Source organism: Amaranthus tricolor, chromosome 6 (assembly GCF_026212465.1).
Source record: "Amaranthus tricolor cultivar Red isolate AtriRed21 chromosome 6, ASM2621246v1, whole genome shotgun sequence".
Taxonomy (NCBI): Eukaryota; Viridiplantae; Streptophyta; class Magnoliopsida; order Caryophyllales; family Amaranthaceae; genus Amaranthus; species Amaranthus tricolor.
Genome location: NC_080052.1, coordinates 28,584,330 through 28,859,896, shown reverse-complemented (window position 1 = coordinate 28,859,896; position 275,567 = coordinate 28,584,330). Strand labels below are relative to the sequence as shown.

The following is a 275,567-nucleotide window of genomic DNA, read 5'->3' as shown; positions in this document are numbered from 1 at the left end:
TGACTTTAAGCTTTCAGACTTGATTTCTGGGAACATTGCATTGTTTCTGACTTATCAACACGAAACAACAAACTATCATTTGGAAACTTTAGATCTCCTATCTACCCTTTAACATCCTCAGCAGATTTCAGTTTTTCTAGATATCACATATAATCACAACTTCCTTGACCAAGTCTTTACGTACTCTCATCAACGATCCTACTTGATCGGATATCTTTCCTGTACGATCTCTTAAAAACAAACTGTTCATTGATTTTGTTGTATGCTTTAAAATAACTCTTCAATTAGTTATTGATGTTCTTGAGAACTTTCATATTCATAACTTATAACTTGTTCATGCACATCTTAACACATATTAGTTTGATAATCATCATTTGTTTATTATCATCAAAATCAATCATAACTCAACAATTTTAACATAGATGACCTATTTTTCTCAAGCAATGTTGAAAAATATGGCTGGTTGTAACTTGTAAGTCTTATTGACTAAATAAATTAAGAAAGCAAAGTTTACATGCAGCATTAAAAGTAACAACGTATGATGTATTTAGGCATGAAGCATGATGTGATCAAATTAGCGGTTAATTCACATCATCCTCTAATTGGCGAATGTATTTAATAAAATAACATCCCGCTAACGAACCTTAGCTTATTGGGATGCTTCATGATGATATTATCTAAAAATATTTAAATTGCATAGTAGGAAATATATATTTAGTTTGAAGTTATATAAGTATTACTTATATCATCTATATTAAATTAGTATTAAACTAAATAGTGTCCTTACGAATATACGACTTTATTAAATTTTTCGACATATTTGAATAATTTAAGAAATTAAAACTTTAAGAAATAACTTTTATATTATATTTATATTTCATTTCACTCTAAATAGTTGTATACATTACATGCATTGTATAATTTGTATTATATTTTACATCGTGCGTGCAGATAATTTTGAAAATTTAGTTCATGACAAATAAATCACAAAAAAAATAATTATATATTTAATATAATTTTTTATATATATACACTTTTATTTGTTGATATCGAATAAAAGGGAAAATGGTTCGTGCTTGGAGTATACAATACAAAATTATGAGTTTTTTAAATAAAGGAAATTCCACATGGTAGCATCACTTTCATGAAACGCTAGTTTTAGCACTTTTGCAAGATTTTTCCTCATGGTAGCATCCAATTTATGTCTTATCTAACTGTCGCAGCATTTTCCATTAAATTCTTGTCAATTTTCGTTTAATTCACTATTTTGACGTTCGTTTTGGTTCTTGTCTTTATAATTTGCCCTAAAAATTTGAGAGCATTGATAAATTAAACGGTGATTTAAACGTCAAAATGGTGAATTAAATATTTGAGAGAATAAAAATGGTTTAGGGAAAATTATAAGGACAACAACTAATACTTAATAAGGGTGGAAACGTCAAAATGGTAAATTAAACGGAAATTGACAAGAATTTAGTAGAAAATATTACGATAGTTAGATAAGGCATAAAATGAATGCTACCATGTGGAAAAATCTTACAAAAGTACTACTACTAACGTTTCGTTAAAGTTCGATGCTACCATGTAGAATTTCCCTTTATTTAAAAACTAACATACCAATTTATGCTAACAAAAATAAATATCATATTAATTTTTATAAAGTATTACAACTATTAACAATACACTTGAAAATCAAAGTTAACATAAAAATATGTAAAATTATTTTATAAAAGTTTAAACAAAAATTAATAATTTTTGTCATAAAAAAATGTAAGTGACTTACATAAAGATAGTCAAAAAAACATATTAAAATTAAGAATTGCATTTAAGTAACCAATAATATAAATAATAATTTTTTATTTATAATTTTGTTTTGAATATCTTGAGAGTTAAAAAATTGACTGTACTAGTCAAATAATAAAAATTGCGCATAATCCCATCCATGACCATGAGTAGCACAATGACTAAAGTCATTTGTCTCTTCAAGCTTTTGAAAGTGACCTCCAAATTAGAACAATATGTGTGTGTCACAATTCAATTTTTTTTGGCGTTCTTTAAACAGTCAAAAAAATGTATTATAATAAATGAGTTTTAAACCAACAGAAGTACTAACTTATGAATTAAAATAAAAAAACTAATAGGAGTAGTTTTTTCAATTAACTTTTGATGTTTTACTCTCTTTAATAAGCAGAAAACAACCAACTGCAAACAATTAAATTTACCAAACACATCCATAACAATGGACTTAAATAACTAGCTTAAGCAGTTGACTCAAATAGTTGGCTTTTACCTTTTTGGGAGAAAAAATTTTTAGTTTATAACACAATTTTCACAATCTTTCTCCTTTTTTGTCCTTTAATTATTTAAAATATTGCACTTTAAAATATTGCACTTTAAAAAGAGATAAATTTAATTAAAATTTTTAAAATCTATATATATTCATGTGAGATTTCATTAGATTTGTCTTAATATATATTTTTTTATAATAGATATTTAGAGGCATTGAGGCTCAAAATTTACTTTAAAAACTATGTAAAAATAAATGAGAAAAAAAAAGAAGTATAATTATTAGCGTTGGTCAAGAACAATAATTTTAATTTTGAATAAATGGTACAGTAAGGTTTTTTTTCTAGCTAGTTCACAATTAGTTCCGAAGATACGGTAGTGCTAGGAAGTTAAGGGGTCGTGGCTGTAATGGAAGCAGCAGTTTTGTGTCGTGTTCTCACTCCTTCCTCTTTGACTTACGAATTCAAGTTGATCATGGTTCAAATTATCATGACGGTGTTTATTAAAATAATATTTCTATGTGCTACCACTTTGATAAAAAATTACTTTTATATAATTTTTATTGAATGTAATAATAGCGAATAGACATGATAACGAGTTAAAATTTAAATTAAATTTTGGTACATTTGGCCTTTGAAATAAAAGTTGGAGTTTTTTCAACTTTGACTTATTAAATTATAATTTTTTCCAATTTTTGAGCTGATTTGAATTCTTAGATCTCATGAATAGCCAAATTAATAAGCATATTTTGTTTTTTAAAAATAAAATACATTTAACAATAGTCAAACTCACAATAGTAATGTGTTTCAAATAGATTGTATATATGATTTGTCCAATACTTTAATGAAGAAAAATAGTGTGACAAATTTAACTTAATAAAGATAAAGATAAATATGTTTAATCCCACTAATTTAAGTTAAAAGATATTAACATTTGTAATATCACATGTGAAGATATGTGCATGTAATATAATTATTTGTAACATTTACATGTTAGCGAAACAATATAAATCTAAATAGTCTTGAATTCTTTCTCATCCAAATTCAAAGGCACATTTAAATATTGACAGTTTTAGAGCGAAGAAAGATGACAAGTATAGAAATCAGAGTTAAAATGTGAATATATTTTTTGTTAGAAAGTTTTCATAAACTAGAATTTATAACTTTTTTATAGGTAAATCTATTTATGACATTCAATCAATAAATTATATTTAATTGAAAAAGGATGATATTATTGGATAATAATACTTCCAAATTGCGATCATAATTCATGATAAATCATTTGATTAACACCTCCAATTTCGAGCTTCCAACCGATATGGAATAATTTTATTTTTCCAATACTTCTGTATAATCCATCATAATTTTTACTCATCAAGTGGGTTTATTTAATTAATTTTCATTAATTAATCTTTTATATTGCTCTGAAATGTTCCTATTTATTTCCTTGTGATTTCTTTTCTTTTTCCTTTCTTTTCTCACATTATTTAGTGCTCAAACATAAAGAGTATGCACATGGTTTGCCATGCCATCCTTAATTATTCATTCTTTGACTAACCTTCTTTCCGTCTCTCTCCCCATTCACTATGCATAAATTTTTAAATGATAAACACAGCGAGATTATTTTTGTTGGGCTATCGTATACTTTTTCTCTTAAAATTATATGGCTCGTCTCTTAATGCAACAGTCTGATATAAAACTCGCTGATAAATTTATAATAATAATGAGAATTCTACACCTTGATAACATAGTATTGATCCACACCTATAAAATGATTTATTCCATATTCTCCCTTCTTTGTAGAAATTCTCTAAACCAAAAAATATAATATTAATAATAATAAATATAAAAATAAAAATAATAAGAATATGTTTTTTTCCTAAAACTTGACTACCTCACTTTATCCTACTTATAAATAACCAAAATCCTTCCCACCCCCAATTCATCCTCCCCACCAACAAATCTCCTCTCTTTTTCCCTCCTCACTATACTTCCTACCAAAAATCTCTTCCTTTCTCCAACTTTTTTGGTACTTCCTTTTTTACATAAAAAAGAAAATATTAAAATGGCAAATTTATTCAAGAGAAATAATAATACAAGTTATGGTTACACTATGATGGAGAAAGAAGACCCAGAAGAAAGAAATCATAGAGAAGCACAATTTTTAATATACAAGACATTAAAGCAAGCTGATCAACCTATAGTAAGAAGATCATCAAGGTCTTCTAGCTGGTTAAGGCTAAGAATAAGCAAATTAAAGCTGAGAATTGGTAAGAAATTGTTGAGGTTAAGGAAGACTATGTTGTCTAACATGGCTAAGACTAAAATGGGTGTTTATAAACAAGTTTTGGGTCACCTTAAGACCTTAAAACGCTTGTTTCAAGGCGGCAGCAGCCGAGGTGCCACCACCGCAGCCGTTGCCATCAATGGCCTTCCTCAACCTTTGTTCAAGGGAATATAGGCTTGTGCTCGTCTAAGTTCTGATCCGAATCATTTAATTTAAAACTCTGTGTATTATATATAATAGAAAAATTAAATCATGTATGACATAAATGAGTGTTTTGTTTAACTTATATTTTTAGACCATTTTGTAATGTTGGTCTAATCTTTTTGTTAAAATTTTGTTCACGATTATCCATTAAAAGTGAATGTTTGGTTTTTTTTTTTTTTTTTTTTTTTTTTTTTTTTTCTTTATTGGGTGAGAAAGGTTACATAGAAGATCCAAGTCTATTTCTAAGAGAAATGATATTTTTGCCCATATTTAGTAAAGATTATATTATATACTTTTATTACAAAATTTGCATATATGGTAAGAAGTAATTAAGTCAAAATGATTTCACTCATTATTCTTTAAGCAAGCTTGAAGGAATATGTGGTTTGATTCCTTTTTGCTAGCATCAAGGGGTGACTTCTTGTAAAAATAAATTATTGTGTGACTTCTCCATATAGCAAGGGCCCCATCCCCATGCCACAATTCAGGTCAGAAAGAGAAATTTGAGATAATTTATTTGGAATTGTGATGTACTAAGAATTTGTTTAAGTTAAATGGATACATTTTTCTCAATGTTTTTGTTTTTTAATATTGCTATATATTTATGGGTTATTTTTAATTTTAATTGATAGTTAGTGAATAAATAAGATAAACTTATAGTGATATTTTCCACATAATATATTATAATTAGGTGTAAGTATTTTCGAATGGATATAATATTTTATAGAGGAAAAAAAAAAGAATTTATGATTGAGACAAGATAAGAGAATATGTCTATACCCATTAATTCAAATGTATCATTTCATAAATAGGCATCGTAGCAAATTAAAAGAGATGAAAAGGGCATAATCACACAAAAATTTTACATATGAAAATATAAGAATTTGATTAAATAGATAAGTTCTAAAATAATATATGGCAACAAACTGAAGGGAGAAACGATAACTCATGTAGTTATTTGATGAGAATAGAATCTATATTATATACAAGAGTGGAGAAGAAAGTTTTCTACCACTAGATAAATTTAATATATTAAATTTTAAATTACATGATGAAATTATACATATAATACTCCAATATATGAATGTGTTAATTCCATGCCTAGATTGATTACCCTATCATGTAAGCCAAAAACAATGCCTAGATTATATGACCATTCCAAGTAAGCCAAAACAAGTTTTTCCTAATTAGTACATTCTAATGCCAATATTTTTTTGTTCTTATTGAGTGAGTTTAATTAATTAACCTACTTAACTAATAATCATACAACTTCCTTGCCAAAGATTATAACCTATTGGCTTATTCATGATTGGATTTGGTTTGGCTCATTATTTTTTGATAACAAGTACATTTGATATGAGTTGGGATTAGAGCTATCATGGATTATAAAAAAAAAAAAAAAAAAAAAAAAATCAGTCATTATTGAACAAAATTTTGGAATCCAGACATCTAATTTCGTGTAAAATTGAATTAAGTCTGTTTTAATATTTTCTCAAATCATCATTCTGGTTTTGTAGTAATTTCAATATTATATTTGTCTTTTGCAGAAAATTCAAAATAATCATTATATTTCTACATTTATAATATAAAAATGTTTAATAAAATAATAAATTTATATATATGACACAGGCCAAGAAATAATATGTAGAAGGTATTTTCTTAATTTAATCTATTTAAAAATCACATATTATATGAGACAAATAAATAATTTATCACTAAATTAAAATCGATTCTTGGTAAAAGAATAATGGATGTATAGCAGTGTCGGCTGCCTCCTATACTTAATATACCTTGTCTTGATCTAAACCACTTGACCAAATATTGCAAGTGTGAGTATTAGTAATTGACTAATTGTTGGTCTCTTCTCTTGCCCATTCAAGTACGTACGGCTTGTTGTTGCCTACTAAACCGTCCCAAATGCGAAAAGAGTGTGCCTTGATGAGTGTTGTTTGTCTTGATCAGGGTGTTATATAACATTTAAAGTGTAGAATAATTTTAAACTCCAAACCATGATGGAACAAATTTGGTGACTCGTGCTTTTAATAGTAAGGGACACTCTTAAGATTTGACAATGGTACACAAATGCTTGGTGTGCAAATAACAAGAATGGAGTGTTTTAAATGAGTAGTTATTAGTTATGCCAAACATTCCCTTAATTAGTTCTGCAAATTAGTAGTTATTAGTTAATATTATAACTTCAGATTATCATAATTGTTAGAAAGAAGAATCTTTTTTAGGGAATTATGATGAAGATACGTGCATGAGAGTTGGCATAAACACATTCACTACTATTATTTGAAAGTTTAGAAATTATTATTTGGTTAATCATGCACAAATCATCCATTTTCCTGTAATAAACTGCAGTTGATCATTTATTATAAATACTTAATTACTTACTTATGCTAACAAACATCGTACGTACATGCTATGTAGCTTTCTAGTTTCCACAAAAGAAAAATTACTATCTGCTTTGGTGTTGAAGAGTTTTAAAAGTTAGTTAGGTTGGAAATTAGTTCCACCAATCACCTCTGCAAGGTTTGAATTCCTCTGTTAATTTACCTTGCATTTTTTTTATTATTCTGTAAGAATCAACCAGTTTCATGGTTATGTGAAATTTACATCGATATTCATATAGAAATGTTGTTCAAGTATTCCAAAAACATAGGGAGAAATGCTTCATGTCTTATTCTGACTAGTAATTTATACATTAAGGATTGGAAGGGTTTTGAAACTTTGAACCTAAGATCTCATGCTTTGGGACGGGGTCTTAGGTCAAGTCACTAAATGAACATATATGTTATTGGAGTATATAACATATCTTGTGTTTTTAACCATCAGCTTAAGCTTTTAGTTGTGTTGTTTCCTTGGTATAAGGGAGCGTGATAAAGTATATAACATACACTGGCTTCAACCATAAGTTTTAGCTTTTGATTGAGTTGCTTCCTTTTACACTTTCAATGAAATCATATATAGTAGCAGTGTTTAATATAACACTTAGTTAGTGTGCTCTTTATTGATATTTAATTCACATGCTGAAGTGCTTTCTATACTAAGAAAATTGACTTCATTTGTAGATGCATGGGATCTGAATCCACTCGGCTTTCCAACTGTTTGGTAAAATCATATTCAGTATTGCTGCTATTATTAACATTCAACAGTAAACCCGGCTTGTAGTAGAAAATCAAAGAAAATGCCGCTGGCTGCCTTTGCAAGTATGTATTTACTTCTATTGACTACTCAAATCTTTCGTTTAAGTTAGTTATAAATCTGTGCAATGTAAAGATAATAATAATGTTCTTACACTTACTGGTAGCTAATGGATTGTGAGGACAAGGAAGGAGAAGAGAAAATGTAGGAAATGCTTAAAAGAGAGTGGTAAAGCATTGTGGGGTCAATAGGAAATAAATTTTATGGATTGCATAAATCCGACTTCAAAGCCCCTCCTAAGCATAAGCCATTTTAATGGCATTGCACATTGGGGTAGTGAAATATTGTTGTAAAATTTTAGAAATTAGTTTTCCGTGAAAGCTTTTTATTTTAAAATGCAAATGAGGATTAGTTTTCTTTTACTTGGAGAAAATGGAGAATGTTATGGATGAAAGACCGAAAGGAAATTGGTTTTCTTCCAATACTCAAGGAAAATGTTTGCAAATAGATGTAAACCCTTTTCCAACCAAGCTTTTCAACTTCAATCTCTTGTCAAAAAAGGGAAAATAGAGAATTAGTTTTTCCAAATTTTCTTTTCTCTCAAACCAAACACCCAAAAGACCACAAGTTGTTTAATACTTGATCTTATATGGAATCCATTTTCTTTCATATACTTATGCTTGCGATGCTACCTGTAGCCTTTCTGGTGAACTTTCAACTTTTACTTCCCTTTCTTGCCCAACTTTTCCCCCTTTTTTTTCCCATGATGCTATTGGATTGTGTGAAGTTCAAATGGTCTTTGTACAAAATATTATTTATTAATGAATTTCTGTTTCTATGCGCTGCATTAAAATTATATGGCTGCAGCGCCTTTCCTGACTGCAGTCGGTGGATTAGTTACTGGTCTTATTGCTGCTTGGGTCCGGGAAGAATATGTCCCTCATAGGTTTAAGGAACGTCGAAGTAATCTGGAAAACCTGAAGACAAAGATTGCAGAAGCAAGAGAGATGCTTAATAGATTGCAAGCACAAGCAAATGGGACAACTTTTCTTCTAACTGATGTGAAAGATTGGATGAGAGAAGCTGAAGATTCCCTCAACAAAGTAGATATAGAAAATCTTAGAAGAAGCATAGATGGTAGATGTATGAATGGCTTCTTGCCCGACTGTTGTCGTCGATGTGCTGCAAGCGCAGCCATTGAACGAGAAATCAGTATATTTGATCAGTTAATTGAAAAGAATAGGTGTGTTAGAATGAAGCCTGTTGTGAGGGGATATCAACGAGCTTGTAATGAAACTGTGGTGAGAACTAGAAATATTGATATTGAGAACATATGGAAGAGCCTAACCCAAAAACAAAACGTTAAAGTATTATGCATTCATGGCATAGCTGGTGTTGGCAAGACAGCTGTTGCAGAAGCTATATATAACCAAGCTTTGTATGAGTGTAATTCATTTGATTATGTTATATGGGTAGCTGCTGAATTTGGTGTTCAGCTCAAGATTCTTCAAGAGCAGGTTGCTAGGAGCTTAAATATAACGCTCCCTGACACTAGTGATGATGCAAGTAGAGCTTTAAAACTGCGTGATGAGTTTGTGCTACGGAAGAAATGTTTGGTGATTCTTGATTTTTTATGGGATGATTATTCTCTTCAAGAGATTGGAATTCCAGAGTCTGATAATGGGGAAGTGGTATGCAAGGTCATCCTTACTTCTAGATCTCGATTTGCGTGCCCAAGAATTGTGAAAAATGAGTACTATGAAATAAAACCACTCTCTAGCGTTGATACTTTGGCTTTTTTAAAGAGGACTGTTGGTGACAGCCTTTTCCTTGTAGATAGCGAGATTCAGGAAAAAGCAATAGAAGATTGTGCAGGATTGCCATTAGCAGTTCTCATATTGGGAATGCATTTGAGAGAAGTACAGGGTCAAAGCTTGGATGAAATTAGTATTGCACTTCAAGAAAGGTTGAGTAGCCGGGCTAGATCAACACCATCTACTGCAATGCAGTTTGAACGCTTGGAATACAGTTATAAGAGACTGGAGGAGAAATACCAACAATGTTTCTTGTACTGTGCCTTGTACCCAAAAGGTATTCCAATTGAAGCAAAGCAGCTGATAGATTATTGGATCTGGGAAGGTCTATTGGATATATATGTTGAGTCATTAGAAGAAAAGAGGAAATTGGGGATGAAAGTTTTGAAAGAACTCAAAGATGCTCGTCTCTTGGAGGCTGTTGATTCAAATGGCTCTCAAGAGTGGGTCAAGATGCTTGGCTTATTGCACGATATGGCAGTAAATATTATAAGCAAACAAGATAATGACTTCTTCATCAATGCAGGTGATAATCTTTTGGTCTTACCCACAATTGATGATCAGTGTGGAAAGATCAAACGAGCATCATTTATGCACAATCAACTTAAAGCACCCTCAAAAAAGCCTAATTTTCCAAACTTGTCTACATTGCTACTCCAATATAACCCACTTGATTGGTTTTCACTTGATTTTTTCACTGGTATGCCAAAGCTTAAAGTCTTAGACCTATCTTACACTCATGTTTCATTCCTTCCACCATCAGCTTGTACCTTGAAACTTCTCCAAGTACTTCTTTTACGTCATTGCCCTAGTCTGAAACACCTGCCTGATTTGTCTAACCTAGAGGAACTTATTGTACTTGATTTGTTTGGAACCCCTCTTGAAAACTTACCTGCTGGGATGCAGAGGTTGAAAAAATTAAAGCGCCTTGATCTTTCACACTCTAAGTTGACTAAATTCCCTGCTGAATTGGTTGGTTCATTACCATGTTTGCAAGAATTGTTAATCGTTATGGATGATGCAAAGGGTTGTTACTGGAGATCAAAGCAAGTGATAAGTTCATTTTCCAGAGATGCTTGTGTTGAGGAGCTTGCGTGCTTAGAAGGTTTAACCATTCTTGAACTCAACTTCTTCAATGTAACCATGTTCAACGACTATATGAATGCATTTGTAAGGGCAAGAAGACACCATTGTTCCCCTAGTTTTAAATATTATGTTGGTGGTTTCTGCACCAATGGAAACGTCAGTAGGAACAGCATAGTTTTGATTGATGATTACCGTGTTAATCAACTACCAGAAGGCACCTTAGAGCTGTATTTAACAATGCACAGCCAAAGTCTGAAGACGCTTAAGGAAACTGGTATTAGGTTTCAGAATTTGAAGGTCCTCAATGTGTTTGACTACAGTGGGTTAGAATATCTTTTCTCTTTTGAGATGTTGAATTGTCTCTGTAACCTTGAAAAGATATCTGTTAGGCAGTGCTGGTCAATGAAAGCGTTAATAAGGCCTGTTGTGGATGCCCATCTTGATACAACCATAACTCTATCTTACCATCTTCCACGGCTGCTGGAGTTAGTATTAATCGATCTCCCTCAGCTAAATTCCATATGTTCTGAGAAGCAACTTGATTGGCCTGTCTTTCATAGTTTCTCTGTTTGGAACTGTGAGAAACTAACAGAGTTGCCTCTTATTGTTAGTCAAACTGGAGAATTTAGAATTTCCAAGAAAATTAAAATTAGAGGGAATCGCTTCTGGTTCAAGGATGTGGAGCGGGAAGAGACACATTCCTCAAATTATGAATTTGAAGAAGCAGTCCTACCGGAAAATCTAGTATCTTTTGTCAGGTACACCATTTATACTTTCTTTGGAGTCACCATAAAGAAAATGCAATAATTATTATGTTTTCCTCTCGGCAAGGTCAAATAATTTGGTTTGGTGAATGGATCATTGGTTGGTTTTTGGTTGGTTAAAATAGCTAAAAAGACTTTTGTAAGCCAACTGAAAACCTGATCATTAGGCGAAAACCAAAAAATACAATGAGTTGTTTGCTTCATTGGCTATTGACTTTTTGACCCACATTTTTATAAATAAGCGGCCAACAATCAATAAATTATTTTGACCAAAAATTTCCAAAATGGATGTTGCTTAACAATAGCAACAAATTATGAAACAGCTCAACAACAAAAGAACTTTCCGAAAGAAAAACTAATATGTTTTGATGATGCAGTGTGAAGACGGAGAAATTAAGTACTGAATCAACGACTAGTAGTGGTGAAACAAAAGTTTTTAGGATTTTCAAAAGGAAGAAAGCTGAAAAGACTAGTAAGAACCCTTCTGTTCGGAAGTTAGAAATTATTGTTCATGTTCTATAGAAGTATTTTAGTATATGTATTAAAAGAAATAAACAAGAAAGCATTGAATCTAATAGAGCAAGATTACAATTCTATATGCAGGAGCTGCCACTATTTTGGCAAATGATGATATAAATGCAAGCCCTTCCCATTCCCCGAGCCATAGCTACATTACTCGGCGCCTAGAAGCTACCTCCACATTTATAAAACGAGTACATGCAAATGTAAGAGATTTGTTTACTCGCCAACAAAATGGCTATGCTAGTCCTTCAAATGGAGCAAGCTCCGTCTCAATGATCACACCAACCAATTCACGAAGATTTCTCCATTTTACCTTACTTTAGAAACAGCTCCTTTGAAATAGTGATATGGCCAAATGCTTTGCAGTTGGTTCGTATCTATTTCCTTGTTTTTTGGCGGGAAATTCAAGGCTCGGCCCTACCTAGGCCATGGCTTAGGTCATTTTACCAAAAACCTTATGTTGAATTGCGTAACACATAACACAAAAGAATGACAAACGAGTTGGTTCAGCACAGAAGCTGAACCAACATTTTGGATTCGCCACTGGTTTCAGGTCTGTGCTTCTGCGTCCGTGGTTTGTTCGTTCTCTCCTGCACTCTAAACTCTGTCTGCTGTTTCTTTTGGTTCTGGAATATGTCTTTTTGGTTGGATATCTCTTGTTAGGATTTAATATGTGACTTGGAGCTGTGATCATGGTTAATTTCGGTTTCCAAGGGAGAAGGAATTTAGATTTTGTGGTACTGTTAGTGATTCTTTTGTGGGTGTTCTATCATTAAGGGATGCTTCCTACTCCAATTGTGGTCTTGATGTGTCTTTTGATCCACTTCAGCTTCTCTTTTACCCCTTTCCTTGTTTTCTGTTTGAAACCATTTTTCAAATAGGTAATTTATTGTTGGATGATGGTTAAGCTGACAAGCTAGCATCATAATTGTATTGTGTCAAAACAAACAGTATTTTATTGCATTGTATCCAATACATTGTATGGGATGAGATGTAAGAACTTTCTAATTTGTGAAATCGATTTTCTGCACGAGACCTGTGAAAAACAAGGAGCTTCAAGTGTTAGAGTATATAATATATTTTGGGACCTCAACCATCAGTTTAAGCTTTTGGTTGAGTTAGTTTCTTGACATGGTATCAAAGCTAACGTGACAACAGGTCACAGGTTTGAATCTCAACCATCCCTCATTTAAAGTGGATTATTTAGCTCTAGGTATAAGGACGGAGGGCCTGTGCTGTATCCAAATTTCTAGCCCAATGGGCTCTCGTGTGAGGGGTTGTGTTAGAATATATAACATATTCTGAGACCTCAACAATCAACTTAAGTTTTTGGTTGAATTGGTTCCTTGACCGTTAGCCTCAGTGTTATCATTAGTTTGGTTTATTTTGAGTTATCCAATAGTAGAATAATGTTGAGCAGATGGATAATAGTTGAAAATTATTTTTAACAAAATTTCCTAAAATAAAATAGTACTCCTATATTCTAATTTTAAAATAAAAATGCATTGTTAAAGTTGAACGATGAATAACTGAATATTGCCAGCTATCTGCATGTGAGTTCATCAAAACAACGTTTGGATCGGTTTATTCTATTATTAGTTATGCATAACTCAGACATGCAGTGTAGTTGGGAATTTAAATACCACATTGTATTCATACCCGTGAACTTATTATCATTGAGCGACACTTGAACCGATGGGTCAAGACATGACTTGAAATCGGATAGATGACAAATAAACAATAAACTGATAAGGAACAAATTCAACCAAAAGCTTAAGCTTATGATTGAAGGCTTGAGGCCATATTATATGTTATATACTCTAACACGCCCTCTCATGCCCCTCTCATGCGAGAGCCCTTGAGTTAAAAGTGTGAATGCAACACAAACTCTCTTTATATTTGGTCAGAAATATTCCACTTGAATTTGAGGGGTAATTAAGATTTAAACCCGTGACCATGGTCACATTGTCTTCTCATGTCATGTTGAAGAATCAAGTCAACCAAAAGCTTAATTATTTTTGTTTGCATGTTCTTAGCCTTCTCAATGATATCAGAATATAATTATTGATTTCATGTCAGAATATCAAATTAACTTAACTCCAGTATGGTAATTATAAAACAAACTAAGCCTTCACGTTTTGCCAACTTTCTTTCTAGCATTATTCATTAGAAACTACTGTTTCCAGATACTTTTTCTCATTCAGTTTAGGAATTGTCTTTACTTTGCATTTTAGATTTTAGAAACAGAAGCTTAAATAATGACAGGTAAGTTGTAGCCACCATTTTTTATCTCCATTGTTTTAAGTTTTGCTTTATTTTGATGAAATTTTATTTCTGAATTTTGAAGCAGATTCTCATTTCTGGGTTAAATTTTATAGCTATTTTATATCTACCCAATGAAATAGGTGAAGGCTGAAGTGTAATCTGGGATACCAAGAAGGTATTTTTACATTTGACTTATCTCTCATATATATATGTTTGATTTATTTCATATTCTTGAACTGAACACTTGTGATTTTCACTAATTTTGGAGGACTAGCAATATTAAAACCCTAGACACAAAAAATGGGAAAAAAAATATGATAAGTCAAAAATAGTATAGACAGAAGAATCATGGGTTATTCTAGTGATGAAATATTTTCCTTTACGATTTATGATAAGTGTTTGATTCTCACGACTTACAAGAAGATTAATTCCCTCTCCCCCTCTTGCCCGTAGGAGTCAGCAACATGATCCAAAACAAATCAGCGTAAAAGATAGTCAGTTCCAAAGATAATCAAAATTAGGCTAACAAATTCCCAAACTTAGATGAAACTTTTATAATCAAGTCATAATATAAATTTTCTGCATTTGGCTGGAATTCTATTTTTCTATAGAAGCAGACTTTGCTGTCAATTTGTGTTAATTACTTTCTCTTCTTATATGAAACATATTTCTTTAGTCCAGTTGTTTCCGGGTGCATTTCTACACTTGGTTGTCCATGTTTCATCGGCGTGGCTCGTGACACAAGTTTAACTTTGGCTATTACCTATGGACTACTGTATATGCTGAAGTTTCATGTCACAGTATCATCAGAGCTGAGGTGCTTACTTAAGGAATTTCATGCGGCAGTTCAGAGAAGCGGAGTATTTTTAAAGCCATGTTGGGTACTTTACTTCCTTGTTTCTCTAATTTTTAGATATAAAGACCTATGTTACTTTGACTTGGATACTGATGCCAGATACTGGTACATATTCAATTGTCGGATACGTCTAAATATTTTATTTTACGCCTAAAATAAAGTGCCTAAGTGCCATACCAATGTCCGAGCATCACGGATCGGACGCGGGTATGTGAAGCAAAATGAAGAGTTCGAGTAACATAGACATAGACATTATTTATAGGCTTATAGCAAAATAGACTATCATGGGCAGAAACAATCTCTTTGTCGTTACAAGGGAAATAATCTATCCAACCAACCGTTCAAACCCTGGTGTTCACTTTGATGTCGATGATGATAAAACGAGACTGCAACATTGTGATGTTTACTCCGTCCTTTCCTTTTGCAGCATCGGACATTATCACTCTTGGAGCTGCTATTTTCGGACTGTTGACATCTATTGCAGGCTCATCAGCTTGCATTTATAATTCTTATCGAACGAGTAGAATCAATTTGTCGATTCTGAAAGTAAAAGTGCACAACTTGGAAATTTTGATTGAAGGACTTCAACAGAAACTAAATAGTTTTGATGTGATTAAGCCCGATCCTCGTCCATGGATCCGTGAAGCTAGAAAATTTTTAGATGGAGTGAATGTCCCGGACTTGGAAAACCGTCTGAACGATAATGTCTGAACGATAATGTTTGCTACCGCTATGGTGCTGTCAAGTCAATTGAAGATAAGCTTCAAGAACTCGATGTTTTATTGGAGAATGTCAAACAAATCAATCAACAAATTAAGATCAAAGGGTCTAAACAGCCAGAGGTTAGCCTTGTCGGTTGTGCTCGAGAAGACATACAACAGAAGATTTGGGAGCTGGTTAAAAATGTGGAAGCCAATGGAACTGTGTGTATTCATGGAATAGCCGGTGTTGGAAAGTCCGCTCTAGCGGCAGCCATCCATAACAAAGTGCTTATAGAGTTGGCGGGTTTCGAGAGTATCGTTTGGGTGAATGTCGAGTATGGATTGGGACTCAAACATGTTCAAGAAGAGCTTGCAAGCAAGTTACATGTAGACCTTTCGGGAATTACAGATAATGTCGAAAGGTCTAAGGCGCTGCGGAGTGCACTGGTGCAAATGGGGAGGTTTCTGCTGGTATTAGATTCTATGTGGCAACCCTTTTCATTGCACGATATTGGAATCCCAGAACCTGATGCAGGTTCAAAGCTGATAGTGATTTCAAGGAATTTTTCCGTCTGTAGAAAGATTACGAGAAAAATCAAACGCAAAGAAATATTCGAAATAAAACCACTTTGCGAAGCTGAGGCTTGGGAGCTGTTTGAGAGTGAAGTGGGGACTAATATAATGCATTTAGAAAGCGAGACTCTTCGTATTGCACGAACTGTGATACACAATCTCGATGGCCTTCCATTGGCGATCAAAATGTTAGCCGAAAATCTCAGTGAAATTCATGATGATTACAGTAGTCGAATCAATGCTGCTTGGCGAGAAGAGTTATTTGCATTGAGCCGATCATCATATATTCTCGGTAACAAAAGCCAAGAGTTATATGATTGTTTCAAGGGTAACAAAAAGCAAATTATATGGTGAATCATGTTACACTGGTCCAGCCCACCTTATACTAATGTCCTAAATTTGCCCCTATTAGCATGGTGAAGGGGAGTGTAATTGTATAGGGTTGCCACCTTCTGAGAATCAATAAATCCTAACTTTATCACTACATGAAAAATGAAAACATTGCAGAGGATGCTATGTTCTTTCCATAAGATTACGATTCTAAAATTACAGAAGAACAAACTCCGTGTAAAAGATGAAGTTAAGTTGATGAAAGGGTCCAATATAGATCAGATTTCAAACATTAATGGAGTCTCCTTATAACATTTACAGAGGCACAATGAACACATCAGCACTTGGTAATCCACACCTTGCATGCAGTAAATCAATCGGTAATCTGCCTAATGAATTGATAAAGTGAAATCATATAGAGTACTGAGCCTATGGGATAAACTACAAGATTTAACACTCAATATACAGTTGTAAAATCACAGCATAAAAACAATGATTTCAAAATCAAGTTCCATTACATGTGCAAAAGACTTTAGTTTGTTGAGCAGATACCTATAAGCTTAAATCTTCAAGATAGATTTCTCCGTCATATACTGAATATGCCGATCCAATTCACATGATTGGTGATCATGTATTCACTCCAAGCAAGAAACAATTACTGTAAGAAGGCATATTTGTTGAAGGCCCATAGTTCCGCACAGGAGAACGAAAAGGATTGGGAGTGACAGGATGAGTGATATGCAGGCCAGCAGAACGAAGAACTTGCTTAGCATTTGTGCATGAAACCTCCGACTGATCAGTGAAAAATGCAGGGATACCCATCGACTTGATTAGCTCCAGAGCTCCGCCCCAACTTGAATTGTTCTCTAATCCACAGTTCAAAGCGACAATAACGTGAGGAGAAGGCAAGTAGGTGGCTTCTTCTTGATAGATACCCCTAGCGAGATTTATCCTCACTCTGCTCCCAATTCCTGAAGTGGTTCCGGATAAATTTGTAGGAACCTCTGGCCCCAGCATGACAATCTGTATGTTGCCAATACCATTAAGCAGGTGACCCATTTCAGCAAAAGCAGTTATCCAGTCTAACTCTCCTTCAGGACCCAAATAATGAACAATGACCTCTTTTCCTTTTAGCAAACGATTCTTTGAAGTGATGCTCAATGCCGTTAGTATGTAATATACTGTTAATGGGTGCGAAAGAATATCCGCAACAGGGCTAGACAGTGGCAATGATCTCAGGTTGTAGTACTCCGACCAGCCAGAAAGAAGGATAGGACTTGAGATCCCATCAGTCAGATGACTCGAAAATGGAGAATCTTGTGGGTATTCATCATCATCAAGTCCGCCCCAAGATTCCGAAAGACCAGCTTTGACAGGAAGAAGACCAAAGGGCCTATTAGAATAGCAGCCACACTTCCTTCTCCACATTCCTTTATGATGGAGGTCAAGAGACTCAAGCCACTTGCAAGGATGATCAGCCGATGAAGGAAACGAAAATATATTTATCGCAAGCTCCTCTTCTCTCTCCATCATGGCTTTGTACAAACCACATATGCTCTTGTGAGATTCCTTCCAATGCTGCTTTTGGCAATTCGGGCTGCAGTAAACTATGGCACGACACTTACTGCAAGGAAAGGACTGATCCATGTGAAATTCTCGATCACACATAGCACATCGCCTCAAAGAAGCATTTGAATACATTTTAACGTCACCAAAACTATCTTCTCTAGCTGCTTCTGAATACTTGTTGGGAGTTGAATTGGCTGATGATATGGTTTTTTCTTCATATGCTTGACCAGGTGGGTGTGAAATGGTAACCGCCACAATGTCATTGCTCTTAGCCATTACCGCTGGCCATTGAACATCCACCGTCTCAATGAGTGGCTCGAAACACATCAATTGTGTCGGATATGAAGTAGCTTGCACATCTTGGAGCAAAGGGTGAACTAATGTTATACCCTTCATGGCAGCATATGCAAACCTAAGTTCTTCATACGTCGGATTCCTATATTTAAGCTCACCACTCGAAGTGCAACAGATAACATCGAAAATTGGATAGCACTCAGTTCCAGAAACTTCTAAGGCCAAAAATTTGACCATTTTTCTATGAGAAGGAAACATCAAATTTTCTAGCTCAAATGTCACCCTCATAACCTCAGTGTTCGGTACAGGAACCGTCTCTCTTGGCTTGGTTGCATTCCGAGCATCATCAACAGATCGAAACAAATAAAATGCCACATCCCCACCATCCCCACCAATGGTTTGGACACATGGAAACAGCTGCTTCCTTCCAGACCATTCCAATTCTCTGCCCACCCGGACACCAAAGAAGTGTCCTGGGCGCAATCTTTTCCATGGATCAGTCCTATATAGAGCTGCAGCAGCTCCATATAATGCCTTGATGAAGGCAGCATCTACACCGTCCACATTAAACAAACAAGTTGCAGATGCAGGACCAAGTCCTGGTCCACATCCAAATTGCTCATGGAATCTACCAAACAATTTTTTCAAATGCAAATCCATGTGAACTTCAGATCACAAACTTCCAATCAGAAAACACAACAAGAAATCCCCTGAAAATTCAACAGTAAGTATACCCTCAATTGCAATCCGCTTCTCAATATTCAACAAAAAAAGCAGATCTTTGTAAGGAATTATCATAGTTGAGGGAAAGCCCAGAAAGCTAATTGCAAGAATTACACTTCCCAGATGCCAAAAAGATTATTTTCTTGATTTGAGCATGTAAATCATTCAAGAATTGTGCAAACCAGATGTAAAAAAAGTCCTACTTAAAGTTAAGCAGCATACATTTTTAGAAATGATAAGATTGATTTGATGGAAAACCCAGAAAGCTAATTGCAAGAATTACACTTCCCAGATACCAAAAAGATAATTGTTCTTGATTAAAGCATGTAAATTGTAAATCTTTCAAGAATTGTGCGACCCAGATGTAAAAATAAACATATTGTAAAGTATAGCAGCATACATTTTATAGTGATGATGAGAAAAATTATGCTAAACTGCTACCTAAATGATACACTTTGAATAAAAAGAGAAAATGTGAAATTATTACCAGATTTACTTGCTTAGAAGTTGGAGTGAATCAAGACTTTCATTTGTCCCGAAGTGTATGAACATTGAACTCTAGAAATAGAAAGTAGTAGATAAAAATCTGGTGTGTTGAATGATTGAATCTGTGACTAACTTGATCCAAGTACGCGTGGTCAACGCATGACCTTGGATTTGATACGAAATGGGGGGATATTCCAAGGCTGACATGCAGCATATTGACAAGAGCTGGACTGCCAGACCTCCTCTCAATACAACCCCGATGCATTCCTTTGATCAATCAATGGAATGATCAACGTTCTTGGATAGGGTGTAGTGTGGCCTTGAAGGCTGATCAAGGATTCACACCAACACGAAGGGCAAACTGGCCCTAGTAACCCAATTGCAAAGGCAATTGAAAAAAAATTCAAACACTGAATTTTTTCTGAAATGTTTTCATTAAAATCAACTAACTTGTTTACAATGAATGAGCCATCTATATATAGACATATGGGAAGTGGGAAATACAATGACAAGGCTTATGACACGCCCCCAAACAAGAATAACGGCTAAAAAGTATCACGTGACTAACATGTGCACATTTTAAGGATCAAAAATCAGAAAACAGAATTCTTATTTTGCTGCACTATCCGCTGAACACTCGACCTTCAGCTCCATTTCTTTGGGTCTTCCCGTGATGGATAAGAGGCAATTAAGGTCTTGATGGAAAGATCCAAGTATAGAGATTCCATTTTTATCCTTCATGTCTCCCAAAGTGTGTGGGTTAGCTCGGGACATCCCTTGCAAGGTCACCTGGTCACCAAGTCAGAACACCAGTTCTGATCTCAGCATCGACCTGCTGACTGGAGGACCTTGTGCACGGATTTCAGAGAGCTGTGTGCACTATTAGCATGAATCTTGGACCTTTATGGCTAGGCCTATGTATAGAGATCACGTCCCCATGATTGGTTAGGTCTAAAGCTTCATGGTCAAGGCTTGGTTTGCGGCTGGTTTGCGGCTGTGCTGTTCTGCTACTGTTTTTAGTGTTCTGTGTATGTTGTTGGCTTTCCTTGTTCTTGCCTTTGTATCTATTCTTCCATGATCAATTCACCCCCCTTCCTAGCTGTCTTGGCTCTCATTACATTCAAGATCCATGGGTGAATTACTAAGTGCAGAATCAGAATAACTTGGGAGATGCATGTGCATATGGTTGAACAACACACGTCCATTCTTCCACTTATTGCCAAGCTACCAAGATCTGAACCAATATGGTTCAATCTCCCCTTCTTGGAAAAAGAATTGTCCTCAATTCTTGACCCTCTCCTTGCATGCTTTCTACACATAACCCCAAAAACACCGCAACAACTACTAGTAATATTGATGTGTGCACAAGACAGGAGGCAAATCAGAACCAAACAGCCAAATTCAGAAATCAGTATGAAATGTTTGCTATTGAAAACCCGACCAAACCAACTCCAAGTATGATGAAACTTGGTGACAACACACCTCAAGATGTCTACAAACACCCCAAATTGGAAATACTCAAATACGTGGTCTAGTTTGATCACAATTAAAAAAAATTCCTCCAAACATCCAATCTGAACTGTTTTGTGACCTTTGGTCTAAAACACTTGCGCATCTTTTTTTCCACAACTCCAATGACTACACCACAAGACTGAATAAAAAACTAGACTCAAAAATACCCAAAATGAAAAAAAGAAACAATGAAAAAGACTCAAAAATGAAAGAGACACAATGAAAATACAGAAGAAAAGTACAAATGAGACTCTACTGTACTTTGAGAAACAACAATGAAATGGGTCAATCAAGAAACCTATGAAACGTAAGAAAAAGTGCACAAATGATGTGGTTTAATGAATATAGGATAGTTATTGATAATTTGGTGAAAGATGAGAGCCAAATAAAAGAATCTTGATAGGTTTTCGAAGACAACTTACCAAGGTACCCGGATTTCATCAGTTTTGGGCAGTCAGTAAAGAAAAATTCATATCTCCTTAACCACAACACCAAATCCAAAGATTCCAAAGCCAAAAGTTTCCCAACTCAACCACAAATACCGTGTAAAAACAGTTTTGAAAACAAATCACAATACGATCCCCAAAACACCACTACTTTCGACCCCAAATGCAGTCAGTTTCTGACAGCTTCTATTCTTCTTGTTTTTGCGACTTTTATCTGTTGTTTCTCATAAAAAACCGATTGAATTATGAACCCCAAGGACTTTGAGGCTCTGATACCAATTGATCCAAGTACGCGTGGTCAACGCATGACCTTGGATTTGATACGAAATGGGGGGATATTCCAAGGCTGACATGCAGCATATTGACAAGAGCTGGACTGCCAGACCTCCTCTCAATACAACCCCGATGCATTCCTTTGATCAATCAATGGAATGATCAACGTTCTTGGATAGGGTGTAGTGTGGCCTTGAAGGCTGATCAAGGATTCACACCAACACGAAGGGCAAACTGGCCCTAGTAACCCAATTGCAAAGGCAATTGAAAAAAAATTCAAACACTGAATTTTTTCTGAAATGTTTTCATTAAAATCAACTAACTTGTTTACAATGAATGAGCCATCTATATATAGACATATGGGAAGTGGGAAATACAATGACAAGGCTTATGACACGCCCCCAAACAAGAATAACGGCTAAAAAGTATCACGTGACTAACATGTGCACATTTTAAGGATCAAAAATCAGAAAACAGAATTCTTATTTTGCTGCACTATCCGCTGAACACTCGACCTTCAGCTCCATTTCTTTGGGTCTTCCCGTGATGGATAAGAGGCAATTAAGGTCTTGATGGAAAGATCCAAGTATAGAGATTCCATTTTTATCCTTCATGTCTCCCAAAGTGTGTGGGTTAGCTCGGGACATCCCTTGCAAGGTCACCTGGTCACCAAGTCAGAACACCAGTTCTGATCTCAGCATCGACCTGCTGACTGGAGGACCTTGTGCACGGATTTCAGAGAGCTGTGTGCACTATTAGCATGAATCTTGGACCTTTATGGCTAGGCCTATGTATAGAGATCACGTCCCCATGATTGGTTAGGTCTAAAGCTTCATGGTCAAGGCTTGGTTTGCGGCTGGTTTGCGGCTGTGCTGTTCTGCTACTGTTTTTAGTGTTCTGTGTATGTTGTTGGCTTTCCTTGTTCTTGCCTTTGTATCTATTCTTCCATGATCAATTCACCCCCCTTCCTAGCTGTCTTGGCTCTCATTACATTCAAGATCCATGGGTGAATTACTAAGTGCAGAATCAGAATAACTTGGGAGATGCATGTGCATATGGTTGAACAACACACGTCCATTCTTCCACTTATTGCCAAGCTACCAAGATCTGAACCAATATGGTTCAATCTCCCCTTCTTGGAAAAAGAATTGTCCTCAATTCTTGACCCTCTCCTTGCATGCTTTCTACACATAACCCCAAAAACACCGCAACAACTACTAGTAATATTGATGTGTGCACAAGACAGGAGGCAAATCAGAACCAAACAGCCAAATTCAGAAATCAGTATGAAATGTTTGCTATTGAAAACCCGACCAAACCAACTCCAAGTATGATGAAACTTGGTGACAACACACCTCAAGATGTCTACAAACACCCCAAATTGGAAATACTCAAATACGTGGTCTAGTTTGATCACAATTAAAAAAAATTCCTCCAAACATCCAATCTGAACTGTTTTGTGACCTTTGGTCTAAAACACTTGCGCATCTTTTTTTCCACAACTCCAATGACTACACCACAAGACTGAATAAAAAACTAGACTCAAAAATACCCAAAATGAAAAAAAGAAACAATGAAAAAGACTCAAAAATGAAAGAGACACAATGAAAATACAGAAGAAAAGTACAAATGAGACTCTACTGTACTTTGAGAAACAACAATGAAATGGGTCAATCAAGAAACCTATGAAACGTAAGAAAAAGTGCACAAATGATGTGGTTTAATGAATATAGGATAGTTATTGATAATTTGGTGAAAGATGAGAGCCAAATAAAAGAATCTTGATAGGTTTTCGAAGACAACTTACCAAGGTACCCGGATTTCATCAGTTTTGGGCAGTCAGTAAAGAAAAATTCATATCTCCTTAACCACAACACCAAATCCAAAGATTCCAAAGCCAAAAGTTTCCCAACTCAACCACAAATACCGTGTAAAAACAGTTTTGAAAACAAATCACAATACGATCCCCAAAACACCACTACTTTCGACCCCAAATGCAGTCAGTTTCTGACAGCTTCTATTCTTCTTGTTTTTGCGACTTTTATCTGTTGTTTCTCATAAAAAACCGATTGAATTATGAACCCCAAGGACTTTGAGGCTCTGATACCAATTGATCCAAGTACGCGTGGTCAACGCATGACCTTGGATTTGATACGAAATGGGGGGATATTCCAAGGCTGACATGCAGCATATTGACAAGAGCTGGACTGCCAGACCTCCTCTCAATACAACCCCGATGCATTCCTTTGATCAATCAATGGAATGATCAACGTTCTTGGATAGGGTGTAGTGTGGCCTTGAAGGCTGATCAAGGATTCACACCAACACGAAGGGCAAACTGGCCCTAGTAACCCAATTGCAAAGGCAATTGAAAAAAAATTCAAACACTGAATTTTTTCTGAAATGTTTTCATTAAAATCAACTAACTTGTTTACAATGAATGAGCCATCTATATATAGACATATGGGAAGTGGGAAATACAATGACAAGGCTTATGACACGCCCCCAAACAAGAATAACGGCTAAAAAGTATCACGTGACTAACATGTGCACATTTTAAGGATCAAAAATCAGAAAACAGAATTCTTATTTTGCTGCACTATCCGCTGAACACTCGACCTTCAGCTCCATTTCTTTGGGTCTTCCCGTGATGGATAAGAGGCAATTAAGGTCTTGATGGAAAGATCCAAGTATAGAGATTCCATTTTTATCCTTCATGTCTCCCAAAGTGTGTGGGTTAGCTCGGGACATCCCTTGCAAGGTCACCTGGTCACCAAGTCAGAACACCAGTTCTGATCTCAGCATCGACCTGCTGACTGGAGGACCTTGTGCACGGATTTCAGAGAGCTGTGTGCACTATTAGCATGAATCTTGGACCTTTATGGCTAGGCCTATGTATAGAGATCACGTCCCCATGATTGGTTAGGTCTAAAGCTTCATGGTCAAGGCTTGGTTTGCGGCTGGTTTGCGGCTGTGCTGTTCTGCTACTGTTTTTAGTGTTCTGTGTATGTTGTTGGCTTTCCTTGTTCTTGCCTTTGTATCTATTCTTCCATGATCAATTCACCCCCCTTCCTAGCTGTCTTGGCTCTCATTACATTCAAGATCCATGGGTGAATTACTAAGTGCAGAATCAGAATAACTTGGGAGATGCATGTGCATATGGTTGAACAACACACGTCCATTCTTCCACTTATTGCCAAGCTACCAAGATCTGAACCAATATGGTTCAATCTCCCCTTCTTGGAAAAAGAATTGTCCTCAATTCTTGACCCTCTCCTTGCATGCTTTCTACACATAACCCCAAAAACACCGCAACAACTACTAGTAATATTGATGTGTGCACAAGACAGGAGGCAAATCAGAACCAAACAGCCAAATTCAGAAATCAGTATGAAATGTTTGCTATTGAAAACCCGACCAAACCAACTCCAAGTATGATGAAACTTGGTGACAACACACCTCAAGATGTCTACAAACACCCCAAATTGGAAATACTCAAATACGTGGTCTAGTTTGATCACAATTAAAAAAAATTCCTCCAAACATCCAATCTGAACTGTTTTGTGACCTTTGGTCTAAAACACTTGCGCATCTTTTTTTCCACAACTCCAATGACTACACCACAAGACTGAATAAAAAACTAGACTCAAAAATACCCAAAATGAAAAAAAGAAACAATGAAAAAGACTCAAAAATGAAAGAGACACAATGAAAATACAGAAGAAAAGTACAAATGAGACTCTACTGTACTTTGAGAAACAACAATGAAATGGGTCAATCAAGAAACCTATGAAACGTAAGAAAAAGTGCACAAATGATGTGGTTTAATGAATATAGGATAGTTATTGATAATTTGGTGAAAGATGAGAGCCAAATAAAAGAATCTTGATAGGTTTTCGAAGACAACTTACCAAGGTACCCGGATTTCATCAGTTTTGGGCAGTCAGTAAAGAAAAATTCATATCTCCTTAACCACAACACCAAATCCAAAGATTCCAAAGCCAAAAGTTTCCCAACTCAACCACAAATACCGTGTAAAAACAGTTTTGAAAACAAATCACAATACGATCCCCAAAACACCACTACTTTCGACCCCAAATGCAGTCAGTTTCTGACAGCTTCTATTCTTCTTGTTTTTGCGACTTTTATCTGTTGTTTCTCATAAAAAACCGATTGAATTATGAACCCCAAGGACTTTGAGGCTCTGATAACAATTGATCCAAGTACGCGTGGTCAACGCATGACCTTGGATTTGATACGAAATGGGGGGGATATTCCAAGGCTGACATGCAGCATATTGACAAGAGCTGGACTGCCAGACCTCCTCTCAATACAACCCCGATGCATTCCTTTGATCAATCAATGGAATGATCAACGTTCTTGGATAGGGTGTAGTGTGGCCTTGAAGGCTGATCAAGGATTCACACCAACACGAAGGGCAAACTGGCCCTAGTAACCCAATTGCAAAGGCAATTGAAAAAAAATTCAAACACTGAATTTTTTCTGAAATGTTTTCATTAAAATCAACTAACTTGTTTACAATGAATGAGCCATCTATATATAGACATATGGGAAGTGGGAAATACAATGACAAGGCTTATGACACGCCCCCAAACAAGAATAACGGCTAAAAAGTATCACGTGACTAACATGTGCACATTTTAAGGATCAAAAATCAGAAAACAGAATTCTTATTTTGCTGCACTATCCGCTGAACACTCGACCTTCAGCTCCATTTCTTTGGGTCTTCCCGTGATGGATAAGAGGCAATTAAGGTCTTGATGGAAAGATCCAAGTATAGAGATTCCATTTTTATCCTTCATGTCTCCCAAAGTGTGTGGGTTAGCTCGGGACATCCCTTGCAAGGTCACCTGGTCACCAAGTCAGAACACCAGTTCTGATCTCAGCATCGACCTGCTGACTGGAGGACCTTGTGCACGGATTTCAGAGAGCTGTGTGCACTATTAGCATGAATCTTGGACCTTTATGGCTAGGCCTATGTATAGAGATCACGTCCCCATGATTGGTTAGGTCTAAAGCTTCATGGTCAAGGCTTGGGTCATGCTGCAAGGTGGGCTGCTCGCTGGTTTGCGGCTGTGCTGTTCTGCTACTGTTTTTAGTGTTCTGTGTATGTTGTTGGCTTTCCTTGTTCTTGCCTTTGTATCTATTCTTCCATGATCAATTCATCCCCCTTCCTAGCTGTCTTGGCTCTCATTACATTCAAGATCCATGGGTGAATTACTAAGTGCAGAATCAGAATAACTTGGGAGATGCATGTGCATATGGTTGAACAACACACGTCCATTCTTCCACTTATTGCCAAGCTACCAAGATCTGAACCAATATGGACATTAGAACCAATATGGTGTGTTGAATGATTGAATCTGTGACTAACTGCAGACAGCAGTAAATTGAGAATTGGACATTAGAAGAAAATGGAAGACTCAAGTCAAGAAAACAAGCCCAAGGGTCAAAATTTCTCGCTTTGGCAAGTGAATTGTTAGGGTGAAATCTTGGTCAGTTTCACTCGACGTGTTTAACATTTATGATACGATTTATAGTAGTATCAATTTTTGTTAATTGTTAAGTCATATGAAATAGAAGTATGTGAGATATTCGTTATAAAATATTTAGCATATTTATTTTGTATGAGATTGTTTTACTATGAAACAGATTCATATAAAAAGCTTATTTATAAAAAATATAAAAAAAAACAAAGAAAACATTTATATACAAGAAGTGGTTATTTTTTAAAAATAGTTTTGGCTAATTCAATTAAAAATGTCTCATAGTGGGACAGCTTCAACTAAGAATTTGTGTAAAAAAATTTGTTGGTTGTTCGTTGTTTATCAACGCACAATTTCTTATATGACACGGTCTCATACAAGTGGGGATGTTATCAATAATATAAATGATCAATAAAAACATTGTAAGTAAGGTTGTCAAAAGCTGACTTAATCAACATTTTAACCTGATCTAAGTCTAATCCTATTTAAGTGGGTAAGATTGAGATTTTTATAACCAAAAAAGTTATTAGATCGACTCAACCTGATCTGTTTATTGATTGATTGGATTAAGGTTAGAATTCTAAATTTGAAAAAAAACTATATATAACGCATTTAGTTAACAAGTTAATTTTAATTCGGATGAACCTGTATAATATATGAACTAAACCCATTTGATATATTTCTAATTCTGTAGTTAAATGCAACATAATGCAACATATTAACTCATGAATCCAAAAAGTTTAAAATTGAGGGAAAAAAATATGCTCAATGTACTATAATTTGTAATTTGCTTACTTTATTTACTAGACAAAATCATTATTGGGTAAGTTTGACCTCAATTGGTCTTCTCAAATGTATTAAGTCATATCCTCATAACGTGTGAACAACCAAAAATCAGTATTTTGATATTTATTTAAAGTATTTATTTTTTTAAAAAATTTAAAGTGTCAATCTTATCTTAAAATTAAAATTATAGTGTTAAATATTAAATAAGTATTTCAAATACACAAAACCTTCTATGAGACGATTTTACTATATAGATTAAATGACTAATTAATCCCAATTTTAGCATATAAATTTATTATTTTGAATTAGTTTCACTGTAACACTTGAATTTCCTCCAAACTGCAATGAATTTCCTCCAAACCGCAAGGGAACGGAGGAAATTCAGGTGTTACATTCACCAAGAACCAGTCTCTCACAAAAATCTGAAGGCCTAAACCACAAACCCACTTATTTTAGTTGAAAGACATATATCTCCGAGTAAAAATTTCCGATCAATCATCGTGATTTGTAAAATTACTACTTCTTCCGTTTTAAAATACTTGCACTATTTGACTTTTCACGCAGTTTACTGCATAAATTCAATTTATAATATCTCTAATTATGAATAATAAAAAATTATAAAAAAATATTAATAATCTATACATTGAGAGGAATTAAATAAAATTCCACTCGATTATATTTTAACTTATAAATTCAAAACTAATTATAATCTAAAAATAACGAATGAGGAAGTACAATTACAAAAAGCCAAAAAAAAGTAAAATAAATAAAACTAAAAAATAAATTAAAATCACAAAAGTCCAACATACTAGTAAGAGTCCTCCATCATCCTATCAGCAATCACCTCACCAATCACAACAATTCTTTCTTACCCCTTTCTCCTCTTGATCTTCCTATTTCCCTCCTTTTCATTTTTAACCTCTCAGGGTTTCTCAATTGTCATCGATCAACGACAATGATGCAACCAGGGCAACAACAAGACGGTATGGTTGCTCCCAACCTTCTTCAATGGCGGCACAACCTCCTATAGATCAACAACATTATTATCAACAGTCTCAACAACAACAGCAATTGATGATGGAGCAACAGCAGCAGCAACAACAACAACAACAACAACAACAACAGATATGGTCTCAACAACCTCCAGAACAACAGTATCAACAACAGCAGCCTCAACAACAACAAGCGCCTCCGAATTCTGATGAAGTTCGTACGATTTGGATTGGGGGTCTTCAGTATTGGATGGATGAGAATTATATTAGCTGTTGTTTCGCTCATACCGGCGAGGTGTATATCTATATTTCATTATTTTTTAAAATTGTTGGTTTTTATATGTGTTTTTTTTTGTTCGTTTTGTTTTTTCGACTCTTTGATTTGTTTTTACACCATATCTTTTGGAATGGATTTTATCTTGAACCCGCAAGGAATATATCAGTTTTCCAATTTTTGAGTTGATGATTATTATTTGTGGATTGTTTATTCGATTACTTTTGTCGTTTAAAATCTTGAAATTGTCCGAACATTTGATGCTTTGATTATTCGTTTGTTAATTGTGTGTTTTAGGATGGACTTTAGTCTGAATCTATTGTTATCAATTTTTCAAGATTCTTATTGAACATTATACGTGTGAGAGGAAGATGTCGGAGATCTGAAAGGGACGAAGAGAAATTAAGATCTTGTGTCTCCCTTTGTTCCATAATGTTTCTCACGTACGCCTACTCTACGTTTTGCTCAAATTTATAAAACTTGGAATTGAAGAAGACTTTACAAGAAAAAAGAATTAGTTAGAGAGAATCTTGTTTGATGTTTACTTTTAAACTAGGACCTTTTAAATTTTACTATCAACATGTGCAATGTAGATCCCTTGAATAATATGAATGGAAAGGGTATGCTTCTTTTTTGATTTTTTACATTTGATAGTTTTGAGTAGTATTTGGGATGTTCTATTTTAGGTGTTTTGGAAAGTTTCGATACATACATTTTTTTAGTATACAAGGGGGATAAAAAAGCAACATAGCTCTGTACCTTCTTTACTGATTTTTGAAACCTTGATATTGGCATTTTGGATTGCTCATATTTGAGGTGATTTTCTACCATGTACCTGATGGGGTTTTTGGGGTGGGAAGTTAGTATCAATCTTGTGTTTGGTTTTTCTAAATGGAAAGCTGTTCTTTCTTACATTAGTTTTATGCATTGTATACCGCAAACGTTACATAGCTTTATGTATGAACGGTGTTCTTTTATGACCCCTCTTTAATGCGTCTAAGAGGGAATTTGCGATCTCTGTAGCAACTAATTCTGTGCTTGAGTCTTGCAGCTTGTCAATAGTAGAATCATTCGTAATAAGCAAACCAGTCAGTCAGAGTGCTATGGATTTATTGAGTTTCTAGTCATGCTGCCGCTGAGAGAATTTTGCAGACTTACAATAATACCTTGATGCCAAATGTTGAGCAAAATTACAGATTAAATTGGGCTTCCTATGGATCTGGTGAGAAAAGGGGAGAGGATGGTTCTGATTATAGAATTTTTGTCGGAGATTTAGCTTCAGATGTTACTGATTACACTTTGCAAGAGACTTTTAAAGATTGCTACTCGTCAGTGAAAGGTGCCGTAGTTATGATGGATAAGCTCACTGGTAGAAACAAGGGATATGGATTTGTTCGTTTTGGAGATGAGAATGAACAAATTCGCTCCATGTCAGAGATGAATGGTGCGATGTGCTTAGGCCGTGCAATGTGTATTGGAGCAGCTGCTAACAAGAAAAGTGTTGGTGGAGCAGGTATGTACATGAATGGGTTTGCTAAATTTAACTTTGGTAGCTAGATATGCATAATATGATTCTTGTGATCATGCACTTGTTTGATTTGCTGGCCTTGTGTTCTGGTTCAATGCCTTCATATTTTATTAGAATGTATAATTGCTAAGGTGGAAAGCAGGTTTTCGTTTTGTGTTGTTTACCTTACATTTTTATGGCCTTTCTATATTCAGATGTACATTCGAGATGCATAGAAATTCAGTTCCAGTGTTTTCGTTTGAGAATTTGGGAACAATTAATGAATTTTGAACTGAAAAACTTATAGAACTCACATTGTCTCAAAGCAGGGTGTCAAGAGGCTCTATCATTTAGGGCCTGGGACTGAATTCAGCAGAAATGGTTACCCCCTTACTACGTTGCCTGGCATAGGTCAGTAATGTCGTAAAATTTCCATTTACAGAAGTTTTCAGTGCTACAAGTTATTCTTCCTTTCAGTTTCATTTTTATCCTTTATTTTTATCCATCAAATTCGGTTCAGTTTAGTTTCACTTGTGTTAGGGGATGCCATTTATACTATTCCTTTGCTTTTATTTTTCCTCAATGTTCCTTTTTTTCCTCTCTTTTATCATTTTCATTTTCTACGCTGTTGAGTTCTTGACTCTTTCTTACCTTACAATTAAGAAATACGAGTGAGTTATATCTTGCACTCTATTCATCATATTAGCAGTAAAATGGACGGGTTGCATCAGCACTTAGCTTGTTTGATCACTTTGATATTGAGGTGTTTTCTATAATTTTTTAGCTATAATCCCTTGTTTTTTTTTTTTTTTGTGTGCTCATTAATAATAGTTTTGAAGTTAGAAAATTTTGGCTAACTGCTCATTTATGTTCCTTGTGTCCCTTTGATTTTTGTCCCTGACCAATTTTTTTAGAGATAAGGCATTATGTTGGCGCTAGAGCATGTTGGAGGAGAGATGTGGGTATGTTTAATGTTGTAAATGGGAAAAATCAAAGGGACATTTAATCATTGCAAGTGGAGCAAATTCATAGGGATAGTGGGAGATGTTCACATGCTTTCTTTAGTAGGTGTGAGATGTACCTTGGTTATCATTTGGTGGAATTATTGAGGCTACGACTTTTTGTCTCGTGCAAATTTGTTAAACCTTATGTTGATATGGTTGTCTGTAACTTGGTTGTTGTATGTGAACTCATTTAATTGTGCTTGTGATGTGAATCTGGGTTCTAGATCCTTCATCTTTTTTGGATGATGAGAAAAAATAAAATGTTCTTTTCCAAGTTTTCGGAGAAAGGGGTCTCTACTCAACAATTGCTGAATGCTAGATGGATGCGCTGACATAATTGGGGTGTTTGGTTGAATAAATTATTGGGCAGCTTTATCTTATTTGGTGCATTTAGATGGTTCAGTATCCAAACCATCTAATCAAAGTGTTTGGTAAATTAGTTGGTTGAAACATCTTGTTATGAATAAACTTTTTTTGAACAAGCTGCTTCTAGCTATAAGCTAACAGCGTTCCTAGCAGTGTCTTCGAAATTAGTTGATTTTACCAGTTGATAAAATCAACAAGTCAAATCAATCACTCCAACTAGCTACCAATTATAAGCTAACAACAGCTAGCCAAACACCCCCATTGTGTGTTGACTTTTTTTGATTTTTTGAGATAGGTATCTGATTGTGATAATAATATCTATGTAAACTATTGTATTGTAGATTTCAGGGGTATATGCTCTTGTTCTGTGCTAATTTGCTCGAGTATTTTTTGAGTTTTTTTTTACTGATGATTAGGGGTTTTGCTGAGCTGTATTGCAACATTATTTAGACCTAGTTTTATGTGCACTTTTTACCTTCAGACTATAATTATAGGCCTTGTGGCTGTTTGTATTTGTTTTTCTGATTATATTTCTGCATTCAAGAATGTTTAGGATGTACCAGTTGCATCATCTTGTGAAGGAACACTAGTCTTAATTTGTCAGTTCTGTTAGATTTTTGTTGCCTTATCTTTATTTTTTCAATCTTGAATGCAGCTTCATACCAGAATACTCGGGGAATTTCAAATGATAGTGATCCTAATAACACAACTGTGGGTGATTTGGATTCCGAATGAACTCGTTTTTTTGCTTTTTATCTGATGATGCCATAACTTGACAACTCTGTCCAGATTTTTGTTGGTAATTTGGGTCCCAATGCGACTGAAGAAGATTTGGGACGAGCATTCCGTCTTTATGGGGAAGTGGTTCACGTAAAAATACCAGTGAGCAAGAATTGTGGATTTGTGCAATTTACCAACAGGTCTGCATGGTTTTGTGACCCATCGTTGGTGTTATACTGAAAATTTTTTCAAGTCACACATGTGTGCAAAACTTAAATTTATTTTTTGTTGTTGATGTTTCGGTAGGATTAGCGCTGAGGTGGCCTTACAGGCATTGAATGGAGTGCAGTTGGGCAGGCGAAATCTTAGACTTTCTTGGGGCCATGGCCCTAACAATAAACAAGTAAATCTTTGTTGACATTTCTGTAGGGATTTAGAATTTCTTCGGGGTTTCTTACTGAACGTTTCATTTGGGTGCTTTATTTTGCAGTCACAACCTAATCTGAACCAGTGGGACCATGCTGCTTATTATGGATATCCTCAAGGATATAACTCATATGGATATGTGTCTGCTCTTCAGGATCCTAACATGTATTACGGTGGTTATTTGGGATATGGTGGGTACGCAATGCCTTAGCTGTAGGGATGGCAATGGGTCGGACTCGGCTCGGACTATCCACCCTCCGACTTTGCTCCGGATAAATCTCGGACTTTTTTTTTCAGTCCACCTCCACTCGGAGTCGGATTATGCATACTCCAACATTGCTCCGACTCGGACTCTCGGACCTCCGACGGAGTTCGGATTATTATCAAGATTTATTCATATCGATACTATATTAATGATTTTAAAGCACGAAAAAATTGATATAGATTAGTCTTTAGTTACAGTTACAATAAACAAAATAGTCCTTAGTTCTTTAAAATTACATTAACAAACATTAAAATTACATAAATGATGAAGTCTTGAATTCTTCATGCTCAACATTACAACATCATTAAATCCATCCTTAGTTCCCTAACACAAGTTTATAAAAAAAAGTAATATAAGCATAAATGATGTCGTAAGCAAAAACTTAATTTTAAATAAATCAAAACTAAACATACCCATTATCATTCTTCTTCTATACCTTCTACATCCTCGTCTTCAAAAATTGGTGCATATTGAAGGGGATTTGCTTTAGCGTCTACAAATTAGAAATAACAAGATTAATAAATAATATAATTATATAATTTCTTAATTGTACGTACTAATGAAAAAAAATTAAATACCTTTGAATTCTTATGTCAACATTAATGAAGGGCTAAGATTGAAATCATTTTGAAATCAATGGTTAAAATCCAAAATTCATGTGGCATTCATAGTTGTATGTAATTGGTTATTGAAAGTTTTTAAGGATAGATGAGGTGGACATTATCAAAACCATTCATTCATCTACATTACACATCATCAATGGCTTAAATTTAATTAATGGTAAATACTATTTTAATGAATATTTTCTTAAAAAAGCTAATTAGCAATAATCTAATCGATTGTTTTGATAAGTTTCATTCACTCAGATCAAACTTACAATATTCAATCTCATTTACAATGTAACGACAAAGCTTCAAGTCTATATTAGACAAGTTCCAATTAAATCTTTATTAAACGATCAATTAAGTATCTAATTAATTAATATTAATTAATATGTAGACTAATACTATATTTCTAATCGTTTGTTTTAGTTAGTTTTAGGTTTCATTATACTTAAAAAACTTCGAAACTATGTAAGACTATAAGTCTATAATAATCTAATCGATTGTTTTGATAAGTTTCATTCACTCAACTTGATCAAACTTACAATATTCAATCTCATTTACAATGTAACGACAAAGCTTCAAGTCTATATTAGACAAGTTCCGATTAAATCTTTATTAAACGATCAATTAAGTATCTAATTAATTAATATTAAATAATATGTAGACTAATACTATATTTCTAATCGTTTGTTTTAGTTAGTTTTAGGCTTCATTATACTTAAAAAACTTCAAAACTATGTAAGACTGTAAGTCTATAATTATTTAATCGATTGTTTTAATAAGTTTCATTCACTCAACTTGATTAAACTTACAATAATTCAGTCTCACTTACAATGTAAATATGTAATTAGTCAATCAGATAGTCAAGTTTACAATTTTTGTTAGAATAAACTTATTTTCATATAATGTTCAAATTTTTCAAAATATAAAAATGCCTTAAATTAAAAGTTGAGTCGGATGTCGGGTCGAATCGGGTCGAGTCGGAGTCGGAGTCGGAGTCGGAGTCGGTCGGATTATCGGATTTTTTATGAAGTCCAGCTCCGGTCCAACTCTAAATCGGACTCGGATTATATAATCGGATTCGGAGTCGGATATTTTCCACTTCGGAGTCGAATCGGATTAAAATCCTCGGATCGAGTCGGATCAGGGGCGGATTCGGACTGAATTGCCATCCCCACTTAGCTGGCTCAGATGCCAGTACAACTGCAACGGGTTAGTTGATGTTATGATATTTTAATTTCGCAACTGTTCAGCATTGTTTGCTGCAGTGATTCATCCACCTACGATGACAGGAGAGGTGTTTGCCTTGGTGCAGCATGATTCTACATGGAGCCTCAAACCTTTTCGAATTTTTGGTCAATCTAGAGATTCCCAAATGTAGTATAATAGATTTTGTTGGTCAGATTAGTTTCATTTGCTTTGCTTGGAGATTCTTTATGTAGATTTGCTTTAGTTCAGCCCTTATTAGGTTAAATTTCTTAAAATTGGAATTTATATGGCTGTAGAAAGTTTTGCCTGCTTTTTGTGAGGTTTTAGACGCACTTTAATTTTGAAATTTATGGTGTTCTCTTAGATATTATAGAATGTATGATTCAAGCTGATTCCGTTGGCGATCATGTATTCCTTGGCTGCTCGAATTTTGAAGGCATTAAAACATTTCTTAATCAAGTTATTAAAAAGCAAAGACAGAGTTGAATGTTTAGCAACATATATATCTTTCCTTTAAATAGCAACCTTTTAAAGAATCATGAATTTTTTCATCTAGTAAATCCAAATCTTTAACCTCGCAAGATACATTTTTGCACTTTATGTGTGAAAGAACTGATTGCGCTGCAGCAAGTGTTGTTAACATAAACATCTAAATGAGTTGTTTTTTGCAGAAAACTAGTGAATCCAACTGGAAGTTAAAACATGATAAGCATCATCGGCATCTAAATACCAAATTGCCAATGGTTCTACGAGTTGCACAGCAGCAATCACTTGTACTTCGAGTTGCTAATTGCACAACCAAACAGATCAACTATTTCAACTTCCAACTATAAGTCAGATTAACGACGATAGAATTCAAAATAAAACTATATTGTCTATTGCTATAGTTCATTCTACAACATTGAACTAACTGTGCCGATTCCAGGACAGCCAATGGACTATACAAAGACAACAGAATCTCGTTGAGAAAAAGGCTACGTTGAGCATACTTCAAGATTGACTAGTTTGAGTAAAACTCCAGAAGAACAATCATGGTCATCATCAGCAAATAACTCATCAATATGGTCTCTTCATATTTAAGCAATTATCTGATGCTTGGCTGAACAATTCCTGGACTTGCTTTAACTCTTTATCTGGGTGTAAAAGAAAGGATAAAAGATGCAAATCAGTGATTGCAAATCAATTGTCACTCTTGTCCATTTAAATTGCCAACAGAAACGACGGAGAAAGAAAGGGGCAGGGAGCTGCTTTTACCAAGAACCTCTCCGCACTAAACTAATGTTACCAATCTCAGAAATGTATAAACGGGAGCTAATTTCAATTTTAAGAATTTTGTTTATACTATTCCATATTTTGGGCTCAACTCATTTGGAAATGAATCCCTTATTCAATTATTTTGCCCGTCTTAAAGGGGTCATGAGGTCATCACGCAATTGTACTAAGTACTTGCAAAACGCCTAGTAGGATGCACCAGTAAAACATAAATGAGGTAGAAGAACACAAACCCCCTCATTATCAGAGTAACTACACATTTTATACATAACCACTAGCTTTTCACAAGTAAGAAGCTAAGTCTATAACCAATTTTTCCAGCCACAAAACTGTTCACAACAATGTCAGGTCCTTAATTCCGAAAGGATGGGGTTGGCTCAGCCACAAAACTGTAAAGTAAAAATATTCAGTGGGGGAAAAGCAATTAATTTTTTTTTACTTACAGTTGTAAAGTACTAACTGACCCAGTATCTATTTTCAAATCAAGGGCCAACATTCATAAAAACCAAGTAACATAAATTTGTATCGGTATGGAAAATCTAGCCACATACCAAGTGCGCAATTCAGTTTTATTACAAAGGAAACTAACTGAAACTAAAAGGTTATTTATGGAAGGAGCTTTGCTTCACACACGTAAAATTCTAAGGAAAATGTTGCATGCAGAAAACATCAAATATATGTATAATAAGGGGGAAAAACAGAGAGAGAGAGAGAGAAGCCATTACCAGCAGCTTCCAATTGCCTCTGCAATTCTTGGCCTATTGCATCATTTTCTGCCTGGGGAATACAAGAGATACAGCTTTAGTGGGCTCCACAAAGTAAGGATGGAGATTTCATAGCATATCAGCTACTGGAATACCTGAAGCTCAGCTATTCTTTTCAATTGGGCTTCCTCACCTCCCTCATCCAATGGTAGGGCATTAACTAAAGCATCAAACTGCAAATGACCAAGTTTGAATAAGAAAGGACACATACCAGTCAAAAAAAAAAAAAAAATACAGAAGAGAATACTAATCAGGTAGATAAGGTAAAGCCCAACATTTACAGATTTATACCTAATAATTCGCAAATAATGTGAACACAAGTAGCATCATGAAATTGCATACTTGTTTAATTGTTTTCATATTAATTCACTTCTACAACAACATTCTATTGTTTCAAATTTTTAATAATATTAAGTGGCTCCCACCTAGGTTTTGGAAAAGATATACGCAATCTTACGTTTGCAACGTCAGAGGTCATCTCAACTGATAGTCAATGCAATTTACATAAATAATAAGTGCACAAGAGTTACTGACTTCACATCAACATCACCTGACTTGTAATGGTACACATATCAAGAAATAAATCCCTGCTTAATAATGATGTTTTATTATTGTATCACACAAAGCCTACAATATATATCTTGTACCTCGAGGACAACTTTTTTGCTGCTTAATAACTCCTAATGAGTAAATATAATTTATTAAATTATAAAAAATACCTTGAGATCACATTGCTAATTGCTATAGGTACAAGCAGCTGTAAGATAGTCTTTTATGGTGGACGGATGAATTCCTAAACTTGGTAAAAAAAAAACAACGCAGTCCAAACACGCATATGCAATTACTATCAACAACCCGATAAAACTATTTGGTCTCAGAAGGTCCAATAAGCATAAGCAATAACTATCGACAACGCAACAAGACTGTTTGGTCTCAGAAGATCTCATTACAAGCAATTGCATAAGCTGGTTGAGACTGATAATAGAGTTTCATCAACCAATGTTGAGGAATGACAATAACACCATGTATGGGAAGGGGGAATTGGAGGAAAGGAAGGGATTGAATTTGAAGGGTTATAATTTCCTTTGTTCGGTTAGAAATTTTGAAAGGGAGAAATTTAGAAAAAAGAAATTTGAAGGGAGCAAAAGTCTCTTGATTTTTTATAACCAAATCTCTCAAACACTTTGTTTTGATTGATGGAAAAAAGGGAAGAGATTAAGAGGATATATTTTTTTCTGTTTGGGCAATGTTTTTTGAGAGAAGGAATTTTTGAAAGAACAGATTTTGGAAGAAGGAATTTGAAGGGATGAAGTCCTTTATTTTTGTTGGTAACCAAATCCCTTCATATGTGGATAGATTTAGAAGGAACAAATTATTTCTCTTCCTTTCCTTTCCTTTCCTCGTCCTCCTAAACAAACGAGAGAGACTTCTCATGCTATTCTCACCCCTTCCTTTCCCTTCCTTTCATTTAATTTCTCTCCTTAACTATTATCCAAACCAAGTGTAAATGTGGAAAGATTTGGAAAAAAAAAAGCTAGTTCTCATGCTCTCCCTTCCTTTCCTAGAGACTTCTATTATTTCCTCTTCTTTTTCCTTCCTTCTCTGCCCTTTACCTTCTATTCATTCCCTTTCCCTTCCAAATTCTTATCCAAACAGTGTATAAGTATGTTTTCCTTCCAATATTGGAAGGATTTGTTTTGTACAACATGTAAATAAGTTCTTCCCTTCCCTCTAATTTCTTCCTATTCCTTTTGATATCTAAACAAAGGAAATGCAATCCTCCCATCCAAACATAGCGTAGATTGACACTATATACAAGAATTTAAGCAAAAATCATATATAAACCAAATGAAAAAACTCCCAACAAAAGATTAACTGCTTAGCAGCCTTTACAAGAGCAGCACTAGCGGTTTTGGGTTCATCAGCAAAATTGTTGGAAGTATCAGACTGTTGTTGGGAAACATTAGGATTAGCATTTGGATTAGGATTTGCATTTGAATTAGCATTAGCATTAGCATTAGCACTAGCATCAGAGTTAGGATTAGGGTTAGGATTGGAATTAGAATTAGAATTAGGGTTAGGAGGAGGTTCAGGATAATTGGGGGAAAGGCGAACAGGAGGAGCATCTCGTTGAAGAGTACCAAAAGTATTAAAAGCAAGAGATGCAATCAAGTTAACTTGTTCTTGCAACTGTGATATTATATCCATTGATCAATCACTTCCTTCCGAATGCAACATAATCAAGACAAAAATTGAGTATCAGAAATGAGAAATCAAAGGAATTGAAGACGGGTAAACAACTATGAGAGTGAGAATCTTACTAGGGGATAATCTGACGTTGGTAATGACGGAAATCAGCAACCCAACCCAACCCAAATACTTCGACACTTCCAGAGTATGGTAGAGCGCTCCAACAAAAGACCATTAATTTGTTTTTCTTTGTCTTTTATTTTTCTGTCAAAGCTCATGAACTTAAAAAGAGGGACTGTGTTGACTCTTGAAGAATTGAAATTACACAAATTCTAAAATGAGAGTTCAATCTCTATTAGACTGAATTTTATAATCCAGACTGATTACTTATATTTATTTACAATTTCACGGTGATCAATTAGACATTTTATAGAGATACCGTCTCATATAATATTTTTCGTAATTAGGGGTGTTCAAACCCAAATACCACATTGATTTGAATTCGAGAATCCGAATTGTCAATTATGTTACAATTCAGAAAATTGAATATTGGGGTTTTTTTTTATTTTTTAAAATTATATTTTTGTACACATAAATATTTAAGCCCATTTTATTTCTTTCTTTAATGAAAATTACTCTTTTTAGTTTGAAAAAAAATTATTTTAGGAATATGTTAGGATTTTTAAAAGTCTAATCTAACTATTATTGATTATTTATACAACTTAGTTGTAGTTAAGAATTGAAAATATTAGTATGTTCAGCAGGCTAAATACACTTTTTAATATGTATGAAGTATATGATATAACACATACAATTCCTTAAACTTATAGTAATAAAGTAATGAAAGTATGAGAATTGGGTCTCTCAATTGGAATTAAGTACTACTTTTACTATGTTCGATTTTAAACTAATTTTTTCCCTAGGTTGTGATAAAAAAAAAATTAATGAAATGGAAAAAAAAAAAAAAAAAAGCAAAGTCATAAGTCTTGATAGATTTTAAAGAGATGAAAACAGAAATTCCCTTGCATTGTAGATATGATGGGCCTCAATTTTTAGAACTAGTGTATTTCACCTTAAAATTCTTTTACTTCTATTCAGTTTCCATTGGTTCAACATCACTAAGAAGTTCAGACAAATCAATTGTATAATCTGTATTCTCCACACTGATTTGTAATCCTGCAGTGCAACAAACTTCTTGTGCGGCCATTGCTGCTGTAGCTAATGATGAGTCTTTCACAGAAAGGACAGTTTCGGATGGAATAATACTCACTTCATTGGATTCAAGACCTATATTTGTTGCATCATTAGACTTGACAGCATCTTCAGAATTTGCATCTGTAACATCTTTACATTGTATTGAACTGACAGTCACCTGATCAATCTTTTGCCGTTTCCTAGGAGACTCTGACGAGTCAATCAGACCCTCCGATTTTTCATCTCTTTTTAATAACTTCTCCTGCTGAAACTTATCGTCTAATAACTTCTCAGATTGCTCTTCAGCTTTGTCATCCGATAGCTTCTTGTCCTGTTCCATATCATCCGATACCTTCTCCTGTTTCTTTGAATTATCTGATATCATTACATGTTGCTCTTTATCTATGTCATCCAATAGCTTCTTGTCAGGTTCCTTATCATCCAATAGATCATCTGATAACTTCACATGTTGCTCTTCATCTATGTCATCCGACAGCTTCTTGTCGTGTTCCATATCATCCGATACCTTCTCCTGTTCCTTTGGATCATCTAATAACTTCACATGTTGCTCTTCATCTATGTCATCCGTTAGCTTCTTATCCTGTTCCTTATCATCCAATACCTTCTCCTGTATCTTCGTATAATCTGATAACTTCACATGTTGCTCTTCATCTAAATCATCCGGTAGCTTCTTGTCCTGTTCCTTCGGATCATCTGATAACTTCACATGTTGCTCTTCATCTACGTCATCCAATATCTTTTCCTCCCGTTCCTTATCATCTAATACCTTCTCCAATTTCTTCAGATCATCCAAAAAATTCTCCTGTTGCTCCATATCATCTAATTTCCCAATTGCACGTAACTGATCTTCATTTCGGGTGACATCCTCAGACAAAACCTTTTGTTGTTGATTTTCAATATTTTCCGTTGGATTCAAAGAAATATCAGCAGTCTGCCCTACTATAGAGCTAGAGTTCACCATAGGGATCGGATATTCGGTTCTCTTAACATCTTAGCATCAGGAGCAATATCATTTTCAGGGGTAACAGGAACAACACAACCTTCCTTAAACACAACACCTCTCAAACATACATTGTTGTCCCCAGCTCTAACATTTAGGAGATACCCTCCATCAAAATCATTCTCGATAATTCCTGTAACCATCTGCCCCACCATTTCATCATTGTTACAATCATCTTCGCCTTCTTCAACACGCTCTTTGAAACTCAATGGGATGTTTGTTGTGGGTGTGGTTGAACCCGATCTCTCCCCTTGTATAGCAGTAACTGGAGGTCTAGACTTCCTAGGACGGCCACGTTTCCTCTTCGGTGGCATCTCTGTTGATGATGCTGTGTTTGTACCTTGCTCCATCAGTTGCCTCAAACTGCACATCAAATCCAAGTTCTAGTACTAAGTTTAAGATGTTATGCAAATGATTGTAAACTACTACAGAAACCAGAAGTAGATTATGCTCTAATTTTCTAGAAAACAAAATATATCAACAGAAGGATTCAGATCAAAATATACTAATACATAAATTGGCAGTACATCTTGTTCTTTCTACATAAGGAAAAACATATTCGAGTGAAATCCCTTTTTTTTACTTGTCTGACGACACACAGATCAAGGACAATAACAATATTATTTGCTAGATTAGCCAAATTTCCATGCAGAAATTTGTGCTTTACATAGCCACTATTGAATTTCCTCTTACACTACACTGGCTCAGACTGCAATGAACAAGTTCTAAATAAAATGAACAGAAAGTTCACATGCCATACTAAAACATTCTTCAATAAACCACTCAAGAAACTAGTTTCAACAGGGTGATTCTAAATATGAAAATTATGTTTGACCGCAGCAGCTATAAATTAAAGAGTTCTAAATTTTAATTTTACTCAAGTTAAAAAGGACAATGCCCTAAGGTTGTGTTTGAGGACAAATATTTCATTTCAAATTATAGATTTTAATTATAAAATCATTAATGAAGAATTTGATTATAACAAGGTTTGAAACGTCATTTTCAAATCCTCATTTTATAATAATGGTGGAATTGATTCAAATTCAAATTTCAAATTTTTTATTTGCTAAACACTAAATTTGAGTCAAATTTATATTTTCAAATAAAATTATCACTTCTAAACATAGCATAAAAGAATTACATGTTCATGTTGTGTTTGCTAATGTTAGCTTTATTGCTAATGATTTTGAATATTTTATTTTCATTTGTAGAACGTAACAATGTACGTAGCTCACTAAGTCACTGACTTGTTAAACTGGCCTCAAAAGGGGTTAGTGATAGGGTTTGGTACGTTTGATGATGTGTCAAGGAACCAACTCAACTAAAAGTTTATGTTGATGGTTGAGGCTCCAGAATATGTTATATATTCTAACACATCTCCTTACACGAGATTTCACTGGGCTAGAAGTGTGGATGCGCATAGGCGCTGAATATTCCACTTTAAATGAGGGATAGTTGAGATTCGAACCTGTGACCTCTTGTCACGTTGGCTTCTGATACCATATCAAGAAATCAACTCAACCAAAAGTTTAAGCTAATGATTAAGCTAGGATATCTTATATATAACATAATGTAATTTTTTTTCTCATATTTCATAAATAGAACCTATCTTTCATATAAAAAAAAATTCAACTACTTGTTTTTAGACCTAAATTAAAATTACGAAAAAATGTTATAATATCGGACCTAATTATAAATTGTTATGTATTTGAACCGCCACTCAGTTTCGATCAAGAATGTAATTCAAGAAACTTGCACCAAGTTCTTTCGACTGAACCCTAATACTGTCACTGTAATTTCACTGAATTAACTGTTCATCTAAGAATGGATTCGCAGCGAATATTCTGACGGAATTCATAGGATAATCATGCATCATAAATTATAATACCACAAATTAAGCAAGATGAAATAATCCTATACAGATAAAATTTGTATGTAATGATACAATTGTATCAATGAAAATGATGAGAAATTGTTTTAGATTACTATTATATCCAAGAAGATCAATGTAAAATTGTTGTTAAATCTTGAATCAAGCAACAAATGATTTATTAATATGAATCAAAATCACAGTAGAGATTGCACAATACATACCTGGAAAATTAAAGTTGGCTTTACTTTTGCATTTGGTTTTGATAAATTGCTGTAAATTTTTGTTGAAAGAACAGTCACGAACGAAGGAACGCGCAAGGCAAGTTGCAATGGGATAAATCATAAAAACTATTCTTTTGGGTTTATCTATTAAAAGAAACTTATTCCCATTTACTTACACCTTTTGGGTTTTCCTTAATTAATAGATAAACCGTTATTTGCATAACTGCATTGCAACTTGCCTTGCGCGTTCCTTCGTTCGTGACTGTTCTTTCAACAAAAATTTACAGCAATTTAGCAATAAAATATTCAAAATCATTAGCAATAAAGCTAACATTAGCAAACACAACATGAACATGTAATTCTTTTATGCTATGTTTAGAAGTGATAATTTTATTTGAAAATATAAATTTGACTCAAATTTAGTGTTTAGCAAATAAAAAATTTGAAATTTGAATTTGAATCAATTCCACCATTATTATAAAATGAGGATTTGAAAATGACGTTTCAAACCTTGTTATAATCAAATTCTTCATTAATGATTTCATAATTAAAATCTATAATTTGAAATGAAATATTTGTCCTCAAACATAACCTTAGGGCATTGTCCTTTTTAACTTGAGTAAAATTAAAATTTAGAACTCTTTATTTATTTTATCATCAAATTGGACAATTATATGATTATATCTAAAATAATTTATTTTACAACTAAATTTTTTTTTAAAATATGAGTAATTCATTGATTTAATGGTTTCTAAATAAACTTCTTAATTTTAATAAATAAACCTCTTTCTTTCTTATTTCTAAAATATATATATATATATACTTCTAATTATGCAACTATTATTTTATTTGCCAAAAAAAAACAATGTTATAATGTTATTGGTATTTATATAATTCTATATTGAAATTGAAAAGTCTATAAATTACACCCAAAAAGATAATCGTTAGAATAATTCACGAGTTGATTTATCAAATAGAAATAATTAACATGATATGATCAAATATATTAATTAATTATAATCGATTTATCAAGTTGAAATAACCAGACCTATGATCAAACATATCAACGTAGATGGATTTACATGTTAACTTGTCATGATTGACTTAGATAGGACGAAATAGAATGAAAAACCAATCAATTAACTTAGATCGCTGGCAGCTAGATTGATTAGATAGATTGATCACATTAGCTTAAAATAACACACCCCATGGACAAACGAAGGTCAATTCAATCAGTGATGAAGATATATTATTAAGACAATCTAACAAACTTACATTGTGACATTAATAACATATTATTGTTGTAAATTGTAATTGTCTAATTGATATTAGATGAAGTCGATCAATTAACATGTTATGATCTATTAATTAACTTAGACGGAGTTGATTAGTTGAATTTGATGTCATAAAACTCATAACCTAACGACATCTATAAAACTTGATGTGAGGTTCCACCTTCTATATATCATTCCCATCATGGATAAACGCATGATCAATGACATTATGAGGCAACACGATGCGATTTTTTACCAAATTGGAACAGAATAATTGGAACATAATTGAACTGAATTAAATCATGGTTTAAATGAATTGAACTGAACCGATATCAACCAAATTAACCGGAATATCGGTTTAACTGAATTGAACCGAACCTATACCAACCAAAACTGAACTGAACAGAACTGAATCCCGGTTCAACTAAATTGAACTGAACCGATACCGACCAAAACCGACCGATTGTGACCGACCGATTCTGACCCGCATACCGATTGTGACCGACCGATTACCGATTTTGACCGCCCGGTTATGATCTGTATACCGATTACGACCTGCAAAAAACCGTTTTTGACCGACCGAATGTGACCTGTTTCCGGTAATGACCGGACCGATAAATACCGGACCCATACCGACCGACACCCGCCAAGGAAAAAAACCGGATTCGACCGGATACCGAATAAACCGACCGATACCGACCGGTACCGAAAGACTTATATGACCTGCTTTTGACCGACCGTTTTTTACCGAACCTGTTTTTGACCGACCTGTTTCCGACCTTTTAACCCGTTTTTACAGCCCTAACAAAAACAAAGAGTTCAACAAAAACGTGTAGGTTCCAATCAGAATTGTACAAAGTAGGTTTAAAGTGAGTTTAAAAAATTGATTATGAGTTGATTTATTGATCGGATTTAGGTCTTGGGTAGGTTTCAGTTTAATTTGAGTTTGAAGACCTTGAACTCAAACCTAAAGTCTTTTAATTTTTTTGAACCAAGAAACAGACTTGGTCCACATTTAATCTCAAAAAATAGAACTTAAATTTTTAAGTTAGAGTTTGAGACGAGTCCAATAAAATAGGTTATAAGTCTATAACCACCCCAGTTCAAAAAAATAAAATTAAAGTGCTTCACTAATGAAACTAAATGAACGAGCAAGTTCCCACATAGTCATAGACACTTAGAAATTGTTATATTCACCGCCCACCCTTCACGAATGGCATGTAAAATTTCATACATATGCTTGCTCACATGGGTATATGAATCAAAATCATCCTCAATATTCACTATCTCATGAATACAACACTATGCAACTATCTTTATCGTACTCACCCTATTCCCCATGCCCGATACACGAATTGTATGCATCACATTGTTAGAGTATATAAAATTATATAACATGTCAAGGAACCAACTCAACCAACAATTTAAACTGATGGTTGAGGTCTCAGGGTATGTTATATACTCTAAATTTTTAGCCTATTGTTAAAATTGTTGTGAGCTTAATTCTACATATATTACAATTTCTTGGAGTAGGCTGAGTCATAACCGACCTTTGTTTACGAATAGCTTCACCCTTGATTGCTTGCTAGCTAATCTTATCCTTTAATTAGTATAAAGAACAATATTAAAGACTTGTCCTAAGGTAGCTTTTACTTTACTTTGAATTGACTTAGGTTGTTGCAAAACTCAAATTATGGAAAATAATTGAATTAAGACTTTTATGTTATTCTTGTAAATATGGTTTTTGCTTGAGTTTGAATCCAAAACTTTACATTGAACCCAATAACCCGGGTATTTGAGTGTTGATAGTGCAAACATCTAATATATCATGAATGAGTAGAGTGAGTTTTTCCTGGATTTACACACATGATTAGGTGATGATGCCTTGGAGAGTTTTGTAGAGTGATTCTGTCACTAGATAAGCCCATTTTATCCTATATTCTTTGTTCTAGGTTTAATTTGTACCCATGTAATTATAATTTGACTTTGCATATCGAATAAAGTTTAAGAAAAAAAATATGGTCATACAGGAAAATACCCTCTAAAATTGGGATTATTCATAGTTAATCAATAGGTGGGATTATTGTAGAAAAATCATGAAAAACTTGGATTATTCTAAGTAATTTATTCTTTTTTTATTTTGAGATTGTCTCAATAAAAGACGATATCTCAACAGAACTAGTTGAGCACTTAAGCTTGACTAGAGTTTGTGTGAGCCTAGCTAACGGCTTACAATTTATAAATTGGCTAGTGACGTTGTTTGGATTATTTTTGTTATTTGAGATGGATACTACAGGAGGGAGTGAGGTTGAATTGTTGTATAAGCTAGTTATAGCGTTTATAGCGTTTTTTAAATCTTTTGCGAAATTAAAGACTTGAACTTGTAAAATATAAATGAATGAGACACAATATTTTACTTGGAAACCTTCTAAGCCTAAATAGAAGGAAAAATCACGACCCCTCGAGATTTCAAATTCTCTACTATGTTTTAGACAATTTATTACAATTACATAAAACAAACACGAAACTAGACCAACTTTTCTTTCTCTTTCTCTTGCTTCACACAAAGCTTCTCTCTTCTCTCAGCTTCACTCTAGCTATCACGAGTCACTAGCCTCCTATTAAGTTCCTCTCCAAACTTAATGCCCCTGGGAACAGTCCCTTATTCCCAGTCTCTCAGCTTCGAGCAAGCTAACACGAGATAAAGCCATCTTGAACTTAACTCTAAGTTCTCAGCTTTCTTTTGTGGATTCACTTAAATCCCTCTTCTCCAAATTCCCTCTTCTCCAAATTACAAGAGTTCACTCAAACTCTCTTCTCCAAATTCTCTTTTCTCCAAATTACAAGAGTTCACTCAAATCTCTAGACTTCTCTCGAAATACAAACTCATCGTTGGATGAGCATGAAACTCTACGCTTGATGAAACTTTAGAACATATTAATATACTTGTGAAACGGAACATTTCATTACATGACAGGAACTTTAGGAATAGATCACTTCAATTATGTATTTAGGATATTACGTGAAACTCAATATTTATGAAATCCATCCTTTAATGAAGTAAACACTCTTGAGGAGTGAATACCCCATGGTGGAGTTGTGGAGACTCACATTCTAATTGATTAAAGGAAATCTTTATATAAAAATAAGAAAAGCTATTTTTGGCAAATTAGCTTCCCACTAATTCCCATTAGTTATATAACTTCCATGACAATTTAGTTTAGAAAAGTGGAAATATAATGTTGGTTAATTAATTCCCTTCAACACTCATTTTCCTATGTTTAAGGGTGGTGCTTATGACTTTTACTTTTTCAATAACCGCTTTTCCTAATTTAATTTACGTAAAACATAATTTTGTTTTATAAAAAATTCTTTTCAAATAATCCAATTTTATGTAACAACATTTAATAAAAACATATTTTGAAAATATATATTTTTTCTTATAAAACAATTAGATAAAATAGTATTTAAAAAATGAGATATTTTCTCCTAAAAAATAGCAAACTTAAATTAAAATATCTCCATTAAACAAGTCCCACGCGTTTTCTCTAGTGGAGTAAAACTCTTCTATTTTCATTCCACTTTTTAAGAAATTATTTTACTAAAGGAGTTGATTATTTTAAACAAAAACCTCTTAGTAAAACATGGAGTAAAAATCTCCTATTTTCACCCTATTTTTTGAGGGACAGTTATTCTAAAGGCATTAATTATTTCAAATAAAAAACCTCTTAATAAAATGTGATCTACTTATAGCAAATTTTATCCTTTTAACTTCTTATTTAAAATAATCATTTTAATAATAAATAAATTATTAAAGAAATGATTTTTATCATTTTATACCTTATTGTGTTTTACGTAGAGCTGTTAGCCATATATTCATTAGGGTGTTCCTAAACTGACTTATACTCGTTCTATTAGGGACAGTGACATGTTCTTAAACTGACTCGTTCCTAAACTTACTTGTTCCTGGACAGACTCTTGTTCCTTCACGTGTATTAACATATTCTATGTTTCATCATACTTACATGAAGCCTAGTACACTCATACTTGAATCTTCATGTCTCTGGTGATTGGCTTCGGCTCCGAAGCTTTTCTTCAGAATTTCTCAGTTTGACTTTAAGCTTTCAGACTTGATTTCTGGGAACATTGCATTGTTTCTGACTTATCAACACGAAACAACAAACTATCATTTGGAAACTTTAGATCTCCTATCTACCCTTTAACATCCTCAGCAGATTTCAGTTTTTCTAGATATCACATATAATCACAACTTCCTTGACCAAGTCTTTACGTACTCTCATCAACGATCCTACTTGATCGGATATCTTTCCTGTACGATCTCTTAAAAACAAACTGTTCATTGATTTTGTTGTATGCTTTAAAATAACTCTTCAATTAGTTATTGATGTTCTTGAGAACTTTCATATTCATAACTTATAACTTGTTCATGCACATCTTAACACATATTAGTTTGATAATCATCATTTGTTTATTATCATCAAAATCAATCATAACTCAACAATTTTAACATAGATGACCTATTTTTCTCAAGCAATGTTGAAAAATATGGCTGGTTGTAACTTGTAAGTCTTATTGACTAAATAAATTAAGAAAGCAAAGTTTACATGCAGCATTAAAAGTAACAACGTATGATGTATTTAGGCATGAAGCATGATGTGATCAAATTAGCGGTTAATTCACATCATCCTCTAATTGGCGAATGTATTTAATAAAATAACATCCCGCTAACGAACCTTAGCTTATTGGGATGCTTCATGATGATATTATCTAAAAATATTTAAATTGCATAGTAGGAAATATATATTTAGTTTGAAGTTATATAAGTATTACTTATATCATCTATATTAAATTAGTATTAAACTAAATAGTGTCCTTACGAATATACGACTTTATTAAATTTTTCGACATATTTGAATAATTTAAGAAATTAAAACTTTAAGAAATAACTTTTATATTATATTTATATTTCATTTCACTCTAAATAGTTGTATACATTACATGCATTGTATAATTTGTATTATATTTTACATCGTGCGTGCAGATAATTTTGAAAATTTAGTTCATGACAAATAAATCACAAAAAAAATAATTATATATTTAATATAATTTTTTATATATATACACTTTTATTTGTTGATATCGAATAAAAGGGAAAATGGTTCGTGCTTGGAGTATACAATACAAAATTATGAGTTTTTTAAATAAAGGAAATTCCACATGGTAGCATCACTTTCATGAAACGCTAGTTTTAGCACTTTTGCAAGATTTTTCCTCATGGTAGCATCCAATTTATGTCTTATCTAACTGTCGCAGCATTTTCCATTAAATTCTTGTCAATTTTCGTTTAATTCACTATTTTGACGTTCGTTTTGGTTCTTGTCTTTATAATTTGCCCTAAAAATTTGAGAGCATTGATAAATTAAACGGTGATTTAAACGTCAAAATGGTGAATTAAATATTTGAGAGAATAAAAATGGTTTAGGGAAAATTATAAGGACAACAACTAATACTTAATAAGGGTGGAAACGTCAAAATGGTAAATTAAACGGAAATTGACAAGAATTTAGTAGAAAATATTACGATAGTTAGATAAGGCATAAAATGAATGCTACCATGTGGAAAAATCTTACAAAAGTACTACTACTAACGTTTCGTTAAAGTTCGATGCTACCATGTAGAATTTCCCTTTATTTAAAAACTAACATACCAATTTATGCTAACAAAAATAAATATCATATTAATTTTTATAAAGTATTACAACTATTAACAATACACTTGAAAATCAAAGTTAACATAAAAATATGTAAAATTATTTTATAAAAGTTTAAACAAAAATTAATAATTTTTGTCATAAAAAAATGTAAGTGACTTACATAAAGATAGTCAAAAAAACATATTAAAATTAAGAATTGCATTTAAGTAACCAATAATATAAATAATAATTTTTTATTTATAATTTTGTTTTGAATATCTTGAGAGTTAAAAAATTGACTGTACTAGTCAAATAATAAAAATTGCGCATAATCCCATCCATGACCATGAGTAGCACAATGACTAAAGTCATTTGTCTCTTCAAGCTTTTGAAAGTGACCTCCAAATTAGAACAATATGTGTGTGTCACAATTCAATTTTTTTTGGCGTTCTTTAAACAGTCAAAAAAATGTATTATAATAAATGAGTTTTAAACCAACAGAAGTACTAACTTATGAATTAAAATAAAAAAACTAATAGGAGTAGTTTTTTCAATTAACTTTTGATGTTTTACTCTCTTTAATAAGCAGAAAACAACCAACTGCAAACAATTAAATTTACCAAACACATCCATAACAATGGACTTAAATAACTAGCTTAAGCAGTTGACTCAAATAGTTGGCTTTTACCTTTTTGGGAGAAAAAATTTTTAGTTTATAACACAATTTTCACAATCTTTCTCCTTTTTTGTCCTTTAATTATTTAAGGAAAAATTAAAATTAATAATCCAACCTTTCACCAATCCAGTGTGAATAATTACAATTTTAAATTATATTTTAAATAATTCAACATTTGTCTTTAGTTGCTGTCAGCATAATAAAAGGGTATGTTGATAGCAAACGAAGGGTAAAGATTGGATTATTATAAAATAAAAGGGCGTATTGATATTAATCTAAAGGCAAAGATTGGATTATTAAAAATAATCCAAAAACGAGATTATTCACAACGAATGATTGAAAAATTAAATTATTAATATCAATTTTTCTATTATTTAGTCCTATTATTTTCACTTCTCCATGAAAAAGCAACAAGAATCAAAATTTAAAAAAATAATTTTGAGAACAGAATGATAATTTTGGGACCAAAAGTTGCATCATGAAGATAAAAAGAAAACATTATATAGACCATTATTGGTGCTTGTAGTGTATTCATTCAAATGTCAACGCCCAACATAATCAATTCCAAAACGTCAATTGTCTCAATTATTAAATATTTTTTATTTTGGCCTTTTGGGTATGTTCATATGGTGGGGTGAGCAATTACCAAAATATATTAGTGCATGCCAATCATGTATAGTTGTCAATTGAAGTGCATGGATGAGACCTAGCTCATGCATATTGCTAACAATTGTTTGATAGTATATACCTAGCTGGTGTTTATGTTCGAAATTGGGATCCATGATCCATACCTATCTAGAGTCGAATTTAGGAAAAATTTAAAGCATAAAAGCCTTAAAAGAATGCCCAAATGTATAATTATAACAGTTGAATATTCACCCTCTGAATAACGGTGACATCAAACTAACGATATTATCATACTTTCCATCATGCGCAAATAAAAATAGTAACTATAAACTATTTTACCAACTAAAATAATGTGATGTTTGTACGTTTTGACAATATGACAAACAATGCATTTAATATACAATTTCTCTTCAAATGAGAAGCTCACAACTCAATAAAAAAGTTGATACACATTATTTAATGTATACTACGAGATAAAGAGAGAAAGAAAACTAAAAGGTAGAAGTAGTAAAAAGTCATAATCTCTCTAATGGCCAGAACATAGGGCAAATTGTAATATATATATATATATATATATATATATATATATATATATTTCATTACCCCAACGAACAATCCATATACAACCTTTTATAAATCATTTAAGTACGTTATAAGTGCCATTATACCTAGATATTGAAGATTAGCATTTTACTCTCTCAAACATTCATTAAAGCTTTTTTTTTTTTTTTTTTTTCAAAAAATCCTCCTTTCATAAAAAAGCTGTAATTTTATTATATTATTTCTATCATTTTATTAGTTTGAAAAGCAAAATTATTTAGTCTCTTTCCATTAAAAATTGTCTAGCCCAATTCTAAATTAACAATAATAAAACGACCACATAACTAAAAGTAATAAAAAATTATCATGTGAGCAACTCAAGCTAATTGTTGCAAGCACGTTAGTATATGAAAATAAAACAGCTAGCTGAGGAGATGTCATATATTAGGGCTGGCAAAAGCTGACCCGACCTGCTAACCTGATCTGAAACCGACCTGAAATTAGCGGGTTTGGGTTTAGATTTTTGACCCAATTAATTAAATGGGTCAACCCGACCTAATCTGTTTATTAAATGGGTTAGGTTCAGGTTGAATAATTAAACCCGAAAAAAACCTGTTTAACCCATTTATTAAATGGGTCAATCAGGTCAGGTCGACCCATATTTAACCCATTTATTTACCCATTGAAAATTTTAAAAAAAGTCATAAAGAAATAAAGAATAAAGAATAAAGAGTAAAGAAATAAAGAATAAAGAATAAAAAAAGTCATTTACCCATATTATATGAGTCATATACTGATATACTCATATGAGTCGTGGCAAAACCCTAAATTCCTCTCCTTCCCTCTTCCTCAATTCCTCTTCTCTGTGGCGCCATTTAACCCATATTTGTGGCGCCTTCTTCCTCAATTCCTCTCCACTCTCCAGTCTCCTGCTTCTCTGTGCGACTTCGGAGTGCGACTTCGGAGTGCGCCTTCTCCTTCCCTCTTCTCTGTGGCGGCACCAAGCTTAGAATTATTTCTTTGTTTTCCCATTGAAATTTGAAAATCATATAGACGGAAACCCTAAAATTATTTCGCCTTCCTCTGTTCCTCATTCATTCCTCTTCAGTCTTCTCTGTGCGCAGCGCCTTCCTCATTCCTCTTCTCTCATTTCTCTGTGCGAGTGTGCGCCTTCCTCTTCTCTCAGTTCTTTTGACTACTGGCTGCCTGCCTTTGCAAGTAGTAGAAAATCAAAGAAAATGCCGCTGGCTGCCTTTGCAAGTATGTATTTACTTCTATTGACTACTCAAATCTTTCGTTTAAGTTAGTTATAAATCTGTGCAATGTAAAGATAATAATAATGTTCTTACACTTACTGGTAGCTAATGGATTGTGAGGACAAGGAAGGAGAAGAGAAAATGTAGGAAATGCTTAAAAGAGAGTGGTAAAGCATTGTGGGGTCAATAGGAAATAAATTTTATGGATTGCATAAATCCGACTTCAAAGCCCCTCCTAAGCATAAGCCATTTTAATGGCATTGCACATTGGGGTAGTGAAATATTGTTGTAAAATTTTAGAAATTAGTTTTCCGTGAAAGCTTTTTATTTTAAAATGCAAATGAGGATTAGTTTTCTTTTACTTGGAGAAAATGGAGAATGTTATGGATGAAAGACCGAAAGGAAATTGGTTTTCTTCCAATACTCAAGGAAAATGTTTGCAAATAGATGTAAACCCTTTTCCAACCAAGCTTTTCAACTTCAATCTCTTGTCAAAAAAGGGAAAATAGAGAATTAGTTTTTCCAAATTTTCTTTTCTCTCAAACCAAACACCCAAAAGACCACAAGTTGTTTAATACTTGATCTTATATGGAATCCATTTTCTTTCATATACTTATGCTTGCGATGCTACCTGTAGCCTTTCTGGTGAACTTTCAACTTTTACTTCCCTTTCTTGCCCAACTTTTCCCCCTTTTTTTTCCCATGATGCTATTGGATTGTGTGAAGTTCAAATGGTCTTTGTACAAAATATTATTTATTAATGAATTTCTGTTTCTATGCGCTGCATTAAAATTATATGGCTGCAGCGCCTTTCCTGACTGCAGTCGGTGGATTAGTTACTGGTCTTATTGCTGCTTGGGTCCGGGAAGAATATGTCCCTCATAGGTTTAAGGAACGTCGAAGTAATCTGGAAAACCTGAAGACAAAGATTGCAGAAGCAAGAGAGATGCTTAATAGATTGCAAGCACAAGCAAATGGGACAACTTTTCTTCTAACTGATGTGAAAGATTGGATGAGAGAAGCTGAAGATTCCCTCAACAAAGTAGATATAGAAAATCTTAGAAGAAGCATAGATGGTAGATGTATGAATGGCTTCTTGCCCGACTGTTGTCGTCGATGTGCTGCAAGCGCAGCCATTGAACGAGAAATCAGTATATTTGATCAGTTAATTGAAAAGAATAGGTGTGTTAGAATGAAGCCTGTTGTGAGGGGATATCAACGAGCTTGTAATGAAACTGTGGTGAGAACTAGAAATATTGATATTGAGAACATATGGAAGAGCCTAACCCAAAAACAAAACGTTAAAGTATTATGCATTCATGGCATAGCTGGTGTTGGCAAGACAGCTGTTGCAGAAGCTATATATAACCAAGCTTTGTATGAGTGTAATTCATTTGATTATGTTATATGGGTAGCTGCTGAATTTGGTGTTCAGCTCAAGATTCTTCAAGAGCAGGTTGCTAGGAGCTTAAATATAACGCTCCCTGACACTAGTGATGATGCAAGTAGAGCTTTAAAACTGCGTGATGAGTTTGTGCTACGGAAGAAATGTTTGGTGATTCTTGATTTTTTATGGGATGATTATTCTCTTCAAGAGATTGGAATTCCAGAGTCTGATAATGGGGAAGTGGTATGCAAGGTCATCCTTACTTCTAGATCTCGATTTGCGTGCCCAAGAATTGTGAAAAATGAGTACTATGAAATAAAACCACTCTCTAGCGTTGATACTTTGGCTTTTTTAAAGAGGACTGTTGGTGACAGCCTTTTCCTTGTAGATAGCGAGATTCAGGAAAAAGCAATAGAAGATTGTGCAGGATTGCCATTAGCAGTTCTCATATTGGGAATGCATTTGAGAGAAGTACAGGGTCAAAGCTTGGATGAAATTAGTATTGCACTTCAAGAAAGGTTGAGTAGCCGGGCTAGATCAACACCATCTACTGCAATGCAGTTTGAACGCTTGGAATACAGTTATAAGAGACTGGAGGAGAAATACCAACAATGTTTCTTGTACTGTGCCTTGTACCCAAAAGGTATTCCAATTGAAGCAAAGCAGCTGATAGATTATTGGATCTGGGAAGGTCTATTGGATATATATGTTGAGTCATTAGAAGAAAAGAGGAAATTGGGGATGAAAGTTTTGAAAGAACTCAAAGATGCTCGTCTCTTGGAGGCTGTTGATTCAAATGGCTCTCAAGAGTGGGTCAAGATGCTTGGCTTATTGCACGATATGGCAGTAAATATTATAAGCAAACAAGATAATGACTTCTTCATCAATGCAGGTGATAATCTTTTGGTCTTACCCACAATTGATGATCAGTGTGGAAAGATCAAACGAGCATCATTTATGCACAATCAACTTAAAGCACCCTCAAAAAAGCCTAATTTTCCAAACTTGTCTACATTGCTACTCCAATATAACCCACTTGATTGGTTTTCACTTGATTTTTTCACTGGTATGCCAAAGCTTAAAGTCTTAGACCTATCTTACACTCATGTTTCATTCCTTCCACCATCAGCTTGTACCTTGAAACTTCTCCAAGTACTTCTTTTACGTCATTGCCCTAGTCTGAAACACCTGCCTGATTTGTCTAACCTAGAGGAACTTATTGTACTTGATTTGTTTGGAACCCCTCTTGAAAACTTACCTGCTGGGATGCAGAGGTTGAAAAAATTAAAGCGCCTTGATCTTTCACACTCTAAGTTGACTAAATTCCCTGCTGAATTGGTTGGTTCATTACCATGTTTGCAAGAATTGTTAATCGTTATGGATGATGCAAAGGGTTGTTACTGGAGATCAAAGCAAGTGATAAGTTCATTTTCCAGAGATGCTTGTGTTGAGGAGCTTGCGTGCTTAGAAGGTTTAACCATTCTTGAACTCAACTTCTTCAATGTAACCATGTTCAACGACTATATGAATGCATTTGTAAGGGCAAGAAGACACCATTGTTCCCCTAGTTTTAAATATTATGTTGGTGGTTTCTGCACCAATGGAAACGTCAGTAGGAACAGCATAGTTTTGATTGATGATTACCGTGTTAATCAACTACCAGAAGGCACCTTAGAGCTGTATTTAACAATGCACAGCCAAAGTCTGAAGACGCTTAAGGAAACTGGTATTAGGTTTCAGAATTTGAAGGTCCTCAATGTGTTTGACTACAGTGGGTTAGAATATCTTTTCTCTTTTGAGATGTTGAATTGTCTCTGTAACCTTGAAAAGATATCTGTTAGGCAGTGCTGGTCAATGAAAGCGTTAATAAGGCCTGTTGTGGATGCCCATCTTGATACAACCATAACTCTATCTTACCATCTTCCACGGCTGCTGGAGTTAGTATTAATCGATCTCCCTCAGCTAAATTCCATATGTTCTGAGAAGCAACTTGATTGGCCTGTCTTTCATAGTTTCTCTGTTTGGAACTGTGAGAAACTAACAGAGTTGCCTCTTATTGTTAGTCAAACTGGAGAATTTAGAATTTCCAAGAAAATTAAAATTAGAGGGAATCGCTTCTGGTTCAAGGATGTGGAGCGGGAAGAGACACATTCCTCAAATTATGAATTTGAAGAAGCAGTCCTACCGGAAAATCTAGTATCTTTTGTCAGGTACACCATTTATACTTTCTTTGGAGTCACCATAAAGAAAATGCAATAATTATTATGTTTTCCTCTCGGCAAGGTCAAATAATTTGGTTTGGTGAATGGATTATTGGTTGGTTTTTGGTTGGTTAAAATAGCTAAAAAGACTTTTGTAAGCCAACTGAAAACCTGATCATTAGGCGAAAACCAAAAAATACAATGAGTTGTTTGCTTCATTGGCTATTGACTTTTTGACCCACATTTTTATAAATAAGCGGCCAACAACCAACAAATTATTTTGACCAAAAATTTCCAAAATGGATGTTGCTTAACAATAGCAACAAATTATGAAACAGCTCAACAACAAAAGAACTTTCCGAAAGAAAAACTAATATGTTTTGATGATGCAGTGTGAAGACGGAGAAATTAAGTACTGAATCAACGACTAGTAGTGGTGAAACAAAAGTTTTTAGGATTTTCAAAAGGAAGAAAGCTGAAAAGACTAGTAAGAACCCTTCTGTTCGGAAGTTAGAAATTATTGTTCATGTTCTATAGAAGTATTTTAGTATATGTATTAAAAGAAATAAACAAGAAAGCATTGAATCTAATAGAGCAAGATTACAATTCTATATGCAGGAGCTGCCACTATTTTGGCAAATGATGATATAAATGCAAGCCCTTCCCATTCCCCGAGCCATAGCTACATTACTCGGCGCCTAGAAGCTACCTCCACATTTATAAAACGAGTACATGCAAATGTAAGAGATTTGTTTACTCGCCAACAAAATGGCTATGCTAGTCCTTCAAATGGAGCAAGCTCCGTCTCAATGATCACACCAACCAATTCACGAATATTTCTCCATTTTACCTTACTTTAGAAACAGCTCCTTTGAAATAGTGATATGGCCAAATGCTTTGCAGTTGGTTCGTATCTATTTCCTTGTTTTTTGGCGGGAAATTCAAGGCTCGGCCCTACCTAGGCCATGGCTTAGGTCATTTTACCAAAAACCTTATGTTGAATTGCGTAACACATAACACAAAAGAATGACAAACGAGTTGGTTCAGCACAGAAGCTGAACCAACATTTTGGATTCGCCACTGGTTTCAGGTCTGTGCTTCTGCGTCCGTGGTTTGTTCGTTCTCTCCTGCACTCTAAACTCTGTCTGCTGTTTCTTTTGGTTCTGGAATATGTCTTTTTGGTTGGATATCTCTTGTTAGGATTTAATATGTGACTTGGAGCTGTGATCATGGTTAATTTCGGTTTCCAAGGGAGAAGGAATTTAGATTTTGTGGTACTGTTAGTGATTCTTTTGTGGGTGTTCTATCATTAAGGGATGCTTCCTACTCCAATTGTGGTCTTGATGTGTCTTTTGATCCACTTCAGCTTCTCTTTTACCCCTTTCCTTGTTTTCTGTTTGAAACCATTTTTCAAATAGGTAATTTATTGTTGGATGATGGTTAAGCTGACAAGCTAGCATCATAATTGTATTGTGTCAAAACAAACAGTATTTTATTGCATTGTATCCAATACATTGTATGGGATGAGATGTAAGAACTTTCTAATTTGTGAAATCGATTTTCTGCACGAGACCTGTGAAAAACAAGGAGCTTCAAGTGTTAGAGTATATAATATATTTTGGGACCTCAACCATCAGTTTAAGCTTTTGGTTGAGTTAGTTTCTTGACATGGTATCAAAGCTAACGTGACAACAGGTCACAGGTTTGAATCTCAACCATCCCTCATTTAAAGTGGATTATTTAGCTCTAGGTATAAGGACGGAGGGCCTGTGCTGTATCCAAATTTCTAGCCCAATGGGCTCTCGTGTGAGGGGTTGTGTTAGAATATATAACATATTCTGAGACCTCAACAATCAACTTAAGTTTTTGGTTGAATTGGTTCCTTGACCGTTAGCCTCAGTGTTATCATTAGTTTGGTTTATTTTGAGTTATCCAATAGTAGAATAATGTTGAGCAGATGGATAATAGTTGAAAATTATTTTTAACAAAATTTCCTAAAATAAAATAGTACTCCTATATTCTAATTTTAAAATAAAAATGCATTGTTAAAGTTGAACGATGAATAACTGAATATTGCCAGCTATCTGCATGTGAGTTCATCAAAACAACGTTTGGATCGGTTTATTCTATTATTAGTTATGCATAACTCAGACATGCAGTGTAGTTGGGAATTTAAATACCACATTGTATTCATACCCGTGAACTTATTATCATTGAGCGACACTTGAACCGATGGGTCAAGACATGACTTGAAATCGGATAGATGACAAATAAACAATAAACTGATAAGGAACAAATTCAACCAAAAGCTTAAGCTTATGATTGAAGGCTTGAGGCCATATTATATGTTATATACTCTAACACGCCCTCTCATGCCCCTCTCATGCGAGAGCCCTTGAGTTAAAAGTGTGAATGCAACACAAACTCTCTTTATATTTGGTCAGAAATATTCCACTTGAATTTGAGGGGTAATTAAGATTTAAACCCGTGACCATGGTCACATTGTCTTCTCATGTCATGTTGAAGAATCAAGTCAACCAAAAGCTTAATTATTTTTGTTTGCATGTTCTTAGCCTTCTCAATGATATCAGAATATAATTATTGATTTCATGTCAGAATATCAAATTAACTTAACTCCAGTATGGTAATTATAAAACAAACTAAGCCTTCACGTTTTGCCAACTTTCTTTCTAGCATTATTCATTAGAAACTACTGTTTCCAGATACTTTTTCTCATTCAGTTTAGGAATTGTCTTTACTTTGCATTTTAGATTTTAGAAACAGAAGCTTAAATAATGACAGGTAAGTTGTAGCCACCATTTTTTATCTCCATTGTTTTAAGTTTTGCTTTATTTTGATGAAATTTTATTTCTGAATTTTGAAGCAGATTCTCATTTCTGGGTTAAATTTTATAGCTATTTTATATCTACCCAATGAAATAGGTGAAGGCTGAAGTGTAATCTGGGATACCAAGAAGGTATTTTTACATTTGACTTATCTCTCATATATATATGTTTGATTTATTTCATATTCTTGAACTGAACACTTGTGATTTTCACTAATTTTGGAGGACTAGCAATATTAAAACCCTAGACACAAAAAATGGGAAAAAAAATATGATAAGTCAAAAATAGTATAGACAGAAGAATCATGGGTTATTCTAGTGATGAAATATTTTCCTTTACGATTTATGATAAGTGTTTGATTCTCACGACTTACAAGAAGATTAATTCCCTCTCCCCCTCTTGCCCGTAGGAGTCAGCAACATGATCCAAAACAAATCAGCGTAAAAGATAGTCAGTTCCAAAGATAATCAAAATTAGGCTAACAAATTCCCAAACTTAGATGAAACTTTTATAATCAAGTCATAATATAAATTTTCTGCATTTGGCTGGAATTCTATTTTTCTATAGAAGCAGACTTTGCTGTCAATTTGTGTTAATTACTTTCTCTTCTTATATGAAACATATTTCTTTAGTCCAGTTGTTTCCGGGTGCATTTCTACACTTGGTTGTCCATGTTTCATCGGCGTGGCTCGTGACACAAGTTTAACTTTGGCTATTACCTATGGACTACTGTATATGCTGAAGTTTCATGTCACAGTATCATCAGAGCTGAGGTGCTTACTTAAGGAATTTCATGCGGCAGTTCAGAGAAGCGGAGTATTTTTAAAGCCATGTTGGGTACTTTACTTCCTTGTTTCTCTAATTTTTAGATATAAAGACCTATGTTACTTTGACTTGGATACTGATGCCAGATACTGGTACATATTCAATTGTCGGATACGTCTAAATATTTTATTTTACGCCTAAAATAAAGTGCCTAAGTGCCATACCAATGTCCGAGCATCACGGATCGGACGCGGGTATGTGAAGCAAAATGAAGAGTTCGAGTAACATAGACATAGACATTATTTATAGGCTTATAGCAAAATAGACTATCATGGGCAGAAACAATCTCTTTGTCGTTACAAGGGAAATAATCTATCCAACCAACCGTTCAAACCCTGGTGTTCACTTTGATGTCGATGATGATAAAACGAGACTGCAACATTGTGATGTTTACTCCGTCCTTTCCTTTTGCAGCATCGGACATTATCACTCTTGGAGCTGCTATTTTCGGACTGTTGACATCTATTGCAGGCTCATCAGCTTGCATTTATAATTCTTATCGAACGAGTAGAATCAATTTGTCGATTCTGAAAGTAAAAGTGCACAACTTGGAAATTTTGATTGAAGGACTTCAACAGAAACTAAATAGTTTTGATGTGATTAAGCCCGATCCTCGTCCATGGATCCGTGAAGCTAGAAAATTTTTAGATGGAGTGAATGTCCCGGACTTGGAAAACCGTCTGAACGATAATGTTTGCTACCGCTATGGTGCTGTCAAGTCAATTGAAGATAAGCTTCAAGAACTCGATGTTTTATTGGAGAATGTCAAACAAATCAATCAACAAATTAAGATCAAAGGGTCTAAACAGCCAGAGGTTAGCCTTGTCGGTTGTGCTCGAGAAGACATACAACAGAAGATTTGGGAGCTGGTTAAAAATGTGGAAGCCAATGGAACTGTGTGTATTCATGGAATAGCCGGTGTTGGAAAGTCCGCTCTAGCGGCAGCCATCCATAACAAAGTGCTTATAGAGTTGGCGGGTTTCGAGAGTATCGTTTGGGTGAATGTCGAGTATGGATTGGGACTCAAACATGTTCAAGAAGAGCTTGCAAGCAAGTTACATGTAGACCTTTCGGGAATTACAGATAATGTCGAAAGGTCTAAGGCGCTGCGGAGTGCACTGGTGCAAATGGGGAGGTTTCTGCTGGTATTAGATTCTATGTGGCAACCCTTTTCATTGCACGATATTGGAATCCCAGAACCTGATGCAGGTTCAAAGCTGATAGTGATTTCAAGGAATTTTTCCGTCTGTAGAAAGATTACGAGAAAAATCAAACGCAAAGAAATATTCGAAATAAAACCACTTTGCGAAGCTGAGGCTTGGGAGCTGTTTGAGAGTGAAGTGGGGACTAATATAATGCATTTAGAAAGCGAGACTCTTCGTATTGCACGAACTGTGATACACAATCTCGATGGCCTTCCATTGGCGATCAAAATGTTAGCCGAAAATCTCAGTGAAATTCATGATGATTACAGTAGTCGAATCAATGCTGCTTGGCGAGAAGAGTTATTTGCATTGAGCCGATCATCATATATTCTCGGTAACAAAAGCCAAGAGTTATATGATTGTTTCAAGGGTAACAAAAAGCAAATTATATGGTGAATCATGTTACACTGGTCCAGCCCACCTTATACTAATGTCCTAAATTTGCCCCTATTAGCATGGTGAAGGGGAGTGTAATTGTATAGGGTTGCCACCTTCTGAGAATCAATAAATCCTAACTTTATCACTACATGAAAAATGAAAACATTGCAGAGGATGCTATGTTCTTTCCATAAGATTACGATTCTAAAATTACAGAAGAACAAACTCCGTGTAAAAGATGAAGTTAAGTTGATGAAAGGGTCCAATATAGATCAGATTTCAAACATTAATGGAGTCTCCTTATAACATTTACAGAGGCACAATGAACACATCAGCACTTGGTAATCCACACCTTGCATGCAGTAAATCAATCGGTAATCTGCCTAATGAATTGATAAAGTGAAATCATATAGAGTACTGAGCCTATGGGATAAACTACAAGATTTAACACTCAATATACAGTTGTAAAATCACAGCATAAAAACAATGATTTCAAAATCAAGTTCCATTACATGTGCAAAAGACTTTAGTTTGTTGAGCAGATACCTATAAGCTTAAATCTTCAAGATAGATTTCTCCGTCATATACTGAATATGCCGATCCAATTCACATGATTGGTGATCATGTATTCACTCCAAGCAAGAAACAATTACTGTAAGAAGGCATATTTGTTGAAGGCCCATAGTTCCGCACAGGAGAACGAAAAGGATTGGGAGTGACAGGATGAGTGATATGCAGGCCAGCAGAACGAAGAACTTGCTTAGCATTTGTGCATGAAACCTCCGACTGATCAGTGAAAAATGCAGGGATACCCATCGACTTGATTAGCTCCAGAGCTCCGCCCCAACTTGAATTGTTCTCTAATCCACAGTTCAAAGCGACAATAACGTGAGGAGAAGGCAAGTAGGTGGCTTCTTCTTGATAGATACCCCTAGCGAGATTTATCCTCACTCTGCTCCCAATTCCTGAAGTGGTTCCGGATAAATTTGTAGGAACCTCTGGCCCCAGCATGACAATCTGTATGTTGCCAATACCATTAAGCAGGTGACCCATTTCAGCAAAAGCAGTTATCCAGTCTAACTCTCCTTCAGGACCCAAATAATGAACAATGACCTCTTTTCCTTTTAGCAAACGATTCTTTGAAGTGATGCTCAATGCCGTTAGTATGTAATATACTGTTAATGGGTGCGAAAGAATATCCGCAACAGGGCTAGACAGTGGCAATGATCTCAGGTTGTAGTACTCCGACCAGCCAGAAAGAAGGATAGGACTTGAGATCCCATCAGTCAGATGACTCGAAAATGGAGAATCTTGTGGGTATTCATCATCATCAAGTCCGCCCCAAGATTCCGAAAGACCAGCTTTGACAGGAAGAAGACCAAAGGGCCTATTAGAATAGCAGCCACACTTCCTTCTCCACATTCCTTTATGATGGAGGTCAAGAGACTCAAGCCACTTGCAAGGATGATCAGCCGATGAAGGAAACGAAAATATATTTATCGCAAGCTCCTCTTCTCTCTCCATCATGGCTTTGTACAAACCACATATGCTCTTGTGAGATTCCTTCCAATGCTGCTTTTGGCAATTCGGGCTGCAGTAAACTATGGCACGACACTTACTGCAAGGAAAGGACTGATCCATGTGAAATTCTCGATCACACATAGCACATCGCCTCAAAGAAGCATTTGAATACATTTTAACGTCACCAAAACTATCTTCTCTAGCTGCTTCTGAATACTTGTTGGGAGTTGAATTGGCTGATGATATGGTTTTTTCTTCATATGCTTGACCAGGTGGGTGTGAAATGGTAACCGCCACAATGTCATTGCTCTTAGCCATTACCGCTGGCCATTGAACATCCACCGTCTCAATGAGTGGCTCGAAACACATCAATTGTGTCGGATATGAAGTAGCTTGCACATCTTGGAGCAAAGGGTGAACTAATGTTATACCCTTCATGGCAGCATATGCAAACCTAAGTTCTTCATACGTCGGATTCCTATATTTAAGCTCACCACTCGAAGTGCAACAGATAACATCGAAAATTGGATAGCACTCAGTTCCAGAAACTTCTAAGGCCAAAAATTTGACCATTTTTCTATGAGAAGGAAACATCAAATTTTCTAGCTCAAATGTCACCCTCATAACCTCAGTGTTCGGTACAGGAACCGTCTCTCTTGGCTTGGTTGCATTCCGAGCATCATCAACAGATCGAAACAAATAAAATGCCACATCCCCACCATCCCCACCAATGGTTTGGACACATGGAAACAGCTGCTTCCTTCCAGACCATTCCAATTCTCTGCCCACCCGGACACCAAAGAAGTGTCCTGGGCGCAATCTTTTCCATGGATCAGTCCTATATAGAGCTGCAGCAGCTCCATATAATGCCTTGATGAAGGCAGCATCTACACCGTCCACATTAAACAAACAAGTTGCAGATGCAGGACCAAGTCCTGGTCCACATCCAAATTGCTCATGGAATCTACCAAACAATTTTTTCAAATGCAAATCCATGTGAACTTCAGATCACAAACTTCCAATCAGAAAACACAACAAGAAATCCCCTGAAAATTCAACAGTAAGTATACCCTCAATTGCAATCCGCTTCTCAATATTCAACAAAAAAAGCAGATCTTTGTAAGGAATTATCATAGTTGAGGGAAAGCCCAGAAAGCTAATTGCAAGAATTACACTTCCCAGATGCCAAAAAGATTATTTTCTTGATTTGAGCATGTAAATCATTCAAGAATTGTGCAAACCAGATGTAAAAAAAGTCCTACTTAAAGTTAAGCAGCATACATTTTTAGAAATGATAAGATTGATTTGATGGAAAACCCAGAAAGCTAATTGCAAGAATTACACTTCCCAGATACCAAAAAGATAATTGTTCTTGATTAAAGCATGTAAATTGTAAATCTTTCAAGAATTGTGCGACCCAGATGTAAAAATAAACATATTGTAAAGTATAGCAGCATACATTTTATAGTGATGATGAGAAAAATTATGCTAAACTGCTACCTAAATGATACACTTTGAATAAAAAGAGAAAATGTGAAATTATTACCAGATTTACTTGCTTAGAAGTTGGAGTGAATCAAGACTTGCATTTGTCCCGAAGTGTATGAACATTGAACTCTAGAAATAGAAAGTAGTAGATAAAAATCTGGTGTGTTGAATGATTGAATCTGTGACTAACTTGATCCAAGTACGCGTGGTCAACGCATGACCTTGGATTTGATACGAAATGGGGGGGATATTCCAAGGCTGACATGCAGCATATTGACAAGAGCTGGACTGCCAGACCTCCTCTCAATACAACCCCGATGCATTCCTTTGATCAATCAATGGAATGATCAACGTTCTTGGATAGGGTGTAGTGTGGCCTTGAAGGCTGATCAAGGATTCACACCAACACGAAGGGCAAACTGGCCCTAGTAACCCAATTGCAAAGGCAATTGAAAAAAAATTCAAACACTGAATTTTTTCTGAAATGTTTTCATTAAAATCAACTAACTTGTTTACAATGAATGAGCCATCTATATATAGACATATGGGAAGTGGGAAATACAATGACAAGGCTTATGACACGCCCCCAAACAAGAATAACGGCTAAAAAGTATCACGTGACTAACATGTGCACATTTTAAGGATCAAAAATCAGAAAACAGAATTCTTATTTTGCTGCACTATCCGCTGAACACTCGACCTTCAGCTCCATTTCTTTGGGTCTTCCCGTGATGGATAAGAGGCAATTAAGGTCTTGATGGAAAGATCCAAGTATAGAGATTCCATTTTTATCCTTCATGTCTCCCAAAGTGTGTGGGTTAGCTCGGGACATCCCTTGCAAGGTCACCTGGTCACCAAGTCAGAACACCAGTTCTGATCTCAGCATCGACCTGCTGACTGGAGGACCTTGTGCACGGATTTCAGAGAGCTGTGTGCACTATTAGCATGAATCTTGGACCTTTATGGCTAGGCCTATGTATAGAGATCACGTCCCCATGATTGGTTAGGTCTAAAGCTTCATGGTCAAGGCTTGGGTCATGCTGCAAGGTGGGCTGCTCGCTGGTTTGCGGCTGTGCTGTTCTGCTACTGTTTTTAGTGTTCTGTGTATGTTGTTGGCTTTCCTTGTTCTTGCCTTTGTATCTATTCTTCCATGATCAATTCATCCCCCTTCCTAGCTGTCTTGGCTATCATTACATTCAAGATCCATGGGTGAATTACTAAGTGCAGAATCAGAATAACTTGGGAGATGCATGTGCATATGGTTGAACAACACACGTCCATTCTTCCACTTATTGCCAAGCTACCAAGATCTGAACCAATATGGTTCAATCTCCCCTTCTTGGAAAAAGTTTAAAATTGAGGGAAAAAAATATGCTCAATGTACTATAATTTGTAATTTGCTTACTTTATTTACTAGACAAAATCATTATTGGGTAAGTTTGACCTCAATTGGTCTTCTCAAATGTATTAAGTCATATCCTCATAACGTGTGAACAATCAAAAATCAGTATTTTGACATTTATTTAAAGTATTTATTTTTTTAAAAAATTTAAAGTGTCAATCTTATCTTAAAATTAAAATTATAGTGTTAAATATTAAATAAGTATTTCAAATACACAAAACCTTCTATGAGACGATTTTACTATATAGATTAAATGACTAATTAATCCCAATTTTAACATATAAATTTATTATTTTGAATTAGTTTCACTGTAACACCTGAATTTCCTCCAAACCGCAAGGGAACGGAGGAAATTCAGGTGTTACATTCACCAAGAACCAGTCTCTCACAAAAATCTGAAGGCCTAAACCACAAACCCACTTATTTTAGTTGAAAGACATATATCTCCGAGTAAAAATTTCCGATCAATCATCGTGATTTGTAAAATTACTACTTCTTCCGTTTTAAAATACTTGCACTATTTGACTTTTCACGCAGTTTACTGCATAAATTCAATTTATAATATCTCTAATTATGAATAATAAAAAATTATAAAAAAATATTAATAATCTGTACATTGAGAGGAATTAAATAAAATTCCACTCGATTATATTTTAACTTATAAATTCAAAACTAATTATAATCTAAAAATAACGAATGAGGAAGTACAATTACAAAAAGCCAAAAAAAAGTAAAATAAATAAAACTAAAGAATAAATTAAAATCACAAAAGTCCAACATACTAGTAAGAGTCCTCCATCATCCTATCAGCAATCACCTCACCAATCACAACAATTCTTTCTTACCCCTTTCTCCTCTTGATCTTCCTATTTCCCTCCTTTTCATTTTTAACCTCTCAGGGTTTCTCAATTGTCATCGATCAACGACAATGATGCAACCAGGGCAACAACAAGACGGTATGGTTGCTCCCAACCTTCTTCAATGGCGGCACAACCTCCTATAGATCAACAACATTATTATCAACAGTCTCAACAACAACAGCAATTGATGATGGAGCAACAGCAGCAGCAACAACAACAACAACAACAACAGCAACAGATATGGTCTCAACAACCTCCAGAACAACAGTATCAACAACAGCAGCCTCAACAACAACAAGCGCCTCCGAATTCTGATGAAGTTCGTACGATTTGGATTGGGGGTCTTCAGTATTGGATGTGTTTTCTGGATTAACACCTTGTTCTGGGATTTTTAATTTCTGGAAAAACTATCTTTCATTCATTATGAGTTCCTTATTTATACAAAGTAGTCCATAACTGCATATGACCACTATCAAATAACTGCTAAGTAACCTCCAATAACAATGTAACTGAAATGTAACTGTAATTAACCCTAATCTAGTGTACTGGACAGTTTATTTCATGTTTTAACACTCCCCCTCAAGTTGGGTAGTAGGGTCACCAACACCCAACTTGCACAAAACTTCTTCAAAGAACTGAGATCCAACTGCCTTGGTAAGAATATCCGCTAGTTGATCCTTTGACTTGACATGTGGAAGTTTGATCACTTGTGCTTCTAGTTTTTCTTTTATAAAATGTCGATCAACTTCTACATGTTTTGTGCGATCGTATTGAACCGGATTCTCTGAAATGTTGATTGCCGCTTGATTATCACAGTATAGCTCACAACTCCTCGTAGGGGTGAATCCCAGTTCAGATAGTAACTTTCTTAGCCACAGAACTTCTGTAATTCCCTTGGCTACACCTCTGAATTCAGCTTCAGCACTGGACATGGCCACCACCTTTTGTTTCTTGCTCCTCCATGTAACTAGATTTCCTCCTAATAAAGTAAAGTAGCCCGATGTTGACTTCCTATCGTCTCTGTCTCCTGCCCAGTCAGCGTCTGTATATGCCACAAGATCAAGGTGTCCATTCTTCTGATATAAGATTCCTTTTCCAGGACATCCTTTGAGGTACCTGAGAATCCTGTAGACTGCATCCATGTGCTGAACCTGCGGTTTGTGCATGAACCGACTAGCTACTCCTACTGCATATGCAATATCAGGCCTAGTGTGAGCTAGATAGATTAACTTCCCCACCATGCGTTGATACTGCATTCGATCAGCCAGTTTCCCTCCTTCAATCATCTGAAGTCCATGGTTCATCATAATTGGTGTCTCGATTGGCTTGCAGTCCAGCATGCCTGTTTCAGCTAACAGGTCTAGAACATACTTCCTCTGAGATATGAAGATTCCCTTGTTTGATCTGAGGACTTCAATCCCTAAAAAGTATTTCAGTCTGCCAAGATCTTTCATCTCGAATTCTTGGAACAGCTTCTCCTTTAGATTGATTATTTCTTCTTTGTCATTCCCTGTAATGATCATATCATCAACATATATTATCAGGCATGTAATTCTTCCTCCTCTGCATCTGAGAAACAAGGTGTGATCTGAGTTGCTTTGACGGTAACCAAATCTCTTCATCGCAGAGGTAAATCTTCCAAACCATGCTCTAGGTGATTGTTTCAACCCATACAGTGCTTTTCTCAACCTGCACCCCTCGTTTTCTGAGAATTCTGATGTAAACCCAGGTGGAGCTTCCATGTACACTTCCTCTTGTAATTCACCATGTAGAAACGCATTTTTTACATCAAATTGATGAAGAGGCCAATCTAGATTTGCTGCAATGCTGAAGAGAACTCGAATTGTGTCGAGCTTAGCAACTGGAGAGAAAGTCTCTGAGTAATCAACTCCATACGTCTGTGTGTACCCCTTTGCCACAAGTCGGGCTTTGTATCTTTCCACTGTGCCGTCTGAATTGTACTTAACTGTGAATACCCATTTGCAGCCAACAACCTTATTTCTACTTGGTAAGGTGCACTTTTCCCATGTGTCATTCTTCTTAAGAGCTTTGATTTCTTCCTCCATGGCCTTCCTCCAATGAGCAGAACTTAGAGCTTCTTCGACCGTGGTTGGGCTTTTGGTTGTATCTAGGACTGTCTTGAATGCTAAGGCACTCCGTGATAAGCCTCCTGTGTCTGACTTCTCTACGGGATATCTCGAACGTTTCGACTCATACTCTGGATCATATCTTCTTGGAGGAACTCCTCGAGTGGAACGAGGCGGTAAAACATATGACTCACTCTCAACATCCTGAACAACATGATTCCCTGTTTCAATTGTATCTGCAACAATTTCCTCATTTATACTGTCAACAGCCACATTCTCATTGTTTAAGGTCTCAACAATCACATTCTCATTATTAGTACCTTCTGGAGCATTACTATCATTACTATCAAGATTTGCATGACTCACCTGATGACCAGCCAGGATTGAGGGTGGTAGAGGAGTGGACAAAATATCTTGGTGAGGTGACTCTGTAGCATTGTCTACTTGATCATTTTGGTCTAGGTTGGACAGCCACGGAGTGATTAACCATCTGAGATCGTCATTTTTCTTCTCCCCCTGACATCGAAGTTGGTGGTAGTAGTATTCATGCTCAACGAATTTACAATCCATAGTGGTGTAGATTTTCCTAGTTAGAGGGTCATAACATCGGTAACCTTTCTGATTCCTACCATATCCAATAAGAACACATTTGATTGCTCTTGGTTCAAATTTGTTTCGTACCCGAGCCGGACAATGAACAAAAACTATACACCCAAATATGCGAGGATGTAGGGTGTGTGAGGAGGGTACAGAGTGGTGTATTTGGAGTGTGGCTAAGGGTGTATGGTATTGCAGACTCTTTGTAGGAAGTCTATTGGTGAGGTAATTGGCGGTGGCAACAGCTTCGGGCCAAAGGTTAGTAGGAACACGGGAGTCAATCATCATAGCACGGGTCATCTCAAGGAGTGTGCGATTTTTCCGTTCTGCCACTCCATTTTGTTGGGGTGTACTAGGACAAGAGGTCTGATGTATAAGTCCCTTTTGTTTAAAGAATTGTTGCATGTTAGAATTAATGTATTCTTTCCCGTTATCAGTTCGAAACATGCGAGGTTTGGTTTGGAATTGAGTACAGATCATATTATAAAATTCAACAAACACATGAAACACTTCAGATTTTTGTTTAAGGAAGTAAATCCAGCTCATTCGGGTGCAATCATCAATGAATGTAACAAAGTATGAAAAACCATGTAAGCCTACTACGGGAGCTGGGCCCCACACATCAGAATGAATCAACATGAAAGGCATATCAGATTTATTCAAACTATTAGAGTATGAGTGTTTATGGCTTTTTGCAAGAATACACGTTTCACACTTAAACTCAGACTTCAACCCTACAAAATTAGGAAAAAGTTTCTCTAGATACCCTACTGATGGATGTCCCAAACGTCGATGCCATGTCCATAGCTGTCCTTCCTCTGACTCGCGAACAAGACCCGCTTTGCCCTTTTGAGACTCCTCCTCCAAGTAATAAAGTCCACCGCGCTCAATACCACGCCCAATAATTTTCCCTGTCTGGGCATCCTGCACAAAACAACATCCAGATTTAATGAGAACAGTACAATCGAGATCTCGGGTGAGTTGGCTGACAGACAATAATTTATGTGACAGATCAGGAACATATAAACAATTCTTTAAAGTGAGATTTTTTGCAAAAGAAATAGTCCCGGCACCGCTCACTGCAATTTTTTCCCCATTAGCTGTTTTAATAATGTTTTTCATGGGTTTGTCACTTGTTAAAAAATCGTTCGGGTCATATGACATTGAATCAGTGGCGCCACAATCGAAGATCCAACCCCCTTTAAAAGCTTTAAAATAAGACGATGAGTTTAATGAGGAGGAAAGATCATTTAAAGAAGGTGAAGGGGTGTTGTTGAGGGCATGAGAGTCACGTGACTCTTCCTCTTTAAAACCCTCCTCACTCCCTTTAAAAACCGGATGACCTCCTCCCTCCTCTTCACTTCCTTCCCTGAACCCTAGGGAAAATGTGCCGCCTTCTTCTTCCTCCCTTGAGTTACCTTCATCCTTGATCTCCTTCTCTTCTTTAACATGCATGGCTTTTCCTTGTTTCTCCCCATCTTTCATGGTCTCTGGATCTTCTGTGCTCCACCCCATGGCTGCTTTTCCGGTTCGATCTTGATTTGGGAATCGGGCCGGCTTTCGTTCTCCCCTTTTTTTAGCATCTGGCCACCACTCCGGGTAACCAACGAGTTTAAAACACTCGTTTCTCGTGTGCCTTGTACCGCCACAGTAGGTACACCTCAGGTGAGTTTTTTCATCCTCTCGTCGGTACACCTTCCCCTTTGCTGAGTAAATCCCACCTGTGCTTGATGGGTCAAGATCGGGAGAGGGTTCCTTCTTCATAATCTGACGCCTGATCATCTCCCTCCTTATGCTGGCATAAGCCTCCTCCACTGTTGGGAGTGGATCTAAGAGGAGAAGGTCCCTTCTGTCTTTGTCAAATGACTCATTGATTCCGGCTAGGAACTGGTATAGCCGATTTTGTTGTTTTAATTGATTGTAGATGACAATGTCTTCTGGATCTCTCATGGGGTTAGGTTGTCTTCTATCTATTTCCTTCCAAAGCATGAGTAGTGTGCTGTAGTAGGTTTCGATTGTGTTTGTCCCTTGTTGAGTTTTGTTGGTTTTGACGGTTAGGTCAAATATTTGCAGGCCGTCTCTACCACTGCTGTATAAGGTCTCAATCCCTTGCCACAATGTCTTGGCTGTTGGGAAATCGAGATACTGATTCACCAGATCTGGGTCAATATTCTCCAAAATCCATGAGATAACAATCGAGTCACTCCTTGTCCATTGGCTGTACGCTGGGTCAATCTTGGATGGTGGGTCGTCGATGATGTGATTGAGACGACCTCGTCCACTGATGGCCAAGTGCATCAACCTGGACCATTTTGTGTAATTTTGGTTGGTTAGTTTCTCTGATATTGAGAGGGTATTGGTGTTTTCGGTGGGTAATTTGTTGGTGTTTAACTGGTTGATCAGTTGCAACACTTGCCCCATCGTAACGGGTTGATCTGGTGTTATGATGTTTCTTGGTTCTTCTTCCATTCTGGAAGTTCAGGTAAGTAATTAGGTAAGTGATGAGGCTGCAAAAACGATTTAGAATCGACCTGGCTCTGATACCATGTTTTCTGGATTAACACCTTGTTCTGGGATTTTTAATTTCTGGAAAAACTATCTTTCATTCATTATGAGTTCCTTATTTATACAAAGTAGTCCATAACTGCATATGACCACTATCAAATAACTGCTAAGTAACCTCCAATAACAATGTAACTGAAATGTAACTGTAATTAACCCTAATCTAGTGTACTGGACAGTTTATTTCATGTTCTAACAGGATGGATGAGAATTATATTAGCTGTTGTTTCGCTCATACCGGCGAGGTGTATATCTATATTTCATTATTTTTAAAAATTGTTGGTTTTTATATGTGTTTTTTTTTGTTCGTTTTGTTTTTTCGACTCTTTGATTTGTTTTTACACCATATCTTTTGGAATGGATTTTATCTTGAACCCGCAAGGAATATATCAGTTTTCCAATTTTTGAGTTGATGATTATTATTTGTGGATTGTTTATTCGATTACTTTTGTCGTTTAAAATCTTGAAATTGTCCGAACATTTGATGCTTTGATTATTCGTTTGTTAATTGTGTGTTTTAGGATGGACTTTAGTCTGAATCTATTGTTATCAATTTTTCAAGATTCTTATTGAACATTATACGTGTGAGAGGAAGATGTCGGAGATCTGAAAGGGACGAAGAGAAATTAAGATCTTGTGTCTCCCTTTGTTCCATAATGTTTCTCACGTACGCCTACTCTACGTTTTGCTCAAATTTATAAAACTTGGAATTGAAGAAGACTTTACAAGAAAAAAGAATTAGTTAGAGAGAATCTTGTTTGATGTTTACTTTTAAACTAGGACCTTTTAAATTTTACTATCAACATGTGCAATGTAGATCCCTTGAATAATATGAATGGAAAGGGTATGCTTCTTTTTTGATTTTTTACATTTGATAGTTTTGAGTAGTATTTGGGATGTTCTATTTTAGGTGTTTTGGAAAGTTTCGATACATACATTTTTTTAGTATACAAGGGGGATAAAAAAGCAACATAGCTCTGTACCTTCTTTACTGATTTTTGAAACCTTGATATTGGCATTTTGGATTGCTCATATTTGAGGTGATTTTCTACCATGTACCTGATGGGGTTTTTGGGGTGGGAAGTTAGTATCAATCTTGTGTTTGGTTTTTCTAAATGGAAAGCTGTTCTTTCTTACATTAGTTTTATGCATTGTATACCGCAAACGTTACATAGCTTTATGTATGAACGGTGTTCTTTTATGACCCCTCTTTAATGCGTCTAAGAGGGAATTTGCGATCTCTGTAGCAACTAATTCTGTGCTTGAGTCTTGCAGCTTGTCAATAGTAGAATCATTCGTAATAAGCAAACCAGTCAGTCAGAGTGCTATGGATTTATTGAGTTTCTAGTCATGCTGCCGCTGAGAGAATTTTGCAGACTTACAATAATACCTTGATGCCAAATGTTGAGCAAAATTACAGATTAAATTGGGCTTCCTATGGATCTGGTGAGAAAAGGGGAGAGGATGGTTCTGATTATAGAATTTTTGTCGGAGATTTAGCTTCAGATGTTACTGATTACACTTTGCAAGAGACTTTTAAAGATTGCTACTCGTCAGTGAAAGGTGCCGTAGTTATGATGGATAAGCTCACTGGTAGAAACAAGGGATATGGATTTGTTCGTTTTGGAGATGAGAATGAACAAATTCGCTCCATGTCAGAGATGAATGGTGCGATGTGCTTAGGCCGTGCAATGTGTATTGGAGCAGCTGCTAACAAGAAAAGTGTTGGTGGAGCAGGTATGTACATGAATGGGTTTGCTAAATTTAACTTTGGTAGCTAGATATGCATAATATGATTCTTGTGATCATGCACTTGTTTGATTTGCTGGCCTTGTGTTCTGGTTCAATGCCTTCATATTTTATTAGAATGTATAATTGCTAAGGTGGAAAGCAGGTTTTCGTTTTGTGTTGTTTACCTTACATTTTTATGGCCTTTCTATATTCAGATGTACATTCGAGATGCATAGAAATTCAGTTCCAGTGTTTTCGTTTGAGAATTTGGGAACAATTAATGAATTTTGAACTGAAAAACTTATAGAACTCACATTGTCTCAAAGCAGGGTGTCAAGAGGCTCTATCATTTAGGGCCTGGGACTGAATTCAGCAGAAATGGTTACCCCCTTACTACGTTGCCTGGCATAGGTCAGTAATGTCGTAAAATTTCCATTTACAGAAGTTTTCAGTGCTACAAGTTATTCTTCCTTTCAGTTTCATTTTTATCCTTTATTTTTATCCATCAAATTCGGTTCAGTTTAGTTTCACTTGTGTTAGGGGATGCCATTTATACTATTCCTTTGCTTTTATTTTTCCTCAATGTTCCTTTTTTTCCTCTCTTTTATCATTTTCATTTTCTACGCTGTTGAGTTCTTGACTCTTTCTTACCTTACAATTAAGAAATACGAGTGAGTTATATCTTGCACTCTATTCATCATATTAGCAGTAAAATGGACGGGTTGCATCAGCACTTAGCTTGTTTGATCACTTTGATATTGAGGTGTTTTCTATAATTTTTTAGCTATAATCCCTTGTTTTTTTTTTTTTTTGTGTGCTCATTAATAATAGTTTTGAAGTTAGAAAATTTTGGCTAACTGCTCATTTATGTTCCTTGTGTCCCTTTGATTTTTGTCCCTGACCAATTTTTTTAGAGATAAGGCATTATGTTGGCGCTAGAGCATGTTGGAGGAGAGATGTGGGTATGTTTAATGTTGTAAATGGGAAAAATCAAAGGGACATTTAATCATTGCAAGTGGAGCAAATTCATAGGGATAGTGGGAGATGTTCACATGCTTTCTTTAGTAGGTGTGAGATGTACCTTGGTTATCATTTGGTGGAATTATTGAGGCTACGACTTTTTGTCTCGTGCAAATTTGTTAAACCTTATGTTGATATGGTTGTCTGTAACTTGGTTGTTGTATGTGAACTCATTTAATTGTGCTTGTGATGTGAATCTGGGTTCTAGATCCTTCATCTTTTTTGGATGATGAGAAAAAATAAAATGTTCTTTTCCAAGTTTTCGGAGAAAGGGGTCTCTACTCAACAATTGCTGAATGCTAGATGGATGCGCTGACATAATTGGGGTGTTTGGTTGAATAAATTATTGGGCAGCTTTATCTTATTTGGTGCATTTAGATGGTTCAGTATCCAAACCATCTAATCAAAGTGTTTGGTAAATTAGTTGGTTGAAACATCTTGTTATGAATTAACTTTTTTTGAACAAGCTGCTTCTAGCTATAAGCTAACAGCGTTCCTAGCAGTGTCTTCGAAATTAGTTGATTTTACCGGTTGATAAAATCAACAAGTCAAATCAATCACTCCAACTAGCTACCAATTATAAGCTAACAACAGCTAGCCAAACACCCCCATTGTGTGTTGACTTTTTTTGATTTTTTGAGATAGGTATCTGATTGTGATAATAATATCTATGTAAACTATTGTATTGTAGATTTCAGGGGTATATGCTCTTGTTCTGTGCTAATTTGCTCGAGTATTTTTTGAGTTTTTTTTACTGATGATTAGGGGTTTTGCTGAGCTGTATTGCAACATTATTTAGACCTAGTTTTATGTGCACTTTTTACCTTCAGACTATAATTATAGGCCTTGTGGCTGTTTGTATTTGTTTTTCTGATTATATTTCTGCATTCAAGAATGTTTAGGATGTACAGTTGCATCATCTTGTGAAGGAACACTAGTCTTAATTTGTCAGTTCTGTTAGATTTTTGTTGCCTTATCTTTATTTTTTCAATCTTGAATGCAGCTTCATACCAGAATACTCGGGGAATTTCAAATGATAGTGATCCTAATAACACAACTGTGGGTGATTTGGATTCCGAATGAACTCGTTTTTTTGCTTTTTATCTGATGATGCCATAACTTGACAACTCTGTCCAGATTTTTGTTGGTAATTTGGGTCCCAATGCGACTGAAGAAGATTTGGGACGAGCATTCCGTCTTTATGGGGAAGTGGTTCACGTAAAAATACCAGTGAGCAAGAATTGTGGATTTGTGCAATTTACCAACAGGTCTGCATGGTTTTGTGACCCATCGTTGGTGTTATATACTGAAAATTTTTTCAAGTCACACATGTGTGCAAAACTTAAATTTATTTTTTGTTGTTGATGTTTCGGTAGGATTAGCGCTGAGGTGGCCTTACAGGCATTGAATGGAGTGCAGTTGGGCAGGCGAAATCTTAGACTTTCTTGGGGCCATGGCCCTAACAATAAACAAGTAAATCTTTGTTGACATTTCTGTAGGGATTTAGAATTTCTTCGGGGTTTCTTACTGAACGTTTCATTTGGGTGCTTTATTTTGCAGTCACAACCTAATCTGAACCAGTGGGACCATGCTGCTTATTATGGATATCCTCAAGGATATAACTCATATGGATATGTGTCTGCTCTTCAGGATCCTAACATGTATTACGGTGGTTATTTGGGATATGGTGGGTACGCAATGCCTTAGCTGGCTCAGATGCCAGTACAACTGCAACGGGTTAGTTGATGTTATGATATTTTAATTTCGCAACTGTTCAGCATTGTTTGCTGCAGTGATTCATCCACCTACGATGACAGGAGAGGTGTTTGCCTTGGTGCAGCATGATTCTACATGGAGCCTCAAACCTTTTCGACTTTTGGTCAACCTAGAGATTCCCAAATGTAGTATAATAGATTTTGTTGGTCAGATTAGTTTCATTTGCTTTGCTTGGAGATTCTTTATGTAGATTTGCTTTAGTTCAGCCCTTATTAGGTTAAATTTCTTAAAATAGGAATTTATATGGCTGTAGAAAGTTTTGCCTGCTTTTTGTGAGGTTTTAGACGCACTTTAATTTTGAAATTTATGGTGTTCTCTTAGATATTATAGAATGTATGATTCAAGCTGATTCCGTTGGCGATCATGTATTCCTTGGCTGCTCGAATTTTGAAGGCATTAAAACATTTCTTAATCAAGTTATTAAAAAGCAAAGGCAGAGTTGAATGTTTAGCAACATATATATCTTTCCTTTAAATAGCAACCTTTTAAAGAATCATGAATTTTTTCATCTAGTAAATCCAAATCTTTAACCTCGCAAGATACATTTTTGCACTTTATGTGTGAAAGAACTGATTGCGCTGCAGCAAGTGTTGTTAACATAAACATCTAAATGAATTGTTTTTTGCAGAAAACTAGTGAATCCAACTGGAAGTTAAAACATGATAAGCATCATCGGCATCTAAATACCAAATTGCCAATGGTTCTACGAGTTGCACAGCAGCAATCACTTGTACTTCGAGTTGCTAATTGCACAACCAAAGAGATCAACTATTTCAACTTCCAACTATAAGTCAGATTAACGACGATAGAATTCAAAATAAAACTATACTGTCTATTGCTATAGTTCATTCTACAACATTGAACTAACTGTGCCGATTCCAGGACAGCCAATGGACTATACAAAGACAACAGAATCTTGTTGAGAAAAAGGCTACGTTGAGCATACTTCAAGATTGACTAGTTTGAGTAAAACTCCAGAAGAACAATCATGGTCATCATCAGCAAATAACTCATCAATATGGTCTCTTCATATTTAAGCAATTATCTGATGCTTGGCTGAACAATTCCTGGACTTGCTTTAACTCTTTATCTGGGTGTAAAAGAAAGGATAAAAGATGCAAATCAGTGATTGCAAATCAATTGTCACTCTTGTCCATTTAAATTGCCAACAGAAACGACGGAGAAAGAAAGGGGCAGGGAGCTGCTTTTACCAAGAACCTCTCCGCACTAAACTAATGTTACCAATCTCAGAAATGTATAAACGGGAGCTAATTTCAATTTTAAGAATTTTGTTTATACTATTCCATATTTTGGGCTCAACTCATTTGGAAATGAATCCCTTATTCAATTATTTTGCCCGTCTTAAAGGGGTCATGAGGTCATCACGCAATTGTACTAAGTACTTGCAAAACGCCTAGTAGGATGCACCAGTAAAACATAAATGAGGTAGAAGAACACAAACCCCCTCATTATCAGAGTAACTACACATTTTATACATAACCACTAGCTTTTCACAAGTAAGAAGCTAAGTCTATAACCAATTTTTCCAGCCACAAAACTGTTCACAACAATGTCAGGTCCTTAATTCCGAAAGGATGGGGTTGGCTCAGCCACAAAACTGTAAAGTAAAAATATTCAGTGGGGGAAAAGCAATTAATTTTTTTTTACTTACAGTTGTAAAGTACTAACTGACCCAGTATCTATTTTCAAATCAAGGGCCAACATTCATAAAAACCAAGTAACATAAATTTGTATCGGTATGGAAAATCTAGCCACATACCAAGTGCGCAATTCAGTTTTATTACAAAGGAAACTAACTGAAACTAAAAGGTTATTTATGGAAGGAGCTTTGCTTCACACACGTAAAATTCTAAGGAAAATGTTGCATGCAGAAAACATCAAATATATGTATAATAAGGGGGAAAAACAGAGAGAGAGAGAGAGAAGCCATTACCAGCAGCTTCCAATTGCCTCTGAAATTCTTGGCCTATTGCATCATTTTCTGCCTGGGGAATACAAGAGATACAGCTTTAGTGGGCTCCACAAAGTAAGGATGGAGATTTCATAGCATATCAGCTACTGGAATACCTGAAGCTCAGCTATTCTTTTCAATTGGGCTTCCTCACCTCCCTCATCCAATGGTAGGGCATTAACTAAAGCATCAAACTGCAAATGACCAAGTTTGAATAAGAAAGGACACATACCAGTCAAAAAAAAAAAAAAAATACAGAAGAGAATACTAATCAGGTAGATAAGGTAAAGCCCAACATTTACAGATTTATACCTAATAATTCGCAAATAATGTGAACACAAGTAGCATCATGAAATTGCATACTTGTTTAATTGTTTTCATATTAATTCACTTCTACAACAACATTCTATTGTTTCAAATTTTTAATAATATTAAGTGGCTCCCACCTAGGTTTTGGAAAAGATATACGCAATCTTACGTTTGCAACGTCAGAGGTCATCTCAACTGATAGTCAATGCAATTTACATAAATAATAAGTGCACAAGAGTTACTGACTTCACATCAACATCACCTGACTTGTAATGGTACACATATCAAGAAATAAATCCCTGCTTAATAATGATGTTTTATTATTGTATCACACAAAGCCTACAATATATATCTTGTACCTCGAGGACAACTTTTTTGCTGCTTAATAACTCCTAATGAGTAAATATAATTTATTAAATTATAAAAAATACCTTGAGATCACATTGCTAATTGCTATAGGTACAAGCAGCTGTAAGATAGTCTTTTATGGTGGACGGATGAATTCCTAAACTTGGTAAAAAAAAAACAACGCAGTCCAAACACGCATATGCAATTACTATCAACAACCCGATAAAACTATTTGGTCTCAGAAGGTCCAATAAGCATAAGCAATAACTATCGACAATGCAACAAGACTGTTTGGTCTCAGAAGATCTCATTACAAGCAATTGCATAAGCTGGTTGAGACTGATAATAGAGTTTCATCAACCAATGTTGAGGAATGACAATAACACCATGTATGGGAAGGGGGAATTGGAGGAAAGGAAGGGATTGAATTTGAAGGGTTATAATTTCCTTTGTTCGGTTAGAAATTTTGAAAGGGAGAAATTTAGAAAAAAGAAATTTGAAGGGAGCAAAAGTCTCTTGATTTTTTATAACCAAATCTCTCAAACACTTTGTTTTGATTGATGGAAAAAAGGGAAGAGATTAAGAGGATATATTTTTTTCTGTTTGGGCAATGTTTTTTGAGAGAAGGAATTTTTGAAAGAACAGATTTTGGAAGAAGGAATTTGAAGGGATGAAGTCCTTTATTTTTGTTGGTAACCAAATCCCTTCATATGTGGATAGATTTAGAAGGAACAAATTATTTCTCTTCCTTTCCTTTCCTTTCCTCGTCCTCCTAAACAAACGAGAGAGACTTCTCATGCTATTCTCACCCCTTCCTTTCCCTTCCTTTCATTTAATTTCTCTCCTTAACTATTATCCAAACCAAGTGTAAATGTGGAAAGATTTGGAAAAAAAAAAGCTAGTTCTCATGCTCTCCCTTCCTTTCCTAGAGACTTCTATTATTTCCTCTTCTTTTTCCTTCCTTCTCTGCCCTTTACCTTCTATTCATTCCCTTTCCCTTCCAAATTCTTATCCAAACAGTGTATAAGTATGTTTTCCTTCCAATATTGGAAGGATTTGTTTTGTACAACATGTAAATAAGTTCTTCCCTTCCCTCTAATTTCTTCCTATTCCTTTTGATATCTAAACAAAGGAAATGCAATCCTCCCATCCAAACATAGCGTAGATTGACACTATATACAAGAATTTAAGCAAAAATCATATATAAACCAAATGAAAAAACTCCCAACAAAAGATTAACTGCTTAGCAGCCTTTACAAGAGCAGCACTAGCGGTTTTGGGTTCATCAGCAAAATTGTTGGAAGTATCAGACTGTTGTTGGGAAACATTAGGATTAGCATTTGGATTAGGATTTGCATTTGAATTAGCATTAGCATTAGCATTAGCACTAGCATCAGAGTTAGGATTAGGGTTAGGATTGGAATTAGAATTAGAATTAGGGTTAGGAGGAGGTTCAGGATAATTGGGGGAAAGGCGAACAGGAGGAGCATCTCGTTGAAGAGTACCAAAAGTATTAAAAGCAAGAGATGCAATCAAGTTAACTTGTTCTTGCAACTGTGATATTATATCCATTGATCAATCACTTCCTTCCGAATGCAACATAATCAAGACAAAAATTGAGTATCAGAAATGAGAAATCAAAGGAATTGAAGACGGGTAAACAACTATGAGAGTGAGAATCTTACTAGGGGATAATCTGACGTTGGTAATGACGGAAATCAGCAACCCAACCCAACCCAAATACTTCGACACTTCCAGAGTATGGTAGAGCGCTCCAACAAAAGACCATTAATTTGTTTTTCTTTGTCTTTTATTTTTCTGTCAAAGCTCATGAACTTAAAAAGAGGGACTGTGTTGACTCTTGAAGAATTGAAATTACACAAATTCTAAAATGAGAGTTCAATCTCTATTAGACTGAATTTTATAATCCAGACTGATTACTTATATTTATTTACAATTTCACGGTGATCAATTAGACATTTTATAGAGATACCGTCTCATATAATATTTTTCGTAATTAGGGGTGTTCAAACCCAAATACCACATTGATTTGAATTCGAGAATCCGAATTGTCAATTATGTTACAATTCAGAAAATTGAATATTGGGGTTTTTTTTTATTTTTTAAAATTATATTTTTGTACACATAAATATTTAAGCCCATTTTATTTCTTTCTTTAATGAAAATTACTCTTTTTAGTTTGAAAAAAAATTATTTTAGGAATATGTTAGGATTTTTAAAAGTCTAATCTAACTATTATTGATTATTTATACAACTTAGTTGTAGTTAAGAATTGAAAATATTAGTATGTTCAGCAGGCTAAATACACTTTTTAATATGTATGAAGTATATGATATAACACATACAATTCCTTAAACTTATAGTAATAAAGTAATGAAAGTATGAGAATTGGGTCTCTCAATTGGAATTAAGTACTACTTTTACTATGTTCGATTTTAAACTAATTTTTTCCCTAGGTTGTGATAAAAAAAAAATTAATGAAATGGAAAAAAAAAAAAAAAAAAAGCAAAGTCATAAGTCTTGATAGATTTTAAAGAGATGAAAACAGAAATTCCCTTGCATTGTAGATATGATGGGCCTCAATTTTTAGAACTAGTGTATTTCACCTTAAAATTCTTTTACTTCTATTCAGTTTCCATTGGTTCAACATCACTAAGAAGTTCAGACAAATCAATTGTATAATCTGTATTCTCCACACTGATTTGTAATCCTGCAGTGCAACAAACTTCTTGTGCGGCCATTGCTGCTGTAGCTAATGATGAGTCTTTCACAGAAAGGACAGTTTCGGATGGAATAATACTCACTTCATTGGATTCAAGACCTATATTTGTTGCATCATTAGACTTGACAGCATCTTCAGAATTTGCATCTGTAACATCTTTACATTGTATTGAACTGACAGTCACCTGATCAATCTTTTGCCGTTTCCTAGGAGACTCTGACGAGTCAATCAGACCCTCCGATTTTTCATCTCTTTTTAATAACTTCTCCTGCTGAAACTTATCGTCTAATAACTTCTCAGATTGCTCTTCAGCTTTGTCATCCGATAGCTTCTTGTCCTGTTCCATATCATCCGATACCTTCTCCTGTTTCTTTGAATTATCTGATATCATTACATGTTGCTCTTTATCTATGTCATCCAATAGCTTCTTGTCAGGTTCCTTATCATCCAATAGATCATCTGATAACTTCACATGTTGCTCTTCATCTATGTCATCCGACAGCTTCTTGTCGTGTTCCATATCATCCGATACCTTCTCCTGTTCCTTTGGATCATCTAATAACTTCACATGTTGCTCTTCATCTATGTCATCCGTTAGCTTCTTATCCTGTTCCTTATCATCCAATACCTTCTCCTGTATCTTCGTATAATCTGATAACTTCACATGTTGCTCTTCATCTAAATCATCCGGTAGCTTCTTGTCCTGTTCCTTCGGATCATCTGATAACTTCACATGTTGCTCTTCATCTACGTCATCCAATATCTTTTCCTCCCGTTCCTTATCATCTAATACCTTCTCCAATTTCTTCAGATCATCCAAAAAATTCTCCTGTTGCTCCATATCATCTAATTTCCCAATTGCACGTAACTGATCTTCATTTCGGGTGACATCCTCAGACAAAACCTTTTGTTGTTGATTTTCAATATTTTCCGTTGGATTCAAAGAAATATCAGCAGTCTGCCCTACTATAGAGCTAGAGTTCACCATAGGGATCGGATATTCGGTTCTCTTATACATCTTAGCATCAGGAGCAATATCATTTTCAGGGGTAACAGGAACAACACAACCTTCCTTAAACACAACACCTCTCAAACATACATTGTTGTCCCCAGCTCTAACATTTAGGAGATACCCTCCATCAAAATCATTCTCGATAATTCCTGTAACCATCTGCCCCACCATTTCATCATTGTTACAATCATCTTCGCCTTCTTCAACACGCTCTTTGAAACTCAATGGGATGTTTGTTGTGGGTGTGGTTGAACCCGATCTCTCCCCTTGTATAGCAGTAACTGGAGGTCTAGACTTCCTAGGACGGCCACGTTTCCTCTTCGGTGGCATCTCTGTTGATGATGCTGTGTTTGTACCTTGCTCCATCAGTTGCCTCAAACTGCACATCAAATCCAAGTTCTAGTACTAAGTTTAAGATGTTATGCAAATGCTTGTAAACTACTACAGAAACCAGAAGTAGATTATGCTCTAATTTTCTAGAAAACAAAATATATCAACAGAAGGATTCAGATCAAAATATACTAATACATAAATTGGCAGTACATCTTGTTCTTTCTACATAAGGAAAAACATATTCGAGTGAAATCCCTTTTTTTTACTTGTCTGACGACACACAGATCAAGGACAATAACAATATTATTTGCTAGATTAGCCAAATTTCCATGCAGAAATTTGTGCTTTACATAGCCACTATTGAATTTCCTCTTACACTACACTGGCTCAGACTGCAATGAACAAGTTCTAAATAAAATGAACAGAAAGTTCACATGCCATACTAAAACATTCTTCAATAAACCACTCAAGAAACTAGTTTCAACAGGGTGATTCTAAATATGAAAATTATGTTTGACCGCAGCAGCTATAAATTAAAGAGTTCTAAATTTTAATTTTACTCAAGTTAAAAAGGACAATGCCCTAAGGTTGTGTTTGAGGACAAATATTTCATTTCAAATTATAGATTTTAATTATGAAATCATTAATGAAGAATTTGATTATAACAAGGTTTGAAACGTCATTTTCAAATCCTCATTTTATAATAATGGTGGAATTGATTCAAATTCAAATTTCAAATTTTTTATTTGCTAAACACTAAATTTGAGTCAAATTTATATTTTCAAATAAAATTATCACTTCTAAACATAGCATAAAAGAATTACATGTTCATGTTGTGTTTGCTAATGTTAGCTTTATTGCTAATGATTTTGAATATTTTATTTTCATTTGTAGAACGTAACAATGTACGTAGCTCACTAAGTCACTGACTTGTTAAACTGGCCTCGATCAAAAGGGGTTAGTGATAGGGTTTGGTACGTTTGATGATGTGTCAAGGAACCAACTCAACTAAAAGTTTATGTTGATGGTTGAGGCTCCAGAATATGTTATATATTCTAACACATCTCCTTACACGAGATTTCACTGGGCTAGAAGTGTGGATGCGCATAGGCGCTGAATATTCCACTTTAAATGAGGGATAGTTGAGATTCGAACCTGTGACCTCTTGTCACGTTGGCTTCTGATACCATATCAAGAAATCAACTCAACCAAAAGTTTAAGCTAATGATTAAGCTAGGATATCTTATATATAACATAATGTAATTTTTTTTCTCATATTTCATAAATAGAACCTATCTTTCATATAAAAAAAAATTCAACTACTTGTTTTTAGACCTAAATTAAAATTACGAAAAAATGTTATAATATCGGACCTAATTATAAATTGTTATGTATTTGAACCGCCACTCAGTTTCGATCAAGAATGTAATTCAAGAAACTTGCACCAAGTTCTTTCGACTGAACCCTAATACTGTCACTGTAATTTCACTGAATTAACTGTTCATCTAAGAATGGATTCGCAGCGAATATTCTGACGGAATTCATAGGATAATCATGCATCATAAATTATAATACCACAAATTAAGCAAGATGAAATAATCCTATACAGATAAAATTTGTATGTAATGATACAATTGTATCAATGAAAATGATGAGAAATTGTTTTAGATTACTATTATATCCAAGAAGATCAATGTAAAATTGTTGTTAAATCTTGAATCAAGCAACAAATGATTTATTAATATGAATCAAAATCACAGTAGAGATTGCACAATACATACCTGGAAAATTAAAGTTGGCTTTACTTTTGCATTTGGTTTTGATAAATTGCTGTAAATTTTTGTTGAAAGAACAGTCACGAACGAAGGAACGCGCAAGGCAAGTTGCAATGCAGTTATGCAAATAACGGTTTATCTATTAATTAAGGAAAACCCAAAAGGTGTAAGTAAATGGGAATAAGTTTCTTTTAATAGATAAACCCAAAAGAATAGTATATGCGCATATAGGATAAATCTTCCATCCTTAAATAGTTTTTTTTTTTATTATTATTATATAGTTAAATAGGAAACTTATTCCCATTTACTAACCCCTTTTGAGGCCAGTTTAACAAGTCAGTGACTTAGTGAGCTACGTACATTGTTACGTTCTACAAATGAAAATAAAATATTCAAAATCATTAGCAATAAAGCTAACATTAGCAAACACAACATGAACATGTAATTCTTTTATGCTATGTTTAGAAGTGATAATTTTATTTGAAAATATAAATTTGACTCAAATTTAGTGTTTAGCAAATAAAAAATTTGAAATTTGAATTTGAATCAATTCCACCATTATTATAAAATGAGGATTTGAAAATGACGTTTCAAACCTTGTTATAATCAAATTCTTCATTAATGATTTCATAATTAAAATCTATAATTTGAAATGAAATATTTGTCTTCAAACACAACCTTAGGGCATTGTCCTTTTTAACTTGAGTAAAATTAAAATTTAGAACTCTTTATTTATTTTATCATCAAATTGGACAATTATATGATTATATCTAAAATAATTTATTTTACAACTAAATTTTTTTTTAAAATATGAGTAATTCATTGATTTAATGGTTTCTAAATAAACTTCTTAATTTTAATAAATAAACCTCTTTCTTTCTTATTTCTAAAATATATATATATATACTTCTAATTATGCAACTATTATTTTATTTGCCAAAAAAAAACAATGTTATAATGTTATTGGTATTTATATAATTCTATATTGAAATTGAAAAGTCTATAAATTACACCCAAAAAGATAATCGTTAGAATAATTCACGAGTTGATTTATCAAATAGAAATAATTAACATGATATGATCAAATATATTAATTAATTATAATCGATTTATCAAGTTGAAATAACCAGACCTATGATCAAACATATCAACGTAGATGGATTTACATGTTAACTTGTCATGATTGACTTAGATAGGACGAAATAGAATGAAAAACCAATCAATTAACTTAGATCGCTGGCAGCTAGATTGATTAGATAGATTGATCACATTAGCTTAAAATAACACACCCCATGGACAAACGAAGGTCAATTCAATCAGTGATGAAGATATATTATTAAGACAATCTAACAAACTTACATTGTGACATTAATAACATATTATTGTTGTAAATTGTAATTGTCTAATTGATATTAGATGAAGTCGATCAATTAACATGTTATGATCTATTAATTAACTTAGACGGAGTTGATTAGTTGAATTTGATGTCATAAAACTCATAACCTAACGACATCTATAAAACTTGATGTGAGGTTCCACCTTCTATATATCATTCCCATCATGGATAAACGCATGATCAATGACATTATGAGGCAACACGATGCGATTTTTTACCAAATTGGAACAGAATAATTGGAACATAATTGAACTGAATTAAATCATGGTTTAAATGAATTGAACTGAACCGATATCAACCAAATTAACCGGAATATCGGTTTAACTGAATTGAACCGAACCGATACCAACCAAAACTGAACTGAACAGAACTGAATCCCGGTTCAACTAAATTGAACTGAACCGATACCGACCAAAACCGACCGATTGTGACCGACCGATTCTGACCCGCATACCGATTGTGACCGACCGATTACCGATTTTGACCGCCCGGTTATGATCTGTATACCGATTACGACCTGCAAAAAACCGTTTTTGACCGACCGAATGTGACCTGTTTCCGGTAATGACCGGACCGATAAATACCGGACCCATACCGACCGACACCCGCCAAGGAAAAAAACCGGATTCGACCGGATACCGAATAAACCGACCGATACCGACCGGTACCGAAAGACTTATACGACCTGCTTTTGACCGACCGTTTTTTACCGAACCTGTTTTTGACCGACCTGTTTCCGACCTTTTAACCCGTTTTTACAGCCCTAACAAAAACAAAGAGTTCAACAAAAACGTGTAGGTTCCAATCAGAATTGTACAAAGTAGGTTTAAAGTGAGTTTAAAAAATTGATTATGAGTTGATTTATTGATCGGATTTAGGTCTTGGGTAGGTTTCAGTTTAATTTGAGTTTGAAGACCTTGAACTCAAACCTAAAGTCTTTTAATTTTTTTGAACCAAGAAACAGACTTGGTCCACATTTAATCTCAAAAAATAGAACCTAAATTTTTAAGTTAGAGTTTGAGACGAGTCCAATAAAATAGGTTATAAGTCTATAACCACCCCAGTTCAAAAAAATAAAATTAAAGTGCTTCACTAATGAAACTAAATGAACGAGCAAGTTCCCACATAGTCATAGACACTTAGAAATTGTTATATTCACCGCCCACCCTTCACGAATGGCATGTAAAATTTCATACATATGCTTGCTCACATGGGTATATGAATCAAAATCATCCTCAATATTCACTATCTCATGAATACAACACTATGCAACTATCTTTATCGTACTCACCCTATTCCCCATGCCCGATACACGAATTGTATGCATCACATTGTTAGAGTATATAAAATTATATAACATGTCAAGGAACCAACTCAACCAACAATTTAAACTGATGGTTGAGGTCTCAGGGTATGTTATATACTCTAAATTTTTAGCCTATTGTTAAAATTGTTGTGAGCTTAATTCTACATATATTACAATTTCTTGGAGTAGGCTGAGTCATAACCGACCTTTGTTTACGAATAGCTTCACCCTTGATTGCTTGCTAGCTAATCTTATCCTTTAATTAGTATAAAGAACAATATTAAAGACTTGTCCTAAGGTAGCTTTTACTTTACTTTGAATTGACTTAGGTTGTTGCAAAACTCAAATTATGGAAAATAATTGAATTAAGACTTTTATGTTATTCTTGTAAATATGGTTTTTGCTTGAGTTTGAATCCAAAACTTTACATTGAACCCAATAACCCGGGTATTTGAGTGTTGATAGTGCAAACATCTAATATATCATGAATGAGTAGAGTGAGTTTTTCCTGGATTTACACACATGATTAGGTGATGATGCCTTGGAGAGTTTTGTAGAGTGATTCTGTCACTAGATAAGCCCATTTTATCCTATATTCTTTGTTCTAGGTTTAATTTGTACCCATGTAATTATAATTTGACTTTGCATATCGAATAAAGTTTAAGAAAAAAAATATGGTCATACAGGAAAATACCCTCTAAAATTGGGATTATTCATAGTTAATCAATAGGTGGGATTATTGTAGAAAAATCATGAAAAACTTGGATTATTCTAAGTAATTTATTCTTTTTTTATTTTGAGATTGTCTCAATAAAAGACGATATCTCAACAGAACTAGTTGAGCACTTAAGCTTGACTAGAGTTTGTGTGAGCCTAGCTAACGGCTTACAATTTATAAATTGGCTAGTGACGTTGTTTGGATTATTTTTGTTATTTGAGATGGATACTACAGGAGGGAGTGAGGTTGAATTGTTGTATAAGCTAGTTATAGCGTTTATAGCGTTTTTTAAATCTTTTGCGAAATTAAAGACTTGAACTTGTAAAATATAAATGAATGAGACACAATATTTTACTTGGAAACCTTCTAAGCCTAAATAGAAGGAAAAATCACGACCCCTCGAGATTTCAAATTCTCTACTATGTTTTAGACAATTTATTACAATTACATAAAACAAACACGAAACTAGACCAACTTTTCTTTCTCTTTCTCTTGCTTCACACAAAGCTTCTCTCTTCTCTCAGCTTCACTCTAGCTATCACGAGTCACTAGCCTCCTATTAAGTTCCTCTCCAAACTTAATGCCCCTGGGAACAGTCCCTTATTCCCAGTCTCTCAGCTTCGAGCAAGCTAACACGAGATAAAGCCATCTTGAACTTAACTCTAAGTTCTCAGCTTTCTTTTGTGGATTCACTTAAATCCCTCTTCTCCAAATTCCCTCTTCTCCAAATTACAAGAGTTCACTCAAACTCTCTTCTCCAAATTCTCTTTTCTCCAAATTACAAGAGTTCACTCAAATCTCTAGACTTCTCTCGAAATACAAACTCATCGTTGGATGAGCATGAAACTCTACGCATGATGAAACTTTAGAACATATTAATATACTTGTGAAACGGAACATTTCATTACATGACAGGAACTTTAGGAATAGATCACTTCAATTATGTATTTAGGATATTACGTGAAACTCAATATTTATGAAATCCATCCTTTAATGAAGTAAACACTCTTGAGGAGTGAATACCCCATGGTGGAGTTGTGGAGACTCACATTCTAATTGATTAAAGGAAATCTTTATATAAAAATAAGAAAAGCTATTTTTGGCAAATTAACTTCCCACTAATTCCCATTAGTTATATAACTTCCATGACAATTTAGTTTAGAAAAGTGGAAATATAATGTTGGTTAATTAATTCCCTTCAACACTCATTTTCCTATGTTTAAGGGTGGTGCTTATGACTTTTACTTTTTCAATAACCGCTTTTCCTAATTTAATTTACGTAAAACATAATTTTGTTTTATAAAAAATTCTTTTCAAATAATCCAATTTTATGTAACAACATTTAATAAAAACATATTTTGAAAATATATATTTTTTCTTATAAAACAATTAGATAAAATAGTATTTAAAAAATGAGATATTTTCTCCTAAAAAATAGCAAACTTAAATTAAAATATCTCCATTAAACAAGTCCCACGCGTTTTCTCTAGTGGAGTAAAACTCTTCTATTTTCATTCCACTTTTTAAGAAATTATTTTACTAAAGGAGTTGATTATTTTAAACAAAAACCTCTTAGTAAAACATGGAGTAAAAATCTCCTATTTTCACTCTATTTTTTAAGGGACAGTTATTCTAAAGGCATTAATTATTTCAAATAAAAAACCTCTTAATAAAATGTGATCTACTTATAGCAAATTTTATCCTTTTAACTTCTTATTTAAAATAATCATTTTAATAATAAATAAATTATTAAAGAAATGATTTTTATCATTTTATACCTTATTGTGTTTTACGCAGAGCTGTTAGCCATATATTCATTAGGGTGTTCCTAAACTGACTTATACTCGTTCTATTAGGGACAGTGACATGTTCTTAAACTGACTCGTTCCTAAACTTACTTGTTCCTGGACAGACTCTTGTTCCTTCACGTGTATTAACATATTCTATGTTTCATCATACTTACATGAAGCCTAGTACACTCATACTTGAATCTTCATGTCTCTGGTGATTGGCTTCGGCTCCGAAGCTTTTCTTCAGAATTTCTCAGTTTGACTTTAAGCTTTCAGACTTGATTTCTGGGAACATTGCATTGTTTCTGACTTATCAACACGAAACAACAAACTATCATTTGGAAACTTTAGATCTCCTATCTACCCTTTAACATCCTCAGCAGATTTCAGTTTTTCTAGATATCACATATAATCACAACTTCCTTGACCAAGTCTTTACGTACTCTCATCAACGATCCTACTTGATCGGATATCTTTCCTGTACGATCTCTTAAAAACAAACTGTTCATTGATTTTGTTGTATGCTTTAAAATAACTCTTCAATTAGTTATTGATGTTCTTGAGAACTTTCATATTCATAACTTATAACTTGTTCATGCACATCTTAACACATATTAGTTTGATAATCATCATTTGTTTATTATCATCAAAATCAATCATAACTCAACAATTTTAACATAGATGACCTATTTTTCTCAAGCAATGTTGAAAAATATGGCTGGTTGTAACTTGTAAGTCTTATTGACTAAATAAATTAAGAAAGCAAAGTTTACATGCAGCATTAAAAGTAACAACGTATGATGTATTTAGGCATGAAGCATGATGTGATCAAATTAGCGGTTAATTCACATCATCCTCTAATTGGCGAATGTATTTAATAAAATAACATCCCGCTAACGAACCTTAGCTTATTGGGATGCTTCATGATGATATTATCTAAAAATATTTAAATTGCATAGTAGGAAATATATATTTAGTTTGAAGTTATATAAGTATTACTTATATCATCTATATTAAATTAGTATTAAACTAAATAGTGTCCTTACGAATATACGACTTTATTAAATTTTTCGACATATTTGAATAATTTAAGAAATTAAAACTTTAAGAAATAACTTTTATATTATATTTATATTTCATTTCACTCTAAATAGTTGTATACATTACATGCATTGTATAATTTGTATTATATTTTACATCGTGCGTGCAGATAATTTTGAAAATTTAGTTCATGACAAATAAATCACAAAAAAAATAATTATATATTTAATATAATTTTTTATATATATACACTTTTATTTGTTGATATCGAATAAAAGGGAAAATGGTTCGTGCTTGGAGTATACAATACAAAATTATGAGTTTTTTAAATAAAGGAAATTCCACATGGTAGCATCACTTTCATGAAACGCTAGTTTTAGCACTTTTGCAAGATTTTTCCTCATGGTAGCATCCAATTTATGTCTTATCTAACTGTCGCAGCATTTTCCATTAAATTCTTGTCAATTTTCGTTTAATTCACTATTTTGACGTTCGTTTTGGTTCTTGTCTTCATAATTTGCCCTAAAAATTTGAGAGCATTGATAAATTAAACGGTGATTTAAACGTCAAAATGGTGAATTAAATATTTGAGAGAATAAAAATGGTTTAGGGAAAATTATAAGGACAACAACTAATACTTAATAAGGGTGGAAACGTCAAAATGGTAAATTAAACGGAAATTGACAAGAATTTAGTAGAAAATATTACGATAGTTAGATAAGGCATAAAATGAATGCTACCATGTGGAAAAATCTTACAAAAGTACTACTACTAACGTTTCGTTAAAGTTCGATGCTACCATGTAGAATTTCCCTTTATTTAAAAACTAACATACCAATTTATGCTAACAAAAATAAATATCATATTAATTTTTATAAAGTATTACAACTATTAACAATACACTTGAAAATCAAAGTTAACATAAAAATATGTAAAATTATTTTATAAAAGTTTAAACAAAAATTAATAATTTTTGTCATAAAAAAATGTAAGTGACTTACATAAAGATAGTCAAAAAAACATATTAAAATTAAGAATTGCATTTAAGTAACCAATAATATAAATAATAATTTTTTATTTATAATTTTGTTTTGAATATCTTGAGAGTTAAAAAATTGACTGTACTAGTCAAATAATAAAAATTGCGCATAATCCCATCCATGACCATGAGTAGCACAATGACTAAAGTCATTTGTCTCTTCAAGCTTTTGAAAGTGACCTCCAAATTAGAACAATATGTGTGTGTCACAATTCAATTTTTTTTGGCGTTCTTTAAACAGTCAAAAAAATGTATTATAATAAATGAGTTTTAAACCAACAGAAGTACTAACTTATGAATTAAAATAAAAAAACTAATAGGAGTAGTTTTTTCAATTAACTTTTGATGTTTTACTCTCTTTAATAAGCAGAAAACAACCAACTGCAAACAATTAAATTTACCAAACACATCCATAACAATGGACTTAAATAACTAGCTTAAGCAGTTGACTCAAATAGTTGGCTTTTACCTTTTTGGGAGAAAAAATTTTTAGTTTATAACACAATTTTCACAATCTTTCTCCTTTTTTGTCCTTTAATTATTTAAAATATTGCACTTTAAAATATTGCACTTTAAAAAGAGATAAATTTAATTAAAATTTTTAAAATCTATATATATTCATGTGAGATTTCATTAGATTTGTCTTAATATATATTTTTTTATAATAGATATTTAGAGGCATTGAGGCTCAAAATTTACTTTAAAAACTATGTAAAAATAAATGAGAAAAAAAAAGAAGTATAATTATTAGCGTTGGTCAAGAACAATAATTTTAATTTTGAATAAATGGTACAGTAAGGTTTTTTTTCTAGCTAGTTCACAATTAGTTCCGAAGATACGGTAGTGCTAGGAAGTTAAGGGGTCGTGGCTGTAATGGAAGCAGCAGTTTTGTGTCGTGTTCTCACTCCTTCCTCTTTGACTTACGAATTCAAGTTGATCATGGTTCAAATTATCATGACGGTGTTTATTAAAATAATATTTCTATGTGCTACCACTTTGATAAAAAATTACTTTTATATAATTTTTATTGAATGTAATAATAGCGAATAGACATGATAACGAGTTAAAATTTAAATTAAATTTTGGTACATTTGGCCTTTGAAATAAAAGTTGGAGTTTTTTCAACTTTGACTTATTAAATTATAATTTTTTCCAATTTTTGAGCTGATTTGAATTCTTAGATCTCATGAATAGCCAAATTAATAAGCATATTTTGTTTTTTAAAAATAAAATACATTTAACAATAGTCAAACTCACAATAGTAATGTGTTTCAAATAGATTGTATATATGATTTGTCCAATACTTTAATGAAGAAAAATAGTGTGACAAATTTAACTTAATAAAGATAAAGATAAATATGTTTAATCCCACTAATTTAAGTTAAAAGATATTAACATTTGTAATATCACATGTGAAGATATGTGCATGTAATATAATTATTTGTAACATTTACATGTTAGCGAAACAATATAAATCTAAATAGTCTTGAATTCTTTCTCATCCAAATTCAAAGGCACATTTAAATATTGACAGTTTTAGAGCGAAGAAAGATGACAAGTATAGAAATCAGAGTTAAAATGTGAATATATTTTTTGTTAGAAAGTTTTCATAAACTAGAATTTATAACTTTTTTATAGGTAAATCTATTTATGACATTCAATCAATAAATTATATTTAATTGAAAAAGGATGATATTATTGGATAATAATACTTCCAAATTGCGATCATAATTCATGATAAATCATTTGATTAACACCTCCAATTTCGAGCTTCCAACCGATATGGAATAATTTTATTTTTCCAATACTTCTGTATAATCCATCATAATTTTTACTCATCAAGTGGGTTTATTTAATTAATTTTCATTAATTAATCTTTTATATTGCTCTGAAATGTTCCTATTTATTTCCTTGTGATTTCTTTTCTTTTTCCTTTCTTTTCTCACATTATTTAGTGCTCAAACATAAAGAGTATGCACATGGTTTGCCATGCCATCCTTAATTATTCATTCTTTGACTAACCTTCTTTCCGTCTCTCTCCCCATTCACTATGCATAAATTTTTAAATGATAAACACAGCGAGATTATTTTTGTTGGGCTATCGTATACTTTTTCTCTTAAAATTATATGGCTCGTCTCTTAATGCAACAGTCTGATATAAAACTCGCTGATAAATTTATAATAATAATGAGAATTCTACACCTTGATAACATAGTATTGATCCACACCTATAAAATGATTTATTCCATATTCTCCCTTCTTTGTAGAAATTCTCTAAACCAAAAAATATAATATTAATAATAATAAATATAAAAATAAAAATAATAAGAATATGTTTTTTTCCTAAAACTTGACTACCTCACTTTATCCTACTTATAAATAACCAAAATCCTTCCCACCCCCAATTCATCCTCCCCACCAACAAATCTCCTCTCTTTTTCCCTCCTCACTATACTTCCTACCAAAAATCTCTTCCTTTCTCCAACTTTTTTGGTACTTCCTTTTTTACATAAAAAAGAAAATATTAAAATGGCAAATTTATTCAAGAGAAATAATAATACAAGTTATGGTTACACTATGATGGAGAAAGAAGACCCAGAAGAAAGAAATCATAGAGAAGCACAATTTTTAATATACAAGACATTAAAGCAAGCTGATCAACCTATAGTAAGAAGATCATCAAGGTCTTCTAGCTGGTTAAGGCTAAGAATAAGCAAATTAAAGCTGAGAATTGGTAAGAAATTGTTGAGGTTAAGGAAGACTATGTTGTCTAACATGGCTAAGACTAAAATGGGTGTTTATAAACAAGTTTTGGGTCACCTTAAGACCTTAAAACGCTTGTTTCAAGGCGGCAGCAGCCGAGGTGCCACCACCGCAGCCGTTGCCATCAATGGCCTTCCTCAACCTTTGTTCAAGGGAATATAGGCTTGTGCTCGTCTAAGTTCTGATCCGAATCATTTAATTTAAAACTCTGTGTATTATATATAATAGAAAAATTAAATCATGTATGACATAAATGAGTGTTTTGTTTAACTTATATTTTTAGACCATTTTGTAATGTTGGTCTAATCTTTTTGTTAAAATTTTGTTCACGATTATCCATTAAAAGTGAATGTTTGGTTTTTCTTTTTTTTTTTTTTTTTTTTTTTTTTTTCTTTATTGGGTGAGAAAGGTTACATAGAAGATCCAAGTCTATTTCTAAGAGAAATGATATTTTTGCCCATATTTAGTAAAGATTATATTATATACTTTTATTACAAAATTTGCATATATGGTAAGAAGTAATTAAGTCAAAATGATTTCACTCATTATTCTTTAAGCAAGCTTGAAGGAATATGTGGTTTGATTCCTTTTTGCTAGCATCAAGGGGTGACTTCTTGTAAAAATAAATTATTGTGTGACTTCTCCATATAGCAAGGGCCCCATCCCCATGCCACAATTCAGGTCAGAAAGAGAAATTTGAGATAATTTATTTGGAATTGTGATGTACTAAGAATTTGTTTAAGTTAAATGGATACATTTTTCTCAATGTTTTTGTTTTTTAATATTGCTATATATTTATGGGTTATTTTTAATTTTAATTGATAGTTAGTGAATAAATAAGATAAACTTATAGTGATATTTTCCACATAATATATTATAATTAGGTGTAAGTATTTTCGAATGGATATAATATTTTATAGAGGAAAAAAAAAAGAATTTATGATTGAGACAAGATAAGAGAATATGTCTATACCCATTAATTCAAATGTATCATTTCATAAATAGGCATCGTAGCAAATTAAAAGAGATGAAAAGGGCATAATCACACAAAAATTTTACATATGAAAATATAAGAATTTGATTAAATAGATAAGTTCTAAAATAATATATGGCAACAAACTGAAGGGAGAAACGATAACTCATGTAGTTATTTGATGAGAATAGAATCTATATTATATACAAGAGTGGAGAAGAAAGTTTTCTACCACTAGATAAATTTAATATATTAAATTTTAAATTACATGATGAAATTATACATATAATACTCCAATATATGAATGTGTTAATTCCATGCCTAGATTGATTACCCTATCATGTAAGCCAAAAACAATGCCTAGATTATATGACCATTCCAAGTAAGCCAAAACAAGTTTTTCCTAATTAGTACATTCTAATGCCAATATTTTTTTGTTCTTATTGAGTGAGTTTAATTAATTAACCTACTTAACTAATAATCATACAACTTCCTTGCCAAAGATTATAACCTATTGGCTTATTCATGATTGGATTTGGTTTGGCTCATTATTTTTTGATAACAAGTACATTTGATATGAGTTGGGATTAGAGCTATCATGGATTATAAAAAAAAAAAAAAAAAAAAAAAAATCAGTCATTATTGAACAAAATTTTGGAATCCAGACATCTAATTTCGTGTAAAATTGAATTAAGTCTGTTTTAATATTTTCTCAAATCATCATTCTGGTTTTGTAGTAATTTCAATATTATATTTGTCTTTTGCAGAAAATTCAAAATAATCATTATATTTCTACATTTATAATATAAAAATGTTTAATAAAATAATAAATTTATATATATGACACAGGCCAAGAAATAATATGTAGAAGGTATTTTCTTAATTTAATCTATTTAAAAATCACATATTATATGAGACAAATAAATAATTTATCACTAAATTAAAATCGATTCTTGGTAAAAGAATAATGGATGTATAGCAGTGTCGGCTGCCTCCTATACTTAATATACCTTGTCTTGATCTAAACCACTTGACCAAATATTGCAAGTGTGAGTATTAGTAATTGACTAATTGTTGGTCTCTTCTCTTGCCCATTCAAGTACGTACGGCTTGTTGTTGCCTACTAAACCGTCCCAAATGCGAAAAGAGTGTGCCTTGATGAGTGTTGTTTGTCTTGATCAGGGTGTTATATAACATTTAAAGTGTAGAATAATTTTAAACTCCAAACCATGATGGAACAAATTTGGTGACTCGTGCTTTTAATAGTAAGGGACACTCTTAAGATTTGACAATGGTACACAAATGCTTGGTGTGCAAATAACAAGAATGGAGTGTTTTAAATGAGTAGTTATTAGTTATGCCAAACATTCCCTTAATTAGTTCTGCAAATTAGTAGTTATTAGTTAATATTATAACTTCAGATTATCATAATTGTTAGAAAGAAGAATCTTTTTTAGGGAATTATGATGAAGATACGTGCATGAGAGTTGGCATAAACACATTCACTACTATTATTTGAAAGTTTAGAAATTATTATTTGGTTAATCATGCACAAATCATCCATTTTCCTGTAATAAACTGCAGTTGATCATTTATTATAAATACTTAATTACTTACTTATGCTAACAAACATCGTACGTACATGCTATGTAGCTTTCTAGTTTCCACAAAAGAAAAATTACTATCTGCTTTGGTGTTGAAGAGTTTTAAAAGTTAGTTAGGTTGGAAATTAGTTCCACCAATCACCTCTGCAAGGTTTGAATTCCTCTGTTAATTTACCTTGCATTTTTTTTATTATTCTGTAAGAATCAACCAGTTTCATGGTTATGTGAAATTTACATCGATATTCATATAGAAATGTTGTTCAAGTATTCCAAAAACATAGGGAGAAATGCTTCATGTCTTATTCTGACTAGTAATTTATACATTAAGGATTGGAAGGGTTTTGAAACTTTGAACCTAAGATCTCATGCTTTGGGACGGGGTCTTAGGTCAAGTCACTAAATGAACATATATGTTATTGGAGTATATAACATATCTTGTGTTTTTAACCATCAGCTTAAGCTTTTAGTTGTGTTGTTTCCTTGGTATAAGGGAGCGTGATAAAGTATATAACATACACTGGCTTCAACCATAAGTTTTAGCTTTTGATTGAGTTGCTTCCTTTTACACTTTCAATGAAATCATATATAGTAGCAGTGTTTAATATAACACTTAGTTAGTGTGCTCTTTATTGATATTTAATTCACATGCTGAAGTGCTTTCTATACTAAGAAAATTGACTTCATTTGTAGATGCATGGGATCTGAATCCACTCGGCTTTCCAACTGTTTGGTAAAATCATATTCAGTATTGCTGCTATTATTAACATTCAACAGTAAACCCGGCTTGTAGTAGAAAATCAAAGAAAATGCCGCTGGCTGCCTTTGCAAGTATGTATTTACTTCTATTGACTACTCAAATCTTTCGTTTAAGTTAGTTATAAATCTGTGCAATGTAAAGATAATAATAATGTTCTTACACTTACTGGTAGCTAATGGATTGTGAGGACAAGGAAGGAGAAGAGAAAATGTAGGAAATGCTTAAAAGAGAGTGGTAAAGCATTGTGGGGTCAATAGGAAATAAATTTTATGGATTGCATAAATCCGACTTCAAAGCCCCTCCTAAGCATAAGCCATTTTAATGGCATTGCACATTGGGGTAGTGAAATATTGTTGTAAAATTTTAGAAATTAGTTTTCCGTGAAAGCTTTTTATTTTAAAATGCAAATGAGGATTAGTTTTCTTTTACTTGGAGAAAATGGAGAATGTTATGGATGAAAGACCGAAAGGAAATTGGTTTTCTTCCAATACTCAAGGAAAATGTTTGCAAATAGATGTAAACCCTTTTCCAACCAAGCTTTTCAACTTCAATCTCTTGTCAAAAAAGGGAAAATAGAGAATTAGTTTTTCCAAATTTTCTTTTCTCTCAAACCAAACACCCAAAAGACCACAAGTTGTTTAATACTTGATCTTATATGGAATCCATTTTCTTTCATATACTTATGCTTGCGATGCTACCTGTAGCCTTTCTGGTGAACTTTCAACTTTTACTTCCCTTTCTTGCCCAACTTTTCCCCCTTTTTTTTCCCATGATGCTATTGGATTGTGTGAAGTTCAAATGGTCTTTGTACAAAATATTATTTATTAATGAATTTCTGTTTCTATGCGCTGCATTAAAATTATATGGCTGCAGCGCCTTTCCTGACTGCAGTCGGTGGATTAGTTACTGGTCTTATTGCTGCTTGGGTCCGGGAAGAATATGTCCCTCATAGGTTTAAGGAACGTCGAAGTAATCTGGAAAACCTGAAGACAAAGATTGCAGAAGCAAGAGAGATGCTTAATAGATTGCAAGCACAAGCAAATGGGACAACTTTTCTTCTAACTGATGTGAAAGATTGGATGAGAGAAGCTGAAGATTCCCTCAACAAAGTAGATATAGAAAATCTTAGAAGAAGCATAGATGGTAGATGTATGAATGGCTTCTTGCCCGACTGTTGTCGTCGATGTGCTGCAAGCGCAGCCATTGAACGAGAAATCAGTATATTTGATCAGTTAATTGAAAAGAATAGGTGTGTTAGAATGAAGCCTGTTGTGAGGGGATATCAACGAGCTTGTAATGAAACTGTGGTGAGAACTAGAAATATTGATATTGAGAACATATGGAAGAGCCTAACCCAAAAACAAAACGTTAAAGTATTATGCATTCATGGCATAGCTGGTGTTGGCAAGACAGCTGTTGCAGAAGCTATATATAACCAAGCTTTGTATGAGTGTAATTCATTTGATTATGTTATATGGGTAGCTGCTGAATTTGGTGTTCAGCTCAAGATTCTTCAAGAGCAGGTTGCTAGGAGCTTAAATATAACGCTCCCTGACACTAGTGATGATGCAAGTAGAGCTTTAAAACTGCGTGATGAGTTTGTGCTACGGAAGAAATGTTTGGTGATTCTTGATTTTTTATGGGATGATTATTCTCTTCAAGAGATTGGAATTCCAGAGTCTGATAATGGGGAAGTGGTATGCAAGGTCATCCTTACTTCTAGATCTCGATTTGCGTGCCCAAGAATTGTGAAAAATGAGTACTATGAAATAAAACCACTCTCTAGCGTTGATACTTTGGCTTTTTTAAAGAGGACTGTTGGTGACAGCCTTTTCCTTGTAGATAGCGAGATTCAGGAAAAAGCAATAGAAGATTGTGCAGGATTGCCATTAGCAGTTCTCATATTGGGAATGCATTTGAGAGAAGTACAGGGTCAAAGCTTGGATGAAATTAGTATTGCACTTCAAGAAAGGTTGAGTAGCCGGGCTAGATCAACACCATCTACTGCAATGCAGTTTGAACGCTTGGAATACAGTTATAAGAGACTGGAGGAGAAATACCAACAATGTTTCTTGTACTGTGCCTTGTACCCAAAAGGTATTCCAATTGAAGCAAAGCAGCTGATAGATTATTGGATCTGGGAAGGTCTATTGGATATATATGTTGAGTCATTAGAAGAAAAGAGGAAATTGGGGATGAAAGTTTTGAAAGAACTCAAAGATGCTCGTCTCTTGGAGGCTGTTGATTCAAATGGCTCTCAAGAGTGGGTCAAGATGCTTGGCTTATTGCACGATATGGCAGTAAATATTATAAGCAAACAAGATAATGACTTCTTCATCAATGCAGGTGATAATCTTTTGGTCTTACCCACAATTGATGATCAGTGTGGAAAGATCAAACGAGCATCATTTATGCACAATCAACTTAAAGCACCCTCAAAAAAGCCTAATTTTCCAAACTTGTCTACATTGCTACTCCAATATAACCCACTTGATTGGTTTTCACTTGATTTTTTCACTGGTATGCCAAAGCTTAAAGTCTTAGACCTATCTTACACTCATGTTTCATTCCTTCCACCATCAGCTTGTACCTTGAAACTTCTCCAAGTACTTCTTTTACGTCATTGCCCTAGTCTGAAACACCTGCCTGATTTGTCTAACCTAGAGGAACTTATTGTACTTGATTTGTTTGGAACCCCTCTTGAAAACTTACCTGCTGGGATGCAGAGGTTGAAAAAATTAAAGCGCCTTGATCTTTCACACTCTAAGTTGACTAAATTCCCTGCTGAATTGGTTGGTTCATTACCATGTTTGCAAGAATTGTTAATCGTTATGGATGATGCAAAGGGTTGTTACTGGAGATCAAAGCAAGTGATAAGTTCATTTTCCAGAGATGCTTGTGTTGAGGAGCTTGCGTGCTTAGAAGGTTTAACCATTCTTGAACTCAACTTCTTCAATGTAACCATGTTCAACGACTATATGAATGCATTTGTAAGGGCAAGAAGACACCATTGTTCCCCTAGTTTTAAATATTATGTTGGTGGTTTCTGCACCAATGGAAACGTCAGTAGGAACAGCATAGTTTTGATTGATGATTACCGTGTTAATCAACTACCAGAAGGCACCTTAGAGCTGTATTTAACAATGCACAGCCAAAGTCTGAAGACGCTTAAGGAAACTGGTATTAGGTTTCAGAATTTGAAGGTCCTCAATGTGTTTGACTACAGTGGGTTAGAATATCTTTTCTCTTTTGAGATGTTGAATTGTCTCTGTAACCTTGAAAAGATATCTGTTAGGCAGTGCTGGTCAATGAAAGCGTTAATAAGGCCTGTTGTGGATGCCCATCTTGATACAACCATAACTCTATCTTACCATCTTCCACGGCTGCTGGAGTTAGTATTAATCGATCTCCCTCAGCTAAATTCCATATGTTCTGAGAAGCAACTTGATTGGCCTGTCTTTCATAGTTTCTCTGTTTGGAACTGTGAGAAACTAACAGAGTTGCCTCTTATTGTTAGTCAAACTGGAGAATTTAGAATTTCCAAGAAAATTAAAATTAGAGGGAATCGCTTCTGGTTCAAGGATGTGGAGCGGGAAGAGACACATTCCTCAAATTATGAATTTGAAGAAGCAGTCCTACCGGAAAATCTAGTATCTTTTGTCAGGTACACCATTTATACTTTCTTTGGAGTCACCATAAAGAAAATGCAATAATTATTATGTTTTCCTCTCGGCAAGGTCAAATAATTTGGTTTGGTGAATGGATCATTGGTTGGTTTTTGGTTGGTTAAAATAGCTAAAAAGACTTTTGTAAGCCAACTGAAAACCTGATCATTAGGCGAAAACCAAAAAATACAATGAGTTGTTTGCTTCATTGGCTATTGACTTTTTGACCCACATTTTTATAAATAAGCGGCCAACAATCAATAAATTATTTTGACCAAAAATTTCCAAAATGGATGTTGCTTAACAATAGCAACAAATTATGAAACAGCTCAACAACAAAAGAACTTTCCGAAAGAAAAACTAATATGTTTTGATGATGCAGTGTGAAGACGGAGAAATTAAGTACTGAATCAACGACTAGTAGTGGTGAAACAAAAGTTTTTAGGATTTTCAAAAGGAAGAAAGCTGAAAAGACTAGTAAGAACCCTTCTGTTCGGAAGTTAGAAATTATTGTTCATGTTCTATAGAAGTATTTTAGTATATGTATTAAAAGAAATAAACAAGAAAGCATTGAATCTAATAGAGCAAGATTACAATTCTATATGCAGGAGCTGCCACTATTTTGGCAAATGATGATATAAATGCAAGCCCTTCCCATTCCCCGAGCCATAGCTACATTACTCGGCGCCTAGAAGCTACCTCCACATTTATAAAACGAGTACATGCAAATGTAAGAGATTTGTTTACTCGCCAACAAAATGGCTATGCTAGTCCTTCAAATGGAGCAAGCTCCGTCTCAATGATCACACCAACCAATTCACGAAGATTTCTCCATTTTACCTTACTTTAGAAACAGCTCCTTTGAAATAGTGATATGGCCAAATGCTTTGCAGTTGGTTCGTATCTATTTCCTTGTTTTTTGGCGGGAAATTCAAGGCTCGGCCCTACCTAGGCCATGGCTTAGGTCATTTTACCAAAAACCTTATGTTGAATTGCGTAACACATAACACAAAAGAATGACAAACGAGTTGGTTCAGCACAGAAGCTGAACCAACATTTTGGATTCGCCACTGGTTTCAGGTCTGTGCTTCTGCGTCCGTGGTTTGTTCGTTCTCTCCTGCACTCTAAACTCTGTCTGCTGTTTCTTTTGGTTCTGGAATATGTCTTTTTGGTTGGATATCTCTTGTTAGGATTTAATATGTGACTTGGAGCTGTGATCATGGTTAATTTCGGTTTCCAAGGGAGAAGGAATTTAGATTTTGTGGTACTGTTAGTGATTCTTTTGTGGGTGTTCTATCATTAAGGGATGCTTCCTACTCCAATTGTGGTCTTGATGTGTCTTTTGATCCACTTCAGCTTCTCTTTTACCCCTTTCCTTGTTTTCTGTTTGAAACCATTTTTCAAATAGGTAATTTATTGTTGGATGATGGTTAAGCTGACAAGCTAGCATCATAATTGTATTGTGTCAAAACAAACAGTATTTTATTGCATTGTATCCAATACATTGTATGGGATGAGATGTAAGAACTTTCTAATTTGTGAAATCGATTTTCTGCACGAGACCTGTGAAAAACAAGGAGCTTCAAGTGTTAGAGTATATAATATATTTTGGGACCTCAACCATCAGTTTAAGCTTTTGGTTGAGTTAGTTTCTTGACATGGTATCAAAGCTAACGTGACAACAGGTCACAGGTTTGAATCTCAACCATCCCTCATTTAAAGTGGATTATTTAGCTCTAGGTATAAGGACGGAGGGCCTGTGCTGTATCCAAATTTCTAGCCCAATGGGCTCTCGTGTGAGGGGTTGTGTTAGAATATATAACATATTCTGAGACCTCAACAATCAACTTAAGTTTTTGGTTGAATTGGTTCCTTGACCGTTAGCCTCAGTGTTATCATTAGTTTGGTTTATTTTGAGTTATCCAATAGTAGAATAATGTTGAGCAGATGGATAATAGTTGAAAATTATTTTTAACAAAATTTCCTAAAATAAAATAGTACTCCTATATTCTAATTTTAAAATAAAAATGCATTGTTAAAGTTGAACGATGAATAACTGAATATTGCCAGCTATCTGCATGTGAGTTCATCAAAACAACGTTTGGATCGGTTTATTCTATTATTAGTTATGCATAACTCAGACATGCAGTGTAGTTGGGAATTTAAATACCACATTGTATTCATACCCGTGAACTTATTATCATTGAGCGACACTTGAACCGATGGGTCAAGACATGACTTGAAATCGGATAGATGACAAATAAACAATAAACTGATAAGGAACAAATTCAACCAAAAGCTTAAGCTTATGATTGAAGGCTTGAGGCCATATTATATGTTATATACTCTAACACGCCCTCTCATGCCCCTCTCATGCGAGAGCCCTTGAGTTAAAAGTGTGAATGCAACACAAACTCTCTTTATATTTGGTCAGAAATATTCCACTTGAATTTGAGGGGTAATTAAGATTTAAACCCGTGACCATGGTCACATTGTCTTCTCATGTCATGTTGAAGAATCAAGTCAACCAAAAGCTTAATTATTTTTGTTTGCATGTTCTTAGCCTTCTCAATGATATCAGAATATAATTATTGATTTCATGTCAGAATATCAAATTAACTTAACTCCAGTATGGTAATTATAAAACAAACTAAGCCTTCACGTTTTGCCAACTTTCTTTCTAGCATTATTCATTAGAAACTACTGTTTCCAGATACTTTTTCTCATTCAGTTTAGGAATTGTCTTTACTTTGCATTTTAGATTTTAGAAACAGAAGCTTAAATAATGACAGGTAAGTTGTAGCCACCATTTTTTATCTCCATTGTTTTAAGTTTTGCTTTATTTTGATGAAATTTTATTTCTGAATTTTGAAGCAGATTCTCATTTCTGGGTTAAATTTTATAGCTATTTTATATCTACCCAATGAAATAGGTGAAGGCTGAAGTGTAATCTGGGATACCAAGAAGGTATTTTTACATTTGACTTATCTCTCATATATATATGTTTGATTTATTTCATATTCTTGAACTGAACACTTGTGATTTTCACTAATTTTGGAGGACTAGCAATATTAAAACCCTAGACACAAAAAATGGGAAAAAAAATATGATAAGTCAAAAATAGTATAGACAGAAGAATCATGGGTTATTCTAGTGATGAAATATTTTCCTTTACGATTTATGATAAGTGTTTGATTCTCACGACTTACAAGAAGATTAATTCCCTCTCCCCCTCTTGCCCGTAGGAGTCAGCAACATGATCCAAAACAAATCAGCGTAAAAGATAGTCAGTTCCAAAGATAATCAAAATTAGGCTAACAAATTCCCAAACTTAGATGAAACTTTTATAATCAAGTCATAATATAAATTTTCTGCATTTGGCTGGAATTCTATTTTTCTATAGAAGCAGACTTTGCTGTCAATTTGTGTTAATTACTTTCTCTTCTTATATGAAACATATTTCTTTAGTCCAGTTGTTTCCGGGTGCATTTCTACACTTGGTTGTCCATGTTTCATCGGCGTGGCTCGTGACACAAGTTTAACTTTGGCTATTACCTATGGACTACTGTATATGCTGAAGTTTCATGTCACAGTATCATCAGAGCTGAGGTGCTTACTTAAGGAATTTCATGCGGCAGTTCAGAGAAGCGGAGTATTTTTAAAGCCATGTTGGGTACTTTACTTCCTTGTTTCTCTAATTTTTAGATATAAAGACCTATGTTACTTTGACTTGGATACTGATGCCAGATACTGGTACATATTCAATTGTCGGATACGTCTAAATATTTTATTTTACGCCTAAAATAAAGTGCCTAAGTGCCATACCAATGTCCGAGCATCACGGATCGGACGCGGGTATGTGAAGCAAAATGAAGAGTTCGAGTAACATAGACATAGACATTATTTATAGGCTTATAGCAAAATAGACTATCATGGGCAGAAACAATCTCTTTGTCGTTACAAGGGAAATAATCTATCCAACCAACCGTTCAAACCCTGGTGTTCACTTTGATGTCGATGATGATAAAACGAGACTGCAACATTGTGATGTTTACTCCGTCCTTTCCTTTTGCAGCATCGGACATTATCACTCTTGGAGCTGCTATTTTCGGACTGTTGACATCTATTGCAGGCTCATCAGCTTGCATTTATAATTCTTATCGAACGAGTAGAATCAATTTGTCGATTCTGAAAGTAAAAGTGCACAACTTGGAAATTTTGATTGAAGGACTTCAACAGAAACTAAATAGTTTTGATGTGATTAAGCCCGATCCTCGTCCATGGATCCGTGAAGCTAGAAAATTTTTAGATGGAGTGAATGTCCCGGACTTGGAAAACCGTCTGAACGATAATGTCTGAACGATAATGTTTGCTACCGCTATGGTGCTGTCAAGTCAATTGAAGATAAGCTTCAAGAACTCGATGTTTTATTGGAGAATGTCAAACAAATCAATCAACAAATTAAGATCAAAGGGTCTAAACAGCCAGAGGTTAGCCTTGTCGGTTGTGCTCGAGAAGACATACAACAGAAGATTTGGGAGCTGGTTAAAAATGTGGAAGCCAATGGAACTGTGTGTATTCATGGAATAGCCGGTGTTGGAAAGTCCGCTCTAGCGGCAGCCATCCATAACAAAGTGCTTATAGAGTTGGCGGGTTTCGAGAGTATCGTTTGGGTGAATGTCGAGTATGGATTGGGACTCAAACATGTTCAAGAAGAGCTTGCAAGCAAGTTACATGTAGACCTTTCGGGAATTACAGATAATGTCGAAAGGTCTAAGGCGCTGCGGAGTGCACTGGTGCAAATGGGGAGGTTTCTGCTGGTATTAGATTCTATGTGGCAACCCTTTTCATTGCACGATATTGGAATCCCAGAACCTGATGCAGGTTCAAAGCTGATAGTGATTTCAAGGAATTTTTCCGTCTGTAGAAAGATTACGAGAAAAATCAAACGCAAAGAAATATTCGAAATAAAACCACTTTGCGAAGCTGAGGCTTGGGAGCTGTTTGAGAGTGAAGTGGGGACTAATATAATGCATTTAGAAAGCGAGACTCTTCGTATTGCACGAACTGTGATACACAATCTCGATGGCCTTCCATTGGCGATCAAAATGTTAGCCGAAAATCTCAGTGAAATTCATGATGATTACAGTAGTCGAATCAATGCTGCTTGGCGAGAAGAGTTATTTGCATTGAGCCGATCATCATATATTCTCGGTAACAAAAGCCAAGAGTTATATGATTGTTTCAAGGGTAACAAAAAGCAAATTATATGGTGAATCATGTTACACTGGTCCAGCCCACCTTATACTAATGTCCTAAATTTGCCCCTATTAGCATGGTGAAGGGGAGTGTAATTGTATAGGGTTGCCACCTTCTGAGAATCAATAAATCCTAACTTTATCACTACATGAAAAATGAAAACATTGCAGAGGATGCTATGTTCTTTCCATAAGATTACGATTCTAAAATTACAGAAGAACAAACTCCGTGTAAAAGATGAAGTTAAGTTGATGAAAGGGTCCAATATAGATCAGATTTCAAACATTAATGGAGTCTCCTTATAACATTTACAGAGGCACAATGAACACATCAGCACTTGGTAATCCACACCTTGCATGCAGTAAATCAATCGGTAATCTGCCTAATGAATTGATAAAGTGAAATCATATAGAGTACTGAGCCTATGGGATAAACTACAAGATTTAACACTCAATATACAGTTGTAAAATCACAGCATAAAAACAATGATTTCAAAATCAAGTTCCATTACATGTGCAAAAGACTTTAGTTTGTTGAGCAGATACCTATAAGCTTAAATCTTCAAGATAGATTTCTCCGTCATATACTGAATATGCCGATCCAATTCACATGATTGGTGATCATGTATTCACTCCAAGCAAGAAACAATTACTGTAAGAAGGCATATTTGTTGAAGGCCCATAGTTCCGCACAGGAGAACGAAAAGGATTGGGAGTGACAGGATGAGTGATATGCAGGCCAGCAGAACGAAGAACTTGCTTAGCATTTGTGCATGAAACCTCCGACTGATCAGTGAAAAATGCAGGGATACCCATCGACTTGATTAGCTCCAGAGCTCCGCCCCAACTTGAATTGTTCTCTAATCCACAGTTCAAAGCGACAATAACGTGAGGAGAAGGCAAGTAGGTGGCTTCTTCTTGATAGATACCCCTAGCGAGATTTATCCTCACTCTGCTCCCAATTCCTGAAGTGGTTCCGGATAAATTTGTAGGAACCTCTGGCCCCAGCATGACAATCTGTATGTTGCCAATACCATTAAGCAGGTGACCCATTTCAGCAAAAGCAGTTATCCAGTCTAACTCTCCTTCAGGACCCAAATAATGAACAATGACCTCTTTTCCTTTTAGCAAACGATTCTTTGAAGTGATGCTCAATGCCGTTAGTATGTAATATACTGTTAATGGGTGCGAAAGAATATCCGCAACAGGGCTAGACAGTGGCAATGATCTCAGGTTGTAGTACTCCGACCAGCCAGAAAGAAGGATAGGACTTGAGATCCCATCAGTCAGATGACTCGAAAATGGAGAATCTTGTGGGTATTCATCATCATCAAGTCCGCCCCAAGATTCCGAAAGACCAGCTTTGACAGGAAGAAGACCAAAGGGCCTATTAGAATAGCAGCCACACTTCCTTCTCCACATTCCTTTATGATGGAGGTCAAGAGACTCAAGCCACTTGCAAGGATGATCAGCCGATGAAGGAAACGAAAATATATTTATCGCAAGCTCCTCTTCTCTCTCCATCATGGCTTTGTACAAACCACATATGCTCTTGTGAGATTCCTTCCAATGCTGCTTTTGGCAATTCGGGCTGCAGTAAACTATGGCACGACACTTACTGCAAGGAAAGGACTGATCCATGTGAAATTCTCGATCACACATAGCACATCGCCTCAAAGAAGCATTTGAATACATTTTAACGTCACCAAAACTATCTTCTCTAGCTGCTTCTGAATACTTGTTGGGAGTTGAATTGGCTGATGATATGGTTTTTTCTTCATATGCTTGACCAGGTGGGTGTGAAATGGTAACCGCCACAATGTCATTGCTCTTAGCCATTACCGCTGGCCATTGAACATCCACCGTCTCAATGAGTGGCTCGAAACACATCAATTGTGTCGGATATGAAGTAGCTTGCACATCTTGGAGCAAAGGGTGAACTAATGTTATACCCTTCATGGCAGCATATGCAAACCTAAGTTCTTCATACGTCGGATTCCTATATTTAAGCTCACCACTCGAAGTGCAACAGATAACATCGAAAATTGGATAGCACTCAGTTCCAGAAACTTCTAAGGCCAAAAATTTGACCATTTTTCTATGAGAAGGAAACATCAAATTTTCTAGCTCAAATGTCACCCTCATAACCTCAGTGTTCGGTACAGGAACCGTCTCTCTTGGCTTGGTTGCATTCCGAGCATCATCAACAGATCGAAACAAATAAAATGCCACATCCCCACCATCCCCACCAATGGTTTGGACACATGGAAACAGCTGCTTCCTTCCAGACCATTCCAATTCTCTGCCCACCCGGACACCAAAGAAGTGTCCTGGGCGCAATCTTTTCCATGGATCAGTCCTATATAGAGCTGCAGCAGCTCCATATAATGCCTTGATGAAGGCAGCATCTACACCGTCCACATTAAACAAACAAGTTGCAGATGCAGGACCAAGTCCTGGTCCACATCCAAATTGCTCATGGAATCTACCAAACAATTTTTTCAAATGCAAATCCATGTGAACTTCAGATCACAAACTTCCAATCAGAAAACACAACAAGAAATCCCCTGAAAATTCAACAGTAAGTATACCCTCAATTGCAATCCGCTTCTCAATATTCAACAAAAAAAGCAGATCTTTGTAAGGAATTATCATAGTTGAGGGAAAGCCCAGAAAGCTAATTGCAAGAATTACACTTCCCAGATGCCAAAAAGATTATTTTCTTGATTTGAGCATGTAAATCATTCAAGAATTGTGCAAACCAGATGTAAAAAAAGTCCTACTTAAAGTTAAGCAGCATACATTTTTAGAAATGATAAGATTGATTTGATGGAAAACCCAGAAAGCTAATTGCAAGAATTACACTTCCCAGATACCAAAAAGATAATTGTTCTTGATTAAAGCATGTAAATTGTAAATCTTTCAAGAATTGTGCGACCCAGATGTAAAAATAAACATATTGTAAAGTATAGCAGCATACATTTTATAGTGATGATGAGAAAAATTATGCTAAACTGCTACCTAAATGATACACTTTGAATAAAAAGAGAAAATGTGAAATTATTACCAGATTTACTTGCTTAGAAGTTGGAGTGAATCAAGACTTTCATTTGTCCCGAAGTGTATGAACATTGAACTCTAGAAATAGAAAGTAGTAGATAAAAATCTGGTGTGTTGAATGATTGAATCTGTGACTAACTTGATCCAAGTACGCGTGGTCAACGCATGACCTTGGATTTGATACGAAATGGGGGGATATTCCAAGGCTGACATGCAGCATATTGACAAGAGCTGGACTGCCAGACCTCCTCTCAATACAACCCCGATGCATTCCTTTGATCAATCAATGGAATGATCAACGTTCTTGGATAGGGTGTAGTGTGGCCTTGAAGGCTGATCAAGGATTCACACCAACACGAAGGGCAAACTGGCCCTAGTAACCCAATTGCAAAGGCAATTGAAAAAAAATTCAAACACTGAATTTTTTCTGAAATGTTTTCATTAAAATCAACTAACTTGTTTACAATGAATGAGCCATCTATATATAGACATATGGGAAGTGGGAAATACAATGACAAGGCTTATGACACGCCCCCAAACAAGAATAACGGCTAAAAAGTATCACGTGACTAACATGTGCACATTTTAAGGATCAAAAATCAGAAAACAGAATTCTTATTTTGCTGCACTATCCGCTGAACACTCGACCTTCAGCTCCATTTCTTTGGGTCTTCCCGTGATGGATAAGAGGCAATTAAGGTCTTGATGGAAAGATCCAAGTATAGAGATTCCATTTTTATCCTTCATGTCTCCCAAAGTGTGTGGGTTAGCTCGGGACATCCCTTGCAAGGTCACCTGGTCACCAAGTCAGAACACCAGTTCTGATCTCAGCATCGACCTGCTGACTGGAGGACCTTGTGCACGGATTTCAGAGAGCTGTGTGCACTATTAGCATGAATCTTGGACCTTTATGGCTAGGCCTATGTATAGAGATCACGTCCCCATGATTGGTTAGGTCTAAAGCTTCATGGTCAAGGCTTGGTTTGCGGCTGGTTTGCGGCTGTGCTGTTCTGCTACTGTTTTTAGTGTTCTGTGTATGTTGTTGGCTTTCCTTGTTCTTGCCTTTGTATCTATTCTTCCATGATCAATTCACCCCCCTTCCTAGCTGTCTTGGCTCTCATTACATTCAAGATCCATGGGTGAATTACTAAGTGCAGAATCAGAATAACTTGGGAGATGCATGTGCATATGGTTGAACAACACACGTCCATTCTTCCACTTATTGCCAAGCTACCAAGATCTGAACCAATATGGTTCAATCTCCCCTTCTTGGAAAAAGAATTGTCCTCAATTCTTGACCCTCTCCTTGCATGCTTTCTACACATAACCCCAAAAACACCGCAACAACTACTAGTAATATTGATGTGTGCACAAGACAGGAGGCAAATCAGAACCAAACAGCCAAATTCAGAAATCAGTATGAAATGTTTGCTATTGAAAACCCGACCAAACCAACTCCAAGTATGATGAAACTTGGTGACAACACACCTCAAGATGTCTACAAACACCCCAAATTGGAAATACTCAAATACGTGGTCTAGTTTGATCACAATTAAAAAAAATTCCTCCAAACATCCAATCTGAACTGTTTTGTGACCTTTGGTCTAAAACACTTGCGCATCTTTTTTTCCACAACTCCAATGACTACACCACAAGACTGAATAAAAAACTAGACTCAAAAATACCCAAAATGAAAAAAAGAAACAATGAAAAAGACTCAAAAATGAAAGAGACACAATGAAAATACAGAAGAAAAGTACAAATGAGACTCTACTGTACTTTGAGAAACAACAATGAAATGGGTCAATCAAGAAACCTATGAAACGTAAGAAAAAGTGCACAAATGATGTGGTTTAATGAATATAGGATAGTTATTGATAATTTGGTGAAAGATGAGAGCCAAATAAAAGAATCTTGATAGGTTTTCGAAGACAACTTACCAAGGTACCCGGATTTCATCAGTTTTGGGCAGTCAGTAAAGAAAAATTCATATCTCCTTAACCACAACACCAAATCCAAAGATTCCAAAGCCAAAAGTTTCCCAACTCAACCACAAATACCGTGTAAAAACAGTTTTGAAAACAAATCACAATACGATCCCCAAAACACCACTACTTTCGACCCCAAATGCAGTCAGTTTCTGACAGCTTCTATTCTTCTTGTTTTTGCGACTTTTATCTGTTGTTTCTCATAAAAAACCGATTGAATTATGAACCCCAAGGACTTTGAGGCTCTGATACCAATTGATCCAAGTACGCGTGGTCAACGCATGACCTTGGATTTGATACGAAATGGGGGGATATTCCAAGGCTGACATGCAGCATATTGACAAGAGCTGGACTGCCAGACCTCCTCTCAATACAACCCCGATGCATTCCTTTGATCAATCAATGGAATGATCAACGTTCTTGGATAGGGTGTAGTGTGGCCTTGAAGGCTGATCAAGGATTCACACCAACACGAAGGGCAAACTGGCCCTAGTAACCCAATTGCAAAGGCAATTGAAAAAAAATTCAAACACTGAATTTTTTCTGAAATGTTTTCATTAAAATCAACTAACTTGTTTACAATGAATGAGCCATCTATATATAGACATATGGGAAGTGGGAAATACAATGACAAGGCTTATGACACGCCCCCAAACAAGAATAACGGCTAAAAAGTATCACGTGACTAACATGTGCACATTTTAAGGATCAAAAATCAGAAAACAGAATTCTTATTTTGCTGCACTATCCGCTGAACACTCGACCTTCAGCTCCATTTCTTTGGGTCTTCCCGTGATGGATAAGAGGCAATTAAGGTCTTGATGGAAAGATCCAAGTATAGAGATTCCATTTTTATCCTTCATGTCTCCCAAAGTGTGTGGGTTAGCTCGGGACATCCCTTGCAAGGTCACCTGGTCACCAAGTCAGAACACCAGTTCTGATCTCAGCATCGACCTGCTGACTGGAGGACCTTGTGCACGGATTTCAGAGAGCTGTGTGCACTATTAGCATGAATCTTGGACCTTTATGGCTAGGCCTATGTATAGAGATCACGTCCCCATGATTGGTTAGGTCTAAAGCTTCATGGTCAAGGCTTGGTTTGCGGCTGGTTTGCGGCTGTGCTGTTCTGCTACTGTTTTTAGTGTTCTGTGTATGTTGTTGGCTTTCCTTGTTCTTGCCTTTGTATCTATTCTTCCATGATCAATTCACCCCCCTTCCTAGCTGTCTTGGCTCTCATTACATTCAAGATCCATGGGTGAATTACTAAGTGCAGAATCAGAATAACTTGGGAGATGCATGTGCATATGGTTGAACAACACACGTCCATTCTTCCACTTATTGCCAAGCTACCAAGATCTGAACCAATATGGTTCAATCTCCCCTTCTTGGAAAAAGAATTGTCCTCAATTCTTGACCCTCTCCTTGCATGCTTTCTACACATAACCCCAAAAACACCGCAACAACTACTAGTAATATTGATGTGTGCACAAGACAGGAGGCAAATCAGAACCAAACAGCCAAATTCAGAAATCAGTATGAAATGTTTGCTATTGAAAACCCGACCAAACCAACTCCAAGTATGATGAAACTTGGTGACAACACACCTCAAGATGTCTACAAACACCCCAAATTGGAAATACTCAAATACGTGGTCTAGTTTGATCACAATTAAAAAAAATTCCTCCAAACATCCAATCTGAACTGTTTTGTGACCTTTGGTCTAAAACACTTGCGCATCTTTTTTTCCACAACTCCAATGACTACACCACAAGACTGAATAAAAAACTAGACTCAAAAATACCCAAAATGAAAAAAAGAAACAATGAAAAAGACTCAAAAATGAAAGAGACACAATGAAAATACAGAAGAAAAGTACAAATGAGACTCTACTGTACTTTGAGAAACAACAATGAAATGGGTCAATCAAGAAACCTATGAAACGTAAGAAAAAGTGCACAAATGATGTGGTTTAATGAATATAGGATAGTTATTGATAATTTGGTGAAAGATGAGAGCCAAATAAAAGAATCTTGATAGGTTTTCGAAGACAACTTACCAAGGTACCCGGATTTCATCAGTTTTGGGCAGTCAGTAAAGAAAAATTCATATCTCCTTAACCACAACACCAAATCCAAAGATTCCAAAGCCAAAAGTTTCCCAACTCAACCACAAATACCGTGTAAAAACAGTTTTGAAAACAAATCACAATACGATCCCCAAAACACCACTACTTTCGACCCCAAATGCAGTCAGTTTCTGACAGCTTCTATTCTTCTTGTTTTTGCGACTTTTATCTGTTGTTTCTCATAAAAAACCGATTGAATTATGAACCCCAAGGACTTTGAGGCTCTGATACCAATTGATCCAAGTACGCGTGGTCAACGCATGACCTTGGATTTGATACGAAATGGGGGGATATTCCAAGGCTGACATGCAGCATATTGACAAGAGCTGGACTGCCAGACCTCCTCTCAATACAACCCCGATGCATTCCTTTGATCAATCAATGGAATGATCAACGTTCTTGGATAGGGTGTAGTGTGGCCTTGAAGGCTGATCAAGGATTCACACCAACACGAAGGGCAAACTGGCCCTAGTAACCCAATTGCAAAGGCAATTGAAAAAAAATTCAAACACTGAATTTTTTCTGAAATGTTTTCATTAAAATCAACTAACTTGTTTACAATGAATGAGCCATCTATATATAGACATATGGGAAGTGGGAAATACAATGACAAGGCTTATGACACGCCCCCAAACAAGAATAACGGCTAAAAAGTATCACGTGACTAACATGTGCACATTTTAAGGATCAAAAATCAGAAAACAGAATTCTTATTTTGCTGCACTATCCGCTGAACACTCGACCTTCAGCTCCATTTCTTTGGGTCTTCCCGTGATGGATAAGAGGCAATTAAGGTCTTGATGGAAAGATCCAAGTATAGAGATTCCATTTTTATCCTTCATGTCTCCCAAAGTGTGTGGGTTAGCTCGGGACATCCCTTGCAAGGTCACCTGGTCACCAAGTCAGAACACCAGTTCTGATCTCAGCATCGACCTGCTGACTGGAGGACCTTGTGCACGGATTTCAGAGAGCTGTGTGCACTATTAGCATGAATCTTGGACCTTTATGGCTAGGCCTATGTATAGAGATCACGTCCCCATGATTGGTTAGGTCTAAAGCTTCATGGTCAAGGCTTGGTTTGCGGCTGGTTTGCGGCTGTGCTGTTCTGCTACTGTTTTTAGTGTTCTGTGTATGTTGTTGGCTTTCCTTGTTCTTGCCTTTGTATCTATTCTTCCATGATCAATTCACCCCCCTTCCTAGCTGTCTTGGCTCTCATTACATTCAAGATCCATGGGTGAATTACTAAGTGCAGAATCAGAATAACTTGGGAGATGCATGTGCATATGGTTGAACAACACACGTCCATTCTTCCACTTATTGCCAAGCTACCAAGATCTGAACCAATATGGTTCAATCTCCCCTTCTTGGAAAAAGAATTGTCCTCAATTCTTGACCCTCTCCTTGCATGCTTTCTACACATAACCCCAAAAACACCGCAACAACTACTAGTAATATTGATGTGTGCACAAGACAGGAGGCAAATCAGAACCAAACAGCCAAATTCAGAAATCAGTATGAAATGTTTGCTATTGAAAACCCGACCAAACCAACTCCAAGTATGATGAAACTTGGTGACAACACACCTCAAGATGTCTACAAACACCCCAAATTGGAAATACTCAAATACGTGGTCTAGTTTGATCACAATTAAAAAAAATTCCTCCAAACATCCAATCTGAACTGTTTTGTGACCTTTGGTCTAAAACACTTGCGCATCTTTTTTTCCACAACTCCAATGACTACACCACAAGACTGAATAAAAAACTAGACTCAAAAATACCCAAAATGAAAAAAAGAAACAATGAAAAAGACTCAAAAATGAAAGAGACACAATGAAAATACAGAAGAAAAGTACAAATGAGACTCTACTGTACTTTGAGAAACAACAATGAAATGGGTCAATCAAGAAACCTATGAAACGTAAGAAAAAGTGCACAAATGATGTGGTTTAATGAATATAGGATAGTTATTGATAATTTGGTGAAAGATGAGAGCCAAATAAAAGAATCTTGATAGGTTTTCGAAGACAACTTACCAAGGTACCCGGATTTCATCAGTTTTGGGCAGTCAGTAAAGAAAAATTCATATCTCCTTAACCACAACACCAAATCCAAAGATTCCAAAGCCAAAAGTTTCCCAACTCAACCACAAATACCGTGTAAAAACAGTTTTGAAAACAAATCACAATACGATCCCCAAAACACCACTACTTTCGACCCCAAATGCAGTCAGTTTCTGACAGCTTCTATTCTTCTTGTTTTTGCGACTTTTATCTGTTGTTTCTCATAAAAAACCGATTGAATTATGAACCCCAAGGACTTTGAGGCTCTGATAACAATTGATCCAAGTACGCGTGGTCAACGCATGACCTTGGATTTGATACGAAATGGGGGGGATATTCCAAGGCTGACATGCAGCATATTGACAAGAGCTGGACTGCCAGACCTCCTCTCAATACAACCCCGATGCATTCCTTTGATCAATCAATGGAATGATCAACGTTCTTGGATAGGGTGTAGTGTGGCCTTGAAGGCTGATCAAGGATTCACACCAACACGAAGGGCAAACTGGCCCTAGTAACCCAATTGCAAAGGCAATTGAAAAAAAATTCAAACACTGAATTTTTTCTGAAATGTTTTCATTAAAATCAACTAACTTGTTTACAATGAATGAGCCATCTATATATAGACATATGGGAAGTGGGAAATACAATGACAAGGCTTATGACACGCCCCCAAACAAGAATAACGGCTAAAAAGTATCACGTGACTAACATGTGCACATTTTAAGGATCAAAAATCAGAAAACAGAATTCTTATTTTGCTGCACTATCCGCTGAACACTCGACCTTCAGCTCCATTTCTTTGGGTCTTCCCGTGATGGATAAGAGGCAATTAAGGTCTTGATGGAAAGATCCAAGTATAGAGATTCCATTTTTATCCTTCATGTCTCCCAAAGTGTGTGGGTTAGCTCGGGACATCCCTTGCAAGGTCACCTGGTCACCAAGTCAGAACACCAGTTCTGATCTCAGCATCGACCTGCTGACTGGAGGACCTTGTGCACGGATTTCAGAGAGCTGTGTGCACTATTAGCATGAATCTTGGACCTTTATGGCTAGGCCTATGTATAGAGATCACGTCCCCATGATTGGTTAGGTCTAAAGCTTCATGGTCAAGGCTTGGGTCATGCTGCAAGGTGGGCTGCTCGCTGGTTTGCGGCTGTGCTGTTCTGCTACTGTTTTTAGTGTTCTGTGTATGTTGTTGGCTTTCCTTGTTCTTGCCTTTGTATCTATTCTTCCATGATCAATTCATCCCCCTTCCTAGCTGTCTTGGCTCTCATTACATTCAAGATCCATGGGTGAATTACTAAGTGCAGAATCAGAATAACTTGGGAGATGCATGTGCATATGGTTGAACAACACACGTCCATTCTTCCACTTATTGCCAAGCTACCAAGATCTGAACCAATATGGACATTAGAACCAATATGGTGTGTTGAATGATTGAATCTGTGACTAACTGCAGACAGCAGTAAATTGAGAATTGGACATTAGAAGAAAATGGAAGACTCAAGTCAAGAAAACAAGCCCAAGGGTCAAAATTTCTCGCTTTGGCAAGTGAATTGTTAGGGTGAAATCTTGGTCAGTTTCACTCGACGTGTTTAACATTTATGATACGATTTATAGTAGTATCAATTTTTGTTAATTGTTAAGTCATATGAAATAGAAGTATGTGAGATATTCGTTATAAAATATTTAGCATATTTATTTTGTATGAGATTGTTTTACTATGAAACAGATTCATATAAAAAGCTTATTTATAAAAAATATAAAAAAAAACAAAGAAAACATTTATATACAAGAAGTGGTTATTTTTTAAAAATAGTTTTGGCTAATTCAATTAAAAATGTCTCATAGTGGGACAGCTTCAACTAAGAATTTGTGTAAAAAAATTTGTTGGTTGTTCGTTGTTTATCAACGCACAATTTCTTATATGACACGGTCTCATACAAGTGGGGATGTTATCAATAATATAAATGATCAATAAAAACATTGTAAGTAAGGTTGTCAAAAGCTGACTTAATCAACATTTTAACCTGATCTAAGTCTAATCCTATTTAAGTGGGTAAGATTGAGATTTTTATAACCAAAAAAGTTATTAGATCGACTCAACCTGATCTGTTTATTGATTGATTGGATTAAGGTTAGAATTCTAAATTTGAAAAAAAACTATATATAACGCATTTAGTTAACAAGTTAATTTTAATTCGGATGAACCTGTATAATATATGAACTAAACCCATTTGATATATTTCTAATTCTGTAGTTAAATGCAACATAATGCAACATATTAACTCATGAATCCAAAAAGTTTAAAATTGAGGGAAAAAAATATGCTCAATGTACTATAATTTGTAATTTGCTTACTTTATTTACTAGACAAAATCATTATTGGGTAAGTTTGACCTCAATTGGTCTTCTCAAATGTATTAAGTCATATCCTCATAACGTGTGAACAACCAAAAATCAGTATTTTGATATTTATTTAAAGTATTTATTTTTTTAAAAAATTTAAAGTGTCAATCTTATCTTAAAATTAAAATTATAGTGTTAAATATTAAATAAGTATTTCAAATACACAAAACCTTCTATGAGACGATTTTACTATATAGATTAAATGACTAATTAATCCCAATTTTAGCATATAAATTTATTATTTTGAATTAGTTTCACTGTAACACTTGAATTTCCTCCAAACTGCAATGAATTTCCTCCAAACCGCAAGGGAACGGAGGAAATTCAGGTGTTACATTCACCAAGAACCAGTCTCTCACAAAAATCTGAAGGCCTAAACCACAAACCCACTTATTTTAGTTGAAAGACATATATCTCCGAGTAAAAATTTCCGATCAATCATCGTGATTTGTAAAATTACTACTTCTTCCGTTTTAAAATACTTGCACTATTTGACTTTTCACGCAGTTTACTGCATAAATTCAATTTATAATATCTCTAATTATGAATAATAAAAAATTATAAAAAAATATTAATAATCTATACATTGAGAGGAATTAAATAAAATTCCACTCGATTATATTTTAACTTATAAATTCAAAACTAATTATAATCTAAAAATAACGAATGAGGAAGTACAATTACAAAAAGCCAAAAAAAAGTAAAATAAATAAAACTAAAAAATAAATTAAAATCACAAAAGTCCAACATACTAGTAAGAGTCCTCCATCATCCTATCAGCAATCACCTCACCAATCACAACAATTCTTTCTTACCCCTTTCTCCTCTTGATCTTCCTATTTCCCTCCTTTTCATTTTTAACCTCTCAGGGTTTCTCAATTGTCATCGATCAACGACAATGATGCAACCAGGGCAACAACAAGACGGTATGGTTGCTCCCAACCTTCTTCAATGGCGGCACAACCTCCTATAGATCAACAACATTATTATCAACAGTCTCAACAACAACAGCAATTGATGATGGAGCAACAGCAGCAGCAACAACAACAACAACAACAACAACAACAGATATGGTCTCAACAACCTCCAGAACAACAGTATCAACAACAGCAGCCTCAACAACAACAAGCGCCTCCGAATTCTGATGAAGTTCGTACGATTTGGATTGGGGGTCTTCAGTATTGGATGGATGAGAATTATATTAGCTGTTGTTTCGCTCATACCGGCGAGGTGTATATCTATATTTCATTATTTTTTAAAATTGTTGGTTTTTATATGTGTTTTTTTTTGTTCGTTTTGTTTTTTCGACTCTTTGATTTGTTTTTACACCATATCTTTTGGAATGGATTTTATCTTGAACCCGCAAGGAATATATCAGTTTTCCAATTTTTGAGTTGATGATTATTATTTGTGGATTGTTTATTCGATTACTTTTGTCGTTTAAAATCTTGAAATTGTCCGAACATTTGATGCTTTGATTATTCGTTTGTTAATTGTGTGTTTTAGGATGGACTTTAGTCTGAATCTATTGTTATCAATTTTTCAAGATTCTTATTGAACATTATACGTGTGAGAGGAAGATGTCGGAGATCTGAAAGGGACGAAGAGAAATTAAGATCTTGTGTCTCCCTTTGTTCCATAATGTTTCTCACGTACGCCTACTCTACGTTTTGCTCAAATTTATAAAACTTGGAATTGAAGAAGACTTTACAAGAAAAAAGAATTAGTTAGAGAGAATCTTGTTTGATGTTTACTTTTAAACTAGGACCTTTTAAATTTTACTATCAACATGTGCAATGTAGATCCCTTGAATAATATGAATGGAAAGGGTATGCTTCTTTTTTGATTTTTTACATTTGATAGTTTTGAGTAGTATTTGGGATGTTCTATTTTAGGTGTTTTGGAAAGTTTCGATACATACATTTTTTTAGTATACAAGGGGGATAAAAAAGCAACATAGCTCTGTACCTTCTTTACTGATTTTTGAAACCTTGATATTGGCATTTTGGATTGCTCATATTTGAGGTGATTTTCTACCATGTACCTGATGGGGTTTTTGGGGTGGGAAGTTAGTATCAATCTTGTGTTTGGTTTTTCTAAATGGAAAGCTGTTCTTTCTTACATTAGTTTTATGCATTGTATACCGCAAACGTTACATAGCTTTATGTATGAACGGTGTTCTTTTATGACCCCTCTTTAATGCGTCTAAGAGGGAATTTGCGATCTCTGTAGCAACTAATTCTGTGCTTGAGTCTTGCAGCTTGTCAATAGTAGAATCATTCGTAATAAGCAAACCAGTCAGTCAGAGTGCTATGGATTTATTGAGTTTCTAGTCATGCTGCCGCTGAGAGAATTTTGCAGACTTACAATAATACCTTGATGCCAAATGTTGAGCAAAATTACAGATTAAATTGGGCTTCCTATGGATCTGGTGAGAAAAGGGGAGAGGATGGTTCTGATTATAGAATTTTTGTCGGAGATTTAGCTTCAGATGTTACTGATTACACTTTGCAAGAGACTTTTAAAGATTGCTACTCGTCAGTGAAAGGTGCCGTAGTTATGATGGATAAGCTCACTGGTAGAAACAAGGGATATGGATTTGTTCGTTTTGGAGATGAGAATGAACAAATTCGCTCCATGTCAGAGATGAATGGTGCGATGTGCTTAGGCCGTGCAATGTGTATTGGAGCAGCTGCTAACAAGAAAAGTGTTGGTGGAGCAGGTATGTACATGAATGGGTTTGCTAAATTTAACTTTGGTAGCTAGATATGCATAATATGATTCTTGTGATCATGCACTTGTTTGATTTGCTGGCCTTGTGTTCTGGTTCAATGCCTTCATATTTTATTAGAATGTATAATTGCTAAGGTGGAAAGCAGGTTTTCGTTTTGTGTTGTTTACCTTACATTTTTATGGCCTTTCTATATTCAGATGTACATTCGAGATGCATAGAAATTCAGTTCCAGTGTTTTCGTTTGAGAATTTGGGAACAATTAATGAATTTTGAACTGAAAAACTTATAGAACTCACATTGTCTCAAAGCAGGGTGTCAAGAGGCTCTATCATTTAGGGCCTGGGACTGAATTCAGCAGAAATGGTTACCCCCTTACTACGTTGCCTGGCATAGGTCAGTAATGTCGTAAAATTTCCATTTACAGAAGTTTTCAGTGCTACAAGTTATTCTTCCTTTCAGTTTCATTTTTATCCTTTATTTTTATCCATCAAATTCGGTTCAGTTTAGTTTCACTTGTGTTAGGGGATGCCATTTATACTATTCCTTTGCTTTTATTTTTCCTCAATGTTCCTTTTTTTCCTCTCTTTTATCATTTTCATTTTCTACGCTGTTGAGTTCTTGACTCTTTCTTACCTTACAATTAAGAAATACGAGTGAGTTATATCTTGCACTCTATTCATCATATTAGCAGTAAAATGGACGGGTTGCATCAGCACTTAGCTTGTTTGATCACTTTGATATTGAGGTGTTTTCTATAATTTTTTAGCTATAATCCCTTGTTTTTTTTTTTTTTTGTGTGCTCATTAATAATAGTTTTGAAGTTAGAAAATTTTGGCTAACTGCTCATTTATGTTCCTTGTGTCCCTTTGATTTTTGTCCCTGACCAATTTTTTTAGAGATAAGGCATTATGTTGGCGCTAGAGCATGTTGGAGGAGAGATGTGGGTATGTTTAATGTTGTAAATGGGAAAAATCAAAGGGACATTTAATCATTGCAAGTGGAGCAAATTCATAGGGATAGTGGGAGATGTTCACATGCTTTCTTTAGTAGGTGTGAGATGTACCTTGGTTATCATTTGGTGGAATTATTGAGGCTACGACTTTTTGTCTCGTGCAAATTTGTTAAACCTTATGTTGATATGGTTGTCTGTAACTTGGTTGTTGTATGTGAACTCATTTAATTGTGCTTGTGATGTGAATCTGGGTTCTAGATCCTTCATCTTTTTTGGATGATGAGAAAAAATAAAATGTTCTTTTCCAAGTTTTCGGAGAAAGGGGTCTCTACTCAACAATTGCTGAATGCTAGATGGATGCGCTGACATAATTGGGGTGTTTGGTTGAATAAATTATTGGGCAGCTTTATCTTATTTGGTGCATTTAGATGGTTCAGTATCCAAACCATCTAATCAAAGTGTTTGGTAAATTAGTTGGTTGAAACATCTTGTTATGAATAAACTTTTTTTGAACAAGCTGCTTCTAGCTATAAGCTAACAGCGTTCCTAGCAGTGTCTTCGAAATTAGTTGATTTTACCAGTTGATAAAATCAACAAGTCAAATCAATCACTCCAACTAGCTACCAATTATAAGCTAACAACAGCTAGCCAAACACCCCCATTGTGTGTTGACTTTTTTTGATTTTTTGAGATAGGTATCTGATTGTGATAATAATATCTATGTAAACTATTGTATTGTAGATTTCAGGGGTATATGCTCTTGTTCTGTGCTAATTTGCTCGAGTATTTTTTGAGTTTTTTTTTACTGATGATTAGGGGTTTTGCTGAGCTGTATTGCAACATTATTTAGACCTAGTTTTATGTGCACTTTTTACCTTCAGACTATAATTATAGGCCTTGTGGCTGTTTGTATTTGTTTTTCTGATTATATTTCTGCATTCAAGAATGTTTAGGATGTACCAGTTGCATCATCTTGTGAAGGAACACTAGTCTTAATTTGTCAGTTCTGTTAGATTTTTGTTGCCTTATCTTTATTTTTTCAATCTTGAATGCAGCTTCATACCAGAATACTCGGGGAATTTCAAATGATAGTGATCCTAATAACACAACTGTGGGTGATTTGGATTCCGAATGAACTCGTTTTTTTGCTTTTTATCTGATGATGCCATAACTTGACAACTCTGTCCAGATTTTTGTTGGTAATTTGGGTCCCAATGCGACTGAAGAAGATTTGGGACGAGCATTCCGTCTTTATGGGGAAGTGGTTCACGTAAAAATACCAGTGAGCAAGAATTGTGGATTTGTGCAATTTACCAACAGGTCTGCATGGTTTTGTGACCCATCGTTGGTGTTATACTGAAAATTTTTTCAAGTCACACATGTGTGCAAAACTTAAATTTATTTTTTGTTGTTGATGTTTCGGTAGGATTAGCGCTGAGGTGGCCTTACAGGCATTGAATGGAGTGCAGTTGGGCAGGCGAAATCTTAGACTTTCTTGGGGCCATGGCCCTAACAATAAACAAGTAAATCTTTGTTGACATTTCTGTAGGGATTTAGAATTTCTTCGGGGTTTCTTACTGAACGTTTCATTTGGGTGCTTTATTTTGCAGTCACAACCTAATCTGAACCAGTGGGACCATGCTGCTTATTATGGATATCCTCAAGGATATAACTCATATGGATATGTGTCTGCTCTTCAGGATCCTAACATGTATTACGGTGGTTATTTGGGATATGGTGGGTACGCAATGCCTTAGCTGTAGGGATGGCAATGGGTCGGACTCGGCTCGGACTATCCACCCTCCGACTTTGCTCCGGATAAATCTCGGACTTTTTTTTTCAGTCCACCTCCACTCGGAGTCGGATTATGCATACTCCAACATTGCTCCGACTCGGACTCTCGGACCTCCGACGGAGTTCGGATTATTATCAAGATTTATTCATATCGATACTATATTAATGATTTTAAAGCACGAAAAAATTGATATAGATTAGTCTTTAGTTACAGTTACAATAAACAAAATAGTCCTTAGTTCTTTAAAATTACATTAACAAACATTAAAATTACATAAATGATGAAGTCTTGAATTCTTCATGCTCAACATTACAACATCATTAAATCCATCCTTAGTTCCCTAACACAAGTTTATAAAAAAAAGTAATATAAGCATAAATGATGTCGTAAGCAAAAACTTAATTTTAAATAAATCAAAACTAAACATACCCATTATCATTCTTCTTCTATACCTTCTACATCCTCGTCTTCAAAAATTGGTGCATATTGAAGGGGATTTGCTTTAGCGTCTACAAATTAGAAATAACAAGATTAATAAATAATATAATTATATAATTTCTTAATTGTACGTACTAATGAAAAAAAATTAAATACCTTTGAATTCTTATGTCAACATTAATGAAGGGCTAAGATTGAAATCATTTTGAAATCAATGGTTAAAATCCAAAATTCATGTGGCATTCATAGTTGTATGTAATTGGTTATTGAAAGTTTTTAAGGATAGATGAGGTGGACATTATCAAAACCATTCATTCATCTACATTACACATCATCAATGGCTTAAATTTAATTAATGGTAAATACTATTTTAATGAATATTTTCTTAAAAAAGCTAATTAGCAATAATCTAATCGATTGTTTTGATAAGTTTCATTCACTCAGATCAAACTTACAATATTCAATCTCATTTACAATGTAACGACAAAGCTTCAAGTCTATATTAGACAAGTTCCAATTAAATCTTTATTAAACGATCAATTAAGTATCTAATTAATTAATATTAATTAATATGTAGACTAATACTATATTTCTAATCGTTTGTTTTAGTTAGTTTTAGGTTTCATTATACTTAAAAAACTTCGAAACTATGTAAGACTATAAGTCTATAATAATCTAATCGATTGTTTTGATAAGTTTCATTCACTCAACTTGATCAAACTTACAATATTCAATCTCATTTACAATGTAACGACAAAGCTTCAAGTCTATATTAGACAAGTTCCGATTAAATCTTTATTAAACGATCAATTAAGTATCTAATTAATTAATATTAAATAATATGTAGACTAATACTATATTTCTAATCGTTTGTTTTAGTTAGTTTTAGGCTTCATTATACTTAAAAAACTTCAAAACTATGTAAGACTGTAAGTCTATAATTATTTAATCGATTGTTTTAATAAGTTTCATTCACTCAACTTGATTAAACTTACAATAATTCAGTCTCACTTACAATGTAAATATGTAATTAGTCAATCAGATAGTCAAGTTTACAATTTTTGTTAGAATAAACTTATTTTCATATAATGTTCAAATTTTTCAAAATATAAAAATGCCTTAAATTAAAAGTTGAGTCGGATGTCGGGTCGAATCGGGTCGAGTCGGAGTCGGAGTCGGAGTCGGAGTCGGTCGGATTATCGGATTTTTTATGAAGTCCAGCTCCGGTCCAACTCTAAATCGGACTCGGATTATATAATCGGATTCGGAGTCGGATATTTTCCACTTCGGAGTCGAATCGGATTAAAATCCTCGGATCGAGTCGGATCAGGGGCGGATTCGGACTGAATTGCCATCCCCACTTAGCTGGCTCAGATGCCAGTACAACTGCAACGGGTTAGTTGATGTTATGATATTTTAATTTCGCAACTGTTCAGCATTGTTTGCTGCAGTGATTCATCCACCTACGATGACAGGAGAGGTGTTTGCCTTGGTGCAGCATGATTCTACATGGAGCCTCAAACCTTTTCGAATTTTTGGTCAATCTAGAGATTCCCAAATGTAGTATAATAGATTTTGTTGGTCAGATTAGTTTCATTTGCTTTGCTTGGAGATTCTTTATGTAGATTTGCTTTAGTTCAGCCCTTATTAGGTTAAATTTCTTAAAATTGGAATTTATATGGCTGTAGAAAGTTTTGCCTGCTTTTTGTGAGGTTTTAGACGCACTTTAATTTTGAAATTTATGGTGTTCTCTTAGATATTATAGAATGTATGATTCAAGCTGATTCCGTTGGCGATCATGTATTCCTTGGCTGCTCGAATTTTGAAGGCATTAAAACATTTCTTAATCAAGTTATTAAAAAGCAAAGACAGAGTTGAATGTTTAGCAACATATATATCTTTCCTTTAAATAGCAACCTTTTAAAGAATCATGAATTTTTTCATCTAGTAAATCCAAATCTTTAACCTCGCAAGATACATTTTTGCACTTTATGTGTGAAAGAACTGATTGCGCTGCAGCAAGTGTTGTTAACATAAACATCTAAATGAGTTGTTTTTTGCAGAAAACTAGTGAATCCAACTGGAAGTTAAAACATGATAAGCATCATCGGCATCTAAATACCAAATTGCCAATGGTTCTACGAGTTGCACAGCAGCAATCACTTGTACTTCGAGTTGCTAATTGCACAACCAAACAGATCAACTATTTCAACTTCCAACTATAAGTCAGATTAACGACGATAGAATTCAAAATAAAACTATATTGTCTATTGCTATAGTTCATTCTACAACATTGAACTAACTGTGCCGATTCCAGGACAGCCAATGGACTATACAAAGACAACAGAATCTCGTTGAGAAAAAGGCTACGTTGAGCATACTTCAAGATTGACTAGTTTGAGTAAAACTCCAGAAGAACAATCATGGTCATCATCAGCAAATAACTCATCAATATGGTCTCTTCATATTTAAGCAATTATCTGATGCTTGGCTGAACAATTCCTGGACTTGCTTTAACTCTTTATCTGGGTGTAAAAGAAAGGATAAAAGATGCAAATCAGTGATTGCAAATCAATTGTCACTCTTGTCCATTTAAATTGCCAACAGAAACGACGGAGAAAGAAAGGGGCAGGGAGCTGCTTTTACCAAGAACCTCTCCGCACTAAACTAATGTTACCAATCTCAGAAATGTATAAACGGGAGCTAATTTCAATTTTAAGAATTTTGTTTATACTATTCCATATTTTGGGCTCAACTCATTTGGAAATGAATCCCTTATTCAATTATTTTGCCCGTCTTAAAGGGGTCATGAGGTCATCACGCAATTGTACTAAGTACTTGCAAAACGCCTAGTAGGATGCACCAGTAAAACATAAATGAGGTAGAAGAACACAAACCCCCTCATTATCAGAGTAACTACACATTTTATACATAACCACTAGCTTTTCACAAGTAAGAAGCTAAGTCTATAACCAATTTTTCCAGCCACAAAACTGTTCACAACAATGTCAGGTCCTTAATTCCGAAAGGATGGGGTTGGCTCAGCCACAAAACTGTAAAGTAAAAATATTCAGTGGGGGAAAAGCAATTAATTTTTTTTTACTTACAGTTGTAAAGTACTAACTGACCCAGTATCTATTTTCAAATCAAGGGCCAACATTCATAAAAACCAAGTAACATAAATTTGTATCGGTATGGAAAATCTAGCCACATACCAAGTGCGCAATTCAGTTTTATTACAAAGGAAACTAACTGAAACTAAAAGGTTATTTATGGAAGGAGCTTTGCTTCACACACGTAAAATTCTAAGGAAAATGTTGCATGCAGAAAACATCAAATATATGTATAATAAGGGGGAAAAACAGAGAGAGAGAGAGAGAAGCCATTACCAGCAGCTTCCAATTGCCTCTGCAATTCTTGGCCTATTGCATCATTTTCTGCCTGGGGAATACAAGAGATACAGCTTTAGTGGGCTCCACAAAGTAAGGATGGAGATTTCATAGCATATCAGCTACTGGAATACCTGAAGCTCAGCTATTCTTTTCAATTGGGCTTCCTCACCTCCCTCATCCAATGGTAGGGCATTAACTAAAGCATCAAACTGCAAATGACCAAGTTTGAATAAGAAAGGACACATACCAGTCAAAAAAAAAAAAAAAATACAGAAGAGAATACTAATCAGGTAGATAAGGTAAAGCCCAACATTTACAGATTTATACCTAATAATTCGCAAATAATGTGAACACAAGTAGCATCATGAAATTGCATACTTGTTTAATTGTTTTCATATTAATTCACTTCTACAACAACATTCTATTGTTTCAAATTTTTAATAATATTAAGTGGCTCCCACCTAGGTTTTGGAAAAGATATACGCAATCTTACGTTTGCAACGTCAGAGGTCATCTCAACTGATAGTCAATGCAATTTACATAAATAATAAGTGCACAAGAGTTACTGACTTCACATCAACATCACCTGACTTGTAATGGTACACATATCAAGAAATAAATCCCTGCTTAATAATGATGTTTTATTATTGTATCACACAAAGCCTACAATATATATCTTGTACCTCGAGGACAACTTTTTTGCTGCTTAATAACTCCTAATGAGTAAATATAATTTATTAAATTATAAAAAATACCTTGAGATCACATTGCTAATTGCTATAGGTACAAGCAGCTGTAAGATAGTCTTTTATGGTGGACGGATGAATTCCTAAACTTGGTAAAAAAAAAACAACGCAGTCCAAACACGCATATGCAATTACTATCAACAACCCGATAAAACTATTTGGTCTCAGAAGGTCCAATAAGCATAAGCAATAACTATCGACAACGCAACAAGACTGTTTGGTCTCAGAAGATCTCATTACAAGCAATTGCATAAGCTGGTTGAGACTGATAATAGAGTTTCATCAACCAATGTTGAGGAATGACAATAACACCATGTATGGGAAGGGGGAATTGGAGGAAAGGAAGGGATTGAATTTGAAGGGTTATAATTTCCTTTGTTCGGTTAGAAATTTTGAAAGGGAGAAATTTAGAAAAAAGAAATTTGAAGGGAGCAAAAGTCTCTTGATTTTTTATAACCAAATCTCTCAAACACTTTGTTTTGATTGATGGAAAAAAGGGAAGAGATTAAGAGGATATATTTTTTTCTGTTTGGGCAATGTTTTTTGAGAGAAGGAATTTTTGAAAGAACAGATTTTGGAAGAAGGAATTTGAAGGGATGAAGTCCTTTATTTTTGTTGGTAACCAAATCCCTTCATATGTGGATAGATTTAGAAGGAACAAATTATTTCTCTTCCTTTCCTTTCCTTTCCTCGTCCTCCTAAACAAACGAGAGAGACTTCTCATGCTATTCTCACCCCTTCCTTTCCCTTCCTTTCATTTAATTTCTCTCCTTAACTATTATCCAAACCAAGTGTAAATGTGGAAAGATTTGGAAAAAAAAAAGCTAGTTCTCATGCTCTCCCTTCCTTTCCTAGAGACTTCTATTATTTCCTCTTCTTTTTCCTTCCTTCTCTGCCCTTTACCTTCTATTCATTCCCTTTCCCTTCCAAATTCTTATCCAAACAGTGTATAAGTATGTTTTCCTTCCAATATTGGAAGGATTTGTTTTGTACAACATGTAAATAAGTTCTTCCCTTCCCTCTAATTTCTTCCTATTCCTTTTGATATCTAAACAAAGGAAATGCAATCCTCCCATCCAAACATAGCGTAGATTGACACTATATACAAGAATTTAAGCAAAAATCATATATAAACCAAATGAAAAAACTCCCAACAAAAGATTAACTGCTTAGCAGCCTTTACAAGAGCAGCACTAGCGGTTTTGGGTTCATCAGCAAAATTGTTGGAAGTATCAGACTGTTGTTGGGAAACATTAGGATTAGCATTTGGATTAGGATTTGCATTTGAATTAGCATTAGCATTAGCATTAGCACTAGCATCAGAGTTAGGATTAGGGTTAGGATTGGAATTAGAATTAGAATTAGGGTTAGGAGGAGGTTCAGGATAATTGGGGGAAAGGCGAACAGGAGGAGCATCTCGTTGAAGAGTACCAAAAGTATTAAAAGCAAGAGATGCAATCAAGTTAACTTGTTCTTGCAACTGTGATATTATATCCATTGATCAATCACTTCCTTCCGAATGCAACATAATCAAGACAAAAATTGAGTATCAGAAATGAGAAATCAAAGGAATTGAAGACGGGTAAACAACTATGAGAGTGAGAATCTTACTAGGGGATAATCTGACGTTGGTAATGACGGAAATCAGCAACCCAACCCAACCCAAATACTTCGACACTTCCAGAGTATGGTAGAGCGCTCCAACAAAAGACCATTAATTTGTTTTTCTTTGTCTTTTATTTTTCTGTCAAAGCTCATGAACTTAAAAAGAGGGACTGTGTTGACTCTTGAAGAATTGAAATTACACAAATTCTAAAATGAGAGTTCAATCTCTATTAGACTGAATTTTATAATCCAGACTGATTACTTATATTTATTTACAATTTCACGGTGATCAATTAGACATTTTATAGAGATACCGTCTCATATAATATTTTTCGTAATTAGGGGTGTTCAAACCCAAATACCACATTGATTTGAATTCGAGAATCCGAATTGTCAATTATGTTACAATTCAGAAAATTGAATATTGGGGTTTTTTTTTATTTTTTAAAATTATATTTTTGTACACATAAATATTTAAGCCCATTTTATTTCTTTCTTTAATGAAAATTACTCTTTTTAGTTTGAAAAAAAATTATTTTAGGAATATGTTAGGATTTTTAAAAGTCTAATCTAACTATTATTGATTATTTATACAACTTAGTTGTAGTTAAGAATTGAAAATATTAGTATGTTCAGCAGGCTAAATACACTTTTTAATATGTATGAAGTATATGATATAACACATACAATTCCTTAAACTTATAGTAATAAAGTAATGAAAGTATGAGAATTGGGTCTCTCAATTGGAATTAAGTACTACTTTTACTATGTTCGATTTTAAACTAATTTTTTCCCTAGGTTGTGATAAAAAAAAAATTAATGAAATGGAAAAAAAAAAAAAAAAAAGCAAAGTCATAAGTCTTGATAGATTTTAAAGAGATGAAAACAGAAATTCCCTTGCATTGTAGATATGATGGGCCTCAATTTTTAGAACTAGTGTATTTCACCTTAAAATTCTTTTACTTCTATTCAGTTTCCATTGGTTCAACATCACTAAGAAGTTCAGACAAATCAATTGTATAATCTGTATTCTCCACACTGATTTGTAATCCTGCAGTGCAACAAACTTCTTGTGCGGCCATTGCTGCTGTAGCTAATGATGAGTCTTTCACAGAAAGGACAGTTTCGGATGGAATAATACTCACTTCATTGGATTCAAGACCTATATTTGTTGCATCATTAGACTTGACAGCATCTTCAGAATTTGCATCTGTAACATCTTTACATTGTATTGAACTGACAGTCACCTGATCAATCTTTTGCCGTTTCCTAGGAGACTCTGACGAGTCAATCAGACCCTCCGATTTTTCATCTCTTTTTAATAACTTCTCCTGCTGAAACTTATCGTCTAATAACTTCTCAGATTGCTCTTCAGCTTTGTCATCCGATAGCTTCTTGTCCTGTTCCATATCATCCGATACCTTCTCCTGTTTCTTTGAATTATCTGATATCATTACATGTTGCTCTTTATCTATGTCATCCAATAGCTTCTTGTCAGGTTCCTTATCATCCAATAGATCATCTGATAACTTCACATGTTGCTCTTCATCTATGTCATCCGACAGCTTCTTGTCGTGTTCCATATCATCCGATACCTTCTCCTGTTCCTTTGGATCATCTAATAACTTCACATGTTGCTCTTCATCTATGTCATCCGTTAGCTTCTTATCCTGTTCCTTATCATCCAATACCTTCTCCTGTATCTTCGTATAATCTGATAACTTCACATGTTGCTCTTCATCTAAATCATCCGGTAGCTTCTTGTCCTGTTCCTTCGGATCATCTGATAACTTCACATGTTGCTCTTCATCTACGTCATCCAATATCTTTTCCTCCCGTTCCTTATCATCTAATACCTTCTCCAATTTCTTCAGATCATCCAAAAAATTCTCCTGTTGCTCCATATCATCTAATTTCCCAATTGCACGTAACTGATCTTCATTTCGGGTGACATCCTCAGACAAAACCTTTTGTTGTTGATTTTCAATATTTTCCGTTGGATTCAAAGAAATATCAGCAGTCTGCCCTACTATAGAGCTAGAGTTCACCATAGGGATCGGATATTCGGTTCTCTTAACATCTTAGCATCAGGAGCAATATCATTTTCAGGGGTAACAGGAACAACACAACCTTCCTTAAACACAACACCTCTCAAACATACATTGTTGTCCCCAGCTCTAACATTTAGGAGATACCCTCCATCAAAATCATTCTCGATAATTCCTGTAACCATCTGCCCCACCATTTCATCATTGTTACAATCATCTTCGCCTTCTTCAACACGCTCTTTGAAACTCAATGGGATGTTTGTTGTGGGTGTGGTTGAACCCGATCTCTCCCCTTGTATAGCAGTAACTGGAGGTCTAGACTTCCTAGGACGGCCACGTTTCCTCTTCGGTGGCATCTCTGTTGATGATGCTGTGTTTGTACCTTGCTCCATCAGTTGCCTCAAACTGCACATCAAATCCAAGTTCTAGTACTAAGTTTAAGATGTTATGCAAATGATTGTAAACTACTACAGAAACCAGAAGTAGATTATGCTCTAATTTTCTAGAAAACAAAATATATCAACAGAAGGATTCAGATCAAAATATACTAATACATAAATTGGCAGTACATCTTGTTCTTTCTACATAAGGAAAAACATATTCGAGTGAAATCCCTTTTTTTTACTTGTCTGACGACACACAGATCAAGGACAATAACAATATTATTTGCTAGATTAGCCAAATTTCCATGCAGAAATTTGTGCTTTACATAGCCACTATTGAATTTCCTCTTACACTACACTGGCTCAGACTGCAATGAACAAGTTCTAAATAAAATGAACAGAAAGTTCACATGCCATACTAAAACATTCTTCAATAAACCACTCAAGAAACTAGTTTCAACAGGGTGATTCTAAATATGAAAATTATGTTTGACCGCAGCAGCTATAAATTAAAGAGTTCTAAATTTTAATTTTACTCAAGTTAAAAAGGACAATGCCCTAAGGTTGTGTTTGAGGACAAATATTTCATTTCAAATTATAGATTTTAATTATAAAATCATTAATGAAGAATTTGATTATAACAAGGTTTGAAACGTCATTTTCAAATCCTCATTTTATAATAATGGTGGAATTGATTCAAATTCAAATTTCAAATTTTTTATTTGCTAAACACTAAATTTGAGTCAAATTTATATTTTCAAATAAAATTATCACTTCTAAACATAGCATAAAAGAATTACATGTTCATGTTGTGTTTGCTAATGTTAGCTTTATTGCTAATGATTTTGAATATTTTATTTTCATTTGTAGAACGTAACAATGTACGTAGCTCACTAAGTCACTGACTTGTTAAACTGGCCTCAAAAGGGGTTAGTGATAGGGTTTGGTACGTTTGATGATGTGTCAAGGAACCAACTCAACTAAAAGTTTATGTTGATGGTTGAGGCTCCAGAATATGTTATATATTCTAACACATCTCCTTACACGAGATTTCACTGGGCTAGAAGTGTGGATGCGCATAGGCGCTGAATATTCCACTTTAAATGAGGGATAGTTGAGATTCGAACCTGTGACCTCTTGTCACGTTGGCTTCTGATACCATATCAAGAAATCAACTCAACCAAAAGTTTAAGCTAATGATTAAGCTAGGATATCTTATATATAACATAATGTAATTTTTTTTCTCATATTTCATAAATAGAACCTATCTTTCATATAAAAAAAAATTCAACTACTTGTTTTTAGACCTAAATTAAAATTACGAAAAAATGTTATAATATCGGACCTAATTATAAATTGTTATGTATTTGAACCGCCACTCAGTTTCGATCAAGAATGTAATTCAAGAAACTTGCACCAAGTTCTTTCGACTGAACCCTAATACTGTCACTGTAATTTCACTGAATTAACTGTTCATCTAAGAATGGATTCGCAGCGAATATTCTGACGGAATTCATAGGATAATCATGCATCATAAATTATAATACCACAAATTAAGCAAGATGAAATAATCCTATACAGATAAAATTTGTATGTAATGATACAATTGTATCAATGAAAATGATGAGAAATTGTTTTAGATTACTATTATATCCAAGAAGATCAATGTAAAATTGTTGTTAAATCTTGAATCAAGCAACAAATGATTTATTAATATGAATCAAAATCACAGTAGAGATTGCACAATACATACCTGGAAAATTAAAGTTGGCTTTACTTTTGCATTTGGTTTTGATAAATTGCTGTAAATTTTTGTTGAAAGAACAGTCACGAACGAAGGAACGCGCAAGGCAAGTTGCAATGGGATAAATCATAAAAACTATTCTTTTGGGTTTATCTATTAAAAGAAACTTATTCCCATTTACTTACACCTTTTGGGTTTTCCTTAATTAATAGATAAACCGTTATTTGCATAACTGCATTGCAACTTGCCTTGCGCGTTCCTTCGTTCGTGACTGTTCTTTCAACAAAAATTTACAGCAATTTAGCAATAAAATATTCAAAATCATTAGCAATAAAGCTAACATTAGCAAACACAACATGAACATGTAATTCTTTTATGCTATGTTTAGAAGTGATAATTTTATTTGAAAATATAAATTTGACTCAAATTTAGTGTTTAGCAAATAAAAAATTTGAAATTTGAATTTGAATCAATTCCACCATTATTATAAAATGAGGATTTGAAAATGACGTTTCAAACCTTGTTATAATCAAATTCTTCATTAATGATTTCATAATTAAAATCTATAATTTGAAATGAAATATTTGTCCTCAAACATAACCTTAGGGCATTGTCCTTTTTAACTTGAGTAAAATTAAAATTTAGAACTCTTTATTTATTTTATCATCAAATTGGACAATTATATGATTATATCTAAAATAATTTATTTTACAACTAAATTTTTTTTTAAAATATGAGTAATTCATTGATTTAATGGTTTCTAAATAAACTTCTTAATTTTAATAAATAAACCTCTTTCTTTCTTATTTCTAAAATATATATATATATATACTTCTAATTATGCAACTATTATTTTATTTGCCAAAAAAAAACAATGTTATAATGTTATTGGTATTTATATAATTCTATATTGAAATTGAAAAGTCTATAAATTACACCCAAAAAGATAATCGTTAGAATAATTCACGAGTTGATTTATCAAATAGAAATAATTAACATGATATGATCAAATATATTAATTAATTATAATCGATTTATCAAGTTGAAATAACCAGACCTATGATCAAACATATCAACGTAGATGGATTTACATGTTAACTTGTCATGATTGACTTAGATAGGACGAAATAGAATGAAAAACCAATCAATTAACTTAGATCGCTGGCAGCTAGATTGATTAGATAGATTGATCACATTAGCTTAAAATAACACACCCCATGGACAAACGAAGGTCAATTCAATCAGTGATGAAGATATATTATTAAGACAATCTAACAAACTTACATTGTGACATTAATAACATATTATTGTTGTAAATTGTAATTGTCTAATTGATATTAGATGAAGTCGATCAATTAACATGTTATGATCTATTAATTAACTTAGACGGAGTTGATTAGTTGAATTTGATGTCATAAAACTCATAACCTAACGACATCTATAAAACTTGATGTGAGGTTCCACCTTCTATATATCATTCCCATCATGGATAAACGCATGATCAATGACATTATGAGGCAACACGATGCGATTTTTTACCAAATTGGAACAGAATAATTGGAACATAATTGAACTGAATTAAATCATGGTTTAAATGAATTGAACTGAACCGATATCAACCAAATTAACCGGAATATCGGTTTAACTGAATTGAACCGAACCTATACCAACCAAAACTGAACTGAACAGAACTGAATCCCGGTTCAACTAAATTGAACTGAACCGATACCGACCAAAACCGACCGATTGTGACCGACCGATTCTGACCCGCATACCGATTGTGACCGACCGATTACCGATTTTGACCGCCCGGTTATGATCTGTATACCGATTACGACCTGCAAAAAACCGTTTTTGACCGACCGAATGTGACCTGTTTCCGGTAATGACCGGACCGATAAATACCGGACCCATACCGACCGACACCCGCCAAGGAAAAAAACCGGATTCGACCGGATACCGAATAAACCGACCGATACCGACCGGTACCGAAAGACTTATATGACCTGCTTTTGACCGACCGTTTTTTACCGAACCTGTTTTTGACCGACCTGTTTCCGACCTTTTAACCCGTTTTTACAGCCCTAACAAAAACAAAGAGTTCAACAAAAACGTGTAGGTTCCAATCAGAATTGTACAAAGTAGGTTTAAAGTGAGTTTAAAAAATTGATTATGAGTTGATTTATTGATCGGATTTAGGTCTTGGGTAGGTTTCAGTTTAATTTGAGTTTGAAGACCTTGAACTCAAACCTAAAGTCTTTTAATTTTTTTGAACCAAGAAACAGACTTGGTCCACATTTAATCTCAAAAAATAGAACTTAAATTTTTAAGTTAGAGTTTGAGACGAGTCCAATAAAATAGGTTATAAGTCTATAACCACCCCAGTTCAAAAAAATAAAATTAAAGTGCTTCACTAATGAAACTAAATGAACGAGCAAGTTCCCACATAGTCATAGACACTTAGAAATTGTTATATTCACCGCCCACCCTTCACGAATGGCATGTAAAATTTCATACATATGCTTGCTCACATGGGTATATGAATCAAAATCATCCTCAATATTCACTATCTCATGAATACAACACTATGCAACTATCTTTATCGTACTCACCCTATTCCCCATGCCCGATACACGAATTGTATGCATCACATTGTTAGAGTATATAAAATTATATAACATGTCAAGGAACCAACTCAACCAACAATTTAAACTGATGGTTGAGGTCTCAGGGTATGTTATATACTCTAAATTTTTAGCCTATTGTTAAAATTGTTGTGAGCTTAATTCTACATATATTACAATTTCTTGGAGTAGGCTGAGTCATAACCGACCTTTGTTTACGAATAGCTTCACCCTTGATTGCTTGCTAGCTAATCTTATCCTTTAATTAGTATAAAGAACAATATTAAAGACTTGTCCTAAGGTAGCTTTTACTTTACTTTGAATTGACTTAGGTTGTTGCAAAACTCAAATTATGGAAAATAATTGAATTAAGACTTTTATGTTATTCTTGTAAATATGGTTTTTGCTTGAGTTTGAATCCAAAACTTTACATTGAACCCAATAACCCGGGTATTTGAGTGTTGATAGTGCAAACATCTAATATATCATGAATGAGTAGAGTGAGTTTTTCCTGGATTTACACACATGATTAGGTGATGATGCCTTGGAGAGTTTTGTAGAGTGATTCTGTCACTAGATAAGCCCATTTTATCCTATATTCTTTGTTCTAGGTTTAATTTGTACCCATGTAATTATAATTTGACTTTGCATATCGAATAAAGTTTAAGAAAAAAAATATGGTCATACAGGAAAATACCCTCTAAAATTGGGATTATTCATAGTTAATCAATAGGTGGGATTATTGTAGAAAAATCATGAAAAACTTGGATTATTCTAAGTAATTTATTCTTTTTTTATTTTGAGATTGTCTCAATAAAAGACGATATCTCAACAGAACTAGTTGAGCACTTAAGCTTGACTAGAGTTTGTGTGAGCCTAGCTAACGGCTTACAATTTATAAATTGGCTAGTGACGTTGTTTGGATTATTTTTGTTATTTGAGATGGATACTACAGGAGGGAGTGAGGTTGAATTGTTGTATAAGCTAGTTATAGCGTTTATAGCGTTTTTTAAATCTTTTGCGAAATTAAAGACTTGAACTTGTAAAATATAAATGAATGAGACACAATATTTTACTTGGAAACCTTCTAAGCCTAAATAGAAGGAAAAATCACGACCCCTCGAGATTTCAAATTCTCTACTATGTTTTAGACAATTTATTACAATTACATAAAACAAACACGAAACTAGACCAACTTTTCTTTCTCTTTCTCTTGCTTCACACAAAGCTTCTCTCTTCTCTCAGCTTCACTCTAGCTATCACGAGTCACTAGCCTCCTATTAAGTTCCTCTCCAAACTTAATGCCCCTGGGAACAGTCCCTTATTCCCAGTCTCTCAGCTTCGAGCAAGCTAACACGAGATAAAGCCATCTTGAACTTAACTCTAAGTTCTCAGCTTTCTTTTGTGGATTCACTTAAATCCCTCTTCTCCAAATTCCCTCTTCTCCAAATTACAAGAGTTCACTCAAACTCTCTTCTCCAAATTCTCTTTTCTCCAAATTACAAGAGTTCACTCAAATCTCTAGACTTCTCTCGAAATACAAACTCATCGTTGGATGAGCATGAAACTCTACGCTTGATGAAACTTTAGAACATATTAATATACTTGTGAAACGGAACATTTCATTACATGACAGGAACTTTAGGAATAGATCACTTCAATTATGTATTTAGGATATTACGTGAAACTCAATATTTATGAAATCCATCCTTTAATGAAGTAAACACTCTTGAGGAGTGAATACCCCATGGTGGAGTTGTGGAGACTCACATTCTAATTGATTAAAGGAAATCTTTATATAAAAATAAGAAAAGCTATTTTTGGCAAATTAGCTTCCCACTAATTCCCATTAGTTATATAACTTCCATGACAATTTAGTTTAGAAAAGTGGAAATATAATGTTGGTTAATTAATTCCCTTCAACACTCATTTTCCTATGTTTAAGGGTGGTGCTTATGACTTTTACTTTTTCAATAACCGCTTTTCCTAATTTAATTTACGTAAAACATAATTTTGTTTTATAAAAAATTCTTTTCAAATAATCCAATTTTATGTAACAACATTTAATAAAAACATATTTTGAAAATATATATTTTTTCTTATAAAACAATTAGATAAAATAGTATTTAAAAAATGAGATATTTTCTCCTAAAAAATAGCAAACTTAAATTAAAATATCTCCATTAAACAAGTCCCACGCGTTTTCTCTAGTGGAGTAAAACTCTTCTATTTTCATTCCACTTTTTAAGAAATTATTTTACTAAAGGAGTTGATTATTTTAAACAAAAACCTCTTAGTAAAACATGGAGTAAAAATCTCCTATTTTCACCCTATTTTTTGAGGGACAGTTATTCTAAAGGCATTAATTATTTCAAATAAAAAACCTCTTAATAAAATGTGATCTACTTATAGCAAATTTTATCCTTTTAACTTCTTATTTAAAATAATCATTTTAATAATAAATAAATTATTAAAGAAATGATTTTTATCATTTTATACCTTATTGTGTTTTACGTAGAGCTGTTAGCCATATATTCATTAGGGTGTTCCTAAACTGACTTATACTCGTTCTATTAGGGACAGTGACATGTTCTTAAACTGACTCGTTCCTAAACTTACTTGTTCCTGGACAGACTCTTGTTCCTTCACGTGTATTAACATATTCTATGTTTCATCATACTTACATGAAGCCTAGTACACTCATACTTGAATCTTCATGTCTCTGGTGATTGGCTTCGGCTCCGAAGCTTTTCTTCAGAATTTCTCAGTTTGACTTTAAGCTTTCAGACTTGATTTCTGGGAACATTGCATTGTTTCTGACTTATCAACACGAAACAACAAACTATCATTTGGAAACTTTAGATCTCCTATCTACCCTTTAACATCCTCAGCAGATTTCAGTTTTTCTAGATATCACATATAATCACAACTTCCTTGACCAAGTCTTTACGTACTCTCATCAACGATCCTACTTGATCGGATATCTTTCCTGTACGATCTCTTAAAAACAAACTGTTCATTGATTTTGTTGTATGCTTTAAAATAACTCTTCAATTAGTTATTGATGTTCTTGAGAACTTTCATATTCATAACTTATAACTTGTTCATGCACATCTTAACACATATTAGTTTGATAATCATCATTTGTTTATTATCATCAAAATCAATCATAACTCAACAATTTTAACATAGATGACCTATTTTTCTCAAGCAATGTTGAAAAATATGGCTGGTTGTAACTTGTAAGTCTTATTGACTAAATAAATTAAGAAAGCAAAGTTTACATGCAGCATTAAAAGTAACAACGTATGATGTATTTAGGCATGAAGCATGATGTGATCAAATTAGCGGTTAATTCACATCATCCTCTAATTGGCGAATGTATTTAATAAAATAACATCCCGCTAACGAACCTTAGCTTATTGGGATGCTTCATGATGATATTATCTAAAAATATTTAAATTGCATAGTAGGAAATATATATTTAGTTTGAAGTTATATAAGTATTACTTATATCATCTATATTAAATTAGTATTAAACTAAATAGTGTCCTTACGAATATACGACTTTATTAAATTTTTCGACATATTTGAATAATTTAAGAAATTAAAACTTTAAGAAATAACTTTTATATTATATTTATATTTCATTTCACTCTAAATAGTTGTATACATTACATGCATTGTATAATTTGTATTATATTTTACATCGTGCGTGCAGATAATTTTGAAAATTTAGTTCATGACAAATAAATCACAAAAAAAATAATTATATATTTAATATAATTTTTTATATATATACACTTTTATTTGTTGATATCGAATAAAAGGGAAAATGGTTCGTGCTTGGAGTATACAATACAAAATTATGAGTTTTTTAAATAAAGGAAATTCCACATGGTAGCATCACTTTCATGAAACGCTAGTTTTAGCACTTTTGCAAGATTTTTCCTCATGGTAGCATCCAATTTATGTCTTATCTAACTGTCGCAGCATTTTCCATTAAATTCTTGTCAATTTTCGTTTAATTCACTATTTTGACGTTCGTTTTGGTTCTTGTCTTTATAATTTGCCCTAAAAATTTGAGAGCATTGATAAATTAAACGGTGATTTAAACGTCAAAATGGTGAATTAAATATTTGAGAGAATAAAAATGGTTTAGGGAAAATTATAAGGACAACAACTAATACTTAATAAGGGTGGAAACGTCAAAATGGTAAATTAAACGGAAATTGACAAGAATTTAGTAGAAAATATTACGATAGTTAGATAAGGCATAAAATGAATGCTACCATGTGGAAAAATCTTACAAAAGTACTACTACTAACGTTTCGTTAAAGTTCGATGCTACCATGTAGAATTTCCCTTTATTTAAAAACTAACATACCAATTTATGCTAACAAAAATAAATATCATATTAATTTTTATAAAGTATTACAACTATTAACAATACACTTGAAAATCAAAGTTAACATAAAAATATGTAAAATTATTTTATAAAAGTTTAAACAAAAATTAATAATTTTTGTCATAAAAAAATGTAAGTGACTTACATAAAGATAGTCAAAAAAACATATTAAAATTAAGAATTGCATTTAAGTAACCAATAATATAAATAATAATTTTTTATTTATAATTTTGTTTTGAATATCTTGAGAGTTAAAAAATTGACTGTACTAGTCAAATAATAAAAATTGCGCATAATCCCATCCATGACCATGAGTAGCACAATGACTAAAGTCATTTGTCTCTTCAAGCTTTTGAAAGTGACCTCCAAATTAGAACAATATGTGTGTGTCACAATTCAATTTTTTTTGGCGTTCTTTAAACAGTCAAAAAAATGTATTATAATAAATGAGTTTTAAACCAACAGAAGTACTAACTTATGAATTAAAATAAAAAAACTAATAGGAGTAGTTTTTTCAATTAACTTTTGATGTTTTACTCTCTTTAATAAGCAGAAAACAACCAACTGCAAACAATTAAATTTACCAAACACATCCATAACAATGGACTTAAATAACTAGCTTAAGCAGTTGACTCAAATAGTTGGCTTTTACCTTTTTGGGAGAAAAAATTTTTAGTTTATAACACAATTTTCACAATCTTTCTCCTTTTTTGTCCTTTAATTATTTAAGGAAAAATTAAAATTAATAATCCAACCTTTCACCAATCCAGTGTGAATAATTACAATTTTAAATTATATTTTAAATAATTCAACATTTGTCTTTAGTTGCTGTCAGCATAATAAAAGGGTATGTTGATAGCAAACGAAGGGTAAAGATTGGATTATTATAAAATAAAAGGGCGTATTGATATTAATCTAAAGGCAAAGATTGGATTATTAAAAATAATCCAAAAACGAGATTATTCACAACGAATGATTGAAAAATTAAATTATTAATATCAATTTTTCTATTATTTAGTCCTATTATTTTCACTTCTCCATGAAAAAGCAACAAGAATCAAAATTTAAAAAAATAATTTTGAGAACAGAATGATAATTTTGGGACCAAAAGTTGCATCATGAAGATAAAAAGAAAACATTATATAGACCATTATTGGTGCTTGTAGTGTATTCATTCAAATGTCAACGCCCAACATAATCAATTCCAAAACGTCAATTGTCTCAATTATTAAATATTTTTTATTTTGGCCTTTTGGGTATGTTCATATGGTGGGGTGAGCAATTACCAAAATATATTAGTGCATGCCAATCATGTATAGTTGTCAATTGAAGTGCATGGATGAGACCTAGCTCATGCATATTGCTAACAATTGTTTGATAGTATATACCTAGCTGGTGTTTATGTTCGAAATTGGGATCCATGATCCATACCTATCTAGAGTCGAATTTAGGAAAAATTTAAAGCATAAAAGCCTTAAAAGAATGCCCAAATGTATAATTATAACAGTTGAATATTCACCCTCTGAATAACGGTGACATCAAACTAACGATATTATCATACTTTCCATCATGCGCAAATAAAAATAGTAACTATAAACTATTTTACCAACTAAAATAATGTGATGTTTGTACGTTTTGACAATATGACAAACAATGCATTTAATATACAATTTCTCTTCAAATGAGAAGCTCACAACTCAATAAAAAAGTTGATACACATTATTTAATGTATACTACGAGATAAAGAGAGAAAGAAAACTAAAAGGTAGAAGTAGTAAAAAGTCATAATCTCTCTAATGGCCAGAACATAGGGCAAATTGTAATATATATATATATATATATATATATATATATATATATATTTCATTACCCCAACGAACAATCCATATACAACCTTTTATAAATCATTTAAGTACGTTATAAGTGCCATTATACCTAGATATTGAAGATTAGCATTTTACTCTCTCAAACATTCATTAAAGCTTTTTTTTTTTTTTTTTTTTCAAAAAATCCTCCTTTCATAAAAAAGCTGTAATTTTATTATATTATTTCTATCATTTTATTAGTTTGAAAAGCAAAATTATTTAGTCTCTTTCCATTAAAAATTGTCTAGCCCAATTCTAAATTAACAATAATAAAACGACCACATAACTAAAAGTAATAAAAAATTATCATGTGAGCAACTCAAGCTAATTGTTGCAAGCACGTTAGTATATGAAAATAAAACAGCTAGCTGAGGAGATGTCATATATTAGGGCTGGCAAAAGCTGACCCGACCTGCTAACCTGATCTGAAACCGACCTGAAATTAGCGGGTTTGGGTTTAGATTTTTGACCCAATTAATTAAATGGGTCAACCCGACCTAATCTGTTTATTAAATGGGTTAGGTTCAGGTTGAATAATTAAACCCGAAAAAAACCTGTTTAACCCATTTATTAAATGGGTCAATCAGGTCAGGTCGACCCATATTTAACCCATTTATTTACCCATTGAAAATTTTAAAAAAAGTCATAAAGAAATAAAGAATAAAGAATAAAGAGTAAAGAAATAAAGAATAAAGAATAAAAAAAGTCATTTACCCATATTATATGAGTCATATACTGATATACTCATATGAGTCGTGGCAAAACCCTAAATTCCTCTCCTTCCCTCTTCCTCAATTCCTCTTCTCTGTGGCGCCATTTAACCCATATTTGTGGCGCCTTCTTCCTCAATTCCTCTCCACTCTCCAGTCTCCTGCTTCTCTGTGCGACTTCGGAGTGCGACTTCGGAGTGCGCCTTCTCCTTCCCTCTTCTCTGTGGCGGCACCAAGCTTAGAATTATTTCTTTGTTTTCCCATTGAAATTTGAAAATCATATAGACGGAAACCCTAAAATTATTTCGCCTTCCTCTGTTCCTCATTCATTCCTCTTCAGTCTTCTCTGTGCGCAGCGCCTTCCTCATTCCTCTTCTCTCATTTCTCTGTGCGAGTGTGCGCCTTCCTCTTCTCTCAGTTCTTTTGACTACTGGCTGCCTGCCTTTGCAAGTAGTAGAAAATCAAAGAAAATGCCGCTGGCTGCCTTTGCAAGTATGTATTTACTTCTATTGACTACTCAAATCTTTCGTTTAAGTTAGTTATAAATCTGTGCAATGTAAAGATAATAATAATGTTCTTACACTTACTGGTAGCTAATGGATTGTGAGGACAAGGAAGGAGAAGAGAAAATGTAGGAAATGCTTAAAAGAGAGTGGTAAAGCATTGTGGGGTCAATAGGAAATAAATTTTATGGATTGCATAAATCCGACTTCAAAGCCCCTCCTAAGCATAAGCCATTTTAATGGCATTGCACATTGGGGTAGTGAAATATTGTTGTAAAATTTTAGAAATTAGTTTTCCGTGAAAGCTTTTTATTTTAAAATGCAAATGAGGATTAGTTTTCTTTTACTTGGAGAAAATGGAGAATGTTATGGATGAAAGACCGAAAGGAAATTGGTTTTCTTCCAATACTCAAGGAAAATGTTTGCAAATAGATGTAAACCCTTTTCCAACCAAGCTTTTCAACTTCAATCTCTTGTCAAAAAAGGGAAAATAGAGAATTAGTTTTTCCAAATTTTCTTTTCTCTCAAACCAAACACCCAAAAGACCACAAGTTGTTTAATACTTGATCTTATATGGAATCCATTTTCTTTCATATACTTATGCTTGCGATGCTACCTGTAGCCTTTCTGGTGAACTTTCAACTTTTACTTCCCTTTCTTGCCCAACTTTTCCCCCTTTTTTTTCCCATGATGCTATTGGATTGTGTGAAGTTCAAATGGTCTTTGTACAAAATATTATTTATTAATGAATTTCTGTTTCTATGCGCTGCATTAAAATTATATGGCTGCAGCGCCTTTCCTGACTGCAGTCGGTGGATTAGTTACTGGTCTTATTGCTGCTTGGGTCCGGGAAGAATATGTCCCTCATAGGTTTAAGGAACGTCGAAGTAATCTGGAAAACCTGAAGACAAAGATTGCAGAAGCAAGAGAGATGCTTAATAGATTGCAAGCACAAGCAAATGGGACAACTTTTCTTCTAACTGATGTGAAAGATTGGATGAGAGAAGCTGAAGATTCCCTCAACAAAGTAGATATAGAAAATCTTAGAAGAAGCATAGATGGTAGATGTATGAATGGCTTCTTGCCCGACTGTTGTCGTCGATGTGCTGCAAGCGCAGCCATTGAACGAGAAATCAGTATATTTGATCAGTTAATTGAAAAGAATAGGTGTGTTAGAATGAAGCCTGTTGTGAGGGGATATCAACGAGCTTGTAATGAAACTGTGGTGAGAACTAGAAATATTGATATTGAGAACATATGGAAGAGCCTAACCCAAAAACAAAACGTTAAAGTATTATGCATTCATGGCATAGCTGGTGTTGGCAAGACAGCTGTTGCAGAAGCTATATATAACCAAGCTTTGTATGAGTGTAATTCATTTGATTATGTTATATGGGTAGCTGCTGAATTTGGTGTTCAGCTCAAGATTCTTCAAGAGCAGGTTGCTAGGAGCTTAAATATAACGCTCCCTGACACTAGTGATGATGCAAGTAGAGCTTTAAAACTGCGTGATGAGTTTGTGCTACGGAAGAAATGTTTGGTGATTCTTGATTTTTTATGGGATGATTATTCTCTTCAAGAGATTGGAATTCCAGAGTCTGATAATGGGGAAGTGGTATGCAAGGTCATCCTTACTTCTAGATCTCGATTTGCGTGCCCAAGAATTGTGAAAAATGAGTACTATGAAATAAAACCACTCTCTAGCGTTGATACTTTGGCTTTTTTAAAGAGGACTGTTGGTGACAGCCTTTTCCTTGTAGATAGCGAGATTCAGGAAAAAGCAATAGAAGATTGTGCAGGATTGCCATTAGCAGTTCTCATATTGGGAATGCATTTGAGAGAAGTACAGGGTCAAAGCTTGGATGAAATTAGTATTGCACTTCAAGAAAGGTTGAGTAGCCGGGCTAGATCAACACCATCTACTGCAATGCAGTTTGAACGCTTGGAATACAGTTATAAGAGACTGGAGGAGAAATACCAACAATGTTTCTTGTACTGTGCCTTGTACCCAAAAGGTATTCCAATTGAAGCAAAGCAGCTGATAGATTATTGGATCTGGGAAGGTCTATTGGATATATATGTTGAGTCATTAGAAGAAAAGAGGAAATTGGGGATGAAAGTTTTGAAAGAACTCAAAGATGCTCGTCTCTTGGAGGCTGTTGATTCAAATGGCTCTCAAGAGTGGGTCAAGATGCTTGGCTTATTGCACGATATGGCAGTAAATATTATAAGCAAACAAGATAATGACTTCTTCATCAATGCAGGTGATAATCTTTTGGTCTTACCCACAATTGATGATCAGTGTGGAAAGATCAAACGAGCATCATTTATGCACAATCAACTTAAAGCACCCTCAAAAAAGCCTAATTTTCCAAACTTGTCTACATTGCTACTCCAATATAACCCACTTGATTGGTTTTCACTTGATTTTTTCACTGGTATGCCAAAGCTTAAAGTCTTAGACCTATCTTACACTCATGTTTCATTCCTTCCACCATCAGCTTGTACCTTGAAACTTCTCCAAGTACTTCTTTTACGTCATTGCCCTAGTCTGAAACACCTGCCTGATTTGTCTAACCTAGAGGAACTTATTGTACTTGATTTGTTTGGAACCCCTCTTGAAAACTTACCTGCTGGGATGCAGAGGTTGAAAAAATTAAAGCGCCTTGATCTTTCACACTCTAAGTTGACTAAATTCCCTGCTGAATTGGTTGGTTCATTACCATGTTTGCAAGAATTGTTAATCGTTATGGATGATGCAAAGGGTTGTTACTGGAGATCAAAGCAAGTGATAAGTTCATTTTCCAGAGATGCTTGTGTTGAGGAGCTTGCGTGCTTAGAAGGTTTAACCATTCTTGAACTCAACTTCTTCAATGTAACCATGTTCAACGACTATATGAATGCATTTGTAAGGGCAAGAAGACACCATTGTTCCCCTAGTTTTAAATATTATGTTGGTGGTTTCTGCACCAATGGAAACGTCAGTAGGAACAGCATAGTTTTGATTGATGATTACCGTGTTAATCAACTACCAGAAGGCACCTTAGAGCTGTATTTAACAATGCACAGCCAAAGTCTGAAGACGCTTAAGGAAACTGGTATTAGGTTTCAGAATTTGAAGGTCCTCAATGTGTTTGACTACAGTGGGTTAGAATATCTTTTCTCTTTTGAGATGTTGAATTGTCTCTGTAACCTTGAAAAGATATCTGTTAGGCAGTGCTGGTCAATGAAAGCGTTAATAAGGCCTGTTGTGGATGCCCATCTTGATACAACCATAACTCTATCTTACCATCTTCCACGGCTGCTGGAGTTAGTATTAATCGATCTCCCTCAGCTAAATTCCATATGTTCTGAGAAGCAACTTGATTGGCCTGTCTTTCATAGTTTCTCTGTTTGGAACTGTGAGAAACTAACAGAGTTGCCTCTTATTGTTAGTCAAACTGGAGAATTTAGAATTTCCAAGAAAATTAAAATTAGAGGGAATCGCTTCTGGTTCAAGGATGTGGAGCGGGAAGAGACACATTCCTCAAATTATGAATTTGAAGAAGCAGTCCTACCGGAAAATCTAGTATCTTTTGTCAGGTACACCATTTATACTTTCTTTGGAGTCACCATAAAGAAAATGCAATAATTATTATGTTTTCCTCTCGGCAAGGTCAAATAATTTGGTTTGGTGAATGGATTATTGGTTGGTTTTTGGTTGGTTAAAATAGCTAAAAAGACTTTTGTAAGCCAACTGAAAACCTGATCATTAGGCGAAAACCAAAAAATACAATGAGTTGTTTGCTTCATTGGCTATTGACTTTTTGACCCACATTTTTATAAATAAGCGGCCAACAACCAACAAATTATTTTGACCAAAAATTTCCAAAATGGATGTTGCTTAACAATAGCAACAAATTATGAAACAGCTCAACAACAAAAGAACTTTCCGAAAGAAAAACTAATATGTTTTGATGATGCAGTGTGAAGACGGAGAAATTAAGTACTGAATCAACGACTAGTAGTGGTGAAACAAAAGTTTTTAGGATTTTCAAAAGGAAGAAAGCTGAAAAGACTAGTAAGAACCCTTCTGTTCGGAAGTTAGAAATTATTGTTCATGTTCTATAGAAGTATTTTAGTATATGTATTAAAAGAAATAAACAAGAAAGCATTGAATCTAATAGAGCAAGATTACAATTCTATATGCAGGAGCTGCCACTATTTTGGCAAATGATGATATAAATGCAAGCCCTTCCCATTCCCCGAGCCATAGCTACATTACTCGGCGCCTAGAAGCTACCTCCACATTTATAAAACGAGTACATGCAAATGTAAGAGATTTGTTTACTCGCCAACAAAATGGCTATGCTAGTCCTTCAAATGGAGCAAGCTCCGTCTCAATGATCACACCAACCAATTCACGAATATTTCTCCATTTTACCTTACTTTAGAAACAGCTCCTTTGAAATAGTGATATGGCCAAATGCTTTGCAGTTGGTTCGTATCTATTTCCTTGTTTTTTGGCGGGAAATTCAAGGCTCGGCCCTACCTAGGCCATGGCTTAGGTCATTTTACCAAAAACCTTATGTTGAATTGCGTAACACATAACACAAAAGAATGACAAACGAGTTGGTTCAGCACAGAAGCTGAACCAACATTTTGGATTCGCCACTGGTTTCAGGTCTGTGCTTCTGCGTCCGTGGTTTGTTCGTTCTCTCCTGCACTCTAAACTCTGTCTGCTGTTTCTTTTGGTTCTGGAATATGTCTTTTTGGTTGGATATCTCTTGTTAGGATTTAATATGTGACTTGGAGCTGTGATCATGGTTAATTTCGGTTTCCAAGGGAGAAGGAATTTAGATTTTGTGGTACTGTTAGTGATTCTTTTGTGGGTGTTCTATCATTAAGGGATGCTTCCTACTCCAATTGTGGTCTTGATGTGTCTTTTGATCCACTTCAGCTTCTCTTTTACCCCTTTCCTTGTTTTCTGTTTGAAACCATTTTTCAAATAGGTAATTTATTGTTGGATGATGGTTAAGCTGACAAGCTAGCATCATAATTGTATTGTGTCAAAACAAACAGTATTTTATTGCATTGTATCCAATACATTGTATGGGATGAGATGTAAGAACTTTCTAATTTGTGAAATCGATTTTCTGCACGAGACCTGTGAAAAACAAGGAGCTTCAAGTGTTAGAGTATATAATATATTTTGGGACCTCAACCATCAGTTTAAGCTTTTGGTTGAGTTAGTTTCTTGACATGGTATCAAAGCTAACGTGACAACAGGTCACAGGTTTGAATCTCAACCATCCCTCATTTAAAGTGGATTATTTAGCTCTAGGTATAAGGACGGAGGGCCTGTGCTGTATCCAAATTTCTAGCCCAATGGGCTCTCGTGTGAGGGGTTGTGTTAGAATATATAACATATTCTGAGACCTCAACAATCAACTTAAGTTTTTGGTTGAATTGGTTCCTTGACCGTTAGCCTCAGTGTTATCATTAGTTTGGTTTATTTTGAGTTATCCAATAGTAGAATAATGTTGAGCAGATGGATAATAGTTGAAAATTATTTTTAACAAAATTTCCTAAAATAAAATAGTACTCCTATATTCTAATTTTAAAATAAAAATGCATTGTTAAAGTTGAACGATGAATAACTGAATATTGCCAGCTATCTGCATGTGAGTTCATCAAAACAACGTTTGGATCGGTTTATTCTATTATTAGTTATGCATAACTCAGACATGCAGTGTAGTTGGGAATTTAAATACCACATTGTATTCATACCCGTGAACTTATTATCATTGAGCGACACTTGAACCGATGGGTCAAGACATGACTTGAAATCGGATAGATGACAAATAAACAATAAACTGATAAGGAACAAATTCAACCAAAAGCTTAAGCTTATGATTGAAGGCTTGAGGCCATATTATATGTTATATACTCTAACACGCCCTCTCATGCCCCTCTCATGCGAGAGCCCTTGAGTTAAAAGTGTGAATGCAACACAAACTCTCTTTATATTTGGTCAGAAATATTCCACTTGAATTTGAGGGGTAATTAAGATTTAAACCCGTGACCATGGTCACATTGTCTTCTCATGTCATGTTGAAGAATCAAGTCAACCAAAAGCTTAATTATTTTTGTTTGCATGTTCTTAGCCTTCTCAATGATATCAGAATATAATTATTGATTTCATGTCAGAATATCAAATTAACTTAACTCCAGTATGGTAATTATAAAACAAACTAAGCCTTCACGTTTTGCCAACTTTCTTTCTAGCATTATTCATTAGAAACTACTGTTTCCAGATACTTTTTCTCATTCAGTTTAGGAATTGTCTTTACTTTGCATTTTAGATTTTAGAAACAGAAGCTTAAATAATGACAGGTAAGTTGTAGCCACCATTTTTTATCTCCATTGTTTTAAGTTTTGCTTTATTTTGATGAAATTTTATTTCTGAATTTTGAAGCAGATTCTCATTTCTGGGTTAAATTTTATAGCTATTTTATATCTACCCAATGAAATAGGTGAAGGCTGAAGTGTAATCTGGGATACCAAGAAGGTATTTTTACATTTGACTTATCTCTCATATATATATGTTTGATTTATTTCATATTCTTGAACTGAACACTTGTGATTTTCACTAATTTTGGAGGACTAGCAATATTAAAACCCTAGACACAAAAAATGGGAAAAAAAATATGATAAGTCAAAAATAGTATAGACAGAAGAATCATGGGTTATTCTAGTGATGAAATATTTTCCTTTACGATTTATGATAAGTGTTTGATTCTCACGACTTACAAGAAGATTAATTCCCTCTCCCCCTCTTGCCCGTAGGAGTCAGCAACATGATCCAAAACAAATCAGCGTAAAAGATAGTCAGTTCCAAAGATAATCAAAATTAGGCTAACAAATTCCCAAACTTAGATGAAACTTTTATAATCAAGTCATAATATAAATTTTCTGCATTTGGCTGGAATTCTATTTTTCTATAGAAGCAGACTTTGCTGTCAATTTGTGTTAATTACTTTCTCTTCTTATATGAAACATATTTCTTTAGTCCAGTTGTTTCCGGGTGCATTTCTACACTTGGTTGTCCATGTTTCATCGGCGTGGCTCGTGACACAAGTTTAACTTTGGCTATTACCTATGGACTACTGTATATGCTGAAGTTTCATGTCACAGTATCATCAGAGCTGAGGTGCTTACTTAAGGAATTTCATGCGGCAGTTCAGAGAAGCGGAGTATTTTTAAAGCCATGTTGGGTACTTTACTTCCTTGTTTCTCTAATTTTTAGATATAAAGACCTATGTTACTTTGACTTGGATACTGATGCCAGATACTGGTACATATTCAATTGTCGGATACGTCTAAATATTTTATTTTACGCCTAAAATAAAGTGCCTAAGTGCCATACCAATGTCCGAGCATCACGGATCGGACGCGGGTATGTGAAGCAAAATGAAGAGTTCGAGTAACATAGACATAGACATTATTTATAGGCTTATAGCAAAATAGACTATCATGGGCAGAAACAATCTCTTTGTCGTTACAAGGGAAATAATCTATCCAACCAACCGTTCAAACCCTGGTGTTCACTTTGATGTCGATGATGATAAAACGAGACTGCAACATTGTGATGTTTACTCCGTCCTTTCCTTTTGCAGCATCGGACATTATCACTCTTGGAGCTGCTATTTTCGGACTGTTGACATCTATTGCAGGCTCATCAGCTTGCATTTATAATTCTTATCGAACGAGTAGAATCAATTTGTCGATTCTGAAAGTAAAAGTGCACAACTTGGAAATTTTGATTGAAGGACTTCAACAGAAACTAAATAGTTTTGATGTGATTAAGCCCGATCCTCGTCCATGGATCCGTGAAGCTAGAAAATTTTTAGATGGAGTGAATGTCCCGGACTTGGAAAACCGTCTGAACGATAATGTTTGCTACCGCTATGGTGCTGTCAAGTCAATTGAAGATAAGCTTCAAGAACTCGATGTTTTATTGGAGAATGTCAAACAAATCAATCAACAAATTAAGATCAAAGGGTCTAAACAGCCAGAGGTTAGCCTTGTCGGTTGTGCTCGAGAAGACATACAACAGAAGATTTGGGAGCTGGTTAAAAATGTGGAAGCCAATGGAACTGTGTGTATTCATGGAATAGCCGGTGTTGGAAAGTCCGCTCTAGCGGCAGCCATCCATAACAAAGTGCTTATAGAGTTGGCGGGTTTCGAGAGTATCGTTTGGGTGAATGTCGAGTATGGATTGGGACTCAAACATGTTCAAGAAGAGCTTGCAAGCAAGTTACATGTAGACCTTTCGGGAATTACAGATAATGTCGAAAGGTCTAAGGCGCTGCGGAGTGCACTGGTGCAAATGGGGAGGTTTCTGCTGGTATTAGATTCTATGTGGCAACCCTTTTCATTGCACGATATTGGAATCCCAGAACCTGATGCAGGTTCAAAGCTGATAGTGATTTCAAGGAATTTTTCCGTCTGTAGAAAGATTACGAGAAAAATCAAACGCAAAGAAATATTCGAAATAAAACCACTTTGCGAAGCTGAGGCTTGGGAGCTGTTTGAGAGTGAAGTGGGGACTAATATAATGCATTTAGAAAGCGAGACTCTTCGTATTGCACGAACTGTGATACACAATCTCGATGGCCTTCCATTGGCGATCAAAATGTTAGCCGAAAATCTCAGTGAAATTCATGATGATTACAGTAGTCGAATCAATGCTGCTTGGCGAGAAGAGTTATTTGCATTGAGCCGATCATCATATATTCTCGGTAACAAAAGCCAAGAGTTATATGATTGTTTCAAGGGTAACAAAAAGCAAATTATATGGTGAATCATGTTACACTGGTCCAGCCCACCTTATACTAATGTCCTAAATTTGCCCCTATTAGCATGGTGAAGGGGAGTGTAATTGTATAGGGTTGCCACCTTCTGAGAATCAATAAATCCTAACTTTATCACTACATGAAAAATGAAAACATTGCAGAGGATGCTATGTTCTTTCCATAAGATTACGATTCTAAAATTACAGAAGAACAAACTCCGTGTAAAAGATGAAGTTAAGTTGATGAAAGGGTCCAATATAGATCAGATTTCAAACATTAATGGAGTCTCCTTATAACATTTACAGAGGCACAATGAACACATCAGCACTTGGTAATCCACACCTTGCATGCAGTAAATCAATCGGTAATCTGCCTAATGAATTGATAAAGTGAAATCATATAGAGTACTGAGCCTATGGGATAAACTACAAGATTTAACACTCAATATACAGTTGTAAAATCACAGCATAAAAACAATGATTTCAAAATCAAGTTCCATTACATGTGCAAAAGACTTTAGTTTGTTGAGCAGATACCTATAAGCTTAAATCTTCAAGATAGATTTCTCCGTCATATACTGAATATGCCGATCCAATTCACATGATTGGTGATCATGTATTCACTCCAAGCAAGAAACAATTACTGTAAGAAGGCATATTTGTTGAAGGCCCATAGTTCCGCACAGGAGAACGAAAAGGATTGGGAGTGACAGGATGAGTGATATGCAGGCCAGCAGAACGAAGAACTTGCTTAGCATTTGTGCATGAAACCTCCGACTGATCAGTGAAAAATGCAGGGATACCCATCGACTTGATTAGCTCCAGAGCTCCGCCCCAACTTGAATTGTTCTCTAATCCACAGTTCAAAGCGACAATAACGTGAGGAGAAGGCAAGTAGGTGGCTTCTTCTTGATAGATACCCCTAGCGAGATTTATCCTCACTCTGCTCCCAATTCCTGAAGTGGTTCCGGATAAATTTGTAGGAACCTCTGGCCCCAGCATGACAATCTGTATGTTGCCAATACCATTAAGCAGGTGACCCATTTCAGCAAAAGCAGTTATCCAGTCTAACTCTCCTTCAGGACCCAAATAATGAACAATGACCTCTTTTCCTTTTAGCAAACGATTCTTTGAAGTGATGCTCAATGCCGTTAGTATGTAATATACTGTTAATGGGTGCGAAAGAATATCCGCAACAGGGCTAGACAGTGGCAATGATCTCAGGTTGTAGTACTCCGACCAGCCAGAAAGAAGGATAGGACTTGAGATCCCATCAGTCAGATGACTCGAAAATGGAGAATCTTGTGGGTATTCATCATCATCAAGTCCGCCCCAAGATTCCGAAAGACCAGCTTTGACAGGAAGAAGACCAAAGGGCCTATTAGAATAGCAGCCACACTTCCTTCTCCACATTCCTTTATGATGGAGGTCAAGAGACTCAAGCCACTTGCAAGGATGATCAGCCGATGAAGGAAACGAAAATATATTTATCGCAAGCTCCTCTTCTCTCTCCATCATGGCTTTGTACAAACCACATATGCTCTTGTGAGATTCCTTCCAATGCTGCTTTTGGCAATTCGGGCTGCAGTAAACTATGGCACGACACTTACTGCAAGGAAAGGACTGATCCATGTGAAATTCTCGATCACACATAGCACATCGCCTCAAAGAAGCATTTGAATACATTTTAACGTCACCAAAACTATCTTCTCTAGCTGCTTCTGAATACTTGTTGGGAGTTGAATTGGCTGATGATATGGTTTTTTCTTCATATGCTTGACCAGGTGGGTGTGAAATGGTAACCGCCACAATGTCATTGCTCTTAGCCATTACCGCTGGCCATTGAACATCCACCGTCTCAATGAGTGGCTCGAAACACATCAATTGTGTCGGATATGAAGTAGCTTGCACATCTTGGAGCAAAGGGTGAACTAATGTTATACCCTTCATGGCAGCATATGCAAACCTAAGTTCTTCATACGTCGGATTCCTATATTTAAGCTCACCACTCGAAGTGCAACAGATAACATCGAAAATTGGATAGCACTCAGTTCCAGAAACTTCTAAGGCCAAAAATTTGACCATTTTTCTATGAGAAGGAAACATCAAATTTTCTAGCTCAAATGTCACCCTCATAACCTCAGTGTTCGGTACAGGAACCGTCTCTCTTGGCTTGGTTGCATTCCGAGCATCATCAACAGATCGAAACAAATAAAATGCCACATCCCCACCATCCCCACCAATGGTTTGGACACATGGAAACAGCTGCTTCCTTCCAGACCATTCCAATTCTCTGCCCACCCGGACACCAAAGAAGTGTCCTGGGCGCAATCTTTTCCATGGATCAGTCCTATATAGAGCTGCAGCAGCTCCATATAATGCCTTGATGAAGGCAGCATCTACACCGTCCACATTAAACAAACAAGTTGCAGATGCAGGACCAAGTCCTGGTCCACATCCAAATTGCTCATGGAATCTACCAAACAATTTTTTCAAATGCAAATCCATGTGAACTTCAGATCACAAACTTCCAATCAGAAAACACAACAAGAAATCCCCTGAAAATTCAACAGTAAGTATACCCTCAATTGCAATCCGCTTCTCAATATTCAACAAAAAAAGCAGATCTTTGTAAGGAATTATCATAGTTGAGGGAAAGCCCAGAAAGCTAATTGCAAGAATTACACTTCCCAGATGCCAAAAAGATTATTTTCTTGATTTGAGCATGTAAATCATTCAAGAATTGTGCAAACCAGATGTAAAAAAAGTCCTACTTAAAGTTAAGCAGCATACATTTTTAGAAATGATAAGATTGATTTGATGGAAAACCCAGAAAGCTAATTGCAAGAATTACACTTCCCAGATACCAAAAAGATAATTGTTCTTGATTAAAGCATGTAAATTGTAAATCTTTCAAGAATTGTGCGACCCAGATGTAAAAATAAACATATTGTAAAGTATAGCAGCATACATTTTATAGTGATGATGAGAAAAATTATGCTAAACTGCTACCTAAATGATACACTTTGAATAAAAAGAGAAAATGTGAAATTATTACCAGATTTACTTGCTTAGAAGTTGGAGTGAATCAAGACTTGCATTTGTCCCGAAGTGTATGAACATTGAACTCTAGAAATAGAAAGTAGTAGATAAAAATCTGGTGTGTTGAATGATTGAATCTGTGACTAACTTGATCCAAGTACGCGTGGTCAACGCATGACCTTGGATTTGATACGAAATGGGGGGGATATTCCAAGGCTGACATGCAGCATATTGACAAGAGCTGGACTGCCAGACCTCCTCTCAATACAACCCCGATGCATTCCTTTGATCAATCAATGGAATGATCAACGTTCTTGGATAGGGTGTAGTGTGGCCTTGAAGGCTGATCAAGGATTCACACCAACACGAAGGGCAAACTGGCCCTAGTAACCCAATTGCAAAGGCAATTGAAAAAAAATTCAAACACTGAATTTTTTCTGAAATGTTTTCATTAAAATCAACTAACTTGTTTACAATGAATGAGCCATCTATATATAGACATATGGGAAGTGGGAAATACAATGACAAGGCTTATGACACGCCCCCAAACAAGAATAACGGCTAAAAAGTATCACGTGACTAACATGTGCACATTTTAAGGATCAAAAATCAGAAAACAGAATTCTTATTTTGCTGCACTATCCGCTGAACACTCGACCTTCAGCTCCATTTCTTTGGGTCTTCCCGTGATGGATAAGAGGCAATTAAGGTCTTGATGGAAAGATCCAAGTATAGAGATTCCATTTTTATCCTTCATGTCTCCCAAAGTGTGTGGGTTAGCTCGGGACATCCCTTGCAAGGTCACCTGGTCACCAAGTCAGAACACCAGTTCTGATCTCAGCATCGACCTGCTGACTGGAGGACCTTGTGCACGGATTTCAGAGAGCTGTGTGCACTATTAGCATGAATCTTGGACCTTTATGGCTAGGCCTATGTATAGAGATCACGTCCCCATGATTGGTTAGGTCTAAAGCTTCATGGTCAAGGCTTGGGTCATGCTGCAAGGTGGGCTGCTCGCTGGTTTGCGGCTGTGCTGTTCTGCTACTGTTTTTAGTGTTCTGTGTATGTTGTTGGCTTTCCTTGTTCTTGCCTTTGTATCTATTCTTCCATGATCAATTCATCCCCCTTCCTAGCTGTCTTGGCTATCATTACATTCAAGATCCATGGGTGAATTACTAAGTGCAGAATCAGAATAACTTGGGAGATGCATGTGCATATGGTTGAACAACACACGTCCATTCTTCCACTTATTGCCAAGCTACCAAGATCTGAACCAATATGGTTCAATCTCCCCTTCTTGGAAAAAGTTTAAAATTGAGGGAAAAAAATATGCTCAATGTACTATAATTTGTAATTTGCTTACTTTATTTACTAGACAAAATCATTATTGGGTAAGTTTGACCTCAATTGGTCTTCTCAAATGTATTAAGTCATATCCTCATAACGTGTGAACAATCAAAAATCAGTATTTTGACATTTATTTAAAGTATTTATTTTTTTAAAAAATTTAAAGTGTCAATCTTATCTTAAAATTAAAATTATAGTGTTAAATATTAAATAAGTATTTCAAATACACAAAACCTTCTATGAGACGATTTTACTATATAGATTAAATGACTAATTAATCCCAATTTTAACATATAAATTTATTATTTTGAATTAGTTTCACTGTAACACCTGAATTTCCTCCAAACCGCAAGGGAACGGAGGAAATTCAGGTGTTACATTCACCAAGAACCAGTCTCTCACAAAAATCTGAAGGCCTAAACCACAAACCCACTTATTTTAGTTGAAAGACATATATCTCCGAGTAAAAATTTCCGATCAATCATCGTGATTTGTAAAATTACTACTTCTTCCGTTTTAAAATACTTGCACTATTTGACTTTTCACGCAGTTTACTGCATAAATTCAATTTATAATATCTCTAATTATGAATAATAAAAAATTATAAAAAAATATTAATAATCTGTACATTGAGAGGAATTAAATAAAATTCCACTCGATTATATTTTAACTTATAAATTCAAAACTAATTATAATCTAAAAATAACGAATGAGGAAGTACAATTACAAAAAGCCAAAAAAAAGTAAAATAAATAAAACTAAAGAATAAATTAAAATCACAAAAGTCCAACATACTAGTAAGAGTCCTCCATCATCCTATCAGCAATCACCTCACCAATCACAACAATTCTTTCTTACCCCTTTCTCCTCTTGATCTTCCTATTTCCCTCCTTTTCATTTTTAACCTCTCAGGGTTTCTCAATTGTCATCGATCAACGACAATGATGCAACCAGGGCAACAACAAGACGGTATGGTTGCTCCCAACCTTCTTCAATGGCGGCACAACCTCCTATAGATCAACAACATTATTATCAACAGTCTCAACAACAACAGCAATTGATGATGGAGCAACAGCAGCAGCAACAACAACAACAACAACAACAGCAACAGATATGGTCTCAACAACCTCCAGAACAACAGTATCAACAACAGCAGCCTCAACAACAACAAGCGCCTCCGAATTCTGATGAAGTTCGTACGATTTGGATTGGGGGTCTTCAGTATTGGATGTGTTTTCTGGATTAACACCTTGTTCTGGGATTTTTAATTTCTGGAAAAACTATCTTTCATTCATTATGAGTTCCTTATTTATACAAAGTAGTCCATAACTGCATATGACCACTATCAAATAACTGCTAAGTAACCTCCAATAACAATGTAACTGAAATGTAACTGTAATTAACCCTAATCTAGTGTACTGGACAGTTTATTTCATGTTTTAACACTCCCCCTCAAGTTGGGTAGTAGGGTCACCAACACCCAACTTGCACAAAACTTCTTCAAAGAACTGAGATCCAACTGCCTTGGTAAGAATATCCGCTAGTTGATCCTTTGACTTGACATGTGGAAGTTTGATCACTTGTGCTTCTAGTTTTTCTTTTATAAAATGTCGATCAACTTCTACATGTTTTGTGCGATCGTATTGAACCGGATTCTCTGAAATGTTGATTGCCGCTTGATTATCACAGTATAGCTCACAACTCCTCGTAGGGGTGAATCCCAGTTCAGATAGTAACTTTCTTAGCCACAGAACTTCTGTAATTCCCTTGGCTACACCTCTGAATTCAGCTTCAGCACTGGACATGGCCACCACCTTTTGTTTCTTGCTCCTCCATGTAACTAGATTTCCTCCTAATAAAGTAAAGTAGCCCGATGTTGACTTCCTATCGTCTCTGTCTCCTGCCCAGTCAGCGTCTGTATATGCCACAAGATCAAGGTGTCCATTCTTCTGATATAAGATTCCTTTTCCAGGACATCCTTTGAGGTACCTGAGAATCCTGTAGACTGCATCCATGTGCTGAACCTGCGGTTTGTGCATGAACCGACTAGCTACTCCTACTGCATATGCAATATCAGGCCTAGTGTGAGCTAGATAGATTAACTTCCCCACCATGCGTTGATACTGCATTCGATCAGCCAGTTTCCCTCCTTCAATCATCTGAAGTCCATGGTTCATCATAATTGGTGTCTCGATTGGCTTGCAGTCCAGCATGCCTGTTTCAGCTAACAGGTCTAGAACATACTTCCTCTGAGATATGAAGATTCCCTTGTTTGATCTGAGGACTTCAATCCCTAAAAAGTATTTCAGTCTGCCAAGATCTTTCATCTCGAATTCTTGGAACAGCTTCTCCTTTAGATTGATTATTTCTTCTTTGTCATTCCCTGTAATGATCATATCATCAACATATATTATCAGGCATGTAATTCTTCCTCCTCTGCATCTGAGAAACAAGGTGTGATCTGAGTTGCTTTGACGGTAACCAAATCTCTTCATCGCAGAGGTAAATCTTCCAAACCATGCTCTAGGTGATTGTTTCAACCCATACAGTGCTTTTCTCAACCTGCACCCCTCGTTTTCTGAGAATTCTGATGTAAACCCAGGTGGAGCTTCCATGTACACTTCCTCTTGTAATTCACCATGTAGAAACGCATTTTTTACATCAAATTGATGAAGAGGCCAATCTAGATTTGCTGCAATGCTGAAGAGAACTCGAATTGTGTCGAGCTTAGCAACTGGAGAGAAAGTCTCTGAGTAATCAACTCCATACGTCTGTGTGTACCCCTTTGCCACAAGTCGGGCTTTGTATCTTTCCACTGTGCCGTCTGAATTGTACTTAACTGTGAATACCCATTTGCAGCCAACAACCTTATTTCTACTTGGTAAGGTGCACTTTTCCCATGTGTCATTCTTCTTAAGAGCTTTGATTTCTTCCTCCATGGCCTTCCTCCAATGAGCAGAACTTAGAGCTTCTTCGACCGTGGTTGGGCTTTTGGTTGTATCTAGGACTGTCTTGAATGCTAAGGCACTCCGTGATAAGCCTCCTGTGTCTGACTTCTCTACGGGATATCTCGAACGTTTCGACTCATACTCTGGATCATATCTTCTTGGAGGAACTCCTCGAGTGGAACGAGGCGGTAAAACATATGACTCACTCTCAACATCCTGAACAACATGATTCCCTGTTTCAATTGTATCTGCAACAATTTCCTCATTTATACTGTCAACAGCCACATTCTCATTGTTTAAGGTCTCAACAATCACATTCTCATTATTAGTACCTTCTGGAGCATTACTATCATTACTATCAAGATTTGCATGACTCACCTGATGACCAGCCAGGATTGAGGGTGGTAGAGGAGTGGACAAAATATCTTGGTGAGGTGACTCTGTAGCATTGTCTACTTGATCATTTTGGTCTAGGTTGGACAGCCACGGAGTGATTAACCATCTGAGATCGTCATTTTTCTTCTCCCCCTGACATCGAAGTTGGTGGTAGTAGTATTCATGCTCAACGAATTTACAATCCATAGTGGTGTAGATTTTCCTAGTTAGAGGGTCATAACATCGGTAACCTTTCTGATTCCTACCATATCCAATAAGAACACATTTGATTGCTCTTGGTTCAAATTTGTTTCGTACCCGAGCCGGACAATGAACAAAAACTATACACCCAAATATGCGAGGATGTAGGGTGTGTGAGGAGGGTACAGAGTGGTGTATTTGGAGTGTGGCTAAGGGTGTATGGTATTGCAGACTCTTTGTAGGAAGTCTATTGGTGAGGTAATTGGCGGTGGCAACAGCTTCGGGCCAAAGGTTAGTAGGAACACGGGAGTCAATCATCATAGCACGGGTCATCTCAAGGAGTGTGCGATTTTTCCGTTCTGCCACTCCATTTTGTTGGGGTGTACTAGGACAAGAGGTCTGATGTATAAGTCCCTTTTGTTTAAAGAATTGTTGCATGTTAGAATTAATGTATTCTTTCCCGTTATCAGTTCGAAACATGCGAGGTTTGGTTTGGAATTGAGTACAGATCATATTATAAAATTCAACAAACACATGAAACACTTCAGATTTTTGTTTAAGGAAGTAAATCCAGCTCATTCGGGTGCAATCATCAATGAATGTAACAAAGTATGAAAAACCATGTAAGCCTACTACGGGAGCTGGGCCCCACACATCAGAATGAATCAACATGAAAGGCATATCAGATTTATTCAAACTATTAGAGTATGAGTGTTTATGGCTTTTTGCAAGAATACACGTTTCACACTTAAACTCAGACTTCAACCCTACAAAATTAGGAAAAAGTTTCTCTAGATACCCTACTGATGGATGTCCCAAACGTCGATGCCATGTCCATAGCTGTCCTTCCTCTGACTCGCGAACAAGACCCGCTTTGCCCTTTTGAGACTCCTCCTCCAAGTAATAAAGTCCACCGCGCTCAATACCACGCCCAATAATTTTCCCTGTCTGGGCATCCTGCACAAAACAACATCCAGATTTAATGAGAACAGTACAATCGAGATCTCGGGTGAGTTGGCTGACAGACAATAATTTATGTGACAGATCAGGAACATATAAACAATTCTTTAAAGTGAGATTTTTTGCAAAAGAAATAGTCCCGGCACCGCTCACTGCAATTTTTTCCCCATTAGCTGTTTTAATAATGTTTTTCATGGGTTTGTCACTTGTTAAAAAATCGTTCGGGTCATATGACATTGAATCAGTGGCGCCACAATCGAAGATCCAACCCCCTTTAAAAGCTTTAAAATAAGACGATGAGTTTAATGAGGAGGAAAGATCATTTAAAGAAGGTGAAGGGGTGTTGTTGAGGGCATGAGAGTCACGTGACTCTTCCTCTTTAAAACCCTCCTCACTCCCTTTAAAAACCGGATGACCTCCTCCCTCCTCTTCACTTCCTTCCCTGAACCCTAGGGAAAATGTGCCGCCTTCTTCTTCCTCCCTTGAGTTACCTTCATCCTTGATCTCCTTCTCTTCTTTAACATGCATGGCTTTTCCTTGTTTCTCCCCATCTTTCATGGTCTCTGGATCTTCTGTGCTCCACCCCATGGCTGCTTTTCCGGTTCGATCTTGATTTGGGAATCGGGCCGGCTTTCGTTCTCCCCTTTTTTTAGCATCTGGCCACCACTCCGGGTAACCAACGAGTTTAAAACACTCGTTTCTCGTGTGCCTTGTACCGCCACAGTAGGTACACCTCAGGTGAGTTTTTTCATCCTCTCGTCGGTACACCTTCCCCTTTGCTGAGTAAATCCCACCTGTGCTTGATGGGTCAAGATCGGGAGAGGGTTCCTTCTTCATAATCTGACGCCTGATCATCTCCCTCCTTATGCTGGCATAAGCCTCCTCCACTGTTGGGAGTGGATCTAAGAGGAGAAGGTCCCTTCTGTCTTTGTCAAATGACTCATTGATTCCGGCTAGGAACTGGTATAGCCGATTTTGTTGTTTTAATTGATTGTAGATGACAATGTCTTCTGGATCTCTCATGGGGTTAGGTTGTCTTCTATCTATTTCCTTCCAAAGCATGAGTAGTGTGCTGTAGTAGGTTTCGATTGTGTTTGTCCCTTGTTGAGTTTTGTTGGTTTTGACGGTTAGGTCAAATATTTGCAGGCCGTCTCTACCACTGCTGTATAAGGTCTCAATCCCTTGCCACAATGTCTTGGCTGTTGGGAAATCGAGATACTGATTCACCAGATCTGGGTCAATATTCTCCAAAATCCATGAGATAACAATCGAGTCACTCCTTGTCCATTGGCTGTACGCTGGGTCAATCTTGGATGGTGGGTCGTCGATGATGTGATTGAGACGACCTCGTCCACTGATGGCCAAGTGCATCAACCTGGACCATTTTGTGTAATTTTGGTTGGTTAGTTTCTCTGATATTGAGAGGGTATTGGTGTTTTCGGTGGGTAATTTGTTGGTGTTTAACTGGTTGATCAGTTGCAACACTTGCCCCATCGTAACGGGTTGATCTGGTGTTATGATGTTTCTTGGTTCTTCTTCCATTCTGGAAGTTCAGGTAAGTAATTAGGTAAGTGATGAGGCTGCAAAAACGATTTAGAATCGACCTGGCTCTGATACCATGTTTTCTGGATTAACACCTTGTTCTGGGATTTTTAATTTCTGGAAAAACTATCTTTCATTCATTATGAGTTCCTTATTTATACAAAGTAGTCCATAACTGCATATGACCACTATCAAATAACTGCTAAGTAACCTCCAATAACAATGTAACTGAAATGTAACTGTAATTAACCCTAATCTAGTGTACTGGACAGTTTATTTCATGTTCTAACAGGATGGATGAGAATTATATTAGCTGTTGTTTCGCTCATACCGGCGAGGTGTATATCTATATTTCATTATTTTTAAAAATTGTTGGTTTTTATATGTGTTTTTTTTTGTTCGTTTTGTTTTTTCGACTCTTTGATTTGTTTTTACACCATATCTTTTGGAATGGATTTTATCTTGAACCCGCAAGGAATATATCAGTTTTCCAATTTTTGAGTTGATGATTATTATTTGTGGATTGTTTATTCGATTACTTTTGTCGTTTAAAATCTTGAAATTGTCCGAACATTTGATGCTTTGATTATTCGTTTGTTAATTGTGTGTTTTAGGATGGACTTTAGTCTGAATCTATTGTTATCAATTTTTCAAGATTCTTATTGAACATTATACGTGTGAGAGGAAGATGTCGGAGATCTGAAAGGGACGAAGAGAAATTAAGATCTTGTGTCTCCCTTTGTTCCATAATGTTTCTCACGTACGCCTACTCTACGTTTTGCTCAAATTTATAAAACTTGGAATTGAAGAAGACTTTACAAGAAAAAAGAATTAGTTAGAGAGAATCTTGTTTGATGTTTACTTTTAAACTAGGACCTTTTAAATTTTACTATCAACATGTGCAATGTAGATCCCTTGAATAATATGAATGGAAAGGGTATGCTTCTTTTTTGATTTTTTACATTTGATAGTTTTGAGTAGTATTTGGGATGTTCTATTTTAGGTGTTTTGGAAAGTTTCGATACATACATTTTTTTAGTATACAAGGGGGATAAAAAAGCAACATAGCTCTGTACCTTCTTTACTGATTTTTGAAACCTTGATATTGGCATTTTGGATTGCTCATATTTGAGGTGATTTTCTACCATGTACCTGATGGGGTTTTTGGGGTGGGAAGTTAGTATCAATCTTGTGTTTGGTTTTTCTAAATGGAAAGCTGTTCTTTCTTACATTAGTTTTATGCATTGTATACCGCAAACGTTACATAGCTTTATGTATGAACGGTGTTCTTTTATGACCCCTCTTTAATGCGTCTAAGAGGGAATTTGCGATCTCTGTAGCAACTAATTCTGTGCTTGAGTCTTGCAGCTTGTCAATAGTAGAATCATTCGTAATAAGCAAACCAGTCAGTCAGAGTGCTATGGATTTATTGAGTTTCTAGTCATGCTGCCGCTGAGAGAATTTTGCAGACTTACAATAATACCTTGATGCCAAATGTTGAGCAAAATTACAGATTAAATTGGGCTTCCTATGGATCTGGTGAGAAAAGGGGAGAGGATGGTTCTGATTATAGAATTTTTGTCGGAGATTTAGCTTCAGATGTTACTGATTACACTTTGCAAGAGACTTTTAAAGATTGCTACTCGTCAGTGAAAGGTGCCGTAGTTATGATGGATAAGCTCACTGGTAGAAACAAGGGATATGGATTTGTTCGTTTTGGAGATGAGAATGAACAAATTCGCTCCATGTCAGAGATGAATGGTGCGATGTGCTTAGGCCGTGCAATGTGTATTGGAGCAGCTGCTAACAAGAAAAGTGTTGGTGGAGCAGGTATGTACATGAATGGGTTTGCTAAATTTAACTTTGGTAGCTAGATATGCATAATATGATTCTTGTGATCATGCACTTGTTTGATTTGCTGGCCTTGTGTTCTGGTTCAATGCCTTCATATTTTATTAGAATGTATAATTGCTAAGGTGGAAAGCAGGTTTTCGTTTTGTGTTGTTTACCTTACATTTTTATGGCCTTTCTATATTCAGATGTACATTCGAGATGCATAGAAATTCAGTTCCAGTGTTTTCGTTTGAGAATTTGGGAACAATTAATGAATTTTGAACTGAAAAACTTATAGAACTCACATTGTCTCAAAGCAGGGTGTCAAGAGGCTCTATCATTTAGGGCCTGGGACTGAATTCAGCAGAAATGGTTACCCCCTTACTACGTTGCCTGGCATAGGTCAGTAATGTCGTAAAATTTCCATTTACAGAAGTTTTCAGTGCTACAAGTTATTCTTCCTTTCAGTTTCATTTTTATCCTTTATTTTTATCCATCAAATTCGGTTCAGTTTAGTTTCACTTGTGTTAGGGGATGCCATTTATACTATTCCTTTGCTTTTATTTTTCCTCAATGTTCCTTTTTTTCCTCTCTTTTATCATTTTCATTTTCTACGCTGTTGAGTTCTTGACTCTTTCTTACCTTACAATTAAGAAATACGAGTGAGTTATATCTTGCACTCTATTCATCATATTAGCAGTAAAATGGACGGGTTGCATCAGCACTTAGCTTGTTTGATCACTTTGATATTGAGGTGTTTTCTATAATTTTTTAGCTATAATCCCTTGTTTTTTTTTTTTTTTGTGTGCTCATTAATAATAGTTTTGAAGTTAGAAAATTTTGGCTAACTGCTCATTTATGTTCCTTGTGTCCCTTTGATTTTTGTCCCTGACCAATTTTTTTAGAGATAAGGCATTATGTTGGCGCTAGAGCATGTTGGAGGAGAGATGTGGGTATGTTTAATGTTGTAAATGGGAAAAATCAAAGGGACATTTAATCATTGCAAGTGGAGCAAATTCATAGGGATAGTGGGAGATGTTCACATGCTTTCTTTAGTAGGTGTGAGATGTACCTTGGTTATCATTTGGTGGAATTATTGAGGCTACGACTTTTTGTCTCGTGCAAATTTGTTAAACCTTATGTTGATATGGTTGTCTGTAACTTGGTTGTTGTATGTGAACTCATTTAATTGTGCTTGTGATGTGAATCTGGGTTCTAGATCCTTCATCTTTTTTGGATGATGAGAAAAAATAAAATGTTCTTTTCCAAGTTTTCGGAGAAAGGGGTCTCTACTCAACAATTGCTGAATGCTAGATGGATGCGCTGACATAATTGGGGTGTTTGGTTGAATAAATTATTGGGCAGCTTTATCTTATTTGGTGCATTTAGATGGTTCAGTATCCAAACCATCTAATCAAAGTGTTTGGTAAATTAGTTGGTTGAAACATCTTGTTATGAATTAACTTTTTTTGAACAAGCTGCTTCTAGCTATAAGCTAACAGCGTTCCTAGCAGTGTCTTCGAAATTAGTTGATTTTACCGGTTGATAAAATCAACAAGTCAAATCAATCACTCCAACTAGCTACCAATTATAAGCTAACAACAGCTAGCCAAACACCCCCATTGTGTGTTGACTTTTTTTGATTTTTTGAGATAGGTATCTGATTGTGATAATAATATCTATGTAAACTATTGTATTGTAGATTTCAGGGGTATATGCTCTTGTTCTGTGCTAATTTGCTCGAGTATTTTTTGAGTTTTTTTTACTGATGATTAGGGGTTTTGCTGAGCTGTATTGCAACATTATTTAGACCTAGTTTTATGTGCACTTTTTACCTTCAGACTATAATTATAGGCCTTGTGGCTGTTTGTATTTGTTTTTCTGATTATATTTCTGCATTCAAGAATGTTTAGGATGTACAGTTGCATCATCTTGTGAAGGAACACTAGTCTTAATTTGTCAGTTCTGTTAGATTTTTGTTGCCTTATCTTTATTTTTTCAATCTTGAATGCAGCTTCATACCAGAATACTCGGGGAATTTCAAATGATAGTGATCCTAATAACACAACTGTGGGTGATTTGGATTCCGAATGAACTCGTTTTTTTGCTTTTTATCTGATGATGCCATAACTTGACAACTCTGTCCAGATTTTTGTTGGTAATTTGGGTCCCAATGCGACTGAAGAAGATTTGGGACGAGCATTCCGTCTTTATGGGGAAGTGGTTCACGTAAAAATACCAGTGAGCAAGAATTGTGGATTTGTGCAATTTACCAACAGGTCTGCATGGTTTTGTGACCCATCGTTGGTGTTATATACTGAAAATTTTTTCAAGTCACACATGTGTGCAAAACTTAAATTTATTTTTTGTTGTTGATGTTTCGGTAGGATTAGCGCTGAGGTGGCCTTACAGGCATTGAATGGAGTGCAGTTGGGCAGGCGAAATCTTAGACTTTCTTGGGGCCATGGCCCTAACAATAAACAAGTAAATCTTTGTTGACATTTCTGTAGGGATTTAGAATTTCTTCGGGGTTTCTTACTGAACGTTTCATTTGGGTGCTTTATTTTGCAGTCACAACCTAATCTGAACCAGTGGGACCATGCTGCTTATTATGGATATCCTCAAGGATATAACTCATATGGATATGTGTCTGCTCTTCAGGATCCTAACATGTATTACGGTGGTTATTTGGGATATGGTGGGTACGCAATGCCTTAGCTGGCTCAGATGCCAGTACAACTGCAACGGGTTAGTTGATGTTATGATATTTTAATTTCGCAACTGTTCAGCATTGTTTGCTGCAGTGATTCATCCACCTACGATGACAGGAGAGGTGTTTGCCTTGGTGCAGCATGATTCTACATGGAGCCTCAAACCTTTTCGACTTTTGGTCAACCTAGAGATTCCCAAATGTAGTATAATAGATTTTGTTGGTCAGATTAGTTTCATTTGCTTTGCTTGGAGATTCTTTATGTAGATTTGCTTTAGTTCAGCCCTTATTAGGTTAAATTTCTTAAAATAGGAATTTATATGGCTGTAGAAAGTTTTGCCTGCTTTTTGTGAGGTTTTAGACGCACTTTAATTTTGAAATTTATGGTGTTCTCTTAGATATTATAGAATGTATGATTCAAGCTGATTCCGTTGGCGATCATGTATTCCTTGGCTGCTCGAATTTTGAAGGCATTAAAACATTTCTTAATCAAGTTATTAAAAAGCAAAGGCAGAGTTGAATGTTTAGCAACATATATATCTTTCCTTTAAATAGCAACCTTTTAAAGAATCATGAATTTTTTCATCTAGTAAATCCAAATCTTTAACCTCGCAAGATACATTTTTGCACTTTATGTGTGAAAGAACTGATTGCGCTGCAGCAAGTGTTGTTAACATAAACATCTAAATGAATTGTTTTTTGCAGAAAACTAGTGAATCCAACTGGAAGTTAAAACATGATAAGCATCATCGGCATCTAAATACCAAATTGCCAATGGTTCTACGAGTTGCACAGCAGCAATCACTTGTACTTCGAGTTGCTAATTGCACAACCAAAGAGATCAACTATTTCAACTTCCAACTATAAGTCAGATTAACGACGATAGAATTCAAAATAAAACTATACTGTCTATTGCTATAGTTCATTCTACAACATTGAACTAACTGTGCCGATTCCAGGACAGCCAATGGACTATACAAAGACAACAGAATCTTGTTGAGAAAAAGGCTACGTTGAGCATACTTCAAGATTGACTAGTTTGAGTAAAACTCCAGAAGAACAATCATGGTCATCATCAGCAAATAACTCATCAATATGGTCTCTTCATATTTAAGCAATTATCTGATGCTTGGCTGAACAATTCCTGGACTTGCTTTAACTCTTTATCTGGGTGTAAAAGAAAGGATAAAAGATGCAAATCAGTGATTGCAAATCAATTGTCACTCTTGTCCATTTAAATTGCCAACAGAAACGACGGAGAAAGAAAGGGGCAGGGAGCTGCTTTTACCAAGAACCTCTCCGCACTAAACTAATGTTACCAATCTCAGAAATGTATAAACGGGAGCTAATTTCAATTTTAAGAATTTTGTTTATACTATTCCATATTTTGGGCTCAACTCATTTGGAAATGAATCCCTTATTCAATTATTTTGCCCGTCTTAAAGGGGTCATGAGGTCATCACGCAATTGTACTAAGTACTTGCAAAACGCCTAGTAGGATGCACCAGTAAAACATAAATGAGGTAGAAGAACACAAACCCCCTCATTATCAGAGTAACTACACATTTTATACATAACCACTAGCTTTTCACAAGTAAGAAGCTAAGTCTATAACCAATTTTTCCAGCCACAAAACTGTTCACAACAATGTCAGGTCCTTAATTCCGAAAGGATGGGGTTGGCTCAGCCACAAAACTGTAAAGTAAAAATATTCAGTGGGGGAAAAGCAATTAATTTTTTTTTACTTACAGTTGTAAAGTACTAACTGACCCAGTATCTATTTTCAAATCAAGGGCCAACATTCATAAAAACCAAGTAACATAAATTTGTATCGGTATGGAAAATCTAGCCACATACCAAGTGCGCAATTCAGTTTTATTACAAAGGAAACTAACTGAAACTAAAAGGTTATTTATGGAAGGAGCTTTGCTTCACACACGTAAAATTCTAAGGAAAATGTTGCATGCAGAAAACATCAAATATATGTATAATAAGGGGGAAAAACAGAGAGAGAGAGAGAGAAGCCATTACCAGCAGCTTCCAATTGCCTCTGAAATTCTTGGCCTATTGCATCATTTTCTGCCTGGGGAATACAAGAGATACAGCTTTAGTGGGCTCCACAAAGTAAGGATGGAGATTTCATAGCATATCAGCTACTGGAATACCTGAAGCTCAGCTATTCTTTTCAATTGGGCTTCCTCACCTCCCTCATCCAATGGTAGGGCATTAACTAAAGCATCAAACTGCAAATGACCAAGTTTGAATAAGAAAGGACACATACCAGTCAAAAAAAAAAAAAAAATACAGAAGAGAATACTAATCAGGTAGATAAGGTAAAGCCCAACATTTACAGATTTATACCTAATAATTCGCAAATAATGTGAACACAAGTAGCATCATGAAATTGCATACTTGTTTAATTGTTTTCATATTAATTCACTTCTACAACAACATTCTATTGTTTCAAATTTTTAATAATATTAAGTGGCTCCCACCTAGGTTTTGGAAAAGATATACGCAATCTTACGTTTGCAACGTCAGAGGTCATCTCAACTGATAGTCAATGCAATTTACATAAATAATAAGTGCACAAGAGTTACTGACTTCACATCAACATCACCTGACTTGTAATGGTACACATATCAAGAAATAAATCCCTGCTTAATAATGATGTTTTATTATTGTATCACACAAAGCCTACAATATATATCTTGTACCTCGAGGACAACTTTTTTGCTGCTTAATAACTCCTAATGAGTAAATATAATTTATTAAATTATAAAAAATACCTTGAGATCACATTGCTAATTGCTATAGGTACAAGCAGCTGTAAGATAGTCTTTTATGGTGGACGGATGAATTCCTAAACTTGGTAAAAAAAAAACAACGCAGTCCAAACACGCATATGCAATTACTATCAACAACCCGATAAAACTATTTGGTCTCAGAAGGTCCAATAAGCATAAGCAATAACTATCGACAATGCAACAAGACTGTTTGGTCTCAGAAGATCTCATTACAAGCAATTGCATAAGCTGGTTGAGACTGATAATAGAGTTTCATCAACCAATGTTGAGGAATGACAATAACACCATGTATGGGAAGGGGGAATTGGAGGAAAGGAAGGGATTGAATTTGAAGGGTTATAATTTCCTTTGTTCGGTTAGAAATTTTGAAAGGGAGAAATTTAGAAAAAAGAAATTTGAAGGGAGCAAAAGTCTCTTGATTTTTTATAACCAAATCTCTCAAACACTTTGTTTTGATTGATGGAAAAAAGGGAAGAGATTAAGAGGATATATTTTTTTCTGTTTGGGCAATGTTTTTTGAGAGAAGGAATTTTTGAAAGAACAGATTTTGGAAGAAGGAATTTGAAGGGATGAAGTCCTTTATTTTTGTTGGTAACCAAATCCCTTCATATGTGGATAGATTTAGAAGGAACAAATTATTTCTCTTCCTTTCCTTTCCTTTCCTCGTCCTCCTAAACAAACGAGAGAGACTTCTCATGCTATTCTCACCCCTTCCTTTCCCTTCCTTTCATTTAATTTCTCTCCTTAACTATTATCCAAACCAAGTGTAAATGTGGAAAGATTTGGAAAAAAAAAAGCTAGTTCTCATGCTCTCCCTTCCTTTCCTAGAGACTTCTATTATTTCCTCTTCTTTTTCCTTCCTTCTCTGCCCTTTACCTTCTATTCATTCCCTTTCCCTTCCAAATTCTTATCCAAACAGTGTATAAGTATGTTTTCCTTCCAATATTGGAAGGATTTGTTTTGTACAACATGTAAATAAGTTCTTCCCTTCCCTCTAATTTCTTCCTATTCCTTTTGATATCTAAACAAAGGAAATGCAATCCTCCCATCCAAACATAGCGTAGATTGACACTATATACAAGAATTTAAGCAAAAATCATATATAAACCAAATGAAAAAACTCCCAACAAAAGATTAACTGCTTAGCAGCCTTTACAAGAGCAGCACTAGCGGTTTTGGGTTCATCAGCAAAATTGTTGGAAGTATCAGACTGTTGTTGGGAAACATTAGGATTAGCATTTGGATTAGGATTTGCATTTGAATTAGCATTAGCATTAGCATTAGCACTAGCATCAGAGTTAGGATTAGGGTTAGGATTGGAATTAGAATTAGAATTAGGGTTAGGAGGAGGTTCAGGATAATTGGGGGAAAGGCGAACAGGAGGAGCATCTCGTTGAAGAGTACCAAAAGTATTAAAAGCAAGAGATGCAATCAAGTTAACTTGTTCTTGCAACTGTGATATTATATCCATTGATCAATCACTTCCTTCCGAATGCAACATAATCAAGACAAAAATTGAGTATCAGAAATGAGAAATCAAAGGAATTGAAGACGGGTAAACAACTATGAGAGTGAGAATCTTACTAGGGGATAATCTGACGTTGGTAATGACGGAAATCAGCAACCCAACCCAACCCAAATACTTCGACACTTCCAGAGTATGGTAGAGCGCTCCAACAAAAGACCATTAATTTGTTTTTCTTTGTCTTTTATTTTTCTGTCAAAGCTCATGAACTTAAAAAGAGGGACTGTGTTGACTCTTGAAGAATTGAAATTACACAAATTCTAAAATGAGAGTTCAATCTCTATTAGACTGAATTTTATAATCCAGACTGATTACTTATATTTATTTACAATTTCACGGTGATCAATTAGACATTTTATAGAGATACCGTCTCATATAATATTTTTCGTAATTAGGGGTGTTCAAACCCAAATACCACATTGATTTGAATTCGAGAATCCGAATTGTCAATTATGTTACAATTCAGAAAATTGAATATTGGGGTTTTTTTTTATTTTTTAAAATTATATTTTTGTACACATAAATATTTAAGCCCATTTTATTTCTTTCTTTAATGAAAATTACTCTTTTTAGTTTGAAAAAAAATTATTTTAGGAATATGTTAGGATTTTTAAAAGTCTAATCTAACTATTATTGATTATTTATACAACTTAGTTGTAGTTAAGAATTGAAAATATTAGTATGTTCAGCAGGCTAAATACACTTTTTAATATGTATGAAGTATATGATATAACACATACAATTCCTTAAACTTATAGTAATAAAGTAATGAAAGTATGAGAATTGGGTCTCTCAATTGGAATTAAGTACTACTTTTACTATGTTCGATTTTAAACTAATTTTTTCCCTAGGTTGTGATAAAAAAAAAATTAATGAAATGGAAAAAAAAAAAAAAAAAAAGCAAAGTCATAAGTCTTGATAGATTTTAAAGAGATGAAAACAGAAATTCCCTTGCATTGTAGATATGATGGGCCTCAATTTTTAGAACTAGTGTATTTCACCTTAAAATTCTTTTACTTCTATTCAGTTTCCATTGGTTCAACATCACTAAGAAGTTCAGACAAATCAATTGTATAATCTGTATTCTCCACACTGATTTGTAATCCTGCAGTGCAACAAACTTCTTGTGCGGCCATTGCTGCTGTAGCTAATGATGAGTCTTTCACAGAAAGGACAGTTTCGGATGGAATAATACTCACTTCATTGGATTCAAGACCTATATTTGTTGCATCATTAGACTTGACAGCATCTTCAGAATTTGCATCTGTAACATCTTTACATTGTATTGAACTGACAGTCACCTGATCAATCTTTTGCCGTTTCCTAGGAGACTCTGACGAGTCAATCAGACCCTCCGATTTTTCATCTCTTTTTAATAACTTCTCCTGCTGAAACTTATCGTCTAATAACTTCTCAGATTGCTCTTCAGCTTTGTCATCCGATAGCTTCTTGTCCTGTTCCATATCATCCGATACCTTCTCCTGTTTCTTTGAATTATCTGATATCATTACATGTTGCTCTTTATCTATGTCATCCAATAGCTTCTTGTCAGGTTCCTTATCATCCAATAGATCATCTGATAACTTCACATGTTGCTCTTCATCTATGTCATCCGACAGCTTCTTGTCGTGTTCCATATCATCCGATACCTTCTCCTGTTCCTTTGGATCATCTAATAACTTCACATGTTGCTCTTCATCTATGTCATCCGTTAGCTTCTTATCCTGTTCCTTATCATCCAATACCTTCTCCTGTATCTTCGTATAATCTGATAACTTCACATGTTGCTCTTCATCTAAATCATCCGGTAGCTTCTTGTCCTGTTCCTTCGGATCATCTGATAACTTCACATGTTGCTCTTCATCTACGTCATCCAATATCTTTTCCTCCCGTTCCTTATCATCTAATACCTTCTCCAATTTCTTCAGATCATCCAAAAAATTCTCCTGTTGCTCCATATCATCTAATTTCCCAATTGCACGTAACTGATCTTCATTTCGGGTGACATCCTCAGACAAAACCTTTTGTTGTTGATTTTCAATATTTTCCGTTGGATTCAAAGAAATATCAGCAGTCTGCCCTACTATAGAGCTAGAGTTCACCATAGGGATCGGATATTCGGTTCTCTTATACATCTTAGCATCAGGAGCAATATCATTTTCAGGGGTAACAGGAACAACACAACCTTCCTTAAACACAACACCTCTCAAACATACATTGTTGTCCCCAGCTCTAACATTTAGGAGATACCCTCCATCAAAATCATTCTCGATAATTCCTGTAACCATCTGCCCCACCATTTCATCATTGTTACAATCATCTTCGCCTTCTTCAACACGCTCTTTGAAACTCAATGGGATGTTTGTTGTGGGTGTGGTTGAACCCGATCTCTCCCCTTGTATAGCAGTAACTGGAGGTCTAGACTTCCTAGGACGGCCACGTTTCCTCTTCGGTGGCATCTCTGTTGATGATGCTGTGTTTGTACCTTGCTCCATCAGTTGCCTCAAACTGCACATCAAATCCAAGTTCTAGTACTAAGTTTAAGATGTTATGCAAATGCTTGTAAACTACTACAGAAACCAGAAGTAGATTATGCTCTAATTTTCTAGAAAACAAAATATATCAACAGAAGGATTCAGATCAAAATATACTAATACATAAATTGGCAGTACATCTTGTTCTTTCTACATAAGGAAAAACATATTCGAGTGAAATCCCTTTTTTTTACTTGTCTGACGACACACAGATCAAGGACAATAACAATATTATTTGCTAGATTAGCCAAATTTCCATGCAGAAATTTGTGCTTTACATAGCCACTATTGAATTTCCTCTTACACTACACTGGCTCAGACTGCAATGAACAAGTTCTAAATAAAATGAACAGAAAGTTCACATGCCATACTAAAACATTCTTCAATAAACCACTCAAGAAACTAGTTTCAACAGGGTGATTCTAAATATGAAAATTATGTTTGACCGCAGCAGCTATAAATTAAAGAGTTCTAAATTTTAATTTTACTCAAGTTAAAAAGGACAATGCCCTAAGGTTGTGTTTGAGGACAAATATTTCATTTCAAATTATAGATTTTAATTATGAAATCATTAATGAAGAATTTGATTATAACAAGGTTTGAAACGTCATTTTCAAATCCTCATTTTATAATAATGGTGGAATTGATTCAAATTCAAATTTCAAATTTTTTATTTGCTAAACACTAAATTTGAGTCAAATTTATATTTTCAAATAAAATTATCACTTCTAAACATAGCATAAAAGAATTACATGTTCATGTTGTGTTTGCTAATGTTAGCTTTATTGCTAATGATTTTGAATATTTTATTTTCATTTGTAGAACGTAACAATGTACGTAGCTCACTAAGTCACTGACTTGTTAAACTGGCCTCGATCAAAAGGGGTTAGTGATAGGGTTTGGTACGTTTGATGATGTGTCAAGGAACCAACTCAACTAAAAGTTTATGTTGATGGTTGAGGCTCCAGAATATGTTATATATTCTAACACATCTCCTTACACGAGATTTCACTGGGCTAGAAGTGTGGATGCGCATAGGCGCTGAATATTCCACTTTAAATGAGGGATAGTTGAGATTCGAACCTGTGACCTCTTGTCACGTTGGCTTCTGATACCATATCAAGAAATCAACTCAACCAAAAGTTTAAGCTAATGATTAAGCTAGGATATCTTATATATAACATAATGTAATTTTTTTTCTCATATTTCATAAATAGAACCTATCTTTCATATAAAAAAAAATTCAACTACTTGTTTTTAGACCTAAATTAAAATTACGAAAAAATGTTATAATATCGGACCTAATTATAAATTGTTATGTATTTGAACCGCCACTCAGTTTCGATCAAGAATGTAATTCAAGAAACTTGCACCAAGTTCTTTCGACTGAACCCTAATACTGTCACTGTAATTTCACTGAATTAACTGTTCATCTAAGAATGGATTCGCAGCGAATATTCTGACGGAATTCATAGGATAATCATGCATCATAAATTATAATACCACAAATTAAGCAAGATGAAATAATCCTATACAGATAAAATTTGTATGTAATGATACAATTGTATCAATGAAAATGATGAGAAATTGTTTTAGATTACTATTATATCCAAGAAGATCAATGTAAAATTGTTGTTAAATCTTGAATCAAGCAACAAATGATTTATTAATATGAATCAAAATCACAGTAGAGATTGCACAATACATACCTGGAAAATTAAAGTTGGCTTTACTTTTGCATTTGGTTTTGATAAATTGCTGTAAATTTTTGTTGAAAGAACAGTCACGAACGAAGGAACGCGCAAGGCAAGTTGCAATGCAGTTATGCAAATAACGGTTTATCTATTAATTAAGGAAAACCCAAAAGGTGTAAGTAAATGGGAATAAGTTTCTTTTAATAGATAAACCCAAAAGAATAGTATATGCGCATATAGGATAAATCTTCCATCCTTAAATAGTTTTTTTTTTTATTATTATTATATAGTTAAATAGGAAACTTATTCCCATTTACTAACCCCTTTTGAGGCCAGTTTAACAAGTCAGTGACTTAGTGAGCTACGTACATTGTTACGTTCTACAAATGAAAATAAAATATTCAAAATCATTAGCAATAAAGCTAACATTAGCAAACACAACATGAACATGTAATTCTTTTATGCTATGTTTAGAAGTGATAATTTTATTTGAAAATATAAATTTGACTCAAATTTAGTGTTTAGCAAATAAAAAATTTGAAATTTGAATTTGAATCAATTCCACCATTATTATAAAATGAGGATTTGAAAATGACGTTTCAAACCTTGTTATAATCAAATTCTTCATTAATGATTTCATAATTAAAATCTATAATTTGAAATGAAATATTTGTCTTCAAACACAACCTTAGGGCATTGTCCTTTTTAACTTGAGTAAAATTAAAATTTAGAACTCTTTATTTATTTTATCATCAAATTGGACAATTATATGATTATATCTAAAATAATTTATTTTACAACTAAATTTTTTTTTAAAATATGAGTAATTCATTGATTTAATGGTTTCTAAATAAACTTCTTAATTTTAATAAATAAACCTCTTTCTTTCTTATTTCTAAAATATATATATATATACTTCTAATTATGCAACTATTATTTTATTTGCCAAAAAAAAACAATGTTATAATGTTATTGGTATTTATATAATTCTATATTGAAATTGAAAAGTCTATAAATTACACCCAAAAAGATAATCGTTAGAATAATTCACGAGTTGATTTATCAAATAGAAATAATTAACATGATATGATCAAATATATTAATTAATTATAATCGATTTATCAAGTTGAAATAACCAGACCTATGATCAAACATATCAACGTAGATGGATTTACATGTTAACTTGTCATGATTGACTTAGATAGGACGAAATAGAATGAAAAACCAATCAATTAACTTAGATCGCTGGCAGCTAGATTGATTAGATAGATTGATCACATTAGCTTAAAATAACACACCCCATGGACAAACGAAGGTCAATTCAATCAGTGATGAAGATATATTATTAAGACAATCTAACAAACTTACATTGTGACATTAATAACATATTATTGTTGTAAATTGTAATTGTCTAATTGATATTAGATGAAGTCGATCAATTAACATGTTATGATCTATTAATTAACTTAGACGGAGTTGATTAGTTGAATTTGATGTCATAAAACTCATAACCTAACGACATCTATAAAACTTGATGTGAGGTTCCACCTTCTATATATCATTCCCATCATGGATAAACGCATGATCAATGACATTATGAGGCAACACGATGCGATTTTTTACCAAATTGGAACAGAATAATTGGAACATAATTGAACTGAATTAAATCATGGTTTAAATGAATTGAACTGAACCGATATCAACCAAATTAACCGGAATATCGGTTTAACTGAATTGAACCGAACCGATACCAACCAAAACTGAACTGAACAGAACTGAATCCCGGTTCAACTAAATTGAACTGAACCGATACCGACCAAAACCGACCGATTGTGACCGACCGATTCTGACCCGCATACCGATTGTGACCGACCGATTACCGATTTTGACCGCCCGGTTATGATCTGTATACCGATTACGACCTGCAAAAAACCGTTTTTGACCGACCGAATGTGACCTGTTTCCGGTAATGACCGGACCGATAAATACCGGACCCATACCGACCGACACCCGCCAAGGAAAAAAACCGGATTCGACCGGATACCGAATAAACCGACCGATACCGACCGGTACCGAAAGACTTATACGACCTGCTTTTGACCGACCGTTTTTTACCGAACCTGTTTTTGACCGACCTGTTTCCGACCTTTTAACCCGTTTTTACAGCCCTAACAAAAACAAAGAGTTCAACAAAAACGTGTAGGTTCCAATCAGAATTGTACAAAGTAGGTTTAAAGTGAGTTTAAAAAATTGATTATGAGTTGATTTATTGATCGGATTTAGGTCTTGGGTAGGTTTCAGTTTAATTTGAGTTTGAAGACCTTGAACTCAAACCTAAAGTCTTTTAATTTTTTTGAACCAAGAAACAGACTTGGTCCACATTTAATCTCAAAAAATAGAACCTAAATTTTTAAGTTAGAGTTTGAGACGAGTCCAATAAAATAGGTTATAAGTCTATAACCACCCCAGTTCAAAAAAATAAAATTAAAGTGCTTCACTAATGAAACTAAATGAACGAGCAAGTTCCCACATAGTCATAGACACTTAGAAATTGTTATATTCACCGCCCACCCTTCACGAATGGCATGTAAAATTTCATACATATGCTTGCTCACATGGGTATATGAATCAAAATCATCCTCAATATTCACTATCTCATGAATACAACACTATGCAACTATCTTTATCGTACTCACCCTATTCCCCATGCCCGATACACGAATTGTATGCATCACATTGTTAGAGTATATAAAATTATATAACATGTCAAGGAACCAACTCAACCAACAATTTAAACTGATGGTTGAGGTCTCAGGGTATGTTATATACTCTAAATTTTTAGCCTATTGTTAAAATTGTTGTGAGCTTAATTCTACATATATTACAATTTCTTGGAGTAGGCTGAGTCATAACCGACCTTTGTTTACGAATAGCTTCACCCTTGATTGCTTGCTAGCTAATCTTATCCTTTAATTAGTATAAAGAACAATATTAAAGACTTGTCCTAAGGTAGCTTTTACTTTACTTTGAATTGACTTAGGTTGTTGCAAAACTCAAATTATGGAAAATAATTGAATTAAGACTTTTATGTTATTCTTGTAAATATGGTTTTTGCTTGAGTTTGAATCCAAAACTTTACATTGAACCCAATAACCCGGGTATTTGAGTGTTGATAGTGCAAACATCTAATATATCATGAATGAGTAGAGTGAGTTTTTCCTGGATTTACACACATGATTAGGTGATGATGCCTTGGAGAGTTTTGTAGAGTGATTCTGTCACTAGATAAGCCCATTTTATCCTATATTCTTTGTTCTAGGTTTAATTTGTACCCATGTAATTATAATTTGACTTTGCATATCGAATAAAGTTTAAGAAAAAAAATATGGTCATACAGGAAAATACCCTCTAAAATTGGGATTATTCATAGTTAATCAATAGGTGGGATTATTGTAGAAAAATCATGAAAAACTTGGATTATTCTAAGTAATTTATTCTTTTTTTATTTTGAGATTGTCTCAATAAAAGACGATATCTCAACAGAACTAGTTGAGCACTTAAGCTTGACTAGAGTTTGTGTGAGCCTAGCTAACGGCTTACAATTTATAAATTGGCTAGTGACGTTGTTTGGATTATTTTTGTTATTTGAGATGGATACTACAGGAGGGAGTGAGGTTGAATTGTTGTATAAGCTAGTTATAGCGTTTATAGCGTTTTTTAAATCTTTTGCGAAATTAAAGACTTGAACTTGTAAAATATAAATGAATGAGACACAATATTTTACTTGGAAACCTTCTAAGCCTAAATAGAAGGAAAAATCACGACCCCTCGAGATTTCAAATTCTCTACTATGTTTTAGACAATTTATTACAATTACATAAAACAAACACGAAACTAGACCAACTTTTCTTTCTCTTTCTCTTGCTTCACACAAAGCTTCTCTCTTCTCTCAGCTTCACTCTAGCTATCACGAGTCACTAGCCTCCTATTAAGTTCCTCTCCAAACTTAATGCCCCTGGGAACAGTCCCTTATTCCCAGTCTCTCAGCTTCGAGCAAGCTAACACGAGATAAAGCCATCTTGAACTTAACTCTAAGTTCTCAGCTTTCTTTTGTGGATTCACTTAAATCCCTCTTCTCCAAATTCCCTCTTCTCCAAATTACAAGAGTTCACTCAAACTCTCTTCTCCAAATTCTCTTTTCTCCAAATTACAAGAGTTCACTCAAATCTCTAGACTTCTCTCGAAATACAAACTCATCGTTGGATGAGCATGAAACTCTACGCATGATGAAACTTTAGAACATATTAATATACTTGTGAAACGGAACATTTCATTACATGACAGGAACTTTAGGAATAGATCACTTCAATTATGTATTTAGGATATTACGTGAAACTCAATATTTATGAAATCCATCCTTTAATGAAGTAAACACTCTTGAGGAGTGAATACCCCATGGTGGAGTTGTGGAGACTCACATTCTAATTGATTAAAGGAAATCTTTATATAAAAATAAGAAAAGCTATTTTTGGCAAATTAACTTCCCACTAATTCCCATTAGTTATATAACTTCCATGACAATTTAGTTTAGAAAAGTGGAAATATAATGTTGGTTAATTAATTCCCTTCAACACTCATTTTCCTATGTTTAAGGGTGGTGCTTATGACTTTTACTTTTTCAATAACCGCTTTTCCTAATTTAATTTACGTAAAACATAATTTTGTTTTATAAAAAATTCTTTTCAAATAATCCAATTTTATGTAACAACATTTAATAAAAACATATTTTGAAAATATATATTTTTTCTTATAAAACAATTAGATAAAATAGTATTTAAAAAATGAGATATTTTCTCCTAAAAAATAGCAAACTTAAATTAAAATATCTCCATTAAACAAGTCCCACGCGTTTTCTCTAGTGGAGTAAAACTCTTCTATTTTCATTCCACTTTTTAAGAAATTATTTTACTAAAGGAGTTGATTATTTTAAACAAAAACCTCTTAGTAAAACATGGAGTAAAAATCTCCTATTTTCACTCTATTTTTTAAGGGACAGTTATTCTAAAGGCATTAATTATTTCAAATAAAAAACCTCTTAATAAAATGTGATCTACTTATAGCAAATTTTATCCTTTTAACTTCTTATTTAAAATAATCATTTTAATAATAAATAAATTATTAAAGAAATGATTTTTATCATTTTATACCTTATTGTGTTTTACGCAGAGCTGTTAGCCATATATTCATTAGGGTGTTCCTAAACTGACTTATACTCGTTCTATTAGGGACAGTGACATGTTCTTAAACTGACTCGTTCCTAAACTTACTTGTTCCTGGACAGACTCTTGTTCCTTCACGTGTATTAACATATTCTATGTTTCATCATACTTACATGAAGCCTAGTACACTCATACTTGAATCTTCATGTCTCTGGTGATTGGCTTCGGCTCCGAAGCTTTTCTTCAGAATTTCTCAGTTTGACTTTAAGCTTTCAGACTTGATTTCTGGGAACATTGCATTGTTTCTGACTTATCAACACGAAACAACAAACTATCATTTGGAAACTTTAGATCTCCTATCTACCCTTTAACATCCTCAGCAGATTTCAGTTTTTCTAGATATCACATATAATCACAACTTCCTTGACCAAGTCTTTACGTACTCTCATCAACGATCCTACTTGATCGGATATCTTTCCTGTACGATCTCTTAAAAACAAACTGTTCATTGATTTTGTTGTATGCTTTAAAATAACTCTTCAATTAGTTATTGATGTTCTTGAGAACTTTCATATTCATAACTTATAACTTGTTCATGCACATCTTAACACATATTAGTTTGATAATCATCATTTGTTTATTATCATCAAAATCAATCATAACTCAACAATTTTAACATAGATGACCTATTTTTCTCAAGCAATGTTGAAAAATATGGCTGGTTGTAACTTGTAAGTCTTATTGACTAAATAAATTAAGAAAGCAAAGTTTACATGCAGCATTAAAAGTAACAACGTATGATGTATTTAGGCATGAAGCATGATGTGATCAAATTAGCGGTTAATTCACATCATCCTCTAATTGGCGAATGTATTTAATAAAATAACATCCCGCTAACGAACCTTAGCTTATTGGGATGCTTCATGATGATATTATCTAAAAATATTTAAATTGCATAGTAGGAAATATATATTTAGTTTGAAGTTATATAAGTATTACTTATATCATCTATATTAAATTAGTATTAAACTAAATAGTGTCCTTACGAATATACGACTTTATTAAATTTTTCGACATATTTGAATAATTTAAGAAATTAAAACTTTAAGAAATAACTTTTATATTATATTTATATTTCATTTCACTCTAAATAGTTGTATACATTACATGCATTGTATAATTTGTATTATATTTTACATCGTGCGTGCAGATAATTTTGAAAATTTAGTTCATGACAAATAAATCACAAAAAAAATAATTATATATTTAATATAATTTTTTATATATATACACTTTTATTTGTTGATATCGAATAAAAGGGAAAATGGTTCGTGCTTGGAGTATACAATACAAAATTATGAGTTTTTTAAATAAAGGAAATTCCACATGGTAGCATCACTTTCATGAAACGCTAGTTTTAGCACTTTTGCAAGATTTTTCCTCATGGTAGCATCCAATTTATGTCTTATCTAACTGTCGCAGCATTTTCCATTAAATTCTTGTCAATTTTCGTTTAATTCACTATTTTGACGTTCGTTTTGGTTCTTGTCTTCATAATTTGCCCTAAAAATTTGAGAGCATTGATAAATTAAACGGTGATTTAAACGTCAAAATGGTGAATTAAATATTTGAGAGAATAAAAATGGTTTAGGGAAAATTATAAGGACAACAACTAATACTTAATAAGGGTGGAAACGTCAAAATGGTAAATTAAACGGAAATTGACAAGAATTTAGTAGAAAATATTACGATAGTTAGATAAGGCATAAAATGAATGCTACCATGTGGAAAAATCTTACAAAAGTACTACTACTAACGTTTCGTTAAAGTTCGATGCTACCATGTAGAATTTCCCTTTATTTAAAAACTAACATACCAATTTATGCTAACAAAAATAAATATCATATTAATTTTTATAAAGTATTACAACTATTAACAATACACTTGAAAATCAAAGTTAACATAAAAATATGTAAAATTATTTTATAAAAGTTTAAACAAAAATTAATAATTTTTGTCATAAAAAAATGTAAGTGACTTACATAAAGATAGTCAAAAAAACATATTAAAATTAAGAATTGCATTTAAGTAACCAATAATATAAATAATAATTTTTTATTTATAATTTTGTTTTGAATATCTTGAGAGTTAAAAAATTGACTGTACTAGTCAAATAATAAAAATTGCGCATAATCCCATCCATGACCATGAGTAGCACAATGACTAAAGTCATTTGTCTCTTCAAGCTTTTGAAAGTGACCTCCAAATTAGAACAATATGTGTGTGTCACAATTCAATTTTTTTTGGCGTTCTTTAAACAGTCAAAAAAATGTATTATAATAAATGAGTTTTAAACCAACAGAAGTACTAACTTATGAATTAAAATAAAAAAACTAATAGGAGTAGTTTTTTCAATTAACTTTTGATGTTTTACTCTCTTTAATAAGCAGAAAACAACCAACTGCAAACAATTAAATTTACCAAACACATCCATAACAATGGACTTAAATAACTAGCTTAAGCAGTTGACTCAAATAGTTGGCTTTTACCTTTTTGGGAGAAAAAATTTTTAGTTTATAACACAATTTTCACAATCTTTCTCCTTTTTTGTCCTTTAATTATTTAAAATATTGCACTTTAAAATATTGCACTTTAAAAAGAGATAAATTTAATTAAAATTTTTAAAATCTATATATATTCATGTGAGATTTCATTAGATTTGTCTTAATATATATTTTTTTATAATAGATATTTAGAGGCATTGAGGCTCAAAATTTACTTTAAAAACTATGTAAAAATAAATGAGAAAAAAAAAGAAGTATAATTATTAGCGTTGGTCAAGAACAATAATTTTAATTTTGAATAAATGGTACAGTAAGGTTTTTTTTCTAGCTAGTTCACAATTAGTTCCGAAGATACGGTAGTGCTAGGAAGTTAAGGGGTCGTGGCTGTAATGGAAGCAGCAGTTTTGTGTCGTGTTCTCACTCCTTCCTCTTTGACTTACGAATTCAAGTTGATCATGGTTCAAATTATCATGACGGTGTTTATTAAAATAATATTTCTATGTGCTACCACTTTGATAAAAAATTACTTTTATATAATTTTTATTGAATGTAATAATAGCGAATAGACATGATAACGAGTTAAAATTTAAATTAAATTTTGGTACATTTGGCCTTTGAAATAAAAGTTGGAGTTTTTTCAACTTTGACTTATTAAATTATAATTTTTTCCAATTTTTGAGCTGATTTGAATTCTTAGATCTCATGAATAGCCAAATTAATAAGCATATTTTGTTTTTTAAAAATAAAATACATTTAACAATAGTCAAACTCACAATAGTAATGTGTTTCAAATAGATTGTATATATGATTTGTCCAATACTTTAATGAAGAAAAATAGTGTGACAAATTTAACTTAATAAAGATAAAGATAAATATGTTTAATCCCACTAATTTAAGTTAAAAGATATTAACATTTGTAATATCACATGTGAAGATATGTGCATGTAATATAATTATTTGTAACATTTACATGTTAGCGAAACAATATAAATCTAAATAGTCTTGAATTCTTTCTCATCCAAATTCAAAGGCACATTTAAATATTGACAGTTTTAGAGCGAAGAAAGATGACAAGTATAGAAATCAGAGTTAAAATGTGAATATATTTTTTGTTAGAAAGTTTTCATAAACTAGAATTTATAACTTTTTTATAGGTAAATCTATTTATGACATTCAATCAATAAATTATATTTAATTGAAAAAGGATGATATTATTGGATAATAATACTTCCAAATTGCGATCATAATTCATGATAAATCATTTGATTAACACCTCCAATTTCGAGCTTCCAACCGATATGGAATAATTTTATTTTTCCAATACTTCTGTATAATCCATCATAATTTTTACTCATCAAGTGGGTTTATTTAATTAATTTTCATTAATTAATCTTTTATATTGCTCTGAAATGTTCCTATTTATTTCCTTGTGATTTCTTTTCTTTTTCCTTTCTTTTCTCACATTATTTAGTGCTCAAACATAAAGAGTATGCACATGGTTTGCCATGCCATCCTTAATTATTCATTCTTTGACTAACCTTCTTTCCGTCTCTCTCCCCATTCACTATGCATAAATTTTTAAATGATAAACACAGCGAGATTATTTTTGTTGGGCTATCGTATACTTTTTCTCTTAAAATTATATGGCTCGTCTCTTAATGCAACAGTCTGATATAAAACTCGCTGATAAATTTATAATAATAATGAGAATTCTACACCTTGATAACATAGTATTGATCCACACCTATAAAATGATTTATTCCATATTCTCCCTTCTTTGTAGAAATTCTCTAAACCAAAAAATATAATATTAATAATAATAAATATAAAAATAAAAATAATAAGAATATGTTTTTTTCCTAAAACTTGACTACCTCACTTTATCCTACTTATAAATAACCAAAATCCTTCCCACCCCCAATTCATCCTCCCCACCAACAAATCTCCTCTCTTTTTCCCTCCTCACTATACTTCCTACCAAAAATCTCTTCCTTTCTCCAACTTTTTTGGTACTTCCTTTTTTACATAAAAAAGAAAATATTAAAATGGCAAATTTATTCAAGAGAAATAATAATACAAGTTATGGTTACACTATGATGGAGAAAGAAGACCCAGAAGAAAGAAATCATAGAGAAGCACAATTTTTAATATACAAGACATTAAAGCAAGCTGATCAACCTATAGTAAGAAGATCATCAAGGTCTTCTAGCTGGTTAAGGCTAAGAATAAGCAAATTAAAGCTGAGAATTGGTAAGAAATTGTTGAGGTTAAGGAAGACTATGTTGTCTAACATGGCTAAGACTAAAATGGGTGTTTATAAACAAGTTTTGGGTCACCTTAAGACCTTAAAACGCTTGTTTCAAGGCGGCAGCAGCCGAGGTGCCACCACCGCAGCCGTTGCCATCAATGGCCTTCCTCAACCTTTGTTCAAGGGAATATAGGCTTGTGCTCGTCTAAGTTCTGATCCGAATCATTTAATTTAAAACTCTGTGTATTATATATAATAGAAAAATTAAATCATGTATGACATAAATGAGTGTTTTGTTTAACTTATATTTTTAGACCATTTTGTAATGTTGGTCTAATCTTTTTGTTAAAATTTTGTTCACGATTATCCATTAAAAGTGAATGTTTGGTTTTTCTTTTTTTTTTTTTTTTTTTTTTTTTTTTCTTTATTGGGTGAGAAAGGTTACATAGAAGATCCAAGTCTATTTCTAAGAGAAATGATATTTTTGCCCATATTTAGTAAAGATTATATTATATACTTTTATTACAAAATTTGCATATATGGTAAGAAGTAATTAAGTCAAAATGATTTCACTCATTATTCTTTAAGCAAGCTTGAAGGAATATGTGGTTTGATTCCTTTTTGCTAGCATCAAGGGGTGACTTCTTGTAAAAATAAATTATTGTGTGACTTCTCCATATAGCAAGGGCCCCATCCCCATGCCACAATTCAGGTCAGAAAGAGAAATTTGAGATAATTTATTTGGAATTGTGATGTACTAAGAATTTGTTTAAGTTAAATGGATACATTTTTCTCAATGTTTTTGTTTTTTAATATTGCTATATATTTATGGGTTATTTTTAATTTTAATTGATAGTTAGTGAATAAATAAGATAAACTTATAGTGATATTTTCCACATAATATATTATAATTAGGTGTAAGTATTTTCGAATGGATATAATATTTTATAGAGGAAAAAAAAAAGAATTTATGATTGAGACAAGATAAGAGAATATGTCTATACCCATTAATTCAAATGTATCATTTCATAAATAGGCATCGTAGCAAATTAAAAGAGATGAAAAGGGCATAATCACACAAAAATTTTACATATGAAAATATAAGAATTTGATTAAATAGATAAGTTCTAAAATAATATATGGCAACAAACTGAAGGGAGAAACGATAACTCATGTAGTTATTTGATGAGAATAGAATCTATATTATATACAAGAGTGGAGAAGAAAGTTTTCTACCACTAGATAAATTTAATATATTAAATTTTAAATTACATGATGAAATTATACATATAATACTCCAATATATGAATGTGTTAATTCCATGCCTAGATTGATTACCCTATCATGTAAGCCAAAAACAATGCCTAGATTATATGACCATTCCAAGTAAGCCAAAACAAGTTTTTCCTAATTAGTACATTCTAATGCCAATATTTTTTTGTTCTTATTGAGTGAGTTTAATTAATTAACCTACTTAACTAATAATCATACAACTTCCTTGCCAAAGATTATAACCTATTGGCTTATTCATGATTGGATTTGGTTTGGCTCATTATTTTTTGATAACAAGTACATTTGATATGAGTTGGGATTAGAGCTATCATGGATTATAAAAAAAAAAAAAAAAAAAAAAAAATCAGTCATTATTGAACAAAATTTTGGAATCCAGACATCTAATTTCGTGTAAAATTGAATTAAGTCTGTTTTAATATTTTCTCAAATCATCATTCTGGTTTTGTAGTAATTTCAATATTATATTTGTCTTTTGCAGAAAATTCAAAATAATCATTATATTTCTACATTTATAATATAAAAATGTTTAATAAAATAATAAATTTATATATATGACACAGGCCAAGAAATAATATGTAGAAGGTATTTTCTTAATTTAATCTATTTAAAAATCACATATTATATGAGACAAATAAATAATTTATCACTAAATTAAAATCGATTCTTGGTAAAAGAATAATGGATGTATAGCAGTGTCGGCTGCCTCCTATACTTAATATACCTTGTCTTGATCTAAACCACTTGACCAAATATTGCAAGTGTGAGTATTAGTAATTGACTAATTGTTGGTCTCTTCTCTTGCCCATTCAAGTACGTACGGCTTGTTGTTGCCTACTAAACCGTCCCAAATGCGAAAAGAGTGTGCCTTGATGAGTGTTGTTTGTCTTGATCAGGGTGTTATATAACATTTAAAGTGTAGAATAATTTTAAACTCCAAACCATGATGGAACAAATTTGGTGACTCGTGCTTTTAATAGTAAGGGACACTCTTAAGATTTGACAATGGTACACAAATGCTTGGTGTGCAAATAACAAGAATGGAGTGTTTTAAATGAGTAGTTATTAGTTATGCCAAACATTCCCTTAATTAGTTCTGCAAATTAGTAGTTATTAGTTAATATTATAACTTCAGATTATCATAATTGTTAGAAAGAAGAATCTTTTTTAGGGAATTATGATGAAGATACGTGCATGAGAGTTGGCATAAACACATTCACTACTATTATTTGAAAGTTTAGAAATTATTATTTGGTTAATCATGCACAAATCATCCATTTTCCTGTAATAAACTGCAGTTGATCATTTATTATAAATACTTAATTACTTACTTATGCTAACAAACATCGTACGTACATGCTATGTAGCTTTCTAGTTTCCACAAAAGAAAAATTACTATCTGCTTTGGTGTTGAAGAGTTTTAAAAGTTAGTTAGGTTGGAAATTAGTTCCACCAATCACCTCTGCAAGGTTTGAATTCCTCTGTTAATTTACCTTGCATTTTTTTTATTATTCTGTAAGAATCAACCAGTTTCATGGTTATGTGAAATTTACATCGATATTCATATAGAAATGTTGTTCAAGTATTCCAAAAACATAGGGAGAAATGCTTCATGTCTTATTCTGACTAGTAATTTATACATTAAGGATTGGAAGGGTTTTGAAACTTTGAACCTAAGATCTCATGCTTTGGGACGGGGTCTTAGGTCAAGTCACTAAATGAACATATATGTTATTGGAGTATATAACATATCTTGTGTTTTTAACCATCAGCTTAAGCTTTTAGTTGTGTTGTTTCCTTGGTATAAGGGAGCGTGATAAAGTATATAACATACACTGGCTTCAACCATAAGTTTTAGCTTTTGATTGAGTTGCTTCCTTTTACACTTTCAATGAAATCATATATAGTAGCAGTGTTTAATATAACACTTAGTTAGTGTGCTCTTTATTGATATTTAATTCACATGCTGAAGTGCTTTCTATACTAAGAAAATTGACTTCATTTGTAGATGCATGGGATCTGAATCCACTCGGCTTTCCAACTGTTTGGTAAAATCATATTCAGTATTGCTGCTATTATTAACATTCAACAGTAAACCCGGCTTGTAGTAGAAAATCAAAGAAAATGCCGCTGGCTGCCTTTGCAAGTATGTATTTACTTCTATTGACTACTCAAATCTTTCGTTTAAGTTAGTTATAAATCTGTGCAATGTAAAGATAATAATAATGTTCTTACACTTACTGGTAGCTAATGGATTGTGAGGACAAGGAAGGAGAAGAGAAAATGTAGGAAATGCTTAAAAGAGAGTGGTAAAGCATTGTGGGGTCAATAGGAAATAAATTTTATGGATTGCATAAATCCGACTTCAAAGCCCCTCCTAAGCATAAGCCATTTTAATGGCATTGCACATTGGGGTAGTGAAATATTGTTGTAAAATTTTAGAAATTAGTTTTCCGTGAAAGCTTTTTATTTTAAAATGCAAATGAGGATTAGTTTTCTTTTACTTGGAGAAAATGGAGAATGTTATGGATGAAAGACCGAAAGGAAATTGGTTTTCTTCCAATACTCAAGGAAAATGTTTGCAAATAGATGTAAACCCTTTTCCAACCAAGCTTTTCAACTTCAATCTCTTGTCAAAAAAGGGAAAATAGAGAATTAGTTTTTCCAAATTTTCTTTTCTCTCAAACCAAACACCCAAAAGACCACAAGTTGTTTAATACTTGATCTTATATGGAATCCATTTTCTTTCATATACTTATGCTTGCGATGCTACCTGTAGCCTTTCTGGTGAACTTTCAACTTTTACTTCCCTTTCTTGCCCAACTTTTCCCCCTTTTTTTTCCCATGATGCTATTGGATTGTGTGAAGTTCAAATGGTCTTTGTACAAAATATTATTTATTAATGAATTTCTGTTTCTATGCGCTGCATTAAAATTATATGGCTGCAGCGCCTTTCCTGACTGCAGTCGGTGGATTAGTTACTGGTCTTATTGCTGCTTGGGTCCGGGAAGAATATGTCCCTCATAGGTTTAAGGAACGTCGAAGTAATCTGGAAAACCTGAAGACAAAGATTGCAGAAGCAAGAGAGATGCTTAATAGATTGCAAGCACAAGCAAATGGGACAACTTTTCTTCTAACTGATGTGAAAGATTGGATGAGAGAAGCTGAAGATTCCCTCAACAAAGTAGATATAGAAAATCTTAGAAGAAGCATAGATGGTAGATGTATGAATGGCTTCTTGCCCGACTGTTGTCGTCGATGTGCTGCAAGCGCAGCCATTGAACGAGAAATCAGTATATTTGATCAGTTAATTGAAAAGAATAGGTGTGTTAGAATGAAGCCTGTTGTGAGGGGATATCAACGAGCTTGTAATGAAACTGTGGTGAGAACTAGAAATATTGATATTGAGAACATATGGAAGAGCCTAACCCAAAAACAAAACGTTAAAGTATTATGCATTCATGGCATAGCTGGTGTTGGCAAGACAGCTGTTGCAGAAGCTATATATAACCAAGCTTTGTATGAGTGTAATTCATTTGATTATGTTATATGGGTAGCTGCTGAATTTGGTGTTCAGCTCAAGATTCTTCAAGAGCAGGTTGCTAGGAGCTTAAATATAACGCTCCCTGACACTAGTGATGATGCAAGTAGAGCTTTAAAACTGCGTGATGAGTTTGTGCTACGGAAGAAATGTTTGGTGATTCTTGATTTTTTATGGGATGATTATTCTCTTCAAGAGATTGGAATTCCAGAGTCTGATAATGGGGAAGTGGTATGCAAGGTCATCCTTACTTCTAGATCTCGATTTGCGTGCCCAAGAATTGTGAAAAATGAGTACTATGAAATAAAACCACTCTCTAGCGTTGATACTTTGGCTTTTTTAAAGAGGACTGTTGGTGACAGCCTTTTCCTTGTAGATAGCGAGATTCAGGAAAAAGCAATAGAAGATTGTGCAGGATTGCCATTAGCAGTTCTCATATTGGGAATGCATTTGAGAGAAGTACAGGGTCAAAGCTTGGATGAAATTAGTATTGCACTTCAAGAAAGGTTGAGTAGCCGGGCTAGATCAACACCATCTACTGCAATGCAGTTTGAACGCTTGGAATACAGTTATAAGAGACTGGAGGAGAAATACCAACAATGTTTCTTGTACTGTGCCTTGTACCCAAAAGGTATTCCAATTGAAGCAAAGCAGCTGATAGATTATTGGATCTGGGAAGGTCTATTGGATATATATGTTGAGTCATTAGAAGAAAAGAGGAAATTGGGGATGAAAGTTTTGAAAGAACTCAAAGATGCTCGTCTCTTGGAGGCTGTTGATTCAAATGGCTCTCAAGAGTGGGTCAAGATGCTTGGCTTATTGCACGATATGGCAGTAAATATTATAAGCAAACAAGATAATGACTTCTTCATCAATGCAGGTGATAATCTTTTGGTCTTACCCACAATTGATGATCAGTGTGGAAAGATCAAACGAGCATCATTTATGCACAATCAACTTAAAGCACCCTCAAAAAAGCCTAATTTTCCAAACTTGTCTACATTGCTACTCCAATATAACCCACTTGATTGGTTTTCACTTGATTTTTTCACTGGTATGCCAAAGCTTAAAGTCTTAGACCTATCTTACACTCATGTTTCATTCCTTCCACCATCAGCTTGTACCTTGAAACTTCTCCAAGTACTTCTTTTACGTCATTGCCCTAGTCTGAAACACCTGCCTGATTTGTCTAACCTAGAGGAACTTATTGTACTTGATTTGTTTGGAACCCCTCTTGAAAACTTACCTGCTGGGATGCAGAGGTTGAAAAAATTAAAGCGCCTTGATCTTTCACACTCTAAGTTGACTAAATTCCCTGCTGAATTGGTTGGTTCATTACCATGTTTGCAAGAATTGTTAATCGTTATGGATGATGCAAAGGGTTGTTACTGGAGATCAAAGCAAGTGATAAGTTCATTTTCCAGAGATGCTTGTGTTGAGGAGCTTGCGTGCTTAGAAGGTTTAACCATTCTTGAACTCAACTTCTTCAATGTAACCATGTTCAACGACTATATGAATGCATTTGTAAGGGCAAGAAGACACCATTGTTCCCCTAGTTTTAAATATTATGTTGGTGGTTTCTGCACCAATGGAAACGTCAGTAGGAACAGCATAGTTTTGATTGATGATTACCGTGTTAATCAACTACCAGAAGGCACCTTAGAGCTGTATTTAACAATGCACAGCCAAAGTCTGAAGACGCTTAAGGAAACTGGTATTAGGTTTCAGAATTTGAAGGTCCTCAATGTGTTTGACTACAGTGGGTTAGAATATCTTTTCTCTTTTGAGATGTTGAATTGTCTCTGTAACCTTGAAAAGATATCTGTTAGGCAGTGCTGGTCAATGAAAGCGTTAATAAGGCCTGTTGTGGATGCCCATCTTGATACAACCATAACTCTATCTTACCATCTTCCACGGCTGCTGGAGTTAGTATTAATCGATCTCCCTCAGCTAAATTCCATATGTTCTGAGAAGCAACTTGATTGGCCTGTCTTTCATAGTTTCTCTGTTTGGAACTGTGAGAAACTAACAGAGTTGCCTCTTATTGTTAGTCAAACTGGAGAATTTAGAATTTCCAAGAAAATTAAAATTAGAGGGAATCGCTTCTGGTTCAAGGATGTGGAGCGGGAAGAGACACATTCCTCAAATTATGAATTTGAAGAAGCAGTCCTACCGGAAAATCTAGTATCTTTTGTCAGGTACACCATTTATACTTTCTTTGGAGTCACCATAAAGAAAATGCAATAATTATTATGTTTTCCTCTCGGCAAGGTCAAATAATTTGGTTTGGTGAATGGATCATTGGTTGGTTTTTGGTTGGTTAAAATAGCTAAAAAGACTTTTGTAAGCCAACTGAAAACCTGATCATTAGGCGAAAACCAAAAAATACAATGAGTTGTTTGCTTCATTGGCTATTGACTTTTTGACCCACATTTTTATAAATAAGCGGCCAACAACCAACAAATTATTTTGACCAAAAATTTCCAAAATGGATGTTGCTTAACAATAGCAACAAATTATGAAACAGCTCAACAACAAAAGAACTTTCCGAAAGAAAAACTAATATGTTTTGATGATGCAGTGTGAAGACGGAGAAATTAAGTACTGAATCAACGACTAGTAGTGGTGAAACAAAAGTTTTTAGGATTTTCAAAAGGAAGAAAGCTGAAAAGACTAGTAAGAACCCTTCTGTTCGGAAGTTAGAAATTATTGTTCATGTTCTATAGAAGTATTTTAGTATATGTATTAAAAGAAATAAACAAGAAAGCATTGAATCTAATAGAGCAAGATTACAATTCTATATGCAGGAGCTGCCACTATTTTGGCAAATGATGATATAAATGCAAGCCCTTCCCATTCCCCGAGCCATAGCTACATTACTCGGCGCCTAGAAGCTACCTCCACATTTATAAAACGAGTACATGCAAATGTAAGAGATTTGTTTACTCGCCAACAAAATGGCTATGCTAGTCCTTCAAATGGAGCAAGCTTCGTCTCAATGATCACACCAACCAATTCACGAAGATTTCTCCATTTTACCTTACTTTAGAAACAGCTCCTTTGAAATAGTGATATGGCCAAATGCTTTGCAGTTGGTTCGTATCTATTTCCTTGTTTTTTGGCGGGAAATTCAAGGCTCGGCCCTACCTAGGCCATGGCTTAGGTCATTTTACCAAAAACCTTATGTTGAATTGCGTAACACATAACACAAAAGAATGACAAACGAGTTGGTTCAGCACAGAAGCTGAACCAACATTTTGGATTCGCCACTGGTTTCAGGTCTGTGCTTCTGCGTCCGTGGTTTGTTCGTTCTCTCCTGCACTCTAAACTCTGTCTGCTGTTTCTTTTGGTTCTGGAATATGTCTTTTTGGTTGGATATCTCTTGTTAGGATTTAATATGTGACTTGGAGCTGTGATCATGGTTAATTTCGGTTTCCAAGGGAGAAGGAATTTAGATTTTGTGGTACTGTTAGTGATTCTTTTGTGGGTGTTCTATCATTAAGGGATGCTTCCTACTCCAATTGTGGTCTTGATGTGTCTTTTGATCCACTTCAGCTTCTCTTTTACCCCTTTCCTTGTTTTCTGTTTGAAACCATTTTTCAAATAGGTAATTTATTGTTGGATGATGGTTAAGCTGACAAGCTAGCATCATAATTGTATTGTGTCAAAACAAACAGTATTTTATTGCATTGTATCCAATACATTGTATGGGATGAGATGTAAGAACTTTCTAATTTGTGAAATCGATTTTCTGCACGAGACCTGTGAAAAACAAGGAGCTTCAAGTGTTAGAGTATATAATATATTTTGGGACCTCAACCATCAGTTTAAGCTTTTGGTTGAGTTAGTTTCTTGACATGGTATCAAAGCTAACGTGACAACAGGTCACAGGTTTGAATCTCAACCATCCCTCATTTAAAGTGGATTATTTAGCTCTAGGTATAAGGACGGAGGGCCTGTGCTGTATCCAAATTTCTAGCCCAATGGGCTCTCGTGTGAGGGGTTGTGTTAGAATATATAACATATTCTGAGACCTCAACAATCAACTTAAGTTTTTGGTTGAATTGGTTCCTTGACCGTTAGCCTCAGTGTTATCATTAGTTTGGTTTATTTTGAGTTATCCAATAGTAGAATAATGTTGAGCAGATGGATAATAGTTGAAAATTATTTTTAACAAAATTTCCTAAAATAAAATAGTACTCCTATATTCTAATTTTAAAATAAAAATGCATTGTTAAAGTTGAACGATGAATAACTGAATATTGCCAGCTATCTGCATGTGAGTTCATCAAAACAACGTTTGGATCGGTTTATTCTATTATTAGTTATGCATAACTCAGACATGCAGTGTAGTTGGGAATTTAAATACCACATTGTATTCATACCCGTGAACTTATTATCATTGAGCGACACTTGAACCGATGGGTCAAGACATGACTTGAAATCGGATAGATGACAAATAAACAATAAACTTTTAAGAAACAAATTCAACCAAAAGATTAAGCTTATGATTGAGGGCTTGAGGTCATATTATATGTTATATACTCTAACACGCCCTCTCATGCCCCCCACACACGAGAGCCCTTGAGTTGAAAGTGTGAATGCAACACAAACTCTCTTTATATTTGGTCAGAAATATTCCACTTGAATTTGAGAGGTAATTAAGATTTAAACCCGTGACCATAGTCACAATGTCTTCTCATATCATGTTGAAGAATCGAGTCAATCAAAAGCTTAATAATTTTTGTTTGCATGTTCTTAGCCTTCTCAATGATATCAGAATATAATTATTGATTTCATGTCAGAATATCAAACTAACTTAACTCCAGTATGGTAATTATAAAACAAAACTAAGCCTTCACGTTTTGCCAACTTTCTTTCTAGCATTATTCATTAGAAACTACTGTTTCCAGATACTTTTTCTCATTCAGTTTAGGAATTGTCTTTACTTTGCATTTTAGATTTTAGAAACAGAAGCTTAAATAATGACAGGTAAGTTGTAGCCACCATTTTTTATCTCCATTGTTGTAAGTTTTGCTTTATTTTGATGAAATTTTATTTCTGAATTTTGAAGCAGATTCTCATTTCTGGGTTAAATTTTATAGCTATTTTATATCTACCCAATGAAATAGGTGAAGGCTGAAGTGTAATCTGGGATACCAAGAAGGTATTTTTACATTTGACTTATCTCTCATATATATATGTTTGATTTATTTCATATTCTTGAACTGAACACTTGTGATTTTCACTAATTTTGGAGGACTAGCAATATTAAAACCCTAGACACAAAAAATGGGAAAAAAAATATGATAAGTCAAAAATAGTATAGACAGAAGAATCATGGGTTATTCTAGTGATGAAATATTTTCCTTTACGATTTATGATAAGTGTTTGATTCTCACGACTTACAAGAAGATTAATTCCCTCTCCCCCTCTTGCCCGTAGGAGTCAGCAACATGATCCAAAACAAATCAGCGTAAAAGATAGTCAGTTCCAAAGATAATCAAAATTAGGCTAACAAATTCCCAAACTTAGATGAAACTTTTATAATCAAGTCATAATATAAATTTTCTGCATTTGGCTGGAATTCTATTTTTCTATAGAAGCAGACTTTGCTGTCAATTTGTGTTAATTACTTTCTCTTCTTATATGAAACATATTTCTTTAGTCCAGTTGTTTCCGGGTGCATTTCTACACTTGGTTGTCCATGTTTCATCGGCGTGGCTCGTGACACAAGTTTAACTTTGGCTATTACCTATGGACTACTGTATATGCTGAAGTTTCATGTCACAGTATCATCAGAGCTGAGGTGCTTACTTAAGGAATTTCATGCGGCAGTTCAGAGAAGCGGAGTATTTTTAAAGCCATGTTGGGTACTTTACTTCCTTGTTTCTCTAATTTTTAGATATAAAGACCTATGTTACTTTGACTTGGATACTGATGCCAGATACTGGTACATATTCAATTGTCGGATACGTCTAAATATTTTATTTTACGCCTAAAATAAAGTGCCTAAGTGCCATACCAATGTCCGAGCATCACGGATCGGACGCGGGTATGTGAAGCAAAATGAAGAGTTCGAGTAACATAGACATAGACATTATTTATAGGCTTATAGCAAAATAGACTATCATGGGCAGAAACAATCTCTTTGTCGTTACAAGGGAAATAATCTATCCAACCAACCGTTCAAACCCTGGTGTTCACTTTGATGTCGATGATGATAAAACGAGACTGCAACATTGTGATGTTTACTCCGTCCTTTCCTTTTGCAGCATCGGACATTATCACTCTTGGAGCTGCTATTTTCGGACTGTTGACATCTATTGCAGGCTCATCAGCTTGCATTTATAATTCTTATCGAACGAGTAGAATCAATTTGTCGATTCTGAAAGTAAAAGTGCACAACTTGGAAATTTTGATTGAAGGACTTCAACAGAAACTAAATAGTTTTGATGTGATTAAGCCCGATCCTCGTCCATGGATCCGTGAAGCTAGAAAATTTTTAGATGGAGTGAATGTCCCGGACTTGGAAAACCGTCTGAACGATAATGTTTGCTACCGCTATGGTGCTGTCAAGTCAATTGAAGATAAGCTTCAAGAACTCGATGTTTTATTGGAGAATGTCAAACAAATCAATCAACAAATTAAGATCAAAGGGTCTAAACAGCCAGAGGTTAGCCTTGTCGGTTGTGCTCGAGAAGACATACAACAGAAGATTTGGGAGCTGGTTAAAAATGTGGAAGCCAATGGAACTGTGTGTATTCATGGAATAGCCGGTGTTGGAAAGTCCGCTCTAGCGGCAGCCATCCATAACAAAGTGCTTATAGAGTTGGCGGGTTTCGAGAGTATCGTTTGGGTGAATGTCGAGTATGGATTGGGACTCAAACATGTTCAAGAAGAGCTTGCAAGCAAGTTACATGTAGACCTTTCGGGAATTACAGATAATGTCGAAAGGTCTAAGGCGCTGCGGAGTGCACTGGTGCAAATGGGGAGGTTTCTGCTGGTATTAGATTCTATGTGGCAACCCTTTTCATTGCACGATATTGGAATCCCAGAACCTGATGCAGGTTCAAAGCTGATAGTGATTTCAAGGAATTTTTCCGTCTGTAGAAAGATTACGAGAAAAATCAAACGCAAAGAAATATTCGAAATAAAACCACTTTGCGAAGCTGAGGCTTGGGAGCTGTTTGAGAGTGAAGTGGGGACTAATATAATGCATTTAGAAAGCGAGACTCTTCGTATTGCACGAACTGTGATACACAATCTCGATGGCCTTCCATTGGCGATCAAAATGTTAGCCGAAAATCTCAGTGAAATTCATGATGATTACAGTAGTCGAATCAATGCTGCTTGGCGAGAAGAGTTATTTGCATTGAGCCGATCATCATATATTCTCGGTAACAAAAGCCAAGAGTTATATGATTGTTTCAAGGGTAACAAAAAGCAAATTATATGGTGAATCATGTTACACTGGTCCAGCCCACCTTATACTAATGTCCTAAATTTGCCCCTATTAGCATGGTGAAGGGGAGTGTAATTGTATAGGGTTGCCACCTTCTGAGAATCAATAAATCCTAACTTTATCACTACATGAAAAATGAAAACATTGCAGAGGATGCTATGTTCTTTCCATAAGATTACGATTCTAAAATTACAGAAGAACAAACTCCGTGTAAAAGATGAAGTTAAGTTGATGAAAGGGTCCAATATAGATCAGATTTCAAACATTAATGGAGTCTCCTTATAACATTTACAGAGGCACAATGAACACATCAGCACTTGGTAATCCACACCTTGCATGCAGTAAATCAATCGGTAATCTGCCTAATGAATTGATAAAGTGAAATCATATAGAGTACTGAGCCTATGGGATAAACTACAAGATTTAACACTCAATATACAGTTGTAAAATCACAGCATAAAAACAATGATTTCAAAATCAAGTTCCATTACATGTGCAAAAGACTTTAGTTTGTTGAGCAGATACCTATAAGCTTAAATCTTCAAGATAGATTTCTCCGTCATATACTGAATATGCCGATCCAATTCACATGATTGGTGATCATGTATTCACTCCAAGCAAGAAACAATTACTGTAAGAAGGCATATTTGTTGAAGGCCCATAGTTCCGCACAGGAGAACGAAAAGGATTGGGAGTGACAGGATGAGTGATATGCAGGCCAGCAGAACGAAGAACTTGCTTAGCATTTGTGCATGAAACCTCCGACTGATCAGTGAAAAATGCAGGGATACCCATCGACTTGATTAGCTCCAGAGCTCCGCCCCAACTTGAATTGTTCTCTAATCCACAGTTCAAAGCGACAATAACGTGAGGAGAAGGCAAGTAGGTGGCTTCTTCTTGATAGATACCCCTAGCGAGATTTATCCTCACTCTGCTCCCAATTCCTGAAGTGGTTCCGGATAAATTTGTAGGAACCTCTGGCCCCACCATGACAATCTGTATGTTGCCAATACCATTAAGCAGGTGACCCATTTCAGCAAAAGCAGTTATCCAGTCTAACTCTCCTTCAGGACCCAAATAATGAACAATGACCTCTTTTCCTTTTAGCAAACGATTCTTTGAAGTGATGCTCAATGCCGTTAGTATGTAATATACTGTTAATGGGTGCGAAAGAATATCCGCAACAGGGCTAGACAGTGGCAATGATCTCAGGTTGTAGTACTCCGACCAGCCAGAAAGAAGGATAGGACTTGAGATCCCATCAGTCAGATGACTCGAAAATGGAGAATCTTGTGGGTATTCATCATCATCAAGTCCGCCCCAAGATTCCGAAAGACCAGCTTTGACAGGAAGAAGACCAAAGGGCCTATTAGAATAGCAGCCACACTTCCTTCTCCACATTCCTTTATGATGGAGGTCAAGAGACTCAAGCCACTTGCAAGGATGATCAGCCGATGAAGGAAACGAAAATATATTTATCGCAAGCTCCTCTTCTCTCTCCATCATGGCTTTGTACAAACCACATATGCTCTTGTGAGATTCCTTCCAATGCTGCTTTTGGCAATTCGGGCTGCAGTAAACTATGGCACGACACTTACTGCAAGGAAAGGACTGATCCATGTGAAATTCTCGATCACACATAGCACATCGCCTCAAAGAAGCATTTGAATACATTTTAACGTCACCAAAACTATCTTCTCTAGCTGCTTCTGAATACTTGTTGGGAGTTGAATTGGCTGATGATATGGTTTTTTCTTCATATGCTTGACCAGGTGGGTGTGAAATGGTAACCGCCACAATGTCATTGCTCTTAGCCATTACCGCTGGCCATTGAACATCCACCGTCTCAATGAGTGGCTCGAAACACATCAATTGTGTCGGATATGAAGTAGCTTGCACATCTTGGAGCAAAGGGTGAACTAATGTTATACCCTTCATGGCAGCATATGCAAACCTAAGTTCTTCATACGTCGGATTCCTATATTTAAGCTCACCACTCGAAGTGCAACAGATAACATCGAAAATTGGATAGCACTCAGTTCCAGAAACTTCTAAGGCCAAAAATTTGACCATTTTTCTATGAGAAGGAAACATCAAATTTTCTAGCTCAAATGTCACCCTCATAACCTCAGTGTTCGGTACAGGAACCGTCTCTCTTGGCTTGGTTGCATTCCGAGCATCATCAACAGATCGAAACAAATAAAATGCCACATCCCCACCATCCCCACCAATGGTTTGGACACATGGAAACAGCTGCTTCCTTCCAGACCATTCCAATTCTCTGCCCACCCGGACACCAAAGAAGTGTCCTGGGCGCAATCTTTTCCATGGATCAGTCCTATATAGAGCTGCAGCAGCTCCATATAATGCCTTGATGAAGGCAGCATCTACACCGTCCACATTAAACAAACAAGTTGCAGATGCAGGACCAAGTCCTGGTCCACATCCAAATTGCTCATGGAATCTACCAAACAATTTTTTCAAATGCAAATCCATGTGAACTTCAGATCACAAACTTCCAATCAGAAAACACAACAAGAAATCCCCTGAAAATTCAACAGTAAGTATACCCTCAATTGCAATCCGCTTCTCAATATTCAACAAAAAAAGCAGATCTTTGTAAGGAATTATCATAGTTGAGGGAAAGCCCAGAAAGCTAATTGCAAGAATTACACTTCCCAGATGCCAAAAAGATTATTTTCTTGATTTGAGCATGTAAATCATTCAAGAATTGTGCAAACCAGATGTAAAAAAAGTCCTACTTAAAGTTAAGCAGCATACATTTTTAGAAATGATAAGATTGATTTGATGGAAAACCCAGAAAGCTAATTGCAAGAATTACACTTCCCAGATACCAAAAAGATAATTGTTCTTGATTAAAGCATGTAAATTGTAAATCTTTCAAGAATTGTGCGACCCAGATGTAAAAATAAACATATTGTAAAGTATAGCAGCATACATTTTATAGTGATGATGAGAAAAATTATGCTAAACTGCTACCTAAATGATACACTTTGAATAAAAAGAGAAAATGTGAAATTATTACCAGATTTACTTGCTTAGAAGTTGGAGTGAATCAAGACTTGCATTTGTCCCGAAGTGTATGAACATTGAACTCTAGAAATAGAAAGTAGTAGATAAAAATCTGGTGTGTTGAATGATTGAATCTGTGACTAACTTGATCCAAGTACGCGTGGTCAACGCATGACCTTGGATTTGATACGAAATGGGGGGATATTCCAAGGCTGACATGCAGCATATTGACAAGAGCTAGACTGCCAGACCTCCTCTCAATACAACCCCGATGCATTCCTTTGATCAATCAATGGAATGATCAACGTTCTTGGATAGGGTGTAGTGTGGCCTTGAAGGCTGATCAAGGATTCACACCAACACGAAGGGCAAACTGGCCCTAGTAACCCAATTGCAAAGGCAATTGAAAAAAAATTCAAACACTGAATTTTTTCTGAAATGTTTTCATTAAAATCAACTAACTTGTTTACAATGAATGAGCCATCTATATATAGACATATGGGAAGTGGGAAATACAATGACAAGGCTTATGACACGCCCCCAAACAAGAATAACGGCTAAAAAGTATCACGTGACTAACATGTGCACATTTTAAGGATCAAAAATCAGAAAACAGAATTCTTATTTTGCTGCACTATCCGCTGAACACTCGACCTTCAGCTCCATTTCTTTGGGTCTTCCCGTGATGGATAAGAGGCAATTAAGGTCTTGATGGAAAGATCCAAGTATAGAGATTCCATTTTTATCCTTCATGTCTCCCAAAGTGTGTGGGTTAGCTCGGGACATCCCTTGCAAGGTCACCTGGTCACCAAGTCAGAACACCAGTTCTGATCTCAGCATCGACCTGCTGACTGGAGGACCTTGTGCACGGATTTCAGAGAGCTGTGTGCACTATTAGCATGAATCTTGGACCTTTATGGCTAGGCCTATGTATATAGATCACGTCCCCATGATTGGTTAGGTCTAAAGCTTCATGGTCAAGGCTTGGTTTGCGGCTGGTTTGCGGCTGTGCTGTTCTGCTACTGTTTTTAGTGTTCTGTGTATGTTGTTGGCTTTCCTTGTTCTTGCCTTTGTATCTATTCTTCCATGATCAATTCATCCCCCTTCCTAGCTGTCTTGGCTCTCATTACATTCAAGATCCATGGGTGAATTACTAAGTGCAGAATCAGAATAACTTGGGAGATGCATGTGCATATGGTTGAACAACACACGTCCATTCTTCCACTTATTGCCAAGCTACCAAGATCTGAACCAATATGGTTCAATCTCCCCTTCTTGGAAAAAGAATTGTCCTCAATTCTTGACCCTCTCCTTGCATGCTTTCTACACATAACCCCAAAAACACCGCAACAACTACTAGTAATATTGATGTGTGCACAAGACAGGAGGCAAATCAGAACCAAACAGCCAAATTCAGAAATCAGTATGAAATGTTTGCTATTGAAAACCCGACCAAACCAACTCCAAGTATGATGAAACTTGGTGACAACACACCTCAAGATGTCTACAAACACCCCAAATTGGAAATACTCAAATACGTGGTCTAGTTTGATCACAATTAAAAAAAATTCCTCCAAACATCCAATCTGAACTGTTTTGTGACCTTTGGTCTAAAACACTTGCGCATCTTTTTTTCCACAACTCCAATGACTACACCACAAGACTGAATAAAAAAATAGACTCAAAAATACCCAAAATGAAAAAAAGAAACAATGAAAAAGACTCAAAAATGAAAGAGACACAATGAAAATACAGAAGAAAAGTACAAATGAGACTCTACTGTACTTTGAGAAACAACAATGAAATGGGTCAATCAAGAAACCTATGAAACGTAAGAAAAAGTGCACAAATGATGTGGTTTAATGAATATAGGATAGTTATTGATAATTTGGTGAAAGATGAGAGCCAAATAAAAGAATCTTGATAGGTTTTCGAAGACAACTTACCAAGGTACCCGGATTTCATCAGTTTTGGGCAGTCAGTAAAGAAAAATTCATATCTCCTTAACCACAACACCAAATCCAAAGATTCCAAAGCCAAAAGTTTCCCAACTCAACCACAAATACCGTGTAAAAACAGTTTTGAAAACAAATCACAATACGATCCCCAAAACACCACTACTTTCGACCCCAAATGCAGTCAGTTTCTGACAGCTTCTATTCTTCTTGTTTTTGCGACTTTTATCTGTTGTTTCTCATAAAAAACCGATTGAATTATGAACCCCAAGGACTTTGAGGCTCTGATACCAATTGATCCAAGTACGCGTGGTCAACGCATGACCTTGGATTTGATACGAAATGGGGGGGATATTCCAAGGCTGACATGCAGCATATTGACAAGAGCTGGACTGCCAGACCTCCTCTCAATACAACCCCGATGCATTCCTTTGATCAATCAATGGAATGATCAACGTTCTTGGATAGGGTGTAGTGTGGCCTTGAAGGCTGATCAAGGATTCACACCAACACGAAGGGCAAACTGGCCCTAGTAACCCAATTGCAAAGGCAATTGAAAAAAAATTCAAACACTGAATTTTTTCTGAAATGTTTTCATTAAAATCAACTAACTTGTTTACAATGAATGAGCCATCTATATATAGACATATGGGAAGTGGGAAATACAATGACAAGGCTTATGACACGCCCCCAAACAAGAATAACGGCTAAAAAGTATCACGTGACTAACATGTGCACATTTTAAGGATCAAAAATCAGAAAACAGAATTCTTATTTTGCTGCACTATCCGCTGAACACTCGACCTTCAGCTCCATTTCTTTGGGTCTTCCCGTGATGGATAAGAGGCAATTAAGGTCTTGATGGAAAGATCCAAGTATAGAGATTCCATTTTTATCCTTCATGTCTCCCAAAGTGTGTGGGTTAGCTCGGGACATCCCTTGCAAGGTCACCTGGTCACCAAGTCAGAACACCAGTTCTGATCTCAGCATCGACCTGCTGACTGGAGGACCTTGTGCACGGATTTCAGAGAGCTGTGTGCACTATTAGCATGAATCTTGGACCTTTATGGCTAGGCCTATGTATAGAGATCACGTCCCCATGATTGGTTAGGTCTAAAGCTTCATGGTCAAGGCTTGGTTTGCGGCTGGTTTGCGGCTGTGCTGTTCTGCTACTGTTTTTAGTGTTCTGTGTATGTTGTTGGCTTTCCTTGTTCTTGCCTTTGTATCTATTCTTCCATGATCAATTCATCCCCCTTCCTAGCTGTCTTGGCTCTCATTACATTCAAGATCCATGGGTGAATTACTAAGTGCAGAATCAGAATAACTTGGGAGATGCATGTGCATATGGTTGAACAACACACGTCCATTCTTCCACTTATTGCCAAGCTACCAAGATCTGAACCAATATGGACATTAGAACCAATATGGTGTGTTGAATGATTGAATCTGTGACTAACTGCAGACAGCAGTAAATTGAGAATTGGACATTAGAAGAAAATGGAAGACTCAAGTCAAGAAAACAAGCCCAAGGGTCAAAATTTCTCGCTTTGGCAAGTGAATTGTTAGGGTGAAATCTTGGTCAGTTTCACTCGACGTGTTTAACATTTATGATACGATTTATAGTAGTATCAATTTTTGTTAATTGTTAAGTCATATGAAATAGAAGTATGTGAGATATTCGTTATAAAATATTTAGCATATTTATTTTGTATGAGATTGTTTTACTATGAAACAGATTCATATAAAAAGCTTATTTATAAAAAATATAAAAAAAAACAAAGAAAACATTTATATACAAGAAGTGGTTATTTTTTAAAAATAGTTTTGGCTAATTCAATTAAAAATGTCTCATAGTGGGACAGCTTCAACTAAGAATTTGTGTAAAAAAATTTGTTGGTTGTTCGTTGTTTATCAACGCACAATTTCTTATATGACACGGTCTCATACAAGTGGGGATGTTATCAATAATATAAATGATCAATAAAAACATTGTAAGTAAGGTTGTCAAAAGCTGACTTAATCAACATTTTAACCTGATCTAAGTCTAATCCTATTTAAGTGGGTAAGATTGAGATTTTTATAACCAAAAAAGTTATTAGATCGACTCAACCTGATCTGTTTATTGATTGATTGGATTAAGGTTAGAATTCTAAATTTGAAAAAAAACTATATATAACGCATTTAGTTAACAAGTTAATTTCAATTCGGATGAACCTGTATAATATATGAACTAAACCCATTTGATATATTTCTAATTCTGTAGTTAAATGCAACATAATGCAACATATTAACTCATGAATCCAAAAAGTTTAAAATTGAGGGAAAAAAATATGCTCAATGTACTATAATTTGTAATTTGCTTACTTTATTTACTAGACAAAATCATTATTGGGTAAGTTTGACCTCAATTGGTCTTCTCAAATGTATTAAGTCATATCCTCATAACGTGTGAACAACCAAAAATCAGTATTTTGATATTTATTTAAAGTATTTATTTTTTTAAAAAATTTAAAGTGTCAATCTTATCTTAAAATTAAAATTATAGTGTTAAATATTAAATAAGTATTTCAAATACACAAAACCTTCTATGAGACGATTTTACTATATAGATTAAATGACTAATTAATCCCAATTTTAGCATATAAATTTATTATTTTGAATTAGTTTCACTGTAACACTTGAATTTCCTCCAAACTGCAATGAATTTCCTCCAAACCGCAAGGGAACGGAGGAAATTCAGGTGTTACATTCACCAAGAACCAGTCTCTCACAAAAATCTGAAGGCCTAAACCACAAACCCACTTATTTTAGTTGAAAGACATATATCTCCGAGTAAAAATTTCCGATCAATCATCGTGATTTGTAAAATTACTACTTCTTCCGTTTTAAAATACTTGCACTATTTGACTTTTCACGCAGTTTACTGCATAAATTCAATTTATAATATCTCTAATTATGAATAATAAAAAATTATAAAAAAATATTAATAATCTGTACATTGAGAGGAATTAAATAAAATTCCACTCGATTATATTTTAACTTATAAATTCAAAACTAATTATAATCTAAAAATAACGAATGAGGAAGTACAATTACAAAAAGCCAAAAAAAAGTAAAATAAATAAAACTAAAAAATAAATTAAAATCACAAAAGTCCAACATACTAGTAAGAGTCCTCCATCATCCTATCAGCAATCACCTCACCAATCACAACAATTCTTTCTTACCCCTTTCTCCTCTTGATCTTCCTATTTCCCTCCTTTTCATTTTTAACCTCTCAGGGTTTCTCAATTGTCATCGATCAACGACAATGATGCAACCAGGGCAACAACAAGACGGTATGGTTGCTCCCAACCTTCTTCAATGGCGGCACAACCTCCTATAGATCAACAACATTATTATCAACAGTCTCAACAACAACAGCAATTGATGATGGAGCAACAGCAGCAGCAACAACAACAACAACAACAACAACAACAGATATGGTCTCAACAACCTCCAGAACAACAGTATCAACAACAGCAGCCTCAACAACAACAAGCGCCTCCGAATTCTGATGAAGTTCGTACGATTTGGATTGGGGGTCTTCAGTATTGGATGGATGAGAATTATATTAGCTGTTGTTTCGCTCATACCGGCGAGGTGTATATCTATATTTCATTATTTTTTAAAATTGTTGGTTTTTATATGTGTTTTTTTTTGTTCGTTTTGTTTTTTCGACTCTTTGATTTGTTTTTACACCATATCTTTTGGAATGGATTTTATCTTGAACCCGCAAGGAATATATCAGTTTTCCAATTTTTGAGTTGATGATTATTATTTGTGGATTGTTTATTCGATTACTTTTGTCGTTTAAAATCTTGAAATTGTCCGAACATTTGATGCTTTGATTATTCGTTTGTTAATTGTGTGTTTTAGGATGGACTTTAGTCTGAATCTATTGTTATCAATTTTTCAAGATTCTTATTGAACATTATACGTGTGAGAGGAAGATGTCGGAGATCTGAAAGGGACGAAGAGAAATTAAGATCTTGTGTCTCCCTTTGTTCCATAATGTTTCTCACGTACGCCTACTCTACGTTTTGCTCAAATTTATAAAACTTGGAATTGAAGAAGACTTTACAAGAAAAAAGAATTAGTTAGAGAGAATCTTGTTTGATGTTTACTTTTAAACTAGGACCTTTTAAATTTTACTATCAACATGTGCAATGTAGATCCCTTGAATAATATGAATGGAGAGGGTATGCTTCTTTTTTGATTTTTTACATTTGATAGTTTTGAGTAGTATTTGGGATGTTCTATTTTAGGTGTTTTGGAAAGTTTCGATACATACATTTTTTTAGTATACAAGGGGGATAAAAAAGCAACATAGCTCTGTACCTTCTTTACTGATTTTTGAAACCTTGATATTGGCATTTTGGATTGCTCATATTTGAGGTGATTTTCTACCATGTACCTGATGGGGTTTTTGGGGTGGGAAGTTAGTATCAATCTTGTGTTTGGTTTTTCTAAATGGAAAGCTGTTCTTTCTTACATTAGTTTTATGCATTGTATACCGCAAACGTTACATAGCTTTATGTATGAACGGTGTTCTTTTATGACCCCTCTTTAATGCGTCTAAGAGGGAATTTGCGATCTCTGTAGCAACTAATTCTGTGCTTGAGTCTTGCAGCTTGTCAATAGTAGAATCATTCGTAATAAGCAAACCAGTCAGTCAGAGTGCTATGGATTTATTGAGTTTCTAGTCATGCTGCCGCTGAGAGAATTTTGCAGACTTACAATAATACCTTGATGCCAAATGTTGAGCAAAATTACAGATTAAATTGGGCTTCCTATGGATCTGGTGAGAAAAGGGGAGAGGATGGTTCTGATTATAGAATTTTTGTCGGAGATTTAGCTTCAGATGTTACTGATTACACTTTGCAAGAGACTTTTAAAGATTGCTACTCGTCAGTGAAAGGTGCCGTAGTTATGATGGATAAGCTCACTGGTAGAAACAAGGGATATGGATTTGTTCGTTTTGGAGATGAGAATGAACAAATTCGCTCCATGTCAGAGATGAATGGTGCGATGTGCTTAGGCCGTGCAATGTGTATTGGAGCAGCTGCTAACAAGAAAAGTGTTGGTGGAGCAGGTATGTACATGAATGGGTTTGCTAAATTTAACTTTGGTAGCTAGATATGCATAATATGATTCTTGTGATCATGCACTTGTTTGATTTGCTGGCCTTGTGTTCTGGTTCAATGCCTTCATATTTTATTAGAATGTATAATTGCTAAGGTGGAAAGCAGGTTTTCGTTTTGTGTTGTTTACCTTACATTTTTATGGCCTTTCTATATTCAGATGTACATTCGAGATGCATAGAAATTCAGTTCCAGTGTTTTCGTTTGAGAATTTGGGAACAATTAATGAATTTTGAACTGAAAAACTTATAGAACTCACATTGTCTCAAAGCAGGGTGTCAAGAGGCTCTATCATTTAGGGCCTGGGACTGAATTCAGCAGAAATGGTTACCCCCTTACTACGTTGCCTGGCATAGGTCAGTAATGTCGTAAAATTTCCATTTACAGAAGTTTTCAGTGCTACAAGTTATTCTTCCTTTCAGTTTCATTTTTATCCTTTATTTTCATCCATCAAATTCGGTTCAGTTTAGTTTCACTTGTGTTAGGGGATGCCATTTATACTATTCCTTTGCTTTTATTTTTCCTCAATGTTCCTTTTTTTCCTCTCTTTTATCATTTTCATTTTCTACGCTGTTGAGTTCTTGACTCTTTCTTACCTTACAATTAAGAAATACGAGTGAGTTATATCTTGCACTCTATTCATCATATTAGCAGTAAAATGGACGGGTTGCATCAGCACTTAGCTTGTTTGATCACTTTGATATTGAGGTGTTTTCTATAATTTTTTAGCTATAATCCCTTGTTTTTTTTTTTTTTTTGTGTGCTCATTAATAATAGTTTTGAAGTTAGAAAATTTTGGCTAACTGCTCATTTATGTTCCTTGTGTCCCTTTGATTTTTGTCCCTGACCAATTTTTTTAGAGATAAGGCATTATGTTGGCGCTAGAGCATGTTGGAGGAGAGATGTGGGTATGTTTAATGTTGTAAATGGGAAAAATCAAAGGGACATTTAATCATTGCAAGTGGAGCAAATTCATAGGGATAGTGGGAGATGTTCACATGCTTTCTTTAGTAGGTGTGAGATGTACCTTGGTTATCATTTGGTGGAATTATTGAGGCTACGACTTTTTGTCTCGTGCAAATTTGTTAAACCTTATGTTGATATGGTTGTCTGTAACTTGGTTGTTGTATGTGAACTCATTTAATTGTGCTTGTGATGTGAATCTGGGTTCTAGATCCTTCATCTTTTTTGGATGATGAGAAAAAATAAAATGTTCTTTTCCAAGTTTTCGGAGAAAGGGGTCTCTACTCAACAATTGCTGAATGCTAGATGGATGCGCTAACATAATTGGGGTGTTTGGTTGAATAAATTATTGGGCAGCTTTATCTTATTTGGTGCATTTAGATGGTTCAGTATCCAAACCATCTAATCAAAGTGTTTGGTAAATTAGTTGGTTGAAACATCTTGTTATGAATAAACTTTTTTTGAACAAGCTGCTTCTAGCTATAAGCTAACAGCGTTCCTAGCAGTGTCTTCGAAATTAGTTGATTTTACCAGTTGATAAAATCAACAAGTCAAATCAATCACTCCAACTAGCTACCAATTATAAGCTAACAACAGCTAGCCAAACACCCCCATTGTGTGTTGACTTTTTTTGATTTTTTGAGATAGGTATCTGATTGTGATAATAATATCTATGTAAACTATTGTATTGTAGATTTCAGGGGTATATGCTCTTGTTCTGTGCTAATTTGCTCGAGTATTTTTTGAGTTTTTTTTTACTGATGATTAGGGGTTTTGCTGAGCTGTATTGCAACATTATTTAGACCTAGTTTTATGTGCACTTTTTACCTTCAGACTATAATTATAGGCCTTGTGGCTGTTTGTATTTGTTTTTCTGATTATATTTCTGCATTCAAGAATGTTTAGGATGTACCAGTTGCATCATCTTGTGAAGGAACACTAGTCTTAATTTGTCAGTTCTGTTAGATTTTTGTTGCCTTATCTTTATTTTTTCAATCTTGAATGCAGCTTCATACCAGAATACTCGGGGAATTTCAAATGATAGTGATCCTAATAACACAACTGTGGGTGATTTGGATTCCGAATGAACTCGTTTTTTTGCTTTTTATCTGATGATGCCATAACTTGACAACTCTGTCCAGATTTTTGTTGGTAATTTGGGTCCCAATGCGACTGAAGAAGATTTGGGACGAGCATTCCGTCTTTATGGGGAAGTGGTTCACGTAAAAATACCAGTGAGCAAGAATTGTGGATTTGTGCAATTTACCAACAGGTCTGCATGGTTTTGTGACCCATCGTTGGTGTTATACTGAAAATTTTTTCAAGTCACACATGTGTGCAAAACTTAAATTTATTTTTTGTTGTTGATGTTTCGGTAGGATTAGCGCTGAGGTGGCCTTACAGGCATTGAATGGAGTGCAGTTGGGCAGGCGAAATCTTAGACTTTCTTGGGGCCATGGCCCTAACAATAAACAAGTAAATCTTTGTTGACATTTCTGTAGGGATTTAGAATTTCTTCGGGGTTTCTTACTGAACGTTTCATTTGGGTGCTTTATTTTGCAGTCACAACCTAATCTGAACCAGTGGGACCATGCTGCTTATTATGGATATCCTCAAGGATATAACTCATATGGATATGTGTCTGCTCTTCAGGATCCTAACATGTATTACGGTGGTTATTTGGGATATGGTGGGTACGCAATGCCTTAGCTGTAGGGATGGCAATGGGTCGGACTCGGCTCGGACTATCCACCCTCCGACTTTGCTCCGGATAAATCTCGGACTTTTTTTTTCAGTCCACCTCCACTCGGAGTCGGATTATGCATACTCCAACATTGCTCCGACTCGGACTCTCGGACCTCCGACGGAGTTCGGATTATTATCAAGATTTATTCATATCGATACTATATTAATGATTTTAAAGCACGAAAAAATTGATATAGATTAGTCTTTAGTTACAGTTACAATAAACAAAATAGTCCTTAGTTCTTTAAAATTACATTAACAAACATTAAAATTACATAAATGATGAAGTCTTGAATTCTTCATGCTCAACATTACAACATCATTAAATCCATCCTTAGTTCCCTAACACAAGTTTATAAAAAAAAGTAATATAAGCATAAATGATGTCGTAAGCAAAAACTTAATTTTAAATAAATCAAAACTAAACATACCCATTATCATTCTTCTTCTATACCTTCTACATCCTCGTCTTCAAAAATTGGTGCATATTGAAGGGGATTTGCTTTAGCGTCTACAAATTAGAAATAACAAGATTAATAAATAATATAATTATATAATTTCTTAATTGTACGTACTAATGAAAAAAAATTAAATACCTTTGAATTCTTATGTCAACATTAATGAAGGGCTAAGATTGAAATCATTTTGAAATCAATGGTTAAAATCCAAAATTCATGTGGCATTCATAGTTGTATGTAATTGGTTATTGAAAGTTTTTAAGGATAGATGAGGTGGACATTATCAAAACCATTCATTCATCTACATTACACATCATCAATGGCTTAAATTTAATTAATGGTAAATACTATTTTAATGAATATTTTCTTAAAAAAGCTAATTAGCAATAATCTAATCGATTGTTTTGATAAGTTTCATTCACTCAGATCAAACTTACAATATTCAATCTCATTTACAATGTAACGACAAAGCTTCAAGTCTATATTAGACAAGTTCCAATTAAATCTTTATTAAACGATCAATTAAGTATCTAATTAATTAATATTAATTAATATGTAGACTAATACTATATTTCTAATCGTTTGTTTTAGTTAGTTTTAGGTTTCATTATACTTAAAAAACTTCGAAACTATGTAAGACTATAAGTCTATAATAATCTAATCGATTGTTTTGATAAGTTTCATTCACTCAACTTGATCAAACTTACAATATTCAATCTCATTTACAATGTAACGACAAAGCTTCAAGTCTATATTAGACAAGTTCCAATTAAATCTTTATTAAACGATCAATTAAGTATCTAATTAATTAATATTAAATAATATGTAGACTAATACTATATTTCTAATCGTTTGTTTTAGTTAGTTTTAGGCTTCATTATACTTAAAAAACTTCAAAACTATGTAAGACTGTAAGTCTATAATTATTTAATCGATTGTTTTAATAAGTTTCATTCACTCAACTTGATTAAACTTACAATAATTCAGTCTCACTTACAATGTAAATATGTAATTAGTCAATCAGATAGTCAAGTTTACAATTTTTGTTAGAATAAACTTATTTTCATATAATGTTCAAATTTTTCAAAATATAAAAATGCCTTAAATTAAAAGTTGAGTCGGATGTCGGGTCGAATCGGGTCGAGTCGGAGTCGGAGTCGGAGTCGGAGTCGGTCGGATTATCGGATTTTTTATGAAGTCCAGCTCCGGTCCAACTCTAAATCGGACTCGGATTATATAATCGGATTCGGAGTCGGATATTTTCCACTTCGGAGTCGAATCGGATTAAAATCCTCGGATCGAGTCGGATCAGGGGCGGATTCGGACTGAATTGCCATCCCCACTTAGCTGGCTCAGATGCCAGTACAACTGCAACGGGTTAGTTGATGTTATGATATTTTAATTTCGCAACTGTTCAGCATTGTTTGCTGCAGTGATTCATCCACCTACGATGACAGGAGAGGTGTTTGCCTTGGTGCAGCATGATTCTACATGGAGCCTCAAACCTTTTCGAATTTTTGGTCAATCTAGAGATTCCCAAATGTAGTATAATAGATTTTGTTGGTCAGATTAGTTTCATTTGCTTTGCTTGGAGATTCTTTATGTAGATTTGCTTTAGTTCAGCCCTTATTAGGTTAAATTTCTTAAAATTGGAATTTATATGGCTGTAGAAAGTTTTGCCTGCTTTTTGTGAGGTTTTAGACGCACTTTAATTTTGAAATTTATGGTGTTCTCTTAGATATTATAGAATGTATGATTCAAGCTGATTCCGTTGGCGATCATGTATTCCTTGGCTGCTCGAATTTTGAAGGCATTAAAACATTTCTTAATCAAGTTATTAAAAAGCAAAGACAGAGTTGAATGTTTAGCAACATATATATCTTTCCTTTAAATAGCAACCTTTTAAAGAATCATGAATTTTTTCATCTAGTAAATCCAAATCTTTAACCTCGCAAGATACATTTTTGCACTTTATGTGTGAAAGAACTGATTGCGCTGCAGCAAGTGTTGTTAACATAAACATCTAAATGAGTTGTTTTTTGCAGAAAACTAGTGAATCCAACTGGAAGTTAAAACATGATAAGCATCATCGGCATCTAAATACCAAATTGCCAATGGTTCTACGAGTTGCACAGCAGCAATCACTTGTACTTCGAGTTGCTAATTGCACAACCAAACAGATCAACTATTTCAACTTCCAACTATAAGTCAGATTAACGACGATAGAATTCAAAATAAAACTATATTGTCTATTGCTATAGTTCATTCTACAACATTGAACTAACTGTGCCGATTCCAGGACAGCCAATGGACTATACAAAGACAACAGAATCTCGTTGAGAAAAAGGCTACGTTGAGCATACTTCAAGATTGACTAGTTTGAGTAAAACTCCAGAAGAACAATCATGGTCATCATCAGCAAATAACTCATCAATATGGTCTCTTCATATTTAAGCAATTATCTGATGCTTGGCTGAACAATTCCTGGACTTGCTTTAACTCTTTATCTGGGTGTAAAAGAAAGGATAAAAGATGCAAATCAGTGATTGCAAATCAATTGTCACTCTTGTCCATTTAAATTGCCAACAGAAACGACGGAGAAAGAAAGGGGCAGGGAGCTGCTTTTACCAAGAACCTCTCCGCACTAAACTAATGTTACCAATCTCAGAAATGTATAAACGGGAGCTAATTTCAATTTTAAGAATTTTGTTTATACTATTCCATATTTTGGGCTCAACTCATTTGGAAATGAATCCCTTATTCAATTATTTTGCCCGTCTTAAAGGGGTCATGAGGTCATCACGCAATTGTACTAAGTACTTGCAAAACGCCTAGTAGGATGCACCAGTAAAACATAAATGAGGTAGAAGAACACAAACCCCCTCATTATCAGAGTAACTACACATTTTATACATAACCACTAGCTTTTCACAAGTAAGAAGCTAAGTCTATAACCAATTTTTCCAGCCACAAAACTGTTCACAACAATGTCAGGTCCTTAATTCCGAAAGGATGGGGTTGGCTCAGCCACAAAACTGTAAAGTAAAAATATTCAGTGGGGGAAAAGCAATTAATTTTTTTTTACTTACAGTTGTAAAGTACTAACTGACCCAGTATCTATTTTCAAATCAAGGGCCAACATTCATAAAAACCAAGTAACATAAATTTGTATCGGTATGGAAAATCTAGCCACATACCAAGTGCGCAATTCAGTTTTATTACAAAGGAAACTAACTGAAACTAAAAGGTTATTTATGGAAGGAGCTTTGCTTCACACACGTAAAATTCTAAGGAAAATGTTGCATGCAGAAAACATCAAATATATGTATAATAAGGGGGAAAAACAGAGAGAGAGAGAGAGAAGCCATTACCAGCAGCTTCCAATTGCCTCTGCAATTCTTGGCCTATTGCATCATTTTCTGCCTGGGGAATACAAGAGATACAGCTTTAGTGGGCTCCACAAAGTAAGGATGGAGATTTCATAGCATATCAGCTACTGGAATACCTGAAGCTCAGCTATTCTTTTCAATTGGGCTTCCTCACCTCCCTCATCCAATGGTAGGGCATTAACTAAAGCATCAAACTGCAAATGACCAAGTTTGAATAAGAAAGGACACATACCAGTCAAAAAAAAAAAAAAAATACAGAAGAGAATACTAATCAGGTAGATAAGGTAAAGCCCAACATTTACAGATTTATACCTAATAATTCGCAAATAATGTGAACACAAGTAGCATCATGAAATTGCATACTTGTTTAATTGTTTTCATATTAATTCACTTCTACAACAACATTCTATTGTTTCAAATTTTTAATAATATTAAGTGGCTCCCACCTAGGTTTTGGAAAAGATATACGCAATCTTACGTTTGCAACGTCAGAGGTCATCTCAACTGATAGTCAATGCAATTTACATAAATAATAAGTGCACAAGAGTTACTGACTTCACATCAACATCACCTGACTTGTAATGGTACACATATCAAGAAATAAATCCCTGCTTAATAATGATGTTTTATTATTGTATCACACAAAGCCTACAATATATATCTTGTACCTCGAGGACAACTTTTTTGCTGCTTAATAACTCCTAATGAGTAAATATAATTTATTAAATTATAAAAAATACCTTGAGATCACATTGCTAATTGCTATAGGTACAAGCAGCTGTAAGATAGTCTTTTATGGTGGACGGATGAATTCCTAAACTTGGTAAAAAAAAACAACGCAGTCCAAACACGCATATGCAATTACTATCAACAACCCGATAAAACTATTTGGTCTCAGAAGGTCCAATAAGCATAAGCAATAACTATCGACAACGCAACAAGACTGTTTGGTCTCAGAAGATCTCATTACAAGCAATTGCATAAGCTGGTTGAGACTGATAATAGAGTTTCATCAACCAATGTTGAGGAATGACAATAACACCATGTATGGGAAGGGGGAATTGGAGGAAAGGAAGGGATTGAATTTGAAGGGTTATAATTTCCTTTGTTCGGTTAGAAATTTTGAAAGGGAGAAATTTAGAAAAAAGAAATTTGAAGGGAGCAAAAGTCTCTTGATTTTTTATAACCAAATCTCTCAAACACTTTGTTTTGATTGATGGAAAAAAGGGAAGAGATTAAGAGGATATATTTTTTTCTGTTTGGGCAATGTTTTTTGAGAGAAGGAATTTTTGAAAGAACAGATTTTGGAAGAAGGAATTTGAAGGGATGAAGTCCTTTATTTTTGTTGGTAACCAAATCCCTTCATATGTGGATAGATTTAGAAGGAACAAATTATTTCTCTTCCTTTCCTTTCCTTTCCTCGTCCTCCTAAACAAACGAGAGAGACTTCTCATGCTATTCTCACCCCTTCCTTTCCCTTCCTTTCATTTAATTTCTCTCCTTAACTATTATCCAAACCAAGTGTAAATGTGGAAAGATTTGGAAAAAAAAAAGCTAGTTCTCATGCTCTCCCTTCCTTTCCTAGAGACTTCTATTATTTCCTCTTCTTTTTCCTTCCTTCTCTGCCCTTTACCTTCTATTCATTCCCTTTCCCTTCCAAATTCTTATCCAAACAGTGTATAAGTATGTTTTCCTTCCAATATTGGAAGGATTTGTTTTGTACAACATGTAAATAAGTTCTTCCCTTCCCTCTAATTTCTTCCTATTCCTTTTGATATCTAAACAAAGGAAATGCAATCCTCCCATCCAAACATAGCGTAGATTGACACTATATACAAGAATTTAAGCAAAAATCATATATAAACCAAATGAAAAAACTCCCAACAAAAGATTACCTGCTTAGCAGCCTTTACAAGAGCAGCACTAGCGGTTTTGGGTTCATCAGCAAAATTGTTGGAAGTATCAGACTGTTGTTGGGAAACATTAGGATTAGCATTTGGATTAGGATTTGCATTTGAATTAGCATTAGCATTAGCATTAGCACTAGCATCAGAGTTAGGATTAGGGTTAGGATTGGAATTAGAATTAGAATTAGGGTTAGGAGGAGGTTCAGGATAATTGGGGGAAAGGCGAACAGGAGGAGCATCTCGTTGAAGAGTACCAAAAGTATTAAAAGCAAGAGATGCAATCAAGTTAACTTGTTCTTGCAACTGTGATATTATATCCATTGATCAATCACTTCCTTCCGAATGCAACATAATCAAGACAAAAATTGAGTATCAGAAATGAGAAATCAAAGGAATTGAAGACGGGTAAACAACTATGAGAGTGAGAATCTTACTAGGGGATAATCTGACGTTGGTAATGACGGAAATCAGCAACCCAACCCAACCCAAATACTTCGACACTTCCAGAGTATGGTAGAGCGCTCCAACAAAAGACCATTAATTTGTTTTTCTTTGTCTTTTATTTTTCTGTCAAAGCTCATGAACTTAAAAAGAGGGACTGTGTTGACTCTTGAAGAATTGAAATTACACAAATTCTAAAATGAGAGTTCAATCTCTATTAGACTGAATTTTATAATCCAGACTGATTACTTATATTTATTTACAATTTCACGGTGATCAATTAGACATTTTATAGAGATACCGTCTCATATAATATTTTTCGTAATTAGGGGTGTTCAAACCCAAATACCACATTGATTTGAATTCGAGAATCCGAATTGTCAATTATGTTACAATTCAGAAAATTGAATATTGGGGTTTTTTTTTATTTTTTAAAATTATATTTTTGTACACATAAATATTTAAGCCCATTTTATTTCTTTCTTTAATGAAAATTACTCTTTTTAGTTTGAAAAAAAATTATTTTAGGAATATGTTAGGATTTTTAAAAGTCTAATCTAACTATTATTGATTATTTATACAACTTAGTTGTAGTTAAGAATTGAAAATATTAGTATGTTCAGCAGGCTAAATACACTTTTTAATATGTATGAAGTATATGATATAACACATACAATTCCTTAAACTTATAGTAATAAAGTAATGAAAGTATGAGAATTGGGTCTCTCAATTGGAATTAAGTACTACTTTTACTATGTTCGATTTTAAACTAATTTTTTCCCTAAGTTGTGATAAAAAAAAAATTAATGAAATGGAAAAAAAAAAAAAAAAAAGCAAAGTCATAAGTCTTGATAGATTTTAAAGAGATGAAAACAGAAATTCCCTTGCATTGTAGATATGATGGGCCTCAATTTTTAGAACTAGTGTATTTCACCTTAAAATTCTTTTACTTCTATTCAGTTTCCATTGGTTCAACATCACTAAGAAGTTCAGACAAATCAATTGTATAATCTGTATTCTCCACACTGATTTGTAATCCTGCAGTGCAACAAACTTCTTGTGCGGCCATTGCTGCTGTAGCTAATGATGAGTCTTTCACAGAAAGGACAGTTTCGGATGGAATAATACTCACTTCATTGGATTCAAGACCTATATTTGTTGCATCATTAGACTTGACAGCATCTTCAGAATTTGCATCTGTAACATCTTTACATTGTATTGAACTGACAGTCACCTGATCAATCTTTTGCCGTTTCCTAGGAGACTCTGACGAGTCAATCAGACCCTCCGATTTTTCATCTCTTTTTAATAACTTCTCCTGCTGAAACTTATCGTCTAATAACTTCTCAGATTGCTCTTCAGCTTTGTCATCCGATAGCTTCTTGTCCTGTTCCATATCATCCGATACCTTCTCCTGTTTCTTTGAATTATCTGATATCATTACATGTTGCTCTTTATCTATGTCATCCAATAGCTTCTTGTCAGGTTCCTTATCATCCAATAGATCATCTGATAACTTCACATGTTGCTCTTCATCTATGTCATCCGACAGCTTCTTGTCGTGTTCCATATCATCCGATAGAATGAAAAACCAATCAATTAACTTAGATCGCTGGCAGCTAGATTGATTAGATAGATTGATCACATTAGCTTAAAATAACACACCCCATGGACAAACGAAGGTCAATTCAATCAGTGATGAAGATATATTATTAAGACAATCTAACAAACTTACATTGTGACATTAATAACATATTATTGTTGTAAATTGTAATTGTCTAATTGATATTAGATGAAGTCGATCAATTAACATGTTATGATCTATTAATTAACTTAGACGGAGTTGATTAGTTGAATTTGATGTCATAAAACTCATAACCTAACGACATCTATAAAACTTGATGTGAGGTTCCACCTTCTATATATCATTCCCATCATGGATAAACGCATGATCAATGACATTATGAGGCAACACGATGCGATTTTTTACCAAATTGGAACAGAATAATTGGAACATAATTGAACTGAATTAAATCATGGTTTAAATGAATTGAACTGAACCGACATCAACCAAATTAACCGGAATATCGGTTTAACTGAATTGAACCGAACCTATACCAACCAAAACTGAACTGAACAGAACTGAATCCCGGTTCAACTAAATTGAACTGAACCGATACCGACCAAAACCGACCGATTGTGACCGACCGATTCTGACCCGCATACCGATTGTGACCGACCGATTACCGATTTTGACCGCCCGGTTATGATCTGTATACCGATTACGACCTGCAAAAAACCGTTTTTGACCGACCGAATGTGACCTGTTTCCGGTAATGACCGGACCGATAAATACCGGACCCATACCGACCGACACCCGCCAAGGAAAAAAACCGGATTCGACCGGATACCGAATAAACCGACCGATACCGACCGGTACCGAAAGACTTATATGACCTGCTTTTGACCGACCGTTTTTTACCGAACCTGTTTTTGACCGACCTGTTTCCGACCTTTTAACCCGTTTTTACAGCCCTAACAAAAACAAAGAGTTCAACAAAAACGTGTAGGTTCCAATCAGAATTGTACAAAGTAGGTTTAAAGTGAGTTTAAAAAATTGATTATGAGTTGATTTATTGATCGGATTTAGGTCTTGGGTAGGTTTCAGTTTAATTTGAGTTTGAAGACCTTGAACTCAAACCTAAAGTCTTTTAATTTTTTTGAACCAAGAAACAGACTTGGTCCACATTTAATCTCAAAAAATAGAACTTAAATTTTTAAGTTAGAGTTTGAGACGAGTCCAATAAAATAGGTTATAAGTCTATAACCACCCCAGTTTAAAAAAATAAAATTAAAGTGCTTCACTAATGAAACTAAATGAACGAGCAAGTTCCCACATAGTCATAGACACTTAGAAATTGTTATATTCACCGCCCACCCTTCACGAATGGCATGTAAAATTTCATACATATGCTTGCTCACATGGGTATATGAATCAAAATCATCCTCAATATTCACTATCTCATGAATACAACACTATGCAACTATCTTTATCGTACTCACCCTATTCCCCATGTCCGATACACGAATTGTATGCATCACATTGTTAGAGTATATAAAATTATATAACATGTCAAGGAACCAACTCAACCAACAATTTAAACTGATGGTTGAGGTCTCAGGGTATGTTATATACTCTAAATTTTTAGCCTATTGTTAAAATTGTTGTGAGCTTAATTCTACATATATTACAATTTCTTGGAGTAGGCTGAGTCATAACCGACCTTTGTTTACGAATAGCTTCACCCTTGATTGCTTGCTAGCTAATCTTATCCTTTAATTAGTATAAAGAACAATATTAAAGACTTGTCCTAAGGTAGCTTTTACTTTACTTTGAATTGACTTAGGTTGTTGCAAAACTCAAATTATGGAAAATAATTGAATTAAGACTTTTATGTTATTCTTGTAAATATGGTTTTTGCTTGAGTTTGAATCCAAAACTTTACATTGAACCCAATAACCCGGGTATTTGAGTGTTGATAGTGCAAACATCTAATATATCATGAATGAGTAGAGTGAGTTTTTCCTGGATTTACACACATGATTAGGTGATGATGCCTTGGAGAGTTTTGTAGAGTGATTCTGTCACTAGATAAGCCCATTTTATCCTATATTCTTTGTTCTAGGTTTAATTTGTACCCATGTAATTATAATTTGACTTTGCATATCGAATAAAGTTTAAGAAAAAAAATATGGTCATACAGGAAAATACCCTCTAAAATTGGGATTATTCATAGTTAATCAATAGGTGGGATTATTGTAGAAAAATCATGAAAAACTTGGATTATTCTAAGTAATTTATTCTTTTTTTATTTTGAGATTGTCTCAATAAAAGACGATATCTCAACAGAACTAGTTGAGCACTTAAGCTTGACTAGAGTTTGTGTGAGCCTAGCTAACGGCTTACAATTTATAAATTGGCTAGTGACGTTGTTTGGATTATTTTTGTTATTTGAGATGGATACTACAGGAGGGAGTGAGGTTGAATTGTTGTATAAGCTAGTTATAGCGTTTATAGCGTTTTTTAAATCTTTTGCGAAATTAAAGACTTGAACTTGTAAAATATAAATGAATGAGACACAATATTTTACTTGGAAACCTTCTAAGCCTAAATAGAAGGAAAAATCACGACCCCTCGAGATTTCAAATTCTCTACTATATTTTAGACAATTTATTACAATTACATAAAACAAACACGAAACTAGACCAACTTTTCTTTCTCTTTCTCTTGCTTCACACAAAGCTTCTCTCTTCTCTCAGCTTCACTCTAGCTATCACGAGTCACTAGCCTCCTATTAAGTTCCTCTCCAAACTTAATGCCCCTGGGAACAGTCCCTTATTCCCAGTCTCTCAGCTTCGAGCAAGCTAACACGAGATAAAGCCATCTTGAACTTAACTCTAAGTTCTCAGCTTTCTTTTGTGGATTCACTTAAATCCCTCTTCTCCAAATTACAAGAGTTCACTCAAACTCTCTTCTCCAAATTCTCTTTTCTCCAAATTACAAGAGTTCACTCAAATCTCTAGACTTCTCTCGAAATACAAACTCATCGTTGGATGAGCATGAAACTCTACGCTTGATGAAACTTTAGAACATATTAATATACTTGTGAAACGGAACATTTCATTACATGACAGGAACTTTAGGAATAGATCACTTCAATTATGTATTTAGGATATTACGTGAAACTCAATATTTATGAAATCCATCCTTTAATGAAGTAAACACTCTTGAGGAGTGAATACCCCATGGTGGAGTTGTGGAGACTCACATTCTAATTGATTAAAGGAAATCTTTATATAAAAATAAGAAAAGCTATTTTTGGCAAATTAACTTCCCACTAATTCCCATTAGTTATATAACTTCCATGACAATTTAGTTTAGAAAAGTGGAAATATAATGTTGGTTAATTAATTCCCTTCAACACTCATTTTCCTATGTTTAAGGGTGGTGCTTATGACTTTTACTTTTTCAATAACCGCTTTTCCTAATTTAATTTACGTAAAACATAATTTTGTTTTATAAAAAATTCTTTTCAAATAATCCAATTTTATGTAACAACATTTAATAAAAACATATTTTGAAAATATATATTTTTTCTTATAAAACAATTAGATAAAATAGTATTTAAAAAATGAGATATTTTCTCCTAAAAAATAGCAAACTTAAATTAAAATATCTCCATTAAACAAGTCCCACGCGTTTTCTCTAGTGGAGTAAAACTCTTCTATTTTCATTCCACTTTTTAAGAAATTATTTTACTAAAGGAGTTGATTATTTTAAACAAAAACCTCTTAGTAAAACATGGAGTAAAAATCTCCTATTTTCACCCTATTTTTTGAGGGACAGTTATTCTAAAGGCATTAATTATTTCAAATAAAAAACCTCTTAATAAAATGTGATCTACTTATAGCAAATTTTATCCTTTTAACTTCTTATTTAAAATAATCATTTTAATAATAAATAAATTATTAAAGAAATGATTTTTATCATTTTATACCTTATTGTGTTTTACGTAGAGCTGTTAGCCATATATTCATTAGGGTGTTCCTAAACTGACTTATACTCGTTCTATTAGGGACAGTGACATGTTCTTAAACTGACTCGTTCCTAAACTTACTTGTTCCTGGACAGACTCTTGTTCCTTCACGTGTATTAACATATTCTATGTTTCATCATACTTACATGAAGCCTAGTACACTCATACTTGAATCTTCATGTCTCTGGTGATTGGCTTCGGCTCCGAAGCTTTTCTTCAGAATTTCTCAGTTTGACTTTAAGCTTTCAGACTTGATTTCTGGGAACATTGCATTGTTTCTGACTTATCAACACGAAACAACAAACTATCATTTGGAAACTTTAGATCTCCTATCTACCCTTTAACATCCTCAGCAGATTTCAGTTTTTCTAGATATCACATATAATCACAACTTCCTTGACCAAGTCTTTACATACTCTCATCAACGATCCTACTTGATCGGATATCTTTCCTGTACGATCTCTTAAAAACAAACTGTTCATTGATTTTGTTGTATGCTTTAAAATAACTCTTCAATTAGTTATTGATGTTCTTGAGAACTTTCATATTCATAACTTATAACTTGTTCATGCACATCTTAACACATATTAGTTTGATAATCATCATTTGTTTATTATCATCAAAATCAATCATAACTCAACAATTTTAACATAGATGACCTATTTTTCTCAAGCAATGTTGAAAAATATGGCTGGTTGTAACTTGTAAGTCTTATTGACTAAATAAATTAAGAAAGCAAAGTTTACATGCAGCATTAAAAGTAACAACGTATGATGTATTTAGGCATGAAGCATGATGTGATCAAATTAGCGGTTAATTCACATCATCCTCTAATTGGCGAATGTATTTAATAAAATAACATCCCGCTAACGAACCTTAGCTTATTGGGATGCTTCATGATGATATTATCTAAAAATATTTAAATTGCATAGTAGGAAATATATATTTAGTTTGAAGTTATATAAGTATTACTTATATCATCTATATTAAATTAGTATTAAACTAAATAGTGTCCTTACGAATATACGACTTTATTAAATTTTTCGACATATTTGAATAATTTAAGAAATTAAAACTTTAAGAAATAACTTTTATATTATATTTATATTTCATTTCACTCTAAATAGTTGTATACATTACATGCATTGTATAATTTGTATTATATTTTACATCGTGCGTGCAGATAATTTTGAAAATTTAGTTCATGACAAATAAATCACAAAAAAAATAATTATATATTTAATATAATTTTTTATATATATACACTTTTATTTGTTGATATCGAATAAAAGGGAAAATGGTTCGTGCTTGGAGTATACAATACAAAATTATGAGTTTTTTAAATAAAGGAAATTCCACATGGTAGCATCACTTTCATGAAACGCTAGTTTTAGCACTTTTGCAAGATTTTTCCTCATGGTAGCATCCAATTTATGTCTTATCTAACTGTCGCAGCATTTTCCATTAAATTCTTGTCAATTTTCGTTTAATTCACTATTTTGACGTTCGTTTTGGTTCTTGTCTTTATAATTTGCCCTAAAAATTTGAGAGCATTGATAAATTAAACGGTGATTTAAACGTCAAAATGGTGAATTAAATATTTGAGAGAATAAAAATGGTTTAGGGAAAATTATAAGGACAACAACTAATACTTAATAAGGGTGGAAACGTCAAAATGGTAAATTAAACGGAAATTGACAAGAATTTAGTAGAAAATATTACGATAGTTAGATAAGGCATAAAATGAATGCTACCATGTGGAAAAATCTTACAAAAGTACTACTACTAACGTTTCGTTAAAGTTCGATGCTACCATGTAGAATTTCCCTTTATTTAAAAACTAACATACCAATTTATGCTAACAAAAATAAATATCATATTAATTTTTATAAAGTATTACAACTATTAACAATACACTTGAAAATCAAAGTTAACATAAAAATATGTAAAATTATTTTATAAAAGTTTAAACAAAAATTAATAATTTTTGTCATAAAAAAATGTAAGTGACTTACATAAAGATAGTCAAAAAAACATATTAAAATTAAGAATTGCATTTAAGTAACCAATAATATAAATAATAATTTTTTATTTATAATTTTGTTTTGAATATCTTGAGAGTTAAAAAATTGACTGTACTAGTCAAATAATAAAAATTGCGCATAATCCCATCCATGACCATGAGTAGCACAATGACTAAAGTCATTTGTCTCTTCAAGCTTTTGAAAGTGACCTCCAAATTAGAACAATATGTGTGTGTCACAATTCAATTTTTTTTGGCGTTCTTTAAACAGTCAAAAAAATGTATTATAATAAATGAGTTTTAAACCAACAGATGTACTAACTTATGAATTAAAATAAAAAAACTAATAGGAGTAGTTTTTTCAATTAACTTTTGATGTTTTACTCTCTTTAATAAGCAGAAAACAACCAACTGCAAACAATTAAATTTACCAAACACATCCATAACAATGGACTTAAATAACTAGCTTAAGCAGTTGACTCAAATAGTTGGCTTTTACCTTTTTGGGAGAAAAAATTTTTAGTTTATAACACAATTTTCACAATCTTTCTCCTTTTTTGTCCTTTAATTATTTAAGGAAAAATTAAAATTAATAATCCAACCTTTCACCAATCCAGTGTGAATAATTACAATTTTAAATTATATTTTAAATAATTCAACATTTGTCTTTAGTTGCTGTCAGCATAATAAAAGGGTATGTTGATAGCAAACGAAGGGTAAAGATTGGATTATTATAAAATAAAAGGGCGTATTGATATTAATCTAAAGGCAAAGATTGGATTATTAAAAATAATCCAAAAACGAGATTATTCACAACGAATGATTGAAAAATTAAATTATTAATATCAATTTTTCTATTATTTAGTCCTATTATTTTCACTTCTCCATGAAAAAGCAACAAGAATCAAAATTTAAAAAAATAATTTTGAGAACAGAATGATAATTTTGGGACCAAAAGTTGCATCATGAAGATAAAAAGAAAACATTATATAGACCATTATTGGTGCTTGTAGTGTATTCATTCAAATGTCAACGCCCAACATAATCAATTCCAAAACGTCAATTGTCTCAATTATTAAATATTTTTTATTTTGGCCTTTTGGGTATGTTCATATGGTGGGGTGAGCAATTACCAAAATATATTAGTGCATGCCAATCATGTATAGTTGTCAATTGAAGTGCATGGATGAGACCTAGCTCATGCATATTGCTAACAATTGTTTGATAGTATATACCTAGCTGGTGTTTATGTTCGAAATTGGGATCCATGATCCATACCTATCTAGAGTCGAATTTAGGAAAAATTTAAAGCATAAAAGCCTTAAAAGAATGCCCAAATGTATAATTATAACAGTTGAATATTCACCCTCTGAATAACGGTGACATCAAACTAACGATATTATCATACTTTCCATCATGCGCAAATAAAAATAGTAACTATAAACTATTTTACCAACTAAAATAATGTGATGTTTGTACGTTTTGACAATATGACAAACAATGCATTTAATATACAATTTCTCTTCAAATGAGAAGCTCACAACTCAATAAAAAAGTTGATACACATTATTTAATGTATACTACGAGATAAAGAGAGAAAGAAAACTAAAAGGTAGAAGTAGTAAAAAGTCATAATCTCTCTAATGGCCAGAACATAGGGCAAATTGTAATATATATATATATATATATATATATATATATATATATATATATATATATATATATATATATTTCATTACCCCAACGAACAATCCATATACAACCTTTTATAAATCATTTAAGTACGTTATAAGTGCCATTATACCTAGATATTGAAGATTAGCATTTTACTCTCTCAAACATTCATTAAAGCTTTTTTTTTTTTTTTTTTTTCAAAAAATCCTCCTTTCATAAAAAAGCTGTAATTTTATTATATTATTTCTATCATTTTATTAGTTTGAAAAGCAAAATTATTTAGTCTCTTTCCATTAAAAATTGTCTAGCCCAATTCTAAATTAACAATAATAAAACGACCACATAACTAAAAGTAATAAAAAATTATCATGTGAGCAACTCAAGCTAATTGTTGCAAGCACGTTAGTATATGAAAATGAAACAGCTAGCTGAGGAGATGTCATATATTAGGGCTGGCAAAAGCTGACCCGACCTGCTAACCTGATCTGAAACCGACCTGAAATTAGCGGGTTTGGGTTTAGATTTTTGACCCAATTAATTAAATGGGTCAACCCGACCTGATCTGTTTATTAAATGGGTTAGGTTCAGGTTGAATAATTAAACCCGAAAAAAACCTGTTTAACCCATTTATTAAATGGGTCAATCAGGTCAGGTCGACCCATATTTAACCCATTTATTTACCCATTGAAAATTTTAAAAAAAGTCATAAAGAAATAAAGAATAAAGAATAAAGAGTAAAGAAATAAAGAATAAAGAATAAAAAAAGTCATTTACCCATATTATATGAGTCATATACTGATATACTCATATGAGTCGTGGCAAAACCCTAAATTCCTCTCCTTCCCTCTTCCTCAATTCCTCTTCTCTGTGGCGCCATTTAACCCATATTTGTGGCGCCTTCTTCCTCAATTCCTCTCCACTCTCCAGTCTCCTGCTTCTCTGTGCGACTTCGGAGTGCGACTTCGGAGTGCGCCTTCTCCTTCCCTCTTCTCTGTGGCGGCACCAAGCTTAGAATTATTTCTTTGTTTTCCCATTGAAATTTGAAAATCATATAGACGGAAACCCTAAAATTATTTCGCCTTCCTCTGTTCCTCATTCATTCCTCTTCAGTCTTCTCTGTGCGCAGCGCCTTCCTCATTCCTCTTCTCTCATTTCTCTGTGCGAGTGTGCGCCTTCCTCTTCTCTCAGTTCTTTTGACTACTGGCTGCCTGCCTTTGCAAGTAGTAGAAAATCAAAGAAAATGCCGCTGGCTGCCTTTGCAAGTATGTATTTACTTCTATTGACTACTCAAATCTTTCGTTTAAGTTAGTTATAAATCTGTGCAATGTAAAGATAATAATAATGTTCTTACACTTACTGGTAGCTAATGGATTGTGAGGACAAGGAAGGAGAAGAGAAAATGTAGGAAATGCTTAAAAGAGAGTGGTAAAGCATTGTGGGGTCAATAGGAAATAAATTTTATGGATTGCATAAATCCGACTTCAAAGCCCCTCCTAAGCATAAGCCATTTTAATGGCATTGCACATTGGGGTAGTGAAATATTGTTGTAAAATTTTAGAAATTAGTTTTCCGTGAAAGCTTTTTATTTTAAAATGCAAATGAGGATTAGTTTTCTTTTACTTGGAGAAAATGGAGAATGTTATGGATGAAAGACCGAAAGGAAATTGGTTTTCTTCCAATACTCAAGGAAAATGTTTGCAAATAGATGTAAACCCTTTTCCAACCAAGCTTTTCAACTTCAATCTCTTGTCAAAAAAGGGAAAATAGAGAATTAGTTTTTCCAAATTTTCTTTTCTCTCAAACCAAACACCCAAAAGACCACAAGTTGTTTAATACTTGATCTTATATGGAATCCATTTTCTTTCATATACTTATGCTTGCGATGCTACCTGTAGCCTTTCTGGTGAACTTTCAACTTTTACTTCCCTTTCTTGCCCAACTTTTCCCCCTTTTTTTTCCCATGATGCTATTGGATTGTGTGAAGTTCAAATGGTCTTTGTACAAAATATTATTTATTAATGAATTTCTGTTTCTATGCGCTGCATTAAAATTATATGGCTGCAGCGCCTTTCCTGACTGCAGTCGGTGGATTAGTTACTGGTCTTATTGCTGCTTGGGTCCGGGAAGAATATGTCCCTCATAGGTTTAAGGAACGTCGAAGTAATCTGGAAAACCTGAAGACAAAGATTGCAGAAGCAAGAGAGATGCTTAATAGATTGCAAGCACAAGCAAATGGGACAACTTTTCTTCTAACTGATGTGAAAGATTGGATGAGAGAAGCTGAAGATTCCCTCAACAAAGTAGATATAGAAAATCTTAGAAGAAGCATAGATGGTAGATGTATGAATGGCTTCTTGCCCGACTGTTGTCGTCGATGTGCTGCAAGCGCAGCCATTGAACGAGAAATCAGTATATTTGATCAGTTAATTGAAAAGAATAGGTGTGTTAGAATGAAGCCTGTTGTGAGGGGATATCAACGAGCTTGTAATGAAACTGTGGTGAGAACTAGAAATATTGATATTGAGAACATATGGAAGAGCCTAACCCAAAAACAAAACGTTAAAGTATTATGCATTCATGGCATAGCTGGTGTTGGCAAGACAGCTGTTGCAGAAGCTATATATAACCAAGCTTTGTATGAGTGTAATTCATTTGATTATGTTATATGGGTAGCTGCTGAATTTGGTGCTCAGCTCAAGATTCTTCAAGAGCAGGTTGCTAGGAGCTTAAATATAACGCTCCCTGACACTAGTGATGATGCAAGTAGAGCTTTAAAACTGCGTGATGAGTTTGTGCTACGGAAGAAATGTTTGGTGATTCTTGATTTTTTATGGGATGATTATTCTCTTCAAGAGATTGGAATTCCAGAGTCTGATAATGGGGAAGTGGTATGCAAGGTCATCCTTACTTCTAGATCTCGATTTGCGTGCCCAAGAATTGTGAAAAATGAGTACTATGAAATAAAACCACTCTCTAGCGTTGATACTTTGGCTTTTTTAAAGAGGACTGTTGGTGACAGCCTTTTCCTTGTAGATAGCGAGATTCAGGAAAAAGCAATAGAAGATTGTGCAGGATTGCCATTAGCAGTTCTCATATTGGGAATGCATTTGAGAGAAGTACAGGGTCAAAGCTTGGATGAAATTAGTATTGCACTTCAAGAAAGGTTGAGTAGCCGGGCTAGATCAACACCATCTACTGCAATGCAGTTTGAACGCTTGGAATACAGTTATAAGAGACTGGAGGAGAAATACCAACAATGTTTCTTGTACTGTGCCTTGTACCCAAAAGGTATTCCAATTGAAGCAAAGCAGCTGATAGATTATTGGATCTGGGAAGGTCTATTGGATATATATGTTGAGTCATTAGAAGAAAAGAGGAAATTGGGGATGAAAGTTTTGAAAGAACTCAAAGATGCTCGTCTCTTGGAGGCTGTTGATTCAAATGGCTCTCAAGAGTGGGTCAAGATGCTTGGCTTATTGCACGATATGGCAGTAAATATTATAAGCAAACAAGATAATGACTTCTTCATCAATGCAGGTGATAATCTTTTGGTCTTACCCACAATTGATGATCAGTGTGGAAAGATCAAACGAGCATCATTTATGCACAATCAACTTAAAGCACCCTCAAAAAAGCCTAATTTTCCAAACTTGTCTACATTGCTACTCCAATATAACCCACTTGATTGGTTTTCACTTGATTTTTTCACTGGTATGCCAAAGCTTAAAGTCTTAGACCTATCTTACACTCATGTTTCATTCCTTCCACCATCAGCTTGTACCTTGAAACTTCTCCAAGTACTTCTTTTACGTCATTGCCCTAGTCTGAAACACCTGCCTGATTTGTCTAACCTAGAGGAACTTATTGTACTTGATTTGTTTGGAACCCCTCTTGAAAACTTACCTGCTGGGATGCAGAGGTTGAAAAAATTAAAGCGCCTTGATCTTTCACACTCTAAGTTGACTAAATTCCCTGCTGAATTGGTTGGTTCATTACCATGTTTGCAAGAATTGTTAATCGTTATGGATGATGCAAAGGGTTGTTACTGGAGATCAAAGCAAGTGATAAGTTCATTTTCCAGAGATGCTTGTGTTGAGGAGCTTGCGTGCTTAGAAGGTTTAACCATTCTTGAACTCAACTTCTTCAATGTAACCATGTTCAACGACTATATGAATGCATTTGTAAGGGCAAGAAGACACCATTGTTCCCCTAGTTTTAAATATTATGTTGGTGGTTTCTGCACCAATGGAAACGTCAGTAGGAACAGCATAGTTTTGATTGATGATTACCGTGTTAATCAACTACCAGAAGGCACCTTAGAGCTGTATTTAACAATGCACAGCCAAAGTCTGAAGACGCTTAAGGAAACTGGTATTAGGTTTCAGAATTTGAAGGTCCTCAATGTGTTTGACTACAGTGGGTTAGAATATCTTTTCTCTTTTGAGATGTTGAATTGTCTCTGTAACCTTGAAAAGATATCTGTTAGGCAGTGCTGGTCAATGAAAGCGTTAATAAGGCCTGTTGTGGATGCCCATCTTGATACAACCATAACTCTATCTTACCATCTTCCACGGCTGCTGGAGTTAGTATTAATCGATCTCCCTCAGCTAAATTCCATATGTTCTGAGAAGCAACTTGATTGGCCTGTCTTTCATAGTTTCTCTGTTTGGAACTGTGAGAAACTAACAGAGTTGCCTCTTATTGTTAGTCAAACTGGAGAATTTAGAATTTCCAAGAAAATTAAAATTAGAGGGAATCGCTTCTGGTTCAAGGATGTGGAGCGGGAAGAGACACATTCCTCAAATTATGAATTTGAAGAAGCAGTCCTACCGGAAAATCTAGTATCTTTTGTCAGGTACACCATTTATACTTTCTTTGGAGTCACCATAAAGAAAATGCAATAATTATTATGTTTTCCTCTCGGCAAGGTCAAATAATTTGGTTTGGTGAATGGATCATTGGTTGGTTTTTGGTTGGTTAAAATAGCTAAAAAGACTTTTGTAAGCCAACTGAAAACCTGATCATTAGGCGAAAACCAAAAAATACAATGAGTTGTTTGCTTCATTGGCTATTGACTTTTTGACCCACATTTTTATAAATAAGCGGCCAACAAACAACAAATTATTTTGACCAAAAATTTCCAAAATGGATGTTGCTTAACAATAGCAACAAATTATGAAACAGCTCAACAACAAAAGAACTTTCCGAAAGAAAAACTAATATGTTTTGATGATGCAGTGTGAAGACGGAGAAATTAAGTACTGAATCAACGACTAGTAGTGGTGAAACAAAAGTTTTTAGGATTTTCAAAAGGAAGAAAGCTGAAAAGACTAGTAAGAACCCTTCTGTTCGGAAGTTAGAAATTATTGTTCATGTTCTATAGAAGTATTTTAGTATATGTATTAAAAGAAATAAACAAGAAAGCATTGAATCTAATAGAGCAAGATTACAATTCTATATGCAGGAGCTGCCACTATTTTGGCAAATGATGATATAAATGCAAGCCCTTCCCATTCCCCGAGCCATAGCTACATTACTCGGCGCCTAGAAGCTACCTCCACATTTATAAAACGAGTACATGCAAATGTAAGAGATTTGTTTACTCGCCAACAAAATGGCTATGCTAGTCCTTCAAATGGAGCAAGCTTCGTCTCAATGATCACACCAACCAATTCACGAAGATTTCTCCATTTTACCTTACTTTAGAAACAGCTCCTTTGAAATAGTGATATGGCCAAATGCTTTGCAGTTGGTTCGTATCTATTTCCTTGTTTTTTGGCGGGAAATTCAAGGCTCGGCCCTACCTAGGCCATGGCTTAGGTCATTTTACCAAAAACCTTATGTTGAATTGCGTAACACATAACACAAAAGAATGACAAACGAGTTGGTTCAGCACAGAAGCTGAACCAACATTTTGGATTCGCCACTGGTTTCAGGTCTGTGCTTCTGCGTCCGTGGTTTGTTCGTTCTCTCCTGCACTCTAAACTCTGTCTGCTGTTTCTTTTGGTTCTGGAATATGTCTTTTTGGTTGGATATCTCTTGTTAGGATTTAATATGTGACTTGGAGCTGTGATCATGGTTAATTTCGGTTTCCAAGGGAGAAGGAATTTAGATTTTGTGGTACTGTTAGTGATTCTTTTGTGGGTGTTCTATCATTAAGGGATGCTTCCTACTCCAATTGTGGTCTTGATGTGTCTTTTGATCCACTTCAGCTTCTCTTTTACCCCTTTCCTTGTTTTCTGTTTGAAACCATTTTTCAAATAGGTAATTTATTGTTGGATGATGGTTAAGCTGACAAGCTAGCATCATAATTGTATTGTGTCAAAACAAACAGTATTTTATTGCATTGTATCCAATACATTGTATGGGATGAGATGTAAGAACTTTCTAATTTGTGAAATCGATTTTCTGCACGAGACCTGTGAAAAACAAGGAGCTTCAAGTGTTAGAGTATATAATATATTTTGGGACCTCAACCATCAGTTTAAGCTTTTGGTTGAGTTAGTTTCTTGACATGGTATCAAAGCTAACGTGACAACAGGTCACAGGTTTGAATCTCAACCATCCCTCATTTAAAGTGGATTATTTAGCTCTAGGTATAAGGACGGAGGGCCTGTGCTGTATCCAAATTTCTAGCCCAATGGGCTCTCGTGTGAGGGGTTGTGTTAGAATATATAACATATTCTGAGACCTCAACAATCAACTTAAGTTTTTGGTTGAATTGGTTCCTTGACCGTTAGCCTCAGTGTTATCATTAGTTTGGTTTATTTTGAGTTATCCAATAGTAGAATAATGTTGAGCAGATGGATAATAGTTGAAAATTATTTTTAACAAAATTTCCTAAAATAAAATAGTACTCCTATATTCTAATTTTAAAATAAAAATGCATTGTTAAAGTTGAACGATGAATAACTGAATATTGCCAGCTATCTGCATGTGAGTTCATCAAAACAACGTTTGGATCGGTTTATTCTATTATTAGTTATGCATAACTCAGACATGCAGTGTAGTTGGGAATTTAAATACCACATTGTATTCATACCCGTGAACTTATTATCATTGAGCGACACTTGAACCGATGGGTCAAGACATGACTTGAAATCGGATAGATGACAAATAAACAATAAACTGATAAGGAACAAATTCAACCAAAAGCTTAAGCTTATGATAGAAGGCTTGAGGCCATATTATATGTTATATACTCTAACACGCCCTCTCATGCCCCTCTCATGCGAGAGCCCTTGAGTTAAAAGTGTGAATGCAACACAAACTCTCTTTATATTTGGTCAGAAATATTCCACTTGAATTTGAGGGGTAATTAAGATTTAAACCCGTGACCATGGTCACATTGTCTTCTCATGTCATGTTGAAGAATCAAGTCAACCAAAAGCTTAATTATTTTTGTTTGCATGTTCTTAGCCTTCTCAATGATATCAGAATATAATTATTGATTTCATGTCAGAATATCAAACTAACTTAACTCCAGTATGGTAATTATAAAACAAACTAAGCCTTCACGTTTTGCCAACTTTCTTTCTAGCATTATTCATTAGAAACTACTGTTTCCAGATACTTTTTCTCATTCAGTTTAGGAATTGTCTTTACTTTGCATTTTAGATTTTAGAAACAGAAGCTTAAATAATGACAGGTAAGTTGTAGCCACCATTTTTTATCTCCATTGTTTTAAGTTTTGCTTTATTTTGATGAAATTTTATTTCTGAATTTTGAAGCAGATTCTCATTTCTGGGTTAAATTTTATAGCTATTTTATATCTACCCAATGAAATAGGTGAAGGCTGAAGTGTAATCTGGGATACCAAGAAGGTATTTTTACATTTGACTTATCTCTCATATATATATGTTTGATTTATTTCATATTCTTGAACTGAACACTTGTGATTTTCACTAATTTTGGAGGACTAGCAATATTAAAACCCTAGACACAAAAAATGGGAAAAAAAATATGATAAGTCAAAAATAGTATAGACAGAAGAATCATGGGTTATTCTAGTGATGAAATATTTTCCTTTACGATTTATGATAAGTGTTTGATTCTCACGACTTACAAGAAGATTAATTCCCTCTCCCCCTCTTGCCCGTAGGAGTCAGCAACATGATCCAAAACAAATCAGCGTAAAAGATAGTCAGTTCCAAAGATAATCAAAATTAGGCTAACAAATTCCCAAACTTAGATGAAACTTTTATAATCAAGTCATAATATAAATTTTCTGCATTTGGCTGGAATTCTATTTTTCTATAGAAGCAGACTTTGCTGTCAATTTGTGTTAATTACTTTCTCTTCTTATATGAAACATATTTCTTTAGTCCAGTTGTTTCCGGGTGCATTTCTACACTTGGTTGTCCATGTTTCATCGGCGTGGCTCGTGACACAAGTTTAACTTTGGCTATTACCTATGGACTACTGTATATGCTGAAGTTTCATGTCACAGTATCATCAGAGCTGAGGTGCTTACTTAAGGAATTTCATGCGGCAGTTCAGAGAAGCGGAGTATTTTTAAAGCCATGTTGGGTACTTTACTTCCTTGTTTCTCTAATTTTTAGATATAAAGACCTATGTTACTTTGACTTGGATACTGATGCCAGATACTGGTACATATTCAATTGTCGGATACGTCTAAATATTTTATTTTACGCCTAAAATAAAGTGCCTAAGTGCCATACCAATGTCCGAGCATCACGGATCGGACGCGGGTATGTGAAGCAAAATGAAGAGTTCGAGTAACATAGACATAGACATTATTTATAGGCTTATAGCAAAATAGACTATCATGGGCAGAAACAATCTCTTTGTCGTTACAAGGGAAATAATCTATCCAACCAACCGTTCAAACCCTGGTGTTCACTTTGATGTCGATGATGATAAAACGAGACTGCAACATTGTGATGTTTACTCCGTCCTTTCCTTTTGCAGCATCGGACATTATCACTCTTGGAGCTGCTATTTTCGGACTGTTGACATCTATTGCAGGCTCATCAGCTTGCATTTATAATTCTTATCGAACGAGTAGAATCAATTTGTCGATTCTGAAAGTAAAAGTGCACAACTTGGAAATTTTGATTGAAGGACTTCAACAGAAACTAAATAGTTTTGATGTGATTAAGCCCGATCCTCGTCCATGGATCCGTGAAGCTAGAAAATTTTTAGATGGAGTGAATGTCCCGGACTTGGAAAACCGTCTGAACGATAATGTTTGCTACCGCTATGGTGCTGTCAAGTCAATTGAAGATAAGCTTCAAGAACTCGATGTTTTATTGGAGAATGTCAAACAAATCAATCAACAAATTAAGATCAAAGGGTCTAAACAGCCAGAGGTTAGCCTTGTCGGTTGTGCTCGAGAAGACATACAACAGAAGATTTGGGAGCTGGTTAAAAATGTGGAAGCCAATGGAACTGTGTGTATTCATGGAATAGCCGGTGTTGGAAAGTCCGCTCTAGCGGCAGCCATCCATAACAAAGTGCTTATAGAGTTGGCGGGTTTCGAGAGTATCGTTTGGGTGAATGTCGAGTATGGATTGGGACTCAAACATGTTCAAGAAGAGCTTGCAAGCAAGTTACATGTAGACCTTTCGGGAATTACAGATAATGTCGAAAGGTCTAAGGCGCTGCGGAGTGCACTGGTGCAAATGGGGAGGTTTCTGCTGGTATTAGATTCTATGTGGCAACCCTTTTCATTGCACGATATTGGAATCCCAGAACCTGATGCAGGTTCAAAGCTGATAGTGATTTCAAGGAATTTTTCCGTCTGTAGAAAGATTACGAGAAAAATCAAACGCAAAGAAATATTCGAAATAAAACCACTTTGCGAAGCTGAGGCTTGGGAGCTGTTTGAGAGTGAAGTGGGGACTAATATAATGCATTTAGAAAGCGAGACTCTTCGTATTGCACGAACTGTGATACACAATCTCGATGGCCTTCCATTGGCGATCAAAATGTTAGCCGAAAATCTCAGTGAAATTCATGATGATTACAGTAGTCGAATCAATGCTGCTTGGCGAGAAGAGTTATTTGCATTGAGCCGATCATCATATATTCTCGGTAACAAAAGCCAAGAGTTATATGATTGTTTCAAGGGTAACAAAAAGCAAATTATATGGTGAATCATGTTACACTGGTCCAGCCCACCTTATACTAATGTCCTAAATTTGCCCCTATTAGCATGGTGAAGGGGAGTGTAATTGTATAGGGTTTGCCACCTTCTGAGAATCAATAAATCCTAACTTTGTCGCTACATGAAAAATGAAAACATTGCAGAGGATGCTATGTTCTTTCCATAAGATTACGATTCTAAAAATTACAGAGGAACAAACTCCGTGTAAAAGATGAAGTTAAGTTGATGAAAGGGTCCAATATAGATCAGATTTCAAACATTAATGGAGTCTCCTTATAACATTTACAGAGGCACAATGAACACGTCAGCACTTGGTAATCCACACCTTGCATGCAGTAAATCAATCGGTAATCTGCCTAATGAATTGATAAAGTGAAATCATATAGAGTACTGAGCCTATGGGATAAACTACAAGATTTAACACTCAATATACAGTTGTAAAATCACAGCATAAAAACAATGATTTCAAAATCAAGTTCCATTACATGTGCAAAAGACTTTAGTTTGTTGAGCAGATACCTATAAGCTTAAATCTTCAAGATAGATTTCTCCGTCATATACTGAATATGCCGATCCAATTCACATGATTGGTGATCATGTATTCACTCCAAGCAAGAAACAATTACTGTAAGAAGGCATATTTGTTGAAGGCCCATAGTTCCGCACAGGAGAACGAAAAGGATTGGGAGTGACAGGATGAGTGATATGCAGGCCAGCAGAACGAAGAACTTGCTTAGCATTTGTGCATGAAACCTCCGACTGATCAGTGAAAAATGCAGGGATACCCATCGACTTGATTAGCTCCAGAGCTCCGCCCCAACTGGAATTGTTCTCTAATCCACAGTTCAAAGCGACAATAACGTGAGGAGAAGGCAAGTAGGTGGCTTCTTCTTGATAGATACCCCTAGCGAGATTTATCCTCACTCTGCTCCCAATTCCTGAAGTGGTTCCGGATAAATTTGTAGGAACCTCTGGCCCCACCATGACAATCTGTATGTTGCCAATACCATTAAGCAGGTGACCCATTTCAGCAAAAGCAGTTATCCAGTCTAACTCTCCTTCAGGACCCAAATAATGAACAATGACCTCTTTTCCTTTTAGCAAACGATTCTTTGAAGTGATGCTCAATGCCGTTAGTATGTAATATACTGTTAATGGGTGCGAAAGAATATCCGCAACAGGGCTAGACAGTGGCAATGATCTCAGGTTGTAGTACTCCGACCAGCCAGAAAGAAGGATAGGACTTGAGATCCCATCAGTCAGATGACTCGAAAATGGAGAATCTTGTGGGTATTCATCATCATCAAGTCCACCCCAAGATTCCGAAAGACCAGCTTTGACAGGAAGAAGACCAAAGGGCCTATTAGAATAGCAGCCACACTTCCTTCTCCACATTCCTTTATGATGGAGGTCAAGAGACTCAAGCCACTTGCAAGGATGATCAGCCGATGAAGGAAACGAAAATATATTTATCGCAAGCTCCTCTTCTCTCTCCATCATGGCTTTGTACAAACCACATATGCTCTTGTGAGATTCCTTCCAATGCTGCTTTTGGCAATTCAGGCTGCAGTAAACTATGGCACGACACTTACTGCAAGGAAAGGACTGATCCATGTGAAATTCTCGATCACACATAGCACATCGCCTTAAAGAAGCATTTGAATACATTTTAACGTCACCAAAACTATCTTCTCTAGCTGCTTCTGAATACTTGGTGGGAGTTGAATTGGCTGATGATATGGTTTTTTCTTCATATGCTTGACCAGGTGGGTGTGAAATGGTAACCGCCACAATGTCATTGCTCTTAGCCATTACCGCTGGCCATTGAACATCCACCGTCTCGATGAGTGGCTCGAAACACATCAATTGTGTCGGAGATGAAGTAGCTGGCACATCTTGGAGCAAAGGGTGAACTAATGCTATACCCTTCATGGCAGCATATGTAAACCTAAGTTCTTCATACGTCGGATTCCTATATTTAAGCTCACCACTCGAAGTGCAACAGATAACATCGAAAATCGGATAGCACTCAGTTCCAGAAACTTCTAAGGCCAAAAATTTGACCATTTTTCTATGAGAAGGAAACATCAAATTTTCTAGCTCAAATGTCACCCTCATAACCTCAGTGTTCGGTACAGGAACCGTCTCTCTTGGCTTGGTTGCATTCCGAGCATCATCAACAGATCGAAACAAATAAAATGCCACATCCCCACCATCCCCACCAATGGTTTGGACACATGGAAACAGCTGCTTCCTTCCAGACCATTCCAATTCTCTGCCCACCCGGACACCAAAGAAGTGTCCTGGGCGCAATCTCTTCCATGGATCAGTCCTATATAGAGCTGCAGCAGCTCCATATAATGCCTTGATGAAGGCAGCATCTACACCCTCCACATTAAACAAACAAGTTGAAGATGCAGGACCAAGTCCTGGTCCACATCCAAATTGCTCATGGAATCTACCAAACAATTTTTTCAAATGCAAATCCATGTGAACTTCAGACCACAAACTTCCAATCAGAAAACACAACAAGAAATCCCCTGAAAATTCAACAGTAAGATACCCTCAATTGCAATCCGCTTCTCAATATTCAACAAAAAAAGCAGATCTTTGTAAGGAATTATCGTAGTTGAGGGAAAGCCCAGAAAGCGAATTGCAAGAATTACACTTCCCAGATGCCAAAAAGATTATTTTCTTGATTTGAGCATGTAAATCATTCAAGAATTGTGCATACCAGATGTAAAAAAAGTCCTAATTAAAGTTAAGCAGCATACATTTTTAGAAATGATAAGATTGATTTGATGGAAAACCCAGAAAGCTAATTGCAAGAATTACACTTCCCAGATACCAAAAAGATTATTGTTCTTGATTAAAGCATGTAAATTGTAAATCTTTCAAGAATTGTGCGACCCAGATGTAAAAATAAACATATTGTAAAGTATAGCAGCATACATTTTATAGTGATGATGAGAAAAATTATGCTAAACTGCTACCTAAATGATGCACTTTGAATATAAAGAGAAAATGTGAAATTATTACCAGATTTACTTGCTTAGAAGTTGGAGTGAATCAAGACTTGCATTTGTCCCGAAGTGTATGAACATTGAACTCTAGAAATAGAAAGTAGTAGATAAAAATCTGGTGTGTTGAATGATTGAATCTGTGACTAACTGCAGACAGCAGTAAATTGAGAATTGGACATTAGAAGAAAATGGAAGACTCAAGTCAAGAAAACAAGCCAAGAGTCAAAATTTCTCGCTTTGGCAAGTGAATTGTTAGGGTGAAATCTTGGTCGTTTCACTCGACGTGTTTAACATTTATGATACGATTTATATAGTATCAATTTTTGTTAATTGTTAAGTCGAATGAAATAGAAGTATGTGAGATATTCGTTATAAAATATTTAGCATATCTATTTTATATGAGATTGTTTTACTATGAAACAGATTTATGCAAAAGACTTATTAATAAAAAATATAAAAAAACAAAAAAAACATTTGTATACAAAAAGTGGTTATTTTTTTAAAATAGTTTTGGCTAATTCCATTAAAATTTGTCTCAAAGTGGGACAACTTCAACTAAGAATTTGTGTAAAAAAATTTGTTTGGTGTTCGTTGTTAAAACAACGCACAATTTCTTATATGACACGGTCTCATAGGGCTGTTATCAATAATATAAATGATCAATAAAAACATTGTAATTAAGGTTGTCAAAAGCTGACTTAATCAGCATTTTACCTTGATCTAAGTCTAATCCTATTTAAGTGGGTAAGATTGAGATTTTTATAACCAATAAAGTTATTCGATCGACTCAACCTGATCTGTTTATTGATTGATTCGATTAAGGTTAGAATTCTAAGTTAAAAAAAAAACTAAATATAACGCATTTAGTTAACAAGTTAATTTCAATTCGGATGAACTTGTATAATATATGAACTAAACCCATTTGATATATTTCTAATTCTGTAGTTAAATGCAATATATATAACTCATGAATGGAAAAATTTTAAATTGAGGGAAAAAAATATGCTCAATGTACTATAATTTGTAATTTGCTTACTTTATTTACTAGACAAAATCATTATTGGGTTAGTTTGACCTCAATTGGTCTTTTCAAATGTATTAAGTCATATCCTCTTAACGTGTGAACAACCAAAAATCAGTATTTTGATATTTATTTAAAGTATTTATTTTTAAAATTAGTTTAAAGTGTCAATCTTATCTTAATATTAAAACTATAGTGTTAAATATTAAATAAGCATTTTAAATACACAAAATCTTCTATGAGACGGTTTTACTATATAGATTAAATGACTAATTAATCCCAATTTTAGCATATAAATTTATTATTTTGAATTAGTTTTACTGTAACCCCTGAATTTCCTCTATTATTTCTTCCAAACCGCAAGGGAACAGAGGAAATTCAGGTGTTACGTTCACCAAGAATCAGTCTCTCACAAAAATCTGAAGGCCTAAACCATAAACCCACTTATTTTAGTTGAAAGACATATATCTCCGAGTAAAAACTGATCAATCATCGTGATTTGTAAAATTACTACTTCCTCCGTTTTAAAATACTTGCACTATTTGACTTTTCACGCAGTTTACTACATAAATTCAATTCATAATATCTCTAATTATGAATAATAAAAATTTATAAAAAAATATTAATATCTGTGCTTTGAGAGGAATTAAATAAAATTTCACTCAATTATATTTTAACTTATAAATTCAAAACTAATTATAACCTAAAAATGACGAATGAGGAACTACAACTACAAAACGCCAAAAAAAGTAAAATAAATAAAACTAAAAAATAAATTAAAATCACAAAAGTTCATACTAGTAATTACTTCGAGTCCTCCATCTTCCTATCATTAATCACCTCACCTATCACAACAATTCTTTCTTACCCCTTTCTCCTCTTGAGCTTCCTATTTCCCTCCTTTTCATTTTGAACCTCTCAGGGTTTCTCAATTGTCATCGATCAACGACAATGATGCAACCAGGGCAACAACAAAACGGTATGGTTGCTCCCAACCTTCTTCAATGGCGGCACAACCTTCTATAGATCAACAACATCATGATCAACAGTCTCAACAACAACAGCAATTGATGATGGAGCAACAGCAGCAACAACAAGAACAACAACAACAAAAACAACAACAGATATGGTCTCAACAACCTCCAGAACAACAGTATCAACAACAGCAGCCTCAACAACAACAAGCGCCTCCGAATTCTGATGAAGTTCGTACGATTTGGATTGGGGGTCTTCAGTATTGGATGGATGAGAATTATATTAGCAGTTGTTCCGCTCATACCGGCGAGGTGTATATCCATGTTTCATTATTTTTTAAAATTGTTGGTTTTTATATGTGTTTTTTTTTGTTCGTTTTGTTTTTTCGACTCTTTGATTTGTTTTTACACCATATCTTTTGGAATGGATTTTATCTTGAACCCGCAAGGAATATATCAGTTTTCCAATTTTTGAGTTGATGATTATTATTTGTGGATTTTTTGTTCGATTACTTTTGTCGTTTAAAATCTTGAAATTGTCCGAACATTTGATGCTTTGATTATTCGTTTGTTAATTGTGTGTTTTAGGATGGACTTCAGTCTGAATCTATTGTTATCAATTTTTCAAGATTCTTATTGAACATTATACGTGTGAGAGGAAGATGTCGGAGATCTGAAAGGGACGAAGAGAAATTAAGATCTTGTGTATCCCTTTGTTCCATAATGTTTCTCACGTACGCCTACTCTACGTTTTGCTCAAATTTATAAAACTTGGAATTGAAGAAGACTTTACAATGTGCAATGTAGATCCCTTGAATAATATGAATGGAGAGGGTATGCTTCTTTTTTGATTTTTTACATTTGATAGTTTTGAGTAGTATTTGGATGTTCTATTTAAGGTGTTTTGGAAAGTTTCGATACATACATTTTTTTAGTATACAAGGGGGATAAAAAAGCAACATAGCTCTGTACCTTCTTTACTGATTTTTAAAACCTTGATATTGGCATTTTGGCTTGCTCATATTTGAGGTGATTTACTAGCATGTACCTGATGGGGTTTTTGGGGTGGGAAGTTAGTATCAATCTTGTGTTTGGTTTTTCTAAATGGAAAGCTGTTCTTTCTTACATTAGTTTTATGCATTGTATACCGCAAACGTTACATAGCTTTATGTATGAACGGTGTTCTTTTATGACCCCTCTTTAATGCGTCTAAGAGGGAATTTGCATTCTCTGTAGCAACTAATTCTGTGCTTGAGTCTTGCAGCTTGTCAATAGTAGAATCATTCGTAATAAGCAAACCAGTCAGTCAGAGTGCTATGGATTTATTGAGTTTTCTAGTCATGCTGCCGCTGAGAGAATTTTGCAGACTTACAATAATACCTTAATGCCAAATGTTGAGCCAAATTACAGATTAAATTGGACTTCCTATGGGTCTGGTGAGAAAAGGGGAGAGGATGGTTCTGATTACAGAATTTTTGTCGGAGATTTAGCTTCAGATGTTACTGATTACACTTTGCAAGAGACTTTTAAAGATCGCTACTCGTCAGTGAAAGGTGCCATAGTTATGATGGATAAGCTCACTGGTAGAAGCAAGGGATATGGATTTGTTCGTTTTGGAGATGAGAATGAACAAATTCGCTCCATGTCAGAGATGAATGGTGCGAGGTGCTTAGGCCGTGCAATGTGTATTGGAGCAACTGCTAACAAGAAAAGTGTTGGTGGAGCAGGTATGTACATGAATGGGTTTGCTAAATTTAACTTTGGTAGCTAGATATGCATAATATGATTCTTGTGATCATGCACTTGTTTGATTTGCTGGCCTTGTGTTCTGTTTCAATGCCTTCATATTTTGTTAGAATGTATAATTGCTAAGGTGGAAAGCAGGTTTTCGTTTTGTGTTGTTTACCATACATTTTTATGGCCTTTCTATATTCAGATGTACATTCGAGATGCACAGAATTCAGTTCCAGTGTTTTCGTTTGAGAATTTGGGAACAATTAATGAATTTTGAACTGAAAAACTTATAGAACTCACATTGTCTCAAAGCAGGTTGTCAAGAGGCCCTATCATCTAGGGCCTGGGACTGAATTCAGCCGAAATGGTTACCCCCTTACTACGTTGCCTGGCGTAGGTCAGTAATGTCGTAAAATTTCCATTTACAGAAGTTTTCAGTGCTACAAGTTATTCTTCCTTTCAGTTTCATTTTTATCCTTTATTTTCATCCATCAATTCGGTTCAGTTTAGTTTCACTTGTGTTACGGGATGCCATTTATACTATTTCTTTGCTTTTATTTTTCCTCAATGTTCCTTTTTTCCTCTCTTTTATCATTTTCATTTTCTACGCTGTTGAGTTCTTGACTCTTTCTTACCTTACAATTAAGAAATACGAGTGAGTTATATCTTGCACTCTATTCATCATATTAGCAGTAAAATGGACGGGTTGCATCAGCACTTAGCTTGTTTGATCACTTTGATATTGAGGTGTTTTCTATAATTTTTTAGCTATAATCCCTTGGTTTTTTTGTGCTCATTAATAATAGTTTTGAAGTTAGAGAATTTTGGCTAACTGCTCATTTATGTTCCTTGTGTCCCTTTGATTTTTGTCCCTGACCAATTTTTTTAGAGATAAAGCATTATGTTGGCGCTAGAGCATGTTGGAGGAGAGATGTGGGTATGTTTAATGTTGTAAATGGGAAAAATCAAAGGGACATTTAATCATTGCAAGTGGAGCAAATTCATAGGGATAGTGGGAGATGTTCACATGCTTTCTTTAGTAGGTGTGAGATGTACCTTGGTTATCATTTGGTGGAATTATTGAGGCTACGACTTTTTGTCTCGTGCAAATTTGTTAAACCTTATGTTGATATGGTTGTCTGTAACTTGGTTGTTGTATGTGAACTCATTTAATTGTGCTTGTGATGTGAATCTGGGTTCTAGATCCTTCATCTTTTTTGGATGATGAGAAAAAATAAAAATGTTCTTTTCCAAGTTTTCGGAGAAAGGGGTCTCTACTGAACAATTGCTGAATGCTAGATGGATGCGCTTACGTAATTGGGGTGTTTGGTTGAATAAATTATTGGGCAGCTTTATCTTATTTGGTACATTTAGATGGTTCAGTATCTAAATCATCAAATCAAAGCGTTTGGTAAATTAGTTGGTTGAAACATCTTGTTATGAATAAACTTTTTTTGAACAAGCTGCTTCTAGCTATAAGCTAACAGCGTTCCTAGCAGTGTCTTCGAAATTAGTTGATTTTACCGGTTGATAAAATCAACAAGTCAAATCAATCACTCCAATTAGCTACCAACTATAAGCTAACAGCTAGCCAAACACCCCCATTGTGTGTTGACTTTTTTTGATTTTTTGAGATAGGCATCTGATTGTGTTAATAATATCTATGTAAACTATTATATAGTAGATTTCAGGGGTATATGCTCTTGTTCTGTGCTAATTTGCTTGAGTATTTTTTGAGTTTTTTTACTGATGATTAGGGGTTTTGCTGAGCTGTATTGCTACATTATTTAGACCTAGTTTTATGTGCACTTTTTACCTTCAGACTTTAGTTATGGGCCTTGTGGCTGTTTGTATTTGTTTTTCTGATTATATTTCTGCATTCAAGAATGTTTAGGATGTACCAGTTGCATCATCTTGTGAAGGAACACTAGTCTTAATTTGTCAATTCTGTTAGATTTTTGTTGCCTTACCTTTATTTTTTCAATCTTGAATGCAACTTCATACCAGAATACTCGGGGAATTTCAATGATAGTGATCCTAATAACACAACTGTGGGTGATTTGGATTCCGAATGAACTCGTTTTTTTGCTTTTTATCTGATGATGCCATAACTTGACGACTCTGTCCAGATTTTTGTTGGTAATTTGGATCCCAATGTGACTGAAGAAGATTTGGGACGAGCATTCCGTCTTTATGGGGAAGTGGTTCACGTAAAAATACCAGTGAGCAAGAATTGTGGATTTGTGCAATTTACCAACAGGTCTGCATGGTTTTGTGATCCATCGTTGGTGTTATACTGAAAATTGTTTCAAGTCACACATGTGTGCAAAACTTAAATTTATTTTTTGTTGTTGATGTTTCCATAGGATTAGCGCTGAGGAGGCCTTACAGGCATTGAATGGAGTGCAGTTGGGCTGGCGAAATCTTAGACTTTCTTGGGGCCATGGCCCTAACAATAAACAAGTAAATCTTTGTTGACATTTCTGTAGGGATTTAGAATTTCTTCGGGGTTTCTTACTGAACGTTTCATTTGGGTGCTTTATTTTGCAGTCACAACCTAATCTGAACCAGTGGGACAATGCTGCTTATTATGGATATCCTCAAGGATATAACTCATATGGATGTGTCTGCTCTTCAGGATCCTAAAATGTATTCCGATGGTTATTTGGGATATGGTGGGTACGCAATGCCTTAGCTGGCTCAGATGCCAGTACAACTGCAACGGGTTAGTTGATGTTATGACATTTTAATTTCGCAACTGTTCAGCATTGTTTGCTGCAGTGATTCATCCACCTACGATGACAGGAGAGGTGTTTGCCTTGGTGCAGCATGATTCTACATGGAGCCTCAAACCTTTTCAAATTTTTGGTCAACCTAGAGATTGCCAAATGTAGTATAATAGATTTTGTTCGTCAGATTAGTTTCATTTGCTTTGCTTGGAGATTCTTTATGTAGATTTGCTTTAGTTCAGCCCTTATTAGGTTAAATTTCTTAAAATAGGAATTTATATGGCTGTAGAAAGTTTTGCCTGCTTTTTGTGAGGTTTTAGACGCACTTTAATTTTGAAATTTACGGTGTTCTCTTAGATATTATAGAATGTATGATTCAAGCTGATTCCATTGGCGATCATGTATTCTTTGGCTGCTCGAATTTTGAAGGCATTAAAACATTTCTTAATCAAGTTATTAAAAAGCAAAGACAGACTGACAGAGTTGAATGTTTAGCAACATATATATCTTTCCTTTAAATAGCAACCTTTTAAAGAATCATGAATTTTTTCATCCAGTAAATCCAAATCTTTAACCTCGCAAGATACATTTTTGCACTTTATGTGTGAAAGAACTGATTGCGCTGCAGCAAGTGTTGTTAACATAAACATCTAAATGAGTTGTTTTTTGCAAAAAAAAAACTAGTGAATCCAACTGGAAGTTAAAACATGACAAGCATCATCGGCATCTAAATACCAAATTGCCAATGGTTATACGAGTTGCACAGCAGCAATCACTTGTACTACGAGTTGCAGAGCAGCAATCACTTGTACTTCGAGTTGCTAATTGCACAACCAAACAGATCAACTATTTCAACTTCCAACTATAAGTCAGATTAACAACGATAAAATTCAAAATAAAACTATATTGTCTATTGCTATAGTTCATTCTACAATATTGAACTAACTGTGCCGAATCCAGGACAGCCAATGGACTATACAAAAACAGAATCTCGTTGAGAAAAAGGCTACGTTGAGCATACTTCAAGATTGACTAGTTTGAGTAAAAACTCCAGAAGAACAATCATGGTCATCATCAGCAAATAACTCATCAATATGGTCTCTTCATATTTAAGCAATTATCTGATGCTTGGCTGAACAATTCCTGGACTTGCTTTAATTCTTTATCTGGGTGTAAAAGAAAGGATAAAAGATGCAAATCAGTGATTGCAAATCGATTGTCACTCTTGTCCATTTAAATTGCCAACAGAAACGACGGAGAAAGAAAGGGGCAGGGGGCTGCTTTTACCAAGAACCTCTCCGCACTAAACTAATGTTACCAATCTCAGAAATGTATAAACGGGAGCTAATTTCAATTTCAAGAATTTTGTTTATACTATTCCATATTTTGGGCTCAACTCATTTGGAAATGAATCCCTTCTTCAATTATTTTGCCCGTCTTAAAGGGGTCATGAGGTCATCACGCAATTGTACTAAGTACTTGCAAAACGCCTAGTAGGATGCACCAGTAAAACATAAATGAGGTACAAGAACACAAACCCCCTCATTATCAGAGTAACTACACATTTTATACATAACCACTAGCTTAACACAAGTTAGAAGCTAAGACTATAACCAATTTTCCCAGCCACAAAACTGTTCACAACAATGTTAGGTCCTTCATTCCGAAAGGATGGGGTTGGCTCAACCACAAAACTGTAAAGTAAAAATATTCAGTGGGGGAAAAGCAATTAATTTTTTTTTACTTACAGTTATAAAGTACTAACTGACCCAGTATCTATTTTCAAATGAAAGGCCAACATTCATAAAAACCAAGTAACATAAATTTGTATCGGTATGAAAATCTAGCCACACACCAAGTGTGCAATTCAGTTTTATTACAAAGGAAACTAACTGAAACTAAAAGGTATTTATGGAAGGAGCTTTGCTTCACACACGAAAAATTCTAAGGAAAATGTTGCATGCAGAAAACATCAAATATATGTATAATACGGGGGAAAAACAGAAAGAGAGAGAGAAGCCATTACCAGCAGCTTCCAATTGCCTCTGCAATTCTTGGCCTATTGCATCATTTTCTGCCTGGGGAATACAAGAGATACAGCTTTAGTGGGCTCCACAAAGTAAGGATGGAGATTTCATAGCATATCAGCTACTGGAATACCTGAAGCTCAGCTATTCTTTTCAATTGGGCTTCCTCACCTCCCTCATCCAATGGTAGGGCATTAACTAAAGCATCAAACTGCAAATGACCAAGTTTGAATAAGAAAGGACACATAACAGTCAAAAAAAAAAAAAAAACAGAAGAGAATACTAATCAGGTAGTTAAGGTAAAGCCCAACATTTACAGTTTTATACCTAATAATTCGCAAATAATGTGAACACAAGTAACATCATGAAATTGCATACTTGTTTAATTGTTTTCATATTAATTCACTTCTACAACAACATTCTATTGTTTCAAAATTTTAATGGTATTAAGTGGCTCCCACCTAAGTTTTGGAAAAGATATACGCAATCTTACGTTTGCAACATCAGAGGTCATCTCAACTGATAGTCAATGCAATTTACATAAATAATAAGTGCACAAGAGTTACTGACTTCACATCAACATCACCTGACTTGTAATGGTACACATATCAAGAAATAAATCCCTGCTTAATAATGATGTTTTATTATTGTATCACACAAAGCCTACAATATATATCTTGTACCTCGAGGACAACTTTTTTGCTGCTAATAACTCCTAATGAGTAAATAAAATTTATTAAATTATAAAAAATACCTTGAGATCACATTGCTAATTGCTATAGGTACAAGCAGATGTAAGATAGTCTTTTATGGTGGACGGATGAATTCCTAAACTTGGTAAAAAAAACAACGCAGTCCAAACACGCATATGCAATTACTATCAACAACCTGATAAAACTATTTGGTCTCAGAAGGTCCAATAAGCATAAGCAATAACTATCGACAACGCAACAAGACTGTTTGGTCTCAGAAGATCTCATTACAAGCAATTGCATAAGTTGAGACTGATAATAGAGTTTCATCAACCAATGTTGAGGAATGACAATAACACCATGTATGGGAAGGGGGAATTGGAGGAAAGGAAGGGGTTGAATTTGAAGGGTTATAATTTCCTTTGTTCGGTTAGAAATTTTGAAAGGGAGAAATTTAGAAAAAAGAAATTTGAAGGGAGCAAAAGTCTCTTGATTTTTTATAACCAAATCTCTCAAAACACTTTGTTTTGATTGATGGAAAAAAAATGCTAGTTCTCATGCTCTCCCTTCCTTTCCTAGAGACTTCTATTATTTCCTCTTCTTTTTCCTTCCTTCTCTGCCCTTTACCTTCCATTCATTCCCTTTCCCTTCCAAATTCTTATCCAAACAGTGTATAAGTATGTTTTCCTTCCAATATTGGAAGGATTTGTTTTGTACGACATGTAAATAAGTTCTTCCCTTCCCTCTAATTTCTTCCTATTCCTTTTGATATCTAAACAAAGGAAATGCAATCCTCCCATCCAAACATAGCATAGATTGACACTATATACAAGAATTTAAGCAAAAATCATATATAAACCAAATGAAAAAACTCCCAACAAAAGATTACCTGCTTAGCAGCCTTTACAAGAGCAGCACTAGCGGTTTTGGGTTCATCAGAAAAATTGTTGGAAGTATCAGACTGTTGTTGGGAAACATTAGGATTAGCATTTGCATTTGAATTAGCATTAGCATCAGAGTTAGGATTAGGGTTAGGATTGGAATTAGAATTAGAATTAGGGTTAGGAGGAGGTTCAGGATAATTGGGGGAAAGGCGAACAGGAGGAGCATCTCGTTGAAGAGTACCAAAAGTATTAAAAGCAAGAGATGCAATCAAGTTAACTTGTTCTTGCAACTGTGATATTATATCCATTGATCAATCACTTCCTTCCGAATGCAACATAATCAAAACAAAAATTGAGTATCAGAAATGAGAAATCAAAGGAATTGAAGACGGGTAAACAACTATGAGAGTGAGAATCTTACTAGGGGATAATCTGACGTTGGTAATGGCGGAAATCAGCAACCCAACCCAACCCAACCCAAATACTTCGACACTTCCAGAGTATGGTAGAGCGCTCCAACAAAAGACCATTAATTTGTTTTTCTTTGTCTTTTATTTTTCTGTCAAAACTCATGAACTTTAAAAGAGGGATGTGTTGACTCTTGAAGAATTGAAATTACCCAAATTCTAAAATGAGAGTTCAATCTTTATTAGACTGAATTTTATAATCCAGACAAATTACTTATATTTATTTACAATTTCACGGTGATTAATTAGACATTTTATAGAGATACAGTCCCATATAGTATTTTTCGTAATTAGGGGTGTTCGAAACCAAATACTAAATTGATTTGAATTCGAGAATCCAAATTATTAATTATGTTAAAATTCAGAAAATTAATATTGGGGATTTTTTTATTTTTTTAAATTATATTTTTGTACACATAAATATTTAACCCCATTTTATTTATTTCTTTAATCAGAATTATTTTTTTTAATTTGAAAAAAAATTATTTTAGAAATATGTTTGAATTTTTAAAAGTCTAATCTAACTATTAATTGATTATTTATACAACTTAGTTGTAATTTAAAATTGAAAATATTACTCCCTCCGTTCCTTTTTGATCTTCCACATTATTATAACGGGTAGTTTCAAAAGTTCTTCCACTTTAGAATACTTTCTATTTTTAGAAAGTTTTTATCTCACTTTTACCCCTTAAAATCCCCCTTTTCTTTTAATGTACCCATTTTCTTTTATTTATAATTATTTTCTCTCTCATACTTCCAATACAATCATTACTTCACACTACTATTTAATTAAAATAATACCCACTACAACCTCATTCTTCCAATACAATCATTACTTCCCACTATTATATAATTAAAATAATACCCACTATCACCAAAGATTCTCTTTTTCTTAATCTTTGTGAAATACCCAAATAGAAAGAACAAATAGGAACGGAGGGAGTAGTATGTTAAACAGCTTAAATACACTTTTTAATATATACGAAGTATATGATACAACACATACAATTCCTTAAACTTACAGTAATAAAGTAATGAAAGTATGAGAATTGGGTCTCTCAATTGGAATTAAGTATTACTTTTACTATGTACGATTTTAAACTAATATTTTCCCTAGGTTGTGATAAAAAAAAATTAATGAAATGGAAAAAAAAAAAAAAGCAAAGTCATAAGTCTTGATAGATTTTATGGAGATGAAAACAGAAATTCTCTTGCATTGTAGATATGATGGGCCTCAATTAGAGATGGTCATGGGTCCAAGATCCTGTTAGACCCGCCCCTTTTTTAAGGGTCTGGATCTTAATTTTTGAGACCCATCAGATCTGGGTCGGATCTGGATCCAAAAAATATCTGACGAGTTCGGGTCCGGATCCCAAGGTGCAGACCCGGACCCGAACCCAGACCCTAGACCTGCTTCTCAGACAAGTGTTTTTACTTATGCATTTAGACAAGTATTTGGTTTTTAATTATGCATTTAGACAAGTGTTTTTACTTTTTAGTAACTATTTTGTATATGAATTCATGGACTCGAACAAGTGTTTGTAATACGATAATAAGTTGTTTATAAAAATACAAAAAGACTCGCAAAAGGTTCAATTTTGACAAATTGAAGAGACTTTGTTTAAGACTCATTTAAGAACCCTAGACCCGTCAGATCTGGAGGGTCTAGGTCTGAGTCTGGGTCTGAAAATTTTGAATCCTTAGGGTTCAAATCCGGGTCTGAATCTATAAAAAATCAAAGGGTCCGGGTCTGGGTCTGGCTAGACCCGCTCCAAACCAGCCCATGACCATCGCCTCAATTTTTAAAACTAGTGTCTTTCACCTTATAATTCTCTTACTTCTATTCAGTTTCCATTGGTTCAACATCACTAAGAAGTTCAGACAAATCAATTGTACAATCTGTATTCTCCACACTGATTTGTAATCCTGCAGTGCAACAAACTTCTTGTGCGGCCATTGCTGCTGTAGCTAATGATGAGTCTTTCACAGAAAGGACAGTTTCGGTTGGAAAATACTCGCTTCATTGGATTCAAGACCTATATTTGTTGCATCATCAGACTTGACAGCATCTTCAGAATTTGCATCTGTAACATCTTTACATTGTATCGAACTGACAGTCACCTGATCAATCTTTTGCCGTTTCCTAGGAGACTCTGACGAGTCAATCAGACCCTCTGATTTTTCATCTCTTTTTAATAACTTCTCCTGTTCCTTTGGATCATCTAATAACTTCACATGTTGCTCTTCATCTATGTCATCCAGTAGCTTCTTATCCTGTTCCTTATCATCCAATACCTTCTCCTGTATCTTAGTATAATCTGATAACTTCACATGTTGCTCTTCATCTAAATCATCCGGTAGCTTCTTGTCCTGTTCCTTATCATCTAATACCTTCTCCTGTTCCTTCGGATCATCTGATAACTTCACATGTTGCTCTTCATCTACGTCATCCAATATCTTTACCTCCCGTTCCTTATCATCTAATACCTTCTCCAATTTCTTCAGATCATCCAAAAAATTCTCCTGTTGCTCCATATCATCTAATTTCCCATTTGCAGGTAAATGATCTTCATTTCGAGTGACATCCTCAGACAAAACCTTTTGTTGTTGATTTTCAATATTTTCCGTTGGATTCAAAGAAATATCAGCAGTCTGCCCTACTATAGAGCTAAAGTTCACCATAGGGATCGGATATTCGGTTCTCTTATACATCTTAGCATCAGGAGCAATATCATTTTCAGGGGTAACAGGAACAACACAACCTTCCTTAAACACAACACCTCTCAAACATACATTGTTGTCCCCAGCTCTGACATTTAGGAGATACCCTCCATCAAAATCATTCTCGATAATTCCTGTAACCATTTCCCCCACCATTTCATCATTGTTACAATCATCTTCGCCTTCTTCAACACGCTCTTTGCCACTCAATGGGATGTTTGTTGTGGGTGTGGTCGAACCCGATCTCTCCCCTTGTATACCAGGAACTGGAGGTCTAGACTTCCTAGGACGCCCACGTTTCCTCTTCGGTGGCATCTCTGTTGATGATGCTGTGTTTGTACCTTGCTCCATCAGTTGCCTCAAACTGCACATCAAATCCAAGTTCTAATACTAAGTTTAAGATGTTATGCAAATGATTGTAAACTACTACAGAAACCAGAAGTAGATTATGCTCTAATTTGCTAGAAAACAGAATATACTAATACATAAATTGGCAGTACATCTTGTTCTTTCTACATAAGAAAAAACATATTCGAGTGAAATCTTTTTTTTTTACTTGTCTAACGACACACAGATCGAGGACAATAACAATTTTGTTCGCTAGATTAGCCAAATTTCCATGCAGAAATTTGTGCTTTGCATAGCCACTATTGAATTTCCTCTTACACTACACTGGCTCAGACTGCAATGAACAAGTTCTAAATAAAATGAACAGAAAGTTCACATGCCATACTAAAACATTCTTCAATAAACCACTCAAGAAACTAGTTTCAAAAGGGTGATTCTAAATATGAAAAATATGTTTGACCGCAACAGCTATAAATTAAAGAGTTTTAAATTTTAATTTTACTCAAGTTAAAAGGACAATGTCCTAACATTGTGTTTGGGAATAATATTTCATTTCAAATTATAAATTTCAATTATGAAATTAATAATGAAGAATTTAATTACAACTCAACTAAAAGTTTATGCTGATAGTTGAGGCTCTAGGATATGTTATATGCTCTAACACCTCCTCTCACACGAAATTCCACAGGGCTAAAAGCGTGGATGCGTATAGGCGCCAAATATTCCACTTTAAATGAGAAATAGTTGAGATTCGAACTTGTGACCTCTTGTCACTTTGGCTTCTGATAAGGAACCAACTCAACCAAAAGTTTAAGATAATTAAGGCTCCAGAATATCTTGTATATAACATGATGTAGTTTTTTTTTCTCATATCTCATAAATAGAACCTATCTTTCATATAAAAAAAATTCAACTACTTGTTTTTAGACCTAAATTAAAATTACGAAAAAATGTTATAATATCGGACCTAATTATAAATTGTTATGTATTTGAACCGCCACTCAGTTTCGATCAAGAATATAATTCAAGAAACTTGCACCAAGTTCTTTCGACTGAACCCTAATACTGTCACTCTAATTTCACTGTGTTAACTGTTCATCTAGGAATGGATTCGCAGCGAATATTCTGACGGAATTTATAGGATAATCATGCATTATAAATTATAATACCACAAATTAACCAAGATGAAATAATCCTATACAGATAAAATTTGTATGTAATGATACAATTGTATCAATAAAAATGATGAGAAATTGTTTTAGATTTTTATTATATCCAAGAAGATCAATGTAAAATTGTTGTTAAATCTTGAATCAAGCAACAAATGATTTATTAATATGAATCAAAATCACAGTAGAGATTGCATAATACATACCTGGAAAATTAAAGTGGGCTTTACTTTTGCATTTGGTTTTGATAAATTGCTGTAAATTTTTGTTGAAAGAACAGTCACGAACGAAGGAACGCGCAAGGCAAGTTGCAATGCAGTTATGCAAATAACGGTTTATCTATTAATTAAGGAAAACCCAAAAGGTGCAAGTAAATGGGAATAAGTTTCCTATTTAACTAAATAATAAAAAAAAAAAAAAAAAAAAAACTATATTAAGGATGGAAGATTTATCCTATATGCATACAAAAACAAAGAATTCAACAAAAACGATTTAAGAATGTGTAGGTTCCAATCAGAATTGTATAAAATAGATTTAAAGTGAGTTTAAAATATTGATTATGAGTTGATTTATTGATCTGATTTAGGTCTTGGGTAGATTTTAGTTTAATTTGAGTTTAAAGAGCTTGGACTCAAATCTAAAACATTTTAATTTTTTTGAACCAAGAAACAGACTCGGTCCACATTTAATCTCAAAAAATAGAACTTAAATCTTTAAGTTAGAGTTTGAGACGAGTCCAATAAAATAGATTATAAGTCCATAACCACCCCAGTTCAAAAAAATTAAATTAAAGTGCTTCACTAATGAAACTTGTTATGGGATCAAATAAATAAACCCGTAATTTATTTAGTCAAACCCTAACCACCCAACTCGGTTCAATAACTTCTTAAAATAACTACCCACTACTCATCATAACCTACCACTCATCCATCATACCCATGATTCCTACATTAATTCACCGTCCAACCTCCATTCTACCCTTATAAATACATGTCGCGTACATCATTTGCGTCGGACTAAGCTTTTATATTGCTATCGTTACACCACAATGAATATTCACCCTCCTACGTACAATCTATACTGAACCAAATATTCCTTCAATTGATCTGAACTCATCCTACAATCCGTTAATCTTGTATTCATTCATTATCATATATTCATTACTTTCTGTCTCCCGATCTGACTTGAGCGTCGGAGGGGTTTTCCGGGAAATCACCCCCGGACAAGGCTAACGTTGTATTGCAGGATTTGAGGTCTCATCAGCGGAAGGATCATAAACACTTTCTGCATATTGATGGTTGTACCCGATTACACCTATCTCCAGGTATTTTAAGTGTCTTTTGCACTTCCTCGTTTCATTACCGAAACAGTTTGGCGCCGTCTGTGGGGACTGAACGAAAAGTCATGGCTTTCAAAAGAAATCCAACACAAACCGCTACCGTGCATAGCACAGATACAGACACTTCAACGGGTCACGCTAACAATCAAGCCGTGACTCGCCGTGATCTGGACATGCTAGCACGAAACCTCACTGCCGCCTTTTCCGAACAACTCCGCAGATACCCAATTTTATGGCGTATAACTATCTCATCATTTTTTTTTCGGTGGGTATAAGTCAGGAACTGTAATGGAGTAATGTTTGGGAGTATTTGCTATATCTTTTGCTGGTTGGATTTATAAAAAAAAAAAAAAACGTCCAAGTTAATATTTGGATCGTCCTTTGAAATCTTCTTGCATCACAAGCTAACGAAGTGAAATAACCGTCTTGGGGTATTATTGCATTTTTAATATACATTAAAACTTTATTAAAGTTCAGCTATTATTCTTTATATTCATAATAACATTATTAGGGCTGAAAGTTATTAGATTTTTCATTGCAAGATCAGGATTCATATTCAACTCGATCAATTGAGTTAACAATCCAATAGAGAAGAAGCTTAATCCAACTTCTTTTATACTGAGAATTGGATGCAATTATTAATTCCTATCAGTAATTAATTCCCATTAACATGTACTTTCCAATCATGATTATATTTTGTATATCACCAAATTCATTCGGCTATCACCACTCAACAAACCAAATCATCAGATTTCCTTTCAGCTTACGGACCCGGTCCGGTCTTGCCTAAACCCGGTCGGGTCCTGCGATTTCTGCTTTCTGGAAACTCTCAGCATACGGACCCGGTCCGGTCTTCCAGAAACCCGGTTCGGTCCTGCTTTAATAACCATTTTTCCGCACGGTTTTTATTTTATGATAAGGAATGTAACAAGCAAAAAAAGAAAACATTTTTTTTTTCTCTGTTTTTAGATACTGTTAACTGTTCACTTTTGGGAGAAAAACTTGATCGAGAATATTTGGCCCAAATCATTTCAAGTGTTTGTCATTATTCAAGGATATAAAGTTGGATCTTATTGCTCTTATTCATCAATGTATACCGTTTCAATGTTGAGTTCAGTTTGATGCACCTTCTAAAGGGTTATTAGATCCGTAGAACGTTTCCAAACCAACTTCAATCGACTAAAAATTTCAGTCCTAATGTTGAAGTTCGGTTTGATGCACATTCTAAAGGATTAGATGACCCATAGAACGTTTCCAAACTAGCTTAAACTAAGTGGTTTCGGTCTAAAGGACCATCATCTTATCTTTACTGTGCCGTATGTGAATATTTCCTGAATTTTTCTTGGCACCCATTATTTTTGGGGATTTGGAAATTATTTGTTAATGATGAAGATTTGATTTGAAGATCATTTTGCTATGAGGAAAAGAAGGTTCCCACTCGTGTGCGACCGTCTAATTATGTGATATATTATATCCAGCTCTTTAATTTCACCATTTTTTGTCAACTCCAGCTATGTGACCGTCTAATTAATAAGCTATATATCATAAGCGATTCGGATGCGATGAGTCATTTTGTACCATCGAATAGCCGGATTCTCTTGTCTAAGGTTATTATATAATTTTTGTCTTTTGCCGTATCATCAATTTGTCCGAAATATTAAAAACTCGGACCCCCCCCCAAGGGCCTCCAATAATTTCGCAAAATTGTCTAAGTATTGAAAGTAGCCGAGTTATGCTACATCCGAATCATCGAAGACCCGGTTGACTAATTGTCATGACGTATTATCATAAAGTCGGACCCAAATTTGGTTTGATGCACCTTCTAAAGGGTTATTAGATCCATAGAACGTTTCCAAACCAACTTCAACTGACCAAAAAATTCAGTCTCATTGTTGAAGTTCGGTTTGATGCACTATCTAAAGGATTAGATGACCCGTAGAACGTTTCCGAACTAGCTTCAGCTACGTGATTTCAATCTGAAAAAATTACTCCAAATATTGCCCAATTCAATGTATTGGCTGAATCCGAATATGATCCGACGGTGGCTCAATCTGAGGTGACTCGATGCATGGAGCAAAATCATCACCATGGCCTTTTTATGAAATGCTACGTAAACGATGCAAATCTTTGATTAGTATTGCCAAGTGAAGAATATATTATATTAATCTGATGATGATCATACGGTTATTCTTGCTTTTATTTATCAACATATATCGGGTGTTTTATATTTGTTATATTCATGGGTCAACATGAAAAGTGATGGAGTATAATATTGACACATATTGGAAGAAAATTATATTATTTCTGCATGGGAATTCAATACTTCAGCATTATTATTCGTATTATATTGGGTCTTACTTACATGTGGTTTTCAATGATGAATGTATACAATCATCTGAGCTTTCACCTGGTTTGAAAGACATATTATTATTATTGAAGTCCCAAAACATGGGCATCATTTATTATATTATGGAATCATCTAAGCATTCAAGTAGTTTGAAGTCATATTATTACTGAAGTCCCAACACGTGGGCGTTCTTTGTCATATTATGGAATCATCTAAGTTTTCACCTAGTTTGAAAGTCATATTATTATTGAAGTCCCAAAATGATTGATTTTGGGCGATATTTTCCAAGTATTTATCTTAATTATCAAACTTTCACCTAGTTTGAAAGTGAAATCCTTGCGAGTGTCACCTAGCTTGGTAACTCGGACTCTTATTAAGCCCCAAAACGAGTGATTTTGGGCGTTATTTGTCAATGTATTCATAGCGAGTATCACCTAGCTTGATAACTCGATCACTTATTAAGCGGACCTATGTCCGATCAGTATATTCATCAATGTTTTCGAAGGATTCACCTACTATGATTCCTTATCTAAGTCCCGGGTGATTGACGGCTGGGCAATGCGGACCTATGTCCGATCCAAATATTCCTTAAATGTGGACTTATGTCTGATCCGAATATTCACCAATGCTTTCGAAGGATTCATCTAGTATGATTCCTTATCTAAGTCCCAGGTGATTGACTGCCAGGCCATATCGTCATATAAAGCTCAAATGTCGAATCATCATATCAGGCTCAAATGCTGAATCATCATATCAGGCTCTAAAGTCGAATCATCAAAAGTGGCCCAAAGGCCAAATATTTATAATTCATGGGGCTTCCACCATCATGGGCCCATCGAGGCAAGAATTCGAAGTTTATCTTATTCGGACCTTATTGCATGGTTCTTCCGAATATTTATTTGATCTGCATCACAGGTATGATTTTTTCCGCATAAAGACTGATACCCTCGCTACATTAAATTCCCTCATCTATCGCTCTTCATGCGTGGGGCTAATGTTATGGGATCAAATAAATAAACCCGTAATTTATTTAGTCAAACCCTAACCACCCAACTCGGTTCAATAACTTCTTAAAATAACTACCCACTACTCATCATAACCTACCACTCATCCATCATACCCATGATTCCTACATTAATTCACCGTCCAACCTCCATTCTACCCTTATAAATACATGTCGCGTACATCATTTGCGTCGGACTAAGCTTTTATATTGCTATCGTTACACCACAATAAATATTCACCCTCCTACGTACAATCTATACTGAACCAAATATTCCTTCAATTGATCTGAACTCATCCTACAATCCGTTAATCTTGTATTCATTCATTATCATATATTCATTACTTTTTGTCTCCCGATCTGACTTGAGCGTCGGAGGGGTTTTCCGGGAAATCACCCCCGGACAAGGCTAACGTTGTATTGCAGGATTTGAGGTCTCATCAGCGGAAGGATCATAAACACTTTCTGCATATTGATGGTTGTACCCGATTACACCTATCTCCACGTATTTTAAGTGTCTTTTGCACTTCCTCGTTTCATTACCGAAACAAAACTAAATGAACGAGCAAGTTCCCACATAGTCATACACTTAGAAATTGTTATATTCACCGCCCACCCTTCACGAATGGCATGTAAAATTTCATACATATGCTTGCTCACATGGGTATATGAATCAAAATCATCCTCAAAATTCACTATCTCATGAATACAACACTATACAACTATCTTTATCGTACTCACCTTATTCCCCATGCCCGATACACGAATTGTATGCATCACATTGTTAAGAGTATATAAAATTATATAACATGTCAAGGAATCAACTCAACCAACAACTTAAAATGATGGTTGAGGTCTCAGGGTATGTTATATACTCTAACAGTATTTTTAGCCTATTGTGAAAATTGTAGTGAGCTTAATTCTACATATATTACAATTTCTTGGAGTAGGTTGAGTCATATTATGGAAATTAATTGAATTAAGACTTTTATGTTATTCTTGCAAATATGGTTTTTGCTTGAGTTTGAATCCAAAACTTTACATTGAACCCAATAACCCGGGTATGTGAGTGTTGATTCTGTCACTAGATAAGCCCATTTTATCCTATATTCTTTGTACTAGGTTTAATTTGTCCCATGTAATTATAATTTGACTTTGCATATCCAATAAAGTTTAAGAAAAAAAATATGGTCATACAGATTTTTTTTAAATTCGTTTCAATTTATTATTTTAATGAATTAATTTTTATAACTTTTATTCATATATAAATAGAGAAATTAGCGGTGTAAAAAGTAAATTATTATGTGTATTTTTAGTAGTGTTGCGAATAAAAAGAAACCGAAAAACATAATAGAATTGATCAGTTCTAAGAAGTCTTATTGAACGGATGGTGTGGGATAATAGTAACTAGCTAGTTATGAGTTTATGACAAATAAGGAACATGAACAAATACCTTTACCATTGTCCAGTAATTATACAAATTATTGTATGGAATAGTATCACAATTATCTATATATATTGTTTAAATGATCCAAATTATATAATTTATGAGGATATTATTTTTTTGGAAAAATTATCGAGAATAATCCAATTTTTTTATGATTTTCCCATAATAATCCCACTTATCGATTAACCATGAATAATCCAACTTTAGGGGGTATTTGCTTAGTATAAGCTTGGGTAACCCGATGACCTGCTATAGTAGGTAATTTACTAAAAAAAAAAATAAATTGAAAATTAATGTAAAATTAGAGAAAAATTTTAAAAATTTTCTCATAAAAAATTCCGAATAACTAAACAAATCAGAAATTTTTTAATATTTTTTTCATCTATTTTTCGACATTTTATTTTAATTTATTTTTTTAAAAAAAATAAAACTTGCTATAACAAGTCATCAAGTTACCAGATTTACTCTAGGAAAATACCCTCTAAAATTGAAATTATTCATAGTTAATCAATAGGTGGGATTATTGTAGGAAAATCATGAAAAAGTTGGATTATTCTAAGTAATTTATTCTTTTTTTATTTTGAGATTGTCTCAATAAAAGACGATATCTCAACAGAATTAGTTGAGCACTTAAGCTTGACTAGAGTTTGTGTGAGCTTAGCTAACGGCTTACAATTTATAAATTGGCTAGTGAGGATGTTTGGATTATTTTTGTTATTTGAGATGGATACTACAGGAGGGAGTGAGGGTGAATTGTTGTATGAGCTAGTTATAGTGATTATAGCGTTTTTTAAATCTTTTGCGAAATTAAAGACTTGAACCTGTAAAGTATAAATGAATGAGACATAATATTTTACGTGGAAACCTTCTAAGCCTAAATAGAAGGAAAAACCACGACCCCCTGAGATTTCAAATTCTCTATTATGTTTTAGGCAATTTATTACAATTACATAAAACAAACACAAAACTAGACCAACTTCTCTTTCTCTTGCTTCACACAAAACTTCTCTCTTCTCTCAGCTTCACTCTAGCTATCACGAGTCACTAGCCTTCTATTAAGTTCCTCTCCAAATTCAATGCCCCCGGGAACAGTCCCTTATTCCCAGTCTCTCAGCTTCGAGCAAGCTAACACGAGATAAAGCCATCTTGAACTTAACTCTAAGTTCTCAGCTTTCTTTTGTGGATTCACTCAAATTCCTCTTCTCCAAATTCTCTCTTCTCCAATTACAAGAGTTCACTCAAACTCTCTTCTCCAAATTCTCTATTCTCCAAATTACAAGAGTTCACTCAAACTCTCTACACTTCTCTCGAAATACAAACTCATCGTTGGATGAGCATGAAACTCTACACATGATGAAACTTTAGAACATATTAATATACTTGTGAAACGGAACATTTCATTACATGACAAGAACTTTAGGAATAGATCACTTCAATTATGTATTTAGGATATTACGTCAATATTTATGAAGTCTATCCTTTAATGAAGTAAACACTCTTGAGGAGTGAATACCCTATGGTGGAGTTGTGAAGGCTCACATTCTAATTGATTAAAGGAAGTCTTTATATAAAAATAAAAAAAGCTATTTTTGGCAAATTAACTTCCCACTAATTCCCATTAGTTATATAACTTCCATGACAATTTTAATTTGAAAAGTGGAAATATAATGTTTGTTAATTAATTCCCTTCAACACTCATTTTCCTATGTTTAAGGGTGGTGCTTATGACTTTTACTTTTTCAATAACCACTTTTCCTAATTTAATTTACGTAAAACATAATTTTGTTTTATAAAAAATTCTTTTCAAATAATCCAAATTTATGTAACAACATTTAATAAAAACTAATTTTGAAAAAATATATTTTTTCTTATAAAACAATTAGATAAAATAGCTATTAAAAAAAATGAGATATTTTCAAAATTAAAATATCTCCATTAAACAAGTCACACGCGTTTTCTCTAATGGAGTAAAACTCTCCTATTTTCATTCCAATTTTTATGGAATTATTTTACTAAAGGAGTTGATTATTTTAAACAAAAACCTCTTACTAAAACATGGAGTAAAAATCTCCTATTTTCACTCCACTTTTTAAGGAACGATCATTCTAAAGGAATTAATTATTTCAAATAAAAAACCACTTAATAAAATGTGACCTATTTATAGCAAATTTTATCCTTTTAACTTCTTATTTAAAATAATCATTTTAATAATAAATAAATTATTAAAGTACTGATTTTTATCATTTTATACCTTATTGTGTTCCTAAACTGACTTATACTCGTTCTGTTAGGGACAATAACATGTTCCTAAACTGACTCGTTCCTAAACTTATTTGTTCTTGGATAGACTCTTGTTCCTTCACGTATAGTAATATATTCTATGTTTCATCATACTTACATGAAGCCTAGTGCATTCATACTTGAATCTTCATGTCTCTGGTGATTGGCTTCGGCTCCGAAGCTTTTCTTCAGAATTTCTCAGTTTGACTTTAATCTTTCAGACTTGATTTCTGGAAACATTGCATTGTTTCCACTTATCAACACGAAACAACAAATTATCATTTGGGAACTTTAGACCTCCTATCTACCCTTTAACATCCTCAGCAGATTTCAGCTTTTCTAGATGTCACATATAATCACAACTTCCTTGACCAAGTCTTTTACGTACTCTCATCAACGATCCTACTTCGGATTGGATATCTTTCCTGTACGATCTCTTAAAAATAAACTATTCATTGATTTTGTTGTATGCTTTAAAATAACTCTTCAATTAGTTATTGATGTTCTTAGGAACTTTGATATTCATAACCTATAACTTGTTCATGCACATCTTAACACATATTAGTTTGATAATCATTATTTGTTTATTATCATCAAAATCAATCATAAGTCAACAATTTTAACATAGATGACCTATTTTTCTCAAGCAATGTTGAAAAATATGGCTGGTTGTAACTTGTAAGTCTTATTGACTAAATAAATTAAGAAAGCAAAGTTTACATGCAGCATTAAAAGTAACAACGTATGATGTATTTAGGCATGAAGCTTGATGTGATCAAATTAGCGGTTAATTCACATCATCCTCTAATTGGCGAACGTATTTAATAAAATAACATCCCGCTAACGAACCTTAGCTTATTGGGATGCTTCATGATGATATTATCTAAAAATATTTAAATTCCATAGTAGGAAATACTATATATTTAGTTTGAAGTTATATAAGTATTACTTTTATCATCTATATTAAATTAGTATTAAACTAAATAGTGTCCTTACGAAAATACGACTTTATTAAATTTTTCGACATATTTGAATAATTTAAGAAATTAAAATTTTATGAAATAACTTTTATATTATATTTATATTTCATTTCACTCTAAATAGTTGTATACATTACATGCATTGTATAATTTGTATTATATTTTACATCGTGCGTGCAGATAATTTTGAAATTTTAGTTCATGACAAATAAATCAAAAAAAAAAATTATTATATATTTAATATAATTTTATATATATACACTTTTATTTGTTGATCTCGAATAAAAGGGAAAATGGTTCGTACTTGGAGTATACAATACAGAATTATGAGTTTTTTAAATAAAAGAAATTTCACATGGTAGCATCAAACTTTCATGAAACGCTAGTTGTAGCACTTTTGCAAGATTTTTCCACATGGTAGCATCCAATTAATGCCTTATCTAACTGTCGCAGCATTTTCCATTAAATTCTTGTCAATTTTCGTTTAATTCACCATTTTGACGTTCGTTTTGGTTCTTGTCTTTATAATTTGCCCTAAACATTTGAGAGCGTTGATAAATTAAACGGTGATTTAAACGTCAAAATGGTGAATTAAATATTTGAGAGTATAAAAATAGTTTAGGGAAAATTATAAGAACAACAACCAATACTTAATAAGGGTGGAAACGTCAAAATGGTAAATTAAACAGAAATTGACAAGAATTTAGTAGAAAATATTACGGCAGTTAGATAAGGCATATAATGAATGCTACTATGTGGAAAATCTTACAAAAGTGCTACTACTAACATTTCGTTAAAATTCGATGCTACCATGTAGAATTTCCCTTTATTTAAACACTAACATACCAATTTATGCTAACAAAAATAAATATCATATTAATTTTTATAAAGTATTACAACTATTAAAAATACACTTGATAATCAAAGTTAACATAAAAATATGTAAAATTATTTTATAAAAGTTTAACCAAAAAATAATAATTTTTGTCATAAAAAAATATAAGTGACTTACATAAAGATAGTAAAAAAAATATTAAAATTAAAAATTGCATTTAAGTAACCAATAATATAAATAATAATTTTTTATTTATAATTTTGTTTTGAATATCTTGAGAGTTAAAAAATTGACTATACTAGTCAAAATTGACTATACTAGTCAAATAATAAAAAAATTGCGCATAATCCCATCCATGACCATGAGTAGCACAATGACTAAAGTCATTAATTTGTCTCTTCAAGCTTTTGAAAGTGACCTCCAAATTAGGACAATATGTGTGTCACAATTCAATTTTTTTTGGCAGGTTTCATTGTTTAAAGAATTAAAAAACGCATTATAATAAATAAGTTTTAAACCAACAAAAGTACTAACTTGTGAATTAAAATAAAAAAATTAATTGGAGTAGTTTTTTCAATTAACTTTTGATGTTTTACTCTCTTTATGTTAATTTGATCAACTAAGCTCAAGAACAAACATAAAAGAATTTTTAGAGAGAGAGAAAAAGATTGAGAGGATCTGAAATGAATTGATTCTTGATTGATACTAGAGAATGAATAGCAAAGGAGTATATATACAGCAACAGAAAAAGAAGAACTAGCAAAAATATTTGTAACAAACTAAAATAGGTTATTTCTAACACCCCCCGCAAGTTGGAGGGTGATAACATCCCCAACTTGGAGACCAAATTGTGATGAGTAGGCCCGGAGAGACTCTTGGTGAAAATATCTGCCAATTGGTGTTCTGTTGGTACATAAGACAAACTGATCAGACCATCCTGCAACTTTTCTCGTACAAAATGACAATCAAGATCAATATGTTTAGTGCGCTTGTGATAGACTAGGTTCCTGGCAATGTAGATAGCAGCCTGACTATCACATTTGAGAGGCACAGGAACAATAGCAGGCACTATAAATTCATGTAACAACCTGGTAAGCCATGCAAGTTCTGCTGTAACCCTGCGCATTGACCTGTATTCAGCTTCTGCTGAGCTTAAAGAAACAGTAGCTTGCTTTTTGCTCTTCCATAAAATAGGACTACCACCTAGAAGTATAAAATAGCCACTTACAGACCTCCTTGTGTTGGGACAGGAAGCCCAATCTGAGTCACAATAAGCTTCAAGGTTCAAAGCAGTAGATGCATTGAGATAAATGCCTTTAGTGTAGTCCTTGCTCAAATATCTTAGAGTATGCATAACTGCTTGCCAGTGAGGTTCTCTGGGATCCTGCAGGAACTGACTTAAAAACTGTACTGCATAAGCAAGATCAGGCCTTGTATTTGTCAAGTAATTCAACTTTCCAACCAATTTCCTGTATAGACTAGGATCTGTAATAGGCTTGCCAGAATCAGGTCTCAATTTCAGGCTAGTTTCCAAAAGGGAAATGTGCAGGAGCAACATTTAGGTGGTCAAATTCTTTTAATAATTCGGCTGCAAATTTTCTCTGTGTCATGATTACACCATGAGATGCCTGTAAGATTTCTATGCCAAGAAAATAGTGTAAAGAACCCAAATCCTTGATCTTGAATGTGGAATGTAGGTATGCTTTCAGATCATGCATTTCCTCCAAATGATTTCCAGTGAGCAAAATGTCATCCACATAAACTGCTACAAATATAATACTCTTGCCCATAGCCTTGTAAAAGAGGGAATAGTCATTCTTGGATTGAATGTAGCCCCTGGATCTTAATGCTGTAGAAAGTTTAGCATGCCATTGACTAGAGGCTTGCTTAAGGCCATACAATAATTTCTTTAATTTCAGAACTTTGGTTAGGTCAGAAAGAATTAAGCCAGGGGGAGGTTTCATGTAAATGTCTTCATTCAAATCCCCATGTAAGAATGCATTATTGACATCTAACTGATGCATAGGCCAATGCATCTTAACTGCAGTAGCAATAAGGCTCCTAATGGTTGTCATTTTTACAACTGGAGAAAACGTTTCAGTATAATCAATGCCAGCCTTTTGAGTACAACCTTTGATAACCAATCTGCCTTTGTATCTCTCAATAGTACCATCTGCATGCCTTTTGATTTTGTAAACCCACTTGCTGGAAATGGGTTTTTTACCCTCAGGTAATACAGCCTCTTCCCATGTGTTATTGGCTTCAAGATCAGAAAATTCTTGTTGCATAGCATCCTGCCAAGCAGGTATGGCAGCAGCCTCTTCATAATTTGCAGGCTCATGTAGTTCATTAGTAGGATTAAGCAACTGCTGATTAGGTGATGAAATGGTAAAACAACAAATATGATTTGGAATAGAAAAAGATGACGTTAATGTGTGAGGACAATCATGAATGCAAGCAAAATTAAAAGGAGAGGAATTCAAGACAGCATGACTGCAAACATAATCATCTAAGTACATATGTTGATGAGTTGTTCTAACAGACCTTCTAAGAAGAGGAGCAGGAGTGGAAAGTGAGGGAGTGAGAACAGAAGGTGGAGAGGAAGTAACAGGAGGTGGAGAGTAAGATGGAGATGGAGATGATGAGTGACTGGTAGAAGAAATGAGAGGGACAGACTGACTGGATGGAGATGAAAAATAATTAAAATCAAATGGTGTTTGAGTAGAAAAGGGAAGAAAAGAATTTGTGTGTTTGATAGAAGGAAAAGATGTTTCATGAAAGACAATATCTCTAGACATCTGGATCTTTTGAGTATCAAGATTATAGAGTTTGTAAGCTTTCTTTCCCAGAGGATATCCTAGAAAAATACAAGGTGAAGCTCTTGGTTGAAATTTGTCACGACCCTGTCTAAGAGTAGAAGCATAACATAAACAACCAAAAGACCTGAGGTGAGAATATGAAGGAGAATGGCCAAATAAAAGTTCAAAAGGTGATTTATGATGAAGAATTTTCATTGGAAACCTATTGATAAGGTTGGTAGCTGTGAGGATGCAGTCACCCGAAAAAATGATAGGTAGCTTAGACTGAATGGAAAGAGCCCTAGCTGTTTCCAACAGATGTCGATGTTTTCTCTCAACTACTCCATTCTGTTGAGGAGTATCTCTAACACTGGTCTGATGAAGGATACCCTTAGACTGAAAAAATGCAGTGGCTTCTCTATTGGATCCTAGTTCAAGAGCATTATCAGTTCTGAAGGTTTTAATCTTAGCATGGAACTGAGTAGAGATCATTTCAGTGAAAGTCTGGAGAAGAGGAAAAGCATTACTCTTGGTTTTGAGAAGGTGAGTCCAAGTAGCTCTACTAAAATCGTCAACTATGGTAAGAAAGTAATGATAACCTCCATGTGCAGCAGTATGATAAGGTCCCCAAACATCAACATGAACAAGATTAAAAAGGTGGGAGGATTGTGTTTGACTGAGAGGGAAGGGTAACCTATGTTGTCTAGCTTTTGGACAAACATCACAACATCTAATAATATCAATAGAGTTATCAGGAAAAAATGAAAGCTGTTTGAGCTTGTATAAAGGCAAGTGACCCAATCTTTGGTGCCAAATATGACCATTTTCATTATTTCTAACAGAATTACACAAAGCTTCATGTACAAAGGAGGTAGATATAGAAGCATCAACAGATTTATGTATATCAATCAATTGAGAAGAGCTAGGAATACATTTATTTGTAGAAGAAAAATCAGCTAGATTACAACAAACACAATTACCAGAAAATATATGAGAAGAACAAGCTTTTATACCTGAGCAGTTAGCAGCTGTAAAGGCCTGACTAGTAGATCCTCCAGAATAAAGATGATTATTATGAACTCCAGATTGATTAGTATTTTACTACTGGTTTGTAGGTTACTCATCATGGCCATGAGTTGACTAAACTGAACTTGAGAGATTTTTTGATGATTATTACCAGAATTTCAGGATTGAGAACCTAGAAGAGCATTCTAACTTCCATTTTCAGTCTTGCAAGAATTCCAATTTTGTGATGCGTTGTGCAAGAAATTCTCTCCGGACTGAGAAGCATCATCATCTTGCTTATACATTGTATTACCATCAAATCTCTTATTTTTAGTGAACTTAAAATCCTTACGAAAACCTATAAGTCTGTAGCATTTACTCGCAATATGCCCTGGCTTCTTACAGTGATTGCATACAATTCTTTTGCCATCAAAGTTTTGTTTCTGACTTTGATTATATTGAATATTTTTCTGAGTATCCTGATTGTGATTTTATGCATACATCGATGCTGAATCATTGATAAATGGTGAAGAAGCATGAACTTCTCTTTGCTTCTTTTCTTGAGATAATAATGCATAAGCCTGACTTATAGAAGGCAAAGGTTTCATCATAAGAATATTACCTCTAATGTGATTGTAATCACTATTGAGTCCCATGAGAAATTGAATATGTCGTTGTTTTTCATTAAACTTTTGCAAGGCTTGTGCAGCGCCGCAAGAACAAATAGGCAGAGAGGATAAAGTGTTTAATTCATCCCAATTTTTCTTCAATTTAGTAAAATATCCAGCAACATCACTTGTACCTTGTCCTAATAAACGAATATCTTTCTCCAATTGAAATAGCTTGGCACCACTCGCTTGACCATAACGATCTTCAAGTTCTTTCCAGATGTCATGAGCTGAATCTGAATAAAGAACACTTTCAGCTATGTCTTGAGATAAGACTTTCAAAATCCATGATGTGACCATATCATTGCATCTCCTCCATTGATTATACTTAAGATCAGTGACACTAGGCTGAGAATTCAAATTGATAAAGATCAACTTGTTCTTTGCAGACAAGGCTATCGACATAGATTTCTTCCATGAACCAAAACTCGAACCATCAAAAGGTTTCGACAACAATAATAAACCAAGATGATCAGCAGGATGAAGAAATAGAGGATCTGAATGATCAAGAGAATTCGAACCAGAATCTTGCAAACCAGAATCTTGACTTGTCATTGCGAATAAACGATTTAATCAATTAGTCAATACCTAAATCGTATTGAGCAGTGATTAATTGATGAAAACAAACCAATTAATCAAGAAACAAAGGATCATCGAAAAATATATGAGATTGATAGCGATATATGAAATTTGATTGTCGATGAAACAAATCAAAGAAAAAAAAATCGGAGATGAAATGAATTGATTAGAGATGATCTAGGAATTCGATTTGAGCCTTACTAGGCTCTGATACCATGTTAATTTGATCAACTAAGCTCAAGAACAAACATAAAAGAATTTTTAGAGAGAGAGAAAAAGATTGAGAGGATCTGAAATGAATTGATTCTTGATTGATACTAGAGTATGAATAGCAAAGGAATATATATACATCAACAGAAAAAGAAGAACTAGTAAAACTATTTGTAACAAACTAAAATTGGTTATTTCTAACACTTTAATAAGCAAAAAACAATCAATTGTTAATAATTAAATTTTACCAAACACATTCATAATTGTGGACTTAAATAGCTAGCTTAAGCAGTTGACTCAAATAGTTGGCTTTTACCTTTTTGGGAGAAAAAAATTTTTAGTTGATAACACAATTTTCACAATCTTTCTCCTTTTTTGTCCTTTAATTATTTAAGGAAAAATTAAAATTAATAATCCAACCTTTCACCTATTCACTGTGAATAATTACAATTTTAAATTATTTTTTAAATAATCTAACATTTGTCTTTAGTCGCTGTCAGCATAATAAAAGGGTATGTTGATAGCAAACTTAGGGTAAAAATTGGATTATTATAAAATAAAAGGGCGTATTGATAGTAAACTAAAGGCAAAGATTGGATTATTAAAAATAATCCAAAGACGAGATTATTCACAACGAATGATTGAAAAATTAAATTATTAATATCAAAATTTTTCTATTATTTAGTCCTATTATTTTCACTTCTCCATAAGAAAGCAACAAGAATCAAAATTTTAAAAAATAATTTTGAGAACAGAATGATAATTTTGGGACCAAAAGTTGCATCATGAAGATAAAAAGAAAACATTATATAGACCATTATTGGTGCTTGTAGTGTATTTATTCAAATGTCAACGCCCAACATAATCAATTCCAAAACGTCAATTGTCTCAATTATTAAATTTTTTTATTTTGGCCTTTTGGGTATGTTCATATGGTGGGGTGACCAATTACCAAAAATATATTAGTGCATGCCAATCATGTATAGTTGTCAATTGAAGTGCATGGATGAGACCTAGCTCATGGATATTGCTAAGAATTGTTTGATAGTATATACCTAGCTGGTGTTTATGTTCCAAATTGGGATCCATGATCCATACCTATCTAGAGTCGAATTTAGGAAAAATTTAAAGCATAAAGCCTTAAAAGAATACCCAAATGTATAATTATAGCAGTTGAATATTCACTACTTTTAATAACGATAACATCAAACTAACGATATTATCATACTTTCCATCATGCGCAAATAAAAATAGTAACTATAAACTATTTTACCAATTAAAATAATGTGATGTTTGTACGTTTTGACAATATGACAAACAATGCATTTAATATACAATTTCTCTTCAAATGAGAAGCTCACAACTCAATAAAAAAGTTGATACACATTATTTAATGTATACTACGAGATAAAGAGAGAAAGAAAACTAAAAGGTAGAAGTAGTAAAAAGCCATAATCACTCTAATGGCCGGAACATAGGGCAAATTGTAATATATATATATATATATATATATATATATATATATATATATATATATATATATATATATATATATATATATATATATACATATATATATATTTATATATATATATATACATATATATATATATATACATATATATATATACATATATATATATTTATATATATATATATACATATATATATATATATACATATATATATATACATATATATATATATATATATATATATATATATATATATATATATATATATATATGTACACATATATATATATACACATATATATATATATACACACACATATATATATATATACATATATATATATATATATATATATATATATATATATATATATATATATATATATATATATATATATATATAATTATTTAGTCTCTTTCCATTAAAAATTGTCTAGCCCAATTCTAAATTAACAATAATAAAACGACCACATAACTAAAAAGTAATAAAAAATAATCATGTGAGCAACTGAAGCTAATTGTTGCAAGCACGTTAGTATATGAAAATGAAACAGCTAGCTGAGGAGATGCCATATATACAAGTCCAAAAGTTTGTCAAACTAAATCCTCAACTTTTGGCATACGTATATAGGCAATGCCACATTTAAGACTAAACATTTGACTTATTATACATATGTTTTAAGTTATTAAATAAATATGTTTTTATTATCGGTAAAGTGTATAGTCTTTTTGAAGGTGGTAAAGTATATAGTCTTATTGAAAATTATATAGGCTTATTGAAGTGAAACTGAATTATAAGGGGTAAATGTATTGGCATAAAATGGACTGAATATTAATTATGAATGTCATGTTTTTGTGTAACGTGTCATAAGCATTAATTTTGATTGAGTATTTATTAAGTGACTCGAGTCTGACCATTGACCATATGTAAA

The 275,567-nt window shown here is 34.4% G+C and overlaps 27 protein-coding genes and 6 pseudogenes across 39 annotated transcripts; 19 read left to right on the top strand and 14 right to left on the bottom strand.

The window, feature by feature from the left end:
- Positions 1–4,350: 4,350 nt before the first annotated feature.
- Positions 4,351–4,746, top strand: LOC130815754 (uncharacterized). Its single transcript, XM_057682237.1, has one exon. It carries the CDS (start codon positions 4,351–4,353, stop codon positions 4,744–4,746), a length of 396 nt encoding a protein of 131 aa, XP_057538220.1.
- Positions 4,747–7,956: 3,210 nt separating this feature from the next.
- On the top strand, positions 7,957–27,612 carry LOC130815171 (probable disease resistance protein At4g27220). 3 transcript variants are annotated; one of them, XM_057681552.1, is made up of 6 exons: positions 7,957–7,988; positions 8,791–11,581; positions 11,965–12,059; positions 12,191–14,549; positions 15,051–15,255; positions 27,538–27,612. In XM_057681552.1, the coding sequence occupies exons 1-4, from the start codon at positions 7,967–7,969 to the stop codon at positions 12,430–12,432; spliced, it is 3,150 nt and encodes a 1,049-aa protein (XP_057537535.1). In that variant the 5' UTR covers positions 7,957–7,966; the 3' UTR covers positions 12,433–14,549; positions 15,051–15,255; positions 27,538–27,612. The 3 variants fall into 3 exon arrangements, with proteins under 3 accessions (XP_057537535.1, XP_057537534.1, XP_057537533.1); XM_057681551.1 differs by lacking the exon at positions 27,538–27,612 and adding an exon at positions 15,658–15,797 and having other exon boundaries at positions 15,056–15,255; XM_057681550.1 differs by lacking the exon at positions 27,538–27,612 and adding an exon at positions 15,658–15,797.
- Positions 17,177–20,933, bottom strand: LOC130815172 (uncharacterized). Its single transcript, XM_057681553.1, has 2 exons — positions 19,908–20,933; positions 17,177–19,407 (listed from the first exon to the last, which is right to left on the bottom strand). The coding sequence occupies exon 2, from the start codon at positions 19,355–19,357 to the stop codon at positions 17,462–17,464; it is 1,896 nt and encodes a 631-aa protein (XP_057537536.1). The 5' UTR covers positions 19,358–19,407; positions 19,908–20,933; the 3' UTR covers positions 17,177–17,461.
- Positions 27,613–29,200: 1,588 nt separating the features above from the next.
- Positions 29,201–34,510, top strand: LOC130815173 (polyadenylate-binding protein RBP45-like; annotated as a pseudogene).
- A 1,884-nt stretch (positions 34,511–36,394) lies between these two features.
- On the bottom strand, positions 36,395–40,362 carry LOC130815219 (mediator of RNA polymerase II transcription subunit 21-like). 2 transcript variants are annotated; one of them, XM_057681606.1, is made up of 5 exons: positions 40,156–40,357; positions 39,714–40,056; positions 37,930–38,011; positions 37,796–37,847; positions 36,395–36,931 (listed from the first exon to the last, which is right to left on the bottom strand). In XM_057681606.1, the coding sequence occupies exons 2-5, from the start codon at positions 40,040–40,042 to the stop codon at positions 36,855–36,857; spliced, it is 540 nt and encodes a 179-aa protein (XP_057537589.1). In that variant the 5' UTR covers positions 40,043–40,056; positions 40,156–40,357; the 3' UTR covers positions 36,395–36,854. The 2 variants fall into 2 exon arrangements, 1 of the variants encoding a protein (XP_057537589.1); XR_009042548.1 differs by lacking the exon at positions 39,714–40,056 and having other exon boundaries at positions 37,930–38,007; positions 40,156–40,362.
- A 752-nt stretch (positions 40,363–41,114) lies between these two features.
- LOC130815753 (uncharacterized) lies at positions 41,115–54,257 on the bottom strand. Its single transcript, XM_057682236.1, has 5 exons — positions 54,044–54,257; positions 46,805–46,890; positions 44,573–44,595; positions 42,228–42,602; positions 41,115–42,186 (listed from the first exon to the last, which is right to left on the bottom strand). The coding sequence occupies exons 1-5, from the start codon at positions 54,255–54,257 to the stop codon at positions 41,115–41,117; spliced, it is 1,770 nt and encodes a 589-aa protein (XP_057538219.1).
- LOC130814857 (probable disease resistance protein At4g27220) lies at positions 53,960–61,684 on the top strand. 3 transcript variants are annotated; one of them, XR_009042505.1, is made up of 6 exons: positions 53,960–54,423; positions 55,226–58,016; positions 58,400–58,494; positions 58,626–59,097; positions 60,895–60,984; positions 61,491–61,684. XR_009042505.1 is itself a non-coding variant. In XM_057681096.1 (4 exons), the coding sequence occupies exons 1-4, from the start codon at positions 54,402–54,404 to the stop codon at positions 58,865–58,867; spliced, it is 3,150 nt and encodes a 1,049-aa protein (XP_057537079.1). In that variant the 5' UTR covers positions 53,960–54,401; the 3' UTR covers positions 58,868–60,884. The 3 variants fall into 3 exon arrangements, 1 of the variants encoding a protein (XP_057537079.1); XR_009042504.1 differs by having other exon boundaries at positions 61,486–61,684; XM_057681096.1 differs by lacking the exons at positions 60,895–60,984; positions 61,491–61,684 and having other exon boundaries at positions 58,626–60,884.
- A 344-nt stretch (positions 61,685–62,028) lies between these two features.
- On the top strand, positions 62,029–63,279 carry LOC130815752 (probable disease resistance protein At1g52660). Its single transcript, XM_057682235.1, has one exon. The coding sequence runs from the start codon at positions 62,029–62,031 to the stop codon at positions 63,277–63,279; it is 1,251 nt and encodes a 416-aa protein (XP_057538218.1).
- Positions 63,280–63,597: 318 nt separating this feature from the next.
- Positions 63,598–65,778, bottom strand: LOC130814858 (uncharacterized). Its single transcript, XM_057681097.1, has one exon. The coding sequence runs from the start codon at positions 65,776–65,778 to the stop codon at positions 63,883–63,885; it is 1,896 nt and encodes a 631-aa protein (XP_057537080.1). The 3' UTR covers positions 63,598–63,882.
- A 1,520-nt stretch (positions 65,779–67,298) lies between these two features.
- LOC130814859 (polyadenylate-binding protein RBP45-like) lies at positions 67,299–78,673 on the top strand (annotated as a pseudogene).
- On the bottom strand, positions 76,126–82,842 carry LOC130814860 (mediator of RNA polymerase II transcription subunit 21-like). 2 transcript variants are annotated; one of them, XM_057681098.1, is made up of 5 exons: positions 82,620–82,828; positions 82,178–82,520; positions 80,394–80,475; positions 80,260–80,311; positions 76,126–79,395 (listed from the first exon to the last, which is right to left on the bottom strand). In XM_057681098.1, exons 2-5 carry the CDS (start codon positions 82,504–82,506, stop codon positions 79,319–79,321), a joined length of 540 nt encoding a protein of 179 aa, XP_057537081.1. In that variant the 5' UTR covers positions 82,507–82,520; positions 82,620–82,828; the 3' UTR covers positions 76,126–79,318. The 2 variants fall into 2 exon arrangements, 1 of the variants encoding a protein (XP_057537081.1); XR_009042507.1 differs by having other exon boundaries at positions 79,082–79,395; positions 80,394–80,471; positions 81,018–82,520; positions 82,620–82,842.
- A 13,774-nt stretch (positions 82,843–96,616) lies between these two features.
- Positions 96,617–97,012, top strand: LOC130815751 (uncharacterized). The gene has a single exon (XM_057682234.1). The coding sequence runs from the start codon at positions 96,617–96,619 to the stop codon at positions 97,010–97,012; it is 396 nt and encodes a 131-aa protein (XP_057538217.1).
- Positions 97,013–100,223: 3,211 nt separating this feature from the next.
- LOC130814853 (probable disease resistance protein At4g27220) lies at positions 100,224–119,879 on the top strand. 3 transcript variants are annotated; one of them, XM_057681094.1, is made up of 6 exons: positions 100,224–100,255; positions 101,058–103,848; positions 104,232–104,326; positions 104,458–106,816; positions 107,318–107,522; positions 119,805–119,879. In XM_057681094.1, the coding sequence occupies exons 1-4, from the start codon at positions 100,234–100,236 to the stop codon at positions 104,697–104,699; spliced, it is 3,150 nt and encodes a 1,049-aa protein (XP_057537077.1). In that variant the 5' UTR covers positions 100,224–100,233; the 3' UTR covers positions 104,700–106,816; positions 107,318–107,522; positions 119,805–119,879. The 3 variants fall into 3 exon arrangements, with proteins under 3 accessions (XP_057537077.1, XP_057537076.1, XP_057537075.1); XM_057681093.1 differs by lacking the exon at positions 119,805–119,879 and adding an exon at positions 107,925–108,064 and having other exon boundaries at positions 107,323–107,522; XM_057681092.1 differs by lacking the exon at positions 119,805–119,879 and adding an exon at positions 107,925–108,064.
- Positions 109,444–113,200, bottom strand: LOC130814854 (uncharacterized). Its single transcript, XM_057681095.1, has 2 exons — positions 112,175–113,200; positions 109,444–111,674 (listed from the first exon to the last, which is right to left on the bottom strand). The coding sequence occupies exon 2, from the start codon at positions 111,622–111,624 to the stop codon at positions 109,729–109,731; it is 1,896 nt and encodes a 631-aa protein (XP_057537078.1). The 5' UTR covers positions 111,625–111,674; positions 112,175–113,200; the 3' UTR covers positions 109,444–109,728.
- A 1,588-nt stretch (positions 119,880–121,467) lies between the features above and the next one.
- LOC130814855 (polyadenylate-binding protein RBP45-like) lies at positions 121,468–126,777 on the top strand (annotated as a pseudogene).
- Positions 126,778–128,661: 1,884 nt separating this feature from the next.
- Positions 128,662–132,629, bottom strand: LOC130814852 (mediator of RNA polymerase II transcription subunit 21-like). 2 transcript variants are annotated; one of them, XM_057681091.1, is made up of 5 exons: positions 132,423–132,624; positions 131,981–132,323; positions 130,197–130,278; positions 130,063–130,114; positions 128,662–129,198 (listed from the first exon to the last, which is right to left on the bottom strand). In XM_057681091.1, exons 2-5 carry the CDS (start codon positions 132,307–132,309, stop codon positions 129,122–129,124), a joined length of 540 nt encoding a protein of 179 aa, XP_057537074.1. In that variant the 5' UTR covers positions 132,310–132,323; positions 132,423–132,624; the 3' UTR covers positions 128,662–129,121. The 2 variants fall into 2 exon arrangements, 1 of the variants encoding a protein (XP_057537074.1); XR_009042503.1 differs by lacking the exon at positions 131,981–132,323 and having other exon boundaries at positions 130,197–130,274; positions 132,423–132,629.
- Positions 132,630–133,381: 752 nt separating this feature from the next.
- Positions 133,382–146,524, bottom strand: LOC130815750 (uncharacterized). Its single transcript, XM_057682233.1, has 5 exons — positions 146,311–146,524; positions 139,072–139,157; positions 136,840–136,862; positions 134,495–134,869; positions 133,382–134,453 (listed from the first exon to the last, which is right to left on the bottom strand). Exons 1-5 carry the CDS (start codon positions 146,522–146,524, stop codon positions 133,382–133,384), a joined length of 1,770 nt encoding a protein of 589 aa, XP_057538216.1.
- On the top strand, positions 146,227–153,951 carry LOC130814847 (probable disease resistance protein At4g27220). 3 transcript variants are annotated; one of them, XR_009042501.1, is made up of 6 exons: positions 146,227–146,690; positions 147,493–150,283; positions 150,667–150,761; positions 150,893–151,364; positions 153,162–153,251; positions 153,758–153,951. XR_009042501.1 is itself a non-coding variant. In XM_057681087.1 (4 exons), exons 1-4 carry the CDS (start codon positions 146,669–146,671, stop codon positions 151,132–151,134), a joined length of 3,150 nt encoding a protein of 1,049 aa, XP_057537070.1. In that variant the 5' UTR covers positions 146,227–146,668; the 3' UTR covers positions 151,135–153,151. The 3 variants fall into 3 exon arrangements, 1 of the variants encoding a protein (XP_057537070.1); XR_009042500.1 differs by having other exon boundaries at positions 153,753–153,951; XM_057681087.1 differs by lacking the exons at positions 153,162–153,251; positions 153,758–153,951 and having other exon boundaries at positions 150,893–153,151.
- Positions 153,952–154,295: 344 nt separating this feature from the next.
- On the top strand, positions 154,296–155,546 carry LOC130815749 (probable disease resistance protein At1g52660). Its single transcript, XM_057682232.1, has one exon. The coding sequence runs from the start codon at positions 154,296–154,298 to the stop codon at positions 155,544–155,546; it is 1,251 nt and encodes a 416-aa protein (XP_057538215.1).
- Positions 155,547–155,864: 318 nt separating this feature from the next.
- Positions 155,865–158,045, bottom strand: LOC130814849 (uncharacterized). Its single transcript, XM_057681088.1, has one exon. It carries the CDS (start codon positions 158,043–158,045, stop codon positions 156,150–156,152), a length of 1,896 nt encoding a protein of 631 aa, XP_057537071.1. The 3' UTR covers positions 155,865–156,149.
- A 1,520-nt stretch (positions 158,046–159,565) lies between these two features.
- On the top strand, positions 159,566–170,940 carry LOC130814850 (polyadenylate-binding protein RBP45-like; annotated as a pseudogene).
- LOC130814851 (mediator of RNA polymerase II transcription subunit 21-like) lies at positions 168,393–175,109 on the bottom strand. 2 transcript variants are annotated; one of them, XM_057681089.1, is made up of 5 exons: positions 174,887–175,095; positions 174,445–174,787; positions 172,661–172,742; positions 172,527–172,578; positions 168,393–171,662 (listed from the first exon to the last, which is right to left on the bottom strand). In XM_057681089.1, exons 2-5 carry the CDS (start codon positions 174,771–174,773, stop codon positions 171,586–171,588), a joined length of 540 nt encoding a protein of 179 aa, XP_057537072.1. In that variant the 5' UTR covers positions 174,774–174,787; positions 174,887–175,095; the 3' UTR covers positions 168,393–171,585. The 2 variants fall into 2 exon arrangements, 1 of the variants encoding a protein (XP_057537072.1); XR_009042502.1 differs by having other exon boundaries at positions 171,349–171,662; positions 172,661–172,738; positions 173,285–174,787; positions 174,887–175,109.
- Positions 175,110–188,883: 13,774 nt separating this feature from the next.
- Positions 188,884–189,279, top strand: LOC130815748 (uncharacterized). Its single transcript, XM_057682231.1, has one exon. The coding sequence runs from the start codon at positions 188,884–188,886 to the stop codon at positions 189,277–189,279; it is 396 nt and encodes a 131-aa protein (XP_057538214.1).
- Positions 189,280–192,486: 3,207 nt separating this feature from the next.
- LOC130814988 (probable disease resistance protein At4g27220) lies at positions 192,487–198,370 on the top strand. The gene is made up of 4 exons (XM_057681306.1): positions 192,487–192,522; positions 193,325–196,115; positions 196,499–196,593; positions 196,725–198,370. The coding sequence occupies exons 1-4, from the start codon at positions 192,501–192,503 to the stop codon at positions 196,964–196,966; spliced, it is 3,150 nt and encodes a 1,049-aa protein (XP_057537289.1). The 5' UTR covers positions 192,487–192,500; the 3' UTR covers positions 196,967–198,370.
- Positions 198,371–198,991: 621 nt separating this feature from the next.
- Positions 198,992–201,454, top strand: LOC130814991 (probable disease resistance protein At1g52660). The gene is made up of 3 exons (XM_057681308.1): positions 198,992–199,084; positions 199,591–199,790; positions 200,193–201,454. The coding sequence occupies exons 2-3, from the start codon at positions 199,784–199,786 to the stop codon at positions 201,377–201,379; spliced, it is 1,194 nt and encodes a 397-aa protein (XP_057537291.1). The 5' UTR covers positions 198,992–199,084; positions 199,591–199,783; the 3' UTR covers positions 201,380–201,454.
- Positions 201,455–201,792: 338 nt separating this feature from the next.
- Positions 201,793–207,534, bottom strand: LOC130814989 (uncharacterized). Its single transcript, XM_057681307.1, has 2 exons — positions 204,429–207,534; positions 201,793–203,928 (listed from the first exon to the last, which is right to left on the bottom strand). Exon 2 carries the CDS (start codon positions 203,876–203,878, stop codon positions 201,983–201,985), a length of 1,896 nt encoding a protein of 631 aa, XP_057537290.1. The 5' UTR covers positions 203,879–203,928; positions 204,429–207,534; the 3' UTR covers positions 201,793–201,982.
- Positions 207,535–209,492: 1,958 nt separating this feature from the next.
- Positions 209,493–214,806, top strand: LOC130814990 (polyadenylate-binding protein RBP45-like; annotated as a pseudogene).
- A 1,884-nt stretch (positions 214,807–216,690) lies between these two features.
- Positions 216,691–220,646, bottom strand: LOC130814987 (mediator of RNA polymerase II transcription subunit 21-like). Its single transcript, XM_057681305.1, has 5 exons — positions 220,451–220,646; positions 220,005–220,351; positions 218,226–218,303; positions 218,092–218,143; positions 216,691–217,227 (listed from the first exon to the last, which is right to left on the bottom strand). The coding sequence occupies exons 2-5, from the start codon at positions 220,335–220,337 to the stop codon at positions 217,151–217,153; spliced, it is 540 nt and encodes a 179-aa protein (XP_057537288.1). The 5' UTR covers positions 220,338–220,351; positions 220,451–220,646; the 3' UTR covers positions 216,691–217,150.
- Positions 220,647–230,549: 9,903 nt separating this feature from the next.
- On the top strand, positions 230,550–237,474 carry LOC130814984 (probable disease resistance protein At4g27220). Its single transcript, XM_057681301.1, has 4 exons — positions 230,550–231,013; positions 231,816–234,606; positions 234,990–235,084; positions 235,216–237,474. Exons 1-4 carry the CDS (start codon positions 230,992–230,994, stop codon positions 235,455–235,457), a joined length of 3,150 nt encoding a protein of 1,049 aa, XP_057537284.1. The 5' UTR covers positions 230,550–230,991; the 3' UTR covers positions 235,458–237,474.
- A 1,144-nt stretch (positions 237,475–238,618) lies between these two features.
- Positions 238,619–239,869, top strand: LOC130815747 (probable disease resistance protein At1g52660). Its single transcript, XM_057682229.1, has one exon. It carries the CDS (start codon positions 238,619–238,621, stop codon positions 239,867–239,869), a length of 1,251 nt encoding a protein of 416 aa, XP_057538212.1.
- Positions 239,870–240,189: 320 nt separating this feature from the next.
- On the bottom strand, positions 240,190–243,300 carry LOC130814985 (uncharacterized). The gene is made up of 2 exons (XM_057681302.1): positions 242,920–243,300; positions 240,190–242,420 (listed from the first exon to the last, which is right to left on the bottom strand). Exon 2 carries the CDS (start codon positions 242,368–242,370, stop codon positions 240,475–240,477), a length of 1,896 nt encoding a protein of 631 aa, XP_057537285.1. The 5' UTR covers positions 242,371–242,420; positions 242,920–243,300; the 3' UTR covers positions 240,190–240,474.
- Positions 243,301–244,659: 1,359 nt separating this feature from the next.
- LOC130815746 (polyadenylate-binding protein RBP45-like) lies at positions 244,660–249,526 on the top strand (annotated as a pseudogene).
- Positions 249,527–249,964: 438 nt separating this feature from the next.
- Positions 249,965–253,552, bottom strand: LOC130814986 (mediator of RNA polymerase II transcription subunit 21-like). Its single transcript, XM_057681304.1, has 5 exons — positions 253,386–253,552; positions 252,970–253,286; positions 251,522–251,599; positions 251,388–251,439; positions 249,965–250,527 (listed from the first exon to the last, which is right to left on the bottom strand). Exons 2-5 carry the CDS (start codon positions 253,270–253,272, stop codon positions 250,451–250,453), a joined length of 510 nt encoding a protein of 169 aa, XP_057537287.1. The 5' UTR covers positions 253,273–253,286; positions 253,386–253,552; the 3' UTR covers positions 249,965–250,450.
- Positions 253,553–275,567: the final 22,015 nt, after the last annotated feature.

Excerpts from the sequence above, each read along its gene's own strand:
- LOC130815754 (XM_057682237.1), top strand. The coding sequence starts at position 4,351 with ATGGCAAATTTATTCAAGAGAAATAATAATACAAGTTATGGTTACACT.
- LOC130815171 (XM_057681552.1), top strand. The coding sequence starts at position 7,967 with ATGCCGCTGGCTGCCTTTGCAA. Across the intron at positions 7,989-8,790 it reads GCCGCTGGCTGCCTTTGCAA|CGCCTTTCCTGACTGCAGTC; the intron begins GTATGTATTTAC and ends ATATGGCTGCAG. Across the intron at positions 12,060-12,190 it reads GAAGAAAGCTGAAAAGACTA|GAGCTGCCACTATTTTGGCA; the intron begins GTAAGAACCCTT and ends TTCTATATGCAG.
- LOC130815172 (XM_057681553.1), bottom strand. The coding sequence starts at position 19,357 with ATGGATTTGCATTTGAAAAAATTGTTTGGTAGATTCCATGAGCAATTT.
- LOC130815219 (XM_057681606.1), bottom strand. The coding sequence starts at position 40,042 with ATGGATATAATATCACAGTTGCAAGAACAAGTTAACTTGATTGCATCT. Across the intron at positions 38,012-39,713 it reads GCTCTTGTAAAGGCTGCTAA|GCAGTTTGATGCTTTAGTTA; the intron begins GCAGTTAATCTT and ends ACTTGGTCATTT. Across the intron at positions 37,848-37,929 it reads AAAGAATAGCTGAGCTTCAG|GCAGAAAATGATGCAATAGG; the intron begins GTATTCCAGTAG and ends TGTATTCCCCAG.
- LOC130815753 (XM_057682236.1), bottom strand. The coding sequence starts at position 54,257 with ATGAGGAACAGAGGAAGGCGAAATAATTTTAGGGTTTCCGTCTATATG. Across the intron at positions 46,891-54,043 it reads AGAAGGCGCCACAAATATGG|TGAATATTGAGGATGATTTT; the intron begins GTTAAATGGCGC and ends TTCATGAGATAG. Across the intron at positions 44,596-46,804 it reads CCATTCGTGAAGGGTGGGCG|TCACGAACGAAGGAACGCGC; the intron begins GTGAATATAACA and ends TTGAAAGAACAG.
- LOC130814857 (XM_057681096.1), top strand. The coding sequence starts at position 54,402 with ATGCCGCTGGCTGCCTTTGCAA. Across the intron at positions 58,017-58,399 it reads AATCTAGTATCTTTTGTCAG|TGTGAAGACGGAGAAATTAA; the intron begins GTACACCATTTA and ends TTGATGATGCAG. Across the intron at positions 58,495-58,625 it reads GAAGAAAGCTGAAAAGACTA|GAGCTGCCACTATTTTGGCA; the intron begins GTAAGAACCCTT and ends TTCTATATGCAG.
- LOC130815752 (XM_057682235.1), top strand. The coding sequence starts at position 62,029 with ATGTCGATGATGATAAAACGAGACTGCAACATTGTGATGTTTACTCCG.
- LOC130814858 (XM_057681097.1), bottom strand. The coding sequence starts at position 65,778 with ATGGATTTGCATTTGAAAAAATTGTTTGGTAGATTCCATGAGCAATTT.
- LOC130814860 (XM_057681098.1), bottom strand. The coding sequence starts at position 82,506 with ATGGATATAATATCACAGTTGCAAGAACAAGTTAACTTGATTGCATCT. Across the intron at positions 80,312-80,393 it reads AAAGAATAGCTGAGCTTCAG|GCAGAAAATGATGCAATAGG; the intron begins GTATTCCAGTAG and ends TGTATTCCCCAG. Across the intron at positions 79,396-80,259 it reads GAGGCAATTGGAAGCTGCTG|ATAAAGAGTTAAAGCAAGTC; the intron begins GTAATGGCTTCT and ends TTTTACACCCAG.
- LOC130815751 (XM_057682234.1), top strand. The coding sequence starts at position 96,617 with ATGGCAAATTTATTCAAGAGAAATAATAATACAAGTTATGGTTACACT.
- LOC130814853 (XM_057681094.1), top strand. The coding sequence starts at position 100,234 with ATGCCGCTGGCTGCCTTTGCAA. Across the intron at positions 100,256-101,057 it reads GCCGCTGGCTGCCTTTGCAA|CGCCTTTCCTGACTGCAGTC; the intron begins GTATGTATTTAC and ends ATATGGCTGCAG. Across the intron at positions 104,327-104,457 it reads GAAGAAAGCTGAAAAGACTA|GAGCTGCCACTATTTTGGCA; the intron begins GTAAGAACCCTT and ends TTCTATATGCAG.
- LOC130814854 (XM_057681095.1), bottom strand. The coding sequence starts at position 111,624 with ATGGATTTGCATTTGAAAAAATTGTTTGGTAGATTCCATGAGCAATTT.
- LOC130814852 (XM_057681091.1), bottom strand. The coding sequence starts at position 132,309 with ATGGATATAATATCACAGTTGCAAGAACAAGTTAACTTGATTGCATCT. Across the intron at positions 130,279-131,980 it reads GCTCTTGTAAAGGCTGCTAA|GCAGTTTGATGCTTTAGTTA; the intron begins GCAGTTAATCTT and ends ACTTGGTCATTT. Across the intron at positions 130,115-130,196 it reads AAAGAATAGCTGAGCTTCAG|GCAGAAAATGATGCAATAGG; the intron begins GTATTCCAGTAG and ends TGTATTCCCCAG.
- LOC130815750 (XM_057682233.1), bottom strand. The coding sequence starts at position 146,524 with ATGAGGAACAGAGGAAGGCGAAATAATTTTAGGGTTTCCGTCTATATG. Across the intron at positions 139,158-146,310 it reads AGAAGGCGCCACAAATATGG|TGAATATTGAGGATGATTTT; the intron begins GTTAAATGGCGC and ends TTCATGAGATAG. Across the intron at positions 134,870-136,839 it reads CGAACGAAGGAACGCGCAAG|TTTGAGGCAACTGATGGAGC; the intron begins GCAAGTTGCAAT and ends TTTGATGTGCAG.
- LOC130814847 (XM_057681087.1), top strand. The coding sequence starts at position 146,669 with ATGCCGCTGGCTGCCTTTGCAA. Across the intron at positions 146,691-147,492 it reads GCCGCTGGCTGCCTTTGCAA|CGCCTTTCCTGACTGCAGTC; the intron begins GTATGTATTTAC and ends ATATGGCTGCAG. Across the intron at positions 150,284-150,666 it reads AATCTAGTATCTTTTGTCAG|TGTGAAGACGGAGAAATTAA; the intron begins GTACACCATTTA and ends TTGATGATGCAG.
- LOC130815749 (XM_057682232.1), top strand. The coding sequence starts at position 154,296 with ATGTCGATGATGATAAAACGAGACTGCAACATTGTGATGTTTACTCCG.
- LOC130814849 (XM_057681088.1), bottom strand. The coding sequence starts at position 158,045 with ATGGATTTGCATTTGAAAAAATTGTTTGGTAGATTCCATGAGCAATTT.
- LOC130814851 (XM_057681089.1), bottom strand. The coding sequence starts at position 174,773 with ATGGATATAATATCACAGTTGCAAGAACAAGTTAACTTGATTGCATCT. Across the intron at positions 172,743-174,444 it reads GCTCTTGTAAAGGCTGCTAA|GCAGTTTGATGCTTTAGTTA; the intron begins GCAGTTAATCTT and ends ACTTGGTCATTT. Across the intron at positions 172,579-172,660 it reads AAAGAATAGCTGAGCTTCAG|GCAGAAAATGATGCAATAGG; the intron begins GTATTCCAGTAG and ends TGTATTCCCCAG.
- LOC130815748 (XM_057682231.1), top strand. The coding sequence starts at position 188,884 with ATGGCAAATTTATTCAAGAGAAATAATAATACAAGTTATGGTTACACT.
- LOC130814988 (XM_057681306.1), top strand. The coding sequence starts at position 192,501 with ATGCCGCTGGCTGCCTTTGCAA. Across the intron at positions 192,523-193,324 it reads GCCGCTGGCTGCCTTTGCAA|CGCCTTTCCTGACTGCAGTC; the intron begins GTATGTATTTAC and ends ATATGGCTGCAG. Across the intron at positions 196,116-196,498 it reads AATCTAGTATCTTTTGTCAG|TGTGAAGACGGAGAAATTAA; the intron begins GTACACCATTTA and ends TTGATGATGCAG.
- LOC130814989 (XM_057681307.1), bottom strand. The coding sequence starts at position 203,878 with ATGGATTTGCATTTGAAAAAATTGTTTGGTAGATTCCATGAGCAATTT.
- LOC130814987 (XM_057681305.1), bottom strand. The coding sequence starts at position 220,337 with ATGGATATAATATCACAGTTGCAAGAACAAGTTAACTTGATTGCATCT. Across the intron at positions 218,304-220,004 it reads TTGTAAAGGCTGCTAAGCAG|TTTGATGCTTTAGTTAATGC; the intron begins GTAATCTTTTGT and ends GGTCATTTGCAG. Across the intron at positions 217,228-218,091 it reads GAGGCAATTGGAAGCTGCTG|ATAAAGAGTTAAAGCAAGTC; the intron begins GTAATGGCTTCT and ends TTTTACACCCAG.
- LOC130814984 (XM_057681301.1), top strand. The coding sequence starts at position 230,992 with ATGCCGCTGGCTGCCTTTGCAA. Across the intron at positions 234,607-234,989 it reads AATCTAGTATCTTTTGTCAG|TGTGAAGACGGAGAAATTAA; the intron begins GTACACCATTTA and ends TTGATGATGCAG. Across the intron at positions 235,085-235,215 it reads GAAGAAAGCTGAAAAGACTA|GAGCTGCCACTATTTTGGCA; the intron begins GTAAGAACCCTT and ends TTCTATATGCAG.
- LOC130815747 (XM_057682229.1), top strand. The coding sequence starts at position 238,619 with ATGTCGATGATGATAAAACGAGACTGCAACATTGTGATGTTTACTCCG.
- LOC130814985 (XM_057681302.1), bottom strand. The coding sequence starts at position 242,370 with ATGGATTTGCATTTGAAAAAATTGTTTGGTAGATTCCATGAGCAATTT.
- LOC130814986 (XM_057681304.1), bottom strand. The coding sequence starts at position 253,272 with ATGGATATAATATCACAGTTGCAAGAACAAGTTAACTTGATTGCATCT. Across the intron at positions 251,600-252,969 it reads TTGTAAAGGCTGCTAAGCAG|TTTGATGCTTTAGTTAATGC; the intron begins GTAATCTTTTGT and ends GGTCATTTGCAG. Across the intron at positions 250,528-251,387 it reads GAGGCAATTGGAAGCTGCTG|ATAAAGAATTAAAGCAAGTC; the intron begins GTAATGGCTTCT and ends TTTTACACCCAG.